Raw genomic sequence first — 288358 nt, forward strand, 5'->3', positions numbered from 1 at the left:
CCTCTAATTGTATTTGTACCACAAGGTGGCACATTAGAAACTAACTAGTGAAGAAAGGCATAAACTTTCATAGGCAACAACCTACTTCATCAGATGCTATCACCTTAGAGACTATCTGGCAAAATAGGTTTCCTATGAAAGTCATGCCTCTCCAAACTAGTTAGTCTCTAAAAGAGCACTTTTACACATGCTTCGAGGATATAGGGGTGGTGCTTTAGTTAGAGCCACTCTAATTAAAGTGCCTCAGCATTTGACGAGCTTTAGTTCAAGCATCCCTGCTGCTATTTTGAAGCATAGGGTTGCTGGTACACAAGACCATACTCAAGCAGACTTGATTGAGTCTGCTCCAATGTGCTGTAATTACAGCACATTGGAGCAGGCTCCATGCTCATGTACAGCCACCCTAAAGTGCTATTCAGCCCTACTTTCTGCATTTATAACCTAGTCTCAAACTATGCTTCTTCTGTTTTGTAACAGGTTCTGATCTAATAAGTAGTGGAAATTAGAAGTAACTTAATTGAAATCGGTGGAGTTACAAGAGATTTAACTAGTATATCTAAGAGGGAAGAACTCTGTATGCTGGATTTTCTAAATATATGGGAGGTGCTGAGTCTGGGCTGTTACATTGGAAGTCATCTGTCATTTCTAACACAAGCATGCTAAAGGGCTGTTTCTTTCTTTCCATTTGATTAACATCATTGGGCCTGGATCCTCCCAGTATTGCAAAGCATCTGTGCAAGAACCTGTGTTGATCCTCCTGCTTTTTCTATCACTATTTCAAATCTAAACTAAAAAAAAAATCCCTTTTTCTGTCATCTTAACGTCTTATTACCGCTGTGAGTTAACTGGTAACCACAAATACTATGTTGTATTTGGGAGACTGTGGAGCCAGGGCCTGTTTTATGCAAGTATATGAGCTGCAGTTTAGCAACCCTTTAATTCCTCACTGAAACTTTATATCACTGGATAGGGAGTTTTAGAGAAGCAGAATGCAATTGCCCATGCTGGAATTTGGGTAGGAGTCTGCAGTAAGCACTCTTGCAAGCTTTCTTTTAATTCTATTTGACTGAGATAAAGAAAAACATAGAACTATTTCAGTTTACTAAAGCCTAATTAATCTTTGTGCTATGGAAATGAAATTAGAGGAGAGACTATATCTAATAATAATAAACCTACATGTCATGCTTTTTCTCAGCGGAGACACAGTTTGCTTATATTTCAGGTCTCACATCTTATCACCCAGCGTCTTGCATGTTGGATGTTACTGTGGAAAACTATTGTTTGATAGGATTTTCATTTCTCCCCTCACAGGGAACAGATGAAAACCCTTTGTACAATTGAAAGGAAGCCAATGAAAGCGTCATATGAGGCTGGCCTGTTTCTTGAACTGCTGAAGGAAAACAAGGCCCTTGCAAAGTGCCCCGGGGATGATATATGGGTTACCAGCAAGGAACTGACAAAAGCACTACAGGACTGCTGCTGAAAAGGAGCTACAGTAGACATGCAGACATGACAGGGAAATAATCAAGGATTTTCTGTTTTGCAAGCCACCTATTTTTCCTGTTTTTAAAGCACATGGCTCAAAGCTTAGACACAGAGTAAAGGATCACAGAGTACTACCACTCTTTATGTTTATCTATCCCCCTGGGCCAAGGGTGTGCCTAGCTGGGGGGCTGGAAATAGAGTGCAAATGGTATTGCAATAAGTTAGCACAGATTTACAAGCACAGCTATTTTTATGGCTTAGAAACTTGAACTGATACTTTAGAGCTGACACCTTCATATATCACCCAAAAACTTTTTTCCAGAATTAGATTTACACCAAGTTTTCATTTCCTTCTCATGCTTGGGCTTTGAAGATAGATGCCAGGCACAAAACAAAAGGAGAAAAGGACAGGAAAAAAAAAAACTTTCAACAAAAGCACCGTAGTTCCTCAAATATAAGTTGATCCTGAATATAAGCTGATTCCCCAAAAATTAAATTCTGCATATGGAAAATTATAATTTTGAAATCATTTTCCAGGTATAGAATCTAAATAATAGAGAGTTGTCTTGAATCCCACCCCCAGCAGGGAAAGCAGTGGTGGGGGAGGCCTTGCCCTCTGCCTCCCCTACTTCTTCCTGCCCCACCATAACCTGCACCCCTTCCCCCACTCCCACCAGTCTCTGCATCTTCCCTCCAAACTCTCCGCAGTATCACCCTCTTCCCCCTGTGCCCCTTACTGTTAGGGGCTGCTGAAGCACAGCACATGGAAGCTCAACCATTTCTTGGCCTTGCAGCAGCGTTGGGACTGTTGATTGGCCAGGCAGATGATATAGCGGTGTCAGCACTAGTGATTGGCCAAGTAGGAGCAGGAGTTTCCATGTGCTTTTTGCCTGGGAGAGACCCCAGCCCCAGCCAAGCTAAGTTGTGCCGGAAAGTAAGAGGAGGGAAGGAGGTGGGTGGGAGTGCAGAAGCTGCAGAGGGGAAGTGGGGCGGGCAGGAAGCTGATGTGGCTCCAACTCTGGCCCTGACCTGGGATTAGGACCAGAGTCAGAGCCGCAGAAGCTCCCTGCTCCCCTCCTCCTCTTCATATGCTAATAAAAGACAAGGTCTTTTGTGGGTTTTTTCTCCCCATGCCAATTGGTGGGAAAAGCCTTGACTTGTATTGGTGTGACTATGATAAATCCAGCACTGACTAGGCAAGCCTGCACCCGCCCTAAACAGAAATGGACCCACAGGGGACGGCTTATTATTTGTCAAATGCCTACAGGGTTACAAAGCAGATGAGCGGGCTGTTGAGGCAAATATGTTTCTGTTAAAGCTCTGGAAAGGTAAGCATGCATATTCTTGGGCCTTTTGTTTCTGTGGTGGTTCATGTTTCCTCACCACTGATACGTTGCTGCAGATTTCAGTGCGTGGTAATGGATGTCAGGGCAAAGTGATCTCTGATATAACTAGTGCTAGATAAGCACTTCCCAATGTCAGCTCCTTCAGCAGCCGCTGGTTTGATAAACTCACACAGAGGGAAATCTGTTGAAACAGGTTGGCAATTGCATATAAAGTAATATGGCTTATGACAGTGTTGAATTTGCCAGTTCCCTAATCTAAACAGGCTTGAATCAGTGAGATATGACTTCCTTTCTTTTGCTGCCATCTCCATGGATCTCACGGGACTACTGTGTAACTGAGGAGAAATTTTGCTAACATTTTTGTTTCATTCTGTGTCAGATGGACATCATGACAACCCTAAATGAGTTCACTTTCTCAATCAACTAAGAATTCAGTCATGCAGCTCCTGCTAAAGAAGCTTGAGTTACTTGTGTAGTGCGCAGGTTTGTTATTACCCTGAAATAGAATAGTTTTCTGATAGCATACTGTTAGGTTTACAATAATTTGGATTATTAAGAAGTATTAGCTTTACAGCTGAATACAAGGCATGACCTGTGGCCTAGCAATGCAGCTGACCACAAGGCAGAATGATAGCTAAGCCTTTGCTTGTGTCATGTAATCATTTTAACTGTATTAAGCATTTTCTGAGTTAAAAAGTGGATCTGTGTCTGTGCTGAAAAATCAGCTATAGCAAGAAGTAAGATAAGACAGGGAAACCATTGTTCTGGGTGCACTGGTTGTGTCCTTGAGAAGTATATACTACTGTGTAAGGTTTTGCTAACATATTATAATGTTACTTAACTTTTAGCTTTTAAAAAAGTGCTAGTTCAGCTTAATAGAAATATGCTGTTACAAAGATTTGTAAAGCACCGCCCAAGTATTGCTTTTTTGTTAACCATGTAGTCTTGCATTGTTGTAATAAGTATAAAAGATCGCCTCACCCTTGGGGGGGGGGGGGCATTTTGCCTTTTGCTGACTTTATGGTCTTTGCTTGAGCAAATAAACAGCTGTCTTTCTTTACCCGCGTTGTCTGTCAATCAAATTACAGCTAGACAATGAACCTTAGGGAGGTTTCTCCCACCACACTTGCATGATGCACTCCATCCGCTTTCACGGCACAATGAACAGCTGTCAGGCCATTTCCAGGTTTGGCAATCTTTAAAAACATAGAGCTGCACTCTGCTTTTATATATGCACATGTAGGGCCTCTATATTTAATGGGAATTAAACATCTGCTCTCTAAGGATAGAACTGGATAGGCACCTGGCTGGGGTCTTCTGACCACAGCACTCTTTCCTGCCCAGGGCAGGGGGTCAGACTTGATGATCTGTTGAGGTCCCTGCCAACCCCAGCATCTATGAATTTGATCTAAAAAGTGGGTTGCTGACTGTTCTGCATCATTTTAATGGAGGAATTTAAATTGTACAAAATAAACTCATATGAAGACCCAAACTTTTCAAAGTGGCCTTCTAAAGTGCCTGAAAAATGTACAAGTGTGCATGTTTGCACCTACAGGATTCACTTTTCAAATGTGCATGAAAAAACTTGGCACATGTAGCTTAGACCTTCCTTAGGCCTCTTCATAGCACTCTCCCATTGACTTCAAAGGAATTTGACCTGGATTTAAAAAATCACAAATATTGGGAATGTTTTAGTCCTAGCTTAACTATTTTTTACTTATCTACTGCTTTGGTTCAGAGATGGAGTTTAAATATGAATCGGTAAGAGGTAAATAGAAAGAGATGCCATTCTTCATTTTTCTTCTATGTTTCCTTTCTACGAACTATGCCAATAATTATACATTTTAATGCCTTGGGGTCCCCCTGCTCAATTCAGCAAAGGATTCCAGGATGCATAGAAGTTCCATTCATTTTATTTAGTCAGTTGTTCTCTAAAAAGAAAGCTTTTCTCTAAGCTATTAGTGAGTACATCATGAACATGGAGAGAAGTAACAGGGTATAAAGCTCCACTTTATTAGGCATGTGCTCTCTGAATCACAGGTAACAATGGAGGCAGGTAATGGGAAGTACTGATGAACCAGTATGTTGGGGGAACTTGTGCCAGAAAAGAGACTTGCGGAACAAGGGGAAGGAAAGGCAAGGACCATGTTGAAACTGAGTCACAATTCCATGCCTGCTGCCACCCTAATTAACTATAAGACATCACAGTGCTGCCACCCTAATTAACTATAAGACGTCAGTTAATAACATTGCTGTTGAAAGGGTATGAAATCAGGATCGTATACATCTTCTTTGGGAAATATAAGAAAATCAAAGTCTGAGTGGGAAACAGTTTCAAATCTGAGTGACTAGAAAGAAGTGATAGTGTGTTTCTACGCATATGGGTGGTGACTCATAGGTCCATGTATGCAGCTGTGTGAATTGTTTCTACCCTTGCCAGAACTCATTGCTTCTGATAGTCCTGTGGCTGGGCTGTCTCTTCTTCTTAGAACACCACTTTCAGTGTTGCATCTGCATGTAACCAAAAAAAATTGACAACTGAGCCTCTCATACATAGCTATTTATTTGACTGCAAATTATTTCTGTTTCCCATACTAGACAGTGGGAATGTGGCTTTTTCCCTTATGTGTTGTACTCTGCCACCTTGTGGTGAACGTGAATATGAGACAACTTAATAAAAATAATCAACTAACAAGCAGAAAGGGACATCTCATATCCTTTACCTGCATGCTTTTAATGAACAGTATTAATAGAAATTCCCCATATGGAAATGAAAGACAACAAGAAGTCCTTCTTCAGGTAGATAGGGGGTAAAAAGAAGGTGCAGGGTAGTATAAGACCCATACAGGACAAACTAGGGCAATTAGTGACACACAAGGGGGACAAGGCTGAGCTCTTCAATGAGTTTTCTCCTCTGTATTCCTGAACATGGATCAGGACAAATCTCCCAACTGGATCATAGACAGGCACAAAAGGGAAATCAGCGCACCAACTGTTAGCACTGACTTAGTGAAGGGACACTTGGAGGGGGTGGATGTGTTTCAGTCAGCAGGCCCGGATGATCTTCATCCAAGGGTACTGAAGGAATTGGCCAGTGTCATAGCAGAGCCACTGGCACGGCTGTTTGAGCAGTCTTGGTGCTCAGGTCAGGTCCCAGAGGACTGGAAAAGGGCCTATGTGGTCCCTATTTTCAAGAAGGGGAGGAAGGAGGATCCAGGTAACCATAGATCGGTTAGTCTCACCTCTATCCTCGAGAAAACCTTTGAAAAAATTATTAAAGATCACATTTGTGGGAGTCCAGCAGGGAAAACAATAGTGAAGGGCAACCAGCATGGATTCATAGCAGGTAGATCCTAGCTGACTAACCTTGTTTCTTTTATGACCAGGTCACAAAATGCTTAGACTCAGGAATCGAGAGATGTCATCTACTTGGATTTTAGGAAGGCCTTCGATACGGTATCTTATTCTATTCTCACAGATAAACTGAGTGGCTGTGATGTAGATGATTACACAGTCAGGTGGGTGGCAAATTGGCTTAGGGGTTGCACACAGAGAGTGGTGGTGGATGGGTCAGTATCGACCTAGAAAGATGCAGGCAGTGGAGTCCCACAAGACTTAAGTCCTTGGACTGGTGCTGCTCAACGTCTTCAACAGTGACTTGGATGAGGTCGTATAAAGCACTCTGTCCTAATTCGCAGATGATTCCAATTTATGGGGTAAAGTTAACACACTAGAGGGTAGGGAATGAATCCAGGCCAATCTGGACAGGTTGGAAAAGTGGGCGGAACAGAATAGGATGCTGTTCAACAAGGAGAAGTACAAAGTGCTGCACCTAGGGAGAAGGAATCACCAACACGCTTACAGGCTGGGGGAGGACCTTCTCAGCAGCACAGCAGCAGAAAGGGATCTTGGAGTCATTGTTGACACCAAGATGACCATGAGTCGTCAATGTGACGAAGCGATCAGTAAAGCTAACCATACTTTATCATGCATTAGCAGGTGCATCACAAACAGGTACAAGGAGATGATACTTCCCCTTTATGTGGCATTGGTCAGTCACATTGGTTGGAGTACTGCATCCAGTTTTGGGCATCGTACTTCAAGAGTGATGTTCAAAGGAGGGCTACTGGTATGGTTAGGGGCCTGCAGACAAAGCCCTACGAGGAAAGATTGAGGGCCCTGGAACTCTTTAGCCTCAGCAAGAGAAGGTTGAGAGGTGACCTTGTGGCTGCCTACAAATTCATCAGGGGGAGGGAGCAGCAAGGAATAGAAGATGCTATGTGTACCAGGGCACCCCTTGGAGTAACTAGGAACAATGGCCACAAACTGACAGATAGCAGATTTTAGTTAGATAGGAAGAACTTCTTTATAAAGAGTTGCTAGAATCTGGAATGGGCTTCCAAAGGAGGTGGTGCTCTCCCCTACCTTGGTGGGTCTTTAAGAGGAGACTAAACATGTACCTGGCTGGGGTTGTCTGACCCCAGCCCTCTTTCCTGCCCAGGGCAGGGGGTCAGATTTGATGATCTGCTAAGGTCCCTTCTGACCCAAATACCTATGAATCTATGAATGTATGAAAGAGAAAAATGTATGACTTTATGGATCTATCATAAAAGCTGTAATAACAGCAGTAAAATCATGACTTAACCAAGACAACATCTTGATGTGCAATTAACCACAATAAACATCTCATTTTATCACCCCAGTGCAACATATTTTCTTTCATTGTAGGTACAGTACATATCTCTGCTTGAATAGATATAGCCCACTTTATTTCTTATAATACAGAAAACCTGGATATAGGGTCCATTATCTCTGGTAAAAAAAACAAGTTAAATCACAGACCGAAATTATTTAGAAATAGAAAACCTGGTCCAAATTATTGAGGGTTCTCTAGAAATGACAGATATTACTACCCAGTACCAATTTCTATAATTTTGGGCCAATATATCATGCCTATACTCTGTGCCTCAGTTTCCCCATCTATAAATTAAAGATACATCCAGCTATATACCTCTTTCAAGATCTGAGGAAAAGTGCTATATAAAATCATATCATTGTTATTATGACTATTACCATTTGAAATAAAATAAAAATTCAACTCATATTTGTTTGTATAATCATATTGCCTAGAAGCCCTATTCATGGACCTGCATCATAAGTTCCTACTCAACACGGTCAGTTATATATACAATGTGGTCCTTTTTCATTAATACCAATATAAAATCTAGACAATAAAAACAGAGATTTACTGTTATTATTTGAATGGACTACACAAAATTAATCTGGAAAAAGTTGTAGTGAGCACTGCAGGTCCAGAACTGGAAATAGTTGAGCTGCAGGAGAAACAGGTTCCACTGTTTCCACTTCTATTGTGACTATTCATTTATAAATAATGCTACCAGTATTTGTGCTACTTTCATAAATAATGCTGCTGTGCATCACTACAGTTGTGTCTTCTCCCAGACTGATCATCACTAGCAACTCACTAGTTATAGGACTCTCTCTCTCAGTTCTTCATTACCATTCATCAGTGCAACAGTCCATTTGGTTGCAGAAGAGGTCAGAAATTCAGCAGAGTTACAGGAGGCTAGAAATAAATGGTGTGTGCTCCAAACCTAGTCATTAAATCTCAGCATAAATCATAACTGACTGCTCTCACATTGTGTACAACTAATGTATTGCAGCTTGCTGTCTTATATGGTATCCATTTCTGAACCACCTGTTTTCTAATGCCACTTAGAATGATCCTGGGTATGACTGTAAGCTACATCCAACTGGAAGGCTTGGTGGCAATGTGATGGGTCTACTTGTGTTGGGATAGCTCCTATAAAATACCATAATGTTATAACCTTGAGAGGAAGGCGAGTATAGCCCAGGTGTACACGGGTTTGTACTTCCCTCTCCAGTTGAGGGAATTATTGGCAGGGCAGTGTGCTGTGGAGGGACACAACAGCCCAGCGGCTGCCTCCGTCCCCTGTAGAGTCAGGTCCAGTCAATCAATTGCTTAACTATATACAGATTTATTATTACAACAAAACCATTAAAGGGTAATGACATAAATTATATGTATATGTACAAATTTGCAAAACAATAAACCCTATTATATATATATAATATATATAATATATATTATATATATATTTATATATATATACACACACACACACACCCAGTTATCATTTAAAATACAGATGAACAATAGAACAAACCAGGCCAAAGGATAATGATTGGGCAACCTTATAACTCTATTCTTATACAGACTATTATTTCAAATTATTCACATAAACTGTAAGGTACAGTCCACAAATATAATCAGCAGTCCTTAGACTACCTGGGTGCCCTCCAGGGCAGGGGCCACACTCCCAAGGTACCACTATAGGAAAGAAGGTGGGAGGAAAGAAAAAGGAGAGGAAGACCCCAAAGACTCCTAAGTTTCCCCGCTATCACCCAGGAGCAGCCAACGTGGTGCCCCTTCACAACCTTCAGGGGTTCCCTACCTTGTGGGGACCCTCTCTCCAGGGTAACATACTACTCCACAGTCCCGGAGGGTTTCCTCTTGTTCTCCAGGTCAAGCTCTGTTCCCTGCTGGGTTTTCCTGATGCCTGACTCTGCTGCTGCTGTTCTGGCTTAGGGCCACATGCACCACTGTGTGTAGTGGGCACTTCACCTTGTGCTAGGGGTTGGAGGCCTGGACAGCCTTGTGCAGCACCAGGGCTCGGTCTGTTCCCAGACCCTCTAGGCAGCATTGTCTGCACTGAGCTGCTGTCCCGTGTCAGCAGCTGTAGACCTGAGCCACCTCAAGTAGCACCCAGGGTCTCTCACCCTCCATGCAGCACCTCCTGCACTGAGTTCCCAGCCTCATTTTGGGGGTTGAGGACTCAGCCGCCCCAGGGGCTCCAAAGATCCTGCTCCGTGCACCGGCCTGTGCACCATATCTCTGGCTGCATGTACCATGTACTGCTTGCTGCACGCTGGCTGGGCTGGAGCAGAGTACATGTGGTATGTGGGTCCAGTGCAGCACCACTGGCTAGATGACAAGCAACTGCAAGCCAGATCCAGCCTACAAATCATATCACCAACACCCTTATGTCAAATAATTCTGAGAACAACTTTGTGGGGGAGAAGGACAAAACAAGTTTCACTCTGTGTGAAGAACTTCCTCAGCTCACCTGCTGAGACCCTGTCCCTGCTTGATCTTTGCAGCACTTTTCCCCGACAGAGCAGGAGATTTGTGAGTGGTCATTTTGTTTGAAACCATGGACTGACATAGCATTTCTTAATGGATGAGAATAATTTGAATAAGCATTTCTGAAAAAGGCAGTGTGGCAGGATCAGCAGAGGTGGCTGATAACCTGAAGAGGTTCTCCAGCTAAGAGATCAGACACATGTCAAAAATTACAGCTGTCTCCACCAGAACTAAATTTAGATTCGACTGCTACAAATTATTGGAGTAACTTCTCCCTCCTATGTGTGTGTGTGTGTGTGTGTGTGTGTGTGTGTGTGTGTGTGTGAACACGCAAGACAACTGTAACAGGTTGTATGAAATGTCTGTGGGGCCATATTGTTGTTTTCCATTGGAAAAGTGATAGACTATGGCCCAGACTGCTAGATAAAATGCTTTACTAATTTAAACTAAATCAGTATAAATCTAATCTTTTAATATGGGTGTAGGATATTTTTTACATTACAATGGCTGTTATTAAAAGATAACATGTTCTGAGACTAGAAAAAGCAAGGAAACAGCTTACAGAGAAGCTTAGGAAATGATTTTCCTGTTTCTTTTAAAGTAGTTTTGGTTAAGATGATAGATTTATTTTTATTGCTGTAAATCAGGATTCATTCCACTGATGTAAAATGAGTTTTGCCCATCTAAAATTCTCTCTTTATCAGATCAGATGTGGGACTTGCAGTTTTAGCAGCAACAAAGCAAGATGTGGCCATTTAGGAACAGCTATGTCAGGGGTAGGCAACGTTTTTTGGCCGGAGTGCCAAAAAACCCACAATGTCTACCTTGGAAGGTGCTGGAGTGCCGATATGCTGGAGCCTGAAGCAGCTGTTTGCAGCCTCCCAGCTGCAGCCGGCCCACAGAGCCCGGTCTGCTTGCAGCAGGGCTTGTAGCCTCCCAGCTGCCTGCTTGGAGCAGCCTGGGCTTCGTGGCTGGCAGCAGCTGCTTAGAGCCTGGGCTGGCGGTGGTGTGCCAAGCAAAATGGCCTTGTGTGCCATGCTCAGCACACGTGCCAGGGGTTGCTGACCCCTCAGCTATGTTATTGTTTTGTATTAAAAATTAGTAGAAGTAGAATAAACTATATTGTCAAAGAGAATGGTTAAATGCCAAAAAGACTACCTACATCTCTTTTTTCTATTATTTGAATGATATGATTACTGATTTTCTCAAATGTGACCTTTTGCGCTGTTAATCCCATTAAAAAACCCCTTGGTTAGCCCTTTCCAAGTTATAATTTAAATTATTATCATAAAACCTTTCTGAATATGAACTATTCTTTTGGGAAAACGAAAGACTGAAAAGGGATGAAAGAATGAATCCTATGCAGCAGTGGCATCTATAAAGATATGTACATTATATTATATATAGATCATAGGATGAAGGGAAAACTGTTTAGCACAAAGCTGCTCAATAGAACAAAGTAATTTAATAATGCTGGAGAGAAGAGATGAAAAGTAGACTTACCTTTTGAAACATTTGATTCTTACTTGAGCCAATACTCTTGTAGAATTAAAAACTTATGTTTAATGTGGCCGCTGTTGACTGAAGCTCCCGTTTTTAAAAAGGGATTAATGGAATATATATACCTTCTAAGGATGGTGCCAGTTGTAAGACCCTGGCACTAGGAAGGCAATGTGCTATTTTCCTGTTGGCTGCTGCACCATTTTAAAGTAGTTCTCTTTTGCAGTCTGTTCAAGAAATTAATTTAGATTAAAATCAGAAGCAGTAAAAGTCCATCACTATTGACTTCCTTTTAAGATGTCAAAATAAAAGTAATATAAATATGCCGAACATTAGAAATTGTGCCCTGATTGAGTACAGATTTTGGATAAACGCACATACAGTAAACAGGACTAAGCATATGTGCATAGTTACTCTTGCATCTTTTCAGAGTCAAAAAATGAAGATGTGGGAAAGCCAAATATTCACACTTGCATAGTGCCATTTTTTTCATCCTGAAGTTCTTCAGTAAAGTGTATGAAATATTTGATTTGAAGCAAATCCTGAAATCAGCTTTGATTCAAGTTTAAACTGCATTTGTAAATCAGCCATATACTATTGTCAACCCTCCTTTTTTCCTCAGTTCAAAAATTTTCTAAAGCTTTGGAGGGCATTCTGCTCCAGCTGAAAGCACCGATGTTTTTGAAGAATGTCTGTTTGTTGAGATAGAACAAATGCCATTTGACATTCAGCATTGGCGTTATGTCTTTAATTGGCTGACACTGTTCTACATAACTAGCAAGGTCAACTAAGCTCAACAGAACCCTGTTGACTTGGTTTCTCAGGACAGAAGCATCTGAAACACACAAACCTGTTGTGAATCAATCTTAAAACAGTTAGTTCAGGTATTTTACCACTCCTGGTATTTTTGGGCACCTAAACACAAGGGCTGTGCAAAGCTTCGGTCGCTGATTCAATTCAGAGGAGATTTGGTCCAATTCAGTGTCTGAATCTCCGAATCCGAATTGAATCAGGAGACCCATTAATCTCTCCGAATCAATTGAAAGCCTCCAAATAGATTCTGAGAGATTTGACGATTTGGCCATAGACACGGATTTATATGTTTTTTCTACGTACCTCGAGGTACCAGGTGTGACTCGTGAATGCTGAGATGGTGGGGTAGATGGAACATCCTACAGGAGCATAGGGAGATCCCCCATGCACTTGGTGGCAGACCCAGAAGTGGACCAGAAGTGCTTCCAGTCCACTTCCAGGTCCACCACGGAGCGCACGGGGGATCCCCCTGGCTCAGTGACTGGTGCCTCCTAGTTCTGGTGGGGGCACCTGGGGTCCCCTCACAACTGGTCACTGAGCCAGGGGGATGCAGAGGAGCCCCCCCCTGCATGCTTGGCAGCAGACCCGGCAGTACTTCCAGTCCAATTCTGGGTCCACCGCTGAGCGCGTGGGGGACCCCCTCCCTGCTCCCGTGGAATGCTCCATCCATCCCACCATCTCAGTGTTCACAAGCCACTCCTGGTACCTCAAGGTATGTAGAAAAAACATATAAAGCTGGTCTATGGCCGAATCACTGATTCTCCAAATCAGAATCGAATCTCCAGACTCAGATTTGGCCGAATCAGGATAGCGATCCAAATCAGCGAATTGAATCACTGTCCACCAAATCAGGCCAAATCCAAATATGAATTGAATACTGCCCACTTCACACACCCCTACTTTATACATGACGGACCTCTGTTCCAATGTGCACTAATTAGCACACATCAGAGCCGACTCAATTGAGTTTGCTGCAAGTCTGCTGGAGCATGCTAACTAGTGTGCTCCATCAGGCTCCGTGTCACATGTATTCCACATCCCCGCATTTCAAAATGCTAAAACTCATTGAATGAGCTGCTCTCATTAAAGCACCCCCACCCTGTTCCACCCCAGAGCATGTGTATAGATGCCCTTTATGGTCCATTTTATTGCCTAAGGGTAACAATGCAGGCCAATCCAATCCCTTGGGAAAGTTCCAGCCTTAAAACTAAACTGTGTCCAGAAATTGTACCAAAATGCTGGAAGTTTTAAGTTGCTAGCTCTGGGAGGTCACTCTAACAGTTTTCATATTCTAAATATAGCGTTGCCAAAAACTATATATTGCATCGACTGGACTATTGAGTCCAAGCACAAGCTTTTACTTTGGGCATAGCCAGTTTCCCTTGCCAGTTCTATGCTATCTGCTCTCCATGTTCTGGCAAGTCTGTCAGAACATGCCTGGTGGAGTTTGTTATTTTTGTTGGAATTAAACTGTAACAAGAGTAACATTGTGGTTGATTTTAAATAAAGAAGACAAACTTACAAGGGAAGGAAGCACCACAAATAAACTGATCTTCTCCCTTTTCCTAGATCTGTCAACAAAACCCATGTGTCTTAGAAAGCATAACAAAACCAAAAGAACTGTCAGGAAGAAAGAATACAGAAAATCTCTTTAGGTGTCTGTGCATGTTCAGCTTCCCTTAGTCTATAAGAGGTTTCTAAGCTTTAGAGCACACCTGTCAGGTGGTTATAACTAATGACCATCCCCACTCCCAATCACAAAACAACCCCAAAAGGCTCAATCATAGGGAAATGTTATAATTTAATGAACATATGTTCATATATGCATACAAAACCTTTTAATCAAAGAGACCCTAAAGGTTTTATTATATATAGAGCACAAGAGAAATGCAGCCAGCTGTCGTTATGAGAATGGCTGCCAATCTGTGGAAGGAGAAGAAATTTTCCTTAAGGTAGGAACAAACTCCTACTCCTATCCGTAGTGATTATTATTTTCTCCTCTCATTATTTATCATACATATGACTAGTTATCTATTCACGGTAGTCTTCATTGCCATCATAGAAAACAGATACAAGGATGAATTCTCATCCCTCTGCAGTCCACAGAAGTTTTACCAATGACATCAACAAAATGGTAATTTCACTTGCTACGGTAAGAACTTACCAGCAAGTTTGCCTGAGGACACTGGACACGAGGAGCTGTAGTTATAATCTTTTTTTGCTGATCAAAAACTGTTCAGATTTTAAAAGTTAGTTTGCTTACTCATTGATTTGCACAGGAGATGGAATATATCTTAACAATACTCCCTTCTTACTAATTAAGGACAAATGGTACAGTACTGGGTTCTGAAGAGAACCCAAGGCAGTATTCAATAGTTTATTTGTCTGGTTCAATGCTGGCCTTTTGTGCTTTGCAAACTGACACCAAGTCCAAGCAAAAGAAATTGAATCTCCAAAAAACCAAGGCAGAGGTCCAAAGGAGGATTCGCGATATGAAGAACATTTGGTGGGAAGACAAGACTAAGGAGATTCAACATCTCACTAACATCCACAACATGCATGGTTTTTTCAGTGCCACCAAAGCCATCTATAATCTGAGCACTCAGGAGCCAACCCCCTTGAGACCTAGGGATGCAGGAGACCTGATCACGGATGGAGGAGCCATCAATGCCCATTGAAAGAAGCATTTTGAAGACCTTCTCAGTCAAGACTCTGCTGTTGATTAGAGTGTTCTCAACTCCATCCCACAACACCCAGTCAGAGATGATCTCAGAATCTCTCCAACCCTTGACAAGGTGAGGAAAGCTATTAAGCAGACGAAGAAGACAAGGCATCTGGAGTGGATAGAATCCCTGTGGAAATCTTCAAGCAGGGGAGAGAGGAGTTCACATCACAGCTTCATGCCCTCATCTTAAGAATCTGGAATGATAAGGAAATCCCAGATGATTTCAGGGATGCCCTGACAATCTTCAAGAAAAGAGGTAAGTCCGACTGTGGAGACTACAGAGGGATCACTTTGCTGTCCACCACAGGAAAGATCATTGAGAGAACCCTCCTAAACTATCTACTTCCACTTGCTGAAGAGCTCCTCCTGGAATCTCAGTGTGGGTTTAGGGTACCAAGAGGCACAACTGACATGATTTTCACAGCTCACCAGCTGCAGGAGAAATGCCAGGAATAGTATAAACTTCTCTACATGGCCTTCTTTGAGCTCATGAAGGCTTTTGACTCTGTCAGCTGAGAAGTGTTGTGGAGGATCCTTCTGAAATATGGATGCCCGTCAAAATTTGTCACCATTCTCTGCCTGCTCTATGATGGTATCTGAGTGGTGTTTCTCAGTAATGGATCTATCATAGATCCCTTTGAGGTTAAAATGGGAGTTAGGCAAAGTTGTGTCATTGCTCCAACACACTTCTCAGTATTCCTTACTACGATGCTACATCTGACCACCAAAAAGCTTCCAGCCGGAGTGGAGCTAAACTATCGAATGGATGGTAAGCTGCTTAACCTCAGCTGATTCTGAGCCAAAACCAAGACTACACTGACCACAATTATTGAGCTCCAGTATCCTGATGATGCTGTACTGTGTGCTCACTTGGAAGCTGACCTTCAGGTAATCATCAATGTCTATACTGAGGTATACAAGAAAATGGGACTGATGCTTAACATTCAGAAGACTGAGGTCCTCCACCAATAAGCTCCTAATGAACAGTCCACAGCTTCAATAATCCAGATCCACAGTGAAACGCTGGAGAACATTGAGTATTTCCCATATTTCAGAAGCCATCTCTCATAGAAGGCTGACATAGAAAAAGAAATCCAACATGGTTTCAAATGTGCAAGTGCAGCCTTTGGACATCTGAAGAAACAGGTGTTCGAAATCCATGACATCAGATCTGAAATCAAGCTTATGGTTTGTCAGTCAGTCATGATCCCCACTTTGCTGTATGGAGGTGAGACATGGACAACATACAGGAGACATCTAAAGTTGTTGGAGAAGTACCACCAATGCTGCATGTGGAAAATCCTCCAAATCCAGTGGAAAGACAGACACATCAATGTTAGCGTCTTCCTGCAAGCAAACACCACGAGTACTGAGTCAACTAGCAAATTGCCCATCATGAATGATGGGATGGGGCAGGCAGGGCTGGAGCACCGCCACCCAGTGCCCCATGCTGCCACCACTTCACCTCCAGCCCCATGTGCCCCCCTACCCCTTGCGTCCCCTCTACCCCCTGCCTCCAGCCCCGTGTGCCCCCCTGCTCCCTGTGTCCTCCCCATCCCCCACCTCTGGCCCTGTGTGCCCCCACCCCCTGCATCTGGCCCTTTGCAACCCCACCCCCTGCCGCTCCATGCCGCACTGCCTCCAGCTCTCAGGAACAGGGTGGGAGAAGAGCTTGCACATGGCAGCAGCCACCGACACCTGACAACAGACAATCCCTACCCCGCCTCCCCTTCCCTTCTCCTTCCCTCCCCACCACCTCCCCATCTCTGCCGGCTGTTCTCAGGGGCAGGCAGTGGCAGTGGCAGTGGCAGTGGCAGTGGCAGCAGCAGGGTGGGGAGTGCAGCAGTGCCTCCAGAAACCCCCCCTTCCTGCTCCCCTTCATCCCTGCCTTCCTCCCCTCTTCCCTGTTACCTCCCCCTCCCTGCCGGCTGTTTTTGGGGAGGGGGGGGGTGGCACGGCAGCTCCCTTGCTCCCTTGCCCCCTTTGTCTGTAATGCTCTGGGCCCTCGCATCCAGTCAGCACATGCCCTCTCAGCAGCACATGCGCAGTTGGCCCAGAACATTACAGACAGACAAACAGACTAACGCTTTTATTATATTAGAATGATCATTCAATATCAACTTCATTGTGCTGGCCATGTCATCCAGAAGGCTTACTCCAGACTCTTGAAGCAAATGGTATTCTCCCAGCTCAGCCAAGTACACTTAAGAGGAGGGCAGAGAAGGCTTCAGGGACATCCTCAAGGCCAACTTTAAAAAATGCAATATCAATGTCAATTTGTGGTAACTTACTGCCCAGGACTACCCCAAATGGAGTAAGAGTCTGCTGACAGGATCTCAGTACCTTGAAACCTCACAACAACAGGAGATGGAAAAGTGGGAGCAGTAGAAACAGTGCGTCATGAACCAAATCAAGAATCCAGTGGCACCCAACCCACATGGAAATGTGTCTGAGCTGCAGTAGAGTCTTGATACCAGATAGGCTTCATCAGCCATCTTCAGACACAATGATAAGATGGTCATGGTAGACAGTCATCCTTGACTGCAAGGGATTGCCAAAGAAGAAAATTAAATTTGGGTATTGTAAATGTGGTATTTGATGTTTACAAATATTTGGGATTTTTTTAATCTAGGTTTAACTGCCACTCAGAATTTCCCCATTCTTTAACTGTTAAAGGATTTTTGTTCATGAAAACAAACAAAATTATATAGCTTCTTGCAGGAATGTTTTACAATTTGTTATGAAGCATATCAGCCCTATCCTCCCGTTTTGGGTCATGATTTTTCTCTTTTATTCTTATTATTTTCAAATGGTTTTAGGATAGCCTAGGACTGAGGAAGAGGCATTTTTTGCCTTAAATCCTGAATGAGAAAAGCATTTACCAGTACGCTCACATTTAAAATTCATGTCTATTGAGGGCAGCATTTAAGTACTTTGATGATGCCTAAGCATATTTAATTTTAGATGTGTGCTTAAGTTCTGTGCTTAACTGAGACTTTCTGAGACTTCAAGAATGGGAACCCCATGCCAATGATTCTTCAGGGCTCTCAGACTTTCCTAGGTCGAACTGTACTTATGTGTACACCTGACAACTCTGACTTCAATGGGAGTTGGATTAGGGGTGGGCAAAATACAGGTCCGAGCCACACTGGCCCATGGCAGGTCCCTTGGTCCCCTGGCCCAGGCATAGTCCAGCCATGGTGCATCCTGCTGCACCCTGGGCATGCAGTGGGGCTGGAGCAGCCCCATAGCTGGACTGCCTTTCTAGGCAATCCAGGTGGCAGGCGGCTTCTGGCTGTCACCGCCACCCCATCCCTACAGTACCTGTGCTACACAGCCTTGACCCTGTGCGCCCAGCGCCTGCTCCAGGCTCACCCACCCAGGCTCAACAGCAGCAGCAGAAGACAAAAGCTGTTGCACAGCATGGGGGGAAAGCAGTCTCTCTCCCTCCCACTGCCAGCAGTTCCCTGCTGCAGATGCCCAGAGCCCATGCTGGGCTGCCCTGCATCTGCTCTGCACTGCCCCTGCTACCCCACAGGGCACCCCAGAGGAGGCAGTGACAGCAGCAGAGACACAGGGCAGCCCCATGTGGACTGCAGGTGGCTGCAGCAGGGAACTGCTGGTAGCGGGAGGGGGAGAAGCCACTTTCCTCCTGCACTGAGCAACAGCTTTTGCCCCGTGATGCCATTGCTGAGCCTGGGTGGGAAAGCATAGAGCAGGGTTGGGGCTGTGCAGCACAGGTCCCTGCTGGTACCACGGGGCTGGGGCCAGTGGCAGCGGCAGTCAGAAGGAGCCATCTGCTACCTGGGCTACCTAGAAAGGGAGTCCAGTTGTGGAGTCACCCCAGCCCCTCTGCATGCCCAGGGAATGGCAAGACACACCACAGGCAGGCAGTGCAGAGCAGGTGCAGGGTAGCAGGGCTGGGTCAGGACTGTACCTGAGTTTTGGCTGATCTGCTATGGCAGGGGTGAGTCTGGAGTGAGCATGGAGCACACTGGGGCTGTGTGCCGCTGGCGATGGCAGGGAGACACCACAGGGCACAAGGGCTCCAGGGTGTTGCGGGGCAGGAGCAGGTGCTGACCAGCTCAGGGAGGCATGAGCAGGGGGTCCCATGCACACCCCACCATACCCACAATCACACCCTCCCTAATACAGTCACAAACCCCATACCCACCACACACACACATCCCCACAAACACTCCCCCTCCACAAATCCCCTATATCTACCCACCCATATTCACACACACCTGCACACCTTCCGCCACACCCCACATACACACATATACACACACACACATAGCTCTCCACAAACCCTATACCCACCCCTCCATATCCCCCACCCCTCCACACTCCCCCAAAATATACAAGAGTAAGACCTCTTTTTGAGCTATTATGCAATCACCTCTATATACACCACACAAATACACACAAATCAGGAGCTACCCTTGCAGCCCTTGACAGCTTGCCAAAACCCATTAAGTGGCCCTCCACCTGAAAGAATTGCCCGCCCCTGGATTAGACAGACCCTTGAGTAGCAGAGAATACCAGCACATCTCAGTAATTCAGATACTAATTACAATAGAGTCTCATTAGAATTGCATTAAATAGAATGATTTTCACAATGATGCTCTCCTTTCCACTGGCTAATCACTAACTACTAATTTACAGATTATATTATGTACATATTAATAACAGAACATGAGAAGTAACACTCTAGGCTCCAATTTATAACAAGAATAATGACTTTTTGGTCATGTATTTCCTGGTTTTTAATTCTTGGATGAATTAAAGGCTTTTAGTTCCTCAACTGTTAACTGACCAAAAATCTTTTTCCCATAAGTCATTATTATTTACATTCTATATAATATACTAACTTACAACTTGAACCCCATGATCATTACTATTTCAGATTTATCCAGCAGAATGAAATGACTGTGTTACAAAGCTTACTAGATATGCTCTAAGGTTTAGAAAACTGGGAAAACAGTGGGAAAAGGGTTAAAAAGTTAGGTATTTCACTAGTATCTTGGAATCAATTGGGAGCAGGGCTTATCTATAGTTTCAAATAAGTTCAAAGACTTTTTATTGACTTAAAGGAGATGGACTACCTGTCAGATTAATGAATGAGTTTTGCTGAACTCCAATGCAATTTATCCTCTCAAAGCTATTTAAGGCCACTTTAAAAGTGCAGATTTTTTCTTTCAAAAGAAATAGTATCCCTAAATCTCCAGTAAGGAAACTATACTTATAAATGTACACAAAATTTACAAGGTTTTTGCAAGGGATTTTTCTGTTCTTATTTGTTTTCGTAACAAATATATGTAACAAGTTAACAAATACAATTTTAAAAAGCTTTTGAGCTTACTTTATATAGATGAGTGTTTTTCTAAATAAACTGTTTTCCTTATTAGGGGTTGTATTTGCAGAGCTGAATAAGCTGTAGGAAACCCCCAGCTGACCTTCAACAAAAATATAATTATATGAAATGTTATATTCCAAATATATGTCTGATGTGACAGTGCAGTTGACACAGACTTCTTAAGTAACTGCTGTGCAGATAGGCCTAACTGGCTATTATTTGGTGGAGAAATATGGAGTGGGGAATAGAAGGAGGATGAAGTGAAGAAATAGTCTTTTTTTAATTCAAAACTTTAGAAAAAATCAAAATTTTAATTATTTTAACCATTTCAACTTTTAGAAAATAAGGATATGAGAAGTGCTGCCTGTAAAAGCTTGCCCAGACCTACACATGAAATTTAAATTGTTAAATTGCTAAAACAATACATTTTGTACAAAAATGCAAGGTTGTGGCTGGGACTATGTGAAAGAAAGCAATCCCAAATTGATCTCATCTCCTGTGTTAATTGTAAATGTACCCAATATTTATTATACTAAATCAGTCTGCATCAGACTGCATCTGACCTACGTACTTCACACCTATTGTCCCCAGTGACCTCTGATCCTCACTGCCTCACATTTGCACTCATTAATTAAGGCATATTTCTCAAAATAGGCAGGCAATCTCTGAATGTTTATTATGCTAAACTAGTGTATTCCCCTTAAACTCATATCTATTGGATCAAATAGCCACTGAATCTTATTATCTCCATTTACATTTAACAGACCTGCTTTGGTCTAATAAAAGGTATCCAAAGAACCTTGTACCATCTTCCCTTAATCAAGGCATATCTCTCAAAACAGGTATTCAATGTCTGTTAAATATCTCCACAAGCCATTTGATCCAGCGATTTATTAGGCTCCATAGTTAAAATAACTACCGAAAAACAGTATTCTGTGATTAACTTCCTAAAGGTACCTCATTCAACCAATACCCATCCCATTTGATCCCAAACTGATGAAAAGTTTGCAAAAGCAAAACAAGCAACAGGATACAACTGTAATATGTTAAATCTGTCCTTGCCTGTTTTGTTCTGACTTTGATTAACCAAATATCAAGAAGGAATGCTTTGAAGATATACAACTGAATAAGTATAAGAACGAAAGAGTTGCCAGAAAAAAAGTGGGCATCTTCTTCAGAGGAAAAAGGGACACTGCAACCTGCCCGCAGCTAGACTAAGGTGAGGGATCCACACTTTGAGAAAGCTGAAAGAGACTGAACCTGCTTCTGGCCTGCACGGGTAAAGAATCTCCTGCAGCTAATCCGACCACTATGTGGTAATATAGCTCATTTATTGAGTATTGAGAAAGAGTCTTTTTCTGTCATTTAGCTTTATAGCTTGTTGGTAGTTATTAAAGGCTTTCTGCTATTAATCAAATTAGTGTTGTGTCATTTCTTAAAGCACTAGGTTTAAAAATTCGGTTTGTAAGTGCAACAAGAAGCTAGATAGTTTTGGATAAGTGAACTTAACTGTCCTCTTGCTTTGCTTTGAATATTTAAGGCAAAATTCTATCAGCCTGTGTGTATTAAAAAACAAAACAAAACATGTTCAGGTTTTTTCCCCCTTAGCATTCAGTTTTAACCTCTGAGAAATAAAACAATGGCTGTTTGACACCGCAAGGTACTATGGCTCTAATTGCTTCTTGTATATTTTCTGTTCTACATAGTAGAACAACTTTAGAACTGTGGTTGCCATACTCAACTGGCCATAAGTTAATGCACAAGGATGTCTGCTTAAATCTATCTAAACTGGCTGCAGAGGTGGTAAATTGGATGTTGTTTCCTTTCCTTATTAAAAATAAAAAAAAGATTAGCTGCTGAAAGCAGAAGTGTTAAAATTGGCTCCTTTCACTTATTAAAAAAGTGCTAATTAAAAAGCTCTATTCTAATCATTGTTTACAAGGATCCCTTTATTGAAGACTCCAGCTTGTTTCACATCTAAGCTAGTCTTCTATAGAAAATAGAGTGGCTGCTCCTGCATTTCCATAGGTTCCTTGACCTTTACTGGCCTAAGGGCCTAATATACACCAAGGTCATTAAGTCATGATTAAAATTTAGGAATTAATGAGTCAGGGCAGTTCTTGGACTGTGGGCAGCTTGTCTGTCAAGTAGTTGCCCAGCTTTCTCAATGCTAATCAACTGTCAAAAAAGTCTGTTGGCTGCCATGTAAATGCTAGGTGCCAGCCTTTGGTCAAGGAGTTCTGCAGAGCAATATATTTGAAAAGTACCACTTATAAGGGAAGCAAGGTGTTTCTGAAATATATTTGTAGGAAGTTAGAAGATATATAAAAACTGAAAAAGAAAGCTATTCTCTCTGCTGCAAAAAAATACACCAATATTATAGAAGAACAGAACATTACATTTTAGAGTCGTTACAATAAGAGCTAGGTAGGAAACTGTTTTCCCAACTGGTAAATATTCTTGCAGCATTTTTTCTACCTTTTCTACAATGGGATCAAATTGAGATATTTTAAGATAGGAGGGGGACGAAACCCACCCATCCCTGAGAATAGTTAGTAGCTTAGTGGTTAGGGCACTAACCCAAAATGGGAGAGCACTGTATTCAAATTCCTGTTATGAACCCAGCTCTTCCAGGTGGGTCTCTCTTCTTGGAGCTGTTTAGCTTTGCCAAAATGATGAAATATCCATTTGGTCAGAAGAGAGCGAGTGAGACCTTGCAGCCACGTGTTTAGGGCCCTCTTCTACAGGCGTATCTACATGAGATGTTTACTGCGGAACTGCCTAATTAGCTCCACAGTAAACATCTCTGAGTCTATATGTGCAGCCTTGTTAGATCTCAAAAAACTAATAAACTCTGCCACAGGTTAGTACTTGTAAATACAGGTACTAGCCTGCAGTGGAGTTTCTTTGTGCAACACAGCACAAATGTAGCTGCAGGCCCAGCTGGCTGCTTGCCAGCTAGTCCCACAGTGAAGCACCCTCATGCCCCAGCCAGGCCCTCCACAGTATATTGAGCTGGGCAGAAACAGCCCCGGGTGTTTCTGTGCAGCTGGGGCTGCTCCGACCTGACTCAATGTGCTGCACTCCTCTATGCATGTGCAGACGCGCACCCGGGAACAAAAAAATTCTGGAGTGATAAGTTCTGTGGCTTTTCTGTGCACATTAACATGCACATGTAGATGTGTCCTGGGATGTGGAAGTCCCAAAGGCATGAAGATGGGTTCCCACATAAGTCATCTAACCCTATGGAGAAGCAGACTTTCTGTCTATGATCAGAAATTCCATCCTGGATCTGAGAAACCTTCCCAAGGGACTTTTTCTTGAACTGACAGGTTCACAAGAAATGCTTTGGTTTTGATAAATTAATGCTGCCTGAAAAACAAAACAAAACAATTCTTGAGTTTCTGTGGAGGCATGATCACAAAAATGTAATTAATGACATTTCATCAGTTACTTCATTAGGGTCCAGATTTTACACCAAATATTCATAGCCATTTACACTATGTTTTTGGAAGGATAAAGAATTCTTTCATTCCCTGGTTGGCGAGGAAAGAAGAAATACCACACACTTTCCAGGACACCCAGATTGAACGAACGGTGCTGCAATTGCAGTTAAGAATAAAATTCTCCTTTGATGTAAAGGGAAGCAATTTAAACTGAGGGTTTTATCACTGATTTCAGTAGAATCAGAATTAGGTCCATGCCAAGTGGTTTTGAAAAGCCTTCTATTCTATCTGCTTATTTCTATGAACTCCTGGCAGCAGCAGCAGCAAGATGGAAGGGTGCCCTGCATCCCTTTCCCAGGGATGCCCCCTGAGAAGTGCATGGTGTTTCTTATCATAGTGCATGGACAGCTTAGTAATGTAGGATGTGAAAGCATAGGATGGCAGAAGGGAGAAGCAGGATAGAAGGATTCCTCGAGGAAGAGAGATAAAAAGTTCAAGAAGAGCAGAAGTCTTGAAATAAAGAAAACATACCTTGTTACTTTTCACCAGTATGACAAAAGAGATCCCAAAGTGGTTCTACTTTTTTTTCCCATTATGATAAAATTCCACCTTCTCTCCATTTCTGTGAGCTATCTCAAAAAAAAGTGTTTTAAGAGAAAATATATTGCAGGTAATAAAAGTAGTTGGTGATACAGTTAAGCCTTACCTTCATTTTATTCCCAAAGCACAGTAGTAAATATCTGGGGTTTCCATAAATCATTAGTCCTCAGACAAGTTGCACCAAGCTAATAAACTGTAATGTGGCTGGTGTATCCCTATGCTTCATCATCTAATAAAATGTTTGAGCTTCATTTAAAAAACTTGAACTCCACAAAGTGCAAGAAGTATCTGGAGCTTACAGAGCTGCCCAGCTGATGGTGGTGTTGAAATGTGCTATTCTTCTGCAAGCCTAGGCCTGTAAAGTTATGTGGCCAGCACACAAAAGGCCCCTGAAAGTCTGGATGTGGAGATAAAGGAACTGATTCTGATCTCACTCGTACATTTGGTGGAAGTCAATAAAAGTATATGTGTTCAAACCTTAGGCGGTACGTAGATATATGTAGGTACATATGTTGGTATAATTGGAAGATCTCTTTCCTAAGTCAGGTAAGGAACATGCCATTCCATTGATTAAGAGACACTTTTTGCATAAAATTTAGTACTATGAATGTAGGAAAACTGACCACAAGTTCTACAGCCAGATGAATTCCTGATTGATACATGCAGAACAGGATAAAAAACAAATTCATGATAGTGCAAGAACATTTTTACTTTTTCAGCTCTGAAATCTCAACAGAGTATTATTTAGTTTTGACAGATAAAATAGAGCAGGAATTTACTTGGGCAAAGAATGTGCAACCTCATATATTTTCCCTAATAGGAGGGACATTGTCTATTTTCACTGCAGATCTGAAACAGGTTTAGGTCAGGTCTGATTATTGGCAATTAAGTTGTGGAGTAGGGCTTTTGATAAATCTTGATTTGAAAAGAATGGGAAACAGTTGTTTGGCAAAGGATTGCGGAAATAGTACATAGTGACTGAAATGGGGAAGAATTTATTTGTACTAGGCAATTAACCCCTTTGCTGAGAAATAGTTATTGGCATGATAGAGGAAACTGGTAATAAGCAACTGAATCGTTGAGTGACTAGTAAGAATGCAAGCCCTTATTCTTTGTTTGTGCCCAAAAGGTTGTAAAGAACAATTTTTCCAAGTATTTGGTTAGTCTAATAAAAGATACCATATTTACTGAAAGAACCTTATCTGCTTATGTCCTTAGACCAACACAGCTATAACCATCACAACCCTTATTCTTAGCCCTTTGTCTTTCCAAGAGGAGAAAAAGAAATGGGGCAGACATCACATTCTGTTATCAAAGCCCAAACTGATTAAAAAATAAAACCATCCATCTTCTGCAGCCTGCATACCTGGTTTGTATCTGTGCACAAGCAGGTGCTGGGCTTAGTTGCTCTCCAATGCACAAAAAATGACACAGGCTTACTGCTGCATAGGATCACAATAAGCCTCTTTCTCCTCTAAGGGTCTGATATGGCACTACTGGAGTCAATGGCAGCTCTCTTAACCTTTTTATAATAACCTCCCAGATGTTTCAGTGTCATAATCTCTTTATCTAGATCTCTGTTCCCTGGTTCTCTTCTGCTTCTTATTAAAGTTATATTAAACTATAAATGGCTGTCTTGTTAAACTCACAAACCTTGACTATTACTGCACTTAGGCGATTCATTACTGAGCATCAGTGGTGATATCTTTTAAGATTTTAGAAACACCAAGATGTTTGTGATGAAAAACATAGACCTCTTCTACTAGCTATTGGCATACTTGTCAATGAAAGTGTTAGACATTCTTCTTAGGGACTTTGATCTGTTTTCATGCTTCTCAGGTCTTTCAGCCATTATAGTTCTATATACTAATGCTTTTTTAAAAGTACAGTCTTATTCAATTTTATTAAAATACAATTACTGAATTATTTTGTATGAAAATTAAACTTTTTAATTTTTCATTATGCTACAGTTTTTCTGATGATATGTCCTAACTGCCTGGAACTAGAAAGAAAATTCCCCCCATGAGCTGTTTATTCTATAATTATTCATTAGGAGAGTTTTATGTATTCCTCTGAAGTGCCTGGCAAGGGTTAACTGTTATTGTGAAACAATGAAATTTAAATTTGAAAAAATTGCAATGCATTTTATAACTGTCAATATTAGGTAAGTGTAAATGTGAATACTATTCAAGAGTGGATAGTTCTTCCTTTTGTTGGCTTTTATCCGGAAATTCTATAGTTAGCCTGAACAATTATAATGTAACAATAACAAAATAAATTAAACAGAAGTAAAGCACACACAGCAACTATAAAATACAAAACTTAGTTTTTAAAATGCATTTATGCTAAGTAGGCAGCAAGCCAACTCTCTAAACATGCTGCTATTTGCTCCATTTGAGCAGTGATTCTCAGTGACAGATCTATCACAGATCCCTTTGAGGTTAAAACAGGAGTTAAGCAAGGCCAAGTCATTGCTCCAACACTCTTCTTGATATTCCTTACTGTGGTGCTACATCTGACCACCAACAAGCTTCCAGTTGGAGCGGAGATAACCTAACGAATGGATGTTAAACTGTTTAATCCTGGCTGACTCCAAGCCAAAACCAAGACCACCCCAACCTCAATCAGCAAGCCCCACTGTGCTGATGATGCTGTAGTCTATGCTCACTCAGAAGCAGACCTCCAGGCAATCGTCAGCATCTTTACCAAGGCATATGAGAAAATGGAACTAATTCTTAACATTCAGAAGGCTAAGGTCCCCCATCAACAAGCTCTTAATGAGCAGTGCCAAGCTCCAGTAATTCAGATTTATGGTGAGAGACTGGTAAGAGACATGGTGAGAGACATGGTGAGAGAAATGAACTCTGAAATCATTTCTCACAGAAGGCTGACATCAATGAAGAAATCCAAAATCACCTCAAATGTGCAAGAGCAGCCTTTGGATGCCTGAGGAAATGGGTGTTCAAGATCACAAAATCAGATCCAAAACCAAGCTCATGGTTTATCAAGCAGTCATGACCTCTACCTTATTGTATGCATCTGAGATATGGACCATGTATAGGAGTCACCTCAAGTCACTGGAGAAACACTATCAATGCCACCTGTGGAAGACCCCTCAAATCCAGTGGGAAGACAGATGCACTAATGTTAGTGTCCTCTTGCAAGCAAACACCATGTGTATCAAGGCAATGATCATCTAACATCAACTTTGCTGGGCCAGACATGTCATTTGGATGTCCAACTCCAGTCTCCCAAAGCAAATTAAGATGTACGCTCAAGAGGAGGGCAGAGAAAACACTTCAAGGACATCCTTAAGACCAACTTTAAAAAATGCAATATATACATCAACTTGTAGGAGAGTATCACTCAGGACCATCCCAAACAGAGGAAGAAACTGCTGCAAAGATCTCAGTACCTTACAATGACAACAGGAGATGGAAAAGTGGGAGCAGCAGAAACAGTGGGTTGCAGACCAAATCAAGAATCTAGAGCCACCCACCCTGCATGGAAACATGTCTAATTTGCAACAGAGTCTGTCAATCCTAGATTGGTCGCATCAGCCATCTTCAGATCCAAAGATAAGACAGTCATGGAAGATAATCATCCTTGACTGCAAGGGATTGCCAAAGAGAGAAAAAATTGTATTTGGAGGTGCCTGCAGTCACAGCAGATGGTCAATAGGAGACTTTTTTATGTTGCTGGTTTTGATCCTTCATCACAGAGCACTTCCTGCAGCTTAAGAAAGGGGAGAGGGGAAGGAAGCTGGAAGAACTTAAAGAAAGGCAAAGCACAAAGGGTGTCTGCTCCTAAATGGTGTGTGTGTGTGTCCTGACTCTTGTAGGACTGAGGGTCAAGACATGCAATCCTTCTGCCCTTCTAACAGATAATATATTATGATGCAAAAAAGGGGTCGTCACCATCGACATAGCGCATTCTTGGTTTCGCAAAATATTTGACAATTTTTTACTGTGGTCAGTAGACCAGTCAGTTGACATTATTTAACCTGTCAACTGACTGGCTTCCCAACCCTAGATCTAAGTCATTATGACCAAGTCCCAGGCTATAGGGTTTCCTGACTGTTACAAAGTGTGTGTTTCATTTTGTTTATTTAATATTTTACTTTTAGGCTATAAAATTACTGATTTAATGAGAATAGATAAGTGTGAATGTTTTCATCCCGTGAATGATTTTCATAAATTATAACTGATATATTTTCACTCTAATAACATAAAGTCTTGCTTGCATTAACACACAATAAAATAATTTTAAAACAGATTTGACATGCTGTAAATTGCATAATCATGTTCACATTAAATTACCAACAGTTTAGATCTATACAACCTCTTCAAGGACCTTGTTATCTAAATGCTACTTACACCAGTTTATACAAAGAAACATAAATGCAGGCTGTATGTGGTCACCTTTTGTTTCTTACAAGTAAAGAACCCTGAAAGGAATTATGTTATCCAAAAAATTAAACAGAGAATTGAAGGAGAAGCAGAAAAATATCACTAATGTTATATTAATAAATGTATGTGCAAACAAATATTAATAATAAAATAATTAAATTGTTAGTCAAAACAAGTCATGAGTAAAATCCTCCAGTTCTCACAATTGCCACACTTCATTAGAAAAGTCCCACTGATATTATTTTATGAGGCTCAGTAAACAGTAACAATTTTGGCAACATCCAATTTTATAATGTGCAAGGACATTCATAGTATTTGGAGAAATGTGGATAAAAATACACCTAGATGTGAATTTCTTAATAGATATTAATACTATGAGTTTATTCTCAGTACACAAAAAATGATCCACCATCTACTGTGTCAAGAACTAAAAATGATTTTACAAAGAACTGATATATATGGTTTTAAATGGTAACATGCTTTGCATGCATGTGCAGACTGGTTAATTCCTGACTGGTGCATGATGCCTTCTTTCAACCAAGGAACTTAATCTACCAAAGCACACTGTAATGTACATACTTCAGTATCTTTAAGATGTGAGGCCAGGGTGCTTTCCAGATTAGTAAATCTGTAGTATATAGATGATACCTTATACGCCTGTTAATCATGATTTGCCAGAGATCGTCTTCTAAAAGCTAGCTAGGTTAAAAAAATGTTGCAGAAGAGAACATTGTTGTGCTCCCTGCAGGTCACCCAAGATGTGGTCTGGTAAGAAGGGGCAATTTTGTCTACTTTTATCTCATTAGTCTGAGATTTTTTTTATCAGAAAATCCCTAATGGAATGTAGCTTCTGTCACCACACTTCCTTTCCCTATCTCTTGATATCACTTTGGCATAAAACTACGTGAAAGTATTTTGACTCTTCTTTTACCTTCCCTAAAATATAACGTGTTACAGGTACTCTTTCTGATCCTGACATTTGAATTCCTTGGGTTGTCTTCTCCTTTTTATGAAATATTTTCCACAGATTGCACTAATAAAATTGGACAGTTTCAAAGATGCCACGTGCTGCCTGGATAAAGTGACTCTACCTGAAGCAGTAACTTGTTAGCACATTCTCTGGACCAATGCAAACTACTGTTTCTCTGCTGAAATTGCTAAGAATAAAGAAGCAATGCCATAGTTGTATAAGGGTGCAAAATGGAGGTAAGGACAGTGGTGAAGGGTGATTTGGGTATGACATGAAAGACCTGCAGGACGGAGAAAGCAAAATTTGTCAAACCTATCTCACAGGAGGAAAAAGTGCTTTAAAATGAAAGACCAGACTTCAACCCCTCAGGCATTTGTTAGGCACTGTGCATTTAAAGAGTAAAGGACTGCCAAGGGATAAAGTTCAGATTCATAACAGCTCTCCTGGGATAGCAGTTCAGGTAAACCTGAATGAGAACCAGATGCCAAGTTAATCCTCCAAGGTATGTGGTCAGCACAGACACTAACAATTAATCATTCACACAAAGCTAGAGAGTTGATGTAGGAAATGTTTATGAAAGGTAATGCACCATGATTCATTCAGCTAAACTCTTGATCCCCAGTTCAAGATTCTTGAAAAGTGAAGGGAAAAAGTAACAGATTCTTAAGTGCAATATTAGTTTTTATTGTCTGCTGACGGGGGCTAAACAACATTTCAGGGGAGTGGGAATCTTCATTTGGCTCTAGGCCATATATTGGATTTGCACGTCTTGTCAGATGTGTTTTATTTTGCACAGCGAAACTCAGAGGTGCTTTAGTTCTATTTGATCAGATCCAGCAAAAGTTCAGGGACAGTTGAGACAAAATATTCTGGTTTAGGCCACTCTCAATGCACTGATTAGATCTCTATATTATTTCACTCTCTTTCTCCGACTTTTCCATTTATTATTTTCACATACACCTGCACCACTTGATATTGCATGGTACTTGGATGAGCAGGGAGGGGAGGGAGATATTATGTTGAAGAGGTATTCCATAGGATGGAAGCAAATATTTAATATGGGGCTAGTAGGGCTACATACCAGCTGAAGATTTGGCTCCATACTTCTATCCTATGAGATAGGTTATATTACTATGTAAGAATTGTAATACTGCCAACAATAAGTCATACATAGGCTTCTAGATAAGATTGTTAGTGTAACCTTTATATTTTCCCCGTCGTTCTATAACAGCTGCCAATTTTTTTCTTCTATATCCACTGTATTTGCATTGTAGCAAAGAATCACTTGATGGGAAAAGGGGTGCAGGGGAGAGACAGAAGGAGGAATTCTATAAAAAGAATTTGCGACTCTCATTCCGAATAAAGTAACTGGGAATTCCAGCGAGCAGTGAAATCACATTTTCAGTAATCAGAATTCTCTTGCAGAATCTGAAGAAAGACAATGCCTATACAACATAGGTGACTAATATTTCATAAAAACACAGTTATACAAATATTTTTAATCAAAAGAGTCAAAATAGCTCGTTCCAAATCAGTGGAATCTGATTTGTTCTGAGGGAGCCAAGGTACCAAAAAGAGGAAATACTGATAATGTTCTGAGCATATGGAAATTACCACTGATGATAGAAATACTAAAATATTTGTAACTGTGCACTATAGCATTGTGCATCAAATATAGTGTCTGCTCTATGAAGATCTCAAAAAGGTTAAAGGCTTGGAGTCACTAAGTGTTAACTTTGGTGATTACAGCCCAAAGCTGAATGAAATACTTCTTTAGACTGATATGCTATTGTAAGGTTTTGCACTTAACTTGTAAAATCACTTGGTGCTGATTTCACACCCAACCTTTGTTCTATGTTGGTAGTCCTGAGTTTCCTTGCACGGTTGTAGTAAAAATGTCATCAAAGGTTCTGATTTAAGTGCTCATAGTTGTCTCCAGTCTCATATTTCATCCTGTAACTTATTCCCAGCACTGCACTTAGCTTGACTGACTCTTTGATTCTTTACCTTTCTCAGAATGGATTATACGATTTTAAAATTGGTTTATGTTCTCTTTTCCTTTTTTTTCCCCTTTCAAATACTAAAAAACAAACTTGGGGCTAAAATAGTTTGTGCTTCTGAGCAGAAATGGCTGCATGTATAGTAAGAACAAGCCCATAGAATGAGTATGCAGTCATCTGGTGTGTTTGGAAGCAATCAATTCTAGCAAAGGTGCTGTTTTGCTGAGAATAAAGGTTAACACTTGTTCAATGTTTCATAAACTCATTCAGAAAACCAAATTATTACAAAACCTTTCCACTCCAAAGAATATCCCTATGTTGTGGCTAAATTATAGCCGGTGAGAGCAAGTGTCAGGAAAGGATTTTGTTTGTTTGTTTGTTTGTTTGCTTGTTTTTTAAAGCATACTTTACCTTTTGTGTTACTTTATGACCCTAAATAAGCTGTGGAAAAGCACACATTTTTAAAAAATATATAAATATAGACCCCTTATTAATATGTACTTTTACTTAGCACCCAACCTATGGTTGCTGTGCAAAAACAAACATGTTTAAAAAATACCTTGATTGAAGGATTTTTCTCTGTTTTCAACTGGCACATTAATTTGTTCATTGCTAAGGATGTATGCCATTTCTTGTTAGTTCAGTCACATTCAGGATTTGTTTTGTTTTGTTTTGTTTTGTTTTCCTTCTGGCTCCTGATACCCACAATTATCACAGTAGCTGGTAATAAGTGTTGGACTTTTGTTAAAAACTGCCCTAACTCCAGCATCATCTTGTTCTTTTTAGCACTGAAGCCTTGTCTAGAATGACAATACTATCCAAGAGAGAAGAGGAGATCAGAGAAGAGGCATTAAAGGGCTTATGTCAGGAAAATATGTAGTACCAATTTATGTGCATAAACATCAGTTGGGAGGAGGATAGCTATTTCCCCCTTATCCAAAGGATTTAAACGTGTCCTTGGTCTTCAACTTCTAATGTTTTATGTTATGTTATTACTTCTGCATGTGTTGTCCTCCCAGTAACTCTCATTCAAAATACATTTCACAGGACTGATCCACTCTACATAAAGGAAATCAAGGCATGTAGTACTTGGTAACCCAAATATAAAGACAAGATTATATAGAATCAATATAAAATATAAATCAATATCATATCAGCCCCCTTGTTTCTTGGCAAGGATGGTGGAGATCCCTGGTAGTTCTTTGTTTTTAACTTATGTAGTGTTTTCCTTTATTTGTCCTTGAGATACTTGTAATGGGGAAGCAGTGGAGAGCAGTCCCAGAGACAGTACTGATATGTGATCTTCCCAGTGGAGACACCTTAGACATGTGAGAAAAACAAATCAAGGTACAAATAATGGGCTTACTTCCTTTTGCAATTTTTATGATAATAAGCAGTTTAAATTGGCAAATACTTTTGCTGACCCTTGGGTCATCAGGTACCCTCTTCTTCTATATGTACTTAAATACTTAAAGGCAGACTGGAACAAAGGCAGGCTTTCCAGTATACCTCTAGAAGGTTATCTTTTTGCAAATCAGTAGAGCTCTAGCAGAATGTTTATACATTAATTTCTCCCTTTTGAATCCTGCTATTAGGGCCATACTCATGTATTATGCTCTGAATTGTTAATAAGGCTTTCTTTCAACAGGCTTTTCATTAAACCACTGTGTGGGGTTATTGATTTTCTGCACCAGCGCTTCCATTTCCTCACCACAAAAATTGGTTTTCTTATCCGTTGGCTACATGAGCCCGAACCGAAACCTTTGAAACTGTTGATGGGCCACAGAGGCAGGAGTGTGATTAAGGGATTGGTTTGCACTCTTCATCTTGGAAGAGGCTTGGATTTTGCTAACTTCTTAGTATGTGCAGTTTACCCTAAATTCTATTAAAAGGAGAGATTTGTTGAACAACAAATATTCATTAAAACAATGATATGGGCAGTCTTCCACAGTAATGCTGATTCTATGTGAGTATAATAGAAACAAGAGAAGAAAAAGGGAAGAAGGGATGAAACTGTAAAGGGTGAAACTGCCTTCACTTTCCTCAACCAATTCCTCCTGAATTACAATCTGGATTTGGTCCCAAACCCTCAAAGCTACTTAAGGCACATAACTCTTTTATAGCCATTTTTTTATTCCTTCCCTCCTCCTGAGTGGAATACAGAGTTTTAACATTGTTTTTTGTTTATTGGTTGTTATTGTTCTCTTTATTTTTTCCCCATTAAAATTATTCAAAAGCAAACATTAATAGATGTCAGGTGCTTAAATACTTTTGAGGTGGCTAGCACAAATTGCAGTTGGCTAGTGTTTTATAGTGCTGTTATACATAAGGGAAAACAGGAGACCTCTGGGAGGAGTGTTTGTTCTACTCCCCCATACCCTGTAGGCACCATCTTATTAAAAGTGTAGCAGGGTTATTACACTCTCTCGGATCATTCTAGGAGACAGTATCTTTCCTTCCATTATCTGTTGGAAGAAGCCTAGGAATGGCAGGCTTGGGGTGGGAAGAGAGGGGGCATCATATAACTGTCTGATAAACTCACTACTACACTGGAAATTGAACATATTAAACAGATCCCATATAACCCCAGAAATACCTGTTTGGCATTGATTGTGGACACCATCGCTGCTATTTCTCTGGACTATAGCACAGTGTACTGGACTTGGTCATGGATCAGGAGCCCATTATACCAGTTGCTACATCAAAAGAGCCTCTTTTCTAAATGAAAATCTTCTGTGAATCCCATTAAGGAATTTGACTTCTGTTTAAATGGATAATCAGTGTCGACTGCATACAATCAGGCCATCTGGTTGTCTAATAAGAGGGCAAGTATTCCTGGGAATCTCATTAACAAGTTAGAATAAGGTCTTTTTTCTATTTCTATAGTGATCTGTTTCTTTCTTCTTCATACCATCTGTCAATTTTATTACTACTGAGGACTATGAGAAAATAAAGTTAAGGGTCTGTCTGAAACATCTTAAGAGCCAGGAAATCAGGATTAAGATGGAAATCCACCTCAATGTGCCCAAGTATTACATTTGAGTGACTTCACCTGCATGTACCAGAATGCCTAGGCACAAACAGAAGGAGAAAACTTTGAGATGGAGTTTCAGCCTTCACTCTGAATTTCCTGACTTTTGTGTGGTTCAAAAACAGGTCTGCAACATTATTTTAAAGATCCACAGATAGCACTGAGAAAAATGCACCAGCTTCTGAGTACCCCAAGGGGGAGGAGAAGGATTGTTCTGCGTATGATGTTTAAGGTGGCCACATAGTGGTCTTTCAGGAGTTTGGACATGGGTTATATTGCCTAACATCCCATTATGAACTATGCTGATGTTGTTACCTCCACTGTGGAAATCTATACTGGAAATAGTATGGAATACAGAGAAGTCCTTGTGTTTTGTTTTAATCTGATTGTGCAGAAGGGGAATGTGTAAATGTTCATGGAGACATTATTTTCAGAGTTTGGGAGGCTTATAGATGAGATGTATTCTCTGTCCCACCACTACTGCATACCCTACTTGGTCCCCTGTGTTGAAAAGATTAAAAAAAAAAACAAAGGGAAGAATCCTCTACCGTCCCAGAGAGAATATCTTCCTTCTCCCACCTAATATCAGCTTCCATGTTGCATTCAACTTTTTAGTAGAGGAAGGTTCATAGATCTCTCTTCTTTCACCTTTTTGTTTTTATTTTTCCATGTCAGGAGCATGAAGCATCTATTTCCTCTTCATATGCCTGCATCCATTCTGGCTATTGTCCATAGGAGCCTAGTTCTGACATGACAGCAGGAGCCAATCAACTCCACAGAAAATACTTTTTAACAATAGTATGTGCCAACAGTGCCCAAATCCCCAAGTTTGGGAGATTGAGAGGATTTTATCCAGATATCAGGCAAGATAAAGAAGATGGTAGTGCAACGTGTTCCATTAACGTTTCATAGATTTCATAGACATTAGGGCTGGAAGGGACCTTGGGAAATCGAGTCCAGGCCCTTGCCCCAAGGGCAGGAATTCAACTAGGGTCCAAGGATCCCAGCAAGATAAGTGTCCAAACACTTCTTAAAGGAGTCCAGAGTAGGTGCTTGCACCACCTCTGGAGGGAGTCTATTCCAGGCCTTGGGGGCTCCGACAGTAAAGAAGTTTTTCCTTACGTCCAGCCTAAAACAGTCTTGGAGAGGTTTGTGACCGTTGGACCTTGTCATCCCTTAGGGTGCTCTGGTGAACAGGCCCTTCCCCAGATCCTGATGCATATCCCTGATGCATTTATAGTCTGCCACCAGGTCACCCCTGAGCCTGCGCTTTTCCGGGCTGAAGAATCCCATGGCTGTCAGCCTTTCTTCATAAGGCCTATTCTCTTGTCCTCTGATCATGCGCATGGCTCTCCTCTGGACTCTTTCAAGCTTCTCTGCATCCTTCTTGAATTGTGGAGCCCAGAATTGGATGCAGTACTCCAGCTGCAGCCTCACCAAGGCTGAGTACAGTGGGAGGATGACATCCTGAGATTTACTTGAGAAGCATCTATGGATGCAAGCCAGAGTCTGGTTTGCTTTACCAGCTGTGACATCACATTGGTGGTTCATGTTCATCTTGTGGTCAGTCATGACCCCCAAGTTTCTTTCAGCCATGGCGCTAGTGAGCATAGCACTGCCGAGCCTATAAGCGTGCTGCAGGGTTTTTTCCCCCCAAGATGGAGTACCTTATATTTGTCAGTATTGAATGTCATCAGGTTTGTATCTGCCCACTTTTGAGCCTATCCAAGTCAGCCTGGATCACCAGCCTATCCTCAGGTGTGGAGGCTCTACCCCAAAGCTTGGTGTCATCAGCAAACTTGGCCAGTCCACGTCTGACACCAGTATCCACATCATTGATAAAGATGTTAAAGAGAGCAGGTCCAAGGATGGAGCCTTGGGGGATACCACTGGTCACGGAGCACCATGATGATTCACTTCCATCAACCACCACTCTCTGAGTATGGCCTCAGAGCCAATTCCCGAGCCATTGGACTGTGATGTAGCCGAGGCCACAGTTGGCCAATTTTTCCAATTTTCCAGTTGGCCAATTTAACAAGTTCAAGAGGCTTGTTATATTATGGTGAATGGATGGACTCTGGATTTATTAATATTTTTCACTGGCTGTAAAAGCTAGTTTTCAAGGTAATCAACTATAATTGAGCTTCATATTCAATTTTCCACTGAATTTCCAAAATGTAAGTATGTGTTGTGTATTTTTCTTGGTGTCCAGACATGAGCATGGAATATTACTTTGTTAATAAAATTCAGGAGGCAGAAGAGTGGCAGAAAAGAGGGAAGAAGAGTTACTTGGGGGCTTTCCCTCATTTTTTACAGAATACTTTTAACTGTTTAATTAGGCAGGTTGGCTGACTGACAAGTAGAGATTAGACACAAGTAGGATTTCCTAAAACCATATGCTTAAGATATGCCAAAGGAAGTCAGACATCCAGGAAGTCTTCTGAAAAACAGAAGATTATGTATTGTTCCCATAAAAAAGGCATGTCAAGGACAACAAGATTAATCAAATGTTTCAAATGTCATTGCCAATTACAGTATTATATTTACTAAGTAATCTTACTTGAATCTGTCTGCTAGTTCTTTCTACATGTTTAAATTACCTTCATCCTTCTGCATCAACTGAAGCAAACTATTATCTTTATGCGTATGTAAGAGATTATAGAGTGGACAGAGGGATCAGTTTACTACATGTAACAGATTGTAACAGGTAATTAGGTGTCTTAAAGTTTTCCTTTTAGTTTGGCCAATCTGCCCATGTTCTTATTTTGGCAACTCATCTGCCCCCCCTTGATGGGAGAATATGTAAATAATTACTCAAAAGAAGATTATGGACCACGCAAACCAAGTTTATATTTATCTTCCCAGTACTTCTTGGGTATACACCTGTTGTGGATACATGCATGGTGTGGCAGTGCACCTTTGGTGCTTGCCACTTTAAGGGCTGGAGCAGGCAGCCGACAGATGCCTGATTAAGGTGCCCATTTTCAAATAAAGGTCAGCCAGGCAGAGACAGCAGTTAGCTGCTTGCAGCCAAGGAAGTGGCACCATCCAGCTCCCTTATGACATGAAACATTCTGGAGGTCTGGAGGTAAGGGCAGGGGCTAGGGAGATGGCTTGGAGGCTCCTGGTCCTGGGCATGACCTAAAACTGCACCCTGCTAAGGAAGGAAGGAAGGAAGGAAGGCCTGGTGGGACTGCCGGTGGCATGGCAGCCCCACTCAAATACCAGGACCGCTCACCTCCCCGGTGAAAGGTGGGTCAGGGTGCCTTAATAACCCCAGCCCCTACAACAAGGTGGGTAGGGGGACCAAGCATGACTATGGCCACCTGAACCTTCAGGGGTGAAAGACCTTGGAGGCCCCAGGGAGGGGATAGTTGTGTAGCCGTAGGGAGGGGATGGTAGTGAAGGCCCTGATAGAGGCTGAGTAGGGCTGAGGGTTAGCCTGAAGGGCAGCTCAAGGGGGTGTGCTGAATAGGGCTGTAAGATGGCCAGAAGGGCAGCACATGGGCCAACCCCCATGAGTTCAAGTTGTTGGGTGTGAGAAGCCCAGTGAGGGGCTAGGGCAGAGTTAGCCCTCCATTTGGTGAATCAGCTGAACACTACCCCAGGGAGGGTCATGGGAGAGGCCCAAAAGACTTCATGTCACCCCCCAAGGCATGACTTGAATAAGTCTGACGGCCTATGGGGTCACTCAAGGGAGCAGGGCAGAGTGAAAGGGGCACAGTATTGTGTGGTGAGCAAGAGACCCTGTGAGAGGGGGTGGAATGCAAGAAGCCCCAGGGAGATAGAAGCGGTATGAGTGTGTGTGTGAATGAGGCCTGACGAAAGACTAAGTTGCCCTGGCTTTAGGCCAGGAGCATAGTGGCATAGTGGATGCCATCTGTGATGCATGGACCATGGCATAGGAGTGGTACGGAGATGTGGATAGCACCCCCTGGCATCGGGGCATGTAATGGGCAGCCTCCCACATTTTTTACCAGTTCATTGTCACAGCAAAGTCATGGCAGGAAAAACTGGGTGGACTGCCCCGTAGACAGGCAGGCAGTCCGACTTGAGTCTTGGCCCCGAGTTTGCCCCCTGTAACCAGACTGGCTGACCTGCTCCACCGGGCTTTAAACTAAGCCCGCTGGGGGACGGGGAGACTACCGCCACTGCTGGCCCGCTGAACAATCCTTGCAAAGCCAGCGGATCACGGCACTCAAGGGAGCCCACCCCTGCCCCAGCCCTGGTAAAATCTGTGGGCAAGGAAGGAGCCCCCCAGGGGGCACTTGCCTGCCTGTACACTAATGCCAGGAGCTTGGGGAATAAGCAGGAGGAGCTCATCCTCCTGCTCAGTGCAAACAATTACGATGTCATAGGGATCACGGAGACCTGGTGGGACTCCACCCATGACTGGACCACAGGGATAGATGGCTATACCCTGTACAGGAGGGATCGTGTAGAGAAAAGGGGCGGGGGTGTAGCTCTCTATGTTAAGGAAAGCTACGCGTCCCTGCAAGCCGATATTGGCGACCAGGGTGGACGGCTGGAGACCCTCTGGGTTAAAATCCGTGGGGAACACGGCACAGGGGACACAATGGTGGGAGTCTATTACAGACCTCCCACCCAAAGTCCTGAGCTAGACCAGGAGTTTGCCCAGGAACTGGCTGAGGCCGCATGCTCCAGGACCATGGTTGTCATGGGTGACTTCAATTACCCAGACATCTCGTGGGAGGATCGCTCAGCAAAATCTGAGCGGTCGCAGAGCTTCCTCTCGTGCGTGGATGACCTCTACCTGACTCAAGAAGTCTATGGGCCAACGAGAGGCAAAGCGCTGCTCGACATGGTGCTGGCTACTGGGGAGGACCTAGTCAGCGACCTAGTGATCGATGGGAAGCTGGGTGACAGCGACCACGAGCTGATCACCTTCACCATCCGCCGAAAAGCTGGCAAGTCAGTCAGCAACATGGAAGTCCTTGACTTCAGGAAAGCCGACTTTGACAAGCTCAGGAGGCTTGTCAGTGAGGCCCTAAGGGACTGTGGCCACAGGGAGAGGGGAGTTCAAGAAGAGTGGTTGCTCCTCAAGGGAGCGATCCTCAATGCACAAACTAAGTCTATTCCATCTCGGAGGAAAGGCATCAAGAGGGCACAGCAGCCCCCCTGGCTCTCCAGGGACCTAGCAGACCTCCTGAGGCTAAAAAGAAAGGCCTACAAAGGATGGAGGATGGGAGTCACCTCCAAGGAGGATTATTCTGCACTGGTCCGGTTCTGTAGGGAGCAGGCCAGGAAAGCCAAGGCTGCAACTGAACTCCAGCTAGCATTGAGCATCAAGGACAATAAAAGTCCTTTTTCAGATATGTGGGGAGCCGGAGGAAAAGCAGGGGCAACGTTGGACCCCTGCTGAACCAGATGGGGCAACTGACAACTGACGCCCAGGAAAAAGCCAACCTATTAAATAGGTACTTTGCGTCAGTCTTTCATCAGCCCCATGGGACGCCTGTGCCTGCTACAGGGCCGGGAAGTCCGGGTGAGGGTGATCCCCTGCCCTCCATTAATGCTGACTTTGTGAAGGAACATCTTGAGAAGCTGGATACCTTCAAGTCAGCTGGCCCTGACAATCTTCACCCCAGGGTACTCAAGGAGCTGGCGAGCATCATAGCCCAGCCTCTAGCACGGATCCTTGAAAACTCTTGGCGCTCTGGTGTAGTGCCCGAAGACTGGAAGAAGCCAACGTGGTGCCTATCTTCAAGAAAGGGAGGAAAGTGGATCCGGCTAACTATAGGCCCATCAGCCTGACTTCTATCCCGGGGAAGATCTTAGAAAAGTTTATTAAGGAGGCCATCCTTAATGGACTGGCCGACGCCAACATCTTAAGGGATAGCCAGCACGGGTTTGTTGCGGGTAGGTCTTGCTTGACCAATCTCATTTCCTTCTACGACCAGGTGACCTATCACCTGGACAAGGGAGATGAGATTGATGTCATATATCTTGACTTCAAAAAAGCCTTCGATCTGGTGTCCCATGATCGTCTCTTGGAGAAACTGGCCAATTGTCGCCTTGGGTCCCCCACGATCCACTGGCTGGAAAATTGGCTCCGGGGTCGGACCCAGAGGGTAGTAATTGATGGAAGTCACTCATCGTGGTGTCCTGTGACCAGTGGGGTCCCCCAGGGCTCTGTCCTTGGACCCATACTGTTCAACATCTTCATTAATGATGTGGACACTGGAGTCAGAAGCGGACTGGCCAAGTTCGCCGATGACACCAAACTTTGGGGCAAAGCATCCACACCAGAAGACAGGCGGATGATCCAGGCTGACCTGGACAGGCTCAGCAAGTGGGCAGATGAGAATCTGATGGTGTTCAACGCCGATAACTGCAAGGTTCTCCACCTTGGGAAAAAAAACCCGCAGCATCCTTATAGGCTCGGCAGTGCTATGTTGGTTAGCACTATGGAAGAAAGAGACTTGGGGGTCATCATTGACCACAAGATGAACATGAGCCTGCAATGCGATGCTGCAGCTAGTAAAGCGACCAAAACGCTGGCTTGCATCCATAGATGCTTCTCAAGCAAATCCCGGGACGTCATTCTCCCCCTGTACCCGGCCTTAGTGAGGCCGCAGCTGGAGTACTGCGTCCAGTTTTGGGCTCCACAATTCAAAAAGGATGTGGAGAAGCTTGAGAGAGTCCAGAGAAGAGCCTCACGCATGATCAGAGGTCAGGGAAGCAGACGCTACGATGACAGGCTGAGAGCCCTGGGGCTCTTTAGCCTGGAAAAGCGCAGGCTCAGGGGTGATCTGATGGCCACCTACAAGTTTATCAGGGGTGACCACCGGTATCTAGGGGAACGTTTGTTCACCAGAGCGCCCCAAGGGATGACGAGGATGAATGGTCACAAACTACTACAAGATCGTTTCAGGCTGGACATAAGGAAGAATTTCTTTACTGTCCGAGCCCCCAAGGTCTGGAACAGCCTGCCACCGGAGGTCGTTCAAGCGCCTTCATTGAACACCTTCAAGATGAAACTGGATGCTTATCTTGCTGGGATCCTATGACCCCAGCCGACGTCCTGCCCTTTGGGCGGGGGGCTGGACTCAATGATCTTCCGAGGTCCCTTCCAGCCCTAATGTCTATGAAATCTATGAAATCTATGAAACACATGGTATAACAAGTTGTACCAGTCACTTAAAGTCTATATACAAGATATCACAGTCCTTGTAACCAGTGAACTGGTATTAGTCTAGTTCCCCTTGTAATAGATTATAACAGTCTATTTTATTTCAGTCTCTCATAGCCTCTGGATCTCAGCTTTCCCAAATCAAAGAAGAGGTCTCACCTTCCTTTCCTGCAAGTAAGTTACCCCTGCTTCTCTGAGCTGTAGCTTTCCCTCTCACCAGCTGCTGTCAGTGAGATACCATGTCTCTACGCAGTTTTCCACAACCTTCCTCGGCTGCTCTCACTCATACTCTGTCCCTTTTCAGGGGTAGAGGCTTACTGACAGCAGTCTTTTGACTGCACCAGGCTCTCTTTCTATTTACAGTCATTAATTACTCTTTCTTTCCAGGTGTGGGGACTCCCGGTGGCGAGACACCTCTTGATGACATCAACTCTCCGGTGCCCCAGACTCCTGGTAAGTATCCACAGAACTTCCACTGTAACAGGTCAAAGCTTGTCTTCCTACTACATATAGAGGGTGTCTACACGACATGCTTAATACACAGAAGACTAATTCTACTACGCATTAGTGCGGTGGGTAAAAACTGTGCTGATGCGCTAATGTGCAGTATATTAGTCTAATGCACATTAATGTCACTTAAAAAGCATTCATCTGTACTAATGCACAGTAGTGCCAATTACAAGGCATTAAATTATTACCTGTTATTACAGGTACTAAATTTAATATGCTGTAATTATGGCACATTAATCAACATGTAGATGTGCCCATTATATATATCTATCATCCTTCTGAATGATGTATATAAAAAAATGGAAAAGGAGAAAGGGGCTTCTATCTAGTTAGGGTGTCTGTGTCTATATTTCCCTCCATTTTTTTCACTCCTGTTTTGGAAGCAAGCTATTAGCAAGTATTGCAGTGACTTATCGCTCATCAACGGTGCAAAGTTGGAAAGATGAATCCATTACACTTCAGAGAGGGGGAATGGCCAAACAGTAGCTGTCAGAATTGAAACAGGCAAACATTTCTCTCATCCCCAGCATATTTAACATTCTGTAAACTAAATTGTACATTTTCACACTTTTATAGCTCTAATAAGTTAAATGGATTTTATACTTCTAGTATCCAGATCAAATTTAAGTGTTGATGATTACATTTGGCTACCTACAGTAAAAAGGACCTTTATTTCCATAAGATTTGCCATTTATAATTTGCTGTTCAAAGCTATGTGGTTGTGTGGTCACTCTGTGTGCTCATATTGTTGACACTGTAGGTTATTAAACAGTGATTATCCAAAAGCAGCTGCACTCAAGATTTGTGTCTAGCAAATAGGGCGGGGAAATAAGCTTTCACAAAATGTGTGTGTGTAGTTTGTTTGTTTGATCCAATGTCTACTTATAGAGAGAGAGTTGCCTGTCTAATGTCTAATTATAGAGAGACAACTACCACAATTATGAAAATCTATTACACTTTTTTGAGTTATGAGTTATGAGTCACTTCCAAATGATTCTGATTTGAAGTATTGGCTTTTATCTTTTAGTTGACAATAAAAGATAAAGCAGCTTATAACTCATGCTTTAGATTTTTCATATAATTACATGTACTCAAAATTGACACACAAGCCCTATTTGAAGGAAATCTAATTCCTGAGCTGTAATTAAGCAAAGCAAATTAATGGTTTTTTAATATGTATCTTTGGAGACCCTTCTTATTCATATTACTTTCAATGGGTGCCTATACATGTGCTCCAACATATTTTAATTAGAATGCATTGAAGCAGGCTCAATTGGTTAATCACTGAGAATCACTGTCTTAAACATTTTGTAGTGTCATGTGGCAAGCTGGCTCTTTAAGACAGTTGTGGCTAAGCTGTAACTCACCTCCCCAGGTAGAGTTAATGTACGGAGTAATATGATTCAGGTGCTTAAGGACTAGCTTGCTGAAAAAATAAGCCAGTGACTTGGTTAAAAAGAGATTCTAGGGCTGAGCTTCCCTGGAAATAATCTCTATATACATGAATGATGCGTGCCCCCAGAGGCTGCGGGGGTGGGGGGCATGGCAACTGGCCACAGACGGTGGTGGCGGTGGCAGTATCGGAGGCGGAGGCATGGCAGCGGCAAGCAGGGAGCTCCTGCAGGCAGCCACAGTGGTGTTGGCAGCGGGGTGGGCTGAACAGGGAGCTCCTGCACGTGGCCGTGGCGGTGTCAGCAAGGAGTCATGGGGGTGGCGAGGGCTGACCGATGGTCAGCGACCACTTGCCGACGCCACCAGCAGTGTTGGTGGTGAAGGGGGTGGGAGGTGGCAAGTGGTGACCTCCTGCAGGTGCTACCAACAGTGTCAGTGGCGCTTCTTTCAGGCAGTGCACCACCAATCTCAGGGGGTGCATGTGCACGCACATGCACCTCCTATGCATTGTCAATGGCTGTATAAACAAGTGGTAAGGTAGGTCGAAAAAGAAGATTGTGGGAAGGGGGGCGGGGTAATTGAGGTTATAAAAGGCAAGAGGTCCTGTTTTTTAGGTTTCCCAAGACTGAGAACCTATAAAAGAAGATAGGCCTATGGAGGAACTTAATGCGATGATACAGTGGCCTCTGAGAACATGGTCACTGGTGAGAGTTCTGAGTACAGGGGAAAGCAAAGAGGTTACAAAAAGAACAGACAGAGTTTTGAGCTGTGCCCAGCTTAAAGCTGGGGTCAATACTATTAGTGCTCTGATACCCTTGAAAAGGTGAATTTTTTGTGACTTGGAGGAAGAGTCAAGTTACTACAGCAAGAGAACTGTACGGAAAGCAAGATCACCATCAGATGCAAAGGGAAATTGGCCTGAAGCCAGACTATCAAGCTTTGCTTTGTTAACTTGTCACCTAAACTGTATTTTGTCAGTACCACTGTGGCCAAGCCTTTGCTGCTGCTGCATGAATAGCTCACCTTTCAGTGATGGCGACTGACTGAAAGTCAATTTAATCCATGCCAGGGGTTTTTTGCTTGATGCAAATCCAAAATGTTGCAATCCAAATAGCACCATTATCTACTGATGGAAGGAGCTATTGTGGAATAAAAACTAGAAACTGCGCTGACAATGTGGGTGTGGGTGTTTTGATCTTGACCAGCAGGTGTGTCTGTGGATGTTCAAAGTTTCATGCAAAGAAACTTGGACAGACCAAAGGATCCAAAGTGGTATGAGAAGAAGTATCCAGTATAATTTTAAACGGATGTTTTTCTTTGTCCCATCTGACTTTTACTTTTGTTTATAACAAGCAAACATACTAGCCACTATACTAGGCCTACTCTCTTTAGATTCTTAAAATAATAGGACTCATGCTGATGACTTAGTTTAGATTTTCAAAATTTTAAAAATGATTTAAAAAATTCATAGAAAAATAATTACTATCCAGGGAATATAAAATAGCCCCAAACAAATGGCCTGCTAGTACAAGTGAGTTGAGCAATGTAACACATTCAAGATGTCCAAAGGTTGTCATGTGAAATTTTGCAAAACATATTATTTGCTTGTCAGGAACTGTTGTTCTAGAAATATTGAAAGGCCTAAATACATCTGAGCTTTTACTAATAAAGATAGATAAAATGGAACCTATCAATCCATCCCTTTGCATTTTAAGTATTGGCACAGAAATAGATGAAATGTGAGAGCCTCGTGTCAGAAAATGGAATTAGATTTCCAAAATTAAATCCTGGACTTGTTCAAGTCCAATGGCCAGGTTTTTACCCTCATTGTCTTCACTAGCTTGTTTGATCAGGGCCTGAGAGTAACTTTGTTCACATCCTTTGAAAACATTATCTATATAGTATGCGTTCAGGGCATATACAGACATTACACTTAGACTGGTCTAAGCAAACATAGATTGATCAAAACCTGTTACTGTACAGTTCTGTAACTGTACAGAAGTTCATTGTACATATACTGGTCTAAAAATGGTGGATGAGATCCAAGATAGACCTGAGGTGAAGACAGAAGAGCCAATTTTCACCCGATCTGACCACAGAAAGCAGTTTATAGTTGTGACCAAACACAAGCGCATGGCTGCAGACAGCTTCAAAAATGGCCAATCAGGTGAAAATCTGACCCCTCATTGCATGAGGTATCAGATAAAGACATTTCAAAATGTAGCATCTTTTGTAATTTGTGTCTGCAGAGCTCCCAGCCTGTCACTGTTTTCAGAATGGGAGGGGGAAAAGGGAGTGGAGGGAGTTCAGTCTGGAGTTTTTCAGTCCCCCTCCCTCTCCAGGAAGACAGGGCTGGTGTATTTGAACCCCCAGGTGGGAGGGGCTCCAATTTACCCACCCTTCAGCACCATCTGGGGAGCCCTAAAAATGAACTCCCTCCACTGCCCTCCCCCCTTCTGAAAACAGTGAGCACTGGCAAAGAGCTGTGGCTGTTGCTGTGGGAACCTGGCTGCAGACTTGCAGCCCGTAGCTTGATTCCCCTCTCCCCTGGAATCAGTAGTGAACATCTGTTTGGTCTGGAGTAACGTAACTCAGAACGCTTTGCAGAAGTGGTTCTGAGTTACAGCTAGGAGCTGCACTTCTGTCTGCACCCTGATGTGAGATACACTCAACTGAGATTGATTTAAGTTAGATTGCTGTCCTCTGGAAATCCCACCTGCTTTGCAGTCCCCCACCCCTCCCTTGCAGGGAGGCATGCTAACACCTGGAGTGTGCTCAACCGCTCCAACCAAGCACCAGCAGGCCCCACCCCTCGGCTCCCTCAGTGACAGGCAAGCACAGCTCCTCTCCCCAGCCCTGGGACTTGGGCACCTGAGCTGCAACACCCTGTTGTGAAGTACCCCACAACAAACCACCCCAACAAAGCGCTCCATGAAGTACACATAAACCACACACTGAGCCCAGGAAGAACTCTTTTGCTCAGGGATAGCCCTTCGGACCCCAACTCTGACACTAGCATACCCAGTCAGGGAACCCTACGAAAAGTATGGCAGTCCTCTTAGGCAGCCAGGGTGTGGGGATCCTCTCTTTGGGTCAGGTCACAGGTTTAGCATCACATCAATAGTTGTAACAATCAAGAACTTGTCTGCAGGTGTTAGCTGATCATAGTGAAATCACAGGTAGTACGAGAGCTGGACTCTCACATTGAAAGGCAACCTGGGTTTCTCCTGCATGCCTTCAAAACAGCCATTCAAGCTGCTTGTACACTACATACAGCTGCTTGTAGCACTACAGTGATAGCAAAAGAGATATGAAATAGTGTACCTTTCAAGGAGGAACTTCTCAGTTTTATAGCACTGTACTATGTATAATGATTGCACTACTGGGGTCTCTAGGACCCCCAGCATCCCTCCATGCCCTGTTCTGCCTCTCCCACCTCCAAGGGGGAAGGAGGGAGAGTGACTGGATCCTGCCACTGCTTCTTCAGCATTCCCAGCTGTTTCTGGGGCTTGTAAAGCGGTGGCAGCAATGTCCATGGGAGCAGCTCTGTCACAGCTGCCATGGCCAGGAACACTGCAACTCTGGCTCTGATGGTTGCACTACTGATTCGTGGGTTAGGGTGAGGGAATTCTTGTTAGTGCTGCAAGAGCTGGGACTCCAGCAATAGCAAAAGTAGCATAACTGGGAGTGGGAGTGGTAGTAGTGGTGAGGAGAACAGTTCTTGTCCCTGTCAGCACTGCAGGCATTGACTTTGACAGCTGCTGCTTTTCAGCAGCTTCTAGCTAATCATTGACAGCTTGCCACCTTCCCAGCAGAGGAGAGGGAGGCTGTCAGTGATTGATTTCCTTAGGGGGAGCAGACACAAGGAGCAACCCCCTGTCAAAACCTAGCTGGAGAGCTTGTGTTTGAGGCGATATTGTAGCTCTTCAGCTAGGGGGGCTGGGATGTCTGTATGCCTGCCATGGCACTATATTTTGGTAATTTTACAAAGTGCTAAGGCAAATCAACACCTGTCCATACCCTCAGAGAAAAACGTAACAAAAGGCAAAGGGCTAAAAGCTACTGATGAGAATATTCAAACTTGAAATAAGTCACAAATCTTAACATGAAGATAATTAACCATTGGACCAAACTGAAAGAGAAGTGGCAGCTTCTCCATCTCAATGCCCTCTGATCCTTTCTGTAACACTTGTTGCAGTCACACACAAGATAGCGTTTTCAGTATAGGAGTAATTTTACCATTTAATGGTTTGCTTTCTACAATAGATCAGATTGGATGACTTAATGGCCCTTGTGGACTTTAAGCCAGGGGTTCCCAAGCTGCGGTATGCATACTCCTGGGGGGTATGCAAGACAGCTCTGGGAGGTACACAGGAAAAATTGGGTAATGGTGGATTTAATGTTCATTATAAAAATAATTGGCATTTAAGCAGTTACATATAAAATGTATGCTGATAGGGGTACACAGGCAGCTGGTAAATCTGGAAAGCGGTACACAATAAGAAAAAGTTTGGGAACCTCTGCTTTAAGCCACATGAATTTATGAAAAACTCCAAAAAGTCTCCTTGCTGTATATTTGGGGTCCAAAAGAAACTAGTCAGTGGCAACCAATGTCCTACTGAAATACTAAAAACAAACACAAATTCTAGTTTTTAAATGTCAGGACTCTTCCTGTTTAGTTTTGCATCTTCAAGCTACCTACATGCATCTTGTTGGGATATTAAGGCTCCCACATTGGGGTCTCAGGTCTCCTAAGACTTACATCCCACATTAAAAAAATCATATACATAGTTGATTCAGTATAATTTCTCACCAACAGCTTTTCAGCTGTGCAATAAAAAACATGACAATTTATGTTTCTATTCTTCAGCAAAAAATCACTTTCCTTCTCTATCATCATCTCCTGTATTTTCTCCCATCACAATTTTCTACACCCCACTACAAAAATCCATTTACCCTCCCATTTTGCTCAGAAAAGCCACTGCTGCCTTCCAACTCTCCCTTCCAGCTCCCTTATTTAACAGTTTGTTTGATCCTCACCCTGTCCCTGTTTTATTTAAGTTTTTATGCTCCCTCCGTGTCTTTAGTTTCTTGTTCAGTTCACATTCCACATGCCTTTTCTACCTCCTATTTTCTGTCTCAGCTCCCTCCACATATTCTGTTCTCTCTTCCAAGGATACCTTTTTCTTTTCCACAATTGGCCTTTGCTGTGGGGGATGGCATATCTCTTAGCTTTTCTCTAGCAGCCCCATCAATCCAGACTGTCTCATGGGATTATCATTCCTTTCTCTGGCTTAAATTCATGCCTTCTCCTCCCTCAATTCTCTGCTCCCAATCCAGCCTTCACAATCAATACTCCCACACAAAGCATATTTGAGATTTAGAATTATGAAACTTGTAAAAAAATGCTAAGTGAAATAGCAGAAGAACTTTCTAGCCCAGGATTGTGAAGCTATGGTATGATTTGCCAAGGAGAATGGTAGAGTGTTTAAACTGAAAAAGCATTGATATCAATGGCAGTTAAGAATGGTACACTGCCTGAAGGTGCAGCCTTAGACTAGGAACCTCTGCCTATGCTAGAATGCCAAGAAGCTAAAGATCATATCCCCACACCTGAACAACACTGGGTTTTTTATTATAAATTTTAATAATTTATCATTATGTTGATTGCATCACAAGATAATCCCTGGTTTCAGTTTGCATGATATTAGCAGTAACCTGCTTCTGACAGTTTGTGGCTGCTACTTCATTTGCCACGTGTCCCTTAACCGATTGTTTAAACAAACGAAAAAATAGCTTGCATGTCTACCAATTTTTGAATGAAAAGATTTCCTTGGCTTATAACATAGTGCCATTTACTGATTTGGTGCTTGTATTGTAGAATTCAGAGACAATTCTCTCTAGACAGAGTGGTGCTTACAACTTGCCAAATGTAAAGATTCTAAGACATGCACCGCTGTCAGAAAAAAATTTATTTTCTCATTATTGTTTTGAGATTTCTATATTTCAAAACGTGTTATGGTGCGGGAGAAAAAGAAACAGCTGCTTTTATAAAACATATCCACAGTTTGTAATAGCGATATGTACAACAGTGAAGAATGTTATCTGACAGTCCTGTGATATAAGCATCCCTCATTTCTGCCTTCCGAGTAGTTACAAATGATAAAGAAGGGCTTTATTGTGAGGAATCTCTTCCTTTAAAAGACACAGGCCTTCTTAAAGAATGGAAGAAATTATAGAATGTACGTGCACAGCTTCATCTTTTTCTCAGTCTGATTTTGCAAACACTCATGCATTTGAGCAACATCATGCATATGATTGACTCTATTGTTCTGTTCATTTGTGTAAAGTGTTTGCATAATCAGGGTCTTACATAGGTGTGAATGATGACTAACTCCATTCAAGTCAGTGCAGTACCACTTGTTTAGAGCAGACGTGAAAGAAGAATTAGTCCCCAAAGTGTTAGCTCCCATATCGTTTGACTTCTGAGCTCTGACCCGAAATCTTTTAATTGCAGACAGGCAATGAAGTACAGGAGTACTATGGCTTAGGACTTCTGTGGAAAAAGCAAGGCAATCAGCATTAGAAGGTAGAATTCCTATAATAGCACTTTAGGTTTTACAGGAATGGATGAACAACACTTGTTCCTGAATATAAAGATGGGCAGCCTTGCTTGCCATAGTTCTGACTGTTTGGTGAGTGTAATTTTCCCATTGCACCCGTAACATTTTCATGATAACCCCATAGATGTATAGTGTTCTGACTTACTGGAAATGACATCCAGTAATTCAGACTTAAAAGTAGGGCTCCAAAATCTATTGCTTTGTTTCTGTATTTACATTTATTAGCACAGTATTTTTTTTTACCTGAATGGTTACAACTCAGGGCTCAGAGGGTTGCTTTTTGTTGGAGGAGAAATTGATAATGGAGGGCTTTTGCAGCCCTCTATTTACAAAGTCCTGTGTTCTCGAACACAGGGGTCAAACAGGAGATAGGTTTTCTAGCAGCTCAAAGTCCTTTTCAATCAGTTCTCAGTCCAAAAGCTCTACATTCTTCAGTGCAACAACATTTGTACTTTCTTGATGCCTCCTGTTTCAGCCCATACAGTCTTTTGGTCTCTTTCACAGATACACAGGCTTCCACAAAAATAATAGCCAGCAAAATCCTTCTATTGTGTGTGCCTTGGTTTTGAGTATTGACTTGTTCTTGTGGAGTAAAGATGATTGTTTTTCAGCTATCCGGTTCCATAAAGGAGCTCTGCTATTTCTTGGAATGGTCCTAGGGTCGTTGTTACACGTAGCTCTAAAGGCCAGGCAAGCTCAGTCCCACTTTGCTGGAAAGGGAGGGGGGGAAGTGTGTGTGAGTGTGGGAGGGAAGACAAATGCAGATGTGTGACATGTGACTTTGTAAAGAACAGTGTGTAATTTGTTCATTTGACTGCACAACAGATGTTACAAATCTCCAACATGCATTTTTAAAATGTAATTAGTTAGTCAATGGCCTTTTGTTTGTTCCAAGTTAGGGATGGTGTAAAGCAGCGTTCCCCAACCCGTGGGTTTTGACCCAGAAGTGGGTTGCAAGACTATATGAAAGGGTCATAAAAAAACTTAAACCTTAAAAATCAACAAACCTTAAAAACAAACCTTAAAAATGGATTATCCTTTGAAGGAGAAAAATGTGGGAAACCGTGGGTTTTCCCTCGCAGGCTGGCAGAGTTCAAGTCTGCAAAGGGCTGGTTGGGGCCCTTCCTATCCCACACCCCCCCCACTCTGCCCCACCTCCCTCCCACCCTACACACTGGGGGCTTGGGGCCTGGAGGCAGGGGGCATCAGGTCAGGAGTGAGGGAGACTGGTAGGGCCAGGGGGCTGTTTTCTACTTAAACTATTTTCTGGGTCAGGACTGGCCATTGATGTTTACAAATGGGTCCTGATACAAAAAAGATTGAGAACCACTGGTGTAAAGGACTTTCCAAAAAACTAGAAAATAAGTGCTGTAAGGTTTGAATCAGGGAAGATTCCCTGAAGAGCTAAGAGGAGCTTTGACTGAAAAAGGACTAACTACTGAAAAAGGACTAATTATAACTCTAAATTTTAAAGTTCTCTCTGGAGGATTCCACTGCTAAATGACAGGGGAGCAAAGGGTTTGGACTTGGGGTTTGTTTGTATGTTTTGAGGGGAGGTGAAGGGGTAGGTTGGGGTTTTTTAGGGTAGTTATACAAGCAGTACATGGCTCCAGCCAGCCAGGCTCCGTTTTTGGACACTACCACCATGTGTGCTGCCCTGCTTTTTTTTGGCATGGGTTTTTTTGACCCCGGGATTTTCTGGGGGGTTTTTTGGACACTCCCATCAAAAAAATCTCCCATGCTGCAAAGCATCAGTGCGGGGAATGCTTGCATGTGCAGTGTGTGGCGCCACAACTGCATGTCTACGCTCATCCGTACATGCCCTTAAATGGTAAATAAAAAGAACGCATACTGTGGGTGCATCTATATGAGACATTTACTGCACAGTTGACTTATTAGCTGTGCAGTAAGTGTTGTGCATCTACACGTGCACCCCTATTAGGCTGGAGTAAGATAATTTACTCTGCAGCAGGATAGTACTGGAAATACAAACGTTAAAAATTCCACGGCAGCGCACATGTACAGGCTGCCCTGGCTGGTTGGGGAGCAAGAGTGCTTCAGTAAGGGGGCTGGCTAGCCCTGCACTGAAGCACCCTCATGGCCCAGCCAGCCCCTCTGCAGCACTTTGAGTCAGGGGCAGCAGCCCTACATTGGCAAGCTGACCACCGGGCCCCCTGCCAGCTGGGGCTGCTCTGCCCTGGCTCAATGTGATGAGATCCTGGGCACACGTGTAAATCCACACCTGGGAGCAATAAACTCTGGTGCAACTAATACCAGAGTTTATTGCAGTGCATTAATATGTATGTGTAGACATGTCCTGTGTGTACTTTTTTTTCTCTTCCCAAATCCCATAACACTTTGAGGAAAAAGAAAAGGGTCTCACTTATGGCTGCTGAATGCCTAGGACTGGCAGTGCTGACTAGGATAACACCAATCAGTTAATCAGGTCACATGACATAGAAATAGAAGCTACGGGGCACATTTGTCATTGCTATAATTGTAAATGCAATCTAAATGAGTTATGTCACTTTATACCAGTAACACCAGGGAACAGATTCTCCAATAATCTATTGTATTATAGCATGTAGGAGTGCTAGTCATAAATCAAGACCCTGTTGAGCTGGGTGTTAGATGGTCCATGCCCCAAACTGGCTATACCTTCATTACCTATAGAAACTCTTACAGTGTACTGCTGAATTTGGAAGTTAGATCCTGACATACATTATGCTTAAGGCATGATTAACTGGTTAATCACATCTTAAGAAATGAATTTATGGCCAGGTCACTAAGTTAATAGTTTAATGAAACTAGGAATAAACTACAAAGTTATTACTCAAAAATATGTGTAATTTTGTGGCTGGTTCCCTATGACACCTTTAAGTGAAAATATGGCCAGTGCTCCCAGCTGGAGGAGCACAATAAGGTACCCCCCATCCCTCTCCTCCCCAGAACAAGGCATCTGGGTCCTAAATCCAGAGCCAACAGAAGTTAGGAAGAACATGATCCTGGGCTCCTCCTGCACAGACAGTTTGGTGTGATGGGATCTGATGCTTGATCCCTCATGCCATGCATGGCAGGAAGCATATATCAGATCCCACTATGCCACCTACTTAACATCTGTCAGTGAGTGGCCTTAGTAGCAGGTAACAAGTAAAAGTCAAAAATAACTATCACAATCTGAAGGAGCAGGGACTTGCAACTATCACTTTAATTTGTTGTTACAATGCGGTGTGTAAAGAATGTCAATAATATGGTCTGGGAGTAATAAACAAAATACATACAGTTGATCTATCTGCAGCAAAGGCAGTAAAACAGTGTGAAATCAAAGACATCCATGATAGAAAAAGCTAAATTGTATGAGGTGATTACCTGATTATGGTATTATTATCATTAATATGCATGTGTAGACATGCCCTGTGTATGCTTTTTTTTCTCTTCCCAAATCCCATAACACTTATAACTGCTGAATGCCTAGGACTGGCAATGCTGACTAGGATAACACCAATCAGTTAATCAGGTCACATGACAGAGAAATAGAAGCTATGCGGCACATTATTATCATTATTATAAAATTATCTTGCACATGTTCATTTTATACCTAAAACTCAATATTCTCTGTGTAGGATAGTATTTGTTAATCATGAAAATCTACCCCAGAATAAAAGTAATGGAGAAGACCACCAGTTTGGGTAACAACAGGCACTCTTTTGTTCTAACTCTAATAAAGTTCGTAATCGCTGCAAGCATATCTACAGCCAGATACTTAGCTGGTTTAAAGTGACATCATGGTGTTATAATGAATCATGCCACTTGAGGTTCTGGTCTTTTCTTAGAGAGTAGTCTAGAGTAGCTGGTAGGGCTCTGAAGTGAAATCCAGTTCTCAGTATGTAAAAACTTCTGTATTTACAACTTTATATTTCGTATGCTTCACTCCTTTAAGGAGACATTTAATAGAATGTGATTCTCTAGTGTTTTTTAATATTGTGCAGATGTTTCTAATACATAGTTTTGGTTGAACAATTAAGCTAGAACTTCAGTCTGGGCCTTTAAAAGAAATGCAAACCCTAGGGACCATCTTTTATGCACCCTTGACAAAAATGTATTTGTACTGGCTTTTGTATTAGAACTATCCAGTTTCCAAATGTTTCAAACTTGGGATTCTCAACAAGCTAAAACTAAAAGGTGATGCTCCAAATGAAATCAGCATGATCTCTGCATTGTAGTATGTGCCTAAGTGGGAATCTTAGTGTATGATTCTGAGACCTGATTTGAAAGAACATGATCGTGTGAACAAGTGCATGGGCATTTATAAAGAATTATAACTAGCCGGCTGCAGAACCCAGCAGTGAGTGGGGAGAAAGAGATTAGCCAAACCTGGCACAGGGAAACAGGAAACAAATATGTTGTGAGTTCAGCAGCAACACTCTGGACACTGCTGTGTTGAACTCAGAGTTATTTATTATTATAACTCTCTAGAATCATATCCCAGGTGGATCTTAACAATTGCATCAGTAGATGTATGCAGATCTTATACCTGCTTTGCCTCTGACTTGACCCAGTCCAGTCCTGTGGAGAGAGAAGAACCAAGAAAGCCCCTTGGGCCTTACAGGGACAATGCAAGGAAAACAAAATAAGACATGACACACCTTTCCCCTAGACAGAATAGTCAGCCAACCATTTGGGAGGACTCCGCTTCTGCTGTTGTCTTCCCATAGAGCCGGACTCAGGCTGACAGTGCCATCATCTGATGAACCCCTCACTATCTGGAGACTCAACAGCGATACTTCCTTCTGACTGTGATGGCAAAGGGTTTGCATTGGTGGAAACAGGTAGGTACTTCCCGAATGAATCCATGTCCGTCGGTGGTGGATTGGTGCTTAGAGATTGCTGGGGTGTGGGATTATCAGTAGGAGAACGCCCACGCAGCTGGTCCACATGACATCTCCAAACTTGTCCGTCGTTGGCCTGGACTGTATATGATACGGGTCCTGTGGCGCTTACAGTTTTAGTTTGAATGCACTGTGGGTCTGTCCCATAGTCCTGAGCAAACACAGTCTCTTGTGGAACAAAAAAATGTAAGGTATCAGATGCCAATGCGGAGTCCAACTCCTTTTCTTTCGTAAACTGCATGTCTCTCACAAGGTGTGGGTTAACACGGTCAAGGCATGTCTTGAAACGACAACCCTATAAGAAGCTCTGATGGGCTGGACCCTCTTGTAGGGCAAGGAATTACATGTTGAGCAAACAGAAATCTGGCCAGTCTGGTAAGCCAGTCTTCTACAACAGTCCTTTTCAGTGCATCTTTTGTAGTCTGCACTATTTGCTCAGCTTGCCCGTTGGCCTGTGGCCTGTGAGGTGCAATGGTAATAGTTCGAATGAGATTGCAACTGGCAAAATCTTGGAACTCTACTGAGGTGAGTCCACTGCCATTATCAGAAATGAGTGTTGGGCATCCCATGGGTTGCAAACAGCTGACAGAGAGCTATTATAGTGGCAGCTTAAAGTAAGAGTTGAGATAGCAATTGCTTCAAGCTATTTTGAGTACGAGTCAACAACAATTAAGAACTTACTTTGAAAAGGACCCACAAAATCAATGTGGATGCGTGACCAGAGTTCCTTTGTCATTTTCCAAGGAAATTCTGGTGCCTTTGGTGGATTATGGCAGGTTGCTTGACAAATACTGCACTCCCTCACAACCCTTTCTATGTCATTGTCCATACCTGGCCACCATACATAACTTCTAGCCAGTGCTGTCATCCTCACAATGCCTGGGTGTGCTGCGTGCAGTGTTGTCAGTATGATTTGGCATCCTGCTTCTGGAATTACGACACAATTGCCACACAGGAGGCAGCCTTGTGGGCAGACAGCTTATGCTGACGTGATGAAAATGGCTTGAATTCCTCAGTCAATTTGTTTTGAGGCCAGCCCCTCCACACTTAGTTGAGGACATGGGTAAGGATAGGGTCTTTTGCAGTCATCCTTGCTAGCTGATTAGCTTGAAGAGGGGCTTCTGGCATGGATTCCAGCCTGAGGACTTCTGCTGGTGGAGGAGTAGCATAATCAGGTATTTGTAGTGGTAGGCGGCTCAATGCATCAGCATTTGCAATCATTTTCCCAGGTTTGTACATGAGTGTATAGTCATATGCGTTTAGCATGATGCTCCAGCATTGCATACGGGAAGACAAAATAGGAGGAGTTGGTTTGTCCATAGTAAAAATTCCAAGAAGGGGTTTGTGGTCCGTTCAGAATTTGAATTTGCGGCCATAAACGTAATTGTGAATTTTTTTAAACTCCTGCAACAATTGCTAATGCTTCTTTATCAATCCGTGTGTAATTCCTCTCTCTTGAAGTCATTGTTCTTGTGTAAAAAGCAATGGGTGTGTCCATGCCATTGGGCAATGTGTCACTGAGGACAGTGCCAACACCAAACGGTGAGGCATCACAAGTAATGGACAGTGACTTCTGCTCATCATAGTGAAGAAGGGCAGGGTCTGATGTCAGCAACTTCTTGATGCCCTGGAAGGCTTCATTGTGCTTCCACTGAGCTCCTTTATCCAATAAGCAATGAAGGGGCTCTGTTATGGTGGCTCTGTCTTTCAAGAAGATGTGATAAAACTTGAGAAGTCCTAAGAATGCTTGAAGATCCTGTCTGCATTTTGATATAGGGGCATCATGTATTGCTTTTACTTTGTCTTCAACTGGGTGAATGCCAGAAGCATCAATTTCATATCCCAGAAAGTTGATACTGGAAACTCCCAGTTGACATTTCTCTCTTTATACTCTGCTTTATCAAATATTTGTAAAACTTCTGAGTCTCTCAGTGAGTTTCTCTCTAGACAGCCCCATGATCAACACATCATCAAAGTATGGAACAAACCCAGGAATTCCTGCTAGCATTTTCTCCATGAACCGCTGGAAAATTCCTGGTGCCACAGAAATCCTGAAGTGGAGGCACTTGACAACGAACCACTGCCCCATGTGTAATTATTGTTTGGGCCTCAGCAGCCTTGTCATCCACTATCAATTGCTGATAGGCTTGAGCAAAGTCGAGTTTGACAAAAACCTTCCCTTCTGCAAGAACAGACAGTAACTGGTTAATGGCAGTCACTGGGTGTGGGTCCTGCTTAAATGCTTTATTAACAGTGCACTTGTAATCCCCACAGATGTGAATACTGCCGTTAGGTTTTAAAACAGGAACAATTGGTGTGGCCCAGCTTGCATGTACGATTGGCTTGAGGACCCCTTGCACAATAAGCCAATCTAATTCTGCATCAATTTTCAGCTGCAGCGTGAAAGGTACATGCTGAGCCTTCATAAAGATAGGGGCTATCGCAGGATCTATTTGAAACATCACAGCTGAACCAGAGTAGGTTCCTAATTCCTTGGAGAATACCTGGGGAAACTCCCTTGCAAGCCTTTCCAGACTTTCTGTGCAGAGACTGTGTATGCTTGAATACTGATTCCCAATGATGAGAACCAATTTCTCCCCAGAAGACTTTTGCGGGAACCCTTAGTGACAATGAGGCATAGATGCTGTCTAACAGGTCCATACTCAACATCTACACGCAGCTACCCAAAGTTTACACAATCTGTCCATTGTAGTCATGCAGGCGACACTCTGGTTTCAATAATTTGGGGAGAAGGTGCTGAAACAACTGGAAGAATGTGTTTTCATTTATAAGGGATACTCCCAAACCTGAGTCCACTTCCATTTTGCACTTCTTTCCATTTATTACTACAGTTGCAATCATCTCAGAACCTTGAGTTTTGACAACACCAACATTTTGAATCAAATATAGTTTTTGTACCTCACGTTCTGGGGAGAACTCTAATCTGTGAGTGGTTTGGGAGTGAATACATTTGCCACAGTCTTTTTGTCTCCCAGAACTGGCCTTCGAATGGCAAACCCTCTCTATGTGGCCCTTCTTCTTGCAGGGATGACACTCCGCATTCCTAAACCTGCACTCCCTTTGTCTATGTTGGCTGCCACAACTCAAACATGTCTGTGGATTAATTGGCTTATGTGGTGCTGTTGGTGAGAGTATAATCCTCTGAATTTGCTGGTGATAATCTGATTCTTGAACTTTTTGGAGTAAGAGAGGAACCAGTAATGCCTCTGGCAGAGAAAATGAAGTCCTGAGTGCTACAAAACTTCCACAAAGCAAACTGAACCCTGCAGTGCTGAACACGAGGGGTTTGGCCTTGAAGGGACAATACAAGGAAAACACAGTAAGACACAACAGAAACCCAACCAGCTGACCAGGCAGGAGTGGTTGACTGGGATATAAACTCGCCTCTGAGGATGGCCCTCACAATGAAGAGAAATGGAGGCCTTCAAGGAAACAAGAGTGAGTACAGGCCTGGCCAGGAGAGCAGCCAGAGAAACCTTTGTTGGCAGAGAATGAGGGAGCAAGTACACCGGAAGTACTAAGGACTGTTTTTCTGATGCCTTGGCACAGCCCTGGGAGGGAGGGTATATGGAGCTGAGGACTGTTCATGTTAATCCCAGAGGAGCCCTAGGGGATTGAGTACACCCAAGAAGACTGAGGACTGTTGGTGTTGGCCCAGGAAGGAGGAGTGGTGTGGGCCCTGGGGAGTGGGTGTACCCCGAAAACCAAGGACTGTTTATGAGAGCCCGATATGAGTCTGCTTTTCACTCCTTTTTCTTTTTTTTTTCTCTCTGCTTACTTTGGTGGTAACACCCAGTGGACTGGAGAAGCTGTGAGGGAAGGCTGCAGAGCAGAGTACCCTGCATCCTGAGATTTTTTTTTCTCTGTAGTTTTTTCTGTTTCCTTTCTTCTATTTCTTTTGTTGGTTATATGCGGGCCGGGTCAGGCCCCGGGCCCTTTTCGTCGCTCCGCACGCGGGCTGTGGCCGGCAGCCCGGGCAGGCCCGGTTGGAGAGGGAGGTCGCCGAGCTAGAATTAGGCACAGACACGTAACGGTTGATTTTAAGATTGTTTACTTACACCGAGATGGTCGCGGTGCAGGCTGAGAACTTGCTTGAGTGCGGTTACAACAGAAAACACGAACACACGTGGAGTTTGCTAGGCTCCACGCAGACAGAACTCCGGATGTCCAGGACAAGCGCGCATAAAACTCATCGATACGTCTTATAGTAGGCTCCGTTCGAAGACGGGAATAGGTGGGGGGTGGATCAGGCCGCCAAACTCCTCTGAGCAACACACAGGGTTTCTATTACCCTGCCACGCACACCCAGAGTCCCCACAAGATGGATGCAGAGTCCTCTTCGGCTTGGGCAGAAACTGCTCAAGCCTCTTATACGGCTAGCAGGCCAATCGCTAACCGCCACGTGTGAATAATTTAGAACTAGCCAATTGCGGGGCACGAATTTGCATACGATGAGCAGGAACTCTTTGCACCGTGCATTTCTGTGTTGCAAAGGGAAATGCACCCTGAAAAGACAGCTGCAAAGTGGTGGGAACACTCCTTTGCACGTGGGTTCTCTGCACAGCAGAACTCCTCCGTGCAATGAAGCTGTATACCCACAGGGATAATTCGAGTGCCAAAGCACACACAAAAAAATCAGACCTTTGGGTCATGACAGGTTACAGAGTAGGAAACTGGCAAAAGCCCCCTCTTTTTTAGGTGGGAGGCCTGGGAGAGGGTCAGGACCCTGATTAAATTAAGGTGGAGAAGGGGTGAGAGAAAGAGAAGGGCAAATTCCAGCATTGCCCAGTCAGACCCAAGTAAGGGCAATTAAGGGGACACAGGATGCCTATGGCCAAGACTTCAGTTACATAGAAGTTCAGGTGACCATATTATTTTTAAGGAAATTCAGGACACTGTTTCCCTCCCTTCCCCCCCCTCTTCCCCCCTCCCCGCCCCGGGTCTCATCCTCTCCCCCAAGTCAATGGCGTTGCTGCAGGCAGAGGAAGGTAGACAGGGGCACAGGGCTCAGTCCAGCATGGAGATGGAGCATCATGGTGCTCCAAGCAGGTGGGCAGGCAGGCACTGCCCACCTACCTGGCACACCATGCCACTCTGCCTCCCTGCCAAAGTGTGCCCCCCATTCCCCTGTGATTTTGGGACTTCAGTTTAGAAGTCCCAAAATTAATTTTCACCAATCAGCCAGGTCTGGCAGGTGAAATCCTGGGCTTTTCCTGGCCGAACCAGGATATATGGTCACCCTACCTAAAGGCAGCCTCCGGAAATAACAGCTCAGTTATAACACCAAGATGTGGCAGGCAAGAGAGGAAGGAGCCAGATTAGGGAGCTGGAGTAGGCAGCCATGTTGAGCCCAGCCACCATCAGGGACCCATATGTCCGTGGAGGGATATCCTATTACAAACATTGTTTGGGAACTTTCCACTAGCAGTAGGTCTGGGAAGGAGGATTCCCAATGACGCAAGGGCTACAATCAATATGGAAGCCACTGAGTACTGCAGCACTTGGCTCAGCAACACAAATAAATGCTGAAATGTCAGAATATGCTGGCCCAGGTAGTCCAAGGGCAGCAAAGATGGAAGAGATGGTCCACCACCATGTCCAGCAGGTGGAAGAGCAAAAGACTATTTTTGCATGGTAAAAAGTTCTGGTTGAGCAGTTGGCATAGGTGGCACAACAGCAACAGAAGGGCAGAGAAACTGCAAGAATTTACCCTGAAGAAGATGACATAGGAGGACAACCCTGAAGATTTTATGGAAATTTTTGAGAGGATGGCACAAGCAGCTGTTTGGAACAGGACCATATGGACTACCTGGCTGGTACTTCTATTGATTAGGGAAGCCCAAGTTGCATTCCAAGCACTCACAAGAGAAGAGGCCTATGACTATAAGATGGTGAAGGAGGCCATTTTAGAATGCCTGGCCATTGCAGAACAGCATGATTGCCAGAGGTTCAGAAGTAAGAAGGCCAAGGATGCCTTAACGCCCAGCAACTGGTGCAGCCTCTCTGAAATGCAGCACACAAGTGGCTGTGCCTGGGGAGGAGAACAAAAGAGGACAAGATAGAACAGGTCATATACAATTCCTATGGGACTTAGAACTGAAAGCCCAGAGCTGCGTACATTAGAATAACCTGGCCACATTATGGCCCTGGCCAAGTTGGCCAAGGCCTTTACCACAGCTGAAAAACTAGCCCAGAGAGGAAAAGGGAATCCAGAGTGAAGGAGGTAGGGAATGCTGGCCTAGGGAACAGGAAAGGGGCCCCAAGTAGAGGATAAGAAGGGAAGAAAAATGTCAGACTAGTGTTACAGGTGTAAAAGGTTGGGGCATTTTGCAAGATTCTGCCCTCAGCTGGGAAGAGACCGGCAACCAGTACAAGAAGATACAAGGCCTAGAGAGCCTGGAGTTGGGGGAGCTCTGGAAGAGGAGCAGATGGACTGTAGCTATGGTGAGAAATAGAAGGGTGGGGGGCAGGGAGTGACCCCAGACACCCCCAACCTGTGATAGAAATTGAAACAGCTGGGCAGAAAACAGCTGCTGTTAAAGACTCAGTCTGTGCCCAAGCCATGGTTAGCAAGGAGTGGATACCCCAGGGTAAGGGAAAAATAATAGAATGATGACCCTTCTTTTGCCTAAACAGTGAGACCTGCTACTACAAGTGAATGTGGGTCATGATGCACATGCTGGGGCAGACCTATGTGATGCCAGCCTGTCTATTGTCAGTGCTGTCATGCCCGGTGCTACTGTGGCATGACTGGTTTTGGTTCTAAGGGGTATTGCAGGCTAGTTGCACGTGGTCCTGAGAAGAATAGATGCAGATGGGACCGGCCAAGGAGTTAGCCAGACACAAGACTGCAGAGTCCCATGCACAAGCCCTGGACAAACTCCTGGACACTGAGGAAATCACTGACTGTAGCTAGTTCAGTGTGGAGTGATTGCAGGAGGAAGGATGAGGAGCTAGTCTGCTGTGATGATGTGGTTCTGTGCCCAGAATTCCTGAACACGATGGTTCACTTCAAAGTTGAGAACAATTTGTTGTATAAAATTGAATGAGGGAAAGTGGATGGGGAAGAGATAGAGCAACTCTTAGTCCCTAAGTTGTACAGAAGGGCCCTATTAAAAGCAGCACATGAACTCCCCATGGCGGGGCACCTGGGGAGGGGCAAGGCAGAAGCTAAGCTGCTAGAAAGGGTCTACTGGCTGGGGATGCACAGGGAAGTAGCAGACTACTGTTCATCATGCACAGCCTGTCTGTTGGTAGACCTGGGAAAGCCAAAGCTCCGGTAGTGCCCCTTTGACTGATTCACAGGCAAAGTGTAAATGCAGACAGTGGGGGTCACAACTCTGCACCAGCACTGCAGTGGGGGTGGAGGCCATTAAAGGTATGTATTTAGAAAGCTGAATATTAGAGTATGGATAAACCCAGCAGATTTTTCTGGAGCAGGAAAGAATTGCAATGATAAGCACTGCTGATCGGGAGCCAACTAAATCCTGTCTATATTTAGTGTACAGTAGCTAGTGTATTACTTATATCCTCTAGTATCTATAACAGAGCAAATGGTGCATACAGTAAGGGTTGCATCTGGTTTCATAGTCCTTACCAAACATATCACTGCAGTAATGTAACACATCACATGCCAAATATCCTTAGTATGCTAGTAAAGAATAACCTGGGTGTAAAGCCCGATGCACTTGTGGCTGACCCCAGCAACTTCTCCATCATGTACAACAAATCAAATGGGTTAAACATGCTTTTAGGTAAATCTGGTAAACTGCTTCCTCGTCCCCAAAGAAAGAAAGATCTCTTGGAAATAGTGGCCATGGGGCTACGTAACCTTTGGAGCACCTCAGTTAGAATTCTAAGGGCAGGAGTTCTGTATTTAACTTGACAAAAGAACATTGATGCTGAAACCAGAACAGTAGTCATGATTTTAGAATCAGAGTTGTAAATATTTTTTGTTTCCCTGCACCTACCACCATTCTGTTTCTGAATAGTAGAATCTTCAATGTCACCATTAAATGGTGTCTTTTTTTTTTACTCATCACTCATTAAAATATTAGCAAAACTATATCTAATTCACTACATTAAATCAGATCATTCCTAATGGTCACTATGGCTAGGAACAGACGTTACACATAAATCAGTTTAAGTGATCAGAAATGGGTTTAAACCTGTAACAGAACAGATGTTCAGTGCACATAAACCGGTTTTAAAATGGCTGAAACCTGTTTGAGATAAACCTGGTTGAATGTAGTATCAGACTTCACTGATTTGGGTCAAACCAGTTTATGCAATGTCTGTCCCAGACCCTTTGCTAGTTTAAGCTAAATCAGACACCCCCAGCATCCCGGCATGCTCTCTGGGTTGGCCAGGGCTCTCTGCTCCACAGCAGGACTGGCCCCTCCCCTCTGCTCCCTGGCTGGAACTCCAGCAGAGACTTGCAGGCACAACAGGATCTGTTCACTTCCCTGTGCTCCCTTCCCCCTCCACTCTACACCACAACTCACTGCTTAAGCAGAGATCCCTTCCCTCCTCTTTCCCACAGCACAGACTATAGCTACCATGTGGTATGCTAGCTAATGCTGTGTAAGGCAGATAGGACAGTGTCCATTTAGGGATTTTTGGGGGTAAACAACAGCTCAGATGGTAATGCCCCTGCATTCCTTCCATTGGAAAAAGCTGTTTAAGAAGAGCTTGTAATGATCAAGGCTTTGTTTTCTGATGCCGTGTTAAATGCTGATAACAGAGCTGATAAATGCTGTGTTATCAAGGGCAGGGGGTGAGACTCCTCCTTATTCACAGTGTCTTGCCGGGGCCTGGCCATGCCCCCCTCAGCTCAGTCCTATGGAAGGGAAGGGAGGGCTACTCTAATGCCTCCCCAGGTTCTAGCTTGAGCCACTGCAGGTATGTGCCTGCATTTCTAGGATGTCTGAGCAGGTACAAAGTGATTTAGCCTAGCCGTGTTAGACTAACCTGCAAAGATTGAATCAATTCAGGCTCAGGCTTTTTGAATGTCTATCCCTAGCCTATATGTAAGGCTCCAGGTTTTCCTAGTAGCAATAGCTTCAATAGAGCTAAGAATAGGGGCCAGATTTCAACCAAGATTTGTCAGGTTTTCTAGTAGTAGGAAATGCAGTGTAGAATGATACTATGGAGAAGTACCACTCTTACTCTAGCAAAGATGTTGAATCTCGGACACAATGGAATACTTCAAATGTTTGGCTTTGAGGTCCATGTGTGCATCAGCCAACTCATATCAGATTAATAACCAGTTAGCAGGAATCAGAGGAAGGAATAAGGGGAAAGCAAGTGCAAATGGAAAATATGCAGCCAACTCATCAACTTCCAAATATGCCATATACTTCCATTCAGTTTCCACCTGGAAGAAAGAACTTACCATAATGAAATTAGTATTTGAATACTTAATTTATTGTGGCTTGTAAGTTAGAAAAACCTGAGATTCTTTTATTGTCATGATTATTTAATGTTATGAATTGCCTTAATGGGCATAATGTATATTCCTGACATTGTTATATTTTTAAATTATGGTAAAAATAGACTGTGTTTACATCCAATATCAGAATTAGTTCAAGTTTAAATTCATTCTTAGAGAATCTCCCTCAGAGTACAAACTTAAGAAATGGAAGGATCTTTAAAAAGAGAAAAGTCATAAAAAGAAAAATCATAAAGACCTGAGGACTAGACCAGAAAGTAAATAAATTAGTAGCCTGGTCTAATCTAGGCATTCAGTAACCTCACTCTTACCCACTGCTTTGTAATATAGAAGTGGAGTGCATTTGTGGAACTTTATTTTAAATAAGGAAATATACTTTACCTTGTAAACCTGGAGTGCAAGGGTGGGGGAAGGGGGAGGGAGTGGAGGAAGCCTTTTCCCATAACATATTAGTACTTGCAAAAATCCCTACATGGCTACTTAGCTAATAAGAGCCTGACACTGATTGCAGCACCAGCTGCAGCAGTGTGATTGGCCTCCACTGTAGCATGGAACTATTTTTGCGCCCCCTGACAAAGACAGAACCAGGGCTGATTGCCCCCATCTTGCTCCCCCTCCCCCTCCCCCTCCCCTCAATTGCACTACTGGAGTAGGCCATTCACACTGAGCAACCCTGAAGGCAAAAATAGTTTTGTGACCCCTCACAGAGGTGCATGAAATAGCTGCTGCTGTGTTCAAGACTTTGAAACAGCACTCTGAATCCAGATGATCTGACTCATAAAAGTATTACTTGCTGCTTTTGGCAGGCCCATTTAGGCAGTGGGGTCCCTTTTGCTAGACACTGTGTACACACACCTGTGTAAGTATAAATAGCATATAAAGATGGTCCCCACTTCAAAAAAATGTCAACCTAAGTATGTCACAGTTACTTGCAAGAAATATTAGTACATGTAATGTGAGGTTTGTTAAAACCTTGGATAAACACAATTATTCTGTCATTACTGAAGATCAGAGATACAACGAGTATCTGACTTGTAAGTTATGGATAAATGTTTTAACCATATATTTCATTATTAATAACTAGTTAAAATTATCAGCTGCTAAAAGTAATGTTCATTACTTTAAAAAACAAGATCATGTAGTATAGGATATATTACTATCCAATGCAGGGTGATGAAGGCAAGCAGCAAGGCAGAGGTCCTCGACTTCAGGAGGGCCAAATTTTGTAAGCTAAGAAGGTTAGTAGAAGAGGCATTGGGGTCTTGGCGCTTCAGTGAGATAGGAATCCAAGATGGGTTGCTGTTCCTCAAGGAAACAATCCTCTGAGCTCTAAGGGAGTCAGTCTCAATGCATACCAAGGGGGCCAGGAGTGCTAAGAAGCCCCCATGGCTCGGGAAGGGCATCCAGGGATTCCTGAGGGCAAAAAAGGAGAGCGTACAAACAGTGGAAGCAAGGGGCTATCACCAAGGAGGATTACATCTCTGTTGCTTGGGACTGCAGGGAGGCTGTTAGGAAGGCAAAGGCAGAGATGGAGCTAGGGCTAGCAACCAGAATTATGGATAATTAAAAGTCCTTTTTCAAATACATAGGAAGTAAGAAGGCGGCACTGGGTAATGTGGGGCCCCTACAGGACAGACTTGGCAACCTGGTGATTGCGGCAAATGAAAAAGCTGTCCACTTTAATGAATTCTTTGCCTCCATATTCCTGAACAGGGACCAGGACATTTCCCCCACTAGAATTACGGACGGACCCAAGGGAGGCACTGCCATGCCTAGGGTCAGGGATGACCTAGTTAGGGAACTTTTGGATGTGTTTAAATCAGTAGGTCCAGATGCTCTTCACTCGAGGGTGCTGAGGGAATTGGCAGGCATCACAGCAGGGCCCCTGGCATGGCTCTATGAGCATTCATGGGGCACTGGCCAGGTACCAGAGGATTGGATAAGGGCCAATGTGGTCCCCATTTACAAGAGGGGGCAAAAGGAGGACCCCGGCATTTATAGGCCTGTCAGTCTTACCTCGGTCCTTGGGAAGACCTTTGATAATCAAGGAGCACATCTGCAAGGGCCCAGCAGGGGAGGTAATGCTCAGGGGCAACCAACATGGGTTCACTGAGGGCAGGTCCTGCCTGACTAACCTGGTTTCTTTTTATGATCAGGTCACAAAGTCCCTGGACAAGGGTGTCGGGGTAGATGGCATCTTCCTGGACTTTAAGAAGGCATTTGACACAGTTTCCCAACACATTTTCTTAAAAAAACTTGGTGACTGTGGCATTGATGCCTACACAATCAGATGGGTGGCAAATTGGCTAGATGGTCACACCCAGAGAGTGGTGGTGGACAGGTCATTTTTGACCTGGAGAGATGTGGGCAGTAGAGTCCCCCAGGGCTCAGCCCTGGGGCCTGTACTGTTCAACATCTTTACCAGCGATCTGGATGTGGGTGTGGAATGCATACTGTCCAAATTTGCTGATGACACCAAGTTGTGGGGTGAGGTGGGCATGCTGGAGGGGAGGGATAGAATCCAGCTAGATCTAGACAAATTGCAGAGGTGGGTGGATGAGAATAGGATGGAATTCAACACAGACAAGTGCAAGGTGCTGCATGTAGGCAGAAGGAACCAGCAACACACTTATAAGCTGGGGAAAAACTCTTCTTGTCAACATGGTGGCAGAAAGAGATCTTGGAGTCATTGTTGACTCCAGAATGAACATGAGGCGCCAATGCGATGAAGCGGTCAGTAAGGCTAAGTGCACCTTCTTGTGCATTTACAGCTGCATCACAAGTAGGTCCAGGGAGGTGATCCTCCCCCTCTATGCGGCATTGGTCAGGCCACAGTTGGAGTACTGCATCCAGTTCTGGGCACCACACTTCAAGAGGGATGTGGCTAGCACTGAGAGGGTCCAGAAAAGGGCCATTGGCATGGTCCAGGGGCAGCAGGGCAGGCCCTAAGAAGAGAGGCTAAAGGGCCTGAACCTATTCAGCCTCCACAAGAGAAGGCTGAGAGGGGATCTGGTTGCCATTTATAAACTTACCGGGGGGACCAGTGAGAATTGGGGGGGGGCTCTGTTCCTCCGGGCACCACCCAAGGTTACTAGGAATAACGGCCACAAATTATTAGAGAGAAGGTTCAGGCTGGACATCAGGAGACATTACTTTACAGTTGGGGCTGCCAGGCTCTGGAATGGGCTTCCAAGGGAGGTGGTGCTCTCTCCTACCTTGGGGGTCTTCAAGAGGAGGCTGGACAGATATTTGGCTGGAGCAATATGACCCCAGCATCCATTCCTGCCTCGGGCAGGGTGTCGAACCTGATGAGTTGTTTAGGTCCCTTCAGACCCTAAGTACTATGATACTATGATAGGATGCGTCTTTCCTAATACCGCTGTATGGTTTTGTCTCTTTTTAAACAAGTTCTAGGACAGTTATTTGAGGGAAATGAATTTGAGACATTAACCCCTCCCCCCAAACTTAAAAACGCTTATGATAACCAGCTGATTTGGGGGTGAGGGGCGTAGATTATGCTGCCCCCTCCATCCTTGCAGGTCCTGTCATATGGGGGAATGAGTGATGCTTAATAGTGCAGGGGTACAGGATATGAGTGCCTGCATGCTTTCATGTCCATCACATGTACTTGTTCCTCCTCTTTCCCATAGAAGGGAGATGTTCTGGATGGAGAGACTACTCTGACCTAATGATATACTTTACCATCTTACTTGAAAAGTCTTAAAATCTTTTATCTGGAACTATTTTTTTCTGTATCCCCTTGAGTGCAACCAAAGGACAGCCTATCCACGTTTAGGAGTCTTGCACTCAGCAAAACTTCCTTGATGTTTTTGTGTCACTGCCCAATTGCCCTGCCTTGTCAATCAAACCTACTAAAGCTAATGGTTTCCTAGCAGGGGACAGGGATGGTATGAAATGCCAAATGGGGCATTCCACAGGGAACTTCTGAACTGCATTTGTCCTCTGCAGATGCAGAGATGAGCGGGCCTAAAGAAGTTGTCTGAGACAGCAGCTGCAGAGGCTATTTTTTTAATGGAATAGTACTTGGCTGTTTTTAGTATCAAGTTTCTAAGCATCTTCCAACTCCAACTGACTAAGTAACCAAACTATTTTTTAAATGACATCTCAGACAGACTAAACAGTATTTATATCTTTAATGTAGGCAAAATATGAGGTGCATATGGCTTACAGTGGTCATACTTCATACTTACATGTTGCTATAGTTGGTTGAGTAGGTGACTGTCACTGTGACAGGCTGCATGGTGAGCCTGACACTTTAAAAGGAGAGGCAGCCTGGAAAGCACCCTGCAGGTGTAGCAGGGAGCTGATTACTGAGTCTCTTCTCCAGGAGGGGGCTGGGCTTAACCAGGAGATAAGCCCAGATCCCAACCTGGTCAGGCAGTCCAACCCTGAGCACCAAGAGGCGAGGAGCTTCTGGCAGCAGGGCTGCATCAGAGCTTTGGAGAACAAAGCAAAAGGGGGTAAGCAGAGAACTCAGGAACAGGGCATGGAGGGACTTGGAAGCGATAGGCCAGGGAGAACTGGGCCTTGGAACAGACAGGCATGGGGAGGCCAGGCCTTGGAAGCAGTAGACCTGGGGATAGGGGCCAGTGGCCTGTAGTCCAGAGATGGGTTGATGGAGTAGAGAGACAGAACAACAAGGAGTGATAACATTTGGGAGGCATGGGACATGGTGTAGGCATGGAATGGGGCCACACAATTAGCCCTTAAGGCAAGTGACCACAAACACCTGGTGATCTTGAGAGAGGGACAGCAGATTGGAAAGTCTTGTGGCAGCCTCCTTTATATAAATAACAAAACATCAAGGCTTGGCAGGAAGGATGAAGGGGCAGCTGCCCAGAGAGAGCAAGGGATGATGGGACTCCAGGGGCTTCACAGCCCCTCCTGGAGTTGGTATCTGTTACAGTCACAGAAACTTAATTTTCTTAAGTTATGTGATTAGTTTCCTAACAATTCCATGGATCTTTATGCTAGAGGAATGTCATTTTATGAAAAGGAGAAGCAGCAAATTTCATGGCGAAAAGTAGGCAGAGTCTAAGGGATGATACAAAAGTAAGTATTGTGGTGTGACAGGACCCCGAGTCAGCCAAGGCAATGAGGGTACAAACTCCCTGGGAGGTGAGATATCCAATTAAAGGACAGCTAAAATTAGACATAACCCTTTCCCCCAGCTTTTAATAATTGGGGAACAGCACTACAACATAACTGGGGAACATAAAAAATAAGGTTTAAACATCCTATCTCCTGACACTTTTTCACTCACATGCTTGGCCAGTGCTCACTTCTTAGTCCCCAGCTGGTTCCAGTTGCAGGCAGGAATCATCACTGCCTCTGTAGTGAACTCCCCCCTCGTTCCCAAAGGTTTCAGCTTCTTTGCTGGTGCTTGATAGGTTGTCTCTGTCCCACTGCTCCAGCCTTTCTAGCTGCAGTCCCCATGTGGCAAACTCCTTCCAACTCCACTCTGGAACTTTACACCAGCAGGTTTCAGTGGACTCCTGCAGTCTACAATTTGGCAGGCACACACATGCATGTGCACTCCCTAATTTTCCTCTTTTATAACTCCTTTCCCAGCTTCTAGAAAGAGCCAAAGTTCTCAGGAAAGAAGCCCTTTCAGCACCAAAAATCACTTTCAACATAAAACATCAAAACATACAGTACAACCACATAATCATCACACATGGGCTTCAATACAGCTAAAATATCTATTTGCATGAGGATTTGTAGATGTCTGTTTGTGTCTATTTGTAAGAGGATTCTAAATCCCAGCTATGGAAATAGATTTATAGACTGTCATTCTTTAGACTTCAGACATGGCACTGTCCAAATAGTCCACCTCTGTACTGTAAAGACAAGGTTTAACCTCTAAAATAACATGTTCTGGAAAACCTTCTCTTTAGTCCAGGGGTTGGAAACATTTTTGAAGTGGAGGGCCACTAGCAATCTGACTGACACCACTAAAGCTGGAACCATAATGACCCCTTCCATTAACAAAAAATTCAAATTTTATCAAGTAGCAACATTAATGATCTTTTGGACTCCAGCCACCCAGAAAAATCCTCCTTGTTAGTGAAGATACCTGGTCTTCTTTTTGTTCAGGTCCCTCACACTTCAGGAAAAGAATGTGGTATTTGACCATATGAATTACACTACTGAACAAGTATAACTTCTGGTTAGTGATAAAGGACTTATCCTGCAAACCCTTGCTTTTGGAAAGAATCCATTTTATGACAAAGTCAAATGAAACTCAGTGTTTAAATAAGGCTCTATTGGGGGGGAGGGGGGTCAAACAAAATGATGTCACCTTAATTGGTCAGATGCACCAATTTTGCTGTTTCAATTCTTAGAACAGTTGAACCCAAAATATCTGTGTCCAGCTGCATTTTATTGCAGCAAGAGTATGTAAGCTGACTGGTGTACTGTAAATTCCACCATTGGATTGAATATCACTTTACTGCTGGAAGCTAGAGCTAGTGCAATTGACAGGTTTGTGTCTCTGTGTCAAGAGAAAAGTGTCAATTGGGTTCTAGAAGCAAATGAGTTAATTAGGACTTAGGTAGGGCTGATCAGGTTCAGAGGCATAACTGGGCAGCTCCATGCCCTGGACAGCTGTTCAATGTCTGGGGTAGCACCAGCTGCTGGGGCACTGATTATAGCAGTATTATCAACTGCCATTGTGGTTACAGCAAATTTTTGCTGCTTCCCCCGCCCCAGCTCCCGGGATTACTGTCCCTCCTCCCTTCCCCCCTCCCCTCCCCCCCGCCCCATTAATTACACTACTGAATAGATCCTTTGCACTCTACGCAATCCTGAAGGCAGACAGCTTTGTGATCAGGGGACCGACCGCATGGGCCAAACCCTAGTCCACATATTAGGTATCAAAAGGCAATCTATTCCACCCTTCTCAGGACCCTGAAAAGCAGTCAGAATGAAGGAAGTGAGCAGCAGTCCTCCTGTTCACTTCTTTTTGTGATTTAGTCTTCAGGCTAAGATGAGGATATATTCCAAAACTACGCACATTTTAATGTGTTGGTTTGGTTTGGGGGTTTTTTTGTTTTTGTTTTTTTGCTCTGTTTGTGTTTGTTGTTTGTTTTCCCAGGGGTTTAAGCAGGATGGAATTGGATTACAGTTAGAAGCCTAATTCCACATGGGTGCCTAATAAATAGAATATGACTTGGCTCTGTGTACGTTCATATCCATTCTGATGCATACACGTACATGCATTGGTCAGCCTCTTAAAAGCATAGCAATACAGCTTTGGGGGTGATGTGAAGTGAGTAGTAAATCAGCACCTACAGTAATGAAGGATACAAATAAAACAATAGGCAAAAAGGATGTATGGCTTGTGTGCATCTACAACAATCAACAGGTGGAATGAAAGAATCTATGTATATACAATTAACAGTTTATCAGTATCAGAATATCAGTACTCCGAGAAATGTATTAATTGTTGCTATTTTGAAAGGAAATTTTAAGCATTTTAAACATTTTTGTTTTGTTTTTTAATAAGTAAACCTGGGTTTTAGCTGGAATGGGAGGGGAACAACAATAGGCATCTGAGACCATGCAATAACTGTACTTGTCACAGATGCTTTATGAGTTTGGGGATGTATATTTTCATATCTGTGAGAAAAGAATCAAGGGAATTCAGAACTTGATAAGATAATAAATGATGTATAAATGCTATTTGTATCTAGTTCCTGGAATGAAACTAAGACTTAGGACTTAACACAAAGGATAAAAACAGATCAGTGCTCTCAATATAGAACATATTAGGCATTATAGAAGCATTCCACTGTGATTGTATCAGAATTTTAAACGTATCTTTGTATACGCTCCTGCAAATCTACTTCAGCTTGCCATAAGATACTGCTTGTAAGCAAGCTACTAGAACCTACTGTATGTAGGTGCCTAACTTGTGACAAACAATTTGTTTTACATGGACTTTCTCATTCGCTCATGTCCAGTTAGATCAAATGACAGGATACAATCTATCCAGACCCAAGCACTACAAGGTAGTGAACTAAAAGGGCTTTTCTTCCTTCTGCTAAAGGAGAGAATGTAGCTCCCACGCTACTTAATTTTCAGACCATACTTTTGGGGCAAATTCAAAGCTAGCATGTGTGTACAGCCCCACTCAACTTAATGCAACTGAGCCTATTCACAGTGACAGTAAACTTAGGATTTTAAGACCCTGAAATATTAGACAAGTGTACTATATACTGGATATAGCACATTAACAGTTTTAAGTATATCGTTTGTCACAAATTAAAGATCAATTATTTTCGCCTAACATTTCTTAAAATGTTATTTAAACTCCTTCATTATCTGCCCTTCTGTAGACAAATGGCTATTTTTGTGATGGAATGATGCTCCGCTGAAAGGCCTGCAGGAGCTTGGCCAAAACATCTATATGTCTGTGCCCAAGGGCCCTGTCAAACATTACACTTAGGTCATGTTAACTGCACTTAAAACCTGAGTGTCTGCTCATTCAAGCAGTAAAACAACTCATCGTGCGAGGTGCACCTTCAGTCTCTTTTACCACATATTCAGCTATCTTGGGGCTGCTCCATAGAAATCATAGGAGCACAGCTCACTGATTGTCATCCCAGCCCCAGCACCACAACAGATAATTGAACCAGCTCTGATACAATGAAGGGGGTAGGACCAACAATCAGCTGACTGTAGTAAATGTTACCATGTGATTTAACATGTACTGTCTCATGCAACAAGGCCCCGAGTTTCTCTGTCTTTAAAATAAAATAATGGTTTTCTCACCTACTTTACCAAGGAGCTGCAAGGCTTTAAACTTGTGAAGTGTTTTTAATTAAAAAAAATACTACTGAGGTGTCAAGCGGGAGAGCTCAAATGTGATGCATATAAGCTGCACAGCATTAGAACTGCTTAATAAACTTTAATCTTGATCTTGCAAAGACTTATGGTCTGTAAATATTCCCAGTGAATTTCATGGAGCTACTTTCATCAAATAAAGCTAGACTTATATATACGTAGAATTGGAGTTGTAGCAGGTTAACTATACTACTGTATCAAAACACTTAAGTGTCTAAACTGGAGAAGTATCCCTAATGGAAGACAAACTTTCATTTGTGTTTTGGACATACAGAAGGGACACCCCTTTGTTTTGTCTAATATGTTTATGCCTCTGCTTTCAATGTAAGAATTAAAATTTTTAAAAACACTCCAAATCTAATGTAGGCCCAGGGTTACTTCTAGAAATGTGTAGGCTCTGTGGGAGCTGCAGTTTGCAAAGATTCTAACAACTATCTGTAACCTGCATAATACACTGGGACATGGGAGTGTTTGACAGTTGAGTGGAAATTGAGACTGTAGAAAGCAGGGTAGTTGGACTTTTCTCAACTAGAATTGTGGAGCAAGGAGAATTTCAGCAACTGGAACTGACAGGTCCCCTTTCAAGGGAATGATGAGTCAAAGTTGCTTCTTTTTTTGTATGGCTGACTTGGAGTAACAATTATAAGTTCAGTTTAAGGTTAGTTAACCAGTCTAATGCTCTTGAGGAAAGAGAATGTACCTTTGAAATGTCACTGTCAGTTTTGTATAGAGGGCAGACTGTTATGTGGTCCATAGTTTGATCAGGATTACCACAGTCAAAGCTACCATCCCCTCACCGGCATTGAAGAGAAGTAGTTCAGGGAGCATGTCAACAAAGTAAGACTAAATACATCTGTATGATTATTTAGGCCAGAGTTTTCTAAGAATTTGAAATCCGATGTGTATGCACAGTGTCACAATCAGGGGAATCAGACTGCTGATTCTGAAGCCAGAGTAAAAGTTTTTTGATTTCACTTTGCCAAGGATATTTAAGCCAAATCCAGACCACCCATCCAAACCATGCATAATAACTCCCATCTTTTGGGAAGAAAGGCAAATTGTCCACAGACTAACTCCTAGAAGGGGTCTGCTTTGTATGGTACAGGGATCCTCGAAAATATCACAGTGCTACACATGAGTTCTAAACAGTGTCACACAGTTCTAAACAACACCATGGCCCCATCCAGACATGCTTGGATGTTTGGTTTCCCAGGGACAACTGGCAGTGGTGCACTTTGCACCGCCACTACTTGTCCCTGAGGAACACCCATGCCACGCATGCTCTGGCGTGCAGCAAGTTACCCCAGAGGCGGTAGGGGAGGCTGGGGCCAGCACTGAGCTGGCCCCAGTATCCTTACCTGGGGTTCTGGGGGCCTTGGGAAGCTGCAATCATGGTGATTCTGCTGCGCGGAGCCTGGCTGGCAACCACAGCATGGCTCTGGGGGGCCCGGCTCCACTTCTGAATGATGGACGCTGTACATGAGTGCTCTGCTTCACTTTTTTTCTCTGCAGTTTTTTTTTTTTTACCTCTGGATATCCAGGGGTCAAAAAACCTTCTGCACTGTTTCTTTGCAGTGTGGAGAACAACTGAATGTGTGGACACAAGTATGTCCATGTGCTATGCTGCAGATGTCTGGATGTGGAGGTTTAGTATGTGTCACAATAATCAGTGTGAATAGGAGAAGGATGGGTTCCATGGCACAAGTGCACAGGACATAGCATGGAATATGCAGGTACCTATCTATTTAGATATTGTCCATGTGTGGTTTCCAAATCAATTTTTGTGAGCCCCACTTGCACATCTTAGGGCAATTCTTGTTCCATCATTCAAAGGAGGAGATTTTATTACTTATTATGAAAGGAATATTAAGTAAAAAAATCTGAGGAGAGTGTTCAGCCCAGTGAAGCAGTGGCTGATTGAGGCTGCTAGCCAAAAACTTAAAGCTATTTTCCTATTTTAGGGTTGTCTAAAGTGACCACCGCTATATGTTATTGCCAGGATTAGCTCGTGCTGCCACTCTAAAGAGAAAATGATTAAATTTGTATTCATACCTGGAACAAAATAGTGCTGAATTTACAAATACATTTAGGAACATGTTTATTAGATTATTTTTCTACACTTTTAGTTTGCAGATAGTGTTTTTCTCCTATTGTGAATACTATGAGGAAAACTTGTCCTTTCCCCAGAAGTACTGTAGCACAACTTTAACCTAATAAAGCTCTTCTTTACATTACAACCTTCATTAAAAGAGAGACGATACGTTGTAGCACACTGGAGTCCAGGGGAGGCAGTGATGCCTCCTGATGGCTCCGCGACTATGTCCCACTCTGCCCCAGGGTGCCTTCTTGGTTTCGCCTTTCATGCCTTGATGGTATTATAATAAGTAGGGAGGCTGCCCAAAGACCTTTGCATGGCCCCAGTCTGACTGAACCCCCTCGTGAGGGTTCCTCGGCACTCTACCAGTCCTCTGTAGTCCTAGGCCCCTTACTAGTCCTTGCTATGCCTGGCAGGGCACCCAGAGCCTTAAGGGCTAATTGTGTGGCTCCAAATCCTCCCCTATACCATGCCCCATGCCACATGGGGTGGTACTGTAATGTTGTTCCCTCTGTTAGGGCTTTGGCCTCTTCAGCCTCTGCCCCTTTAATCTTCCTAGGCCTGCTAGCCTGGGCCCACTCTATTGGGCACTAGCTCTCACTTGTCATTTCCGGTCACTGGGCCCCTGGGCCCTATCTGCCAAGCCCCTGGTCCCTGTATGGCTGTGCTGCTTTCTGATGCCGGGCCCCTAGCCGCTGTCTCTCATTGTGCCCCTCTCAGGCGCCAGGTCCCTGGCTCCTGTGTGGCTGCCACCTTGCACTACGCCCACTCTGGGCTCAAAACTCACTAGAGCCTTGAGCCTGCCCCTGGAAGAGCTCAAGGCTATCAGGTATCCCATGGGCACTAATGGCATCCCCATAACTTTCCTTTACAGTCCCAACCCAAACCACCGGTATAAATAGTAATGTAAACATAAGCCCTCAGGCTATAACATAAATCACAACAGTGCAAGCAGCCCTCTCCCCTTTTAAGAGGGCAAACCTTCCTTTACCCTTGGGTTGGAATGCCTCCCAGCCTGGTTCCTTGTGAGCTCCCTGAGCCTCAGTGTTCCCACAGGCAGCAAAGCAATCAGACCAGTGTCCCTGGGTGCCTCTCCTGGACAGGAACTTCTAACCCTACAGCTAGCGGGGCTAGACTGGCTTGCCAGCCTAAGCCCCAAGCTTATGTACTCCCAGGGCTTCCCCCTTCCAGTCAGGTGACTGCCTGGGCTGGCTGCAGGTGCCCACTAATTGTCTCATTTACTTGTTGCCCCTGTAGCCTGCAGCTGCTGCACCCTGCCTAGCCTGCACAGCTCCCTAGCTAGGCTGTGGCTTCTCTTAAAGGAAGAGAGAGCCATTAGGCTCGCTGTTACATACGTAAAAAGATTTGACTAGGATATGGGGGGTATTCCAGTTCAGATTTCCTCAGCTGACCAGAGAATCACCACTCCAAGGCATTGCCACAAGCCCTGTGGTGAAGAGCTCTGCTGTTCACTTATTTAGCTAGACCTGAGGAAGGGCAATTTATGCCCAAAAGTTTGTTGAACATCTCTTCCAACTATACAGTTATTCCAATAAAAGATATCACCAAAAATCCCTTGTTGTTTGCATATTTCTCCCATCACAGATAAAACAACATTCCAACCATACTCCATGACTTTAGTGGCAGTTTTTGAGAGCACACAACAAATAGTGAGAGATAAAAGAGATTAAACCACCATTTCATGTATGTACATTCCAGTGTTCATCAGTTTGACACCTAAGATTTTGCTGCTATACTGAAATTTTCAGTGCTATAAAAATATATCCATTGAAATATCTTAATTTTTTGGTATGATGAGGGCCAGATACCACTTCATGTACTAAATAACTCAAATATTTGTTTGGAGATCTTCCTGGCTGTCATGTTGATGTGTGTTTCCCAATCTGACTGAGAAAGAATCTCAGTGTGACTAAGTACAATGGTATGGTGCATTACCATGAATCAGGTTTTATGAAAGATCTCTCTGCTCGCTCAGGCTGCAGTTCTATGAATCTATGAATGGTTTATCTATGAATCTATGAATGGTTCATCTATGAATCTATGAATGGTTTTACACTGTGCTGCCTCTATCCCAGAGATCCCCTACTCACGTCCAACACCCTAGTAAGAACTTCTTCACAGTTCGAGTGGCCAAGGTCTGGAACGGGCTCCCAAGGGAGGTGGTGCTCTCCCCTACCCTGGGGGTCTTCAAGAGGAGGTTAGACGAGTATCTAGCTGGGGTCATTTAGACCCAGCACTCTTTCCTGCTTATGCAGGGGGTCGGACTTGATGATCTATTGAGGTCCCTTCCGACCCTAACATCTATGAATCTATAATAATCTGCTCTGAAATATCACCCCTCAAACACATCAAAGGTTTACTGCAGTGGATTGCACTAGCTACCCCCTTCCCAGAGGTTAATTTGTTAAAATGCTTTCATTTTTCATGCTTAGCTGGCAAAGAACTTCTTAGCACCATCCCTGGGTACTTTAACTCTCGACAGGAAGACTCAGAACACTGTCAGTGCTTTATTTTTTTGTATCTGATGGAACAGGTGGTTTTTCATTTACTAAACCATCAATACAGATGTTATTCTTACTTCACACACTTTAGTTGAAGGTAATAGAGCTTCATTGACTTACTCCAGCTATTGATCCAGCTGTGCTGTGCCTTTTTCAAGCTTTTTGTGTTTTACTTTCATCTGAGAAAGTTTAGAAGAAAATGTTCTTGGGCCTGATTCATAACTAGCAGTGCTAAATAGGGGCAAATTGCAGTGATAAATCATGCTCTGAATGCTGTTTCTGGGTTCTGTCATCTGTATTCTACGCAGACCCCAACAATTATTTTCAGGTTGTAAAATTCATTTCAGTGTAATAATCACTGCATTCTAATATTTAGAATACTCATTATAGGAAGAGTATTATGCAATATCAGAGTTCACAGCTTGAGTAGTTACCACTGCCCATGTGGTTAGTTGTTGGGGGTTTTTTCTTGAGTACGGTAATCAGGATTTGATTTCCATTTTTTATAACATTCTTCAAACTGTCCCCACAACCTTGATCCAAAGCCCACTGAAGTCAATGAAAAGACACCTGCTGAATTTGGAGAGCTGTGAATCGGGCCACAAGAACAGGAGAAACTAAGGTCCTGCATTCTTCAAACATGTACGTAGCTTTTAATGTGAGAGAAGTCCACTGACTTCAGCAGGACTACTTATATTCTAATGTTACGAACCTGCATAGGTAACTGCAGGACTGGGGGAAAAAGAACAAAGACAAGGCAAAGAATGTAAAGAACCAGTGAGGTTAGAAAGAAAGGAAAGCTATTATTTAGCTGTGCAATTGCAAGAACAAATATGAGCATGTTAATTAATGTAAATTGGAAGCACTTAGAAATAATTATAGTTTCAGCAATTATGTAATATGGATCCTAATATTTTCTGAATGCATTCAATCTTCATAACTCTCATGAATGGCATATAGTACTACCACAAAACAAATGTAAAAGGGAAAAAAAACCCTTTGACAACTAAAAACATGGTAAATATAATTACCCAGTCAGGAGGAAAACTCTCTACTTCCCCTTCCCCCCCCAAAAAATACATATATGAACCAGATTTCTCCTGGCATTGATGTTAATGGGAAACATTAAGCAATTAAACAAAATTACCCTCTCTTTAGCACTCTAAAATCAAGATATACTAAGAAATCTTGCAGTAACTTTACTAAATAAACTGTGATGGTTCTCAAAACATAAAACTATTTAATTGACAATAAATATTGCACCTTCTCTTTGCTATTTGTTTTCAAGGAATGCTGGCAAAGCAGGCAATGCCTCAGAATTTGCATCTTTGCTTCTGTTTGTAAATCTTGACTTTAGAATTCTCCAAATATTGGTCTTTTGTAAAAATAAAATAAAATAAAATAAAATAAAATACTGACATTGCTCAGAAACTGTGAAGAGTAAGAAACACAAGATGCAATGTTTCATGCAAATAAAAATAATCATGTATACCAGTACTGTTTCCTATTAGCACATATGAGTAGATTGGTTCATGTATGAGAGATCCTTTAGAAGTCTTTTTTTTTAAGGTTGCTGCATTTTTTAAAATAACTATTGACAAATTGAGACTCACCAATATTTGTATAAAACCCTGGGTAAAAATAGCATTTGGTTTAACTGTGCGCCCTCTACTGCTTCTAAAGAAAGAAGCGCAGTACAGTATGTTGAAATTTGTTCTGGTATCAATTTCATGACTGCTCAAACCAAGAATTAAACAAAAAGTTAATTATAACACCAGGTAGGAGAGATCCTGCCTTGCCCTTGTCAGTGGCAAACCACCAAGTGATTTAAATAAAAGCAAAGATCAAGGCAGACAAAGGAAAAAAATATGGCGTTTAAAAATCTGTGACACTTCAATCCAATGGAAACTGTTCATCAAATTAATTAGCGTTAACTAAATAAAAAAACAAATCTCTTCAGCATTTCACATTCAGTGTTTCACCCTGCCACTGGCTTAGTGCATGAGACCTTGGAAGTCCAATTGATCAGAAATGAACAGTAAAGGAATGTAAAAGTGATTGCATTAGTTTCATTGTTCAAGCCGAAAGAAGTGTAAATGGAAACATAGTCTTGGCCCCAATTTAGTACATAGCCAAATCCTTACGTGCTCTTTAAAGTCTCATTTGCTCTTTAATCCCTTGATAGATTTCATAGAAACAGAAGAGCCAGGTTTTTGGGGGTTTTTTATAAACTCCACTTATCGATGCCCCTTTAGTAGGGCTTCTTATTTGAAGCAAGTTGGAAACCTCTTTTGCCTCCTTCCCTGTTTAAAAACATCTTGGCTGTCAAGTTCCACCACAAAAGCAAATAATTCTACCGGCAAAAGCAAACTGCTTTCAAAAGTTTCTGACTCAATAACTGGTACCAAAGCCATGGAAGTGCCAGAAGAGAGGTGACAGGGGAGCAGGAGCCACTTCTCTCCTTTCCCATTGCAATGGCTGATACCAAGAGACAACACATTCTAATGGGTTAAGACCATAAATGATGCTATTCAAGACAGTGTGGGATAAAGGTGGTTAAGCCCCCGCCCAAACCTCTGCAACATGTAATGCTTTTTTAAAAAACGATGACACTTTAATCCAGTGGAAACTTCATTTTATAAATTAGCGTTAACTAAATGAAAGAGCAAATCTCTGAATGTGAAATGCTGAAGCGTTTTGCCCTACCACACTGACCCAGTGTCCTGACCTTTGTTCTGCACCAGAGACAACTGCTCCTTCCTCTCCCCTCTGCCATGCCTGATCGTGCACCAGATGAACTGGAAAAAGGAAAAGTGAGAGAGAAGGTAGATGTGAAAAGTGTCCAAATGTTTAGACTGCTCAGGCTTAACCCCCCTCCACCTCAGACACCATCTCCTGGACATAAAAAATACATTTTCTTCTTGCAAGGGGAACCTAGAGAGACCTTTCCAAGGGGGCATTTGCTTTGGCTTTGCTTGCAAAGCAAGTACCTGTCTTTACGGAGGCAGGGTCCTTTGGGTAGATGTGATATCTTTTATTAGACCAACTGAGTAGTTGGAAAAAAAGTTCTTGGCAAGCTTTTGGGCGCAGCCACCCTTCTTCAGACATAGGGAGTCTCCGCTGATCTGAGACTCCAAGGAATGAGAGAAGCCAGAAGTGTGACAGGATGTCAGTGAGGATGTAAATAGGTAGAAACGAGGCAAACAAAAGGTAAAGCAGGGAAGGAAGGAGGAAAATAGCAAGGGGGGAAAAATGTCAAAGGTGTGTAAGGGAGATCCTACAGAGGTAGTAATTCAAGCAGTGCAGGATCAGGCATGGCAGAGGGCGGAGGAAAGAGCAGTCGTGTCAGGAGCCGAAGACAGGTCGGGACACTATGTCAGCATTTCACATTTAGAGATTTGCTCGTTTATTTGGCTAACGCTCTTTCACACGAGGGAGCGAAATCGCCGTTTACCGATGCAGGGGCTGTGTGCGAAACGTCCCTGTGTGGGCACTACAGCAGCAAGGCGGGTGAGGCGGCGGCGGGCGTCTGAGGGAGCCGCGTTTCTTCCTTCTCAGGCGCCGGTGGGCGAGCGAGCGAGCTCGGCGTCCCTCCTCCGCGGCGGACTCAGGGGCAGGAAAGGGAAAAGCCAAAACGCGGCTCGCGCCCGGGGCGGAAAAGGACTTGTGCGCTGGGCAGGCACGGCGGTGTCAGGCATGCCCCCGCGGCTGGTGTCAACCCCCTTGCCCCGCTCCCAGGCACGCAGGAGCGCCGCCGCCGCCGCCGCCGCCGCCGCAGGTAGGACACACGCCGCTGTGGCGGGGAGGAGGGGACGGCACCCCGCCCGAGGGGCTGGGGCCAGGCTGTGGGCGGCGCTGCCCGCCGGGCCCTTTAGTAGCGGCGGCGGGAGGCAGTGCCGCGCTCCTGGCCGCTGCGCGGGATGGCGGGAGGCAGCGCGGTGCTGCTGCTGGTGCTGGTGTGCAGCGAGGCGGGCGCAGCGGCGCCGCCCGAGCCGGAGCTGGTGGTGGCGAACCGCGGGCTGCGGGTGCCGCTGGGGCGCTTGGCGTGGCTGGACCCAGCGCGGGACCTGGTGGTGCGGGCGCCGCCGGGCGAGCGCTGCGAGCTGAGCCTGCTGCCGGACGGGCTGCAGCCGCCGCCGGGCGCGCTGGCGCCGCCGCGCTTCCCCTGCGCCTTCGGGCCGCGCCAGGTGAGCTACACGCACTACGGCGGGCGCAGCCCCGCGGCCCACCGCCTGCGCCTGCTGCTGCGCGCCGACGGCGCGGGCCGCATGCGGGTCCTGCCGCTGGCGCTGCACGTGGAGGTGCTGTTCCAGCAGCTGCGCCTGCTCGCCCGCAACCTGCCGCTGCCCGTGGCCCAGCTGCGCGGCCTCAGCCCCCCGCTGGACGCCCGCGTGCTGGGCTTCGCCGACGGCTTGCAGGCCTGTCGCCTCACCGCGCTGCCGCTGCCCCTGCCCGGTGCCTCCCTGCCCGCCCACGGCCGCCTGGTGGACGCCGCCGGCCGGCCCCTGCCCCCCGGCTACACCCGGGACTGCGATGCCTTCCTGCAGGAGGGGGTGCGCTACCAGCACACGGCGCCTGCTGGCTCCCCTGACCGCGACTACGTGCCCATGAGGGTGGACGCACTGCCTGCCGGGGCAGCGGGGCCCGGCGAGCGGGAGTATTTCCAGGTGGTGGTGCGGGTCCGCGAGGGCGCCGAGAACAAGCCCCCCCGGCCCAGCTCGGCGGCGCTGCTGGTGATGGAGGTGGACCAGTTTGTGCTCGCCGCCCTCACCCCTGAGGCGCTGGCTGCCGAGGACCTGGAGACCCCTGCGGACCTGCTGCTTTTCAACCTCACCTCAGGGGGTGGTGCCGACCCACACCAGCACGGCTACCTGCTCAGCACCGACGACCCCGGCCGGCCGCTCACCACCTTCACCCAGCGTGAGGTGAGGGAGCTGAAGATCGCCTACCAGCCGCCCACCGTGGACTCGGACCGGGAACGGCTCTTCCAGCTGGAAATGGAGGTGCTGGACCCTGAGGGCGCCTCTTCGGAGCCCTTCGCCTTCGTGGTGGTGGTGAAGCCCATGAACACGCTGGCCCCCTTGGCCACGCTCAACCGAGCCTTGGGCCCCCAGCTGATGCTGTTTGAGGGCCAGTCCAGGCCGCTTGCAGGCAGCCTGGAGATCAGTGATGAGGACAACCTGGATGAAGTGAAGGTCTGGGTGGTGCGGGGCCTACGGCATGGCGAGCTGAAGGTGCTGGGGGCACTGCCTGGCCGCAAGCACTTCACAGCTGCTGAGCTGGAGACCGGGCATGTGGTTTACCAGCATGATGGCAGTGAGCACAGCTACAGCGACAACATTGTCTTCCGGATGGAGGATGGGAAGCACCAGGTGGAGTTTCTTTTCCCCATCACGATTGCCCCGGCTGATGATCAGCCACCCCTGCTCAGTGCCAACACCGGGCTGGTGCTGCGAGAGCACCAGGCAGTCCAGATCTCACCCTTCATCCTCAGTGCCACAGACATCGACTCTGACGATGCCACTATCCGCTTCGTGCTTCAAGAGGAGCCTATAATGTCTTCCCAAGCTTTGCGTCCCCACCGCCGCCTAGGTGAGCTGCTGCTGCGTCAGGCAGAGCCGCCACCATCCTACGAGAAAGGAAAGGATGTAGAGAAGGCTGGTGGTGCCCCTCCTTCCTCTTGGCACTTTGTGGAGAGTGAGGGTATGTATGAGAAGGTGGTGAGTGAGTGGCAGCAGCAGGACATCCTGGATGGAAGGTTGTTCTACAGGCACACAGGACCCCATAGCACCACCTCTGTGACAGATCAGATCTTCTTCCACCTCCAGGATGATAATGATCCCCCTAATGAGTCTGGGGAGCAGGTGCTCACTGTCAAAGTGCAACCAGTTGACAGCTTGCCTCCAGAACTGTACCCAGGCACTAGCCTACAATTGACTGTCCTGGAATACCAGTTGACCCACTTCAAAAAGCACTATCTGCGCTACACCGACCTGGACACTGATGACAGAGAGTTGAAATACACCCTGCTCACACCCCCAATGGATACTGATGAAAACCACTCTGTACTAGCTGGGGAGATTGTGCTGGCTGACAACCCTGAGATGTCCATTACCCAGTTCACCCAAGCCCAGGTGAACCACCACAAGGTGGCTTACCAACCTCCAAACCAAGAGCTGGGGATCACCCCAAGGGTGGTGCAATTTACCTACAGTGTTGAGGACTCAGCAGGCAACTCTATACCAGGTACTTTCACTCTCTTCCTCCAGCCAGTGGACAACCAGCCACCCCAGATCACTAACACAGGCTTTACTGTGCTTGAAGGAAGCAACTGCCTTCTCACGAGTAGTCAATTAGATGCTACTGACCCAGACACAGACACAGACCGCATTATCTTCACTTTAACCCAGGCACCCCAGCACGGCCATTTGTATTATTTGGAGGAGGGTATGATGGTCCAAGGGGAATCTTTCCTGCTCGATGATATTGCCAGTGGGCGCATATCCTATCAGCACAGTGGTGATGAGTTCACCAGTGACTCTTATCAACTAGAAGTGAGTGATGGGGTCCACCATGTGCCAATCACTGTCAGGATCACTGTGCAGCCAGTGGATGATGAAAGCCCTAGCATCACTCTTCCTGGTGGTAATGGGCTTCTGGGAGCCTCAATTGATGTCCTGGAAAATGGTGCCACTGAGATCACTACCTCCCTTATCCAGGGAACAGATGAGGATACTGATGACTTGGCACTGACTTTCATTGTAGAGGATCCCCCTAAACTGGGTGACATTCTGGTGAATGGGATTCACTCAGAGAGATTCACTCAGCAGGATCTCATAAGTGGGGCAGTAGTCTATGCTCATACTGGTGGAGAGATTGGCCTGAAGAAGAGCCATGACTTCTTCAATCTCACCATCTCTGATCTCTCCAGTGAGTGGGTAGTGGGAGGCAGCATGGTACAAGGTGTACGTGTATCTGTGACTGTGTTGCCTGTGGATAGCATTGCACCTGAAGTGACGGTTGGGGCAGAGCGCTTTGTTGTCTCTGAGGGGGGGAAGAATATCTTGACTCTGGAGCAGCTGGATGCAGAGGATCTAGATACTCCTAGGGATGACCTCTTGTGCACCATCACTGTTCAGTCCACTTCTGGATACCTGGAAAACATCTCTCCAGCCCCCGGCTCTGAAAAATCTAGGGCTGGCACTGCCATCAGTGCCTTTTCCATTAAAGATATTCATTTGGGACACATCAACTATGTGCAGAGCATTCACAAAGGGGTTGAGCCTGTAGAGGACAGATTCACTTTCCACTGCTCTGATGGCATCAACTACTCTCCTCACCATTTCTTCCCCATTGTCATTATCCCCACCAATGATGAAAAGCCTGAGCTGTTTATGCGAGAGTTTGTGGTGCTTGAAGGAATGAGCCTAGTGATAGACACACCCATCCTTAATGCAGCTGATGCTGATCTTCCTCCAGATGAGCTTCACTTCTTCATCACTGTTCCTCCCAAGCATGGGCGGATTGTGCAGCAGCTGGCAACCGGTACCATACCTGTTCACAACTTCACATTGGAGGAGATCCAAGAGGCCTCTAGCATTGTGTATGAACATGATGATTCAGAGACTAAAGAAGACAGCTTCAAAATCCGGCTAAGCGATGGCCAGCATATAGTGGAACAGGAAGTGCTGATTATGGTAATCCTGGTGGATGATGAGACCCCGAGGATGGCTATCAATCAGGGGTTAGAAGTGGAGATTGGCGAGACCAAGGTTATCACAAACCGGGACCTTAAAGCCACAGACATAGATTCAGAGGACAGGAGCCTCACCTATATCATCCGTTTGGCACCCGAGCAGGGTCTTCTGCAGCTCCTAAACAAGCAGAGGGAGGTGTTAGGCAACATTACACAAGGTATGAACTTCACCCAGGATGATATAGACCAGGGTCTTATCCATTATGTTCACACTGGCCAACATGGGGTCCGTGACCTGGTTAAGTTTGATGTCACAGATGCCATTAATCCCTTGATAGACAGATACTTTTATATTACCATCAGCAGCGTTGACATGGTCTTCCCTGAGGTGGTCAACAAAGGGGTTACTCTGAAAGAGGGTGGGAAGGTGACACTCACAACTGATTTGCTCAGCACAAGTGATATTAATAGCCCCGATGAAAATCTGCGCTTCGGTATCACCCGGGCACCTAGTCGGGGTCACTTAGAGAACTCAGACAGTCCTGGGGTGCCTGTTACTGCCTTCACTCAGCTCCAACTAGCTGGCAACAAGATTTACTATATCCATACTGCAGAGGATGAGGTGAAGATGGACAGCTTTGAGTTTGAAGTGACAGATGGCCATAATCCAGTCTTCCGCACCTTCAGGGTCTCCATTACTGATGTGGACAATAAAAAGCCAGTTCTAACTATCAATGAGTTGGTGGTTGAGGAAGGCGAGACCAAACTGATCACCCCATTTGAGTTAACTGTGGAAGACAGGGACACCCCTGACAACTTGCTCCATTTCATAGTAATTCAGGTCCCTGTTCACGGCCAGATTTTATACAACAGCACCTACCCTGTGACCAGCTTCACTAAACAAGACTTGAATGATAATCTCATCAGCTATAGACATGATGGTACAGAAACCAGCCGGGACAGCTTCTCCTTCACTGTCACTGATGGAACCCACGCAAACTTTTACATTTTTCCTGACACAATCCTGGAGACTCATCAACCCCAGATGATGAAGATTCACATCAATTCTCTGGACAATGGGATGCCACAATTAGTGGTAAACAAGGGTGCCCCAACCTTGAGAAGCCTTCCAACAGGGCACTTGGGTTTCCTAATCACCAGCAAGTCACTGAAGGCAGAAGACAGAGACAGCCGACACAAACTGCTGAAATACAGAATTACAGATGGGCCAGAGCATGGGTTCATCATTAACATTGGCTTTGGAAATGAGAGCATTAATATTTTTACACAAGGTTAGTGCTAATTTTTTTATTTATTTATAGTCTTTAGATCCTACAAGATGTTAGCTAAGATAACTTACTTGCCTTTGAAGGTATGTTTTTATTTTTGTGTTATTTGAAGAAAGGCACTGTGTGCTCAAAAAACCCCAACAACTCTTCCAACTACGTAGACAGTTAATCAAAGATATCACAGAATAACTTGCCTTGTACATTTCCTGGGCCATCATGGTTTCAACAGTCTATCCCTATTTCCTTTGAATCATGGTTTAAAGTTAAACTTGAATCCCTTTAAAAAAATGACAAAATTCATTTAAAATCTGACACTGTTTATAAAGGTAGTCTTAGTATTACAAAAAATGCCTTTTAAAATAAAACTGGAAAGCTTGATTTACATGCCAAGACCTAATTGAAAAGTTCTTTGGTCACTTAAAAGTCTTGGTGACATTCTTAACATGTGGTCCAGGGGCTAGAACGTGGTACCAACATGTGTAACAGGAGGCCTACTATAAAATTTTCTGAATCGCCCAAGGGTTTTGGGATTCTAGTCTCAATGTCTTTATTTAAGACTCTAGTGCTGATATGTTGAAAGTGGGGAAGTAGCTATCCCTGTTTCTGGAGGAAGAGTGATCTTGATTGGATTATAGATTTGCATGCAAATAGAAGCAGACTAGGCAGAGGGTCAGGAATGGTGCATTTTATATGACTTGCTCCCCAGCTCCGCTATCCCTTGAGGAAACTGTCAGGGAAACTTCTAAATGTAATGCTATAAAATCTAACACAGGCTAAGGCTAAATTAAATTTTTCATGTCACCTTTTTCAGATCAGGAGCTATGTTGGGGTAACTGTCATTATTCTGCTGAGAAGGCATCCTAAGAAAGCTGGGTGGCAGTAGAGAGACTGTAGACTTCTGCTGAGACAGCCACATCCTATAGTAGATCTTTAGACATCTTCAGATTTTTGGGGTGTTTATTCCATAGGGGAGGAAACTCACTCATCTTTGATACACTGGAAACTGATAAGGAGAACCTTGTAGTGTTTCTTTTCATCTGTGCAGTTTGGTTTTTGCATGCAGGAACAATCTATACCTATCTAATGCTGATTAAAACAGCTGAGAGAATGAAGCATTCCATTGGGGTTAGGTGCTTTAAGTAAATAACATTGCTCTTGTTGAAGAAACAAACCTCATAAATTGGGAAGGAGAAAAAACCTTTCAGGTGTAGAGCTAGAAGTAACAATTATATCATTGCTAGAGGATACTGATACAAGCTGGTATCCTGCAGCTGTCACTGCTGCATGATTTTGAAGTGATGTAAGCATGTAGTCAAACTTCACCCCTGCTTCATCCAGGGTCAAAGTTAGGGTAATTTAGCCATCTTGTATTCCTACAGGATCATATTCATGTAACAGCTGCTGCATGCTCCTAAGAAGCAGCTCTCTCTCCCCTTTTAAAGTGGCTAAATTGTACATTTGCCCTCGGTTTGCTTTTATAAATTTGTACATAGCTTTTGGACACTTTTCTGTAACAAATTTCAGATTTTTATTAGAATGTCATTTAAAAAGCTTTTATTCACCTTTCAAGCTCTGATGTAGAAAAAACCACAAACTGATAGATTTATTTTTACTGTTCATTCAAGATGTTTCACCTCTTGAAAGAATAATGATTTCATTCGACTAGAAGTACAAAAATTGCTTGCTTGCAGGTATAACTGGTATCAAACTCTGTAAATGCCACTCTACATGTGCGGGGAAAGGTACAATGGGCATATCCCCATGAGTGGGAATGTGTGGTTTTCAGCACCTCAGAGTCTAGGAGTGGGGGATCACTGGGAGGTATGCTGTAGGGACCCAGCATCTGCAGCTGTGGGACTGTGGGTCCTGGCAGCTGTAGGGTGCTGCTATGACCCAGAGCCTGCAGCTCATGGGGCTTAGAGGCCCCAGAAGCTGTGAGACTCACAGCCCCAGTTGGGTAAAGTGCACCCCTGCAGCTGGGAGCCCACAGTTGATGGAGCTCCCAGCTGCAGGGGACACCCTGCTACACATGTAAATTAGAGCTCAGTAGTGACCAGCTATAAAGGTAGTACACATTTTTGAGGTCTAACTTTATAGCTGGCTGGAGCTTTTTATTGTGTAAAAGCTACTTTGCATGTGTAGCTGGTCTCAAGGTAATTGCAATACCTGTAATATGTATCGGGGGGGCCTAACTGTCACACACTCAGTATTAGATCCAGAATCTTTTGATTGAGTGATGTATGAAGAAATAAATATGTGAAGATCCATGGAAACAATTCAGGGAGTTTTGGATGCAATCACAGATCAATAGAAACAATCCCATTCTATTCTGTGAACATCAGATTAAGTTTTTAATTAGTTCAGATATTAACTTAATTACAACAGTTACCCCGGCATCTTCTGATACAAAATTATTCCAGATAAAAATGTATGTGCATAGTGTAATCCCTCCGCCCTCCCAACCCACCTCAAAAACAAAACAAAACTGTAGAAAAATCTTTACTCCCAACTTAAAATTTAGATATAACAAAATTATTTTTATTATAATGTTGATTAAGAGTTTCTGAAAACCAGAGCTGGAAATGAAATTATTCTTTTAAGCTGCATATTACAGTCCAAACCCACTAAATCCCATTGTGTTTTTCCTTTTTTTTAAGCTTAATAATCTAATAAATTAAAACTGGGACAGCAGTAGAGGGTGAATTCTTGTTTATATAGTTTAAAATTATACGTGTTCTAAGACTGGCTTTTTCTTTGCTTACCTGTGACAAGAAGTAGTTTGTGAGAATGTTATCATATATTACTTTAAAATATTAAAGTTTAAATTGTATTGATAAACCTTGAATTCTACAGTAAAATATTTTGGTAAAAGACTTTTCATGTTTCTTTGTTATCAGCTGATATTGATGAAATGAAGATTAGCTATGTCTTGAAAGAGGGTGACAATGCTACTAGTGACATCTTCTACTTCTCCATTGAAGACAATGGTAAGTTTTGTACTTTTTAAATGCAGTGTATCTTAAAATCAGATTCAGCAACAGAGTGTGATTTACATTTGAATTTATAAAATACTTTTTTGCCCTGGTTATAACATTTTTGTATATAATTTTATAATGAAATAATTACTGATACACTTATTAAATGTATAATGTTATAATTAATGTAAATTTTTATGGCAAGATACATAGTTTATGCAATCCTTGATAGATGTTGAGTCTGTCACCATTACATTGCTAATTCAAGCCTTGGCCCATGTCAATAATTGCTGAAAGCTGTCACCACGTGTGGTCCATATCAAAATTTGCCATTGGTGTTTGTCCAGTTCCTGAAGATCAGCAGTGCATATTGCAAAAACTATAGTCTTTGTAGGTGGGCCTTGTTAACCTTTTTAGCAGAGAGACCAAGAACTGAATCAGCACAGAGACTGAAGACCAAAGTCCATTTACATAATGAGGCAGAGTCTTTAGAATTGGACTGAGGTTTTGGTATACTGATAGGATAGCCTAGATAAGTTAGTACTATTGTTGCCTGTGCCAGGACAGATCTCTTTCTTGAGTAGAGCTATGCCAATCTGCTTGAGTTGAAGATCCATCGCACTTCATCTCTTCTGTAAACTTCGCTTTTTAGTGAGATCAGTTTGATACTGTCCAATGTACAACCACTGTACAGGTACAGATGTTATACTTAATGTGTGTTAAGCATGTAGAAAGCACTTTAAAGCCATGACAGAACAGATGTTTATGGTACTTATGGTTTAAGTGCTGTAAAAATGGTGGATCTCACTCTAAGTTAAAACCCTTGATGAATATGGTATTAAACTAAAGTGCTTTAGGTTAGAGCACTTTTTAGAACAGCTGTACCACATCCATCATGCTTTAGCATAGACTGTATTCTGCTGTCATCCCTGGTGACCTTTGCTGGGTGGTTTGCTAGCCTCAGCCAGTTGTCATCTGCTCCAGGCGACTGGTCCAACCCTACCCCTGGGCTGTTGCAGAGAGGAGACCGAAAAGGCTCTGTCTCCTCCCTGTGCATCCAGGTGGGGAAAATGAAACCTCTCTGCTGTGTGGATCCCTGCCCCTCCCCCAAGCTTGTGGGCTCAGGTCTTAGTGGGGTCCATGTGGCAGAGAGGCTCTATTCCCTGCCCTGCCTGGCCCCAGTTCCCGGCACAGCAAATATCTGGGCTGGGCAGCCCCGTGCTGCAGCTCCTGGATGCCATTGTCAGGAGGCACTGGCAGGGGGAGGTTAGGGGAAGGGAAGGCCCCCACTATGCAAGCTCCCCCCACAGCTTGCTGTCTGGGGTGTTGGGGGCTGGGTCTTTGTGGCTGTTGGAGGCCGGGCTAGGTCTGTGCAGTAGGGAGGTTCCCTTCTCTCTTCCCCTCCCTCTCCCCAACCCAGTTCCTCGCTCAATGAAAAGCTAGGCTGGGTAGCCTCATGCTGCAGCTCCTTGCTGCAGCTGTAAAGATACTGAGGCAGAGAAAAAGGGAGCCCCACTGCTGTATGGACCCAGCCTGCCCCCCCTACCCACAAGACTCAAGCCAGCAAGCTGTGGGGGTCATGGAAGAGTGGATCCATTCCCCTTCCTTCCCCACCTCCAGCCCCTGCTGACAGTTGCCAGCTGGCGGGGGGTAGAGCTGGGGACAGGGGACACTCTGGCAGCCTCCTGGGAGCATTGCAGGAGAACCCCTACCTGTCAGTTTTGGCTAGTGCAGGCAGGCAGTGAGCCCCACTCACTAAATAGCAAATGTCTGTTTGGTTCGTTCCTGCTCTAACTTATAGCACTTTACTTACAGCACTTTAAGTAATGTGTAATAGAGTGCTTCCACCAAGAGCTTTTTGAATGTTTGTACTTAGACTTTGTTTTGTTTTCTTTTCCTTTTTTCATAATAATTTATTTGAATAAAATAATTTTCTTTTGCTTATTTTAACAAGTAGAAGTCAGTGTGGATTTGCTTCTTATAGACTAAAGGAAGTATATATGCATGTGCTTTCAGTCCTGTTAAGTACTCTGCGGAATTCTTACTGATATTAACAGGAATTGTCTGGAACGTCATTAACCGAAGGAAGACAGGATAGTTCATTAAAAAATTTTAACATAGAAGCAGTTATCATCTGATATTTTTTTCACATTAAATCTAAAGTTAAACTTTATATTGCAAGCTGCCTAGCTGATTCAGTGTTGGTGTGCTAACCATAACTCTGTGTGCATGAATGTGCATGCGTGCGCATGCCTGTGTGTGTGTGTGTGAAGGGTATGCTGAATAGTACACTTCCATTAAATTACAAATCCCCCATTTGAAGGTTCACTTAATCCTCAAAAATGTTGGTTGCCATTTTACATAGTAGGGGTATGTCATTTTATTTTGTGCCCAGCATTAGACATAAGGAAAAACTTCTTTACAAGTCGAGTGCTGAGGTTTTGGAACAGGCTCCCCCCAGAGGTGATGGTCATCCACCCTGGCGATCTTCCAAAAGTGTCTTGACGCCCATCTTGCTGGATTCAGCTGATCCCAGCAGTCTTTCCTATGCAAGTGCAGGGGGGCTGGACCCAGTGCTCTGTAAGGTCCCTTCCATCCCCTAACAACTATGAAAATGCTCTCACTCTGAAACTAATTGACTGAATAAAAACAAAACCAAGTTTCTGATAAAATGACTGTGATTGAAAGTGCACCACATTATTTGAGTTCATTGTGACAATTATAGTTATTAGAACCAATGCAAATAGCTCAGCAAATCCTGCTCCCTTGAATGTTTACTTTGTTGTATTGATAATAGGCCTGATTTTGAGACTAAACCATTGAACCTAATGGAGTTGTACCATTTTACATGTGGTGCAAAATTAGATTTGGGTCCAAAAATCACATTTACTCTTAGGCCTCTATTTTCTTCTTCAGAGGTAAAATGGCACAGAAAAAAAGACAGGTTGTCTTTGAGGCTAGGGACAGACATTCAAAAAGCCTGAGCCTGAATCGATTCAATCTTTGCAGGTTAGTCTAATCTGGCTAGGCTAAATCACCTTGTAATTGCGCACACATCCCAGAAATGCAGGCACATGCCTGCAGTGGCTCAGGTTAGAAGCCGGGGGGTGCTAGAGCATCCCTTCCTTCCTTGCACAGTGCTGAGCTGAGGTGGGGTGTGGCTTGGCCCAGTTAGGACTCTGATTAAGCAGGTTTGCCAGCACTATCCCAGGCTTTTCCTTGCTTGCTGCTCAAGGGGCGGGAGTGTTGCCAGACCCCAGCCCCTGGCTAGCACTCTGAGGCAAGGCGGGTGTGTGCAGTGCATGCATCTGTTGATGATAGGGAGCTTTTCAATCTTTCTCCCTGCTTCTTTATACTGTCTGCAGCAAACTGACAGGGGAGCCAGACAGCAAGGGGCTGATAACAGTGTTTATCACCTCATTAGCAAAACAATAGCTTCTCTCCATTACTTCAAACTCTTCTTAAACAGCTTACTGACCTGTTTATTAGCACCAAACAGCCCTAAGCAGCCTCTGTTCTGTCTGCCTGTCTCAGTGAAATTGGAGAGACTCACAGACAGAGGCATCTCTCAGCATAAGCTAGCATACCACATGCCTAGGGTCCCTAAGGCTGGGGTCTCTGCTGTGGGAGATAGAAGGGAGGGAGAGGGGAATCCCTGCTTGTCCAGCAAACAGTGAGGGTGGGGTGGGGATAGGGCAGGGGGAAGCCAGGAAGACCCTGCTGTGCCTGCAAGTTTCTGCTGGAGCTCCAGCCAGGAGGCAGAGGGAAGTGGCCAACCCTGCTGTGGAGTAAAGAGGCCCACCCAGCCCAGAGAGCATGCTGGGATGCTGGCGGTGTCTGGTTTATCTTAAACCAGCAAGGGGTTTGGGACAGACATGGTTTGAGCCAAATCAGTTAAGTCTAATAATCCTGGTTGAATGTAGTATCTCAAACTGGTTTCAGCCATTTTCAGACTGGTTTATGTGCACTTATCATTTGTTCTATTACAGGTTTAAACCAGCTTCTGATCACTTAAACCGGTTTATCTGTACTATCTGTCCCTAGCCTGAGAGACAGGGCCGGGCTGTACTGAATATTTAGAAGCGGGGGTTGCAGTTCCCACGGAGGCACTGCATAGGTAGCAGGGGAGAGGTGTGCTTATGCTAGTGACATGGCTGATGTCTTTTGTCACTGAATTGCTTTAATATCTGCTATTAGTTCCTGGTGTGTCAATGTTGAAAGTGAAGAAGTTGCTTTGCTTAATACAGTGGTAATTTACTGTGCAACAGTGGCATTAAGCGTGTCCCTGAGTAGCCGTTGCATGTTCCAACACTTGATACACAGTAGGGAGATGTTACTGCATTTCACATTTAGCTATGATTTAGGTGTGTGTAAGGTCTCAAGATCAGGACTTTGAGCTTATGATTACGCAAAATAGTGTTAATAGGCAGAATCTAGTTTTACTCCTAAGAGAACTTTTAAGAAATTCATGTTATTAAAAATGAAATATGTTATATCAATATTGCAGATGAAAAATCAAACATTTTTATTCCTCTCTTAGCAACATAGATTGGGCCCTAGGTACAAATTCTTGTATAAATCAGGAGTAAATTTACCCTATCAATAATCGCCTGTTTCTGCTGAAAATCCACTTTTAATATTCTAAGAATCGAAACTGAATCTGTTATTATGCATACTCTTTTTTTGTAAAACTTTGTTTACTTTAAAATTCATTGAGACATGATGTGAACACTAGAGAACAGAAATTTTACATAAACAGCAGCATTCTACTAATGCAAGCTTATTACTGTTGTAAGAGGTAATTTGTTTGGAAAAAGGAAGCTGAATGCAATAAAAATATCTGTTTTGCCAACCAATTTAATCCCACAGACATATGGGCATGCGATCATGTATGTTGGTGGTGTGCCTTTATAGGATTTAGCAGATGGCTGAAGTCTAACAAAGTCCAAGCAGGAATTACAAACTAATGAGGAGGTCTGGCATTTAGAACTTGTAAAAGAGCAGGTTCATAAAGAGTTCTGTAATCACAGTGAAAATGCTGAAGAAGTTTTATTTTAATTACTTTCAGTATTGCTCTCTGTGCAGATTTCAGAATAGGTTTAGCAAACTAGTCGCAAATGGAGAGAGAGAGACGTGAAGGGGAAATGATCTTTAGAATGAAATCAGAGGCTAAAATAAATGCCAGTAATGAAAAGAGTACCTATAAAATGTCAAGCCTGATGTTTTATATTGACAAACTGCTTTCTAGAATAGCAGAGAAATCTCATATGTTTTGGTCGTATGTTTGGAAAAGCTGGGTTACGTTATAATTGCAAAAAATAACTTTTTGTATAAAACTGGGAGTTGCTGCCATACCTTTGCAGCTGCAAACAGCCCACAGGAAGTTAAATTGATGTGCTTACTCAGTGTCAGGAGAGAGAGACAGCATAGTGCAGGGGTGGGCAATTATTTCAGCTGGAGGGCCACTTAACAAGTTTTGGTGAGCTGTTGAAAGCCACATGGGTAGCCCCACCCCTTGGCAGTTGCCCCTCCCCTGGTTGCCATGTTGGGACTGGAATCTAAAGAATCGCCATCAATGAGTGTGGAAGTTCTTTGGGTTTACATGGGTGGACGTGAGAACAGATTGATTTCAGTGAGTGCACAGTTGGACCCTAGGAAATACCATTATGAGATTGACAGCTGTGGGTGATTGGCCTATGGACCCATAATGAGCACGCAGGCTGTGAAGATAACTGAGTGGCTGTTGGTTAAACTAGATGCAGGTGATTATGGGTCATACTGGTGGCTGTCTAGGTTTTTACTGAGATCAGTTGGCACACAAAACAGGAAAGATCATTTCTGGATTTCTTTGGGTTTGAATCTAAATATATTTTTCATTCCATTTTCTTTTGTCACTTCACAGAAGATGCTAGCTTTATTCAGCAAATATGGTGGAAAATATGAGGGTATATGAAGTGGATAGAGCAAGTGCCATAGAAACCCAACTAGGATAGCAAGGCATTGTGACTAATGGGATTTTTCTGGGGAGGAAAAACAGAAGAGTGGTGGAAAATTGTGCTATGATCTCTTGGCGTTATGGAGGATATGTAATCAGAAATCTACTTAAAAATTAGCATATAACTGAGAGATTTCTGGGCCAATCAGAGTAGACCAGTTAGAACTAAGCAAATGCCAGTTACACAACATAAACCTCAGTTACACAAATCCGCACTCTAATAATCTCCCTCAGCCACTCAAGCATAGGAATAAGTGCATATGTGAAAATGAAATGTATACTATTGTGAACCAATATCTGTAAAATGTAGCAGCACCCTAATTAGCGTAGACAATTCCATTCTGTACATTTCATAATAATTATTATTAGGAGCTTTGACACCAATCAAGTACATATTTAATAGTCTCAAAGGGTGCATCCCATACGATTGTGCACACATGGTATGCAGCACCACAGACCTGCCTGTGGCACAGCATGCTGCACTCACCGTACATGTAGGCATTCCCTGTCCTGCTAATTTGCCAGATAGCTGCTGTGAGAGCCCCAGAAAGGCCCCCAGGGCCCCAGGTAAGGCTGCTGGGGCCAGTGCAGGTGCTGGCCCCAGCCTCCCTGGGGCAATGTGCCATGTGCTAGAGCGTGTGTGCACAGGTGTTCGCTTGGGACAAGTAGCAGCAGCACATATTTGTCCCTGGGGAGCCGCACATGCCTGCACATCTGGATCCAGCCAAACAGTGTAGTAAAGAGATCAAACTACAGTTACATTTCAGTTTGTTGTTAATTATCTTCAGTTCTCTAAGAAATGCTTTATTGTTTGTAAAAAAAAAACAAAAAAAATCAAGTCTATTCATAGCTTATATCAGAACTATTTCTTACCTTTATTGTTGTTTCCTAATTTATGAAATATTACATACTTTTAAGGAAATCTGAACAGTTTTAAATATCAGACCAACATCAACTCTGGTATAAGTCTACTGGTTTCACTAGGAGTTCTGTCAGGGATGAATCTTCCTTAGTATGTTTACAAATAATGGTGAAATAGTAGGCAGCTGGAAGTGCACGGCAGTCATAATTGGAGGAAACCATTTCCTTCTTGCCAGCATAGATTGATTGAATAATTTTTTTCATTCAGCTTTAGTTGTATTGAGTTTCAAGGAACTGGAAGACCTCTGTTTCATAATCAAAGAATGCACTAAGCCATACTTCATGGCTGGCACTTTGTATCCTTGGCAACATTACAGCTGGAACTATCTTCCCTTTTAGGAGCCAATAGAGTAATCAGTAGACAAAGCTAAGGCAGACTGCGAATGGCCTTTAGTCTGCACTTCCTATGCTAATGTTGAAAGAAAGAAGTTGTACATAGGCCAGTTGGGAAGAAATTGGCAAAAAAAGGAAGTAGATTGTTTTGAGCTGATATTTTCTAGCCCATCTTGTTATTCCATGTAACTGATGCAGTTAAATATCCAATAGGGCCATTCACTGAAGACAGATTGGAGATACACTTCTTATTTTCTTTTGCTAAAATTTCCCTTGACATTCAAGAGAAGATGCCACAAACTGATACCCACTTTTGTTTCAGGTGGGTTTTTTTGGTTTTTTTTTTAGTTGATGAATATATGAGTCTTTCACAGGCCATGGCATGACTCCCTTGACTAACTGCAAAGTGATTAGAAACTGGGAAAAAAGAAACATACACTTGGACAGATGGTGATTTTCAGTATTTGTAAAACAAGGGGTATAAGGGAACCAGATCATAGACATTTTCATTAGCAGCACTTTTTTTCTAGTCTTTCTGAACAGAACAGTTTCGGCAGATGAATTATAGGCCAGATATCTGCTTGTACAACTCCATTTAGAATCATAAAAATGGAATAAGGTAATCTGGTGCCCAGTTAATTCAGTTATACTCTGGGAGTAGCTTACTCTCTCCATATTGATAAATGAAAGTATTTACTGCCTGGGTCTTTTGTATGCTAACATGACTAGTACAATCTGGAAAAAAATGCATGGCCGTAGTCAATTAAGAGCATCATAAATGAGTAGCAACTGGAAACGCATTAAAAACCCATTCAATACGGAGAAGAAGGTTAAAAAGCTTAAGGTAATCATAGTTGGTATAGCACCAGGAAAAGCTTTTAAAAGAAATTCTGTTGGCTTTAGGCTGTTAAATGTTTTAATTGTTTTGATGTATTTTAACTGTGTTCATATGGTAGTATATGCCTTTTACAGGCTGTCCAGCTTCCAAGCAGTCTGGGGCCACATGCCTTGCAGGCTGCACCAGGATGAGCCATGAGCCCCTGGACCACCCCTCCCTTCCACCCCACTGCTACACTGGGCACATCCATGGAAACCCCACCCAATCCTCTGCACTGTGCCGCCTGTGCAAGCAGCACCCCCCGTTGTTGCACCACACACCCATGTGACACTGGACTCACCCTCATTTCCCCATGCTGCCATCTAACTATCTTGTCCCAAGGAGTGGGGGCAGGAAACAGCAGGCGCAGGAGGGAGGGGAAACCTGGAGTTCCTGACTGTGGTTGCAACCAGAGTGACAGTCAAGCAGGAGCCTGGGAGCTGCAACTTAACTCATAGGACACCCGTTGGACTGCCGTGTTATAAGGAAAACATGTCTGTAAGACAGACCCTGGAATAGTAGGGAAAGTCTTTTTCTCTGGTAAATTATATGTTAATTCTATACAATGAGATATTTCTCTGGTAAATTATAATAGCTTCAGCCACACCTGAGAAAGTAACCTTCAGAGTATTTCCTAATTTTGCAAGGAGTGTTTGAATCATTTATTAATACTTGGGAGTTTGATCATGCAGTTGCTTCACAGGCAAATACTTTTGGACAGAAGCAGATCTTTATCTGATGTATTTAGACTTGTAATGATAACTGCATAGTTATCCACATTAATAAAAAGTAATGCTAACTGTTGATTTAGATGTGTATGTGTTTGATACAGCGTTAATTTCTAAGTTGGGATCAAATTGTAGCCTGTACATAGAAGCACCTGTGGAATTTAAGCATGATAAACACTTGAATCTTGTCCCTGTACATTCTGAAATATCCAAATTTTGCTGTTCTTCCATTTAGGCAAGATAGGAAGCCAAGATGACTAATGTGTTATTGGTGCCTTCAGGCTTTATTGTCATCCTTCTCCAGTTTAGTTTCCAATTTGCCAATGTATAGCACTCCCCCTAGTAGATTTACTGCTAGAAGAGATGTTAAAGTGTTGTAGGGGCCTGAAGAAGTCTGTAATTTGCATGTGTTTAATGCTGTATCAGTTCCTAGTCACTAGGGATCTGGGTTTTCTGTTTGCCACAGAAAAACACAGAAAAATGCAGACGTTCTCCTTTAAAGGAGAAAAAAGCAGGAAACAGTGGGTTTCTCCTTGCAGGCTGGCAGAGTTCCAGCTTGCAAGTGGCTGCTTGGGGCTAGGGGGAGTGGGAGGAGGGTGATCACAGGGGATGCCACATGTGTGCACGCACATGCATGTGGCAGCCAGGCAACATGGTGAAGAGCAGCTCTTGCAGCTCCCTGCAGGTAAGTCTATGGGTGTAGGCATAGGCAATGCATAAGGGGGCAAGGGGGGAGTATGTGCCTCCCCCCCCCCCGATTTGTGCGCTCACAGCAGGGCACGGGGTTGCAGCCTGGCTTGACTGGCATGCCCAGGAACCACCTCCTCTGCCCAGTGGGAGGAACCAGATGAGAGAGGGTGAGGTGGGGTGGCAAGATTCATTGCTGCCACTGCCAGGAGCCCCACCTCAGCTGCCCACCAGGGGGGCTGCACTGCCCTCGCCTCCTCTTGCCAACAGCCACTCATACTCAGTCGTGGCGCTGCCCCACTGCTACAGCCTAGCCACCAACGTTCCTCAGGCTGCAGCTTTACATTGAGGGCAATGCAGGTGGCCTGATGGGAATGGTGGTAGTGGCGGTGGCTGGGTGATGGTCGTGGGATAGAGCCGCAGTCCAGTGTGGCTCGCAGCAGAAGGAGGTGAGGGCAGCATGCTTCCAAGGTCTATTAATCTTTCTGCTGCTGGTGGTGTAGCTGGCACAGGAGTCCTGACAGTGGTGGCAGTGGCAACAAGCCCCACCACCCTGCTCTGCCCTCCTGTGCCGGGTCCTGCCCACCGGGCTGTAGAAGCAACTCCTGCCTGTGCTGGTCTGGCCAGGCCGCAGCCCTCAAGCCATTGTGGGCACACAAATCTTGGGGAGCATGTGCCCCACCATGCCCACTGATGTGTTGTCTATGGCATTACCTGGTGACTTTAATTTGCAGCATTTTTTTCCAAGGAAGGTCTTAAATAAGTGTTTACCCTATTGAACACTCTTTGTAATTGTGCATTGTTAAAGTCAACTCTGTAAACTGTCCATTTTGCAAAACTATGCAATTAAAATAATTATATGTATTGAACACTTTACCTAGTACCAAATGCAGTAAGTTTATGACAGGAAGTAAAAGTTTTAATTAACCAAATTCAGTTTGGGTGGGTCACCAAAACTAACACCTAATTTGCAAGCTATGCCCTCAGATTTATAATGAACACACCTGGCCCAGATTTAATTTTTTCATTTTCTCATGAAATACTGCCTCCTATTGTAGTGCTAAGGTACTGGTTCAGTTCTTACTTAGGGAGGAAGAATGTCACATACCAAAGCACAAACCTCTGCTATCTGTGGCATTTGAATTCAGTCTTGGTATTGGCCATGTCTGGTCTTGTTAAATCTGATACGGTCATAGCCCGAGGTGGTAAATTTGCAGTTCTAAAAGGATGGAAGTTATTGCCATTGTAGATTTTGTTTCGGTGTTTGTTTTGAACACCAACTTGGAAATCTAGTCAATTAAAAATACGTCTCGATGGGAATCTTCCAAAAAGCTCTTTAATTGGAAAATATTCATTTGGCAAAAAGGAAACATCACTGGAATATTTACCAGTTTCAAATGGAAAAGTTTCTTGGGTCCAGTATGGAATTTATGGTAAAACCAAGAAGCAAGGAGACAGAGCCTCCCTTATCCCATAGTAAACAATAGCTTAATGGTTATGGCACTCACCTGTGCTCTAATAAATAACAAGGCGTGTGTCACTGATCTTTTACAGAAATCACCATGTAAAAGGTCTCAAAGGTGACAGAACAGGAAAATACTTTAAATCAGAAAAGTTTCTTGAGGATGGAGAAACCAGTTTCAACCCAGCTATAGTTAGAAATAATTGAAAGTCTTGTGCCCTCATCTGAATGCCTTTGCCAGTTTAAGTTGTTATCTCATTTTTTTTCTCTCCCTACCCCATTGTTATGCAAAAGACTAGCAAAGACAACAAGGAAATGGACAGTAGTGAAACAAAAAAACCCTTTTTTGTGTATAACTACCATCAAGTGCAGAAAAATAAACTGAACATAGAGCAGAGCATATTTTTCCCCTTCATCTATTTCATATTAGGCATTTCTTATGCAAATAAAATAATAAAAGACTGAGGTGTTATCTTTTAAGTTCATGGTGCTCATTTTTAATTAGACTATTTGCTTTAATTCAAGAAGGAATTTTCTTTTTAAAACTTAATTTTAAATTTTGTGTCTATTTTTTTTAAATCTATAACATAAGTAAGGTATATCATTAAGGTGAACTATTAGTTTGGCTTTTATAGGTGGCCTGTGTGCATGAGAGGTAGTAACTGCCTCAAGTTTTAAATTTTCAGAAGTTTGGATCTCCCTTTTACTTGAGTAAAGTGTGACAGCTATTACATTGTAGATGCAGATGCAAAAGATAACACCTTTAATTAGCTACTTTCAGTGCAAATCAGTGAGAAGTGTAATTACACTACTGTCCAGTTGTTCTTAATATTCACTCATAAATCTGGGCATTGCAATGGCATAATATCATGAACCTTAAATGAAATGAGATTAATGATTTGAATACAACTGAGAACCTGTTATTGTCACTTTACATTATGCTGATATTTAGATACCAAAGACATTTTTTCGTGGAAACAGCAACAGACCTGGTAGTGGGCACTGAACAACATGTCTCCACATTCTTTATGTTCAGTGATGTTCTGTACAAATAATTCATTGCCACCTGGAGACTTAACCTTTTTCTTTTGTAGTTTTTAGTACCCTTAACCTTTTGACCTGTGCTGTCGCTCCTTCGCAGGAGACCTCTTTTCAATTACTGTAGCTAAAAGAGTAATGAGCAAACTGACATTTGAAGGCTGTAGAGTTTTGCTTATAATCCCTTTGGAGAAGGCATTTTACTGTGGTACTTTAAAGATTATTTTCAGGCCATAAGAAAAATCAAGTAAGCTTGCATATTATATGCTCAGTGCCCAAAATAAAGGTACAGGATACTGACATATAGGCTAAGTATAGACAGTCAAAAAGCCCAAGGCTGAATTGATTCAGTCTTTGCAGGTTAGTCTAAGATGCAGAGATTAAACTAAGAAACAACTGGACAGACATTCACTTTTGATTCAGGAAATGTAGCCACATCTCTGTAGTGGCTCAGGCCAGAAGCTGGGGGGAGCTAGAGCACAGCTCTCTAGCACATTGCCAGCATGGGCTATGTGTTTGCTTCCTCTTCCTGCTGCTCCAGAGGTCTGTGGGATTTGCAGTCCAGAATCACACCAGCAGGACTCTACAGAGTTACTCATCACTTCTTCTTCCTGCTTCCAGGTGCCTCTGGGATTTGTAATCCGCAGTCACAGCCAGCAGTAAGTTTTTAGCAGGGCAGGGCAGCTCTGTACTCGCGCGGTGGGGGCGGGGGGGGATTAACCCCTATCCCTGGCCCCAGACCATAGCCGGGGTTTGCCTTGGGGAAGGGGCGGGGAGCGGTCCCTGCCTCCTGCCCCAACCTTTCCAGAGCAGACAGCCTAGCCCAGCCCAGGGCTGGAAAGCATGCTGGAATGCTGGGGGACTGTGATTTAACTTGAACCAGGAAGGGGTCTGGGACAGAAGTTTCATAAACTGGTTTGACCCAAATCAGGTAAGTCTGATACTACGTTCAGCTAGGTTTCATAGATTCATAGATGTTTGGATTGGAAGGGACCTCAGTAGATCATCGAGTCTGACCCCCTGCGAGGGGCAGGAAAGAGTGCTGGGGTCAGACGACCCCAGCCAGGTGCATGTCTAGCCTCCTCTTAAGGACCCCCAAGGTAGGGGAGAGCACTACCTCCCTTGGAAGCCCATTCCAGATTCTGGCAACCCTTACTGTAAAGAAGTTCTTCCTGCTGTTTAACCTAAATCTACTTTGTCAGTTTGTGGCCATTGTTCCTAGTTACTTGAAGGGGTGCCCTGGTAAGCAGAGCATCTCATTCCTTGCTGCCCGCCCCCCCCCCCCCCCAATGAATTTGTAGGCAGCCACAAGATCACCTCTCAGCCTTCTCGTGCAGAGGATGAAGAGATCCAGGGCCCTCAATCTCTCCTTGTAGAGCTTTGTTTGCAGGCCCCTAACCATACAGGTGGCCCTCCTTTGAATCCTCTCTAGGTTGTCCACATCCCTCTTGAAGTGTGGTGCCCAAAGCTGGATGCAGTACTCCAACTGTGGCCTGAACAATACCGCATAGAGAAGTATCACCTCTCTGGATCTGTTTTTCATGCACCTGCTAATGTGTGATAAAATGCAGTTAGCTTTACTGATTGCTTCGTCACATTGACGACTCATGTTTACCTTGGTGTCAACACTGACTCCAAGGTCCCTTTCCACTGCTTTGCTGCTGAGAAGGTGCTCCCCCAGCCTCTAAGTGTGCTAGTGATTCCTTCTCCCTAGGTGCAGCACTTTGCACTTGTCCTTGTTGAACTGCATCCTATTCTGTTCCGCCTACTTTTCCAACCTGTCCAGATTAGCCTGGATTCATTCCCTACCCTCTAGTGTGTTAACTTTAGCCCATAATTGGTATCGTCTGCGAATTTGGACAGAGTGCTTTCCATGCCCTCATCCAAGTCACTGATGAAGACACTGAACTACACAGGTCCAAGGACTAAGCCTTGTGGGAATCCACTGCCCACATTCTTCCAGGTTGATACCTATCCATCCACCACCACTCTCTGGGTGTGACCCCTAAGCCAATTTGCCACCCACCTGACTGTGTAATCATCAGGTTTATCTTAAACCAGTTTCAGCCATTTTGAAACTGGTTTATGTGCACTGAGTTATGTGCACTGAATTGTTCTATTACAGGTTTAAACCAGTTTCTGATCACTTAAACTGGTTTATGTGTAACTTCTGTCCCTAGCCCTAGAATGTGAATGAGTTGAAGTATTGTTCTACATTGTAAAGAATTGTCTGTGATAGAGGTGAAGAAGGCAAAAGCTCAATTAGATTTTCATTCAGTTGTCTGAACATCTCTGGAATATTTGAAAGGCTTGGTGCATCTCCTTCAAGTTTCTTGATAGCCACTGAAACCGGCAGTTGCAAACTGAATGCTCCTTGAACTCAAACCCAGAACACATCATTGTCGAGAATCTGCTTCTGAATGTTCACAGGAATAATCTGGGATACTGTGTCTTCTATTGAAGCACACTACAAACAGTTCTTTGTGTGCAGCAAACCTTGTAAACACTTTGTAGCTGAGCCCCATCTAGTTTCTCCTGACAATAAAAGTGCACTTTCCTCCTTCTGCTTCTCTTTCTGTAATTTCTTCAAAGTCTGATTAGCAACATGATGACTGTGAGTACCTTCGCAATCACTTTGCAGTTTGCCAATATTGTCTTCATTGTATTCACATTTACTATGTCCTTTGCCAGAAGATTCAACCCATGAGCAAGACAGCCAAATACTATTAGATGAGGATACTTTGCCTTTAATATTTGCCATGCAGCTTTCATGTTACTCGCATTATCAGTTACAAGGGCTTCTACCCTGGAGGGACCTGCTCTTTCAATCTTTTCACTCAGTAGTTTGGATATGTATTCACCTGTATGACAAGAAGATTTGGTAGCAGTTGCATTCAGGAATATTGGTTTAGGTGTTGCTAACATAATGTTCAATAAAGGATTTCCTTGTATATCAGTCCATCCATCTGACATCAGTGTCAGTGATTCTGCTTGACCAATCCTTTGAATAACCATTTGCTGAACTCTGTCATACTCTCTGTCTAAGAGAGAATGTGATAAGCGATAATGTGACAGTAACTTATATGATGGGCAAATTAGTTTGTAATGTTCCTTCCAGTATTGATTTTCAGTTATGGAAGAAGGTCCACCACTTGCAAATATAGCTCGAGCTAATGTCTTTTCTGCTTTTTCTTGATCTTCCTTCGACATTTTGTCTACAAAGCTTGACAGAAAGCTTGACTGTTTTGAACAGCTACTCATGGTGGATCACATATCTGGTGACAATGATCTTGAAAGCAAGGATCCTGCTTCTTCCCCCAGACCTGGCAGCTCAGCATGTTCATTTTCCATTTTTCGCAAATCTGTTGTTTCACTTGAGCTACCAAGTTCCTGCAACAAAAGTGGGGAAATATTTTTATTTTAGCCTATCCTAATCTGGCCTCATTCATGAGGAGGAGGAGACACAGCAAGCAGCTTGCTTCCCCTCTCCCTGGCAGAAAGAACACTCTGCTGCTCAACTTGCTGCTCAGTTGTCCTGGGACTGCAAAGCCAAAGAGAAGTATAGTCTGGCTTCTGCCATTGGCCAGAGGACTACACTTACTCTGCTGGGTTGAAATAGTTAACTATTTATCTATTATGTAATTAAAAAAAAATTATTGTTAAGCCTAAACCACTTTGGGTGCTTAGTGCAAGCAGAAAAGCAGGATACAAATATTTAAATAAATAAATAATAGTCCAGAGTTGCATTAACAACTTTTAAAATTATAATGTTTTAAAGCAATATAGATGCTATTCTATACTGTGTATTGTTTAACATATTAATTTGTTTACTTAGGCTTCCTGAAGTAGACTTTTCTTAGATTATGTTATTCTAACACTTGGTTGTATTAGCTTTCTGTATATGTCTTGTACTCTATCAGGAATGTTTCTACCTGTTATTAAATGTTTCTTCATTCTTGTTGCATTGCATGCAATATTAACATCTGCCAACTTTCTTCCCTCCTTCAGTGGCTTGAACGTCACTCTAATGATGCCACACGCTATTTTTTTTCTGATTAGGCATTATTATGAATACTTCAAACCAAAAGCACTAAAAAACTAACAGATCTTATGCAAACACTTCCAATTTCATGAACTCAAGAAGAGAAATGAGACACTGCTCTGTGTGTTTGCTGACCTGAAAGTGAAACAAAAATTAATCACAGTTTGTTTTGTTTTTGCTTTCACTTGTAGTCTGAGATGAAATAAGGATTTTAGCTTTGGTTTTGATTTGACCTGCATAGCCAATTAGGTGAATTCATAACTTGATTTTTGGTTTGGATTATTATCTGAGTGTATTTACCCTCCTCTTTACAAATCAATAAAACATATATGTACTCTCACATACTTCCTAGGGATAATCACCTGAAAAACATTAATTACAACTTTAAAACTTCCAAGCTTGCCTAATAGTGTATTGGCACCCATTCATTGTTACTAATGAATTTTATGAAACAATGTATTTTTCGAAATGGAAAATTTCCCATGGAAAAATAAAGCCCTGGAAATTTTTCCGGAAAATTTGACACCCCCCATCTCTGACCTGAAAGAAAAGTTTTTTGGCACAGTTAGAACTTTTCAGAAAAGGTAACTTTTGTATAGAAAATGCTTTTCAGACTTGGAAGCATTGATTGATTGATTGATTTTTTTTTTTAAAGATATAAAATATCATGATTCTTCTGTCTGTCCTCTCCCAGAATTTTCATTTACTGTAGCTGGATATATGCACACTTGACCCATTTGCTTTTAAGTTTGAATTTATTTGGTGTATATAGTCCATTAAGTATGTTAAAATCCTTAAGGAAGTAAAACACAATAGAATACTAGTATTGTTACTGATTCACCAAGTAAGCTGAAAACTACAGCTGAAAACTACTAGTCATTAAAAATGCTTTTTGGAAGGATTTGGTGTAATTTAGGTACAGACTTGTACAAAAAATGTTCTTGTCAGGGCAGCAATTATTGCAGAGCCACTTATGTACTGGGATTCAAAACAAAACAAAAATACCCCTTACAGTGTTTGCATTGAACATAGTGAATGGTGTTAAACCTTTGATTTATTAACTAGCTGGGATCTGCCACACAGCTTCTTTCTCATAGGGCCTGAAATAATCATTGGGGCAAGCAGGGCAAGCATGCTTTTTGCCTTACTAGGTCTTCAGCAGAGTCTATTGTCCATGTTCAAAGACAAGTACTGAGAACTGCTTCTCAGTGCTGCTGCATTTGTCAAACTCATTTTTATGCTTGTTTAAAGTTAAATGAGCATCATATTTAGAAGTTTTTTTGGTGGAGTTATGCAATTATAAAGAGATGCCATTATGAAAGAAAACCTCAATCATATTTAAAGTAGGCCTTAAGAGTACGTTATGACACCATGGAAACTGAACAACAAACAGACAGGAAATTGGCAAGGCTGAATGTAAGCCCTACAGTGGATGGTCTTGCTACATGGCTGGGTACTTGGTAATAATATATACAAACTATAGAACTACTCCTATCCATTTTAGCTTTTGAGAATTATGTATGTCAAAAAGTTCCTTGACAGCAACTGATGTAATTGAACTAAGCAGGAAAGAAAGCACGTATTCTTCACATAGTCTCTCTCTTAGTTAATTAGTCCCATCCCTGCAGGAAATCAATATTCATCATCCCACCTCTCCATCTTAGCCTTCTCCACAAAATGGTTTTAATATTCATGACAATTCACCATTTTTCCAATCATGTATGTTATTTTACTAAAATTTCCCTCCTTCCATTTGTCTCTTCATCCCCAAAACATTTTTAAATGCACTTTCTTTTGTATCACCCATACCAAATCTCCAGTTCATAGAACTGTTAGAGCTTATTCACTTTTTCTTGATCTATCCCGTATCCCTCCTTCCTTGTCCCTTTCCATTACCTGTCATCTTCATGTTTGTTTACTTTATGTCTGTGATCAAAAGATCACTGGGCAGATTTTTCCAAAAATTTCAGTGGGCTTTGATCAGGTGTCAGAGATTTGGTCCTACCCTAGAAAAGGTTACAACAGTACAGTTTCACAGCCCCGCACCTCCATATATGTCCTATACTGCTCAGCACAAAGCAGCTAGAAGGCTACCTATGTGATAGAGCAGAAAGCAGCTCTTGGGTTAATACAACATTGCATGCATTAGCACTGTGAATAATTTGCAAGCTTCAAAAGTTTTTAGTGTTGTGTTATGGTTTACTCTGTTTTTAATAGATGAATGAGAGATTTTAATCTGTTCAGTCATTTTCCTAGTCATTCTTATTACCTTGGGCAGTGCGTAGACGAAACAAGGGGCGTGTGTGCATGGCACTTTAAAACGCTCTTGCACCGCTTTAATGGTGTCGGTGTTTGCACGCCTCAGCGGCATACTGTGCATTAATTCCAGCTGCTGTAGGAAATTTGGCAGTGTGGTGAGCCTTAAATGACTTGGGGCGCAGCAAACTAAAACTCCAAGGAGAAGCTTTAGTTTGCTGCCCCTACAGCTGCAGAGTGAAGCATGGGGCTCCGTGCAGCTCTGGGGCTCTGCAGGAAGCCCTGTAGGTAGCTTGGCAGCAGCCTGGGAAAGCAGGCTCTGCCCAAGAAAAGCAGCAAGCCTGATTTTCCCCCACCCCCTGGAGCCTGCCTGCCTGCCTGAGTTGTGTGGGTCTTGGTGCTTCCCTTTGCGAATGCAGTACCCCCTGGGACCGTCCAAGCTGGGTGCCTGTGGGCGGGTGCCACCTGGGAAGGGGAAGCACCAGCCGCACCCCACAGCCCAGGGACCGCTCCACCTGCCAGCAGCTTGCCCTCCCCTCCCTGTTGGAGAGGCGAGGTAAATCAGCAGGTTGTGTGCACAACACAGGGGTTTAGTTGGCCCTAAATTGAAGCAGTGTTTTTTTAAAACCCACCACTTCAATTTAGGCCTCTGGTTTGTCTACACACACCCTTGGGCACCTGTACAAGACCATGGAGACTGCTCCAACATGCTGTAATTACAGCAAGTCTGCTGGAAAGTGGTAAGTACCATACTCAAGCAGTCTCCTGTGTCTCATGTATCAGCATCCGCACAAGCTTTAGTTCAAGTACCCCCACCCACCATCTTAAGTGCAAGGATGCTGATACACGAGACGCTGTGGCCAGGGTTTGAATTACAGGGGAGCTCAGCTCAAACAAACAAAAATATCCAACACTCACCAGCTGCAGCAGCAGCCTTCGGGGCTTCTGGGGCCTCATGGTAGGGCCCCCCACGCAGTGCAGGGCAGTGGGGCAGCAGGGATTGCCCCCCTTCCTGGCAGGTGCCAGTGAGTTCGTGGCTTTTTTTTTTCTTTTTTTCTTTCTTTTTTTTTTTTTAAAAGAAATGGGAGCTGGGGCCAGGCACGGCAGCCATGGGTGGAGCTGGGAGAGCAGGTGGGGGTCAGAGGGCTCATGGCAGAGCCCCCCACGCAGCACAGGTCACTGGGGGAACAGCAGGGATCGCCCACCCCACCTGGCAGGAGCCGGTGAGAGTGGGGCATGTTTTTTGTTTGTTTGTTTTTTAAGATCCAGGACACTGGGGCCAGGTGGGGCAGCCATTGACGGAGCTGGGAGAGCAGATGAGGGATCGGGCTTGTCCAATTTGGAGAGTCGGCCAATTCAGCAGCAGCTGAATCTCCGAATCAGATTCAGCCAAATCAATTCGGGACAGTGATTCGAATCACTGAATCGAATCACTGTCTCCTGAGTCAGCCAAATCTGAATCCAAAGTGAATCCTAGCTGCTTTGCACAGGCCTGTTGCTATTATCTGATTTTCCAGGGAACAAACCCAATATTGTCATTTGTACATCTTGTAAGAATACCAGCATGAAGAGTTTAAAATGGCTTCGCTCTTTACTTTTCCTTTTGATGAATATAAAGTTAAGTGATAAGTTATAGGTGTACGGACAGATGTTTCTCTTCATCTTAAAACTTTTTAGAATGATGAGCAAATAGGAAATATCGGCAAAACAACCTAGAAATTAACTTTTATTCATAGCATTTATTGATACATGGCAATTATCAAGTTAAGTTCCCATTAGTACGTGCAGTGATCTTCCCATATTGCAGTTTTGTTAAATTCTAACTGTAAACTGGCTTCTTATAGCTCGTGCTTGAATTTATGCAGAAATACAGACATACATGCACTTCTTGTAGAGGAAGTTGGCAGATATGGAATTCATGGTTCTGTGTCTACTAAATAATGACGTGTTGATAGCTAGGAGCCTGTAATCTTTGTCACAGTGGTTAGAAACTGTAGATAGAGATCCTGAATACAGAACAAAGGAAAGGAAAGCTAGTCATTTCATGTGGTTTTGGATTACAAAGTTCTGGATTGCAAAAGTGGGTTCTGAGGGGTCAGTGGGGGTGGGCTTGGACCCTGCTCTGGCCTGTTGCTGTGTTGGCCTTAAGCCAGGGACGGAGGTGTCCCTTTGGTTATTGCCTGTACCCTGAGCTTGATCACTTTAGACATGTCATAGGTGATCTCTGGCCCTTCTTCAAGGGGAATGGATGTCTCAGAGGGCACTGACAGAAGTGATAGTTTGTCACACGTCTGGGCCCCTGAAGCACTGCACTGCTGTGCCCTGACAAAAGCACAAGTGACGAGCACTTCAGAAGTGCCCAGTCATGTGACAATCTGAACCTTCATTACATGTTACCTACCTATGTTATATTCATAGGATTATAGGAAAGTAGAGTTAGAAAGGGGGACCTCATGAGGTCATCCAGTCCCAGTCACCTGCTCAAGGCAAAATCATCCCTGACACCAGTCAAGTAAGTGTCTTTCTAACCCACTCTTGAAAATTTCCAGGGATGGAGATTCCACAACTTCTCTAGGTAGACTTTTCCAATGCTTAACCATTCTTCTGTTCAGAAAGTTCTTTCTAATCTCCAACCTAACTTCATATTAGCAAGAAGCAAGTTGTCCAGAATCTTCCAAGTGCCATAGAGTTGAGCATGCTTTGGCAGACAGATTAGAGGGATAGCTATATGTAAAATGAGGTGGGTAGAGATGTGCCTGCTGTTTGTTCTTGGGGCTTATAGACTGCTTCTGACTTCAACCTGGAAAGAATGGATAAATCATGTTTGAAAGGTTGATTTGATATGGAAAGAAGTTCACTTTTTGAAGTGCCCATAGAATTAAATATTTTTGTCCTTTAACATTAACATTTATAGTACCGAGTACTAGTACCTCCTAAATGCTGTGGTTTAAGTATAAAAACAAATTATTCTGGAGTCTAAGGAATTACACTGGGATTTATGCCAGCACTTCTAATCTCACTAATGCATCCTGCTGACAGTCATTACTTCCACGGGTGTTAAGTGTGTTTCTGCCAGTGGTTTTGTTTCTTTAACTTCTTTGATGATCATAAGCAATTAATTTTCTTAAATATAGTCAAAAGGAAAAATATTGGTAAATAGTTTCAATAAGTGAAGGAAGCTCTAAGTGTGAGGATTAAATTCACATTCAGAAAGGTTTAACTAAAAGTGATTTCATACCTTAGAATGTAATTAGAAAGAGAAAGAATAAATAGTTTTCATTGACAAGTGGAACATTATCATAAGAGGCCAAGGAGAAGCTGGGGATGAAAATAAGTGCAAAGTATATAGTTTGAGTGCATTTACAGATCCAAACTTCTCAAAGCTCAGGGATTTGGATCCAGGTTTTGGGTTATGGAAATATGGATCAGAGGAAACTTTTAATCTATTTTCAGATCCAGCAGTGGGCCTGCGCTGCAAAGTTAAGAACTGAGTCTGAACTTCTTCACTGTCCTGGTCTGATCTGGTTTGGGTTCTCATCAGGCTAATTAAGACACCCTGAGTCAGGTTGATGGCAATTATGTTGATGTCTGTGAAACAAATAAGTTTGCAGTTACTCAACTGCTTTTACTGATGATGTGGGGATTTATCAGATTTCTCCGAAAAGACAGTTCTTCTTATCATTCCCAGATGGCAGAGTTCTTCTTCTCTTCTCAGAGGTGCTATGAGTCTGAATGTTCCCTATGCCACTAAGAGGAGAATTCTCTAATGATTTCTGTATGTGCTGCTAAATTTTGACATATTGATGTAATTCTGGGAATTATTAATGCAATAAATTTGCCAAGACACCAACCATGCCTGCAGAGGCCAACAGCTTCCAACCATGAATCAGTCAGTTCTGTCCTGGCTACAACGCTTTAAAGGTCAAATTAAACACTTAATCTCCAACACCGATAGTTGATTTATAGCACCTTCAAGGTCTCCATAAAGATTCAACTCCTTCAGGGATCTGAAATGCCAAACATATTGACATATATTGCAAAAGAGCATTGATTTATGGGAGAAATGTAATTTATGACTAGTTCACAGTACAAGTAGTCAGCTTTATCTCACGCTACCATAAACACAGTGTCAACCTTGGACAACATGGAGAGGAGGGTGCCTTTAAACACTAGGTATTTCTGAGTTATGGTTGCCATAAGAATTGCTTTGGACACTAGTGGAGTCAGCCATGAGGCGTCATGATTACAAAGGGAAATGATCAGGATAACCAGACAATATATTTTGCATTAATGCTTAATGAATACTATGGAATTTGATGTTTTGGCAGTGTAGTAGATAGGCCTTAAACCAAATAACTAATGCTGTGTATTGCATGGGATGGAGGCTGCAGTTATGTAGAACAGTTATGAATGTCCCTCTTTCTCCCTTCTTTTCTAATGGGTGATGGAGGCAGGAATATTTGGTTATGCAAGGAAGGGTGGCTCTTTTCGAAAGCAGGACTCAATTTTGTAACTAGGCTTTCTAGTCAAGAACATGTTTTAAATAGGTTAGGCCTACACTTTTCATTTTTAGTGTAATATGTTCTCTGTCTTTATCATTCCCAGTTATGTCTGAAGCAAAGTTAAACTACATAGTCTGAGACTGTACAGAATTTTGATATAAAGGTACAGCAGATTTCATCCCTTTAAATTAGCATTACACACTGCCAGATATTTTCTTAGTAGTGATGTTCACATTACATATCTCCAACTGTAGCTGTCATCTTCTAGAGCCTGTATCTTCTAGAGATGTACATCATGAGCAGGGATCCTGGTTTTCTCTGTTTAAAAATTGCAAATTCTCCAATTAAAATTTGTTATTTGTTTTTGCAAATTCTCTGATTAAAAAATCCAAAATCCACGTTTTTCCATGGTTAAAGTAAAATGCCAATTTTATATATATAATATAGGTGTGTGGCAGTAGGGCTCCCCCCGCTGAACCCTGATACGAACCTGAAGCCTCTAAAGACATCCCCACCCCTCCTGGAGCATGGGGAGGGAAAGAATGAGTCTTCCACCAGCTGGAGAGCTGCTGGCATTGTCGTCTGGGGCATCCCCAACACTGCGGCCTCTGCTCTTTATCAGCTCGTGTCAGCTCCAGCTTGGCTGGCGTGCAACTGAGCATGTCATAAAGATGTGCCTCATCCCAGCAGGGAAACGGGAATCCCAGAGAAGGGAGCACAGCTGCCAAGAGGCTGGCTCCCATTCAAGCTTGCACCGGAAGGGGTGAGCAGAGGAAAGCGGTGGCTGTTCCTGCGCATCAAGACTCAGAGGAGTCTTTTTACCTACTGGAGTCTGGCAAACAGGAGACAAGGCTTCGTCAGCCAGCAGGCAGTGTCAGGAGGTCCTCCCCACCCTGCTAAAAAGAAGACAACAAATTGTGAGTCGGTCGCAATGGGAGGGGAACATTCCCTGGGAACCCTTGGATAAGGGTTTCCCTTTGGACTTTCTTGTTTCTTTTTTGCTAAAGTAAAGTTGCAATAGAAGTGACTAAGGCTCTGGGTGTAACTTTACACATTTTAAAAAAGTCCCAAATTTTCTAATTTAAGAAAGTAACCCAAAATCCACATTTTTCTGTGATTAAAATGTAATGCCACTCTGTATCAAGTGTTTCATTTTAAGCACAGAAAAATGTGGATTTTGGGTTAGTAGTGGGGCTTGTTAGGGTAGACAGTTACGAACAGCAACACCAGTGGACTGAGCCTGGTACTGATAACTTGTCAGTACCAGGTTTGGTCTACCTGCATTACTATTCATAACTGCATACCCTATCAAGCCCCACTAATAACAAAGGCAGGGGTTCCCTGTTACACTGAGCACATAGATGTTTCTCTGTGTTACATTAGTGCTAAAAAAATTCAATAGAAATAAATACAAGAGCCGCTAGTGTGGCATGACAAATGGTATTAATAAATTCTGCTGTTCTATTGAGGCCAATGTCTATTTGTTCCGTGGTGGGAGAGGATTACCACCCCTGTGCTGGGATTCATGCTGACCCATGCTTCATCTGGAGGCAAGACCCAACACGGGGCAGCAAGGGACCCAGGGAATCCCTGGGAAAGGGGAACACATCACACCTTGCCCTGCATCAGGGGCAGGGGACCCAATGCGGGACAAAGGATGATGTGACATTTGTTTCTGCCCACAGAGATTGTTCTGTGGCTGTTAATTGTCCCTTATTGAACAGAGAGACTGCCAGATGTGATTTTAATAGATCCCCAAGGCCATTTTTGAGCAGCTGTAAAGTAGCCTTAAGGAAAATGAGCAACAAGCTATGTAATTGGTTAATTGGCTGACTTTTAAAAGGATATCCTCCAAGGAAAAGGGCAATCAACTCCTTTTAATTTTGTTAATATACTAATTATTTTGTTAATATACTGAAATTATATTAAACCGAGGACTTTCACAGGAGTGGTATTGTGTAGGCCCTAAAGACTGACTTCATACACAATGTTTAGGAAAGAATTGGAGCAAATGAGGGAATAATCATGGTGCTATCAGGTATCTATACAGAAGATATTTCTGATTAGTGCAGGAAGTTTCTTTTTAATGCCTTCTTGGATGGTAACAGTTGGAGAACTTAGTGCCGCAGTGATCTCTAACCCATGGTTCATGGGCCATTTCTTGCTTGAAAGACCCTCCATTGTTTGCTTATGGGAATTAACAAGTTCAATTTATTTAAAATTTAATTTGTTAATTAAATGTGTTGCTGGAAGAGCTAGTCATAACGATGTAAACAACCTGTTACTTTCTCAGATTTGTTGCCCATTGGCCATTAAAGCTTGAGGACCACTGCTATAAGACAAAAAAAAAGCCCTAGATGAATACTTTGTCCTTGTACTTGGGCATGATAGCCTTTTCATCTATCCACATAGTAAAACATGTGGGGTCTTGTTGATGCTCTATGACAAGGTGAAATGGCCAGTGTAGTTGGGTGCTGTTCTGATGCAGATTTTGTTTTGTTTTTTTGTAAAGAATGTGCAACGCTTTGTTCCTCTGAATACAGTGGATGTCAAACAAAGCAGTGTCTTAGCATGTAGCCTCTTCTGCCATCTCTGTGCTACCTCTTCATTGCTAAATCATATTCCTTGCCAGTAAAGGAAATGTTTGTAGGTAAGGAAAGTCATGGTTGGGCCATGGTGATCTCTGGCTGAATCTGTTGCTAATACTGGATTTCAAAAAGCAAACTTTAATAAACTAAGAGACCTAGTGGACAGGATCCCTTAGAAAGCACGTCTGAAGGGGACAGGAGTCCAAGAGAACTAGCAGTACTTTAAGAGGGCCCTTTTAGGGGCACAAGAGCAAGCTAGCCTGATGAGGTAGAAGAATGGGAAGTGCAATAAGAGACCAGCCTAGCTAGAGAGCAGTTTCTTCAAGAAGGAGAAGAAGGTGATTAGGAACAGTCAGCTTGGATTCATCAAGGGTAAGTCATGCCTGACCAACCTGCTTGCCTTCTGTGATGAGATAACTGGCTCTGTGGATGCAGGTAAAGCAGTGGACATGATATACCTTCACTTTAGCAAGGCTTTTGTTATCGTCTTCCACAGCATTCTTGCAAGCAAGCTGAGGAAGTATGGGTTAGATGAATGGACTGTAAGGTAGAAAGAAAGGTGGCTGGATTGTTGGGCTCAATGGGTATTAATCAATGGCTCAATGTCTAGCTGGCAGCCAGTATCAAGTGGAGTGCCCCAGGGGTTGGTCCTGGGACCATTTTTGTTCAGTATCTTTATTAACAGTTTGGAAGATGGGATGACTTGCAGCCTCAGCAAGTTTTCAGATGACACCAAGCTGGGGGATGTAGTAGATACACCGCAGAGTAGGGCTAGGATTCAGGGTGACCTAGACAAATTGAAGGTTTAAGCCAAAAGAAATCTCATGAGGTTCAGCAAGGACAAGTGTGAAGTCCTGCATGTAGGATGGAAGAATTCCATGTACTGCTACAGGTTGGGGACCAACTGGCTAAGCAGCAACTCTGTAGAAAAGGACCTGAGGGTTACAGTGGACAATAAGATGGACATGAGCAGCATTCCTTATAAGCTGTGTGGCATGCGCAGCCATGCAGGTGTGCTCATGCCGTGCTGCCAGGAGCACCTGTGCGGTCGCGCATGCCGCACAGCTTAAAGGGAACACTGGACATGAGTCAGAAATGTGCCCTTGTTGCCAGGAAGGCTAGGGCTGCATTAATATGAGTGTTGCCAGCAAATCAAGGGAAGTAATTATTCTGCATTGGTGAAGCCACATCTGGAGTACTGTGTCCAGTTTTGGGCCCCCCACTATAGAAAAGATGTGGCAAGTGGAGAGAATCTAGTGGAGGCAAATGGAAATGGTTCAGGGACTGGGGGACATTACTTATGAGGAGAGGCTGAACTGGGTTTATTTAGTCTGCAGAGAAAGTGGAGGGAGGATTTGATAGCAACCCGTAACTACCTGAAGGGTAGTTACAAAGAGGATGGAGACTATTCTCAGTGATGATCAGACAATAGAACAAGGAACAATCAATGGTCTCAATTTGAAGCAAGGGAGGTTTAATTTTGATATTAGGAAAACCTTTCTCACTGTGAGGGTGGTGAAGCACTGGAACAGGTTACCAAGAGAGGTGGTGAAATCTCCATCCTTGGACATTTTTAAGGCCCGGCTTGACAAGCCCTGGCTGGAATGATCTAGTTAGAGATGGGCCTGCTTTGAGCAGGGGATTGGACTAGATGACCTCCAGAGGTCCCTTCCAATCCTAATTTTCTATTATATGAAACTCAAAAAGGAATCCTACAAAAAGTGGAAACTTGGTCATAGTCTTAGGGAAAAGTGTAAGTATTGCACAGGCATGCAGGGAGAAAATTAGGAAGGCCAAGGCACAATTTGAGATCCAGTTGTCAAGAGATGTAAAAGTCAGTAAAAAGGGGTTCTGTAGGTATGTCAAAAGTAAGAGGAAAGTCAGAGATTCCATAGGTCCCTTGCGGAAGGTAGTTGGATGATTCAGGGGAGGCTGAATTATTAAATGCCATTTTACTTTGGTTTTCACAAATAGAGGCAGCTACCAGCAGTTGGCAGCAGAGCTAGGGAAGGAGGTAGACAGCTTAGAATAATGGCAGACCAGGTTGGGGATTACTTAGGGAAGCTAGTAGGTTGCTTTCAGGTTGGCAGGGATGAATGGAATGCATCTAAAGGTACTGAAGAAATTGGCTGAAGTAATTTTGGAGCCACTAGCTATCCTTTTGGGAATGCCTGGAGATCAGGTGAGGTCCTGGATGTATGGCAAAGGGCAGATATATATAGTGCTCATCTTCAAGAAGTGGAAGAAGGAGGATCTAGGAAACTATAGACCAGTCAGCCTGACCTCTATACCTGGAAAGATCATGGAGCATGTCCTCAAGGAATCTATTGTGAAGCATGTAGAGGAGAACAAGATGATCAGGAACAGCTAGCATGGATTCACCAACAGCAAGTCATGTCTGACCAATCTGATTTCCTTCTGTGATTAAGTAACAGGCTCTGTGAATGAAGAGAGAGCATCAGACATGGTGTACTTTGACTTTAGCAAGACTTTTTATACCATCTCTTATGACATCCTCAGTAATAAGCTAAGAAAATACAGACTAGATGAAAGAACTATAAGGAGGATATGTAGCTGGTTGGGTCACCATACTTGGCACATAATCCTCAATGGTTCAATATCTAGTTGGGAGGAGGCATCAAATGCGGTCCCCTAGGCACTTGTTCTGGCTCTGGTATTGTTCAGTCTTTGCTAGTGATTTGGATGATGGGATCAACTACATTCTTATCAAATTTGTGAATGACACCAAGTTGGGTGGAATTGAGGACACACTGAAGAGTAGGGCAAGGATCCAGAATGACCTAAATGGATTAGAAAAAACTGTCTGCACAATAAACCAGATGAGATTCAACAAGGACAAGTGCAAAGTCCTGCACATAGGATGGAATAACTGCATGTACAAATGTGGATTGGGGAAAGACTAGCTTGGTTGCAGTACTTCAGAGAAGAACCTGCGGGTTATGGTGGACCATAAGCTGAATATGAGCCCACAGTGTGCTCTCATTGCAAAAAAAGGCTGATGCTGTCCTGGGTTGTATAATTCATAGATTCATAGATTGTAGAGTCGGAAGGGACCACAATGGATCATCGTGTTCGACCCCCTGCCCCTGGCAGGAAAGAGGACCGAGGTCAGATGACCCCAGCCAGGTAATTATCTAGCCTCCTCTCGAAGACCCCCAAACCAGGCGATAGCACCACCTCTCCTAGAAGCCCATTCCAGATCCTGGCCACCCTTACTGTGAAAAATTTCTTCCTAATATCTAACCTAAATCCACTCTCAACTACTTTACACCCATTATTCCTAGTCACTCCCTGGGGCACCTTAGTAAACAGCGCTTCCCCTATTCCCTGTTGACCTCCCCTAATAAATTTATAGGTGGCCACAGGATCTCCCCTCAGCCGTCTCTTGTGAAGGCTGAAGAGATTCAGCTCTCTCAACCTCCTGCTGGAGTATCACTTGAAAATCAATGGAAGTGATTCCTCATCTCAGTTCAGCACTGGTGAGGCCTCATGTGGAGTACTGTGTCCAGTTTTGGGCTCCACATTTCAGGAAGGATGTAGGCAGTTTGGAAAGTGTCCAGTGCAGGGCAACAAAAATGATCAGTAGCCTTGGAGGCAAGACTTATGAGGAAAGGCTGAAAGAACTAATATTATTTATCTTGAAGAAGACTGAAGGGAAATTTGGTAACAGTCTTTAAGTATCTGAAGGGTGATTATAGAAGGATACAGATGACCTTTTCTCTGTTACTGTAGGGGACAGGACTAGAAGCAACAGCCTCAAGATGCACCAGTGGAAATTTAGATTGGAGATTAGGAAGAATTTTCTGACTATGAGAGTAGTCAGGCATTGCAACAGGCTACCTAGAGAAGTTGTGGAATCTCCATGCTTGCAAACTTTCAAAAGCAGCTCAGACAGATGCTTGGCTGGTATGATTAAAACACTAAATTTGTTTTATTTTTAAGTGCATTTGGACTTGTTGCATAGCAACAAGCAGACTGTCAATGACAGTCTATATTATTAAGTTGGTTTATGTGGGTCCATGTTATGGGCTTCCCTGCCATGCCAATTGAATAACAAACTTGGAAAGAATTAGCAATGTTCACTAAATAGGTTTATTTCAGGAAAGCTCTGATATTTAACAGGAATGTGAATGCTATCATTAATAAGTTATTTACAACAGGTTAATTGTTGTTCGTCCTTTGCAGGTGAAGACAACCTCATCCAGCTGGGTGGGGGGAGAAGAGAGAAAAAGAGTTGAAAAGAAACAGGGAGGGAAAAAATCGAAAAAGAGAAAAAAGAGAGTGGGGTGGAGAATAGGTCACATGGGTAACTAGGTGATTTATAAGCCCAATTTTTGTCTTGAACAATCTGCTGCAGCAGAGGCAGGAAAGTGATGAGAATTGAGTACAAGAGGTTTTTGTTTTCCTGGCCTTGCAGTTCTTCATTGCTTCTGCTGTGTGTTGCTGTTCGAAGGCCAGTGCTCCGTTCTGGATTGATGACCTCCAGGATAGACGATTGTGAGCGATTTGCTCCCACAACTCCAGGAATAGGTTAATTATTTTTATATCAAACAGGGACTAAAAGAACCAAAGGGAATTCTCTGATGCATTTCTACTCTATGCTCCCACACTGAAGACCTAGCCAATCATATACTTCAGGTCTGGGGAAAATGCGGCCTGGGGGCTGGATGCAGACCGCCTGGCCATTCTATCTGGCCTGCGAGGCCCCTAAAAAATTTAAAAAATTAATATTTATCTGCCCTGGGCTGCCTGTCATGTGGCCCTTGATGGCTTGCCAAAACTCAGTAAGTGGCCCTCTGCCCAAAATAATTGCCTGCCCCTGATATACTTGGTTCCTTTCCTCTGTTTGAGGATCTGAACCTATTCATTTCATTATGTAACTTCTACAACACTTCCCATCCTCGCTAGCTCAGGGAATGGGAATTCCTGAATCCCTTTTTCCAAAATGGTTTTTTACTCTCTTCTCAATTGTACAGATAGAGTACATTTGCCAAGAATGAATCCAAAGCATGAATAGCCTTTCAGTGACCCATTAGGAATCTTTGCTATCCTGAGAATGAGCGATGGTTTTATAAAAACTAAATTTCTCACAGCAAGCATGTAGTTAGTAGTCCCTTCAGACAAGGACATCTGATCTTCCTATGCTCTGTTACTAGAATAGTGACAAAGGAGATTTTTTTTATAGATAAAATGAGATTTCAGGACAGATTACAAAATTCCTGCTGATAAGTTTCTGATATCAGTCTTAATATTTGCAGTGACAAGGCACCATGCAATTCATAGATTCATAGATTCATAGATGTTAGGGTTGGAAGGGACCTCAATAGATCATCGAGTCCGACCCCCTGCATAAGCAGGAAAGAGTGCTGGGTCTAGATGACCCCAGCTGGATACTCATCTAACCTCCTCTTGAAGACCCCCAGGGTAGGGGAGAGCACCACCTCCCTTGGGAGCCCGTTCCAGACCTTGGCCACTCGAACTGTGAAGAAGTTCTTCCTAATGTCCAATCTAAATCTGCTCTCTGCTAGCTTGTGGCCATTGTTTCTTGTAACCCCCGGGGGCACCTTGGTGAATAAATACTCACCAATTCCCTTCTGTGCCCCCATGATGAACTTATAGGCAGCCACAAGGTCGCCTCTCAACCTTCTCTTGTGGAGGCTGAAAAGATCCAGTTTCTCTAGTCTCTCCTCGTAGGGCTTGGTCTGCAGGCCCTTGACCATACGAGTTGCCCTTCTCTGGACCCTTTCCAGGTTATCCGCATCTTTCTTGAAGTGTGGCGCCCAGAATTGCACGCAGTACTCCAACTGCGGTCTGACCAGTGCCCGATAGAGGGGAAGTATCACCTCCTTGGACCTATTCGTCATGCATCTGCTGATGCACGATAAAGTGCCATTGGCTTTTTTGATGGCTTCGTCACACTGCCGGCCCATGTTCATCTTGGAGTCCACTAGGACTCCAAGATCCCTTTCCACCTCTGTGCCACCCAGCAGGTCATTCCCTAGGCTGTAGGGGTGCTGGAAATTTTTCCTCCCTAGGTGCAGCACTTTGCATTTCTCCTTGTTGAACTACATCCTGTTGTTTTCTGCCCACTTGTCCAACCTATCCAGGTCTGCCTGCAGCTGTTCCCTGCCCTCTGGTGTGTCCACTTCTCCCCATAGCTTTGTGTCATCTGCAAACTTGGACAGAGTACATTTGACTCCCTCGTCCAAGTCACTGATGAAGACATTAAAGAGTATCGGTCCAAGGACCGAGCCCTGCGGGACCCCACTGCCCACACCCTTCCAGGTCGAGACCGACCCATCCACCGTGACTCTCTGGGTGCGGCCCTCTAGCCAGTTCGCCACCCACCGGACTGTGTAGTCATCCACGTCACAGCCTCTTAACTTGTTCACCAGTATGGGGTGGCATACCGTATCGAAGGCCTTCCTGAAGTCTAAGTATACGACATCCACCCCTCCTCCTGTGTCCAGGCATTTCGTAACCTGGTCATAGAAAGAGACTAGATTGGTCTCTTTTGATTTAACAATGTCCTTGTTAAAGCTTGGTATGTGCTCTAAGAAAAGATTTGCTATCTTTATATTGCATTGAACATACTACTGTGCTTAGTAATAATGAATTCAAGACCCACAGTCAAATTTTGCTCTTAGTGTCTGTCACTGGCTTCAGTGGAATTACTGGGGCTTTTGGGAAGGCATTAGGGAGGTATTTTGGTGTTAGGTGTTTTGAAGGTTTTCTTCAGCAGTGTAACTGAGACCAAATATCACCTCTAAGCTATAATTTTTTAAGGAGTTTGTACTGGTAATAAACAAATGTGGAACACCATATTAAATTTATCGAGTTACTCCCCAACCCTTTTTAAAGGCAAATTGTAGCATTGACAAATAAGGAGAGAACTCAGGACTAAATGTTCAAAAGTGAGCAACCAACCAGCTTACCCAGACAATACATACAAACCCATTATGTGTACAAGATATGTATGTGTACAATAATAACAGCTGATGTAATCTGTTTTGCAAAAGAAAAATACCTTTTTATCTGTGCAAATAGGAGTTTAATGTGTACATGACTCTCTCTTGCAGGGTTATTCTAGGCATTTGAAAATGTTGCATCTAGCCTGAGGAACATCAGGTAGTATGTTTTAGGGGAGGTATCTTTATTGTATTAGTATGCCAAACTAAAAGAGTAAAGATCAGAAACTTGGATATGTGAGGAAAGTAGCTTCCAGTCATGTAAGTTATCTATATATCTCCATGTTAGTGTAGTGTAATAGGTGTATATGTCATGTTTCAATGAGTTAAATAGTTTACAAGAACAGTTATGGTGACCTTTGTAGGGTAGCTGACCTTGCTATAGAAGGATGAACTAACCTGCCGTGTAGCAGTACAAGATTTTAAGGAGAACTACTCAGTTCCAGAAGGTGTAGGAGTGTGCATTGGCTTTTAAGAAATTGAATTCTTTAATAAAGAAAAAGTTGAAAGGACAACACTCATTTTTTGTGGGAGGGATGTAATCCTTAATTAGGTGAAGGATGATGGAGGAACTGAATCCTAAAATCAAATCTGAATAAGGATTAATTTGGTTTTTTTGCAAGTGGAACAGAGTGAAGCAAAGTGAATCAATAGGCCTGACTATTGGACTTGAAGCCATAAATGAAATATCCTTGGTCAATCAGGAGCATTGGTGTATTTCCTTCCAGCCCTAATGTCTATGAAATCTATGAAAATTTCTTGAACCGGCTCAAGTAATAAACTGCTTAGCTTTTGTTGCAATGACAGTGCATATAATCCTAGTCTTGCCAAGCTCTGGAGGGGAATAGGGATTGGCTGGATGAAGACCAAAAGGGAGGTATGCTTCACAGCCTCTTACGATTGTGCACACAGGAAAATGCAAAGTTTCAGTCTCATCCGTCTCAAATTACACATTTTTTTGTGAATTTTTAGGCCTCTTGGCAGGGAGAACTACCTCACTGGGTTAAATTAAGAACTGGAAGCTAAGTACCCTAAACTGTGCGTTTTAACCCCTGGAGTACAACGACCTCTAATAATGCCCTCCTTTCTTTGGTTAATATAGTTGGTCAGATGTTTACACAGTAACATTGTTCTACAAATTAAAACAAAGTTCTTAAGATATTAACATTTCCCAATGATGATGAACATCAGATGTAACATTTAAATGATTTATTCATGAAAAGCATTTATTATGTATACAACTATATGTGGCAGTACAGCTGTCAGACTTAGTTACATAGAGGTATCAGGTCTCTGAAATGGATAAGGTACAGTTTTTCATCAGCTGACTAATTTTTATTCATTTGAAATCCAATGCTGTTTTGTAACTCTCTTTTAAAGCTGTTTCCTTTTTTTGCCCTGCAAATATTTACTATTAAAAAGTGCACAACACTATTCAATAGTTAGCTGTTATTCATTCAACATGCTGCATTTAGTTTATCCCAGAAAAGTAGCTAAAAGTGAATGCTATTTTATAATTCCCTACATCTTTTTCTTTTATTCGTTTGCTCTGTGAAGCCAAGTATTTTGTATCTTTCTATATACTGGTGTGTCAGTAAATTTGAATTTATAGTATAATCAAATTCCATGTAGCTGGGAAGGCAGGTGGAGCTGTTACACATCAGAAAGCCATCCTTGCAATATCCTGATGTCTCTAAATATTTGCATCTTGCATGGATAAAGAAAACTGTACAAGTATAAAATGTTAGGTCTTAATGTATGTTTGAAAAAGAAAATGCTTTTCTGAATAGCATGATTTATTATGCTGATAATGGCTAAGGGGAAAATGAGAGAAATAGAACAGCTGGAGAGGAAAAAAAATCTACCTAATTTGTCCAGACTGGAGACAGATACATATTTAAAACTGTTCTTATCTTTCTGAGATTTGTAGTATATATTCTGGTTGGACAAATAACAATAAAATAAAAAGTTTCCCAGGTCTTAGGCTAGCACATTGACTAGCTTCATGGTTCCTGCCTTTCTTTCCATGCTAAAGTTGTTGGGGAAAAAGTACTGCTCACTTTGACATGCAAAGTTAGCAATATCTGTAATTTCTGGGAGGCATGCTTTAGGCAGACAGGGACCTAAAGTAGGCTCCACAATGAGTGTCACAAGCTTTATTAAATATAATAGCTTGATGGACTACCTCAGTTAATCAGAATTCTACAACTGTCATTCATGTTATTTTTGAGTGCTTTTATACTGGAAAATAAACAAGAAAATGATTGGTGGTGCACAAAATACACTGTGTTTTTTGTCTTATATGAAAACTTCATTTTTCAATGCATCTTTTAAGCTTGCATACTTTTTTCCTGCATAAATATTTGCAGTAGACCACAGGTATGTAAAACTTTCTGTTTCCATTAGCAAGTTAAGTTGTTTGCATTTTGTTGGAAAAGTATATGTACTTGTTGATATGTATATATTTGGAGAACTTCTTACAAAATTTAAAAACTTTTGGGTGTCTTTACACATGCTCCTGGTTGGGGGAGAGGGCACTTTAATTAGAGTGGCTCTCGGAGCTGCTCTAATTAAAGCACCCTCAGTGTCTTGTGTATTCAGCATCTCACACTTCAAAATGGTGGCAGGGAAACTTTAACTAAAACTCATTCAATGAGCTTTAGTTAAAGTTACCTTATTACCATTTTGAAGTGCAGGAATACTGAATAGACATGACGCATAGGCTGCTGGAGTGTGCTAATTTAATTGAGTCTGCTCCGTGTGCTAATTAATTAATTAGCACACAGAGCAGATGTCTGGCATATGTATAAGTGCCCTCTGATTTTTATCAGAAAACTGAGTCTTACTAAATTCTTATCATCAAGAGCTCTCTGATACAGAAACAGACTCTTCAGACTTTCCTTTGTTTCCAGATGACAAAAAAAGAAACCAGTGACCTTCATTGAACACAGTATAAAGTTAAGTCCTCTTTCTGGGTAAAATTCTTAATTTGCTAGGTAGTAAAAATTAGCTAGGTCATTTACGCATGTGTGTATAACTATTAAATATGTGGTAAGCATATTCATATGATAAGCTAGATAACTATTTTTTTATGAAAGATCATGTAGGTGAGGTCCTGCTGTTATGTCAGTAACAGATTCCTGATTGTACTGGATTGGAATGGAGCTACCTGGAGATTTGTTCAGCTATATGTTTTCATGTTTAATTTTGCCTAACTTACATTGGAGAGTTCAAAAATAGCTAATTATCTCAGCTAGCAGAACTACATAGCATGTGGTGCTCTTAAGATGAAATTCCACTTTTCATTGTAATTTTCTCCGGGGCTTTGTCAGAGGTCCGTAAAATTGGACCAAGAGTGAACTTAGCAGCAGGTTTATTTCTACATTGTGTCAGTAGATTTTTTAGCAAGATATACAAGTGTGAAAATATTACTTTTACAGATCAACTTATGTCATTATAGCTACTTGGGATTCTAGTTTATCTCCCACATACCACTGCATACATGAGAGATGTGTTTTGACTCCAGAAGTCTGTAGGTTCATCTGCCTTGCTGTGCAAGTTCAAAGTTTTCAGGAATTGAACTTGTAAAGAAGGCAAAAAAGATAAGCCTATGTCTTGATCAGTTGAAACTCTGTGCTTTTAGAAAAGCATCTTCATGCAAATTCCAGCATCTGATTGCCTTTCTAAAAACTTACCATTAGCAGGGGGAAAGTATCCCATCCCTTCATGGATATACTAGAACACTGTTCATTCTCAAACTCATTCTTTGTGGTATAAGACACTTTTAATTTGGAACCCTGCTGGTATTCCTATGATGTCATGTTATGAGTAATAAAAAGTAACAATTTTTTATGCTGTCACAGCAACACTTTTACATCTTGGATAGCCAAAGAGGCATTGTAGAATTATTCTTACTTTTTTTTCTTTTTCTTCCTTTTTCTCTTGTTATATTTCATGTTTCTTTTGCAATCATTCCTCATATTCACCTTCTAAAAGCTCACTGTGTACCCCAGTTTAAGAAACACTGGAGTGGAATAAATATTAAGAAATTAATCTTCAATGAATCCACATTATTGGGAGAGTCTACACATGCCCCAATGGCGCGGTTGTTACTGCGCTGTCATTCAGTACTTCCTTTTGGATATGCCATACTGACGGAGCATGTTGCATAGCTGCAGCGTCACGGCCTTTGCTGGTGGATGCTACGTTGCTATAGCATCATATGTAAATGTGCCTACTTTTTCCTAAAAACACTATGATGATGAAATGCTGAGCTAAGTTTCTGGTTTAACTTCACTATCTGCCTTTACACCAGAGGTGAATTGGGCATGTTATATTTTGGAAGTTCTGTAGTTAAGATTATATTGAGATTTATACCAAATCTTTTTCTCATGTTTTACTTACTGCCTTTAAGGTCATATTCTAAGAATCTGTGTGTATACCACCATAGTTTCAATTATGCAGTGAAGCTACGCCAGCTTACACTGCTGAAAATCTGATGTCTGGAAAGTTTAGAAGGAGAACTCTTCACAGGGCAACTCAACTTTTTAGCGTGTTTTTTTTCATAAAAACATGCACCAACCTTTGCAGAGAACCTTAAAAATACCCCAAAACAACTCCTGTATTTAATACAGGCCTGATGGTTATGTTTCTCTTTGGTTTCTCTAGCTAAACAATTATAGATTGCCAGGAACTCCAAACTTCATGCATGTGTATAGATTTATAGATGTTAGGGGCTGGAAGGGACCTCATGAGATCATCAGGTCCAGCCCCTCTGCACTTGGGCAGGAAAGAAAAGTAGAAAAGTATGGATATATATAACATCTCTTACATATAACAAACTCTAGAAATGTTACAATTGAACATGTGAAGTGCTGTTATTCTAATTCATGATAACCTAATTGGCCTCTTCAGGGTAATAAATATAACTATAAAGTCTGTTACCACCTTCTGCCAGCTGGCTCCAGGTGTTCTATGTGCACCTGCTTCCTTCCCTAGGTGTGAGGAATCAGGAAGACAAGCTTCCCAGAACGAGGGCTTTGTCCTCAGCCCATATGCTTCTTTGCTTTCTAACCTTAGTCTCTATACTCCCTCAGCTGTACTGTTAACCAGGGTTGGCATACATTTGTGTGTCTGCTTTTGAAAAATATAGGCTGATTAGAGACAGCCAGCTGGTCCTTTCAGAAGCCAACTATTCATTTTGCTTCTGCAGGACCCTGTGCTCATCTAGTCACTGATAAATTCCTCTTATATGAGGAATTATCAGAGCAGCTTTTCTCCCTGCTGGAGCTTAGGTAGTTTGGCAGACCCAGATGGTTTCTGATAGTCTCTTTCTCAGTTGCAAGCTGGGTTTGTCAATGCAAGTTGGTTGATACCATCCCTTCTGACTCTTGTTACAATGATATCACTGCCTGTCATACTGGCAATAGATTCATTGCTTTCTTGTACTTCCCTGTCAGTCTGCCTTTGTCTTGCACTTAAATTTAGATTGTAGGCTTTTTGGTTAGGGACAGAAGTTAAACTGGACATAAACTGGTTTAAGTTATCAGAAACTGGTTTAAACCTGTAACAAAACAGAAGTTCAGTGCATATAAACCAGTTTCAAAATGGCTGAAACTGGTTTAAGATAAACCTGGTTGAATGTAGTATCAGATTTAACTGATTTGGCTCCAACTGGTTTATGGATCTTCTATCCCAGACCCCTTCCTTGTTCAAGTAAAATTTCAGTCCCCCAGCTTTTCCCCCAAGATGCTTATCAGCCCTAGGCTGAGCTGTGCTGTCTGCTTGAGCAGAGCAGGGTTGGTTCCACCCCTCTGCTCTGTAGCCAGAACAGTGAGGGCTGTCTGTCAAGGGGGTGGGGTTGGGAAACCCAACTGGAGATGCAGCCCAGTTTGCGTGGTGGGGCAGAGCAACCCCTGCCAGACTTCCCCCCCACTGGAGTGGAGGGGGTGGGGGCATAGGCCACCAGGCTCAGGTCGGGGAGGTTTAAACTCCCTCCATGGCCCACAAGACCCCAGCCCAGAGCTGCATGAGGGGGAGGCAGCCACACTTCTTCCCCATTCCCTGCTCAAGGAGGGGAGAAGGCTGCCCCTGCCAGGGTTTCCTCCCTCTCTCTCTGCTCAAGCAGAAAGCAGGGAGCATGGCCACACCCTGGCCATGGCTGGCAGGGTGAGGCTGGGAAGTGGGGTTTAATCCCCCCCTCCCCTCTCCCGCCATCATGGGACCCCAGCCAGGGTCTGCCTGACATGGGTGCAGCAGCCCATATCAGGTTCTTCTCCCCGTTCACTGCTCAAGCAGTGGGGGCAGGGGTGTGGCCAGATGCCAGGCCCCTGAGGCAAAGCAGGGGAGGGAGGGGGCTTTAATCCTCCCCTCCTCCCACTGGCATGGGACCTGATGGCCATGGGAGAGGAGAGGGAGGGGCAATTAAACCCCTCTCTCTCTTCCCCCCACTTCTCAGCATGCCAGCTGGGGGCCAGGGTGTGGCCACGACCCCTCCACTCTATCCCCAGTTTAAATAATGAGCAGGGGAAAATCCTGGCAGGGGTTGCTTCTCACTTCCCCCTCCAGGCACACCCTAGCTGGGGACCATGCAGGCCAGGGTGGTGGTTTAAACCCCACTACAGTCATAGCGGGCCTGCTGGAGCCTGGCCATGCCCTACCCTTGTCTCAGCTTCCCTCCAGCCTTCTGGCCACTGCTGAAGGGAAGGGAGGGCTTGCTTTAGTGTCACTTGGCTTCTAGCCTGAGTCACTGCAGGCATGTGGCTGCATTTCCAGAATCAAAATGAATGTCTATTCACTTATTTCTCAGTTCAATCTATGCAGGTTAGACTAACCTGCAAAAATTGAATCAATACAGGCCTGGGCTTTTTGAATGTCTGTACTTAGCCTTTGGGACAGGAAGCACCTTTTTGTTCTGTACAAGTATCATACCCAGCCCAATGAGGTCCTGATCTGCCACTAGGGCTCTAAGGCTTAGTACAAACAGGTAAAAGGCCTGGAATGGAATCAATCCAGTCTTCTCCGATTTCTCTAAATTGCATAGATTGGACCGATTAATGAACCTAATTGACATTCAGACTTCAGTTGGCTAAGGCAGGCAGAAGGAAGCCTGCACTGGCCCAAGCCAGAAGGTGAGAGGTGCTTAAGCATGCCTAGTCCAGCTGAAAGGGGGCATCTGTCACTGGCTGTCCTGCGCACCCCCAGCTCGCTGCTGTCCCCCCAGAGGGGTAGAGGAAGGATCCCCTGTCCCAGTGCCAAGCTGGGGTCTGCCTGCATGGGGGGAGCCCCACAGCTCAGGCAGGTTTCTCTGGCCCTAGCCCAGGCTCCACCCCACCACCAAACCCAGGGTCTGGTCAGCTGCAGGAGCCCTGTGCCAAGGCTGATTCCATCCCACTGCAGCTGGGTTGGCTGGTCAGCCCTGCCCTATTTCATTCTGACCACAGGGGGAAGAAGAAGGGAGCCCCCATCCTGGTGCCAAGATGGGGTCTGCTCCCCTCCCCTGCTGGCCCAGATTAGGACTACTGCCCCCCCACCCCCTCACAGTGCCACACACACTTCCTCCCATGCCCTGATTATTTAGGGCTGCCAGTGCTGTCTGTCCCAGGGAGCAGGCAGGGAAAGGTTAAACTGCCAGACTTTGCTCTTCTGGCCCAGAGAGCAGCAACTCCAACAACAGCAGTGGCTGGGAGCAGTGGTCCCAATCCAGGCCAGCAGGGAAGGGGGGCAGACCCTGGCTCAGCACCAGGACAGGGGGCTCCTTTCCCTTCCGCCTACTGGTTAGAGGCAGTGAATGGAGGGGGTGGGGCTGTGCAGCCAAGCTGGGGTAGGGGAAACCCAGCTGGGCAGACCCCAGCTTGGGGAGACCCCAGGGCAGGGTAAGTGAAACCCCCTGAGGTGCACCAGCTCAGAGCTGGGGCCAGAGCTCGGGCTGGGGCAGGGGGAAGCACAGTTCTTCCACCTCTCCCCCTCCCCTTCTGCTGCTCTCCAGGGCTGACAGGTGCAGTCAGGATGCAGGCTGGGGAGCAGAGGCTTTGCTGCCTCAGCTCTATGGCAGCTTGGGGACAGGGCTGGCCCAGCTCAGCCAGAGCAGACAAGAGGGGCAGAGACTAGCCTGTCACCTTGGGATGGGAGGTTAGCAAGGAGCTGCAGGCATTCTGGGATGCCAAAGGACAGGGAACTAAGGTGATTTTCTATGGGATCTGGGACAGAAGTTTGATAGAACGGGCTAACCTAAACTGATTAAATCTGATGCTACATCCATCCAGATCTAACTTAAACTGGGTTTGGCCATTTTGAAACAAGTCTATGTGTACTGAACTTCTGTTATCTTCCAGGTTTAGACTGGTTTCCAATCAGTTATACCAGTTTATGTGTAGTTTCTGTCCCTTGCCTAAAGTGCTACAGCAATATAAACACCAGTAATATAGTTGTAAGGGCCAGGCAGTAGGGCTGTGTGAAGCTTCGGTCTCTGATTCGATTCAGTGGAGATTCGGCCCATTTCGGTGGCCGAATCTCTGAATCTGACTCAAATCAGAGGACCCTTTAATCTCTTGGAATTGAATTGGAACTCTCTGAATCGATTTGGTGATTGGGGGATAGACACAGCTTTAAATGTTTTTTCTAAATACCTCTAGGTAACAGGCGGCTCATGAATGCTGCGATCCTGGGGCTCATGGAGTGTCCCACAGAAGCACAGGGGGCTGTCCAGTGTGCTTGGCAGTGGACCTGGAAGTGGACTAGAAGCACTTCCGGTCCACTTCTAGGTCCACCGGGGAGCGCGCCGGAGGTCCCCCCCCCCCCCCCCCACTGCCCCGGCTCAGCAAGTGGTGCCTCCTGGGTCTGGGAGGCACCCAGAGTCCACCTCCCCCAGCCAATCGCTGAGCTGGGGAGGCATGGAAGGGGGGCCCAGCATGCTCCCCACATGCCCCGGAAGTGGACTGGAAGTACTTCCAGTCCACTTCCAGGTTCGCTGCCAAGCACGCGGGGGGGCCCCCATGCTCCTGTGGGTTGCTCCATCTGCCCCAGCATTGCAGCGTTCATAAGTCGCACCTGGTACCTCTAGGTATGTAGAAAAAACATTTAAAGCTGTGTCTATGGCCAAATCGCTGATTCTCTAAATCAGCATAGAATCTTCAGATTCAGATTCGGCTGGATCGAACCATGGACAGTGATCCCCGAATCAATGAATTGAATCACTGTCCCCGATTCCGGCTGAATCTCAATTGAATAGACTCATTTCGCACACCCCTACCAGGCAGGTAAGGTTTTTTTCTTGTTTTTTTTAATGTAGTCATAACTTATTATGGTCAGTTTTTTTCCCCCCATCTGATTTATCCATTTTATTTTGCTGCATAAACCTAAAATATTCTGTCCAGTAGTGACTAGTGGAATTTTCCTCCTGCACAAAGGTTCTGGAGTAAAGCTAGTGGGGATAGCTTCACTGCTTTCTCATTCTAGCTGCCTTTTTACCTCTGGTAGAGGAAGGTGAGGCAGTGTCAAACCCTAAATCTGTGGCATAGGTAATAGGAACTGTTGGCTGCTTTATTTTACCCTTTTTTAATCAGGTATGACAAATGCAGTTTTTAAAGCCCTGTCACCATATAAACGAGACTTGTATTATATCTACATGTGTATATTTGTTCGCATATGCACATATACACAGACCTGTGATAAACAAATGAGCTTTGTGATGAAATGTATTTATCACAACTGTTACTAATACATCTGGTTTGCATGGAATGTGGCCAATGAAGAAATTCCACGAGGCATCTCAAGCCACCCGAACACAGTGGAATCAAGCTTCAAGACACAAAGGGGCCATGACTAGCAATTTAATTGCCCTTTCCTTCTTCTCTATTTACAATGATCAAATTGCAAAGGCCTGAGAAGGTTGATACAAAGCTCCCTTGTTATCCATTTTTGTTTTCTGCAGCTACCCATAGAAGTGTGGAGCAAAATCTCTATTGCTCTCCTTTGTTGTTTGAAGGAGGAAATCTTTTACAAAGCAAATGTTGACATTGAATATGGCAGTATTCATGATTAGAAACAGGTGTTTCCAGATGTTGTAATTACACCATTTCTATAATACCAATCTCTGCAGTGTCTTAACTTGCAACTTGTACATTTTTTTTTACTGTGAATGCTCAGTAATTTGAATTATGCCAGTTTATTTTGCACTGGATTAAGCACCTGACAAATTACATCTATTCATGCACCTGCAATGTTTATTCACCTTAGTAGCCAAAAGTTTTTTTTCTTAAGTAGTTTCTCTTTGTATTAAAAAAATTATCCTAAATCATGCTGTCTCTATTCTTTTTGCTTTATTCTTTTACTTGCAAGCTAATTAGGCTTTAGTTCAGGGTAGCCAGTGTTTAAAAAAGAGAAAGTTGTCACTTGATTAGATAAGGATACAGAAAGGGGAGCGGGGGAGGATCTGTCAAATAGTAACCAAGAACAACTTCTGGAGTGACCATTAATCACATTGAAAAGCATTTTGTGGCAGAAACAATAATGTGATTTATTGAGATGTTTCTGAGTATAGACAAAGCCACCAAGAAGCACATGTGGATTATGTTTTCAAGGTAATTTTTCAGACCAGACATTATGATGCTGTGTCAGCCAGAGCAGTAACTAAACAGCTATTCAAAAAGACTCCAGTTCGTTAATACCATTAGACTGCAGATAATAATAAAGGTTATCTGCAAAAATTCTTCATTGATGAATGTTGTTTCTAAGGTGCCATAAAAATGTTGGTCAGACATTTTTGCTTAAAGGTGTAATTGATTACAAGGTGGAAATGTCAAACAAAGTCAGACGAGGAAATAATTTTTTCTATATAAAACATGCTTGCTTCGGTTTTAAACTGCTACAGAATCTTTACTTTTAAAATTAGAGTTGCTCCTGATTTACAGCCCAGTCTAATTCACACTGTGGTCAGCAGGAGTCCTTCACTTGATTTTTGTCAGGCACTCCTTATGTGTGTCATGGAGTTTGAATTGATCCTTTGGTGTTGGTGTAAGGACTTGATCTTGCATCACTGAAGTCAGTGGGGGTAATTTTATTTCATTGCAATAGTTTGGCCATTAAATGAAATCAGAATCAGGGCTTTTAATTTTAATGCAAAAATTCCTGTATTCATTCTAGCCCCAACTTGGATGAGTTTAATTTATTCATCAATTACAGCAAAAAAAACCTCCTGAATTTTAATGAGAAAAGTATGGATATTTTGCAATATCAGTTTGCGTCATTTTTAAAATGACGAAGATATTGAACATTTAATTGTATACGTAGTGCTGATACAAGTAGAGAATGTTCATATGTTCCTAGCATATGAGTTTGTATTTTGACTTGTGTAGCAGATGCACTGTACAAGCAAATCACAAATTGCTATTGATTCTTGACAGTATAATTGTTCTTGGCCTCTCAGTGGTTATCATACTGTCCACGTTCTGTCCTGTCAGCATAATCCTTTGTTTCACAAACCCTGTTTGTTTCACAAACCCTTTGTTTCATACAAACATCCTAATTTGGTCTGTTACCCCAAAACCAGAAAGCCCAAGGGCCCTGCAGTTGGGCACTGTGACCTGGTGCCACCTCATCTTATGTTATGGAACCATGTAGTACATGGCTTCAGTTCCCAGCCTGTGCATCTGCTTGCCTGTATCAGATGCAGCAGACCTTGAAGAAACTTTTGTCACAGACAGGCATTTAGAAATCAATTAACTCTTGATGTTGCTGTTGAACCATTATTCTAATGCATATTACCTTTACCTGTAAGCCAGTTGCCAAAAGCAAACCTCTAAATACCATTTCCCAGCCATCATCAGACTGGTCCCTTCTCATCTGATCCACAGGGCAAAAAGGTTGAGCACCACTAATACAGATAATTGCTGAAACTGATCTTTTTTAACAAGGATGTTAGAAAATTGGAGCGAGCAAAGAAATTAGTCACAAAAATGGTTTAAGGGCTTGAGAATGTATAATAATGCTAGTTGTTGGCAGTTTTAACTGCTCAGCTAAAAAAAATGAAGCTGATGCTTTGGGGGTGATTTATTTAACTTTTTCTTCTCACCCCCCCCCCCCCCCCCGATTTTTTTCTTTTATCTGGGCAGGACTATCTGACATGTTAACTAATATATATTTTCCTAGTAGTAGAAAGGGACACTTAAGCACAACTTCAGTGCATTTTGCACATCTAGATTATTAAACAGATAATTCTGTATGTGATAACTTTACCATGCAATACTAAGAATACTGCAAACATTTTTAAAAGAGCAGGTTAAATTCCAATCATGTCTAGTTTTTTGGTGCTGTTAGAACAGCAAAAACACCTATGAAGATTGAACTTGGCACCTTTGAGGAAAGCTTACAATGGAGCATTCATTATTTCACATTTGGGCACCTCTTTTCCCAGGTGTACATAGATTGGGGGGGGGGGGGGGGAGGAGGGGGGAAGTCTGGATGTCATTGGAAATGCATGTAAAAGACACTCAGAGAGAATTGTAGCCTTCATTTGACATTCAAGTACTTTATCCTGACATTTCTGTTATTCCCATGAATTACAGCAGGGAACAAGCTAAAGAGCCAACCCTTTCGTCTAAACTGGGCTTGGATTTCACTAGAGAAAGACTACTATGTTGTAGATGAGGACTCCAAGTTCCTGGAGGTGACTCTGAAGCGCAGAGGATACCTGGGAGAGACATCTTTCATTGGTGAGTTTGGTTTTGTTTTTTTCAGTTGTCCTCTCCTTCAATAAGGAGAGGCTGAGTTTTTTAAGGAGGATCAGTAACTATATCATAGCTGCTCTTCTTTACCTATATAACACCAATGAAGTGCAATGGTAGTACTATAGTCATTTATTCCTTAAATGTAGCTCTGTTGTAGACTGGTAAGTCAGTGCTCCACCTCTGAGACACCTAAGTGAACACATGATATGACAACAAATGGTAACAAACATTATAGGGTTTAGGTCAGGTTACAGTGAAAAGATCACCCTTCCTCATTTGGATGTTCAATATGAGCTTCCAGTTGCAATGAACAGCCTTATTCACAGGCCATCAGGGCAGCCATCCTCCTGTTCTCTGCTGTATATATTACTCTTCACAACTGTTCCACAGACACTACCATTCTCCTTTGGCAGTGAGACCCACAATGCATCTCATATATTGTGGTAGGCTCCCCAATCCTCAAGCTACATGCAGCTGGTGCTTTCTGCCTGTCTTCCCATTGCCTCCTTCTCAGGTTAGTCACTTAAGGCAGAATGTCACCTAGTTCATAACCAAAGTAGGAATTATTCTGTTACCTCCTCTGGGTGTATAAGTGTCCCCCAGCATAAGACTAAGATCACCCTCCAGGGTTATGCAAACATCTCCCTTTTCCTATAATTGGGGTACTTACTTTCCAAAATAGTATAATAGGATTGGTCCTACACACTGCTTGGGTAACTCAAAGGTGGGATCAAACTGCACTTTGGTTATGCACTAGGGTGCATAAGGGTTGAAAAGGAACAGGATTGAAATGATGTAAGTGTATCTCCTATTTCTGTACCCAGTCCTGGCCAAGCAAATCATCCAAATGACCTAGCATTCTGGAATACTAAGGGGGCTGGAACTGTACCAGCAGCAGGCAGCTGTTTGTTATGAGCAGCCACCTGAACACTGCTTCCATCTAAATACGCTGGGTCCCTTTTCCAACTCTTTCTAAATCTCAGGGATGTTAGGGCATCCTACTGCACTCCTAAGACATCTCCAGTCTGTGGATGGAGGATGAGTAGAATTATGGGAGCAGGACTGACTGACTGTATAAAAAAATAAATAATGCTGCAGACAGGGATCTATAACCTTTAGATACTACATAAAATCTTACCTTTTTTTCTTCTCTGTCTTCTCTTATTTGCCTCAACCACCAACCTCAAAACTCCAATCTAATGTAGACTTGAGTTATTTCAACTAATGAACCATATATGTGTATATGAACTTAACATCTGACTCACATGGTCTGATCCTGTGAGTCAGACCCTATGACTCACCTATAGACGTCATAATATTTGGATGGCAATTGTGTGTCATATCATGCATACATTGTATAAACTCCACCATGTGGGAACACATTCCAAATCCACACAAAGCTTGTTTCATTGTGCGTGTGTGTGTTTTTAACCCAGTCCTTTTATTAGCCTGCAGACACGATAAGATGATTAATTGAGAGTAAAGTAGTTGACTTAATATTGCACTTATAACATCAATGAAATTTTTGGCATGCTCTGATGCTAACCCTCTTTTTTTTTTTACAAAAGAGGGTAAGCAATAAGTTCATAGAAACAATCTGGTAATATAAGAAAAATATCTATATGTTGTATAGTAACCTCTCACTGATGATGACTTATCAGGACAGCCACAGGGCTTGAATCCAGAAGCTGTCCCAATCAGCTAGTTGTCAGCTGGCAGGGACCACCTGGCACGCAAGCCCCTGGGTAGTCCCTGCCAGCTAATGAGGACTGGTCTCTGGGCCATTCAATCAGCTGTCAGGGACTACCTTGGAAATCTAGTCCCAGGGCAGTCCCTGCCAGCTGACAGGAGATTGGGAAGGCCTCAGGTTTCTTGCCCTGGGACTGTCCCAGTCTCTTGTCAGCTGACAGGGACTGGCAGATCAGGTTCAAACTGCGGGGCTATCCTGTTCAGCTGATTATCAGTCAGCTAATTCCAGTCCTAGGGCAGTCCCTGCCAACTGATGGGAGATTTGGAACAGCCCTGGGGATCAGCTAATGGGACCATTATCTGCTAGGGGTTTTCAATCTTGTTTTAACAAGTGTACCCCTTTTGTCTCAAATTTTCAGCTCATGTACCCCTTTATGTTTATTGAGGCCCCTGCGGTGAGGGAGGGGCTGGGGCTGAGGCTGGGGCTGGGGCAGGCACTGCAAAGCCCAGGCAGAGCACGGGAAGGAGCCATGAGCAGCTTGTCCAGGAGGTGCAGCTTCTGCCACTGCATGCACCTGGGGAGGGCATGGGGGCGTGTACCTCTGGATCTGCACATGGGGTGAGGTAGGATGCCATTGTGGGCTGGGGCTGGGGCTGTGCTTGGCTCTTCCCAGCTGGGGCTGGGTCAGGTTGCACTCAAGATGGGTGGTGGCAGTGCTGGGAGAGGAGGTATGGGAGGGCCTACAGCAACTCCAGAATTTGCCATAGGCCCCCCCAATCCTCCCTCTAAGTGCCGCCACCCATCCTGAGCACAGCCTGGCCCAGCCCCCCACTGGGAAGAGCTCAACACTGCCCTGGCCCCAGCCCGCAGTGGCAGCCCTCCTTCGCCCTGCACGCATATCTGGGGGCACATGCCCTCCATGCCCTTCCAGGGGTGCATGTAGCGGTGGGAGCTGCCTCGCCTCTGCCCCTGCACTCCCTGGATGAGCCACTTACTGCTCCGTCCCGCATTCCATCCTGGCTGGGCAGCCCCTGCTGCTGCCTCAGCCCCAGCCCCACTCCCTCCCTCCCCCACTGCTGGGGCCTCACTCTGCCCCCCACTCCCCTTCCCTCACAAGAGACTTGCCAGCCAGACCCAGCTACTCTCCATGCTGCTGGGCTGCACTCCTGGCTGCCTGCAGGCTGCGCCGCAGCTGCACACACACATGTAGCACTTATTGGCCACATTATCTGACACTTCAGTTCTGCATACCTGCTATGACCTTTAAGTACCCCTAGGGTTATACATACCCCTGGTTGACAACCACTGAGCTAATCCATTGGCTAGCATGGTCCATTCCAGGGCTGGAATCTTGCGGTAATCTCTGCCAGCCAACTGCAGATTGGGACTGTGCAAGGACTCAAGCACTGGGGCAGTCCTAATCTGCCGATAATCAGCTAATTGTTGTTTAGCTCCAGGGATCACAGGGAGGTTTAAATGGCCCCATTTTTCCCCAGAGCTAGTCAATGATCAGCTGATTGTCATGCATCAAACTTGGTGGTACAGAGGGAACCCAGGATTATGATCCCGGGTTCCCCTGGCCCCAGCAATATGTCATTGGGATCTGATGCTGGATCTGACAATCATGCCTCCATGTGTGGCATGGCAAAAAGCGTGGTTGTTCATCAGATCCCATTAAAGCTTTAATTGTATATCTGCCAGGGGTGAAAGAAATTAAAAAAAAATAGGATACAAATACACTGTGCAAAATGTATTAGTTTTTCTATTAAGACTGCCTTCAATAAGCTGTTTAAATGGATGGAATAAACCATTAAGAAATATCGAAGTGTCTTTCTTATGTGTCCCAAAAATATTTAGATAATGCAAAGTAAAAAAATCCATTGAAATCTCTGGATACACCTAACGCAGAAATGTGAAGCTATTTTAGGAATATGACTTGTCTCACTTAGACCCAAACTTCACATTCACAAGGCTTTAGTAACAGGCTTTAAGTCATTGCTGTCTTCCTGGCTGTTCTGGCATCCCCCATGGTTGATGTCCAGGTTTCTGTGGTGACTTCTTGAGCACCTGTGCCAGGGGCAGATTAACACAGGGCCCAAGTCTAGGGGCCCCTGCCAATCAGGGCCCCCCCTGGGGTGCCAGAGGCAGTGGGCATCCAGGGCAAGCAGCACATGCCTTCTCCCCTCCTGTCAGGCTAGAGCCAGAGGCTAGGGGGCAGGCACAGGGCTCTGGGCAGGTGTTGGTGGCTTCCCAGGGCTGTCTATTGCCAGGAGACCCCATGGGTGGCCCCACTCCCACTCTCCACCATCTGCAGGCAGCCGCCAGGCCCAGTGCCACTGGGACAAGATGGAACAGGCATCCCTACTCTGCCGAGGCCAGCAGAGGGGCAGGTGGGCAGCCAGGGGTGGTGTGGAACCCATTTTCCTCCCACCCCTTCCCCAGGCTGTCTCCGGCCCTGGCCTGTCCCACAGGTTGGTTCCAACACCAATCTCTGCTCTGGGATCCTGCACACTGACTCCCTCCTACTATTCACTTTATCCTGGACGGATAAGAGGTGCAAAAGTTGTTTTTTTTTCATTAATAGAGGGACAACAGACATGCTTGTTTAATGAAATAAGAGCTTTATCCAGTTTATATCTGACATTCATTTTGAAAAGTTGACTTTTTTTGCAGGCTACTTGCTGTGTCCAGTCTCTGCTGGCAGAGCATAGTAGAGAAGTTGTTAGGAAGCCAGTGACATTCCTCTGATTTCTTAGGACAGCTTTAAGTTGGCTGGAGGCAATTTCAAACTCTGCTATTTAGTAGCAGCTCTCAAGGGGCCATCTACTAGCAAAGGAAAGCAAGAGCACAGCCTGGTGAAGTCATGACCTTGGTATCGTAGACTGGCAGAAGAGGGTTCTATGACTATGGTAGACTCACTCTCTCTCAGCAGAAGAAAGACATCCAGTCTCTCCTCTCTGTGCACCACTGGAGTGGCACCACTGGACAAGAGTATCCCAGAAAATTTAGCTTATCATTTTCAGTAACATTTTTCACTTTAAAAAGTTTTAATTGCTTTATTTAATCCACACGACTTGTATCCTATAGCACAGACCCACCGTATCAGGTTGTTGTCTGAAAATTCAATTAGGAACTCCTAAATAGTTCTGAAGTGTAAGAACTACAGCTCCTAATTTAGGAATGATTTCATACTTCACAGCTTTCAGACACTTTTGCAAGATATCAGATTCTCTTTGAACCAGGTAGGGTATTCATCATGACAAACATTAATTATTCTCAGACAAAGGAGGGTAGTGATTTATAATTGCTGTTGTCAAACGGAAAATAAAAAGAATTTAAATGTTTGCACTGCTTCTGGTTAAAAACCTAAGATAGTACTGAACTCCCAAACCTCACAATGTAATATAGATTCTTGCTTCATTAAATGCATAGCTGGAGTCTACTAGTGTGCGCTTATTGTTTCTATTGGTTTTTTCTTTTTGAAAAAACTGAAAAAAGTAAAGTAGAAACCCTTTACATGTTAAATGAAATAACTTCCTCTTATTTTGCATTACACATCCTGGTGGTTGTTCTCTCTTTCTCTCATTCATATATGTGTATGTATATATTAGACTGTATAATGTATGGTACTTTCTCACTTTGTTAAAATATAGTTTTTTATGTAAATAATGTGAATTTCTGTATCATCACTGCTATGGTCTAAAAGTACTTTATGGAGATTAATGAATTAAGCCTTACAATCCTTCCCCAGTTATTTAGTCAAGTACTATTAGGACCATTTTACAAATGGGTGAATCAAGAAAGAGAGTAAGCTTTCAATAATTTGAATAAAATCAGTTAATAGAAAGTTAATAGTAAACTGGGACAGAAAATCCATGGTACTTTATTTTTTGACTAAGTGATGCTACCTCAGATGTATAAGAACAATTATGTTAAGCTAAGGTAGATAGATAGGTGTCAGAAAAATCTGGTTATTTCCTTTCTTGAGACAGAGTATGTTGACACAAATGCACAATGCACTCCATGCACATATTTGCTTTCCCTATTTAGTTATTTTATTTAAAATGCATCTCATAACAGTGTTATGGCATATCTGTTTCCATTTAAATGGCACAACGTTCAAATTTTGGATCTCTGTCTTTCTCTGGTGGTTACCTAGGTACTTTAACAATTGCTCTGTTGTTCTCATTGGGGTAATTTCTTTCTTATCACGTAGATTTTTCATGGCCATGGGCTAGGGCTGTCAATCTAGGTGACAATTCAAAACCATTGAATCAAATCCTCAGTCAATACAAATCTGGCTTGAATAAAATGGATCCACATGCAACTCCAAAGGAAAACCTTGTTAGCTGGCAGGATATCATCCCAATGGAAGTGGTAAATCGGGAATACTAAGCAAAGGTTAAAACTATCCTGGTAAAAAAGCTGGTAGGGAAATAAATTTGCATTGACAAGGAGCTAGACTAAATGACTTAACAGAGCCTATTTATTTATTAGGAGCTTCCATATAAACGAAGCATCAAGAGTCATGACAATTTATAACAGTTAACATGTAGTGACAAATTTGCACTGGCATGGACAAACTTTTAATATGGCTACCTTAAATGAAGACATGCCTTGCCCCATCCCCAAAAAGCAGGCAAGAGCTAGGGTAGTATCTACAGGTTATCACATAAGTATGCAACTGTTTGTCAGTATAGGCTGGCATGGGTATATATGCATTTTATACAGGTAACTTGAGAGCCCAATCCTGAAAATGCTTGTGCATAATTTTACCCACGTTAATAGAGCTTTTCAATTTCTGGATTTGCAAAGCAACTATGTGCATACTAATACAGAACTAGGTGCCCATTGGTTTAAGTTAGTGGAACTGTTAACACAAATGAAGTTATTTTTGTGCATAGATATTTGCAAGGATAGATTCTCCTATCTACATTTTAAAATGGGCCCCATGCTGTATTGGCAGAGAATGTTTAGTATATACACAGTATAAATACTTGTGTGTAAGATGTCTTATAATTATAATCTATTAGCAGCCACTTTTAAAAAAAAATCTAACTTGTCACTTGGTTTTGCTGATATTCTCTTTTTTTTGTGGAGAATAATTCTTCTAAACTTATTTGTACAGGTATTGGAACTAAAGATGGAACAGCAGAAAAGGATAAAGATTTCAAAGGAAAACCTCAGAAACAGGTCCAGTTCAATCCAGGACAGACCACAGCTACCTGGAGAGTGAGGATAGTCATAGATAATGAATATGAAGCATCTGAAACTTTCCAGATTGTCTTGTCTGATCCTGTTATGGCTGCCCTGGAATTTCCAGAAATGGCAACTATTGAAATTGTGGATCCTGGTGATGGTATGCGGCATTTACCAGCGGTGTAACTACTAGAGTTGGCACCTGAGATAAATTTCATGGGAGGGAGGAGTGGGCACATAATTCCAAGAGTGGGATGAGGGGTAGGCACATGGTTCTAAACAAAATAACAAGTGAGGAGGGCAGAGGCTGAAGGGGGCATGGGTTCTGAGAGCAGCAGAGGAGGAAGGAGGGGGAAGTCAAAGGGGTGGGGAATCTAAGAGCCTAGGTTCTGAAAGAGAGAGCAGGTTGGGGAACAGCACTCTTACTCATGCAGAGACTCCTTCACAATCCCAGACACGTGCTCTACCTGCCCCAGCTGTTCATCTTAAATCTGCAGCAGTCAGGGACTGTTTCAAAGTTTTTGGCATGGGAAGGCTTCTGGGGCACAGACTTCATGGGGATGGGGGTGGGGACCTAACTTGGTTCCTGGAGTGAATGCTGTCACCCCACCCCTAGTTATATTACTGGCACTTACAGCTCCTCTTCTTTCAATTCCTAACAGAAAATTCATGCTTCCAAGAAGTAGTGCTCACCCACAGCTTACAAGTTCAGGAGCCAAGTGCTGGGCTCTTCACTCCCTTTTATGCTTATTCAGGCAACATTTCTGTTGCAGCTGTGAATCACTATCCAAGTACTTAGCAAAACATGGTCAACCCCTTTGTTGTCCAGATTTATACTCCCTGGGCATGTCTACACATTCCTCTTTTAAGTGGGCTTAGCCTAAAATCGCCATTTTAAGGCACCTTAAGAGTGCATGTCTACATGTGTGCAACCTTAATGCACCCTGAAAATGGTGATTTAAGGCTATGTGAGCCTAAATTTGATACCTGCATAAAGCAGATATCAAATTTAGGCATGAATAGCTAAGTCACATTAGCGCACATGTAGACATGCTAATGCGCATTAACGCTGTGCTTGTCAATAGATACACAATGAATTAATGTGCATTAGTGTGTTTGCACATGCGCTAATGTGACTCGGCTATTTGCACCTAAATGTTATGCACCTTAATGTGCATTAGCATGTCCACATGTAGACACGCACCTGAATCACCTTAATGCACCTTAAGCAAAGGCGCATTAGGTTTAGGCATGTGTAAATACATGCGTAGACACACCCCATGTGATTTAACTAACATCAGCACTGAATGTGTCTCTCTTTTTCTCTTTTTAGAATCAACAGTGCATATTCCTCAGCTAGAGTATAAAGTAGAAGAAGATATTGGTGAGCTGTTCATTCCTATTAGGAGATTGGGAGACATCAGTCAAGAACTAATGGTCATTTGTTCCACACATCAAGGTTTGTTAGTTACTCAAGTAACAAAGATAGGGTGCTTGTACACGTGACAAAAATTGGCCATTTTAGCAGTTTTATTGTGTCACACGTGCGGGGGGGTTTTATGGTTTAAACAAGTTTGCTAGGTTGCAAACTAAACCACATCCACATGTAGTTTAGTTTGCAACATAGCTATTTGTAACATCGCAGCCTTTGGCAGCTCACCCCTCCTGCTGAGGCAGAGGCGGGTTGAAGGCAGAAGCAGTGAGGGTCCCGATACTTTTTTTTTTTTTTTGTGGAGCCTGCCCATGTCTCCCATGGCCAGAGAGCAAGCTTCCAGTGGGTAGAGTGGCCCCTGCGCCTCAGAGGGCCCTGGTCTTTCCCTCTGCATCAGTGGCACCCCCTAGGGCCACCCAGGAGGGCTGCTAGCGGGCAGGTGCTGCCCCAGCTCAGGCTCGGGGAACAGTTGAAGCTAAGGCAGCACCCGCCTGCTAGCCACCTGCCCAGATGGCCCCAGGGGGCGCTGTCACCATGGAGGGAAGGTCCAGGGTCCCCCACAGCTCAGGGCCCACTGGCAGCTTGTCCCCCCTCCCACCACCACCACAGGAGAGGCAGACAGGCACCAGGGGGCAGAGGGAAGGAAGGATCAGGCCCTCTTGCCATTTTTTTTTTTTTCCTCAGTGGAGCCCGCCCACAAAAGCCGCTCCTGCACTGTGCTGCCTCTGAGCTTCAGGGGGGTTTGGTCCTTCCTTCTGCAGCAGCAGTGCTATCTGGGCAGAATACTAGCTGCATGGGTGCTGCCCCAGTTCACGGGCAGCACCTGCCGGATCCAACTCTTCTCTAAGCCTGTGCACCGGAAGCCCATTGGGTGCTGCTCCCTGCACGGGCTTGGGGAGGAGTTGGATCCAGTGGGTGCTGCCTGCAAGCTGTGGCAACATCCGTGCAGCTAGCACTCCACTGGGGTGGCCCCAGGGGCAGTGCTGCTGCAGAGGGAAGGACCAGGTCCTTCTGCAGCTCAGGGGCTGCACGATCTGGTGGCAGCTTGTGTGAACAGGCTTCGCTGAGGGGAAAAAAAGCAGCAAGGCCTGATATTTGTTTTTTTAAATTTTTTCATGGAGTCTGCCCACCTCTCCCGCAGCCAGGGGGCAAACTGCTGGTGGGCCCTGAGCTATGGGGAGCCCCAGACCTTCCCTCCAAGGCGGCAGCACTCCCAGGGTGGCACCTTCTCACTAGCAGCCCATCCAGGTGGCCCTGGGGGGCACTGCCACCATGGAGGGAAGAGCCAGGGCCTCCCCGCAGTTCAGGAGCTGCTCATTCCACCTACAGATTGCCCCCAGCCACAGGAGACCCTGGCAGGCTCAGTGGGGGGAAAACAGGATCGGGCCCCTTACCATATGTGGCAGGGTGCTATTGGTGCCTGCCACTTTAAGGGCTGGAGCAGGTAGCAGCCAGGTGCTTGACTACGGTGGCCATTTTGAGACCCAGCATATATATAGGGTGAAGCTGCAGTTAGCTGCTGGCAGCTGTGAGAGAGCCGGTGGAGTTGAGGCTTAGGAATAGCTTGGAGGTTTATGGGCTGGGACTGTGGGGATGGAGAAGGCTCCTGGTCCTGGGCATGACCTAAAACTGCATCCTGCTGGAGATGGGTGGGCTGGTGGGGCTCCTGGTGGCATGGGAGCCTCCAGGAAATGCCAAGCCAATTACCACCCCAGTGAAAAGCGGGTCAGAATACCTTAATAATCTCAGCTCCCACAGCTGAGTGAGTAACCCCATAGTATGGCCCGAGAAGGTGGACCCATGTAAGAGAGTGTAGGCTAGGTGCTCAGAAGCCTGACTTGAGGCACCCTCAACTGGTGAATGCTGGGGCCAGGACCAGAAGGGCCAAAAGGGCCATGGGCCCACCACAAGGGATGGGCAGAGCCAAGAGCCTGGGGTTCCAACTGGCCTTGGAGATGAGGCCAGGGCCTGTGTGGCCAAAAGTCCTGGGAGGGCCACACCCGAGAGGGGGAAGAGTGCAGGGAGCTAGGCAACCCAGAATGAGGGCAGGGTAGGCCGCCTGATTAGGAGGGATCTAGTTGGAGTCCAAACTGGAGGAATATGGGGCCCAGTGTGGGGCTGGAGACATTAAAAACGTAGATGCCATCTGCAAGGCATGGGTTGTGATGTAGGGAAGGTTTCAGAGTTGCAGATAATGCCCCCTGGCATCAGGGCAGGAAGTGGGCAGCCTCCTGCCTAATTCACACCATCATTACGTATCATCAAGGCATAGCAGGGGAGAAAGGTGGGCAGTTGGCCTAGAAGCACGTGGATGGGCCTAATCCAACTGGCCCTGGGAAAGCCCCCTGTTACACCGTAACAGTGATGGAAGCCCCTAAATTGAAACAGTGGATTTTTAAGAATCACAGTTAAAAACCCACCATTTCAATTTAGGAGACTAAACCCACCCCCCGACCCCTGTCATGCGTACAAGTGGCCATACTCAGCAGGTATTAGGGGGGTCACAGGAGCACTGCACTTATATGAACAATTCTGGGCGCCACACTTCAAGAGGGATGCGGATAACCTGGAGAGGGTCCAGAGAAGGGCCACTCGTATGGTTAAGGGCCTGCAGACCAAGCCCTACGAGGAGAGACTAGAGAAACTGGACCTTTTCAGCCTCCACAAGAGAAGGTTGAGAGGCAACTTTGTGGCTGCCTATAAGTTCATCACGGGGGCACAGAAGGGAATTGGTGAGTTTTTATTCACCAAGGCGCCCCGGGGGGTTACAAGAAATAATGGCCACAAGCTAGCAGAGAGCAGATTTAGATTGGACATTAGGAAGAACTTCTTCACAGTTCGAGTGGCCAAGGTCTGGAACGGGCTCCCAAGGGAGGTGGTGCTCTCCCCTACCCCGGGGGTCTTCAAGAGGAGGTTAGATAAGCATCTAGCTGGGGTCATCTAGACCCAGCACTCTTTCCTGCCTATACAGGGGGTTGGACTCGATGATCTATTGAGGTCCCTTCCGACCCTAACATCTATGAATCTATGAACAGTATGTAGTTTGACAGACGTTGGATTGTCCTCAGAGTTAGTATGAGTTTTTCCATTGGTTTTGCCAACCTTTGGATAGTTCACCAAATATTATTTTTGCTCACAACTTATTTTTCATTTATTTGGTTTGCATGTGAGGGAGAGTTTTCATCGCATCTGAGGTGCATTTTTTGATCGAGGTACAGTTATCTTTACGTGTTGAATGCCTGATATATGCTAAATTTTAAAAAGTGTATGTTAATCAGTTGGATAACATTTCAGTGCTAAAGGATAGAAATAAATAGGAACTTATTGTACAACTAATACTTTAAGTTTTTCCTGATGTTCTCATTGTTCCTAGACCCACACTAAGTACTATTTCTATCTTAATATTAGATTTAAAGGCCAGTCTTCAAGGTGACAATTATACTTTCTGTTGTCTCAACACCATTAATTGTTTTATACCTGTCTAATATTATGCACATGGAATAAATCATTTATTGTTCACTGACCAAATGTTATAAAATGGAGAAACATTTATTACTGCTTGGAAAAAAATGTTTAGTTTGTTCTGAGACAAAACTGCATTTTGTTTAAAAAGAGTAAGTATATATTGATATTTTTTAAACAAATGTTTCAATTTCTGTAACTTTTTTTTCCTGTACATGACCAGAACAGTTAGATGCATCAATGAATTGTTTGTTGGTAGGAATAGGCATTTTTCATCTCGAGTTTCTTCTGAAAAATGTCTCCCAGGTCTGATAAGGGTTCCATGGATTTCAGTCTACAAAGTTAAGCAATTGCAGAATTAGTGGCCATATGCCCTAATGCACAGCAGTAGATACTGAAATCATCATAAAGCACCTTAATGTTGTCTTAGCTACTGAAAATAGATTTTTGCAGTTTGTGACCATATTCAGATCATAAAGTTATGCATTCAGTGTAATTATAAATTAACATTATTCTGATATTATAAAAGCCTTAGTCTGTCTGTCCATAATGCTTTATTCGCACTCTGATTGGCTGTCTCGGCAGCCAATCAGAGTGCTCTACACAGACAGCGACAGACAGTGGAGTGGCCCCATGACAGTGGGGACTGAGGAGCCGGAGGGGAGGGGGACGAGGCCAGCAGAGCTCCTTGTCCCCTTCCCCTGCTTCTTAGAGGTGGGGTCCAGAGCACTGCCATAACAGAGGATGGAGCAGGGAGGTGAGGCTAGTGGTGCTGGTCTTGCCCCCCCAGTTGTGCTTCTTGGAGGCAGCAGGGGAACAGGGGAGGGAGGGGAGCAGGAAGGGAAAGGGGGTTACCAGTGGCTGCACCTCACTGCAGCCATGACCGCTACAGTGGTCGCAGGCCCCGGCCCTGGCCCAAAGAGGTGGGGGGGAGTGGGGAAATGGCCCAGGCCCCAGTCTAAAGCGGTGGGAGGAGGTGGGGAATGGCCCCAGCCCTGGCCTCTTCCCTGGCCCCAGCCTGAAGAGGTAGGGAACAGCCCCAGCCCTGGCCTCAGCCCAAAGTGATGGGGGGGAGGTGGGGACCAGCCCAGACCCTGGCCTGAAGGGGAGGTAAGAAATGACACAGGCCCCAGCCCTGGCCTGAAGTGGTGGGGGGAGGTGGGGAGTGAGTGGCCCTGTCCCAAATGGGAGTGGGGAAACGGCTCTGGCCTGAAGTGGTGGGAGAAGGTGGAGAGCAGCCCCGGCCAAGGGGGTGGGGGGCGGACTGAGGCCTCTCTCCCTGCCCGCCCTCCTATCATTCTTGACGGCCAGTTTGCTAGTATAATATAATGCTTTTGAAGATGAATTGTCAAGTGAAGATGAAGAGGAAACAGAAAAACTCAAAACTGTGTACAAATTCCTCACTGACTGTGTCACTGAACATAGCAATACAAAATACATTGTAGTGTGCATTTTTAAAATATTCTTTTCTGTGACTGGAAAATCCTTTGGCACCTTTTGCTTAACAAAAAGCATCTTAGTGATAAATAATTTGGCATTGTTGTTGGCACTGGTAATCCCATTGATTTTTGTGGGACTCTCAGTGCAGTTTTCCACATATATCCATTGAGGGCTCTAGTTCTACTATTCAAAATTAGTTCTGCTGCAAGTAGGACTAACTCAACCTTCATACCTGAAGCACTGTTACAGAAATAGTGTTTCATCATTGTGGAGTTTTCCCAGCAGTAAGTCTTTTTGTGAGACTTGCTACCTTTGGAAAAGGGTTCCAGAATTCCTGTTATGATGATATATATAAGAACACTTCCAACTTTAAACATGGAAACTGCCTTGACCTCAATATCCTTTCTGAATGAGTGCCATACAGTATGGAAATGCACAAATTCTTAACCTTTCTACTGAAATAGTAGTTAAATTTATATTGTAATAGGAACTGGTATATCAAAATTAACAGGTCTGGGTTATGGTTTCCACTAGAAGTAACTGAAATAAAGTATTAAACATATTGTGCTTTCTCAGTGCCTTAAAAACTTAGTGTTTTTCAACAGTTGCTAGATTTCTTCATTAGAGGGGATGTTTTATAGAGTTGGTTATAAACTACAAAGATCAGATACAGTTTTAGACCTTAATCATCTCTAAATTCAGATCAGTTTTTTGGGTGGCTCGTAATATAGCTAGGTGCCAGATACAATGTCAATGTTCAGGCCCAAATCCCAGCTTCAGCAAAAGTTCAGGGGTGTACAAACCCAACTTTGTGAAACTACTCATTTCCAATCTGACAGTATAAGGGATTACTTTAGTGAATACTGATAGTGTACTAGGGGTCTTGGTTCATACCACAAGAACATTCTGTGAGGGGGTTTCTTTAAACAAATCTTAATTTTCCTGAGATACACAGCAAAGTCAAGATTATTCTGTAATCATCAGTCTGCCCACCAGAGTTGATTATTATAGAGTCTACTATAAATTGAAAAAGGAAGATGACAGAGGAGGGAAAAATGCTAGCTATTATAAAATATACCAGAGAACTGTTTGATGATCAAAAATGAAATGCACTAGGGGGAATAGATTTAATAAAGATAAGGTAGTGGACATTTATAAATGAAACTAAGCTTCTGATAGACTAGAATTTAGCCTGAGCAGTAAGATGTGAAGGTCTTCATGAGATTCTTTTTTTTTTTTTTCATATCAAAATCCTCTATCAGCTAATCACAGCCTATGATATCAACATTCTGCATGCTTCATGAACAGGGAAAATGGAAGCTCATTCTCAGTGTTGTAGCTTGTTTTAAAATAATTATTTCTAATAGAAGTTTCTATTTCACCTCTTACCTTAGCAGTCGGTCAGAAAGCTTCAGTTCCTAGCAGGAATCTTTAGAAAGTGAAGGATTCAAAGGTCATTTGTTCCTTTATCAAAGACTTGCAGGGGGTGAATAACTTCCCCCGTCCCCCCACACACTCTTTTGTTGTTTACTGGGGCACAGAAAATCCAACTTGGGGCTTTGCATCCCTGTAGGTTGTCCCTAAAGGAACGCTGTGTGCTTACCCAAATACATAGTTACCTTAATTGTCACATTGTTTGGGGGGGCAGATTGAATCCATAGAGGGAGTTGCTGGGGACCAGGAGAGTTTGGCAGGATCAGGGTGGCTCATGGGGTCTATGGGGAGTGGTGGGGGAGTTGGGTGTTCTCTCCCCTACCCCTGGGTGAAGGGGCTTTTTAACCCCCCAGCCCTCCCCCAGATAAACAACACCCCCATCCCACCCACCACTCCCCCAACCATGACTTAACTTCCTCAGCTCCTGGCATTGCTGAATGCTGGTAAAACTGGCATGAGGAGCGGTTTGTGAGATGTTGCGTTAGCAGACCTTGGGCGGGGGGTGGGGTTGGCTGATTGTTCATCTGGGGGGGAGGAGAGAAGCCAGGGGACTAAAACTAGCCCAGAGCCAGAAAGGGGATAGGAAAAGCACAGCCCTAGAGTTAGGGCCATTTGCTAGGCTTTCCCAGACCTGGGCGCTGAGAACTGTACAGAAGGTCAGGACATTTAGATCAGTCTAAGTTAGACTGCCTCAGAGGTAGGGTTAGCTTAGATTGGCTTAGCCACTTTTAGAGTGATCTGATTTCCCTGAACTTCTGTACGGTTCACACTTGGATCAACCTAACTGAAAATCTAAGTGTAAGGTCCGCATCTGGGCAAACTAGATAGATAGGGTGGCCATTTTTAATTTGATCTAAACTCCCTATAACCTCCCCAAATGTATGTACGTACCCTCAGAGTTCAGAGTAGTACTTGTTGGGTGCATCTACATATGTGCTTTAATGTGCAGTGGCCTATTTTACTGTGTATTAGAGCGTCGTTTCAAAACCCCTTCTAATATGCTATTGCACAGTAAAATTAGTCTACTGCATATTTAACATCACTAAAAAAGTATGTGTTTTAGCTACTGCACCGTAGGGCAGCCTAATGCACATTGATTAAGTACCTCACCTTAGAGGTACTATATTTATTGTGCAGTAGCAAAAGCACATTAATGAATGTGTAGGTGTACCTGTTGAATAATAATTGAGACTGTTCAGAGTGATAATGAAGCAGTTTTAATGAGGAAATAGGATTATGTACATTTATGCCAAAATAAATATTACCTATTGACATCCTGGCCTTTTAGCAAAGGTGAAACCAAGCATAAGTGGATTTTTTTTTAACCAGAGGATAAAATGAGATTAGTTTTGTCTTTTTATACTATATAAGAAGGAAAGAGTTTTTGTTTTATGTCATCAAAATAAATTATTTTTTATACATACTCTGTTGGTATTTCAGTATTTGAGTGTCCTGTAAACAAAGGTTGGAATTAATTCTTTGCTTTCTCACTAACAACCCATACAGCCTCATTGATTTGTGCTTGATTAAGCATTATAGGAGCTGGCCCATAAAGATTAGTTCAAGAAAGTATGCCTCAAACAAAAAATGTTTTTGAATAAGACTGTCTTTTTTCATTGTGTTTAAATAAATTGTAACAGTCTAAAAGTTGAAAACAAATGTCATGATTTTTTTTCACTTTTCACAAAACATTATGGGAGTAAAAAGTAAGCATTTAATTGTTGTTTCACAGAGATTATTCCAAATATAAAATACATTAGCACTTTTTATTCAGTTGCTTGTGAATATTCATCAAAGGTCCCTGTATTTAATTTGTTACTAATAATTACCGTTGTTTATTTCTCTCTCCTTGTAGGTTCTGCCACAGGCACCGTTCCGTCTTCTGTCTTGTCCTACTCTGACTACATCTCCCGTCCCGAAGATCACACCAGCATCATTCGCTTTGATAAGGATGAGACAGAGAAAACTTGTCGCGTAATCATTATTGATGATTCCCTCTATGAGGAAGATGAGACCTTCAATGTTACGCTAAGCATGCCAATGGGTGGACAGATTGGTCCCGAATTTCCTAGCACCAAAGTAATCATCCTGGCTGATGCAGATGATGGTGAGTGGGAACAAATATGTGTGGCCTTTAGAGATTTTCCTTTGTAGACTACAGCACTAAGGGATCTTTTTGCCATATTTATTTCTACTGAACAATGCCTATGGTTAAGCTGGCTTATGTAACTTAAAGCATAGATCTGCCATTCAGCTGTTTGTGACGTTTGAAGAATAGAGTTAAGATCAACAGGCTTTGTGAGTCTTGGCCCTAGGCATATATTACTTGGAGTAATGCTGCTGGGACAGGGGGACATTGTCCCTGCCCCAGCAGAAGGCAACCTCCCAGGGCTGTCTACTGGCCCAGTGCTCCTTGCGAGTATCTGGGCTAGCATCCAGGGGGAGCCTGGAGCTCCCCCCAGTAGCCACAGGGGTGCATTGCAGGGCTTCAGGGAACTGGCAGCAAATCTTCTCCCTAATCCTTGTATGTGTAGACACCTACCCAAAAACCCTTACTGTGCAGTAGCTTACTGCACAATAAATCTAGGCTGGAGTAAATGAATGTGTAGCTGTGCCCACTATTGCCTTATTTTGTGGGACCAAAATAGCGACCAGACAGCTTAATATATAAGTTCCCACATTGTCTTTTTACAGTTAGTTGGTTAACACCGGGTATTGCTATCATTATTGCTGCAAATATTGGGGTTTTTTACATTCATTTAGGTTTTTGTTTGTTTGCAATGAGAAGCTACTTTATTTTCTTTTTGTTGTTTAATACCATTTCTCTAATAACCATTCATCCCAAATTTAATATTATAAGCATGATAGTTTTAAAGACACAATCTGGATCCAGCAAGGCAAAACTCCCATCTGTTTCAAAGATGCCAGCATTTCACTTGATGTTTTCTCTTACAGAATATAATCCTTATTTAGCAGATGGGTGTAATACTTTATTTCATGAACAGATAAGTTAAAAGTTTTTAAAAGAACGTCTCATAGGCATGAGCACTGGGCCTGGTAATGTGTGTAGTTTTCTCCCCTCATTTCATGGGCATGACTTTGTAAAACAGAATATTTAAAGAGGTAAGACATGCATGTTGATTAAACTCAGGCAGGACTTTTTAGATGCTTCAAGTCAGTGGCCATGTTTATATAAGATATTGACTGCCCAGTTGTTACTACACAGTCATTTAATACTTGCATATCCAAGTCCTAAATGACTGACTGCAGTAACCGGCATTACTGCACAGTAGCATTCCCGCACAGCTTCCTGGTGACACTGACTGCGCAGTAGCTTGTAACTACTACATAGTAGCATTGCATCATGGTTCATGCCATGTGACCCTCTGGAATAATGGGTGAATGAATTGAGTCTGCTCCAACATGCTGTAATTTCAGCACATTGGAGTAGTGTCCCTGCATGTGTACAGGCACCCAGAATGTGAGCCTTCAGTAGGATCTTAGAGGGAAAGGCCTACTTCATGGTAAACCATCTTTTTAGTAGGATTTCCATATGCTCAGTTCTAAGAAGAAAAGCCTATAGTTAGTTCACAGTAGGCATCTCTGTGTAAGAGATTTAGATTTAACAATAAAATATCCTGCAAAACCTTGCATGATGCACAAGGTTGTTGCATTCAGATGCTCACATGTGAGTAGAGGCTGTGCTTGGGTGCAGGTAAGTTTTTGGTGGTCTGTTAGCTATAGTACTCCACACTGAATGGTACAGACTCAGCTCCCAACAACCTTACTTGCAGATCCACAAGGCAACAGTGGGATGAGGTATGAGTATAGAATAGGTATGTTTGATGAGCAGTAGTTTAACTTTTGAGGCTAGGGACAGACATTCAAAAAGCCTGAATTGATTCAATCTTTGTAGGTTAATCTAACCTGCATAGATTGCACTGATTTGCAAGTGAATAGACATTCACTTTTGATTCAGGAAATGCAGGCACATGCCCACAGTGGCTCAGGCCAGAAGCTGGGGGGTGCTAGAGTGAGCCCTCCCTTCTATTACACAGTACTGAGCTGGGGAGGGTGATGGCCAGGCCCTGGAAAGACATCATGGTTAGGGAGGGGTTTAAACCCCAACCCTGACCTGCACAGTCCCCAGCCAGAGTGTGGGGGGAAGTAGCCGTTGCCAGGCTTTTCCCTCGCTCGCAGCTCAAGGGGCAGGGGGTGTTGCCAGACCCCGGCCCCAGCTAGCACTCTGAGGCAAAGGGGGCGGGGGGAAAGCTGCTTGTGTGGACTTCGTGCATCTATATTATCCTGCTAGCTAGTGCTTTGTATTTGCTTAAACTGACAGCACTGATAGGTCCCATTCATTGCAGACCAAGTCATTTCTCACACCTCTCTCTGTCCCCTGTTGAACATTGACACATTGTGGGATGGGGAGCTGCACTTTAACCAGGCTCAGTAAGTGATGTGTGTAAGCAATCACCAGCACTAGTCACTGTACAAGGAAGCTTCATTTGATATAAGGGTTTCAGGGCTGTGGCTTTGAAGCAAGCCAGCAGCCATCAGGGAGCTTATCAGAACACAAAGCTTATTACCCCATCAAGAAAACAAAAGCTTCCCTCTCATTAGTTCAAGCTCTTCTTAGTGCAGGGTACAGGCATTTTGCAAGGCATTTGCAAGCCACTGGCTACTTCCTCAGGAAAAAAAAGTGGACACTTCTGTCTGCCTTTGTTCCAGTGAAATTGGAGACACACACACATAAACACCTCTCAGCATTAGCTAGCATGGTAGTGACTGTACCGCTGTGGTCCCTACCATGTGAGGGGAAGTGGGGGTGAGGGGAATCCGTGGTTGAACAGCAAGTGGTAAGAGAGGGTGGGAGCACAGGGAAGCCTGGCAGATGCTGCTTTGTCCCTGTCAAGCAGACCCCAGCCATAGTCCACCACCCCCTTCTCAGCCAGCTGGAGCTTTGGCTAGGGAGGAGAGAGGCGGGGTCAGCCCTGTTCTCTGGAGCAGACAGCCCAGCCCAGAGCTGAAAAGCATGCTGGGATGCTAGGGGACTCTGATTTAACTTAAATCAGGAAGGGGTCTGGGACAGAAGTTCCATAAACCAGTTTGACCCAAATCAGTTAAGTCTGATACTATGTTCAACCAGGTTTAACTTAAACCAACTTCGGACATTTTGCAGCTGGCTTATATGCTTTAGTAGCAGCACCTGGGGAAGGAAGAGCATGCTGTGGCAGCAGCAGTCAGGGATGTTTGTTTTTTTTAAGTAAGGTCCCTTCTAGCCCCTAACAACTATAGATTCATAGATATTTGGGTCAGAAGGGACCTCTGTAGATCATCGAGTCTGACCCCCTGCCCTGGGCGGGAAAGAGAGCTGGGGTTAGATGACCCCAGCCAGGTGTATGTCTAGCCTCCTCTTAAAGACGCCCAAGGTAAAGGAGAGCATCATCTCTCTCAGAAGCCCATTCCAGATTCTGGCAACCCTTACCATAAAGAAGTTCTTCCTGATGTCTAAACTAAATCTGCTATGAAACTGTGAAGTCCAGGAGCAGTTTAAGACTCCTTCTCCCTTCCTCCTCCCCCTGCTCTCCCCTGCATACCTCCTCTCCTCCAGTAGTCAGTAGCATTTCCCCCATCTCCCACATGAACAGGGTGCAAACCCTGCTCATTATCCCTCTGCTGATGAGATAGGCTTGAGTGTTCAGCTCAGGAGTGCACAATTAATATCCTCATAGACATGATCCTGTGCCAATGAAGCCAATGGAAGTTTTGCAGTTGGCTTCAATAAAAATAGGCTCAAGTCCTCAGATAAGATAGGTAACTTGGTAGGCACATAATGAGGAACAAAACAAGGAGGCATTATCTTATATATTGCTAGTTAGGAGTAATTTGGCAGCCACACTACAGTGGTCTTATTAATGAAGGATCAAATTTGACATGTGCTCCCTTTCCTAATGATTGTTGTTAGTTCTACTCATGTATGCAACAGTGCACATACCTGTGTGTGATCAAACACAAAGAAGGCTTATATTTTAGAGCATTGATTTAAATTATACTTCTTTCTTTCCAAAGGATGCCTAAAATTAAAGAGATGTATTCTCCCTCCTCCCCCCACAGTGCCTGATGGTTCATTGCTCAAAGTGAACAGAGTTTGAACTACAAGACAATGTTATTTGATAGTTCATTATCACAGGTATCAAAATTAAAAGGTATATTTTAAAACTGAGGCTTTTATAGTGCCAACTGCTGTGGTATTAAAAATGCATACATCATATCAGTGAATGTTACAGAACCTGACACCTAAACTTTTTCCTGCTTATGCTAAACCTAGAACAGAAAAAAAATTCAAATATCATCAACATAACTGAATAAGTCAATAAAACTTTGCCACATTCTGTTGCAGCATCAGAGCAGTATGCTGATCTGCAGTCATATCAAACTGCACATGTACTAAATACACAGTGACAAGCCACTATTGAATCTCAGTACTCATATGAAGTCTTCTTTGGCACTAGCTGGGTTTAACTCAATATATGAAAAGGCTTAAAACCTAAACATTTCTAAAGCTAATTATTATTCCCCATCCTAGAACATCCTAGGTAGCATTTAAGTCAAAGGAAACGCCTGGGCTTTTTGCCTCAGCGCATGTGCTCACACATGCACTTTGTTGTGAAGCAAATTGTGCCACTTGGGGCAAAATAACCCTGCCTGGCTCCTCCCAAATCTGCAGCCAGGGGGAACTAGAGACTGGGGCCAGCACCTGTGCTGTCCCCAGCAGTATAAAAAGCTTCCCTGTCCTGGTCGCATCAGTACAAAAAGCTGCTCTGGCAAGTAGCTTCAGGGCTTCTCACTCTCAGGAACTTCTGGGGCCCAGCCAATTGGTACCTGGGGACATTACCCCTTGTGCCAGCTGGACTGTTGAAGCAGCCCTAAGAATTCCCTGTACCCTTTACTCACTGTAGCAGTCTGGCAGTGGGGGCTGCTGCCTGGCTGCGACCTGCTGCTCACCTGCCAGACCTGGATGAGGCATCTGCCCCTCTGGGCCAGCAGTCAGTGGGCTATGGCTGCAGAGTTGGCCTTTGTGTGGCACTACTGCCATGTGTACCCCCTGCCTGGCCATCTAGGCAGCTATCACCTGGAAGATGTTCTGGGTGTGATGGCCTGCTTTGAACTGTCAAAACATGGTCTCCTGGCTCCAGTTGGCCAGGAGGTCAGCCACAGCCAGCTGGGTCCAAGGTGCCAGCTCTGAGTAGGCAGGGTCCTGATACTGACTTCCCTAGCAGGAATTCTGGTGTTCCATATTTGAAAACTGAAAAATCCCTCATAAAAAAAATCCCAAAGTCACTCTGTAAAATACCCACAAATCCATGTACTTCCATAGTTAAAACAGAAGACCACTATAAAGAGACAGAGAGAGAGAGTGAGAGACAGAGACAGCAATCAGGGGTTACCCCCCCCCCAGGGGCTATGACCCACCCCTGACAGGGACTATGCCTCCTGCAGGGCTCACATGCCCCACCCCACCCCCGCTTGCTCCCTCAGCCCCCTGGATTGCTGCCCCGCCTGCCTCCCTCCACTCCCCCAGACCTCCCAATGGCTGCCCACCCAGCCCAATCCCCCACTTGCACCCCCAGCTCCCCATGGCTGTCCCTGCAGCCTCTTCTTACTGAGCAGCGGCTTGGGGTGTTCAAGGGCCTTCTGGCAGAGCCCCCGGGGCAGCAGGGCCCAGGCTGAGCCCACTGGGGCTGTCACCCCGCCCTGCACTGTGCGGGCAGGGCCCCAGTGACCTCAATGGCAGCTCGAGCTGCCGGTAAGTGCTGGAGCTGGGGGGTTTTTGGCTTCCCCCCCCCGCAATACTGGGCAGGGGCAGGGATTGGGAGGCTGGGGGGAGCTGGGGCCAGGCATGGAAGGGATTGGGGGGTATGGGGTCAGGTGGGGAAGGGATTGGGGGGGCTGGGGTCAGGCAGGGAATGGATTGGGGAGGCTGGGGAGATGGCATCAGGTGGGGAAGTGATTGGGGGATGGGGTTGGGTGGGGAAGGGATCAGGGGTGCTGGGGGGGGCTGGTTGGGGAAAGGATCAGGGGACTGGGGGAGTGGGCAGGGCCAACGGGGTCCCCCCCACAGTCCCCTCCCCCCTCCTCCAGCCCCCTGACCCTTTACGTACCAGCAGTGGAGCCTGGGTGCAGCTCCCTGCTGCTTCAGCACCAGGGTAAGGGCTAACCATAGAGACGTTCTGGCAGCCAGAATGTCTCTATGGAGGACCCAGCCTCCAGTTGCCCCACTTGCCTGCTCCAGTTTTTTTCTGTGCGGGTTTTTTTGACCCCTGGATATCCAGGGGTCTGATTTTCCCCTTGTACTGCAAACTTGCAGTGCGGAGAATATTTTCTCATTCCTGCACATGCCTCTTGCAGCATCTCAAAGGGGTTTGAGATGCTGCAAAAAGCACGTGTGGGCTTATCTGGACACGCCCTATGAGTTTTGTAACAGGCCCTTAATCACATCCTAGTAAACTCCAGGTTCTGTATCCTTTTCCTATTATGTGGTAGTATGCTGTCTGGTTGTGTTTAACTGAATAAAAGAAATGGTTGTTCAGTAACTATCTCTGCAGAAAGAGGTGCAAACAACTTGTGATTTTTATAAGCAAGTGGAAAGCCACAGCAGCTGTTTGCTGGTATGTCTAAGTGGCATCATAAGTAGAACAAGTTTCAGGACCAGACATTTATTATTTTTTTTAACAGTTAAACGAATGGTAGGTTACCCAGCCTGAGCAAACATTTTAAAGCCTTTGAAACCTGGAAATGGATTTTAAATGAATAGATGGTTTATTGCATTTGATGGCCATCAGTAAGGATTATCAGTTAGCCAAGAAGCCATACTGCTTTATGTAGTTAAGCGGGTGGTAATTAAACTGATAGTTTCTTTACTGGCAGTCCACGAAAGGGAAAAGAAAGAAGAGGATTAAAAAAAAAAAAGCATGAATGACCTCCTTTGTTAGAGTTGCTTTCTTTATTAATTTGGTGCCCTGCAAGATAAACCCCTTTGGCTGTGTTCCCCTTCCCGCCCCTCTCCTCCCACTGTGTTGAGTCAAAAATATACCAGTTATTAAAATTCAAAGTAATGTGTAAATGATATTGCCTTGAAAGATGTTTTAATGGAGATATTTTTCTGCAACAGTAATACATCTTCTGAATGTAGAGAATATTTATTTGAAAACTCATGGTCATTAAAAATAAGTGAATCTCCTTGATCTGGTCATTAGGGATGAACATGAACAGTAGATTTTCAATTTAGGCTTCCACAAGGATTAATGGACCCAACTCTCGAAAATGGGGATACCAGCTAAAATGAGAGTGGCTCCATAAAAGATAGTTGACAAGACTGCACAAACTAAAGCTGGGCTTAGAGAAAAAATGAGGGGTTGACATACCCTCCACTTCTTGAGAAATGTTTAGGTTCAAGTCCAGTGGTCATGTGATTCTTTGAAGACCATTGTTTTAAGATTCATCCATTTAATTTTACTTGACAAACCATGCCAACTTACTCAATGCCACAGTTGTCAGCAAAAATTGATGAAGCAAATCATGGGCTCTTTCTAACTATAGCAAAGAGATACTGTTGCTTTGCTGGGCCAGCTATCACACGTACTAAACTAGTCCAGAGTTATTTTACATGGCCCTGTCTTGTAAAGGCCTTTGCATATCTTCCTGTGTCAAAGGCTAGGGACAGAAGTTACACATAAATCAGTTTAAGTTGTTTAAACCTGTAACAGAACATACATTTAGTACACATAAACCAGTTTCAAAATTGCTGAAACTGGTTTAAGATAAACCTGATTAAATGTAGTATCAGATTTAACTGATTTAGGTCAAACCAGTTTATGAAAATTCTGTTCTAGACCCCTTCCTGGTTCAGAGTACCCCAGCATCCCAGCATGCTTTTCAGCCCTGGGCTGGGCTGTCTGCTCCAGAGAGCAGGGTTGGCCCTGCCCTTCTGCTCCCTAACTATAGCAGTGAGGGCTGGCTTACTGCCCCCCTTCCCTGCCCCCTTTCCCCAGCCAGGCAAACTCCAACTGGGGTCTGGGGCCAGGGAGGGAGAGTTAAATTTACCTTCCCCTGAGTAGGGAGCTGCCCTGCCCTGCCCTGCCCTGCTAAACTTAGTGCTGGCTGCGACTGTGGACTACAAATCCCAGAGGCACCTGGAAGCAGGAAGAGGAAGCGATGAGCAACCCTGTGGAGTCCTGCTGCTCTGATGCTGGACTGCAAATCTCAGAGACCTTCTCAGCAGCAGGAAGAGTAAATAAACACACCTCCCAGGCTGTGTTTATAATTTTCAGTTAATAGTGTTCAGAGAGAGAACTATTTTTGTTCAAGCTTTTATGAATTCAATTCTACTACCTTCCCACCCACCCCCTCCCGGCCCCACCCAGGCAGAACATGGGCTGGGGCCTGGCCACGCCCCCTCCACTCCAGCAGCGACGGCGGGGAAAAGCCTTGGAGTGCCTGGCAAACATGCTCTAGTACCCCCCAGCTTTTGACTTGAGCCACTGCAGGCATGCCTGCATTTCCTGTATCAGAAGTGAATGTGTGTTCATTTGCTTATTGATTCAAACTCTTCAGCTTAGACTAACTTGCAAAGACTGAATCAATTCAGCCTCAGGCTTTTTTGACTCTCTGTACTTAGCCAAAGAGGCTCTCCAGCTGTCTGTTTAGGAGACTGCCCTTTTGTGCTGCTGGAGGAGCAGTACAAAAATGCCAGAATCTGGCCCTCTTGCTCTTGGGTAGAATTACAATATGCTTTCTATTAGCAAACATGACATATAACCCAGTGAGGCCAAGTGCTGTGGGGAGGAGGGTGCTGCATGCCTTCCTGAGCTGAATGGGGAGTTGGCAGTTTCAACACAGCAGCAAACAATGAAGTGACTAAAGTGGCAGAACAGCCTATGCCATGTGCTAATCATCATCTCCAGCTTTGTAAAAAGTGTCACTGAAAGCACTGGCTCAGTGGCGATTTCCTTGTCCCAGGGTAACTGGCATGTTATACTGATTTAACTAAATTGTTTTTGCAAGATATACTATGCCTGATTGTAACCCAATTTTTATTTGCAATGACTTTCTCATGAAACATTGCTTTAGAGACATTAGGGAATTGTGAGGTCTCTGAAACCATTCTCTTTCTTAGGGCTGCTCTGTACTATGCCAGGGTCACCAAGATCATAATCTAAGTTTATTGACTCTGATTCTTTACTGTTTTGTTTTTTCTTCACAGGAACTTTATGAAAAGCATTTTACTTTACCTGGGAATGTAGCTTTCAGTGTATTGGTTACCCGTTGTCAAGACAGATGAAAGAATATTTTAGATAGGCTTCTGTTTCTCTCCAATTATTTGTGTGCTCAACTTTTTAGAGTATATTGGCAATATATTTAGACTCACATAGCAAGAGTGAATTATGTTTCAGAGACAAATGATTAGATTCCTATAATTATTGAGGCATGACAAGTGTCATGTTCCTTAAGGCATCTGGACTTGTCTATTTTATAGGCCAGTAACTGTCTGATGCTTTTGGGAGAATGTGTATATCCTTTTTATGACATTCAGAAATTGGATAAAATACTAAAAATACTCTAAATTCCTTGTCTTTTCTGAGGACATATGATATATAAGTAAGGGAATTATTCTTCTGGGATATACTGTTTGCAGGAAAATGAAATGCATTTGAATTTTAAGATGATAGTGGCATAGTCACTTGTCCTTTTTTAAAACTATAGCCACACATATTAGACATGAGAAGTGTGTTAATTCATATTTGGTGTTTTAGTGGGGGTTTTTTCCTTTTCATTATTATTCCATTGTGATCCAGAAGTCCTGATTTTAGATCACTTCATCATTTTATATGCACACAAGCTCATACAAAGCTCCCAGGGCAATTGACAATGCAATCCTGCAACACATGTAACAGAAAAAATGCAGGAGAGAGGATGATATATTAAACTGGTCATCATTTTTTCAGTAAACCCCACTTCTAAATTTATAAGCTCATTTTCAATAGAAGCTCCATTGACCTCTCAAGATGTTGCACTGTGTGTTTGTAGAAGCAACATATACATTAAAGAAATAAAATGTTGCTCTCCCATCAATTAAGGACAAAAACATAAAGGTTTAGCTCAGGGTAGTTATCTTGGACTGCTATAAAGTTAAATGGCCTGATTTCTTAAAACATTGAAGAAATTTACAATTCATACTTTGCAAACCATTAGCCTCTCGTGAGAAATTGTATGGACATACAGTATTTAAAAGCCATTTTTATGTAAATGAAGTAAATTAACTAGACTAATTTCAAACAAATATGTTGGACAATTCTGCTTGTGTGGAGTGGGAGAGAAGGGAATACAATTGTAGATCATATTGGCTACTTTTCTGGTTAATAAATATATTACCCAGTGACAAATTTGCTTTGTGAACAAGAACAATCAAATCACAAATTCTGTTAATTTTTACTCTTTGAATGAATAAAATGATTGTAATGGAAACTACTTATGTTGTATTTTGCTGAGAAAAGTATTTTTTGTCCCGTCAGAATTAGTGAATTACATTCTGATCCCAGTGATGGGCAGAAAACTTGAGATGCTCCGTTGACCTAAGTACAAATATTCTTTTTATATTTTGCACAGTTGAATAATACTTCACTGCATGTAATCACTAAACAGGAAAGAGAATTTAAACATCTAGATTGATAGAGTTCTTTTTTTGTTAATTTGTTTAAAATTTTAGTGGATGTAATTAACATCCTATGGGAAGAGAATAGGGACCTTTAAAATTGATTTACTTTATCTTCCGTCTCTTCTCTACTTTTTGAGGGATTGGGGAAGACTCCAGAGACCTTTTCTTTAATTTGAATGTGGTCTAGCAAATATTTGATTACTTTGAATATTAAGAAAGTCTGCAGATCTCTGAAGAAAAAGAAAAGAAATCATTATTTATATTACTTTATTTCATTATTTATAAAAAGTGCCTTGTAGTCCTAGGAGATTGATTGATTTTATTTCAGGTCAGCTGCTTAATTAGAAGAAGAAAAATTCAGTGTGGATCAAACAAAAATGGAAAACTTGAGAGAGCTTTATGGTGAAACAAAAAAAAATCATTTTGACCCTAAGGCTACAGACAGACATTATACATAAACTGATTAAAGTGATCAGAAACTGGTTTAAACCTATCACAGAACATCACCACACATAAACCAGTTTCAAAATGGCTAAAGCTGGTTTGAGATAAACCTGGTCATGGGCAACTGGTGCTGCATTAGTCGGGGAGGCATGTGCCCCTCCCCAGTGACCAGTCAGCAACCGGGGGAGGGTTCCCTTGTGGCCAATCATGATGACCAGGGGGGTCCTCCTGTGGCCAATTGCACTAACTGGGGGTGGGGCCCCCCGCGGCCAATCTCACCAGCTGGGGGGCGTCTGTTCCCCTCCCCCCCCCACAACAAAACTTACCAACTAGTGAGTGGCTGCACTGCTCCCGGAAGTGGCTGCAGGGCTTCCGGAAGTGGCCGTGGCCTACAGCCAGAGCTTGCACTCCCCAGCCTGCACTCACAGGGGGGGCATCAGCGCTCCTGCCTCCCCCCCGCCCTGTTGCCTGAGCAGGGAGCACGGCCTGACCAGGGTGCACTGGTGCGCTCTCAGGGGCTGCATCCACGCCCCCTAAGCGTTGCCACTGAACCTGGTGGAATGTAGTATCAGACTTAACTGATTTGGGTCAAACCAGTTTATGCAATGTCTGTCCCAGACCCGCTCCTGGTTGAAGTTAAATCTGAGTCCCCCAGCATCCCGGCATGCTCTCTGTACTGGGCGGGGCTCCCTGCTCCACAGAGCTGGGCTAGCCCCTCCCCTCTACTCCCTCACTGGATCTCCAGCAGAGACTGCATGTATGGGGTGTCTGCCTGGCTTTCTTCTGCTCCCTCTCTCTGCCTTACCACTGCCTGCTGAAGCAGGGATTACCCCCTCCCCTCTGCCTTACACAGACACCTCTCAGCATTCACTAGCATACCACATGCTGGCTACAGTCAGCGCTGTGGGAGATGAGACAAGGTCAGACAAGACAGTGTTGGATTAGGGCTTTTTGGAGCTAATCAACAGGTAGCTGGCAATGTCCCTCCATTGCTTTCCTGGAAAAGCTGTTTAAGAAGAGCTAGAATGAGAGAGTCTGTTGTTGTCTTAATGGGCTGATGAACACTGAGTTAGGGGTGATAAACACTGTGCTAGCAACTCCCTGCTGGGCTGCTCAGGAGGGTGGGGGGAACCCCTCCCTAATCAAAGCATCCTGCTGGTGCCTGGCCCCACACCCCTCAGCTCAGCACTGTAGACGGGAAGGAAGGGCTGCTCTCATGCCCCCCAGCTTCTAGCCTGAGCCACTGCAGGCATGTGCCAGTATTTCTTCAGTCCAGAGGGGATGTCTGTACAATTACAAACCAGTTTAGCCTAGCCAGGTTAGACCAACCTGCAAACATTGAATCAATTCAGGCTCAGGCGTTTTAAATGTCTGTCCCAAGCCTAAGTGTGTTGTTTGGCCTGAAATGAAATATTTTTTTAAAATGTGTAAATGAATGTTTTAGAAAAAAAAAAATTCATCCAGCTCAAACTCTAGTCTAGTCCATAGCTTCATACCAAGATCTCTCTTATGATTTTTCTGTCTGAAAAATGTTCATGATTTGTCAGCCTTTCTGTTAGATAAACTGTTAATGAACAGCTTATTTTGTTTGTTTAAGTGTAATCTATCAAAAGGCTGGAAATGAATATTAATAAAACACCCTTAGAACATGTGTGCCTTCCCTGATAATATCTGCCATGGTGCTTGATCTTTTCCATAGCAGCAGTGTCTCTTGTGATTATTAGGATTTACTCTGATGGTAAAGTAATACAAAAATTCACAGCTTGCTGATTTGATACAGTTACAAGTACATAAAGATGTCTGACAGCTTGGGTGACAAATGTTTGGATGTAGACCAGGCATGTGTGTGCATGTGTGCAAAGGCCCAACTCCAATTTCAGATGCTTAACTTGGCTGCATGAATGGTGTTTTTGGCCACTTAGGCAAATTTTTAGATCCTGTTCCCCTTGGGAAGGTGAGTGGTTGTGTGTAAGTCACAAAATAAAAACATGGAGAAGGAGCCCTTCCAGTTTCTAGTCTAGCACCCTGGTGGTTAGGGAACTTGCCTGGGGATTGGAAAACTGTGGTTCTGAACCCGCTTTACCTGGTAGGTTTCGAATATAGGCTTGGAAGCCCGCTGCGCCCCTGCTCCCCTGAAGCCCCCCAGAAATCCTCCAGCAGCCGCGGAGCCCCCCGCCGACCCCCAGCACAGCCGGAGGTAAGCGGGGCCTGTGGAGAGAGGGGGCTAACCCCTTAGTGAGTGGGAGAAGGCGGCTGAGTGGAGCCGGGCCAGGTCAAGCCCTGCCCAGGCCCCTACTTGGCCCAGCCCCCCAGGGAGAGAGAGAGGTGGGGGGGTACTCACCTGTCCCCCTCCAGTAGGGCAGGGTCCCCCAAATCCTGGGCAGAGCCCCCTTTTGCCCAAAGAGCAGCTTCCTCGACGGCGGGCCCACTGCGCATGCGCGCAGTTTAAAAGGGCCCGCCGACAGGGAAAAAGCCCCAGTTAGGCTCGGAAGCGGTGAGAGACGCGCGGGTGAAAGCCCGCTGCGCCCCCGCTCCCCCGAAGCCCCCCAGAAACCCTCCAGCAGCCGCGGAGCCCCCTGCCAATTCCCAGCACAGCCGGAGGTAAGCGGGGCCCGTGGAGAGAGGGGGCTAACCCCTTAGTGAGTGGGAGGAGGCAGCTGAGTGGAGCCAGGCCCCGCCCGGGCCCCTACTTCGCCCAGCCACGCGAACAGGCTGCGCAAACAGGTGTGCTTCTCTGCCGGCGCATGAGTTAGCGCGGAGTTCGCACAGGAGGACGTACAGGAGGGCCCAAGACCCTGCCTGTGCACCCCCCAGAGTAGACAGTCCCAGCCGTAGCCAGCCTACCAGAGGCATGACACGGATGGGCACGCACCACACTCGAGGGTCCCCTCGGGTTCCGCAGCCCTGCCCTCTGGCACCTCAGAGACTGCCACCCAGACAGAGCCCCTAGTTCCGGGCTCCACACAGACAGAGCCCCTGGCTCTCGGCTGTGGGGGCTGCCTGTCCCTTTTTCAGGCTCTGGGGCCTGGGAGCATGGTTACCTCCCCTTGTGGGGTCTGCTCCCTTTTGGGGTCTCTGGCCTCGCCAGCTGGAGGAGCTCCAGGCCACAGTCCAGAGACTGCGTGCCATCAGGGACTGCGAGCAGGAGATAGACTCCTACTGCCAGGCCTTTCTCCCCCAGGAGGCAGAGGGTAGACCACAGTCTCCCTCCAGGCCAAAGAAGGACTCCGGGACCTCCCGCTCTGTCCAGCCAGGGGTATGGACCAAGGTGGTCAAGGGCCCTAAGGCCCGCTGCACCAAGGCCCCTGCCCCGCCAGAGCTGAGCAACAGGTACGCACCTCTTGCTGCTCCAGCAGAGCCTGCTCAGTTGCCGGCTCCCACAGGCAACATGGGCTCAACTGCAGCTACCGCCCCTGCTCTCCCCAAGACAAAACGTAAGGTGTTTGTTGTAGGAGACTCCCTCCTGAGAGGGACTGAGGGGGCAATCTGCCACCCTGACCCCTTAGCCCGGGAAGTCTGCTGCTTCCCCGGGGGCCCGCATCCGGGACATTGCGGAGAGGATCCCAAAGCTCCTCCAACCCACAGACCACTATCCCATGCTCCTTATTCATGTGGGCACCAATGACATGACTCGGAGTGCTCCCAGCCAGGTCATGAGGTGCTACAGGGATTTGGGAGCGGGGCTAAAGGGTCTGGGGGCACAGATGGTGTTCTTGTCAATCCTCCCAGTCTCAGGCTATGGGCTGAGGAGGGAGAGGAGGATCCACATGGTCAACCAAAGACTATGGCGCTGGTGTCATCAGGAAAGCTTTGGCTTCCATGACCACAGCCCGGTCTTTGGTGAGAGAGGCAGCGAGCTGCTGGGAAGAGATGGCCTCCACCTCTCTCCCCTAGGGAGGAGGCTCTTCTCAGCCAGACTGGCTGACCTGCTCCACCGGGCTTTAAACTAAGCCCGCTGGGGGAACGGGGGGACTACCGCCACTGCTGGCCTGCTGAGCAATACTTGCAAAGCCAGCGGGTCAAGGCACTTAAGGGAGCCCACCCCTGCCCCAACTCTGGTAAAATCTGTGGGCAAGGAAGGAGCCCCCCAGGGGACACTTGCCTGCCTGTACACAAATGCTATGGGGCTTGGGGAATAAGCAGGAGGAGCTCATCCTCCTGCTCAGTGCAAATAATTATGATGTCATAGGGATAACGGAGACCTGGTGGGACTCCACCCATGACTGGACCACGGGTATAGATGGCTATACCCTGTACAGAAGGGATCGTGTAGATAAAAGGGGCGGGGGTGTAGCTCTCTATGTTAAGGAAAGCTACACGTCCCTGCAAGCCGATATTGGCGACCAGGGTGGATGACTGGAGACCCTCTGGGTTAAAATCCGTGGGGAACACAGCACAGGGGACACAATGGTGGAAGTTTACTACAGACCTCCCACCCAAAGTCAAGAGCTTGACCAGGAGTTTGCCCGGGAACTGGCTGAGGCAGCATGCTCCAGTACCATGGTTGTCATGGGTGACTTCAATTACCCGGACATCTCGTGGAAGGATCGCTCAGCAAAATCTGAGCGGTCGCAAAGCTTCCTCTCGTGCGTGGATGACCTCTACCTGACTCAAGAAGTCTATGGGCCAACGAGAGGCAAAGCGCTGCTCGACCTGGTACTGGCTACTGGGGATGATCTAGTCAGCGACCTAGTGATCGATGGGAAGCTGGGTGACAGCGACCACGAGCTGATCACCTTCACCATCCGCCGAAAAGCTGGCAAGTCAGTCAGCAACACGGAAGTCCTTGACTTCAGGAAAGCCGACTTTGACCAGCTCAGGAGGCTTGTCAGTGAGGCGCTAAGGGACCATGACCACAGGGAGAGGGGAGTTCAAGAAGAGTGGTTGCTCCTCAAGGGAGCGATCCTCAATGCACAAACTAAGTCTATTCCATCTCGGAGGAAAGGCAGCAAGAGGGCACAGCAGCCCCCCTGGCTCTCCAGGGATCTAGCAGACCTCCTGAGGCTAAAAAGAAAGGCCTACAAAGGATGAAGGATGTGAGTCGCCTCCAAGGAGGATTATTCTGCACTGGTCTGGTCCTGCAGGAGCAAACCAGGAAAGCCAAGGCTGCAACTGAACTCCAACTAGCTTCGAGCATCAAGGACAATAAAAAGTCCTTTTTCAGCTATATGGGGAGCCGGAGGAAAAGCAGGGGCAACATTGGACCCCTGCTGAACCAGATGGGGCAACTGACGCCCAGGAAAAAGCCAACCTATTAAATAGGTACTTTGCGTCGGTCTTTCATCAGTCCCATGGGATGTCCATGCCTGCTACGGGACAGGGAAGTCCGGGTGAGGGTGATCCCCTGCCCTCCATTAATGCTGACTTCGTGAAGGAACATCTTGAGAAGCTGGATACCTTCAAGTCAGCCAGCCCTGACAATCTTCACCCCAGGGTACTCAAGGAGCTGGCGAGCATCATAGCACAGCCTCTAGCACGGATCTTTGAAAACAATGGCGCTCTGGTGTAGTGCCCGAAGACTGGAAGAAGGCCAATGTGGTGCCTATCTTCAAGAAAGGGAGGAAAGTGGATCCGGCTAACTATAGGCCCATTAGCCTGACTTCTATCCCGGGGAAGATCTTAGAAAAGTTTATTAAAGAGGCCATCCTTAATGGACTGGCCGACGCCAACATCTTAAGGGCTAGCCATCACGGGTTTGTTGTGGGTAGGTCTTGCTTGACCAAACTCATTTCCTTTTACAACCAGGTGACCTATCACCTGGACAAGGGAGAAGAGATTGATGTCATATATCTTGACTTCAAAAAAGCCTTCCATCTGGTATCCCATGATCACCTCTTGGGGAAACTGGCCAATTGTTGCCTTGGATCCACCACGATCCACTGCCTGGAAAATTGGCTCTGTGGTCAGACCCAGAGGGTGGTAATTGATGCAAGTCACTCATTGTGGTGTCCTGTGACCAGTGGGGTCCCCCAAGGCTCTGTCCTTGGACCCATATTGTTCAACATCTTCATTAATGATGTGGACACTGGAGTCAGAAGCGGACTGGCCAAGTTCGCCGATGACACCAAACTTTGGGGCAAAGCATCCACACCTGAAGACAGGCGGGTGATCCAGGCTGACCTGGACAGGCTCAGTAAGTGGGCGGACAAGAATCTGATGGTGTTCAACGCCGATAAATGCAAGGTTCTCCACCTTGGGAAGAAAAATCCGCAGCATCCTTATAGGCTCGGCAGTGCTATTCTGGCTAGCACTATGGAAGAAAGAGACTTGGGGGTCATCATTGACCACAAGATGAACATGAGCCATCAATGTGATGCTGCGGTTAGTAAAGTGACCAAAACGCTGGCTTGCATCCATAGATGCTTCTCAAGCAAATCCCGGGACGTCATTCTTCCCTTGTACTCGGCCTTGGTGAGGCCGCAGCTGGAGTACTGCGTCCAGTTTTGGGCTCCAGAATTCAAAAAGGATGTGGAGAAGCTTGAGAGAGTCCAGAGAAGAGCCACGCGCATGATCAGAGATCAGGGAAGCAGACCCTATGATGACAGGCTGAGAGCCCTGGGGCTCTTGAGCCTGGAAAAGCGCAGGCTCAGGGGTGATCTGATGGCCACGTATAAGTTTATCAGGGGTGACCACCAGTATCTGGGGGAACGTTTGTTCACCAGAGCGCCCCAAGGGATGATGACTAGGTCGAATGGTCATAAACTACTACAAGACCATTTCAGGCTGGACATAAGGAAGAATTTCTTTACTGTCTGAGCCCCCAAGGTCTGGAACAGCCTGCCACTGGAGGTGGTTCAAGTGCCTATATTGAACACCTTCAAGAGCAAACTGTATGTTTATCTTGCTGGGATCCTATGACCCCAGCTGACTTCCTGCCCTTTGGGCAGGGGGCTGGACTCGATGATCTTCTGAGGTCCCTTCCAGCCCTAATGTCTATGAAATCTATGAAAACCACCTTTGCTTCCCAGTAAAATGACCTAACTGCTAGGCATTTAAGCTAGGCATTGCCAGGAGCCCCCATCTTCTCCTGCTGAAGTTGACACACTGGGCCACGAAGGAGAACAAGTCAGAAATGTGGCTCAGGGAGCTAGGTACTCTCCTAGAAAGAAGGCGGCTGTAGTTTTTAGGCTTATCCCTGTTCCTACCCCGTAACGGGGCAGAGGTTCTCCCACTGCCATCAATCTGTTTTATTCAATGACTATTAAATGCAAAATACCATTGAGGAACCTAAGTTTCTGCATAGCTAAAGTGGTTGTGATAAATAAGATACTGTGCTAAAATAATGTTACTGTGATACAACGTGCATCCCTACATCAAGCATAACTATGATAGCATAGGAAAAAAGTATCTCACTGATTTACAACAAAAGCACTTATCCTTTAGAAGTAGGTGACATTTTGTATTGCTCCTGCCTGTAGTACATAGTATCCCTACTGTACATCCCCACTTAATGCTTTTTGGTTGGTAATAAGAAGACATCTGCCTCCTCCACCAAGATAATTTGCTAAGAGCTCCTAAATTAGCGTTACTTTGAGAGAGTCTTGTGATGTTTCATCTCTTATGCTAAACAACAAGAATGACTGAGCCTGTTACAATGTTGACCTTTTCCCTGACCTGTATTGTAAGCCTTTTTTTTTTAATTCCCTATTAACTTAAGGTCAGTTTGTCACAATGGAGAAAGACAGAGGGAAGAAAGATTAAACCTTTCAACTGTCATTTCCATGTCATGGTTTTGCTTTGCCAAAATTGGAAAAACAAACAAACAAAAAAAACCCCTCTTAAATCTTAAAGCCACATGTGCTACTATTTTTCACTTGATTTGGATGTGTGTGCGTGCATGCATGCACTCATGCACTTTATGGTGAATTTAAATACGTTTCTACCATATTTTAGTGAAATGGAATATCTTTGCAGGATTAGTCCAGCAATTCATGCCTATTGTGTATTCATTCAGCGCAGTTTTGCAGTGGTCCATATGGATTGGCGTTAAGTTGAAAAACTAGACTGAAGAGTAAGAATATTTTAATTGAATTACCTCAATTCAATTAATTGAAACCTGAAAACATTACAGGCATGTGAAGCTGTCACACTTAAGGGCACAGCACAGTCTACCTCCTTTTCTTGTGAGGACAAACCACATTACCACATTTTCTAACACCCACGTGTTCAATTCTTTAGTATCTGTGTACAACCAAGTATTAGGATTTAGAATGCAAACAGTTATGTTGTCAGTGTCCTTCACAAGGATGGCTTCTGATGCCTGCCTTCCATACAGCTAAGAGCCCTGATGGCGAGGCCAGGAAAACAGTCTATACCTATCACAGAAGTTCAGCACACAAAACTGGTCTATACCCATAATGGAACAGAAGTCCAGCACACATAAGATGGCTAAAAATGGCAGAACCCAGTCTAAGATTTGGACTACCCCGCCACCACCAAAAGGCGAATGTGTGTTCTGTTTGCTACCAACCTAAACTGCGCTGCTTACAGAAAACTGTGCAACTTAGATTGATTCTGCCTCAGGCTTCTTGAATGTCTGTACCTAGCCTGTGTGTACAGGTAAACTGTTCTTGCTGCCTGCAGAGTGCAAGCATTAGGTACATCTGTCCACATTTTACTATGTGCACAAGTGGAGCTAGTAGAAATTCTTTTTCAAAAGTATCCTTTTTTCTTTCCTCTGCCCTCTTTCTCTGTGTATTTAGAGCCAGCTTTATACTTTGGTGACACTGAATACCAGGTAGACGAAAGTGCTGGCTATGTGGAGGTTCGTGTCTGGAGAACTGGAACTGATCTATCCCAAACTGCCTCTGTCACTGTGCGTTCTAGGAAAACTGAGCCAGCATCAGCAGAAGGTAAGTTACTTCTAAATAAAAAATATTGTTTGGATTACTTTCTGGTGTGGCAGCACAGCAGCAAGGCTAGGCTCCAGACCCTTGCAAAGGCAGTAGTAAGACTGTTACCTCTGTACTATATGTAAGTTCCTGTACATAATAATGTACTGTTGCACATCCCAAGACTCATCAAGTTACTACAAAATCTATGCTTTTAAGAATAATGTCTGTGAGGATTTATTCTTGTCACTCCTCTTATTCAATGAGCATTTTGGGCTCTCATCAGGGTTAATGAGGAGATACAAAATATTGCATCTTCAGTAGATAGATAATACTAAATATTATTTCCATACCATCTAACTCAGAGGTTGTACTTGAGTCTGTTCACTGACATTTTGTGTATGACATTAAGGATGTTAGCAAACTGGTTGAAATTCAGTCTACAAAGGCCTGAAGTGATGGTAAATATCTTGAGGGAGACAAGAGGAAAGAGCACAGCCGACTATCTTCTTTGAGTACATTCCTTTGTATTTTATTTGAGTTTACAACTTAGGTCCCAGACCTCTTTGGAATCCGCCTACCTGAAAGAAAAACACATTTTCCTGCTGTCACAAACTCTGAGAGCCAGAACTGCTGGACTCTTTCCTGTTTCTCATCTAGATATTATGGTCACAACACAAAAAATTACTTTGCAGAAATGGTCAAGGGATGAACCATTTTAGAAATATTTGGGTAATCTAGGGTTTTATAGGGGTGTCAGTTAAATTTGCTGGTAAATTACCAGTTGTCATATTAAATTCAAGGAGCAGGTGTAGCAACTACTTTGTATAAGGGAAACAAAATTAATTAAATATTGTCTACTCCTGCATATATAAGTTAATAATATGCAGGCAAAGAACAAATAACGTTTCAGTGAAATTCAGATTAATTAAACTGAAAACAATCTTTTCTTTTTTTAGCAAATATGTAATAACGCTGTTGGCAAAATAGAAAAAGGTAGTAAATATAAATGTAACTTAATATTGAAAGGCATATAATTAAGTCATGTAAAATATTTATATAAGAGAAAAAGGGAAAATAGTATTTGGATATTAGAAATTGACTAGAAAACCAAACAAGACAGGTATTATAAATGTTAAGCTGGGAACAAATGAAAACCTTCATTGCTGTCGCATTCTTGTAGGCATCTGGGCTGGTAGAAAATAATTAAATAATGTTACACTCATGTTTATGGATTAAGAGGTAGTTCTATTCCAAACCCATATTTTGAGGCATTTACTGTTTCATGGCAGGGGGGTTGGGAGAGGGAAAACGGACTTAAATTTGTCTTATTTTTTAATTATTTGTAAAGTTTGATAGAATTTTTTTGGATATATGAGATGCCCAGGCATTACAGGTTTGATATGGAAATGTTTACATTCATTTTTGTGCTGTCATAATTTTAAAAATGAAAACAACATTTTACAAAGCCAAGGACTGGTACCTACAATAGATTTGAAAAACAGAGTCGCAATAATATGTAATTTTCTGTGATTGTGATACATCAGGGTGTGAGGCTCCAAATACACATGTGAATGCAAGTAAAAAATTGACAGAAAAAGACAGGTTAGATTCTGCCCAAACTTGGAGCCTAACAACTGCCCAAACCGTGTCCCCTAACAACAGTGTAGAAAAAAGCTGAAGCAAGAGATTTTTTTTGGCAAATACATGATGTTCTGTTGTGGAGGAGAAGGAAAATAATTACTATCATTACTCAAAGGTGATAAATAGCACATTTAGATGCAGTGTGGGAAGAACATTTTAATTAAGTAGCAAAAAGCTACAGACCTATAATAAGGATCAATTAAGCAATGGGAGATGCTTAGAAAGGTAACTGTAAATACCATCAGGGGAATGTGTACAAAAAAAAAAAAAAAAAAGCAAGTGTCTGTCCCCACAGTTTATCAATCCAGTGCTTGAACCAACACTGAAGTCACTTTAATGCTGACTTGCTGTGTTGACTGCATGATGAGGTGGGGGGTATGCTCCTGCCATTGTGAAACAGAAGGACTTTCACAGGTCTGTTTCAGGTCATTTGTAGATACTTGCAGTCTGTTACTTTCTTTTTGTAACTACATTGTAAAGTTATATGTAAACTGCCTGTGATCAGTAAATACCATATTTTCTTGCATACAGTATGAACGCCATCCCCCCCCCCCCCCCCAAATTGAGGCACATGTGTTAAGTGGGAAGTTGTTTTGTTTGCTGGAAAAGAAGCACACCTAGAGAAATTGTAGACACATCTACACAAGACATTTGCTATGGAGTTGCCTAATTAGCTCCTCAGTAAATTCTTAGCATCTATACATGCAACCCTATTAAGCTACAGTAAATTAACTCCTCCATAGGATAGAACTTGTAAACATAAGTACTATCCTATGGTGGTGTTAGTTAGTGTACAGAAACACATGTGTCGACGCTGACAGGGATGGCTGGGGAATAAGGGTGCTTCAGTACAGGGGCTGGCTGCAGGCTAGCTCCACACTAGCTAGCCCCTCCACAGCATATTGAGCCGGGTCAGAGCAGCTTCAAGCTGGCAGCCTGGCCCCTGGGGTCCCTCACCAACCGGGGCTGCTACTACCCAGCTCAACATGCTGTGGTCCCCGATGCACATGTAAACGTGGCGCCTGGTAGCAGTAAACTCTGGCACAAACTGTTCTGCAGTTTATTATGTCGCATTAAGTTCATGTGTGGGTGCACCCTGTGTGTGCCATATTGCTGCCAAGAAAGCTGCTGCTTGTGTCTAGCTCAGCAAGCAGAAAGAGCCAAGTCCTTGTTAACCCTCTCATAGCCATAGGTGTTGGCTGAGCACTGTAGCCTATGCCTGAAGCGGCAAGTGAGCTACTGGTGGAATCTTGATGAGGCTTGTGATATGGAAACAACACTTTATTTTATAGGAATGTATATAAAGAACTGTATAAAGAACCTTTGTTACTGCCCTTGCATAGGTCTGGGGCTTAACCTAGTGACTTCCTGGGACCACAGAGTGTCCAGGAAGTGTGTCATCCCAGGAGACAGTTTAGTTTTCAGACTACTCTTGAATCCAGGAAGACTTACTCTATGCCATAAAGTCAGCCATGGCTCTGGAGAAATCTTTTTTCTACATTATACATCCCAAAAATAAGGCACATGTTTTATTTGGGAGTGTGTTGTATGTGAGAAAATACAGAGCTAAAATAGTGCATGATGCTCAGTGTATTTGCCAAATTCTTAGGGCGCCTTTACATGTGCATCGAGACTCCTCCAGCCCACTGTAATTACAGTGCATCAGAGCAGGCTCAATTAATCGAGTCTGTTGGAGAGTAGCTTTTTATGGTCTTTTTCCTAATTTTGTGTTTCAAGTGGCAAAAAAGAAGCTTTCTAAAGTAATAGGCGGTTTTTCTTGATTTTTTTTTAAACATTCCAGAAATACCCCAAAAAATCTTAATACATGAGAATGAGCAGCTATATTATTTTTGCTTCCCAAACAGCTGGAGTTGATTATGTGGGTATCAGCCGTAACCTGGATTTTGCTCCTGGAGTCAACATGCAGACTCTCCGAGTGACCATCCTGGATGATCTGGGACAACCAATGCTGGAAGGTCCAGAGAAGTTTGAACTAGTTCTCCGTCTGCCTGTGAATGCAGCGCTTGGGGAGCCTAGCAAGACTACCATCTTTATCAATGACACTGTTACTGACTGTAAGTGTAACACAGAAATCTTTTCTGGTATTAGTACATAATGTGCACACACAAGATACAGGAACTCTTCTGATAACAGTGTGAGCTATTTGACATATAATTATGTATTGCAGGTAATTTTTATAATTAAATTTTGGGGGTTTTGACCTAGTAAAAGAAAATGATGTACAAAGTTGGAACAGGTAGGTTATTGCTTTCACCGGTTCATTTGCTGCCTCACTCCATACCTGTAAGTGGTTGGCTCTGGATAAGTAGATTCATCATGAGCTGTAATTGTGTTAGCTAAGGCCTGAGGCACATGAGTGAATCTGTCTATTTATATGAATATTCACATCAGTGGTATGGAGGCTGTTAGTACAAACAGATTGAAAGTTTCCTTAGATTGAAAGTTCTTCATGTACCATGCATAACTTCGAGCTACCAAATCCAAGGAAGTTTAAGTTTCTCGTGGTTGTTCAAATCTTAATATGTATCTTATATGTATCACAAGTGGCTTTTATTATTATATTTTCTGCTAAAGGAATAAGAACAGTGTACATTGTCTGACTTGCTTTGTTCATAATCAAGTAATAAATGGAAAATTCATAAAATATTTAACAACCAGCACAAAGCCTTGCAGAATCTCTTAGTTATTCGATAAATAGACAGATTTAATCTTTACCGGTCTCAAGTTTCTGCAAATGAATTCCATTATACTGAATTGCTCTCTAACTGTACAATTCAGAATTTTGTTGAAGTTTCACTTACTGAAGTTAACACCAGTTTCTAGTGGAATATTTACTTTGCCCTAATAAGAATTACACACACAAATTTTCTATGCATCGAGCCTAGAAAAGACCCCTTAGTACCCAGGCAGAAAAAAAAATACCCACAGAAAGAAACCGTATACCATTTAATCAAAACTCACCAAATCCTCAGTTGCTGTGATCAATATAGCAGTCGATTGCATAGGATTGTAAAAATATTTTAACATCTATATTGTTTAAAAAGTATAGGTTGATTTGAACCCTCTTTGGTTTCTGTAAAAGGTCAGCAGAGGAAGTGGATTCATGCCTTATGCTTCTGTTCCTGAATTTAATTAACACCCTTTCTCCATATACCATGGGCATTTTCATCATATAGACTCTATGGTATAATGTATAAAACCCTTCTATTTGCAGTGCCCAAAGTCCAGTTCAAGGAACCAATGTACACAGTAAATGAAAAAGACGGACAATTGATGGTGCCCATTTATCGGAGTGGTGATATTAATCATAAATCTACAGTCCGTTGTTACACTCGCCAGGGTTCTGCCCAAGTGATGATGGATTATGAGGAGAGGCCAAACACTGATGACTCTGTAATCACATTTCTTCCAGGTAAGAGCTTTTCAGTGAGAATTGGAATTACTTCAAAGAAAATACTACCTTCAGCGCTTTTGAGCAAAATATAGTGCTGCTGAGTATCAAAAGCCAAACTCCTAGGACATCTTGGGTAGAACTACAATATACCAAGTATTTTTTTAAATGAGGAAACAGCAATGTGGGCTTTCAGCAAGTGGTAGTGCTCTGTGACTAACACTTTTAAATGTTATAGCTAAAAATGAAGAACGAGGGGAAAATCAGACTATATCTATGAATTACTTGCTGTGCTTCTGATGCACTCTGCATGTATATTTATATATGTGTGTGTCTATGTATGCACATATGTGTTTGTATATATGTATGTTTTATGTATAAACATAAAGATGTATATGCACATATACATACATAAACGTGTGTGTGTATTTAATGTATGTAAAGAAAAGTAACAGAGATTTGATCCTCCTAACAGGTGCACATCAGTGATTATTTGACAAAGTGTAAACAAATACTTAGATACCTGAAACTAAATCCCATTTTGCTTTATGCGCTTAAGGTACAGACAGAAGTGACAATTTTTCCCTGATCTGGCCCCAGAAAGTGGTCTACAGCTATGACTAAACAGAAGTGCATGACTGTAGTCCTCTTTTAAAAGGGCCTGATCCCATGAAAATCTGAACCTTCATTGAATTCAGATGAGCACCCTCCAAAATGTAGCATGTCCTGTAATTTGTGTCTGTGGGCAGTGGCGATGTGTAGGGGGTGCACATGCACCCCCTGAGAGCGCTGGTGCACCCCCTGACAGCCAGCATTCCCTGCTTAGGCAATGGGCAGCGGGGGCAGGCAAGAGCACTGGTGCCTCCCCGAGAGCGCTGGCCATGGAGTGGGGGTGCCAGGAGAAGCAATCCCCACAGTCTCCCTGCGCCTAATCGTGCTGACTGGGCGATGGGGGGGGTCCCCCTCAGTCAATCATGCTGACCCAGAAGTGCCACATAATTGCCGTGTCCCCCACTCCCTACCTCCCCCGGTCAGCACAATCAGTTGTGGGGACCCTCCCCCCGGTCACTGACTCAGGAGGTACCAGTTGCCCATGTCCATGGGGGAGTGGTGTTATTACAGAGGCCGGGCTGTAGGCTCGCAGCAAGCAGCTGGAAACCCCAGCTCCCAGACTGAAAAGTGAACTTTGGTTTGATCCAAGGGATCATTGCAACTTACAGTGTTTCCTACAAAGCTACACTGAGTTGTAATGGGGAGCTGCTGTTCTGTCTGTAATCTCAAATGGCACTTGTGAGTGCAGTTTTTGGCACTTAGTATAGTGTGGGCTTCTATTTTGCCCTGTGTTGAAATAGAATCGCCCTGCAAACATGCCTACAAGAAGTAAAAGAGGAGGGCACTTTCATTTATTAGTGCAGTTAGTACAATTCTGTAGTGCCTAGGCAACCATGTAGGGCTCAGGAGCCTAGCATTTCTAGGTTCTAGGCTCCCCCTGCCTAAGAGGAGTTTGAACTTGTCTCCAGCTTTTTAGCAAATTTCCCAGGCCCTTCATCACCCCTCTTGAAGCTGGCCCAAGAGGAAGCCAGGAGAGGGGAATTATGTGGAGAAACGAGGATTAACTTGTGGGTGTATGGCTCAGTGAGGTGGATGCTACATTGGAAGGGAGGGGCCCCTTGGTTGTAGCCTGTATCTCTTCTCCCAATGGTTCAGAAATTTTCCCAGTTGTGTTTATCCAATTATTATGAATATTAACACTTAACTGTGCTGTATGAGATTTGAATAAAATACAAGAGAAAAGTATTACTAAATTCTTTGTTTCCACTCCCCTGAGATTATATTTAAATATATATATATATATATATATTTAGAGTACTTTAGAGAGTGTGTTTGACTTTTATCCTATCTTCTGTGGTACCATTACATTATCCAATACGTACATGTCTCCTGTCTACAGGAGAGATTGAGAAGCTCTGTGTGGTAATACTGGAAGATGATGCCATTTATGAAGAAGAGGAGGAATTCAGATTAGTGCTTGGAACACCGAAAAGCAACTCCATATTTGGTGCCTCTATTGGAGAGCAGAAAGAGACCTTGGTCAGGATAAAGGATGAAGAAGACAGTGAGTTTTTAAGTGTCTTTGTGTTCAAATACAGACATTTGAACAAGTGTTGCAACATTATCAGTGGCCAGTACCAAAGGTTCAAGGGTTGTGCAAAGGTTCAAAGGAAAGTGCAAAAGGGCCAGCCTGTAATATATAGTATTCCTATTTTAATTGCAAAAAAACCTGCAATGAACAATCATTACATGACCTATCCACAGGGGAAGTTTCCTCTGATCCTAGTAGTTGGACAATGGTTTATGCTTTGAAGTAAAATATTTAGAACCTCTTGTTTGCTTGTTTTTAATACTTGCTGTTGCAACTCTGAATTCTATAGCAATCCTTATAAGTATGTAATCCCTTTATTGAATTCCGTTTGTCATGTGACATTTTGAAGCAATGAATTCCACACACACAAATATTGCATTTTATGAAGTATCTACTTCTGTTAGTTTTGAATTTATCACCTCTCATTTCACTGAATGTCTCTGTTATCATATACTGAGACAGGGTGAATAATCCTCACTTGACCTTCTCCAGTAGTATTCCAAAACTACTTGTTGTTTTGCATAATGGGATGTTGTACTAATAAGAGAGCTCCAAACAGGATCACGTTGAAAGAACTGTAGATTTGTTGAGCTAGACTTTCAAAGCAAATTCCTAAACTTGCAGGGATAAGGAGAGACTTCTGTGGGATGGGTAGAATCCTATTCCACTTTATGCACCCAAATACCAGTTTTTCAGCTATGTAAGTAGCATTTTTGACACACACAAACCATTTTCAGTTCTACTCCCTGCACAGATAATTCCTAAACTTTGGCCTTTTGGTTAGAGCACAGGGGGTGTGTCTACACAAGATGTTATACTGCACATTAGACTAATCAAATGTGCAGTAAAGCAACACCATCTACATGTGCACAGTAGCTACTCTGCAGGAGATTCATCTAATGTGCCTTTTTCTAGGATCTGTAGATACAGGTACTAGAACTTTAATACACTGAAGCACATACGTAGATGCTGACCAGGAACAAATTGCTCCTAGTCAACCTAGGCAGCAGAGGGCCACAGGGAGAGCTGTCCCAATTCAGCAGGATGCTGCCTTCCAGCCATGTGGAGATTTGGATGCATTTCATAGATTCATAGGTTGTTAGGGGCTGGAAGGGACCTTGCAGATCATCAGGTCCAGCTCCCCTGCTCTAGGCAGGAAGACAACTGGGGTGACCCCAGCGAGGTGACTGTCCAGTATCCTCTTGAAAACCTCCAGGGTAGGTGACTGCACCACCTCTGGAGGGAGTTTATTCCACAGTCTGATCACCCTGACTGTGAAGGAGTTTTTCCTGGTATTAAGCCTGAAGCAACCTTCCAGGAGTTTGTATCCATTGGTCCTGGTCTTCCCCAGGGGTACTCTAGTGAACAGTTGTTCACCGAGCTCCTGATGCACTCCTCTGAGATAGCAGTAAGCCACTATCAAGTCCCCTCTCAACCTTCTCTTCTTTAGGCTAAACAGGCCCAGGTCCCTCAGCCTCTCCTCGTATGGCTTGCCTTGCAAGTCCCTGATCATACATGTGGCTCTTTTCTGGACCTTCTCAAGTCTTTCTACGTCCTTATTGAAGTGTGGCACCCAGAACTGGACACAGTACTCCAACTGCAGTCTCACCAGTGCTAAGTACAGCAGGAGTATCACTTCCTTAGATTTACATGAGATGCATCGGTTGATGCATGCCAACGTGTTGTTTGTCCTGCTGACCACCTCATCGCACTGACAGCTTATGGTCATGTGGTGGTCAATCATTACCCCTAGGTCCCTTTCAGCCATGGTGCAGGTCAAGCTGTCATCTCCGAGCCTGTATGTATGTTGAGGATTATTTGCCCCTAGATGGAGCATCGTATATTTGGAAGTGTTAAGCTTCATCTGGTTCTGGTCTGCTCAACTCTTGAGCCTGTCTAGGTCTGCCTGTGTCAGCAACCTATCTTCTGGCATGGCCACACTGCCCCATAACTTGGTGTCATCCACGAACTTGGCCAGTGAGCTTTTCACTCCCCCATCCAAATCTTTGATAAAGGTGTTGAAAAGCACTGGTCCAAGCATGGACCCCTGAGGGATGCCACTAGCCACTTCACTCCAAGACAACACAGATCTGTTCATGAGAACTCTCTGGGTCCTACCCTGTAGCCAGTTTCCCACCCACTGAACTGTCAAGCAGCTGAGCCCACAATCTTCCAGTTTTCCCACAAGGATATCATGGGATACTAGATCAAAAGCCTTTTGGAAGTCTAGGTATATAATGTCTACCTCGTCTCCCATGTCCAGGTGGTGACAGACCTGGTCAGAGAAGGAGATGAGATTGGTAAGACAAGACCTACCCATGACAAAGCCATGCTGGCTGTCATTCAGAATCCTACCTTCCACAAGCGTATTTTACATAGATACTTTAATGAGCTTTTCCAGGATTTTCCCTGGGATAGAGGTTAGGCTGATTGGTCTGTAGTTGCCCAGATACTCTCTCTTCCCCTTCTTAAAGATGGGCATAATGTTGGCCATCTTCCAATCCTCAGGGATTTCCCCTGTGCACCACAAATTCTGAAAGAGCTTTGCCAGGGGTTCCATGATGACCTCAGCCAACTCCTTCAGCACTCTCAGATGGAGTCCATCCGGTCCTGCTGACTTATAAATGTCTAGCTTTTCTAGTTGGTATTGCCTCCGCTCAGCAACCACAGTGGAGAGGCTGACAGTCCCGGCATGCCCCCTATGAGCTTCATCTCGCTTGACTTTCTCCATGGTCCAGTGAAATACCGAAGCAAAGTGGGCATTCAGGAGTTCGTTTTTTTCCTGAATGTCAGTTACCAGCTGTCCTGAGGTGTTAAGCAAGGGTCCCACGCCTCCATTTGTTTTCCTTCTATTGCCTATATACCTAAAGAAGGACTTCTTATTGTCCTTGACTCCTGTGGCTAACCTAAACTCCGTCGCTGCCTTGGCTTTCCTAATCATTTCCCTACAAGTGCTGGCCACTAAAGTATAGTCCTCCTTGAGGATCATCATTAGCTTCCACTGTGCGTGTACCTCTTTTTTCATTTTTAAGAAGACCCCAGTGTCCCTTTGCAGGAATGGTGACTACTGCCACTGCTGGCCCGCTGAGCAACCCTTGCAAAGCCAGCAGACCAAGGCACTTAAGGGATTCTGCCCCTGCCCCAGCCCTGGTACAATCTGTAGGCAAGGCAAGCGCCCCCAAGGGGACACTGTACACAAATGCCAGGAGCTTGGGGAATAAGCAGGAGGAACTCGTCCTCCTGCTTAACACAAACAATTATGACATCATAGGGATAACGGAGATCTGGTGGGACTCCACCCATGACTGGACCACGGGTATAGATGGCTATACCTTGTACTGGAGAGATCGAATAGATAAGAGGGGCGGGGTTGTAGCTGTCTATGTTAAGGAAAGCTACGCGTCCCTAGAAGCTGATGTTGGCGACCAGGGTGGACGACTGGAGACCCTCTGGGTTAAAATCCGTGGGGAACATGGCACAGGGGACACAACAGTGGGAGTCTACTACAGACCTCCCACCCAAGTCAAGAACTTGACCAGTTCACCTGGGAACTGGCTGAGGCCACATGCTCCAGGGCCATGGTTGTCATGGGTGACTTCAACTACCCAGACATCTTGTGGGAGGATCACTCAGGAAAATCCGAGCGGTCGCAAAGCTTCCTCTCGTGCGTGAATGACCTCTACCTGACTCAAAAAGTTTATGGGCCAATGAGAGGTAAAGCGCTGCTCGACCTGGTACTGGTTACTGGGGATGACCTATTCGGCGACCTAGTGATTGGTGGGAAGCTGGGTGACAGTGACCATGAACTGATCACCTTCACCATCCGCTGTAAAGCTGGCAAGTCAGCAACACAGAAGTCCTTGACTTCAGGAAAGCCGACTTTGACAAGCTCAGGAGGCTTGTCTGTGAGGCCCTAAGGGACCACGACCCCTCGGGGAGGGGAGTTCAGGAAGAGTGGTTGCTCCTCAAGGGAGTGATCCTCAATGCACAAGCTAATTCTATTCCATCTTGGAGGAAAGGCAGCAAGAGGGCACAGCAGCCCCTCTGGCTCTCCAGGGATCTAGCAGACCTCCTGAGGCTAAAAAGAAAGGCCTACAAAGGATGGAGGATGGGATTTACCTCCAAGGAGGAACATTCTGCACTGGTCCAGTCCTGCAGGGAGCAAACCAGGAAAGCCAAGGCTGCAACTGAACTCCAACTAGCTTTGAGCATCAAGGACAATAAAAAGTCCTTTTTCAGATATATGGGGAGCCGGAGGAAAAGCAAGGACAACATTGGACCCTGCTAAACCAGATGGGACAACTGACAATTGATGCCCAGGAAAAAGCCAACCTATTAAATGGGTACTTTGCGTCGGTCTTTCATCAGTCCCATGGGACGCCCATGCCCACTACGGGACAGGGAGGTCTGGGTGACGGAGATCCCCTGCCCTCCATCAATGCTGACCTCGTGAAGGAACATCTTGAGAGGCTGGATACCTTCAAGTCAGCTAGCCCTGACAATCTACACCCCAGGGTACTTAAGGAGCTGGCGAGCATCATAGCCCAGCCTCTAGCACAGATCTTTGAGAACTCCTGGCGCTCTGGTGTAGTTCCCGAAGACTGGAAGAAGGTCAATGTGGTGCCTGTCTTCAAGAAAGGGAGGAAAGTGGACCCAGCAACAATAGGCCCATCAGCCTGGCCTCTATCCCAGGGAAGATCTTAGAAAAGTTTATTAAAGAGGCCATCCTTAATGGACTGGCCGAAGCCAACATCCTGAGGGATAGCCAGCACAGGTTTGTTGTGGGTAGGTCTTGCTTGACCAATCTCATTTCCTTTTACAACCAGGTGACCTATCACCTGGACAAGGGAGAAGAGATTGATGTCATATATCTTGACTTAAAAAAAAGCCTTCCATCGGATATGCCATGATCACCTCTTGATGAAACTGGCCAGTTGTGGCCTTGAGTCCACCATGATCCTCTGGCTGGGAAATTGACTCTATGGTCAGACTCAGAGGGTGGTAATTGATGGAAGTCAATCATCATGGCGCCCTGTGACCAGTGGGGTCCCCCAAGGCTCTGTCCTTGGACCCATATTGTTCAACATCTTCATTAATGATGTGGACACTGGAGTCAGAAGCGGACTGGCCAAGTTCGCCGATGACACCAAACTTTGGGGCAAAGCATCCACACCTGAAGACAGGAAGGCGATCCAGGCTGACCTTAACAGGCTCAGCAAATGGGCGGATGAGAACCTGATGGTGTTTAACACTGAAAAATAAAAGGTTCTTCACCTTGGGAGGAAAAACCTGCAGCATCCTTATAGACTTGGCAGTGTTACACTGGTTAGCCCTACAGATGAAAAGGGCTTGGGGGTCATGACTGACCACAAGATGAACGTGAGCTTTCAATGTGATGCTGTGGCTAGTAAAGCAACCAAAACACTGGCTTGCATCCATAGATGCTTCTCAAGCAAATCCCAGGACGTCATTCTCCCCTTGTATTTGGCCTTGGTGAGGCCGCAGCTGGAGTACTGTGTCCAGTTTTGGGCACCACAATTCAAAAAGGATGTGGAGAAGCTTGAGAGAGTCCAGAGAAGAACCATGCGTGTGATCAGAGGTCAGGAAAACAGAGCTTATGACAACAGGTTGAGAGCTATGGGTCTCTTTAGCCTGGAAAAGCGCAGGCTCAGGGGTGATCTGATGGCCACCTATAAATTTATCAGGGGTGTTCACCAGGATCTGGGGGAACGATTGTACACCAGAGCGCCCCAAGGGATGACAAGGTCTAACAGTTATAAAGTACTGTAAGACCATTTCAGGCTGGAGATAAGGAAGAATTTCTTTACTGTTCGAGCCCCTAAGGTCTGGAATAGCCTGCCTTCAGAGGTGGTTCAAGCGCCTACGTTGAACACCTTCAAGAGTAAATTGGATGATTATCTTGCTGGGATCCTATGACCCCAGCTGACTTCCTGCCCTTTGGGCGGGCAGCTGGACTCAATGATCCTCCAAGGTCCCTTCCAGCCCTAATGTCTATGAAATCTATGAAATTTTGTGCTTCGAGGATCGTGTGCTTGAGCAATGACCACTCTTCGTGCACCCCTTTGACTTCCCTTCCTTGTTTCTCCATCACCTTCCCTACTAATGCTCTGAGCCTGTCAGAGTCAGCATTCTTGAAGTCCAGGACTTCAATCCTGCTGGTTGAGTTGTTGACCTTGCGGCGGACAGTGACCCTGATAATTTCAGGGTCATTGTCACCCAGGTTACCCTCAATGTTCAAGCCACACACCAGATCATCTCCCTTGGTTCAGACCAGGTCCAGGAGAGTGTTGCAGGGTGTAGCCCTCTATGGCTACACTCCAGTCATGCAAGGAGTCGCACCAGGTCTCCACGATCCCTACCAGGTCATATTGCCCACTAGAGGGCTAGCTCCTCCTGCTTATTTCCCATGCTCCTCGCATTGGTGTACAGGCAGCTGAGGCCCTCAATTGACACCCTTGTTTTCCTGACAGACTGTGGGAGAATGGTTTGGTTAGCATTTTCAGAAACAAGTTGTGCTAGTGTCCTCCACAAGGGAGCTATCCTGTGTGCCAGTCCCTGGGCATGCTTCACTTGGAGTTTCCCCGTTCCCCAGCAAAGTCAGTTTAAAGCCCTATCTAGTAGATCAGCCATCCTGGCTGAGAACAGGGCCTTACTTCTCTGTGTGAGGTGAATGCCATCTCGTCCTAGAAGTCCTCTCTTTCTCTGAAGTGTGTGCTGTGGTTGAGGTAACTGAACCCCTTTCAATAGCTCCATTGTCTGAGGCATCTGTTGACCTCTTCCATGCAGCCTTCCCTCCTGGGTCTGTGGCTTGCAACAGGGAGCAAAGAGAAAAGTAAGTATTCCCACCCCGGCGTCTCCTCCTAGGGGTGGGATACTTACCTCCTGAATAGTTACCTCCTCCTCCTATGTCTCTGTTGGAGACTCCTCCTGTGTAGTGAGGGGAGTGTACCTGTTGTGCAGTGCCAGGGGAGAAGTGGCCCTAGCTGTGCGTGCTCTGGATCTGGAGACAACTGTTTTCCAGGTAGCTCCAGGGGGGTCTTTGTGGCCAGTCTTCTTCGTGGCCTTGATCTCCAGATGGCTGGGGGAGCTGTCCCAGTTGCCCGCCAGCTTCCTTTCCAGCCACGTGGAGATCAGGACCCATCCCAATCCTCATGTGTCTGGGAGGCAGATGTTGGAATAGCTCTCCCCTGCCCTGTGGAACAGCCCCCAAATCCCCTGCCAGCCCAGGGCTGGCACCTGGAGGAGCCTGGAGCTCCCTTTGGCTACTACGGGGGGGGCAGAGCAGGGCAGGAGCAGCCCTGGGCTGAACTGCTCCCATTGACCACACAAGCAGGGACATGTATTTGCAGCAGTGCAAATAGTAGCAGCACAAATCTGTACCGCTGCTTTTTGCCACAGTGTACGTACACACACACACACACACACTGTCCTGCCGCAGTGGGGGCTGGCTGGGACACAGGGTGCCTCAGCGCAGGGCTAGCCAGGAGGCAGCCCCCATACTGAGGCACCCTGGGCTCCAGCCAGCCAGGGAGCAGCACACAGAGACAGGGGTCAGGCAGTCCCCCTGCCTGCCCCTCTGCTTCCTCATGCTGTACAGCCCCCGTGCAGAGGCACCGTGCACTCAGCCAGCTGCTCCCTGGCTGTCTAGGGTGCAGTATGCCTCAGCACAGGGGCTGCACATGCCTTAGTACAGGGGCTCCACAGCACAGCTTCCACACTGAGGCACACAGTGATAGGGGAGCTACCAGCCCAGGGCTGCCTGATTCCCCATCTTGAGACGCCCTGTGCCCCAGCCAGCCGGGGAATGGCTGGCGGGGTGCAGGGTGCCTCAGCACAGGGGCTCCACAGTATTCAGACGTGGAGGAGCTGCCTGCTCCCCTGTCTCCACATGCTGCTCCCTGGCTAGCTGGGGCATAGGGTACCTCAGCATGGGAGCTCCCCATTTAGCATACTTTGGTCCACTTTTTTCTCTGGGGGTGTTTTTTGCTACTAGAAAATCTTGATATCAAATTTTGTTCCAGCACTTCAAAGTAGCAACTCCGCACACAGTTTAACATTCAATGGGTGCAGTGTGTAGTGCCACAAACCGCACATGCCAGTATGTCTGCCTGCACATCTGGTTCCAGCTGTTGGGAGCAAATTTGCACCTGGTAGGTGCACATTCAGGTGTGTGTGGGGCCACAGTTTAATGTGCCTGAATTTTTTGCATGTAATATTCAGGTGCATTAATTGCACGTGTAGACATGCTCTGTGTCTCCTAAAGTTGGAGAAATGCAAGTTCCAACCCCCGCTGGGTTAGCAGTGCCTAAAACCCTGATCTTTTGTTTTCTGGGTGAGTACCTACCCACTCAGCTATTTATGATAAAACAGGGGCAGGCCCTGTTGGTGCTGTCACTTCCTCCTTCTTTCACCATGGGTTTTTGCTGGACTTGATTCTGTGATTTACACTCACACAGTGTACACATGGGTGGAACCCCATACTTGCCGAGCTAGCACATATCTAACTGAACCTGCATAGTAGCTATGTAGACACTTACCTGTCTATTCTGCAAGGGCAAAAGAATTGCAGATTCCACTAAAGTGTGAAAAATGCCACTTACACAGGCCATTGGGACACACAAAATGAAATAGGATTCTGCCTTGCTTTCCATCAAAGTAAGACACCTGTTTAGGTTTACCACCTCCTTTCATAACTGAGGAGCAGAATAAATAGCTTTTGCAAATAACCACCTGCCTAACAACATCTCCTCTTAAAAATCTATCTTGAACTAAAACCACAGTAAGTTATTCTCTTTCTCTTTTTTTGAGAAGGATACAAAAAGACTTTTCAGAATAATTCCATTAGAATTTATTTTGGCTTAGTAAACCTACCAGCAAATAAATCCTGGGAAATGTCCAGCTATTTCTTTTGTTAGATTTTTTAGCTTTGTTTTGGCCCACTTACCTCCATTGGAATGTCTTTTGAAAGTCCATGTATTATATTTTACCGGATCCAGTGAGAGAGATTTTTCTCCCCACCCCCAATTTCTTTGCAGAACCAGTGATTAAGTTTTCTGAAATTAAATACAGCATTCAAGAGCCTCAGGAGCCTGGAGAGATTGCGGTTGTAAAGATCCCTGTTTTACGTCTGGGAGACGGCTCCAAAATATCAGTTGTAAGAATACACACTAAGGATGGGTCAGCCACTTCTGGAGAAGACTATAATCCAATGTCAGAAGGTAAGCATTTTCACTGAATGGTGGACTTTAGAAACATCAGCCCAGCCAGTGCTGTTGTGCATATGAATGAAGGATATGAATAACAGGATGTTGTTACAATAGAAAAATAGTGAGTGCTGTATTTTAAGAGTCTCAATCACTGTTGCTACCATGCTTGAAGATCTTTGGCTCAGAATTTATGAAAGAGAGGAATAGTTTTCGGTGCCTGAATCCTATTGAAATTCAGTTGAAAATGGGCACCTAACTATAGCTACTTAAATCCCTAAGACAGGAGCTTCTTGATAAGCAGAAGACCGGAGCTTCTTCAGGACTTCTTCATAAGAATTCACATACAGTTTGGTCCAGCCATTGAATGGCGAGGTGGGGAAGGAGCTCCCCCCACACCATCATTCCCAATTCTGGCAGCAGAGTTTTGGTTTTGAGCTCAGGCAGAAGCCCTTTTGGTTGGCAGAGGAGTGCTGGTGTGATAAAACATTTAACCCTAATAGGGAAAAAGGGAGAAGATAGAGAAATTGTGTTCAGAGGCACTAGTCTGCTGTCTCAGCAGCATTGAGATGATGTTGTCCTGTTTTTACTTATCTGGAGCTTTATCTCAGTATGGAACCTTTGGGATGAAAAGGAAAGCAAGGAGTGAGTGTCTATGGGGTGGGGGGAGCTCCTCCCCCACCTTGCCAATGCCCCCATAGACTTACCTGCGGGGAGGTAACAATTAGTGACATTTGGGCATGAGTCAGTTGTTACATGTGTTCACACATTAGTAGGTGCACATGCCTAGCATATGGAGCTGATCTCAGTTTGGTCCTGTAGATAATACTATAATATAAATAACAAATAACAATATTCTTAAACAGTATCAAATACTAAAGTTGTCTGTAAAATACCTTCTTTCTCTTGAGTGTGTGTCTAACTGTATAATTATCAATTTAATACAGCTTTTAATCTACTGGGTATGCAGAAAAACAGTTATTGGGGCCATGCAAGTGGGCCATGGTGTTTTTATAGCATGCCAGGTTGGGCCTCAGGAAGAAAAAGTTTGAGAACCCCTCTCCTAGAGAGCTTCCCTCTGTGTAAGCATTTCCTATTAGCTTTAGGCAGGTCCACGCAGATCTCATTGATATCAGACAGCTCCCTGCTTTGCATGCAGGTTTTTAGATCCTGTTCTGAGACCTGCATACAGGTTTTAGACCCTGTTAGATGCTTTAACTCTCCTCTTGCATTGTACAGGGAGCCTAGACAGGTGGGGTTCTGCATTCCACTTCAGGGGCATGTACCCTAGAAGTGTTGGACCCCTACCCTCTGGTTTTTAGGCATCATTTTTTGGATCTCCATTCAAAATGCGTATATGCAAGGGGGCATCTACTCAAGGTCCCCCTACAAAAATGTGGTTAAAATGTCGTTCTCAAATACCTATAAAAATTTACTCCGGCAATTCATGTGTCCTTTGTCAGATAAAAATTAATAAGTTTATACTTAGGCTTAGTTATTTAGTTTGCCCATTTCAATACTGCAGTCATCCTAAGCTGATTCGGGAAGAGCCAAACTGTTTTGTTTGAACAAGGTATGTTACTTGAGTAGACTGGTTTTAGAAAAGAGGTTAACTTGTTTGTCTCTAAAACAGACATTGAATTCAAAGAAGGAGAAACTGAACATTTTGTTGAAGCTGAGGTCCTATATGATGGAGTGAGAGAAATGAGAGAAGCATTTACAGTCCACTTGAAACCTGATGAAAATATGATAGCTGAGATTCAGGTAAAGGTTGTGTTTACATTTGTTGTTGTTATGTAGGTGGTTATGTACTGATGTTATAATAAACTGATAGAGAATGTTAAGGGAGCTTGCACAGGTAAGAAGGGAAGGAGATTTGGTTACAGGGTGGAGGGAGGCTTGGGGCAGTGATGTAGGTTTCTTGATCCATAACTCAGGGACCCCATCTTCTAGTACCCATCCCCTGAGCCACATTGTCCAAGGTTTACTTGTTGTGGCATGTTATATCTTTCCCACTTGGCTGGACAATATACAGGGCACCCAACTTTAGAGAAGTGTTGGGAGTACTCCTGTGAAGAAGGACCTCTGTAGCCCAGGGCCTCATGATCAGGGCACATCTCCAAGAAGTGGGAGATGTTCAAACCCCTTCTAGGTGAGGGGACCAAGATCTGGGTTTTCCAGGCCCCAAGCAGTTGTTGAGCTGAAATGAAGGAAGTCTTCTCCCCTCTGTTTTGTGATGTACATGGCTTTATGTGACATCCAGGGGAAGTATAATCTAAAACATGTGTAACTGGCTCAAAATGCCACTTGCATAACTAATTTAGCTGCATAACTGCTATCTACTAGTCTAAAGGTATGGTTGGATTTGGTCCCTAATGTGGATTTAGATGGGTAAACTAGCCACCTGCTTTTACCGTCAATGAACAAGTAAGGCATTGCTTTCTCTTAACATTTGGTATCTGAATTATCTTTCCCTATCTGAGTGTCCTGAGAGCTGATGTCACCCTGGGTATTCATTTTACCCTTCCCCACAGTTAATCAGTGAATAGGCTTAATCAGAGAGGCTGAAAACTTGGGGAGCAAAGGGGTTAATATCAGAAGATACACCTTTAAGCAAGTCATTGGAACAGTGAGGGGAAACTAGAGAAAATTATATTTCATGAGTAAAACCAAAATAAATTTTAGCAATAGAAATTACAGCTGCAAATACTCTTCTTTTAAAAATATTTTCAGCTGTAGATGTAACCTTTTAACTCTCACAATTCAGGTGAACAAAGCCATTGTGTACATTGAAGAAATGGACAGCGTTGCAGATGTGACTTTTCCAGCTGTGCCCCAGCTTGTGTCGCTCCTGATATATGATGACACATCTAAAAGCAAAGAGAACCCACAGCCTCCAACAGGCTACCCTGTTGTGTGTGTGACGGTATGGTCTCTTCCAAGCAATATCATTGCTAATCCAGTGCTTTTGAGCCTCTCAGTATAACTGATTTGATTTGTATGTATTGATATGTATTGAATACTCCTCCTTGGCCCGTGAGTGTAGGAGGGCTATTAAGAAGGCCAAGGCAGGGGTGGAGCTCAGGCTAGCGACCAGGATTAAGGACAACAAAAAGTCCTTCTTCAAATACATTGGGAGTGGGCACCGGGTAATGTAGGACCCCTGCTAGACTCAAATGGTAATCTTGTGGCTACGCCAGATGAGAAAACTTGTTAAAAATGTTGGCTCTTTGCCACCGTCTTCTTGGACAGGGACCAGGACAGCTCTCCTACCACAGGTAGGGGCAATCTTGGGGATAGCACTGCCAGGCCTCGGGTCTGTGCAGATGTGGTTAGGGATCTTCTGGAAGGGCTGGATGTTTTTAAATCTGTGGACCCTGGTGCCCTCCACCCACGGGTGTTGAGAGAGCTGGCGGGGGTCATTGCTGTGCCCTTGCCCCGGCTGTACGAGCGATCATGGTCCACAGACCAGGTGCCCGGAGATTGGAAACTAGCTAATGCGGTCCCCATTTATAAGAAAGGGAGATAGGAGGACCCAGAAAACTATAGGCCCATAAGCCTCACATCAGTCTTTGGGAAAATCCTTGAAATAATTATCAAGGATCATATCTGTGAGGGGCCGGCAGGAGAGATCATGCCCAGGGGAAATCAACATGGGTTCATCAAAGGCAGGTCCTGCCAGACCACCCTGATGGCCTTTTATGACCAGGTAACTAAATCCCTGGATGATGGTGTTGCCATGGACATAGTTTTTCTGGACTTTAAGAAGGCCTTTGACAATGTCTCTCACCCCATTCTCATTAATAAATTGAGCGACTGTGACATTGATGCCTACACAGTTGGATGGGTCAAAAATTAACTGATGGGGCACACCCAGAGAGTGGTGGTGGACGGGTCGTACTCAACCTGGCGGGATGTGAATAATGGGGTCCCCCAGGGCTCGGTCCTCGGGCCTACACTGTCCAACATCTTCATCAGCAACTTGGATGAGGGGGTGGAAAACACGTTCAAGTTTGCCAATGACTCCAAGGTGTGGGGAGAGGTAGGCACTCCCGAAGGGAGAGAGAGGCTGCAATTAGATTTAGATAGACTACAGAAGTGGGCGGATGGTAATGGGATGGGGTTTAATATAGACAAATGCAGGGTGCTGCACCTTGGGAGAAGGAATCCACAGCATACATACAGGCTGGGGAGCTCCCCCCTTGTGAGCAAAGAGGAGGAAAGGGATCTTGGAGTCATTATGGACTCCGAGATGAACATGAGCCGCCAATGCCAGACCACAGCCAGCAAAGCCAGCTGCACCTTGTCGTGCATCCAAAGATGCATCTCAAGCCGGTCCAGAGAGGTGATACTACACCTCTACACGACACTGGTCAGGCCACAATTGGAGTACTGCATCCAGTTCTGGGCACCGCACTTTAAGAAGGATGTGGCCTGCCTTGAGTGGGTTCAGAGGAGGGCCACCCGTTTGGTTGCAGGGCAACAGGGCAGGCCCTATGAAGAGAGGCTGAGGGACCTGAACCTGTTCAGCCTCAGCAAGCAGAGGCTGAGGAGGGATTTGGTGGCTGCCTACAAACTTGTTAGGGGAGCTCAGCAGCAAGTAGGAAGGGCCCTATTCCCCCCAGCAACACCTGGGTTGACGAGAAACAATGGCCAGAAGCTGCTGGAGAATAGGTTCACATTAGAGATTAGGAGGCACTATTTCACTGTTAGGGTGGCTAGGATCTGGAACCAACTTCCTAGGGAAGTGGTCCTCCTCCTACCTTTGGTAAATTCAAAAAGAAGTTGGACAAATACCTGTCTGGGGTTGTGTGATCCCTACGTGTGCTCCTGCCAGAGGCGGGGGGTCAGACTAGATGAACTGTTCAGGTCCCTTCTGACCCCAAAATACTATGAAACTGTGACAACTGTCTCTAGTGGGTTATGGAATAGAGAAAATCCCACACAATTTACTGATTCATTTTGATGCACTGGCTGGGGGAGTAGTTAGCTGATTGCACGATTTCACAATGATTACACACTTAATTTATACAACACAATTTTATTTTAAAATTCTTTGCTACGTATATAACACTGCTTAGCTTTAAGAAACACCACAAACATTAAAAACACAATAATTACATATATCAGAAACAATGCTCCGAATGCACTTCCTTCCCAAACAATGCTATAAGAATGTGTTACAAAAACAACAATTACAACTAAAAGTTAAATTTGAATCAATACTATTATTTTTCATAATATACTTACAATCCTAGAATTCCGAGAAGCCAAATACCAAAATATGGTTTCATTCCTCAGTAGTACGATTTAATGGGTTGGCCTCAGTAGTACGGTTCAATGGGCTCACCTCAGCAATACGATTCAATAGGCTGGCCTCAGCAGTGGAAGGACTAAGTCCCCTTCCTTCAGTCCCTTTCAGGTGCTCTGCGGCTTCAGCGTGAACTAAGAGATTCGTGTTCACGGAGAGGGTGGTTCAGGTGATCAGTCTGATCCGGCCTACACTTGCGATTCTTCCTTCGTTGTTCTACAAGTATAGTCACCTCCAAATTGGGACAGTAAGTTACAGTTTTTATTGAGTGAGCTGCCGTCAGTGGGCTCCTCCTACTCAGCCTGTCATTACCCCCAAATCTGGGCTCGGATCTTACTCAACAGATTCTTTTGTTAATCATTTTAAATTACCTTTGGGAAACTTCCATATCACTGCAAATGCCCTTTTCTTACCAATCTGGTCAAAAGGCCTTAGGGTTTGATCTCTCGGAACTCAGGATATTTGCTCTCTTTGTAAAAGACTTCTAAAGATAAAATTCAAATTAAGATTTTAAACAAAGTCAGGACCTTTTGCACGTAGTCCCAAAACAATGACTTAGATAAGGAGATAAATCTTATCTTCTTCCTGAAACTGGCTAATGGGCAACCTTTACAAACATTCAAACTATTTCATTCAATATGACAACAACAGAGGGCACCCAATTTCTGTGTATAATAGACTTGAGTGAGCTAGGGTTCCTTACCCTGATCCATCTTCCTTTCTTTCTTTTTTTAAATAAAAGATTAGTGTGTGTCCAGAGCACATGCTTGTCTGGAATATTTTACAGCAATAGCTCCAAGATTGTAGCAAGGCTCTTTTACATGGTAGTGTTTTGAAGGAGTGCTAGAGAATGCCACAATGTTCTTTTTTTAAAAGGGCAACTCTAGGGGCAGAAAATTGAAATTAAAGTACCCTAACCATGTTCATATAGAATCAGACTTAGAATCCCAAACCGAAGGACTGTAAGATTGTTATCTAAATATTAGTATCCTTGTTTTAGGAACAGATCTACAGAAAGGCTAAGATATGAGTTTTCAAATGTGTGCGCCCACGGTTAGGCATGTAAGACACTTAACTGTGTATCTGTTGAATTGGCATCTACATGTAAGCAAAAATTATAACCATAAAGAAGTGAAACTATACTGATAATGTTTTAATTACCATTAAAATTATATTTAATTGTTAGCATTCCTGGAGCAGACATGGGAAGCAGAGCATCTTGTTTATTTTGCATATCTGCCAATTTACAGGCATGTAATCCCAAGTATTCAGACTATGACAAGACTGGCTCTATCTGTGCTGCTGAAAACATCAATGACACCCTGACCCAGTACCGCTGGCTTGTCAGTGCTCCAAGTGGCAGCGACGGTGTCACCAGCCCCATGCGGGAAGTGGATTCCAACACGTTCTTTACCAGCACCAAATCCATCTCCCTGGACTCCATTTACTTCCAAGCGGGATCAAGGGTGCAGTGTGCAGCACGTGCTGTGAATGCCAATGGTGATGTTGGTTTAGAATTGCTCAGTCCAATTTACACAGTGAACAGAGAAGATGGTAAGTGGTAACATGCTGATTGTGACACCTTGGAGTAGGGGAAGACAATGAAAGCTGCACTGCTTGCTGCTGATATAGGCCAGGTCTAAGCAAGCTTCAGTGTTGTATATAGTTTAAATTTATTTTGTGTAGAGAAAAAGCTTGTTTCTGAAATAAAGCTGCATAAATTGCTACATTGACTTTGTAATTTTAAGAGTTTATACCCATGACTCAGCTGCCATTGGCATAAGAAAGAGGTGGAGATGGCAATTATTTATTTGGCATCTTGTTCTAGTGAAGTAGCCAGTGGGTTCACTCCTAAACATGTGTCCTCTGCTTTTCACATTATAAACATGTGCCACAGAGATATATATTTCTGTTTTATATAATTCGAGACAAAACAGCTACTATGTATAAATGGAGAGGAGCAATACCAACGTACCTTTGAGCATGAAACCATTCAGAAACCTGCAGAACAGGCCAGAATTAAAGCATTGGCATAGTCTAGTAGACTAAAAGAGAAACCCACTGCAGAGTTTAAGCCCTGGCTTCACTGGTGCATGAAATTTCTAGCCTCATGGCAGGTTTTTCAATACAGTACAGGGGTTAGCAGAGATTTGCAGAAGTCAGCAAGGTAAACAGGGGGCTGTTCAAGCTAGACAGTAGACAATACTGTGGGTTTAGGCCCCATCCAGCTTTCCCTCTAAGCTGCACTAAAGCGCAGGCATGCCTGGCCATGCAGCATGAGCACACCTGTGTGGCCACCCACACTGCACAGCTTAGAGGGAACGCTGGCCCCACCTCAGAGATAACGAACCACCTCACTCTGGGCCAGAAAGAAGTGGCACCTACTTCCTCTCTGTTTCCTTGGTTGCGATTTCTCTCCTGGAATTATGTGTTTAAACCAAGTGAACTCTTTCTCACAGTAAACCAGATTGAAACCCTCCATGATACTAGTGATTAGAGAGGAGAGAGACCTGTTTTATAATTTGGAGAAAAAGCTAAAAAATGGATCTCCCACATCCTGAGAAGGTGCCAAAACCCCCAGGCTGTTAGGAGTTCTCAGGCTCTAAGTCTCTCCTGGTTAATTTTTTCCACTTAGCAAAAATAACCAAATATTCAGTGAGTGTGGGATGCCAGGGGAGTACTGGGCATATGAGAGAGAAAGGTTCAAGTCCCTGCTTTGTACACAAGGCCTCAGAAAAGTCTCATCCCACAGTTAGGGATAAATGTACTCTCTGAGAACCTAGCAGATAAGGCCCTGCAGGCCAAGAGGCATTTTGAGAATTCCCCTGGGGTTTCTGAATGGGCAGCAGTTCCAAGTCACTTAACAATGTTGAGACTTAGGTGGTTCTGCACCTGCCCAGTGACAGGGGCTTTATTCATAGACAAGGTTAAGCAGCAGCTGAGTGAAGGTTTTGTGGATCTCAGGGGTGCCTGTATATATTTTATTTAGGCTCCTAGAATTGCTGTTAAGCACCTAAGTCCCTTTGTAAAGTTAGCCCTCCAGATCTATACCTGAGACCCCAGCTTCTAAAGGACTATATGCTTTGGACCTCAGCCTGCTATAACCTAGTCTGGCTACAGACACGTCAGAATTGCCTTTAACTTATGTGACACAGTTTAACAGAGTCCTCAGGATTACTCCTTCTTCCCTCTCAGGTCAATGTCAGCCTCGCATCCCAGGATCTGTTGGAGCAGAACCTTTCTCAGCCAAAATTCACTACACGGGTCCAGAAGATCCTGATTACCCCAGTCTGATTAGATTAACAGTTACGATGCCGCATATGGATGGTAAGCATCATGAGGTCACACAAGCCTTTGAATGTTTCATCTCCGGTAGTCACAGATACTTGGCAGTTGTGAAGTGTGTTCCCACCTTAAGAGAGTTTCTGGCAGAGGACTTTTTTTTTTTGGAAGAGACAATGCTGTATGCTTGTGGCCAGAGCAGCATTCATCCTTGTCCACAGCTAAAGGTTGTTGAGGGTTTGCCAAACACTGTTACATCCACGTATGTTTTAATGTGGTTTGCATCTGAAATGGAAACCAGTATAAAATTCCTGTCACCAATATCCTGGTTCTTCTCCTTTACAGTGGTAATTCCAGGGATCCCAGTAGAGTTACCCCTGTTTTTTTTGCCAGGGTGACTGGGAAGCCTAGTGCTATACACTTGACTTTAGAAAGAGCCATTTCAGAGCATGGATAGACGAGCAATGAAAGTGCTTTAAAATTCTTGTACTTTACAGCCAGTCTGCTGTAACTGTGTCATCTGCCTGGTTTATTCTTCTCCAAGTAGAAGCTAAGCCACTGTAACTTTACTCCTGATTCTTTCAGGTTTAAAATTATACACCAGTTACAGTGAATCAGCTAATGCACACTTCTAAAAACACCCCTTCACACTGCTGCCCCTGCCTCTTTAAAACAGTCTATTGTTCTATCTATCCATGGCTGTGCTTTGCGCTAATGCGGTTCTGGAGGTGAAAGTGTCATATTACTGTTAGTAAAAACCATGATTGGAAGACACCAGCTTCCAACAGGGTAGTTATAATGTTTCTAATAGAACCAAGTGTGATAAATGTTTGAAAAACCTAGGGAATGGTTAGATGTAAAAATTGCGTAGCTATGAAAGAATACTGGGATGAGCCGTTACACTGCAACTATTATACCAGTGTGATTCTGTAGTGATACGAGTATAACAAAACCATCCCATCTGTGCTGCTTCATCCAGAACCAAAGTAACCACAGTTTAGATCACTTATATTGCTATAGGGTCATGCAGACGTGAAAAACATGAAAGTTACAGCATGCTCATGCATGTTTCCCTTGTCTTTTGATCTTGCTGCAAATGTACTTTTTTCCATGCCCTCAGTTGCTTTATCCAAAGCAAGGGGAAAATCTTGGACTACTTTACTTCTTATTTTTACAGAAGAGACGCATACACAAACACACCCATGGAAATCATTCTGTTTATTCATGTGGCAACTTCTCCTGGGCCATCTACATTAGGAAGATGGGTGTTCAGCAATAATGTAGACATAGTACAGATGGGATGGAGAATTGTTTAATACTGTTTTAGAAAGCATGTTTGAGCTATACCATTGCCTTCTGCAGCTATTGGAAATAGCTTTGCCTGATATATGTTCATGTGGAAGACTTCCCTAGCAGCATAGGAATAAGACATTTACTGAAAATTTTTTTTGGCAGTAGCTTACTTCGCTAATACACACTAACCTAGAAGAGGGCACCATGGCATCATCTAGCTCTAACTCTACTCTGCCCAACTATATTTAGCAGTTTTTCACTTTCTTAGTGAAGTCAAGGTTTCCATGTCGTCCTTTGTAACACTGCTACACTGATGGTGACATGAATAGGTATCTAGACAATTGCTTTTAAAAATTGTATTTAACACTTTAATGCACTATATCTTTTAACTCTATCAAACTAATGTTTTTCTCAAGCATAACATTTGCTCTCAGCAATGGGGTTTTTACTGTGTGGGAGGGTATTGATGTAAGGGAAATAATGATTTATCAAAAAACATCCCTTAGGTGTAGTTTAATAGAAGGTGCAGCTAGTGAAATAGGTGCAGCTAGTGAAATAAGTGCAGTTAATAAACAGAGCATACTTCACATACACCTACTGCCCCATGAAAAGACATCTGAAACCAAGTAGTAAATCCTTTACGCACACACTGTCTCTCCATACTCAGATATATCAAGTTCATGTATGACTTAGCTTCAGAATTTCTCTCTACAGTGGAAAGATGATTATCATCCTACCAAGTTAATAGCATCCACAAAGAAAGTAGGTTTACTATGTGCTTAGAACAATTGAGCAGTCAGTCTTCTCAGTTCACAATAGTAAATGGATGGGGTGCCTTATGTTTCAGGAATGCTGCCTGTTATTTCAACTCGTCCATTATCCAATTTCGAGCTGACTCTCAGCCCTGATGGCACTCGAGTAGGCAACCATAAGTGTTCCAACCTGCTGGACTATAATGAGATCCCAACCAAACATGGCTTCCTGACAGAGAGCACCAAGAACCCTGAAGTGATTGGGGAAACTTCACCCTATCAGTATAGCAACCTCCTGCGATCTGCCAAGACCTTGCGTTTCTACCGCAACCTCAACTTGGAAGCTTGTCTCTGGGAGTTTAACAGTTACTATGACATGTCAGAGCTGATGGCTGACTGTGGTGGCTCCATTGGCACAGATGGCCAGGTATGTATCAAAGCAGCAGCACTCACTTCTGGGCCTTAAGTTTTGAAAAACAAAAGACTAAATCCCATTTTATTTTACATGCTTGAGTGGTGCATGCACAGTCACAGTTTTCCCACTGAGCAGGCTCACTAGGATTGTGCTGTGGACAGGCAGGTACACAGGGAAATAGAAATCCCTGAGTAGACCTGTAAGGCTGGGTAAGCCCCAAAATTTTAGTCACTGTGAAACCATGACTAGCAGGGAAACAAGGAAGACCCTCCCAATTTTTGCCTAGTAGTCTGGTGGTTAGGACAGTTGCCCAACGGACAGAAGATCCAATATAGTGAAATAGGATGTAGTCCTATGCCTTAACCAAACCCTTCCTAATAAAATCCTTAAAGGTATTTTGTGCTGTCATATTGATCATTTGCATTGGTTGTCTGGAGCACAAATCTTCTAGCATCTTTCGGAAGAGTTCAGAAACCCTAGAGCTTCTTCATATTGCAGCAGTTCCTATATTATTTGACCAACCAAAAGCAATTTAAAAGCAATTTGGAAAATTGCCCAGTCAGTGCCCAGTCACTGTCAGTTCTCAACATTTCTCATAAGTCAGCATGCACCTTGCATTGCTGACCCCACTTCAGCATGTCTGCTGTAATTATTTGCCTCACCACAAATCCCCTTTCTGTATTTCCTCTGAATTAATTTAAGAGTGAAAAAAGAGCAAAAAAGGTTGCTCGCCAATTGTGAGTTCCACAGGAGCACTACTTGTTACTGAGAGAAGGTCTCTGGCACACTCTTAAGGCCTAATCCCCTTTTAAGTAGTAACCAGGACATACATTCATTCAATTAATGGTAGCATAAAACGGGGAATAAGTCACGAAGTTATTACACAAAAAATGTCCCAGTCACCTGACCAAGTCTTCCAGCTGTGGGGACACCATGCACCCAGCTTGCCATGATCCCAAGGCATTCCCTGCCCTGGCAATATGGCACTGTTGGGATGTGTAGTTGTACGTGTAGCATGGCAGAGGCATGATTGTTGGATCATGGTTCAGATCCCATTGTACCTTTAGCTGAACATTTGCCTGGGGCCTTAACAGCAGTACTCCTTTAACTAGGAAGCCTGACAAATGCCCTAACAGGGAAGTGAATTGGTATTAATGTATAATATAAGTGCTGCTTTAAAACTTCAGGGGAAAATAGATGGCATAGAAACTATTTGGTGGAACCTGCCATTCATGAACTTGTGGTGACATTCGATTGCCATTTGGTAATCGCTGACAAATGTGCATTCTAGCAATAATTATAATAATGCATTTTAGCATTATTTAGTAATAATGGACTCTAAGATGCTGCTGTAGATTCATGGATTGTGAGGCTGGAAGGGACCTTGGGGGATCATCAGGTCCAGCCCCCCTGCACCAGGCAGGAAAGACAACTGGGAGTCAGGTGACCCCAACAAGGTGACCACCCAGTCTTCTCTTGGGGGAGGGTCTGTAGGGTAAGTGACAGCCATCAAGAAGACTGCATGCTGGGGAAATAAAAAATTTTTAAAAACCCCATTCAAAATATGGGGAACCATCTTCCTGAGATTATCAGACCACAATCCCAGATGCTATGTGTGAATTGTTAGACTGTCCAACCTAGGCGCACAGAGTTTGTGATGAAGTTCTGTGACTGGACAGGAAGGAACCTGATGCATGGAAATGTTCGAACTGTAAATAAAAAATTCAAAGGGACCAGGCCTTGGAGGGGGGGGGGCCTCAAACTGCAAAGTCCTTTGGGTGAATATTTAGCACACAGCTATGAGCTTCTAAAAGTCTGTGTGGCCCTGCATGTCTGGGATTGACCACTTGGTTGATTTTTCTTTACGTATGGAGTCCTCAAATGTCAGGTACTTTGTTGAGATCAGAATAGTGGAAAGTAGCAAGTATATTATCTGTTCTGTCATACCCACTTCAGCCTCTGTATGGACCCATGAAAGAGAGAGAGAGAGAAACTCAAACTATAAAATTCGGACAATATTTTCAAACAGCAGAGTTTAAAGGTGCTAAAATGTGAAGTTTTGGTTCAATCTATTGTACAGACAGGTGCCATTGGAAAACCTGGTTCTGGATCCAGGTGCAGTTTTTGACCACCCCCAAAGTACATGGCTATCCAGATCTGACCTTTAGATTAATCCAGCTCTAATTGTCACACATCTTGCAATTAATTATGAAAGGAATGAAAGCAAAAGAACCAAAACTGTAATTGGTGCTAATTCTGAGAGAGCACTGACTTTGTAGGTTTGAAAAAGGTCTCCAGGGAATATGAGATTGGTAATCTCAATTCAACACTGTAATGGATATTTCTCTAGACCCCTTTATTTCTTTACAGTGTGGAACAACTCTCAGGGCAATGTTGGCTTGCCTTGCGGTTTGCCAGAAATGACACGAGTGCCTGTCTGACTTTAGTCAATGCCAGAACTCCAGTTCTTTTCATATGCCTCAGAACATATCCAAAATGAAGAACAGATGAGTAAGCCTGTCTAGTGAGGAGTGTGAAAGAAAGTAAAAGAAAGACCTTCTGTAAATTTGACTGACTGAAGATAGAGAATGAGGCTCTTTGTTACTGTTAGAAAAGCCCATAGGCTCACTGCCATGTTTTTCTTCTACCTTCTCAGGGTTAGACATGAAAGCAGTAACCTTCTGCCCTGGTGTTTTTCAGGTGTTAAATCTGGTGCAGTCTTATGTCACACTGCGCGTCCCCCTCTATGTCTCCTACGTCTTTCACTCTCCTGTAGCGGTTGGTGGCTGGCAGCACTTTGACTTGCAGTCTGAACTACGACTCACCTTTGTGTATGATACTGCCATCCTGTGGAAAGACGGCATAGGCAGCCCCCCAGAATTGGAGCTCCAGGGTGAGGAATAAGAGCTTTCCTTATGATTAAACATTATTTCGCCAGGATCCCTAGTCTTCAGTGCAGGAATCCTGGAGTAGGTAGTGTGAATAACTTGGGCTGCTTCCTGGCCTTAAAAATCACAGAGGAAGTACCAGCAAGGCTGATTCCTACTATTAAAATGCCCAATGTTTTCTTTTTTAATTATATGTGGCATTGACACTATTGTATAAAATCTTTCCCCCAAAGTATACACCTTTTAAGTCTACCAAACACTGAAGAAGAAAAAAACAAAGAAGATATACGCTTTGGATAATAGACGATTTGCTCCCACAGACCACCTCTGGGGGGCAAAGTATCTGATGGATTCACTTTTGCAAAGCAGTAAATCCAGTGTGGATGCCTCTGTTAATGAGCACCCGCTAAAGAGTAATCTCACAGCACATGGGGCCAGAAGTTCTTGTGTTACAGTGTAAATCATTGTATATCTGTTGAAATCTAGTAGTCTGGGGATCTGAGTGTAATGGGGGTGGAGGAGAGGGAATAGGTCACCCAGTGAGTGATGCAACTGTGCAGCATACTTCATGTTTCTAAACGCTTAAACTAGCCAAAGGACCTTTCTGTTGGAAGGCCAGTGAAAGAACAGTCCTTGATAGACATGACAGATTTTCTTCTTTTTAGGATCTCTCTACCCAACCAGCATGAGAATCAATGATGAAGGGCGACTGGTTGTGAACTTCAGGACAGAAATTCGTTTCCAAGGACAGCTGGTAATGTCTCACCCAGGTAAGAGCCTCGTTCATCCTCCTGGGCTGACATCTCTAGAATCGTCAGTAGTGCTGCTTTTTCATGAGCGCCAGTATAACAAGCTTGTTTCAACAGAGTAAATGAAATGAACATCACTCTCTTCACGAGTGCTGGGTAATTCCTGGGTTTGCGTATTTCCTCAGTTGCTGTATGCTGACTGAGTCTGAGCCCTCTTGTATAAGGAGCTCGTAAACTTGCCATTTGCTTTTACAGGAACTTCATTATCCTCAATGGTGATGTCTGCTGATCACCCTGGTCTCACGTTTACACTGAGTCTCTTGCGAAGTGAGCCAACTTTCCACCAGCCTGTTCAGCAGTGGACCTTTAGCTCAGACTTTGCTGTGAGTGTATATGGGGAGCTGGATATGGGAGACAGAGGGCTTTCTGAGTGCAGGTCAACATTCACTCATATTCAGGTGAAAGCTGTCTGTGCAGCAGTTTGCATTGGAAGACCAGTCAGAATCCATCCAGTTAGACTGACTCTAGTATATAACAACGACAGGGGTAATTTAGTTCTTTCCTTCTCAAAGCTGTTCAGACTGTTGATGTTCACTTCATACTTTCTTTTTACATAATGAATAATCATAACCCCTTCTGGGGTCCCTAGCTTGCATTACCTCCCATATACATTTGGTGGAAAAGGAGCCCAGAAAGGGCAAGTGATTTGCCCAGATTAGAGCCTTGTTTAAGATGAGAGTTAATTGGTCCCGTCTCCTTCTGAGCAGACCAGAGAATGCTGCTTGGACAGGTGTGAGGGTCACAGAAGCAAATATGTAAAGCAGTGACTCTGACTCTACAGTGCAGTGTGTGTGGGCAGATGCTGAGCCTACCTGGATTCCAGTGCAGGGCTGGAGCTCAGCGTTGGATTAAATAAAGGAGGAACACTATGGAAAGAGGAGAATTATGCTTTTGGTTATTTTCAGGCTGTTTGATATAGATAAGAAAATTAAATGGCTTTGAGGGAAAATAGCACTTGAAAGATAACTGCAGCATTACATTTGAATTCTGCCGTGTAAAATATTCTGACTACCCTTGGCTCGCAGGACTGTAGATTTGAAATAACCCAAAATAATGCATGTTTGCCCAGAATAAACCTCCAAGTTTATAGAAGCAGAGTTAAGGGGAATTTCACTGTCTGGGTGGGAGGGTCATGCAACAGGCCAGCTATAGAGCTTGGAATAAGACCAGGTCCTCTTCCCTGTTCTGACCCTATCCAATAGCCCATTACTGCATCCGAGAAAATAGTTTATATCTGAAATGCCCCAGTATAGTCTGGATTCTACTAGCCTGTGAAGCAGGAAGGTAGCAAGGGGCACAGCTACATGAGATGTTTACTGCAGAGCTGCCTAATTAGCTCCACAGTAAAGTTTCCGTGCCTATATGTGCAGCCCTAGTAGGCCACAGTAAACTCTGTCATAGGATAGTACTTGTACTCGCATTGCAAGTACTATTCTACTACAGAGTTGTTTACTGTGCAGCATTGTACATGTAGATGCTGATAGGGCTGGCTGGGGCCTGAGGGTGCTTCAGGGAGGGGCTGCCTGCCAGCTAGCCCCACACTGTGGCACCCTCATGGCTCAGTGTGGCACACTGTGGCACCCTCGGGGCTGTGTGCTGCTGTTCCAGGCACACATTCAAATGCGGTGCCCAGGAGCAATAAACTCTGACACGATATGTGTCAGAGTTTATTGCTTCACATTAATTGCACATGTAGACATCCAGGGGGACGACCCTTGTATTTTGAATCTATATCCTACCTAGAGTGAAACATCTCTATTATAGACTTTCATGCCCATACCCTCCAAAAGAATGTAGGCACCCAAATTTCATTGCTGGCATTTGATCATCTAAACCTCTGGCCTTGGAAATGATGGTATATTTGTTGAACTGCAGTGTTAGTTGTTCAGAGCCTGTAGAAATGTGCACTTTCTAACAGTGTGTTTCTTTTGCCAGGTACGAGATTACTCTGGTACTTATACTGTGAAATTTCTCCCTTGTACTGCTGCACCCAACCAGGAATATACCCTTCCCATCATCTGTAACCCTCAGGAACCAATCACCTTCGAGCTAGATATTCGGTTCCAACAGGTATGGTATTGTGTTTTGTTCAGAGATGAATATTCTTGGCACACAAGCAAGTGGGCATAAACTGACTAAAAATCAATTCATGCAGGAAATTAGAAGGAGACTCACTTGGAGGACTGAGGTTCTGGAGGAGCTTTCTTATCAAAGAAGTAGAGGCAAAAGGTAAAAAACTAGCCAGTTATGAGATGGAGCTTAATTAGCTGATGAGGGAGGTGGCCTAGACATAGTTGCCTGCAGTAGCAGGTGACTAAAGAGAATCTCCCAGGTCATTAGGTCATCTTGTCCTTAATATTGAACTCCTAGTGGTCAGATAGCTGTAGAGCAGTGCTTATAGCTTGTGGTACACTGAGATCCAATGTAATTGAGAGCTCTTTTCAGTTGTTTATTTCATGGTTTGTCATAGCCCAACCCCTTCAGTGATATTTTGCACTAAGCAGCCTCCGAGAGCTGTTCAGGGAGACTAAAAAGCGCATGAATTGAAAATCAGATGCTGTTTTTCATAACGTCCTGCTTGCCTATGTAAGCAGGACTCTTGTTAGTTCAATACAGATTAATTAAATGAACAATTTCCATTTATGACTATAAGGCTCCAAGATAAATTTTCTTCAGTTTCCTCTATCATATCAGCAGCACAACCATATTGTGCACAAAGGAAGTTAAGCATCCATTGCAAGGAACAAGGTTCATCAAGTAGAGGAGCTAAAATTGCTATGGGAGACAAAGCTTTGAATAGTTACCAGAAAAAAAACAAATCCCTAAGCCTGTATCACTAGGATTTGGGGGGTTTCCTTCAATTTTTATTAATACATGGAGGAAGGAAACTGAATGACACAGAGACTGAGGAATGGTAGATGGAGCTTCTTGCCCTCAGAGCATGAGCTTGAATCTGAACAAAAACCATTTCTGACTGCAGACTGTTGTTTGGAGATGGGAAAATGAGTTAATGCCCTCAGCTAAGTTTCACTATGCACGTTCACTCATACAAAGGATTCTTCCAGTCGATTTTGCAGGTAGCACAGAGAAACTGGTCATGTGCTCGTACCTGGGGAAACAGAAAATGTTAGTATCCCAGGCCACGTCCCATTTCACACAACATTTTACAAACTCTGAACATTGGTTGAAAGAAGGCCAATACACTGGTTTGCCTCTTTAATGGAGTGAGGAAAGTTGGAGATGCATTCCGTTCCTTTTAGCGCTATGATCTCATGCATAAGATTGGTGTCAGAACTCATCCAGCTAGTGGTTTTATCTCCTATATAATAGGTCTGATATTGCACTGCCTGTATTCATTATATGTTAAGATTTGAGAAGTGCAGTGAGTTACCCAATTAGCAAAATATCACTAAATCAGTGATGTTTGTAAAGCTGTAGCTAGATATCAAAGCAGCTTTGTGATGATTATTTTTAATTATTTCTGTCACAGGTGAGTGACCCAGTAGCTGCTGAGTTCAGTCTCAATACTCATATGTTCTTGCTCTCCAAGAAGGACCTCTGGATATCTGATGGTTCCATGGGATTTGGAGAAGGAACTGATGTGGCTTTTTCTGAAGGTAAAAATAGCCTATACTCCATTGCTGTCTACATAATACCCTGATGATGAATGCTTATGTGAGTTCCAGAGAGTGGCTGCATTTGATGTACTGTTTCCTCACATTTTCCTCAGTGTTTCCTATTGGCTAACTTGTAGAGATCCCTGCTTAGCATGAATCCTATTAATCCTATTCTTAGGAGCCTATTTACTTTGCCATAGCATAGTTACCCAGAAGTCAGGCACTGCAGTGCTCACTGATGTAACTCTAGGATTTCAACCCAATGATAGCCATCATCACCTTGATTTGCACCCAGTGTTACACAACACATTTGGCACTGTAGGGGAATTCAGATAAGCCAATGCTGAACCAAAAATCATTTTGTTCAGACTTTTTCTTACTCGTGTCCTTAGTTTGAAACCAAACCACTCTGGTGGATCAGTTTTTCATATTACTTGACTATAACAGCTATCAATACACCCCAATAAGAAAGGGAAAAAGGATATTGTTAATGAAGAACTGCATAGTAAAAACCACAAGATCAAACTAAGAACCAAAGCCAGTAATAAAGACATTATGTTCTACTAATGCATGTTAGCAGATGCTATTTCCATTGTTATTCTCTGAGCTGAGTGCTTAACTACAAAGCTGTAATAATCATATGGCATTTTTATTGTTTAAATAAACTATTTATTGTTCGTCCAATTGAAAACAAATTATTTCCTATGGTGGTCACATGGGTTGTATTTCCTTTATTAGGGTCTGAAATCTATGGCCGAGTGATGGTGGATCCTGTTCAGAATCTAGGAAACTCTTTCATCTGTAATATTGAAAAGGTGTTTCTGTGCACTGGGGCTGACGGGTACGTGCCCAAGTACAGTCCAGATAATAAAGAATACGGATGCCTGGCTGACTCACCTTCTCTCCTGTACAGATTCAAGATCCTGGTATGTAAATTGTTTTTGTTCTTTTTTTATTTCCTCTAGCAAGTTTTTAACATCTAAATTACTGTAATCTGGGAACAGCACATTTACTTTTCCTAGGATAAGGCTCAGCCTGAGACCCAGACGAAAGCCTTTGGAAGCATGAAGTTTCAAGCTAAATTGGCAATTGACCACACAGATGCTCTTCCTTTAGTAAAGCAGCCTGGTTCTGATGGTTTCAGTCTCTCATCTGCTCCTCTTTTCCAGGTACATTCTCCAGTAATTATATTGCAGCCTCACTTTTCTTGTAGTTGGGGAACAACATTACCGTATCACATCTCAGATGGAAACAGCTAAGTAACTAGAGGAGGGGTGGGTAAGATGCAGCCCCCACCAGGCCATTCTGTCCAGCCCGTGGGGCCCCTAAAAAATTTAGAAAATTAATATTCATCTGCCCCTGGCTGCTTGTCATGCAGCCCTGGATAGCTTGCCAAAACTCAGTAAGCGGCCCTTCGATTAAAATAATTGCCTGCCCCTGAACTATTGTCATCAGGAGCCCTGCTTTAGTTTCTTGTTACCATAGGAATTATTTACTTTATGCTTCTGGAATTTGTTCAGTGTCCTTGCGCTTTCAATTTCTAATCGAAGGATTTTTTTTATTTTTTTTTTTAAGGTGGCAGCAGGCCGAGAATGGTACATTCATACTATTTACGTGGTTCTGTCAAAAGCGAGCGCAAACAGAGCAATTGGCAAGAGAAGCCTAGAATACCATCATGTGTTGTCCCCTGGTAGCAGAGAAACCAGCCTCGTGACCTCGAAGCGTAATCGAAGAGCTAACCCAATTGCCCCTGGCCTGTCCCAAGACATTGGAGCAGATAAAAACAGGGGCACAAATATTCAGCATATAGCACTTGACCGTTCCAACAAAATCATCATTAACCAGAAAGATCTGTTCCCAACAGGTAGGCATTATCAGAGGCCAGTGCTGGAAATCGCCAGTGAAGACTCTGAAAACAATATTGTGCCTGTTGCCGGAGGAGCAGCTGGGTTGCTGCTTCTGATCTCCACCACTATCTTTATAGTGTTTTTTTTAAAGCGAGAGAGACAGCCCTCTGCTGGGAAAAGAAAGTCATCCATTACCTACTCCAGCAGCAATGAAACTGTGACCACAGGACACAGCAGCAGTGACAGCTCGGAAGTCTAGGGGCTCTCAGAGCGTATTATACGATTTCATCACAAAAACAGACACTTAACCCTGGCTAAGTCCTTTGCACAGACACAGAACTGGCTGCTTTGATTTTGCTGTTAGTCTTGTTACTTGCTTCTGAACATAGGCAAGAAGGTGTGTGTGTGTTAGGTTCAAGTGTGAGTGACTTGCTTATAGAGGTCAAAACTATTTTCCAGAATGAGCTGACACTTGTTTAAACTGCCATTTTTTTTCAAAACAAAAAAGAAAAGAAAAAAAGAAAAAGCTTTTCAAAACCAGATTGCGCAGCTATAAATGTGCCTTATATCCACAACAGAAGCTCGGTGCTCTTCAAAGGGCTGTTGGTTTTAGTTACTTGTACAGTATGTAGGTGTCATAGTTTTTGTAAGATAGGAACTAAGAAATGGTGGATTTTCACTCCTTTGGAATGAAACAGGTTTGTGTCAGTTTCTAATAGGAGACATTGGTGCCCAACAAGCACAGATCTTCCCCTTTAACAGCCGCAAGACTCAAATCAGATCAGAATGACTAGGTTCTGATATGCTACAATTAACTATAATAATTTTGTTCTGCATATACATAATGAATAGACCGTAGTTTCCAATCTGGTACGAGTACCACCAGTGGCATGCAGACAGCCTGTCAGTGGTACACATTAACAAACTTATTATAATTATTTTATACAACAAAAATTTGCTGGTGGTACTTAACGTATTGTTTTAAATGGGTGGTGCGCAATCTGTCAGAGTTTGGGAACTGCTGGAATAGGGATTAGAAGCCTACACTGACTCCATTGAAAAACAGTGACTGAGGGCATGCTGACACAGATTAGGGTGGCTCTTGAGATAGTTCTTACTTGGACTCAGCTACCCTATCAGAGCTATCCCCCAGTTGTGCCATGCTCAACAATCAAGCAGTGATGCATCCTCAAGATTCCTTTGGCAAAGCCCATCTAAGAACTGCAGAAAATCCGAAGACAGGAACAGGGAGTTGTAGGACCGCTGCTGGCTGAGAGCATGGCATTCACCATGCAGGTAAGCTCCAAACACATTGGGGAAAGGAGAGCACAAGATACAACTGGGAGTGGGGTTTATACTCAAGATAGCAGTGTGTATAGGCTTGAAGTAGATATTTTGGGAACCCTCCCCAGTGTAGGCAAGCCCATACAACAGTGAAATCCCACATGCCAGTGACAACTGATAAAAGGTGGGTACTCACGACACACAAATTGCTTCATTCTCTTTCTATTTCAAGACATCCTTTCTTTGTTGTAGTTAATTGGTCGTGGATCACTTGTTTCTTCAAATAGCTCCCTGGTGAGGGTCCTGGGGTTGTGTGTCACTATAGATGGTGTTCACTTTCTGCAAACAAACTTTACTCAACAACAATAAAGATTTTAAACCCCTGGGTGCATACACAGGTCACTCATCTTATCAAAATATGTTGCTTGTGGAAACTACATGGGAGGCAGTGACAGGGAAGGCCAGAACCCCACCATTCTGCCTTGACAGAGGCAGTTAAATAAGCCAGAAAGGCCACAACCTAAACTGCACTATGGCAATAGAAAATACTTGTGTGCTCCAGAAAGCAGAAAAGTTCTTTAATCTGTTTCCCTTGGAGATCTCCATTATAAGCTTGTATTCTAATGGTAAAAACAAGAGGCAGCAACCTGTTTCTAGTCACTGCTCAACTATTCTATGAAACACACACAATCTTTTTTGCAGTATGCTAATGGACTGTTCAGAAAAGTGTCAAATAAATTATTCACTCAATTCTTTTGCTAAATGCAAGCCTGTATTAATCTTGTGTGAATTCTATTTCCAGCAGTTTTCATTGCAGGCGAATCAATTTTAGGGCTTGGGGAAAATAATTGGCTTTAAAAATCAGTAAGATTAGTAACTGCTGTAGTACCTGGCTCAGGAGACCGTTTAAACCATCATTGTACTTAACAAGATATATTTGAAAGCCATTTTTCTTATATGGCTAACAAGGTGCTACAGCATTCAAAGAGAGCTATTTAGACTTCTGTTACAGATTTGACACTAGTCTTGCATCAACTTTCTAAAAACAGGCAAAAAGATGTGTGTTATGTGAACAATGAGTATTAGAACGTATGCTCCCGTTAAAGCATGGTTAACCCATTGATAGTCATCTGGAGGCAAGTTGTATACAAAGGGCATAGAACATGCTTGTATGAATTCAGTAAGTGTTGTCTTACTGTACAATTCCTGGGATATAGTGTAATAACTGTTTTTGTAGAGACCTTATACAACGCTCTGTTTTATTTGTTCGCATCTTAGGCCACACTCAGTTGCCTTTATAGAGCACTAAGGAGGAGATTTAAAAAGGTGAATTTAATGCATGATGAAAGACCAGTGTATAGTACAATGATGCTTCATTCAAACTGAGATGTTCTGGTTTGTGTTGTTAATTTGCAGCTCCTTCAGGAAACACGCTGAATCTCTCTTTGGGAAATGCCTGTGATGGTTTATCCATACCAGTTAGTGCATGTAACAGGGACTGAGTGAGCTTGCAGTGGGGCAGCTCTGTTCCATCGCAATTCCCATGCTTAGGGCTTACCCTACAGTTGAGCAGAGGGGCTTACCCCCAAATACTTGAACTTAGTTTTGATTGCCCTGTGACTTGTGTTAGTCTAATTTAAAAATGCAAGTACATTGTTAAAATGTCAGAGACTGCAGGATAGGTCTTAGCACATCCTAACAGGTGCTAATAAAATTTACAATACTCCCACTGTGTGACTGACAGCATTTATTTCAGTGACAAACAGAACACACAGAAATGTTCCCATATTTTCTTGCATATCACATGCACCTGGATTTTGAAGGGGAGCCTGAAGAAAAAACCCCAAAATGATCTTTGTTTAAAGTAAGCGGTAGCAGCGAGGGAGCCAAGCTTGCTGCCAGCACCACATGCTGGAGGGGGCCCATGGGCTAATCCAGTGCACCAGGTCCTGGGCAGTGCACCAAGCCTGGGACTGCACCCTGGCTCTGGAGCCAGAGACCATGGCTGTGTTGGTCTGATCCAATGCACAGCTGGGGAGGGGAACCCCATGGGACAGAAAATCTGGTGGTGGGGCAGGAGAGGGGAGGGAGCAACAGTAGCAGCTCCTAGAGCCACAGCAGTTGGCTTCTACCTCTTCTTCCCCCCCCCCCCGCCCCCCTCCCTCCCCACCAAAATTTCTAGACCTGTAGGGATCCCTTTTCCCTGCACATAATTCACACTTCAGGTTTTCCCCAGCTGATGGGGGAGCAGGGGAGGTGCAGGTTATGAGCAATTAACCTTAAGTTCTTTTTCTATAGGATGAGACCTATAAGCTAAAGAAATTTGTTTTGTTCAACTGCTGACACTTGAATCAAGCACTAAGTACAGTTACATGTTATCAATTCACTCAAAAGTCCTCTGGCTTACTGGAATCACTCATACTCTGATCCATGAAATAGTAGCAGTTAAATGATGGCCTGTAGGTAGGAAGAAGGTCAAGGAGCCTATGAACAAGGAAAAAACAATCCAGTCTAAAAAGGACACCACAGAGAATATACCCAAAATACACCCTAATATTCTCCAAGCAGTCCCGACTGCAAAATATGCTTTTAGGAACCAGAACAAGTCGGGGAGAAAGGTGGCCTGGAAGCCCTCTTATTACAATGTAAACAGCATGTGCATTACAGGATTCTCAAGCATTTAAACACACTCCAGTGGACCTATTAAAAAAAAAAGTCTAAGCCTTGTATTAATAAATGAAGCCTATTTTATTACTTCAAGTGTTAATGGTAAAAAAAATTCAGCACAGCTGTTGCATTTAAAAAAGTGAAACTACAATAAGTACTATGTTTCTAGTTCAGTAAACAGATGAACCCGATGTCCTTTAATGACATAATAGTTGAGCATTGTACAGTACATCTTATGAAGACCCGTAAATTAAAGAACTACTTTTTAAATTTAGTGATTATAAAAATTCAGCATTCACAGCTTTAGCTTCTTTTTCCTTCCGCGACCATCAGGAGTACCATCCATTTTACGCTTCTGTGCCTGAAAGACAATTTTTATATAAAAATTAGTAATTTTTTTTGTAAAGAATTAATAATATTCTCTTAGCATGGGATATTAAAACAGATTATAAGAACCCAATATTTAAACAATATTTTTAAATGGGTTCAGATTAACTGGCTAGAACAGTTCAAAACTAATAATAATCAACCCTTGTCTTTCAAAACATGCCTCTGTGCCAGCCTAAATTGTAGATCACATTTAAAATAATCCTGTTCAAACACTCTGCTCAAATTATAAAATACCCAAATGTTTCTTATGAAGAAGTGTGTAAACGTTCTCTCAATTACTTGCAACAAACAACCACCATTTCTGGATTTTAGGAAATCGATGTAAAAAGTTTCCTGGGATTTAGATTATCTAAAGGCACACAAAATTGATAGTCATTTTACATCAGCTATTCATCTGTTAAATCCTTCCTGTATTCTGTCACTTCCTTCTAGGAGATGCAGGAAGTGAAATACAGCAGGCACTGTGCCTATCCTACCCATAACTGCCAGTGATTTAGGTTTGACACGTTGATACTGTTTTCACTGGAGGAAGAAAGTGTGAAGGGGAAATAGAAGATACGAAGAGAAACAAATCTGAGTTCTGTAAAGCCACTTGCCTTTACATCTAAATCTAGATAAATACATATGCACATATACAACACACACACATTTTATGGGTTGGAACTTCGAAACCAGTGTTGGATGTTCTAATAGGTTATAAGAGAGAAAAAAAATCCCATTACATAAGTGGTTTCCCTTTGACCACGTACAATATTATGTTATACCATCATTAAACTGCCAGGTGGAGAAGGCAGCTCATAGTTGGGGTGCATCAATGCAACTACCTTAATGCAACCAGGGCATAGAAAGCATTCAGTACAGCACAATCTCTTTATGTTTTTACTTACATATCACATCTTGGATATTAGTTAAGCTACTCTAAAAACAGGAAGTGTTCTGAAACCTAGCTAAAAATAGATACCATTTACTTATTTTACTAACCACAATTTTAATCCCCAAAAGACCCCTGAACCTCTAGTGGCAGGATAAAGCTTAAAAAAAAAAAAATCTACTCTGCGAAAACACTGCTGATAGCTCACACACTTCACATACTTGTTTTTAAGATGCACCAAACCCTGCTTGAGTCCCTAACACTTTCACTTGTATACTGTGCCTTCATGTTAGCCTTAAGACTCAGGCACAAGAATGGCAACCTTTTAGAGGGACTTAAGCAGGATGGAACGGATTTGGACCAGGAGTTTATTGGAGCCTAAGGCCAAAAAAAAATTCCATATTCAAGCTCCTACTTAATCAGTTACTGGCCTTTAATAAAGTATCCCTGAAAGCACTTATTTTAAATACAGTAAATGTGTTATTAGGGCCTCCTGCCCTCCAATAATAATAATAATAATAAAACAGATCAGCAAAAATGTCATGGTTCTGTCACAGAACAGAAAGTCAACACTGAGGTCAGCTGTTCTGTTAAACGGCACCCTGAATTTACCAATAACTTTAATGTGTTTAAGCAAATTTAGTTAAACCATAGGGTTGTCCCATTATGCTAGGTATCTGCTGATAAGAGCTTTAGCAGTTTTTTTTCATAAGAACACATCTGCATCCTAAATGTATACAGATGGCTTACTAAATTAAATTTGGTAACAACGCAAACATGATTAACACGCAAAGAACACTGATATAATATTTGTATTTATGAATAAATATACCCACAGGAATGGGGGCTCAGTCGGTTCACCAGATAGCTGTATTGATTCATGAGGCAAAGTCCAGAGTGGAATCTTTGCTATTCATGATGCTTTAAGCTAAAAGTCTAAAAATTTTGGGCTCAAGTGCCTAAAATTACGCTTCCAAAAGCTAAACAACTCTGATTTACTTTCCTAGAAGATAGGCTCCGAAAGCTGCAGTTAAGCACTTGAGTTTGAAAACTACAATTAAACTAGAAAATTAATAAGTGAGACACAGAAGCACATGGGACACAGAATGATGTCTTAGGTAGCATTTCTGAGACGGCCAATACCGCACCCACTAACATATTAGAACAACAGAGATGTAGCCTGTGTAGGTTATCAAACCAGCTGAAGAGACATTTAGGATGCCAACGTTTGGAAAAAACCTCACCGAAGAAGGTTTTGGTCCGCGTTTCTTCTTCTCTGCCTTCTCCTTTTCTTCCAGTTCCATGTTTTCTCTTTCAATCAAAGTGATTAAAGTATTGCATCGCCTTTGCAGCTCCTGATTATACACAACACATTAACTTGATTATTCAAAATCGACAGCATACCCATCTCCAAACAAGACTTTACATTAAATGGAGCCTGTGGGGTTTCTTAAAGATTTATTTTTAAAAGTTCATAAACTTAGGGCTGCTATAATTACTGCTTATGACAAATTATTACATTTTAGAATGATTAAATAGAGAAGTTTAGAAATTAATATTAAATCTCACCTCATTAAGACAAAAAGTAATAAGTTTTGAGTAAAACCCACAAAATAAGGTTTCACCATGGTCTAAAAAGCTTAATTAATTCCTAAATTATCCCTATTAGCTGGTTTAAAAATTAAACCCTAATGCCAGTTTTCAATTTTGGGCTATAAAAAGCAAATTCCTATGATGCAAACTACATCTATAATTAATCAGCCCTATATGAACTGCTGTAATTTTAGATATAGATATATTATATGAATGGTCACAATTGTGCAGTAACTATTTTCTGAGCTCTGAATTCCAAATTGTCTTATGTTTAGTAAGATTTTTGCAAGAGTTCCATATAGTAGACAAAAGCATAAAAATTACATCAAACACACACAGTGTTAAATGTTGAAACTGCATGAAAATACACACACACACACCAATATGTACTGTATGCACACATGCACCTTGCACATCTGCATATTGATGAGCAATGCAGCCATGGGACAAATGAATTTATCATACCCCTTCAGCTGCCTACATGCCTTACATTCCCATCAGAACTTAAAACATTAAAAAAAAAACATTTAAATGTCAACCTGCTAAGAAAAATGTCTTGCACTTGAACTTCATCCCAACCATACAGTTGGTTTAATAAAAGGTATCACCCACAAAAATCCTTGCCTCACAACCTGCTATGAAACCACTTCATCCTCGGTAGCATTTGTACAGATAGTTCTTAAAAATATTCAGGAACAAAACAGTATTCAGATGAGAATTTCTAATTTATCCAGGAGTTAAATAGATCCAAATCAGCTCATACCATTGCAGTTCTGGACTTGAGGAACCAGTCAAATCTGAACTGGGGAGAGTTCCGAATACATTGTCTCAATTCATCATAAACATTTTCTTTGTCAAATCCTAACTTGTGAAGCATACAGATCAAGAAGCGATCTTCTTCTTCTGTGTAATTCTTCCCTTTATTAGTCCCGTATGATATCCTTAGCTGGTGGAAAGGCGCCTTGTATCTGCCAATCTAAAAGGAAGAAAAATATTTGAGCAAAGGTATGAAATAATTAGATACGCAATTTTTTTATATCAAGTTATATAGTTCATGTGCACCAGCCATGGAGACAATTTAAAAATATTTTGGAAGTAAGTTCCTCCTGTTCTTTTCCTCTGCCAAGCTGTAGTTTGTGCTTGTGTACCTTAGCTATTAGATTGTTATAAAGGAGCTACGGAGTCATTTGTGGTTTGCATTTGGTAGGATGTTCCCATGGACACTTTCCATCTTACCATTTATTACCTGGACACCTGTGTTAGCAGGCAATGTGCTTTACTTTCAGCCTAGGTTTCTTAAATAAATATGAGCCAGTGGTGAGAAACAATAAAAATATATATACATGCAAATCACTCTTCCCCAAGGGACACAATCTCGTGCTGAAATTATTCGTTTCAATATCTGAACAGGGACACGCACAGCTGATTCAGACATGTTTGTTAAGACGATCAGTGATCCAGCTACAGATTTTTGCACCCTAACAGCAGTATCATACCCACAAAACTGTCACTCAAATCCCACTGGTAGCTTAGCAGTAGAGCTCTATAGAAAGACAAGGTGTGGAAGGTAAGTATTTCTTATTGTTAGAACACTGTCACAATTCCAGTGCAGTATACTGTCAAATTCATGAAGTCTTTGGTAATTCCTGTGCACTAAAGGAATTGGAGGCTTGTATATTCTTATGCCAATGAACTTTTATCCCATGCTGTACCCAATAGGTGACAGTACTGTAACTTAATAATACTGTGACACCACACTCTGGATAGTATAATTTTGGCCCAATACCTGGAAGAATGACACCATTTCATTTCTGACTGTCCCAGCTCCAAAGAGCATAGTAGGCTGTTAAGAATTTCACATGCTGAATAATTCATGTTGCCAAACTACAAGAGAGGTGTCAACTAGCAGTTGATTAAGTCATTTATAAACAGATTGGCAGAATGTGGGTATCATCCACAACAGGAAGAAATTAGCAAATCAGTGGAGCAGTTATCAAGCTTCCAAATACATTTCCACAGTATGGAGAGAAATGATGACCCTTTATGAACAATGACTGAGAAAAAGGAACTCCACCCTTTTCCCTGGGCCCCAAAAGAGTGATTTAAGCCTGGCAGAGATCACATCCCTACAAAGGCAGGTAAGCTAGGTCCATTTAGCCTTAAAGAAGAGACTGAAAGGAGAAAAAAAACCCTGAAAAAGGACAAATACCTTTGTGTCAAGTGCCTTCTTTATACTAATCCGCCTCTGAATTCTGGCTTCACCCCTTTCAATCTGAGCCATGATCTTTTCTATGTCCTGGAGTTCATTGCATCTTTCCCAGAACACAGCTAAAAACCAGAAGTCACTTGTTAGCCTCTTCTCATACACTTGACAAATTGGAACAAGTTGAGTTAAAGTAAGGTTTTCATTGTAAATTGTTAAAATATTGCTCACTTCCTTTTCCTTTACTTAATACGTAAATCCCAAACGTATAATAGCAAATCACCATGGCACTAGTACTAAGAACTACATTACCAAATCAACCTGGTGATTCTTCGTTGAAACAGTATTGCTATGTTAGTATCTTCCATTTTTTCTGCAACCAAACTCCCCAGTCTTTCCCCCATCCCTCCATCCGTGGAGCAGGATAGAGGAAGAACAGAAGTTTAAGCAGTCAGGCTAGTTGCATTTGTCCCTGGATACTGCCTATTTGCCCCAGGACTGATGTGTATACATATCACCCCTCTAATCAGAGTTTAAAGTGAGCAGCTTAATTCACTGCTGCTTTTGCCACTGATTCCACAAAATAAACCTGGGACAACCATTCAGATACTTTGTCATATCCCAGTATAAACTGTCAGTACTTCTTATGGCATTAACCTTTTTTAGGATTTATCCCCCAGACAATAGAAATGGACATCTGATGGACTGCACTTTGTCCTGGGATAAAGTGGTTTATCCCAAAACAAATGCAATGTCTGCTTGTAGGCAAAGAGACCAGGGCCAGTTTTTCAAAAGGTACCAAGCTACCTAATATGCAGACAGGCAGCTAGTAGGATTTTCACGAGTGCCTAGTGTTTATCTGTAAACAACTCTTAAACTTTGACTGCAGAAGCCTGCAGATATTACAGTGGGAAATGCCACTTAAAGTCTCAGAAGGAGGCAGTAGCTGATTTGACTTTAGCAGTGCTATTTGCCTTCTTTAAATGTTAAGTTAAAGAATAAAGTAGAACTACGTTATCATCAATTGCAACATATACAAAAAGCCCCTCTCCCAGTGATGTTCTAAAAGTGTAGCGTGTAAAGATGTTGGGAGGCCTGTTTACTTAGAAGGAAGGAAAAAATCATAACTAAATTTCAAATGGCATACTTACCTTTTCCTTCTGCAAAAGAAAGGGCTTTTTTGTTTTTTAAATAGAAAAAAAAAAGTGTCTTATGAAAAGTTAAACAGTTGAATCTGAAAACTCAGTTGACTGTAAAAGAAAATAGACTGGAATAGCTACGTTGATGGACATCTTACTGCACCTATAACTATAGAGGATCTATTTGTATCTAAATACATGTTCTATTCCCAAGTCAGATATATGCTCCCAGCCTGAATTTTTCAAAAAGTTATATGTGAACTTCTCAAAAAATAAAGACACATTCCCGGTATAAACATGAAAAATGTCTACACTTTCAAACTGGGAAAATAAATACACCAGGAACAATCTACTACCAATTAGTTATACATTCATACAATAAAACTCATTTAAAAATAGAAAAATATTACCTGAATACTCAATTACTTCTTCTGGTGTTTTCCCTTCTACTTCCCGAGCTATATTTTCAATATCATCACGGCCCCATTTTTCATTTGCTTTGATGAACTGGTTAAAATCTCTTTTATTCCAGTTGGTAAATCCCTTTAAAGCAATTAGAAGTAGACAATGCACAAGTCTTTCAGTTGACTGTTTTAGATTTTGCTCATTAAAAAAAAACAAACAAAAAAACACCAAAACATTAATTTTAATTATTAAAACAACACCCTGAAAAGCCCTGATGTCATAAACCATAACCACAACAACAAAATCCTAGCCACTACATTTTGCCATTAAATGGGTTTATGCTAAAAGTGTAGTCCTCATCCAATTTCGCTTATGCCCTCTTCCCCAGTTTCACATCCCACCCCTTCCTCCTTTTAGTTTGAAGGCCTTAATTAAATCACAAATGCCCACTCTTCCCTAATCTTCCACTATTTCTTCTTATAAAGGCCACTCCTAGAGGAGAATCAACTCCCTCTTCAGAAGCTGACATTCTACTGCCTTTACATGTTCATCAAGAGAAAGAACATCAGAAACCCATTAAAAATCATTCAATGGGAATACTTGCTTTTCTCCAGGAGCATCCTTGTTGCATCTTTCCTGCAGTTCATACTTTAAACTGCTGCTAGATAACATCCACAGGAATGACACTTGATGTGGACACATGTGAACCAGGAACTAAACTAGAAACATCTAGATATTTAATAATATCCTAGTCCCCCTAAGATGGATCCATCTCACTTGGGTAAAGATATTATTAAAAAAGATGAGTAATTAAAAAATCTTTTTTTGTCATTTGGCTCTTGTTTTTACTATAAAAATATTCAGTCAGCCACATCATTTCACAGCTTACCTGATTAAACAGATGGGGGAAACTATGAACATTTATACACATACATTTGCTTGGCTCTCTAGCACGTTGGAGCAGACTTGATTAATTGAGTCTGCTCTGCACATGAGCTGACGCGCTGGGCGCTGGATTGCATACATTTGTATAAATGGTGAAATGTGCCCCAGCACTGAGAAAGTGGCAGCGGTGCGCTTCTGAATTAACATACCTTCGATGTGTTTTAGTTCAAAAGCGCACCATCACCATTTTCTCAGCGCTGATGCACATTTCGTTGTTTATATAAACGTACATGATGCAGCGCCAGGTGCTTTTTAAAGCACCCAGCATTGGGGCGTAAGCATGTGTACAAATGTCCTATATATTTACACCAGTACAAGCAAGATGCTCTCCTAGAGTAACTTACTAGAATCCAGTGCAATTAACTCAAGAAAATGCAGGCAGAATTACATTGCTGCATCATGCATCGCTTTCTATTGTGGGACACCTATTTGCTCAAAGGAATCGGACTATTCCTAGTCCGAGAAACTGCATATTAAATTAACAGGGACACATGGATCCAGCTCTGGTCTCAGGCCCTAGAGCACTTGGAATGTGAGACCCCAAATTCTAGAGTGCTACAGAGGGAATCTGCACCCTAATATTGAACATCAGAGTGAAACAGTGGCTAGATGCTGTTCAGACTCAGTTGACTGAGAATTATGTAATGGTGGATGGACAGATGGATCCAGGAAGAGCAGACACCAACTGCAGATATTTCTCAGCCTGACAAAGGGTATTTATACCCAAAAGCTTGCTGAGAAGAATTTTTCCAACTATCTGAGTTGGTCTAATAAAAGATACCAGATTTACCCAAAAAACCTTGCCTGCCTATGCTCATATTCAACCACAGCAGTCTTGTAAGTCATCTATGAGAGGGGAGATGGACACTGTAATTTATTCTCCAAATCAGCCTGAATCAGTCTGATTCAAACAAGTCTCACTTAAGACATAACCTGACCCACATCCACACCCACCAGTGGCCTAATTTCACAATGTCAGAATGCTTTTCCTGCATCATTATACCAGACTAGAAAAAGAAGCGAGGTTAAGTGGAGATCCTCTTGAGGGAGTGACCATACCTGGGTTAGTAATTTCTCTTTTTCTTCTAATTCTTCATCATTAAGAGGTTCAGCTTCATCGATTTTAAGCTGTTCTTCCTTTTGTGCTTGGGCTGCATTTGGCAGGTCAGGATTACGAGGTACCTGAAAAGTTTTAGATTATGTAAAGTCTGATAAAATTCCATTTCAGGTTCACATAAGTTAACCCAAAATTCCTCAGATAATGATTTTAATTTACTTTCCAACAAAGTAATTTTACACCACTTGAATTAACTGAACAACGCAGTAGCATACACTGTCACCCCCTTTAACTGCAATTGTCAATGTTATGTTAATATAGTCCGGAGACAGAAAAGAACTAAGTTAGTTATTGTGCAAATATATTACCTTGTACCCAATTGTTTTTCTGTAATACAGAATCTCTTTTTCCAGTAGTTCAAACAAACGTGGTGGAAAGAACTGGAAGTCCTGAACATTAGGCTGTTTTGGAGGTCGTGGAGCCTAAGAGAGACCGACAGACTTTATTTTTGACACAGTATGTTACCTCTTACCTTTAATTGCATTTATTTCAGAAAGCATCTTACATCTAAAACAATGCTCATTTTCAGAGCTTCCCAGAAACTAGAGGTTTGGTTACAGGAGAGCATGGTAACAGCCTTACCAAGAAGTCTACAGTGGGTATATACCAGCATACACCACTTGAAAACAGTGCATGATGAAAACTACAGTACAATAATGATAGAAGCACTCTGTTTTACTGCTTTCATTTCTAGTAAGTTATTTAATTACTGAATTTGTAGGATTTATATAACAAGATTACTGGAAGGCTGAAGAATTGACCAAAAAGCTTGCAAAAATCTCAGGTCACTTAAAATGCAATGGTCATGTATTTAGAATGTCTTATTTTATTTAAAATTCTTTTATCTTGTTTAGTGCTTTCAAAATTAAAAAGCCTCATTTCTCTTCTCTCTCCAATTTCTATGCTGAGCAGGCCATCCCACAGTTTGTATCTTTAATGTTCCCCTAATTCATAATATTCATTTTCATAAGTGGAAATGTTTATGAAGTTAAATTTTGTTTCTCTGGACTTCCATCTGTTACCCATATATTAATTATTTGCCAACTCACCTTTGGCGCCTTTGGCTCACTGACACGAAGAGCTTCTCTGAAGTAAGCATCAACAGCATAGTTGGCTTTTCTTTCTCGTTTGGGTGGCTCAATCCACTCTGTGAATGCCATCTATAACGAAATAAATGAGACCTACAATTCTGCAGCATTTTACACAATGTCACAGTACCTTTAATAATTACTCTTTATACATTTAACTTTTAAGCTCATCTTGATAATATGCATCATGTTCAAGCCAACAGCAAGCAGCAAACGAGTTATGGTTCAACTACCAAAAAGCAGGAATTTGTCCAAGGAAGATACAGATATTACCTTTTGCTTCTCTCTGTAATCTTCTCCTTCAAAATTGTATACACTGGACTCTGTATCCATAGTAAAATTTCTCAGTGAACTTTCACCCATATTTGAAAGTTTTTCATTCATTTCTGCAGTCTGAAAAAGCAATCAGATGGGTTTTTTTTTAAATCAGTTTATAGTTATGTACTAAGAATTCAGGATGAGAGTCTTTGGGTTTTTACTAGTAGAAATCTTCTATTATAAGCTACTTCTGATGTAATATTTAAGTTTGAGCCTGAGACAGTTTTGATTATATTTGTAACCCTAATCTACGAGGATAATTTGAACATCGCCAGTTTCTTTAAACTACACCTCACCTTCTTTGCACCTCTTTCCAGAATATGATCAATATCTTCATCGGTAATCTCACTCTCCTTTGAGGCAAACACATGTGTGGCTCCATGTCTAATCATTTGCAACATTTCATCTTTCCCTAGTTTATTCAGGTTCTGATCCACCAGTCTCCCTGAAAATAAGGAGAGAGAAAAAAAAAGCAAGAGACACAATAATTTACCGAAGAGTTTACATTAGTTTGAGACAAAGTATGACTTTACACCAATGATTTGGAAATATCAAAAATGAAAAGACTACTTGCTAACCCCTCCATGCTTCCATGCTTAATAATTTCTGTATACCCAGAATTCAGTCATACGAACAATTTCCATTGTTTTTATATAAATATTTCCTTCCCTCATAATAATAAACAAAAAGCCTATATGGTGCCACCAGTGGACATGACATTTCATCTAGCGTTTAGTTCCTGGGCTCTATTTTCAAGTGAAAATCATCATGTTAATGTGACAAAAGTATTTTTTTCAAGTTAGCAAGTAGTCAATTTCAGGTTAAACCAAAGCAATTATGTTATCACCATTTTTCCTTGCTCAGTCATCTGTACTTCACTACTCTAAAACTACTCATAGAGAGTGCATCTGCACATGCATTTAAGCACGACTAAATTTAATGCGCGTTAAGTGATTTTTGGCAGATGCCTACAGGTGCAGGGCTTGGCGCTAAAGTTAGTAGTGCCAAGTACCTGTAGCCCTGCCATGTACCCCTAGTGGCTGGGCAGACCCAGCACTAAAGTTAGTGCCAGGTTGTGTCTATACATGCGTTAATATGCTCTAACTAATCGCGCCTAAATTTGATACCTGCAAATGCAACTACCAAATTTAGGCCTGATTAGCCTAAATTCGCCATTTTTAACGTGTATTAAGGGGTTGCACATACAGACACATGCCCTTAATGACCATTAAATTAGGCTAATGTGTATTAATGCATCTCATGTAGACATGCCCATAAAGAAACAGAAGGCTTAAAACTGCCCTTGCCAACCAATCTTCTTCTGTTTATTGTAATTACACCCATTTCTAGGGAGTTGAGGGCCGGCCCTCCACAGTGATGCAATGAGAAATTCAATCATATCAAAAAACCACTTCATTTCAGAAAATGAAAAAACACCATCCACTCCATTATCTGAAGAGAGAGGGTATAAATTATTGGCACCGCTGAAGTCAAAAGGAAATAAATAAATAAATAAAACATCCAACCATCAACTAATTGTAATTTTGATTACAAATTAATGAAAAGAGGGAGGCAAAGAAGAAAAACAATGAAGTGCATGAGAAGAAAAGCTGATTCAATATACTTACCCTGTTGAATGACAATAGAATCCAACCGGAGCTTCATTTCTGCTCGTTCAACGATTCTCTCCTCCACTGTATTGTCCGTTATAAACCTGAACACTCTAACAGTCTTTGTCTGGCCAATTCTATGTGCACGATCCTAGGAAAAGAATCAAGTAAAAGCCTCACACCATTTACTTTAACACAGTAAATCTGATGCTTGCATTCAAGCACGGCTATATAAAATTAGTGCTCAAATTTAAGTGAATTTTAAGAGGGTTTCCATATTCATTTGTTAACTTAAATATTATGCTTTTCAGGTCAAAGCCCTTGCAGAAACCCTGTTAACATGACCACTCAAAACAGTGCATTTATTTGTATAAAGGTCAAAGCTTGTATGCAAAGTAGCTTAAAATTCATACCAAAAATTAAGGTACAATTTTTTAAATCTCAGATTTTACATGTAATAGAAGTCAGAAGTGTACTATTAGAAGCATCAGATTGAGCTCCTGTATGACACAGGTTAGAAAAATTAGCCAGGTATCCCTGAATTAAACCCAACTACTTGTGTTGGATTAAAGCATCTTCCAGAGTCATAGCAACACTGAGAAATGGAGAATCCAGCACTTTTTTCAATTGCTCGTTCCAATCACGTCTATACAATGTGTGTACCTTTATTTTTAATGGGAATTTGTCTGACTAACTTGCATGAACTGGTCCAAACTAAAGATTTGCCATGCCACTCTTCTAAAAACACTGCAACAAGCCTATCTGAAAGTATCTGCAACCCAGCTGGAACACTCAAAATTTAATGTGTGCCAATCTACATTCAGAGCTCTAGTTTCCATGTATGTATATTGTTATACAGACCTTTAACACAAGAGGTTTCTAAAAAGCATTATTGTTTTATACAAGTCAATATGCTGCTCTCTACATGTAACAAAATCAAAGACTAAGTGGATTTAAAAAAAAAAAATGTTTAGGATTAGGTGCACCTTTACACTCAAACTTAGAAAAAAGAAAACTGACTCAAGCAATAACTCTGAAATGATATATCCTAACCCATGTCTTTTTACACAGATTTAAGACGTACCTATTTGTTAACAGTTAATTGCATTATAATGCTGCCATCTTATTAACTAAAAAAAAGTTTTAACATTTAATTGCCTTTCATTATTAATTCATTTCCTTTTTGGATTTCCTCGGCTGGAATAGTGTTCTGCTTAGGAGCAAGCATCATGTTCAGCACGTTCAGGGTTGCAAACTCACCAAGTGCATATTTATTTAAAAAATGGCTGTTTCAAAACTTAGCTGCTATTACAAATATAATATATACCATAACTTTAAAAACAAAACAAAACAAAAGCTTCAAGTTTTAGGCCAAGTTCGCTCCTACTGTCTCTTTAAACATGAACTACCATATTTACTTACATATAAGATGACCCTGAATATATAACGAGCCTCTAATAATTAGATTCTATATATGGGAAATTTATAAATTTCTTATAGTTTTCCAGATATAGAATCTAATTATTGGAGATTTGCCTTGAATTTGACTCCCTCCTGCTGCTACAGCAGCAGTCGTCTTCCCCCTGCAGCTCCTTCTGCCTCTCTCCCTTACTTTAAAGAACCTGCTCTCCCTGCACAAGGAAGTGAAGGGCAAATTTGAGAACACTGATTCTGAAATAAACATATAGGCAAATTAGTATGGATACCCACAGATTTAGTTCAGCCAGAATTGATGCAGTTTACCATTTTTAAAGTTCTGACAAGTTTTAGCACAGGTACTCTATAAAACACTTTTAAAGCAGCACTTTTATACCTACTTACACATAGTACAAACCATGCATGATTAGTCCAAAGCCAAAAGACTAATGATTTACTATAAAGTTCACTGGGCTAGGCCCCACAAGAGAATCAACAGCATTTCACACCATGATGACCGCATAGGTCAGCACTGCTCAGTATGTGTGTGTGTTCCACGTGCTAATTAGCCCCCACTCATTACTGGAACCAGGTGTTCTTGTCACAAGTCCTGGGATCCTCTAAAAGTTTATATGCAGATGAGGCATAGGGCAATCTCGTCCAGCTTCACCTCGTAGGAGCAGGGCCACACTAATCATATGCAATAGGCTAAGAGAGGGGCAACAGAAAGATTCTAGGTGAACTGTTTAGGGCTCTATTTGCCAGACATAAGGCTACTGATCAAACAGGAATAAGGCTACTGATCAAGCCTTCAGTCAGCGCAGATGTAGTTAGGGATCTTCTGGAAGGGCTAGACATTTTTAAATCTGCAGGTCCAGATGTCCTCCACTCAAGGGTGTTGAGGGAGCTGGCAGGGGTCATCGTGGAGCCCTTGGCCCGACTCTATGAACATTTGTGGTCATCTGGCCAGGTGCCGGGGGATTGGAAACTGTGGTCCCAATTTTCAAGAAGGGGAGGAAGGAGGACCCAAGTAACTATAGGCCTGTAAGCCTCACCTCAGTGCTCGGGAAGATCTTGCTGCAGGCACCTGCTCAGATTTGGCAGCACAGGGAAGTGGTCCTCTCCCCTACCTTGGGCAAATTCAAGAGGAGGTTGGATGATCACCTGTCTGGGGTATTGTGAACCCAGCATTCGTTCCTGCCTGTGGCAGGGGGTCAGGCTAGATGATCTGTTCAGGTCCCTCCTGACCCTAGCTGCTATGAAACTATAAGGAATCATTAGATAGAAAAGAAAGGCACAGCTCAGCTGAGGGAGTGAAGAGGAAGTTGAAATGTATTCAAGTGTAGTGACTTACCATAACTTGAACGAGTCAGAACTGAAGGGGGCTGAAAGCAATGGTCTCCATTATACATTTTATTCAGGTGGGCTGCACTAAGCTATCCTGGCAGTGGGTTCCCATCAGGATGTTTACCCAGTATGGGCCATGTGTTTTATAATCATGCTTAGTGTTGGCTACGTTTAATCAACTTTGTAGCTGGTTTCCATTAGTGATCATACGCTGCTTTTGGCAGCAGCTTAATGACAGACAATGCATTTAATGAGGTTTTGTTGTATGTGAATGCAAGACAGAGCTTTTTCCCTGCCATGCTGATTGGGGACAAACCTCATCTTATTTTTGAGTAAATATGGTACTTCAGGAACACATTAGGCAATCTTAATCTTAAAGGCATTTAAATAGATATAGAATCAAATATGAAATACAATAAAACAAATTAGTACAGCAGTTCTGTAAGAAAAGTTAGTTTGCATGGAGTATGTATCTGTCTATGAAGTCTTACCATAGCTTGAAGATCTACTTGTGGATTCCAGTCTGAATCATAAAGAATTACAACATCAGCAGTTGCCAAATTTATTCCAAGACCACCAGCACGTGTACTCAACATGAACACAAACTTTGAGCTACCAGGCTCATTATATGCATTTATGGAAGCCTACAAAAACAACAAACAAATCAATGCATGTGTCTGTATTTTAAGACTATACAAACATATCCTAAGTTTTAAAGTGCTCACTTGTCTCTCATCATGAGGCGTCTGTCCATCCAATCTACAATATTCATAATTTCTCCACATGCAGTAATCTTCCAGTATGTCTAGTACTCTAGTCATCTGACTGAAGATTAAGACTCGTGAACCTGTTGGTGGAAAAATGCAAGATTTAAACAAATGAATGGAAAAGAATTGTACAAAATGAACAGTTTACTTTAACTATAAAACTTTACAGATTAAAATAAACTGATTTACCATAAAACTTGAAAGAGTAGAGTAGAGTAGAACTGAAGGGGGCTGAAAGCAATGTCTCTATTATCTCTTTCAAAATGTCTCTCTTTTGAAATATAAGTATAAGGAAAACAATATATTTTCAGTTCAATTTTAATTATTACCCTCTGTTCCAACCTCCCTAATCTAGACTAGGAACATAAGAATTAGAAATGTAAACAATATAAACTATTCAAACTCTCTTTTAAACATGAAACTTCGGTGAATTATAGAAATATGCTCCTATATATGCCAGATTTTAAATTGGTTACATTCACCACTGGCAATTTTTTCTCTCTCCAACTTTTCATTAAAATGTCACTTAAAATCACGGTTCTACAGTCTTTTTCAAACATTAAAAGCTAATGTATTATTTTAAAAATAAAGTTTGTCGAAAGCATTTTACAAGACTGCTGAGTTTAATATAGTTTTTAAGAACCATGGTTTTTTAAATGTCCACTAAACCCAGTAATCAAATACGTTCTGCTACAATGCAATCACAAACAGAAGTACGCATACCTGACTTGCTTCAAGCGTCTAATGCTAGCAAACTTAGTCCCAATGGATTTTTCTATTTGCAACTCATCATGATACTTTCCAGTGCAGAAGGCAAGGACATAATATTATATATATTTTTTAGTTTAATACACATCAATTTTACCTAGTACTGAAAGACAAGTGCCACATGAAACACCTACAACAGATGCAGTGCATGCAGCTATGTCTCAAGCAAAACAACTCTTAACATTTCATAACTTTGATTTATATAGGATCTCATGGCAAAACCCTTGTTTTCAGTTTCTTGGAAGACACCAGGATACTAATTCTAAGTTACACGTCTATGGTCAACAGCTGCTTTTTTCTTTATGGCAGTCTCCCCTCCTGATTTTTACTCCTTCTCTTTTATGTTAAGTTATGCTTGAAAATATACTGTTGAAGAAGTGAATTTCAAATTTATTTTGAGTACAGTTTGTGGTAAATCCAATTTCTTGTAGTAGTGCATTCCAAGACTTTGGTCCTTATTGCCAAAAAGCAGTTTCTCCACTTCCATGAGCTTCCGCTTCAAAATTACATTTTTATGAATCTCCAGGAATACAGCCACTGAATGAGCAGTGTTCTCCAAGATATTTTGCAAATTTCCATGGAGAAGTTTGATGGTTATAACCAAGGCTTTGACTATAACTTGGTATTTTATGGGAAGCCAGTGCAGTAAGCAGAACATCGCAGCCATATACTTTTGGCAGAAACTTTAACCCGCATTTTTCTCAGCTGATATTGCTGAGAAAACAAGCTACTGAATTCAAAATTGACTGATGTGTTAGTGAGCCTCATTTAAGTGAAAGACGGGATTACTTACAAGGCCACCCTGTAGCCTCCATGAGTTCTCTTTAACATCAATAAACTACAAAAAAAAAAGTTAGAATTATCCAGGTTTGACTAGTAGGTGTTATACTGAAAGCCAGCAATAATACTACAACATTCTCCTGTGCGCCCTCAGAAGAGATTAAAATAAAAAGCAGCTCCTGAAAATTTAAATTCCATCAACTGAGTCCAATCAGGCAGCCCTCAAATCAAAGAAAGGAAAGAAACTAATCTAAACTTTGACAAATCAAAGAATAGTCAAGAAAATAAAAAGAAGATACATACCTTGCTCTTTCAATTTCGGTAACAACTTGTCTAAAACTACCATTTTGCCACTGTTGGTAACCAAATGCATATCTGTTGTGTAAGGTGGACCAGGTTCTGCTCCATCAAAAAGGTAAGGATGATTGCAACATTTTCGCAATTGCATCAAGATGTTCAATAATCTCATTTTGTCCAGTTTCCCAGCAGAATTCAATATATCTATATCCTTCATTAGGATTCGCGTATACCTGTATCAAAAGTGATAATGAAATTATGGGAAGGCCTAGTGCTGCTGTACACAGAACTAAGACACCAACTTTTTTCTGCTTCATGGGAAAAGCTTGCTAATAAGTATAAACTCCAATTCGATCTCTATATAAAAAACCCACGAGGAAATACATGGCTAGCTGGGAATAATGAAATGTATCAGAAAATTATAACAAGATCTACAAAAAATTGCAGCTTTTTTCTATAGAAGTAGATTTCCAAATTTTAACAGTAATACAAGTAAGTGTCTAGATTACCATTCCCGTTGCATCTTGCTGAGACCAACATAAATCTTAACTTCCTTCTTGGGAGGCAAACTCTTTTCCACATCAGCCTTTATACGACGTAAAAGGAAAGGCCGCAGCACCTGGGAAAGATTGAATTTTGAGGCTGAGTTTCAATTAAGGAAAGAAATGCAACTTTCACTCTTAGTTTCATAGAGATCCCAACCTAGTAGTTGACTCTCAGAATATATTTATGGAAGCTAATCCATTCACACTCCTGGTATTTTTTTCCCCCCTCATGACAATCTGAAACATGGCACCAGGTCCTCTGAAAAAAAACAAAACTGATAAATATAGACCACTCATTTTCCAAGAGAACGTACTTGAATTTTCTCTAAGGGCTCAAAGATTCATCCCAACTATCTCAAAGCTATGTGCCACTTTTAAAAGGGAGAAAATATCATCGTGCCTTTCTTGACACACAGCAGGAAACTAGAGATGGCCATGCTGCATGAAAATGTTTCAAAGAGTAAAATGCCAATGTAGATGTGAAAAGTTTTTAGATGGGGAAAATGATCAGTGTCAAGCACCAGCCACGATGTGATAAACATAGCATCCCAAAAGTACCGCTCCACCTTTCTTCCCACCAGTATACTGGCAAGAGTTCTCTGCCAATCCAGATGGCTGTGCCAGCCCTCCTCAAACTTCTACTTTCATTTCAAGCTCCCTTCTTAAAGATACAATTTGTAGTACTTTCAGTGTATTTGATTCAACTTGAACAAAAATTTAGATTAACCTGTTTCATTTTGCTAACAATAAGTTTCATTTTCCAGTGTCTGATAAACTTGCATGACTAGTGCTGACTGAATATTCCTATTGAAGCTATTGATAGAAAATTGTATTTTCTACTAACATTTTTCATTACAGAACATTGATTGTACATTAAAAAAAAAAATCACAAAATATTTCAAGTTAGACATTAATCTAGACTACCTTAGTTATATGGATATGCCACTTATACTAAAATAGAATAGGCTTACCATATGGAGACGCTCTACTAGTTTTTGATCTCCAAGACAGTTGTTTGTATCAAACCATGAATCAAAGTCCTATATGGGAAAAAAAAAATTTGATATATATAAGAATTGCTTCATTGTACCTAGAAAACAAAGTTAATTTATGGCAACAAACAAAATATCTCACCATTAAAAAAGTGCTTATACCAACCCAAGTAACAACTTATCTTCCAGTATTACAATACTACAGTATTATTACAGTATTACAACTTACCTTCCAGCTTTACCTACAACAGTGGTCCTTAACCTTGTTAGATTCAAGAGCAACATCCACACAAGCATGGACATTTGATTCCCTGGGAACAACAAGGAGCAGCTTGTGCTGCTGCTAGTTGGCCCTGGGGAATACCTGTGCTATGCACCCTCTGGCATGTGGTAGCTTATGCCAGGTGGGGTAGGAGAAGCTGGGGCCAGCACTGGACTGGCCCCAGCAGCCTTACCTGGGGCCCAAAGGGCTTCCTGGGCCTGCAGCATTGGAGATCCTCCCACTTGGAGCCTGGCTGGCAGCTGGAACATGGCTCAGCCACCCAGACTGTGGTTTTGAGGAGTGCGCACTGCCCCCATGTGCGCCGCTCCACTTTTTTTTTTTTTGCACAGGTTTTTTTGACCCCTCAACATCCAGGAGTTTAAAAAAAAACAACCCCCAAAATAAAAAACCGTACTGCTCCCTTGCAGCATGGAGAACAGCTGAATGTGCATACCACACAGCCACGCTCATCTGGACGCAGCCAAGGTTTCTTTCAGAAAATACCAGCTCTTAATTTTCATTTGTTTTTTTGACTAAAGAAAAAATAAGAGCAAGTCTTCTGTTGCAAAGAACTGAGAAAGACCACAGCAGGTCAAAATGTTTTCAACAGTATGGATTTCTATTTGAAATTTCTAGGTTTGGCTATGCAAATGTTTTTCACAAAATAAAGGTGCCATCATCGCATGGGACCCTGCAGCACCCTTGAAAGCATTTCAAGGCACTACAAGGTGCCATGGCACCTGGTTAAAAGTCACCAGTCAACATATAACATGCCACTGAATGATGTTTCTATCCAGAAGTATCAGTTTAGCAGAAGCTTTAAAAGAGACAAGTCTGCAGGAAAGATCTCTCTCAAATTAAGCTTAAAACATGACAGGTTAATTCAAACATGCCTTCTGGAATGAACATTTTACAGCTGAACTAGCAGTTCAACATGTTATTTAGTCTTTCGGAGTTTCACCAAGTTGCTAACCTGCATTATGTCCATTACATGCACAGCGCACTTTAAAACAGCCTGCTCAGGGGACATTATACAGGACAATTTGCTCCACCTATTATAGCTTTCAAAAAAAGGACAGTTGCACTTCCTTAGTTCAACTTTGTTAAAGGAAGGACGAAAAAAATAAGACTTACTTCAGATGAGTTAAAAACATCTGGCAAAAGGAAGTTTAGAAGTGCCCAGAGTTCATGTAAGTTGTTCTGAAGTGGAGTTCCAGTTAATAGCAGTCGATTTGTAGTCTTAAATTCTCTCACAATTTCTGACAACTGAAATAACAGGACAGTTATTAACAGAATACATTATAAAAGTGCTGATGAAATCCATTCACATCTGCTTTAACTTAAGTCTAAATTACCTTTGACTTTTCATTTTTGATCCTGTGGGCTTCATCTATAACCAAGTATCTCCAGTTAAATTTTTTGAAGACAGATTTCTCTTTAATAAGCATTTCATAAGATGTAACACAGACATCCCATTCTCCTGGTAACAATACATCACGGACAAAGGCAGCCTGGATAGAAAAGAAAATAATGGAAGTTAATTCCTGATAATTATCATTTTTATAATAAAAAAGTCCCAAACAAGAAACAAAACCTCACGCTAATAGATACAAACAAAAATGTATGCCTAATGTTTAGAACAAAGTTGTTGTTGAATTAGCAGCTAAAAATAATATCATTACAGCCTCAATATAATGGACATCCACTCTAGTCTTTGGAATCAACTGAACCACACTCTCTCTCTCTCTTTTTTTAAAGTAAGGATGACAAAAGGCTTGGGGAAAATAGAAAAAAAATCCCTTACTGTAAAAACTGAGGTAAGCTAAGTACATTTAGTTTCTGAATGGTTAAACTATAAAATTAAAAAACACAAGTATTTGAACTGCTCTTGGAGCACATTGGGATTATTTGATTTTAAATAGTTAAACCCCAGGTGTGACTTATGCCAATTAACAGAAACTGAGGTACAGAGTGCTCTCATCTTGGGAATGCAATGGAAGAATTCATATTAAAAAAAAAAAAAAAAATGTGTAGGTATCAAGACTTTGACTCAACTGAACAAGGAGAGAGAAAAGAGAAAAAGAATTACATATGTAAAGGAATCTGCAGACACTAAGGAACAAGTCTGAAACTACTATTTTGGACTATCATGGCTGTGATTCAACCATTTCCAGACTGAATTTATTACTTGTATGATTCTGTTAAACTAGTAGCCCTGATAATTCTGCAAATCAATCTGCGTGTTTTCTCCACACACCCATCCCATGTACTAAAAATGCTGCAGGGCAAACTAATACTCCAGTTACACGCATTATATTCTATTTTCTCTAATGGGATTGCACAACTATAATTGACTGGATATTAGTAAATAATTTAATAGATGCACCTTTATATTTAATCTTTGCACTTTCTAATACACCCGTTTTTTTCTGCAGTATTAATAAAAATATTGAACAAACCCAGGTTTTGTTGTTTTCTAAGAGAACAACCTGAACAAAATGTTTGTCCACATTAAGGTGGACAACACTGCATTTTGCTTAGACAAGGACAAGAAAAGGGAACAGACTTCTTAAACAAAGAGAGGGGCACCATTTTAGTCACCTTTAGATTAAGACCACACTTTGAACCAACAGAATTAGTGTCAGAGCAGTGAAAAATTTGCGTGAAGGAAGATTCCACACTTGTAAAAAGCTACAACCCAATTTTATAAGCAATGCCAAAGATCAGTAAAAAAAAACAAAACCCAAAAACCAGAGCTTGTGTTGCTTTCCAAACTACTGCTTTACACATTCAACGTAAGTTTGACCCAAAGAATTTCACTCTCTTTAAAAATACTATCAGTTTCTGAAGGCTTGTGGCAGATCCCCTCAACACAATCAGAGCGCCAACATTTAAACAGGAATTTGAGACAGCAAAATGACAAATCAGCAGATGGACCTCAAGTCCAGGAAGTGTTGAAGTGAAAGAAATCAAAGCCATTCTTATACCACTATCCAAAAGTTCATGACATATAAATGGTATTGCTGTAAGACCAATTTCTGGAACCATATAGCTGCTTACTCTATAGAAAGCATGAAGGATGGAAAAACTGTTAGTCTGAGTCCACCATGAATGACAATACCAACAAGAAAATAAAAATAAGAAGCAGAACATGCAAACTTACTCTTTGGTCTTTGTCGCCTATCAAACATACTGCTCGAAGTGTTGGAACCCATCTTTTGAACTCACTCATCCAGTTGTGTAAAGTGGATTTAGGAACTAATACCATGTGAGGACCTGGAATATTTCTGTAGTGTTTCATATACCCAAGAAGAGAAATTGTTTGCAGCGTCTTCCCAAGACCCTGTTAAGGGAGGTTAAAATTTGTTAATTTTGAATGGTCTTTAAGAAGTACCCTAAGCAAACTCAAACGGTAAATTCAAAGAAAAAGGGTTTTGAAATTTTTTTTTTTCCCACATCTCCCAATGAGAATTTTCCAAGATACACCACACCAGGGCTGTTCAACTGGTGGCCAGGAAGGGGCTCCCACCTGATCACCACCCCCACTCATTGCTTGATCCTACTATCCTAAGCTGAAGGATCCTGTTCTACACGTGCTATAAACTGTTAAATTCTGAATGTCTAATTTAAAATCAATTGCAAAGAAATGCCCATAAACCACATAAGAACACAAAGAACTGCAATGAGAATTTTGTTATTCTGGTTTAATTTCCTTTAAAACAGCTAAAGGCAACCACTGAGTGGACAGAAGTCTCATAAATCTCCAGGCTATCAGTTTCACTTGGCATGGGAGAGATTTATCCAAATCTGTTCTCTTTTTCCTCCACTCTCCATCTTTGGGGATAGGAACATTTTAAAAAAAGGAAGCAAAGAGGGTCCTGTGGTAATGATTCACTTCCAGTTCCCTGACGTGGCAATGGTGAGTGAATGAGGCTTTTAGCAGTACTTTCTGACTATGTAAATACTGACATTTTTTTCGCAGGAAATTTCTTAGTTCTGCAAAGCTCTTTGCCATAGCTGCTTTATTATTAACATTGTCCCAACTAAAATAGTTGCAGCTTTAAAAAAAAGTGCACTGTTGTGACAAACTTTTTTTTAGCCTGGATTTCCTTCAGTCAGGTAAGCACATCAGAGCAATTCAATTCCATAAAGGCTTGCTAGCATAGTTCATTTGGACTGACAGCTTTTAGAGTAATGTTACCCATGTAGCTTTAACAAAGATGTGTTATGATTTTGCCTTAACTACAATCTTAAAAAAAAATAATAATAATAATAATTCAAACGCAGTAAATCACACTGGCACTTAGTATTTTGAAAAAGTCTGAAGCGGTGGTTGAAATAAGCCAAAAATTACATAATGTCTCTTGCTTTCATGTTCCCTCGTCATAAAGACCTACGTACCATTTCATCTGCTAGAATACCATTGATGCCATTCTCATACAACGAGATGAGCCAGTTCAGTCCTCGGACCTGATAATCACGAAGCTTGCCCCATTTTACATCTGAAAAAGTGTACAAAAGCTGATTAAAAAGATCTGTTAAAACGTATCTGAAGCCTTTGCAGCACCCCTTATTGCTAACTGACACTGTGATCATCTAACGGTAGGAGGACACTAAAGCAGTATCTTTCAATAGGTAATCCAAGCATGGCCCCATCACAGGTTGCATCATTTATCACACTTGGCTTCCTTGATTATATTTACACTGCTAGTTAGGGTTGACCTTTTAACTACCCAAGCCGTTTAACCCATCAACTGACTACACTGAAAATCCTTAAGTTTCCTGCACATCCTGGCAGTCCAGCCTGATCCTGGAAACTGTCCAACTTCAGGGGCAAACCAGGTGGCAGATCCTATCTGCAGCATGTTAAGAGCTCACCCAGGCACTGCAGGCCACAAGCATAGAAAGTATTCCAGCAAGAAACCATGAATTCCTGCTCCCAACATCACCCTTTCTGCACCACATTGCCAATAAATACAGAGTCTCAAGCACAGAAGGAACAGCTAGCCCTTTACTGACCAATTCCTAGAAGGGCTTTGTCACCAGAACAAGAAACTACATGAATTTTGTGGTAGGAGGATATGGGCAGGGAAGGGAGGGGGAGGGACTCGCATGAGCTCAGACTAGTGGAGAATGACTCGTGATCAACCTCAAATAGCAGGGCAGGCATACAGTATGAGCTTAGAGTGAAAAACCAGGTTGCTCCTAAAGCAGTATCGTTTCCATCAGCATCATGAAATGTATCCAAATTCTAATCTAACTAATCACAATTCAAGACTCAAAACTAAGATAAAACACTAAGCAGTATCAGGCTAAAGTATAGTACAATGTCTTCTTACAATTTATGAGTAGACAGAGATTAAATCTACAGCAAGTCAAATTACACTGATACCTCATATAAGCATAACTTGAAAGACAAAGCTTCACCACTAAAAACTATTTTGCAACATAAAATCTACAGATACCTAATCAACCAATTTCATCCCAACTGTTGTCTGAAGCCATCCGAACAGAAAAAACTAGTGCCTGAAGATTGGAAGAAGGCCACTGTGGTGCCTATCTTCAAGAAAGGGAGGAAAGTAGACCTGGCAAAATCTAGGCCCATCAGCCTGACCTCTATCCCGGGGAAGGTCTTAGAAAAGATTATTAAAGAGGCCATTCTTAATGGACTGGCAAACGCCAACATCCTGAGGGATAGATAGCCAGCATGGGTTTGCTGCGGGTAGGTCTTGCTTGACCAATCTTATTTCCTTTTACGACCAGGTGACCTATCACCTAGACAAGGGAGAGAAGATTGACGTCATATATCTTGACTTCAAAAAAGCCTTTGATCTGGTATCCCATGATCACCTCTTGGCAAACCTGGCCAACTGAGGCCTCAGGTCCACCACGATCTGCTGGCTGGGGAATTGGCTCCGTGGTCAGACCCAGAGGGTTGTGGTTGACGGAAGTCAACTGTCATGGTGCCCTGTGACCGGTGGGGTCCCCCAAGGGTCTGTACTTGGACCCATATTGTTCAACATCTTCATTAATGATGTGGACACTGGAGTCAGAAGCAGACTGGCCAAGTTCACCAATGACACCAAACTCTGGGGTAAAGCATCCATGCCTGAGGACAGGAGGGTGATCCAGGCTGACCTTAACAGGCTCAGGAAATGGGCGGATGAGAACCTGATGGTGTTTAACACCGAAAAATGCAAGGTTCTCCACCTTGGGAGGAAAAACCTGCGGCATCCTTATAGGCTTGGAAGTGCTACACTGGTTAGCACTACAGATGAAAGGGGCTTGGGGGTCATGACTGACCACAAGATGAACATGAGCCTTCAATGTGATGCTGCGGCTAGTAAAGCGAGCAAAATGCTGGCTTGCATCCATAGATGCTTCTCAAGCAAATCCCAGGACAACATTCTCCCCTTGTACTCGGCCTTGGTGAGGCTGCAGCTGGAGTACTGCGTCCAGTTTTGGGCTCCACAATTCAAAAAGGATGTGGAGAAGCTTGAGAGAGTCCAGAGAAGAGCCACGCGCATGATCAGAGGTCAGGAAAACAGACCTTACAACAACAGGCTGAGAGCTATGGGACTCTTTAGCCTGGAAAAGTGCAGGCTCATGGGCGATCTGATGGCCACCTATAAGTTTATCAGGGGTGACCACCAGGATCTGGGGGAACGATTGTACACCAGAGCGCCCCAAGGGATAACAAGGTCTAGCAGTTATAAACTCCTACAAGACCGTTTCAGGCTGGACATAAGGAAGAACTTCACTGTCCGAGCTCCCAAGTTCTGGAATAGCCTGCCTCTGGAGGTGGCTCAAGCATCTACATTGAACGCCTTCAAGAGAAATATGGATGCTTATATCTTGCTGGGATCCTATGACCCCAGCTGACTTCCTGCCCCTGAGGCAAGGGGCTGGACTCGATGATCTTCCAAGGTCCCTTCCAGCCCTAACGTCTATGAAATCTATGAACTAAGGCCTGTTCTACACGTTCAAGTAAAGGTGCAATTGAATCTAATGCATGATCCACACGTGCATGGCAGGAGTTGCGATTTGGGGATTGCACATTAGATCAATTGCTTATTGCCCACGCAGCTACTGCCCAATCTTGGGCTACTCCCTGCACTGGCAAGCAGGCTCCCGCATTAAGGAGCTCCCTTTGCTGAGGAGGCTCCCAGCCCTGCAACCGTGGGGCTCTTGGCCCCATCTGTGCTTTACGCAACCATGACCGAGGCCCCACAACTGACAGGACTCCCGGTCCTGTCTGCACCTCATCAGTTGCAGGGGCTCTTGATCTGTTCCAAGCATGAGGGGCAGCTGAGGCCAAGAGTCCCATCAGTTGTGGGGTCTCTGGGTCCTGCCTGCACGAGATGCAGCTGGGACCAGGAGCCCAGTCAGTTGTGGGGCTCTTGGCCCCATCTGTGAGTGAGGCACAGTGGGGACTGGGAGCCCTGTGTGGGTGTGCATACACCCCCGAGTCTTCGAGATGATGGCAGCTGAAATCCCCAAGGCTCCGGTGTTTCACACTGGGCATGGTGCATCCCTGCAGCTGGGAGCCCAGTCAGCTGACAATGCCCCCAGCAGCAGGCAAGACCCTGCTACACGTGCAAATTAAAGGTCAATAGCAACAAACTTGTAAAGTTAATATGCATTTTGATGTCTAACTATATAGCTGGTTGGAGCTTTTTATTTTGTGATAGCTACTTTACACATGTAGCTGGTCTGAAGGTAACTGAGGAATGAACCAGTTAGCTGCACAGTACCTGTAACACCTAGATGGGGCCTAAATTACAGTTAAGTTTCACTGTGCTACCACCAGCAAAGCTACTGGTAGGTCTTATCAAATACTCAAAATACTCTGGAGGAATTATGAAGAAGACAGAAGAGTCCCATTTCTCTTCACCAAACAGAAAAAACAAGTTCTGCGTCTACTGTTCATAACAAGAGTTCCTAGTATTAAAATAAAGCAGAAATCCTACACTGTAGTGCAGAAACTGATTGTTCTCCATGATGAAACTAAATTCTCAATTTAAACAGAGGTATTTCCATCCAACTGCAAAGGTAAGATACTACACACATGATGCAGTGATTCTGAGTCTGTCAGACTAAAACAACAGCATCAACTGGAAAGCCCCATTCCTCCTTATGGATGCAAAACACAAACTAAAGAAAGGCAGTAAAACTACAAAGGCAGTGCAGACAGCCCCTACATAACTGCCTATGGAACAGTTGAGCCCAGGGTGGATCAGAAGTATGGAGAGAGGATTAACAAACTCCCAAAGAAGCACAGCTATAGCATTTGTAGCCATTACAGTAAGCTCAGAGTAGATGCCAGCATACAGCCACTCAGATGTCCTGTGCCTTGACTGTCTTCAAGGAAAATTCCTGCTCTCTCTAGAGCAACCGTGCAAAACATGTTTTTTACCTGAGCCTTTTTACCCCTACCTAAAAAACTCTGAAATTTAACAACAATATTAATGTTCATATTAATTATTTCATTGCTGAACATACTAGAAACAACCATAATTCTTAAACAGGTTTTAATTTCCATTTGTTGGACATGGCATTCCACAGAACTAGGGCTGCAAACAAAATTGCTACAGGGAATTTTTTCTGAGGGGTGGGGAAGAGCGTGCAGAATTGCAGCTTAATAATGACTTTCAGAAAGGAGTGGGAAGCTAAGGATGTTTCATTTTTAGGGGAAAGAGGACTATTTTTACTCTACTTTTCTTTAGAAATGTTCAATGAGAATGCAAGCAGGAAACTTCCATGCATCATTTTAGAAGTTTCCTTTAAAAAAAAAAGTCAAGGATTTTTGCAACTTTCTTACAAAAACACTGGAGAAATATTTGAGGTGGAATACTACCTGCCTTTGCAGCCTTCTGGTAATATTCATAGCTCTCCAGCAAACAGCACTGCAAAAGTACTGCTTAAAAATCATAAATTAAAAACCAAAGGGAAAAAAATTGGCTAGATTTTTGTGAAGCTTGCTTGACTACAAAAGCAAGGAGTAAAAGTAGAGCAGTTAACAAGGACCAGCTAGATGGTTTCAAGTTGGCAGAGTCAAATGGGATGCACACCCAGGGGTTCTGAAAAAATTGGCTGAAGTAATTTCAGAGCCATTGGCTATCCTCTTCAAGAGCTCACGGAGGTCAGGTAAGGTCCCAGATGACTGGAAAAGGGCAAATATAGGGTGCTGATAGACTTAGAAGAAAACAAAAACGGTGCTTTACAAGAAAAGGAATCACGTCAGTTTGACCCAGCTCACCCAGCATCTGTGTAGCTCAGGTGCTTCAGCAGGGCTTTTGCGTGCTTTTATATAATAGCTGATTTAATCAGGTGATCAGGAACAAACAGCACGGATTCACCAAGAGCAAGTCAGATCTGACAAACATGATTTCCTTCTATAATAAGATGACAGGTTTGGAAGATGTGGGAAGAGCAGTGGAGGCTTCTGACACCACATCCTACAATATTTTCATTTAAAATTTAAGGAAACACAGACTAGACAAAAGAATTGTATGATGGATATGAAACTGCTTGGAACAGTGTGCTCAAAAACTAGTCCTCAATGGCTTAATGTCTATTTGGGATGAGGTATAAAGTGGGGTCCTCCAAGGATATGTCCTAGGTCCAGTATTCATGTCTTCATCAACGATTTGGACAATGGAATAGAGTGCACACTTAGCAAATCTGTGAACAGCACTGAGTTAGTGGAGTTGCAGATAGTGTGGAGGGCAAGGCTAGAATCCAGAATGACCAGGATAGACTGGAAAAAGTCTGCAATAAGCCAGATGAAATTCAGTAAGAACAAGTGCAAAGTCCTGAGCTTGGGAGAGAATAATTGCATAGATAAATATAGACTGGGGAATGACTGTCTAGGCTGCAGTACTGCAGTGAAGGACCTGGGACATACAGTAGAGAATAACATGAATATGAGCCAACAACGTGCTCCAGTTGCAAAAAAGGCCAAAACCATTCTGGACTGTATCAACAGGAATGTCACTTGCAAATCAATCCTCTCTATTCAGCACTGGTGAAGCCTCACCTTGGAGTACTGCGTATCCATCCAAGAAGGGTGTGGACAGAACGGAAAAAGTCCAACATAGAGCAGAGATTACAAGCCTGGGAAGCAAGACTTATGAAGAAAGGCTGAAAGAACTAAGTCATTTATTACTTTAGAGAAAAGACTGAAGGCATGCAATAACAGTCTTTAAATACCCGAAGGGCAATAACAGAGGACAAAGATAGGCTTTCCCTGTGGCTATAAGGGACACGATTAGAAGCAATGGCCTCAAACTGCAGCAGAGGAAATTTAGGTTGAAGGAAGGTCAGAAGGAACTTTCTGACTATGGGCATTGTCAAGCCTTGGAACAGGCTACCTAGTGAAGTTACGCAATCTCCATCCTTGGAAATTTTTATAAGCAGGTTAGATGCACTTGGCTGGGATGATTTAGTCAGGGATGATTCTGCCTTGAGCAAGGGGCTGGACTAGTTGACCTTGCAAGGTCCCTTCCAGCTCCACTTCCCTATGTTTCTATAAGTACAGAAACATAAGAATAGTATTCTTCTCCCAAGGGCAGGAGGTAAAGGACCAAAATTATGAAGCAAGGCCTTCATGAAATGAGTCCAGGGACAATTTTTTTCCCAGCATCCAAGAAAGGAAAAATGCAACTGGATCTCTAAAAAGTCTTGGAACCTGCTGACAATTGCCCTCCCTCTTGCTAGTCATTTTAATCCTTTGGTAAGATAAGTATGATGACTTCTTGGAAGCATCTTGAAAAAAATTATTTTCCATAGGGAGGCTGAGATTAAGCTTCAGTTTATCTAGAATTTTGGGGCATATTAAACTATCAGGTAAAAAAAAAAAAGTGAGACTGAAACACAAACATACATGATGGAGATTCTTCAAATCGAGTGCATACATTAGTTGCCTTGGAACTTTCTGTCAATAGCTCCTCATCTTCTTCCTGCTCTGTTCTACGATGGCGATAACTGAAAGATAAAAAGTACAATATTAGAAATGGATTCAGAAGTCACTAGATTTCCAAAATAAAATCTAGATATAATTTCAGTATGAATGACAAACATTTACAAGAAACCCACAGACCAACATACATATCTGCACAGAACCAGCAATCACCCTAAACACACCAAAAAAGCTTGTGATATACAGCCAAGCCCTCAGATACCACCGCATTTGTACTGAAGAGAACACCCGGGATTGCCACCTCACCAATCTTAAAAAGGTTTTCACCCAACAAGGACACTCACCAAGAGAGGTAGATCACATGTTTGAAAGAGCCACCCAGATACCACGTGAAGAACTGCTACAGTACAGAAGAACACCCCCCCCCTAGGTCGGGGCACATTTCTCACAGGAGGGCCACTCTCTCCAATCTCTCAATCCTGATCCTCAAGGGAAACTTACACAACACTTCCCAGAGACAAGCCTATGAGCTCCATTTCATCAACCTCCTGGATACTAGAGATCATGGACTAAACATAGACACTGGATTTTTGATACATTATAATCTGTCTGGCAACTGACTCCCCAGCTTCTTTACTTTTCATTCCATCCAGAAAGAGCACACACCAATTGCTGAAACTTCCTTAGCCTGATGAAGGGTTTTTGAACCCGAAAGCTTGCTTAATAACTATTCTCCAACTATTTGGGTTGGTCTAACAAAAGATATCAAATTCACCCAAGGAACCTTGTCTGCCTATGTCCTTAGACCAACACGGCTACAACCTAAACCCCTGAAACATTTATAAGTAACTGTCCTGGATAAACTTGTAGACTTGTGTCCTGGATAAAACTGTCCTGGGTAAACTGTTATGCTGAACACAGCCACACTTCCTATTTCAAGCACATCTACTATTCAGTGTCCACATTTGTTGCTTTATAGCCTTTTAAATATTTTAACAATAAGCTGACAACTAAACTTTAAGTTGAATTTACCAGCTCAAGGCAAGCCTTCTCTTTCCTGTTACTCCCACAGATCCACTACGAGGTTAGGAAATGTTTGGAAAAACGCCATATATGAAGTCTACAAGTGGTAAGGATACCCATACAAACCTTCAAAAGAGTGGGAGATTCTATTTTGAAAAGTTAATTCATGCCTAGTAACACTTCAGCATTTCCACCAGGTTCTTTTAAGATCAACAAAAACATCCAACTTTATAGATCATCACTTCCAAAGGCAAAATTAAATCCGTTCATTTTGTGGTTCACCTACAAAAACTCAGCACACCTAATTCCCATAAACCAGGGGTTGACAACTTACAGTCAGCAGGCCAGATCTGACCCACGGAAACTTTGGATCCAGCCCATGGATACAGGGCTTTGGCAGCATTCAAAGAAAGGGGGTGCCATTCACAGGTGCTCTCCCCATGCCACCACAGAGACAAGCAACACTGGCTGGGTCCAGTGCCTGCCCATCTCCGAGGTAAGGTACCTGCCCATCCTGCAGCCAGAAAAAGTTGCCTACTTCTGCTGTAAATTATTTCACACCACTAGCCATTATTTTATTTCCCCCGCACACATGCCAATTCTTGCTTCATTCTCTAATTTTATGTCATAACAGTATTTTGGAATTACTCAGTTCATAGGACTACGAATAAACTTTAATTTATAAACAATGTATAATAAAAAATACACACTCCATTTTAAAGTCATAAGCACACACAAAACAGGGCTAGCTTCCAGAAAACAAAGAAAGTATTGATCTTCATCATTTAGCTTTTAAGGGAAGTTCCCAAACTTCAACAGAATACATAATCACATTGCAAATAAAACGAGTGCGAAAGCTATTACTCACTCGCCAACTGACAGTAGATTCTGTTTCTCATCCTTCTTTATTCGTGGACGGCCTGGTTTCATTTTCAAAGGTGAAGTTGGAGTTTTTTGAGCAGCAGGCTGAATGAAATGAGCAAATAACTCAGTCTGCTTCAGAAGATACTCAAATCTGTTTGCTCTGTCTGTTTGCTGTTGATGATAAGGAAAAAATAAGTCACTTGAGGAACAAGTGCACAATATTACAATATATTTATGTTTTTAAAAACTGCAACCTATAGTACAGATAGCTTAAAACAGGGGGTACTTAAACAGGTGCCAAGGGGTACATGCAGGCGGGTGGGGACAAAGCATTGCCACCCACCACTCCCCAGGAGCAGGGCCGAGGGGTCGGGGCTGCAAAGGCATCGACTCCCCTCTGTGGGCCACATGGGCACCGGCCAGAGGGCCACGGGGGACAAAGCTTGTGACAGCTATGGGAACCAACCACCACCCCGTGCCGCTGCCATGCATCGCTTTCCCGCGGCCAGTCACACATGCGGCTCCGCAGACTGCCAACAGGTGGCGTGATTGGCCAGGTGTGAGGCCTGTTGTCAGCAGCCCACAGAGCAGCATGTGTGACCGCCACCCACCGCCCCCACCCATTCCCAGCCGCCGCCACGCCCCCTATTTTGCATCCAGCTGCTACCACCAAGAGTACACTCCTTAAAGGGTTGAAAACCCCTAAACAATCCAGATTCAAATCCATATTCTTTCAAGCACATGAAAATATCAAGCATGTAGTCACATGACTGGCTGAATGTATTAAATATCACTGGACACGTCTACACATGCATTTGCTGCAGCACCACTTTACTCACAAGTAAATAACTTGTGAGTAAATGGTACCAGGCAGGCATCTACACATGCAGGGAAGTGGGCGCAGATTTGCTGCTAATCTCCTCCTGCTTCCCAGGGCCCTACAATGGCCCCTGCCACCACTGGGAAGAGCTCCAGGCTCTGGCTGCAGCTGCCAGCAGCCCTCTTGAAAAGGCAGCCCTGAAAGCTGCTCTCTGGCCAGCCACTTCACTGGCCAGGAGCAGCATGCGCAGCACAGGGACAGCATGAGGCAGCGTTCTAACCCTCACTGCCTCCATCTTCCCGCACCATGGCTGCTCCTGCCCCTGCCAGCGACAACCAGCAAACTGGCCTCCTGCTGGCTGCCGCACTGGTCCTGCAGACCCACTGCGCTGACATGGCTGTCTCACCCCTCTCAGCTCCCTGCAATGCAGCGACCACCTGCCAGGCCACTGCATGTTGTCCCAGGGCCGCTGCCATGCATGTGCTGCCTCGCACGACTGGCTCTGCAGTCTGCTAACAGGCCTTGCACTCAGGGGCAACGGTGGCCAGTGCTCCACCAGCGCAGGTGGCTCCCCCTATGGCAGGCAGTATCCAAGGCCAGCAGGGCCAGCGAGTGGTCTTGACCCTGCTGCAGGTAGCTCTGGCTCAGCGCCCAGGCAGGGGTCTGCTGCTGGATGGGGGGTGGCTGACAGGTCGGGGGGGCCAGGCATCAGGCAGCAAGAAGGCAACTGCCAGTGCCAGAACAGTGTCCAGCACCCTACGGTCGTCATCTGTGGCCTGCACTGCTTAGGCCAGGATGGCATTCTGTTCCTGCAGGGCCTCCACCCACTTGTGCTCCAGGGCCAGGAGCTGCGGCCAGAACTCGCTGTCTGCCCAGTCCCACGCCGCCTCACACCAGTCTAGCGCCTCCTTGCAGAACATCCTCCGCCCACCAGGCCCAAGGGTCTGCCAGCTGGTCCTCCAATGCAGTGACCAGGAGGTCCAGGAAAAGGGTCCTGTGCAGGGTCCTCCTCTGGCAGAGCCGGCGCATCTGCAGGGCCTTGACTGTGGCTATCCTAAGGCTGCATTCCAGCTGCCAGGTGCAGCCTCCCCTGCATGCAGCTGCAAGCCTGGTAAAGCCATGAAAAATAAGCTGTTTGTGTGAGTTTACAACTGTTCAGAGATAAGATGCTCTGTACCAGAGGCCCTGCACTGCCCAGGTGCCCAGGGACCATATTAAGTTGGGCAGGCAGGTCCAGGCCCACGTGGTCGCCGGTCAAGCCACCCATCCCCACTCACTCCCCTAGGGCTGGTGGGCCACTGGATGCTGGCTGCAGACAGCCTGCCTTCCCAGCCTCCTTCCCAGGGTAGGACAGGCCAAGCTGCTGGCAGCACCTGATGCCACATCTCCAGACCCCACCGCCCCATCCCATCTCCTCCTGCACGCCAACCACTCTGTTGTGCTGCCGCCTAACCCACAGCACCCAAGCTCGAGGGGGCACAGGGCTCCTGAATGACTGGGACAAGGAGCTGCCTGTGCCCCAGCCTTCCCTGCAGGGGTCTTCTCCAGATGTCCCAGGGCCAGCACCCCCACCCAAGAGTGCCCCAGCTGCACAACCCGAGTGGCATGCAAGGAGCTGTCTGCGCAGACCAAAGGGTGCTAGACTCACTACACCTTCCTGATGCTGATGGCCATGGTGCCCTGGCCGCATTGGGCACAGGGTCCTGAGCTACGACGGCACAGGAGGGCAAATCTGGGCTGCCCTGCAACCTCTGTGGCTGCCTGTATCTGTGCTACATGTCACTGCCCCTGAACTGCCGAGGAGGATATCACCGCTGGCATCAATGCAATCCTGGGCGTGCAAGGCCCACGCCCACATACTTGCAGGGACATTGGCTGCTCAATAAAGTCTTGCAGTCTCCCACTTCCCTGCATGCTGTGGGGAGAAACCCAGGGCTAGGGGAGTGCAGGAAGGCCAGGAGCCGGGGAGTACCCTCCCCACAATGTGGGCCTTACCACATGGCCAGGGCTGGCATGAATGGTGACTCTGCATGGTCCTGGCTGTCAGCAACGGCGTGCGACTCCGGGCAGTGTCCTCAGATGGCAAGGCATGGCACGACAGGTGGGTGCCCAGGTGGGGCCTCCTCCCCCGGGGGGAGAAGCTGACACTGCTGGCAACTGGTAGCTGGCCGCACCTCATGGCAGGGGCTGCAGATCTGGCGCAGCTGGCACTGGCCTGCGCTCCCCAAGCTGCTGGTAGAGCATGCATTTGGGGAACTTGGCAGGACGGACTGCTGGATGCTCAAGGGGCCTTCTCCTGGTGATGTATCACCATGGTGCCAGCCTGGGGAGGGGACTCAGGCAGGCTGCCCATGCTGCTGTAGGCAACACAAATGCAGCCCAGGTCCCAGAGCACAAGAATGTCCATCAGTTGTCATACAAACAACATGGACTTACAGGCACTCCCCAACTGACACTTGCAGTCAGTGATGGCCACCCACCGTGCCTGCAAGGCCTTCACCTTTATTCAACACTGTCATACCAACTGGTTGTGTCCACACTCCCGAATCCAGGCTGACAGCCCCTCATAGACATGGGCATTGGAGTGCCTGCCCCACTGGAAATGGCAATACACCTCTGCCTCACCCCACAGTACCACAAGGCCACCAGTCTCCTTCTGCAACCAGCTGGGGCCCCAGGTAGCTGGCACAGGTGTGGACATGGACCTCAGAAAGCACATGATCATTATGGATCCCACAACAGCTCTCTGAGCCGCTGCACAGCTGTCCCTGTGCTGCCAAACCTGAGCAGGTACCTGCAGCACCCAGCACAGAGGCCTGGCATGGGACTAGCAGCTGCACAGCAGAGGCAATGCCCCACAGCACCTGCAAGCTCAGAGCCAGCTGCTTGGAGTGGGCTGCAGGCAGGTGGATCGTGCCCCAGAAGCTGCCTGTAGCTGGGCCTGGGGGTTGGCAGGCCTGGCTGGAACTTGCAGCAGCCTGCAGACTTGTTAGCAACGCAGCACTACAGTGCCAGGCAGAGATGCCAGGGTGCAGGCAGGCTGGGACACCTGGCCTGCCGCCGGCCCAGTAGGACGCAGGGGCCTAGAGTGGCCTCAGGCTCCTTGCTGGTATGCCCCATAGCTCAAAATGCCTGCATGCTTTTAAAGGCCTGAGACAGAGGCTGCTATAGAGGCAAACCAGCCTTGGGGCAGGAGATGCTCCCAGCCCAGAGCCCTGGGGCTAGCCTGAGGCCAGCCTCCTAGTGACAGGGCTGACCTAGGAGCAAATTTGCTCCCAGGTTGCATCTACATGTGCATTACTGCTCATTAACTAATCATGTGTAAATTTCATATCTGCATTTGCAGGTATCAAATTTACTTGTGATTAGGGGTTTTTACTACACAGTAAACTACGCTATTGTGCAGTTAAGCATCTCATGCAGACATGCCCACTGTGTCCCAACAAGGCTAACTTATGTAAGTTTAGACCACAGCCAGTCACCCATCTAACCGAAACCTAACTTTGAGTCAGGGATCCTTAGATAAGTAGTTGTGTCTACTATACAGAGTGTATGGGAGGAAATATTACAGACTGTTGCACCCAATGTGTCTAAAGGTTTGTATTTCCTTTAAAACAGTCTACATGTGGAGCCGCACGTCTGTCTTCCAAAATCTGAACAAAGTGAGGACTAAGTCTGCAGGGCCGACAGGTTAAAAGCAATGCTACCTTTTCTTTAAGTAACAACTACAATAATAAGGCATCTGACATCTTAGTAGCTGCCACATCACAGCAGTTAGCAATTTATATAACAACAGGAAATCAGCTCACTTACTAAAAAGGAACGAAGTCCAGCCTATTAAAATAGCCACATTATCTCAATATGGCTCAAACTGCTCCAGAGAACCAGTTCTATCATATTATATATTAAGAGGGGGTCAGTATGGAGAGGTGCTTTATGCATGCAAAATGGACAAATAGTTAATCCTATACACACTGCTGCCTGAAACATTCTAGCTACACTGTTCACAAGAGTCAAATTTAATTGTGCCCCAACTGACTGACAACAGATGTGCTACAAACCCTAGAATAAATCTTCCTGCCTAGATAACATGGGCATTTTTTTAAAGTTATTTAGAAGGGCAACCATGATAACCGAAAGTCACAGATTATGCCTTTCCAAAGCTGACAGTACAGTTGCTGAAGAATAGTTTGGGACCTTAATCTATTCAGCTATTCAAATAAGAATACCTACCTCTTTGGCTTTAACTGATTGTTTAACTAGTTGAATGAAAACTCAAAGACACGAGAGAACCAGCTGCATTGCATTAATTCTGCGATTATAAAATTTTAAAGTTAATTAGAATTTTTTGTGACTTTGAATGCTGAAAGCATAAATTATAGTCAACATTTTCTGTGCACGACAAAAATATTAACTGCCTAACTATTCCTCAGATTAGCAAGTATCACCTCTTTATATAGATGGGGACAAGGACTAGTTATATATAAATATAACTCACTGCTTGAACATCGTCAACAAACCTAAGCCTCTTGTGTAGGTAACTAATCAGAATGGTGTTTGTTTCAGACTTGTGAAGACAACTAGAGTACCACTGAAGCCCATTGCTTTACCAGGAAGCAGCAGAACATAAAGACCAGTTAATTTTTAAGGCTGGTGATTCAAATTCATAGACATCAGTGAACTGACAAGATTCACATCAGGTTCACTCTTCCCCAAATGTAAAGCTAGCATATAGTCACTTTCAAAATTAGTAGGAACAATAAATAGGAAAGAAAACACGGTGGGTAGAAAGGAGGACCCCATCCCTTATCCACAATACCCAGTAGAAGATAAGTTGCTTTTCCTGTCCAGCCACTAGGACCAGTGTTTCTCAACCCAGGAGTTGCAAAAGTATATGAAAGGGTCATGAACAAATTTTAAAAAATGGATCAACAAATCATAAAAATGGATTCTCCTTTAAAGGAAAAAAATGTGGCAAATCATGAAGGGGCTACTTGCGGCTGGGAGGAGCAAGAGGACAGTGATCAGCAGGGATCACACTTGCAAGCACAAACACTGTCATCCACCCCAGCAGGTAAGCGGGGGGGGGAGGGGGACACGGGGCGCACGGCAGCAGATCAAGAACAGGGGAAGGGTGGGGGGAGCGTGCCCCTGTGCCCGCTCCCAGGAGCAGGGCCAGGAGCTGAGGGCAGGGGTGTCCCTCTGCAGGTTGCACACACAGCAGCCAGCCTGATGGGGGAGTTTGCACACAGTGGCCACCACCACAACTCTGCCACTGTGCCTTGCACTGCCTTCCCGTGGCTGGCTATATGGCTTTGTGGGCGAAGCAATGTGGCCACGGAGGCAGCCACCACGTGCAAGCTGCACATGTGCTGCCTGGCCAGCAGGGGAGGGAGCAGGAGGCTCAAGTGCACTGTCACTTGTGCCCCGTAACCAGCTGAATGGCTCCATGGGCACAGCTCCATGGCAGTGCAGGGTGGTGGCTGTGGCAGCTGCATGCCAGCTGGGGCATGGGAGCAGGGGGAGCTCACATATGGCGGTCACCATCATGGCTGCTTGCCTGTGGAGCCGTGCCCACAGAGCTGTGCGGCCGGCCGTGGGACAAGAGTGGCAGTGTAGTGGCAGCCATGGCTGCTACACGCCAGCCCCCCTATCCATGGGCACGGCTCCTTAGACGAGCGGTAGCAGCAGCATGGGATGGTGGTGGTGGCGGCTGCATACTGCCTAACTGGTCGACAGGGGCAGGGAGGTTTCACATACAGTAGCCACCACCACGTCGCACCACCACTGCCGCTTGTCTTCAGAGCTATGCCCATGGACGGTGGGGCTCACACACAGCAGCTGCCACCACACCACTGCTTGTGCCCCACGGCCAGCTGCACAGTTCCACAGGCAAATAACAGCAGTGGCAACTATGGTGTATGAGCCCTCCCCCACCCAGCACATAGCCACTGCAGCCATCATCTCACACCGCCGCAGAGCCATGCCCACGGAGCTGTGCGGATGGCTGTGGCGCACAAATGGCGGTGCAGTGGCAGCCACCACTGGTGAGCCTCCCCGCCAACCACGCAGTACACGTGTGGCCCATATGCGGCAGCTGCCACCACACCCCGCTTACCCGCAAAGCCGTGCGGCCAGCCGCAGGAAGGCACTGTTGGGTACAGTGGAGGCTGCCATGCGCAAACCCCCAGGTAGGCCTGCACGTGTGCGGTCCACAGAGGGGCACCCCTGCTCTCACACCCTGGCCCTGCTTCTGGGAGCATGCTGAGGTGAGGGGCACCCCAGCCACCCCGCCCTATAACCCCCAAGCTCCACAGGCTAAAGGGGAGCCTGAGTCTGAGCCCAGCCTTGCATGACTCAAAGGCTGAGGCCCCGCCTGCAAGAGCTCTTTGCAAAAGTGGAGAATCCATGGATTTCTCTGCTAAAAAGGGAAATCTGTGTTTTCTCCAATAAAGCAGGGAATCTGTGGTTTTCTGTTTTTCTGTGGGAAACGGAAAACCCAGATCACTGGTGACTGGGGGGGGGGGCGGCCATGTGCACGGTGCATGCACATGGCAACTGGGCAGCATGGAGAGTAGCTCCCACAGCTAAGTCTAGGAGAAGCATAGAAGAAATGTCAGGGAGGTGGGGGAGAGGGGCACAGGCAACACTTTCTGCCACCCTACCTCCTCTCTGGGAAAGAGCCGTGGCCTGAGGGGAACAGTGGGAACAACTGGGTCATGGTGGCAGGGTAGAACCACAGCCTGGAGCATGAGCAGCTAGCAGCAAGAGAAAGTGAGGGCAGCGCAGGCCCCACCCCTGTCCGTTACTTCACATGCTAATGGCAACATAACTGGTGTGGGGATTCTGGTGGCAGTGGCAGCAACAAGTCTCACCACCCTGTTCTGCCTTCCCATGCCCAGTCCCGCCTGCTGGGCCACAGGAGGTGGCTCCTGCCTGTGCCAGTCCAGCCAGGCTGCAGCCATGTGTCTGCTGTGGGTCCACACACTACAGGCTGGAAGTGAGGGGCACCAGCAGGGCCAGGGAGCTGTTTTCTACTTAAACTATTTACTGGCAATCCCATCTAGGTCAGGACTGGCTATCAATGTTTACAAATGGGTCCTGGTACAAAAAGACTGAGAACCACTGCATTAGACCACCTTAAAATTGCTGATACCAGGTTATGACCAGGTTACAAAACACCTGGACATAGGAGTAGGGGTTGACATCATTTACTTAGACTTCAGGAAGGCCTTCTATACAGTATCCCACACCATACTGGTGAACAAGTTAAGAGGCTGTGACTTGGATGACTACACGGTCCGGTGGGTGGCGAATTGGCTAGAGGGTCGTACCCAGAGAGTCATAGCGGATGGGTCGGTATCGACCTGGAAGGGTGTGGGCAGTGGGGTCCCGCAGGGCTCGGTCCTTGGACCGATACTCTTCAATGTCTTCATCAGCAACTTGGACGAGGGAGTGAAGTGTACTCTGTCCAAGTTTGCAGATGATACAAAACTGTGGGGAGAAGTGGACACACCAGAGGGCAGGGAACAACTACAGGCAGACCTGGGCAGGTTGGACAAATGGGCAGAAAACAACAGAATGCGATTTAACAAGGAGAAATGCAAAGTGCTGCACCTAGGGAGGAAAAATGTCCAGCATACCTACTGCCTAGGAAATGACCTGCTTGGTGGCACGGAAGCGGAAAGGGGTCTTGGAGTCCTAGTGGACTCCAAGATGAACATGAGTCGGCAGTGTGACGAAGCCATCAGAAAAGCTAATGGCACTTTATCGTGCATCAGCAGATGCATGACAAACAGAACCAAGGAGGTGATAATTCCCCTCTATCAGGTGCTGGTCAGACCACAGTTGGAATACTACATGCAATTTTGGGCGCTGCACTTCAAGAGGGATGTGGATAACCTGGAGAGGGTCCAGAGAAGGGCCACTCGTATGGTTAAGGGCTTGCAGGCCAAGCCCTATGAGGAAAGACTAGGGCACCTGGACCTCTTCAGCTTCCGCAAGAGAAGGTTGAGAGGTAACCTTGTAGCTGCCTATAAGTTCATCACAGGAGCACAGAAGGGAATTGGTGAGGCTTTACTCACCAAGGCGCCCCTGGGGGTTACAAGAAATAATGGCCACAAGCTAACAGAGAGCAGATTTAGACTAGACATTAGGAAGAACTTCTTCCCAGTTCGAGTGGCCAAAGTCTGGAATGGGCTCCCAAGGGAGGTGGTGCTCTCCCCTACCCTGGGGATCTTCAAGAGGAGGTTAGATAGGCATCTAGCTGGGGTCATCTAAACCCAGCACTCTTTCCTGCCTATGCAGGGGGTGGACTCAATGATCTATTGAGGTCCCTTCCAACCCTAACATCTATGAATCTAGGATACCTCATAGCCAGAGCATGACTAAACGTTATTCACTAAACTAATAACAATCCTTCTACAGCTTATGCAGACAAGAAAGAAGAACAAGGCTTCCCATTTGAGTTGCTGCTAGAACTCGCATCAATTCTATTACCTTTTGGTGTCTGGTACATTTTGCAAGCCCTGGGGTTAAATTGCTAGCCCATCACAACTTGGGAATCAGTGACAGCAATGATTATAAACTCACTTTCCTGCCTCCTGGTTTTGTATTTAGTCCTCTGAAATCATGCCACTTCAGGAGAACAAGGCAAATACAAAGGACTTTAACCACCTACATAGGTAGAGCCTTTATCAAACAGCTTCTCCCCATCTTTCCTCCCAATAGAAGTAATCTGCATTTAACATGTAAAATGACTGCTTTGGTACTTCAAATACAGGACAAGCAAACTTTTCTTCACTCAGAAAAATGAAGGATGTGGTTATCCGACTTCAATTTATCCCACATACCAAAAAGATCCCATTAATTTTATGGGCTTTTAATTTAAGATACTATACTAATAAACTCTACATTAAGTCAGTTGGAACTTTCTAATTTAGAGGATGTGTATCTATTTTCTTACTCTCAGGGGTCTCTAATCCCCTAGAAACCTTTTCCCTGGAGACCTTGGCACAGTTTCTGAATCAGGTAGAAGGTAACATATTAAATACCTCCTCCTAGCTAGAGTTGGATTTTTCACTACTACTGCACTTTCAACATTAGAACAAATGCTGTGCGCTCAGAACTTGACTCTTCCCATATACATGAAATCCCAGAAATCCTAAAACTACTTTTCACTTTACTAAATATTGTAGAAGCTTCTAGGATTTCTACCCACATATGACACTGCCAAGAAAAAGAACTGGCAAACGATGAAGTACAAAATGTGACAGGGAAAGAACCTGGTAATCTCATTTTCTCCCAGAAATACCTGGTCAAAGTGCCAGGAATCAAGTGAAAGGGCCTCAAAGTGCAGATCAGTAACATTTTTTTTTTCATTTTAAGTAACTGCATCACTACTGGCCACCAGTAACATACTGTATACATATCCAAAGTTACATACCATTTTCTCTTCATATGTGGGATCCAATTCTTGAATTTCTTTCTGTTTTCCTGGCGATGCATCATCAAAAGTTTCCTAAAAGGGGGAAGAGGCAAATTAAAGTTGTAACTTTGTGAAAAAAATGACTCAGCCTTATTCAGAAATTATTTTCTGCACACATTTTCTACCCGTAGTGGATGACTTCTCTCTTTCAAATCTTGACACATTAAAAGATTTACTTACCCAGGTTGTAGATTTTTAATATTCAGTTTACTCCTAAGGGCAGGGTGACAGGTTTGAAAAACATAGCTGTTTGGTTTTTTGTACCAAACCAATTTTGGTAGAGATGATGACTAGATTGTTTTTCTACTGACAAATTCTATCTATATATTAATTTGCTTTCTACTCCCCTTTATCCTTTAGAAGGATCCTTTTCTTTGATTACCCAGTCAAACTGGGATTTATTTGGTCCTTACTCCGCATCAGTAACCACCTTTCAACTCTACTATCAATATCACATTTTTACTTCTTTACCAAGCATTTATAAACTTCACTCTGCTTTGGATCCTCACACCAGAAACAATATGTGCTGTAACATTACAGGCAAAGTCCTGCTCTAGACTATTTGTGCTGAAGCTGCATCTTACTCTTTTTTTCAGGGTAGTCTGTAAAGAGAGTAAATAGAAACTCTCCAGGTGTCTCATCACCCATCTGTTTAGGTGACCCACATGAAAAGTTAGCTGAATTAATTCCCTGACAGCAGCTGGGAGCAGAAAAGATATGCTAAAACAAAGGAGAACACATGCAAAAACAATTAACAAGGAAAAAAACCCCGAATAGAATAGACAAAAAAAACCAGAGAGAGAGCGAGAAAGCATGGTCACTGTGTGAAAGGACAAAGCACAAGAGCATACCCAAATATGAAAGGTGCAGTTCCAGTTTAGAAATCAGTGCATTAACACAGTGGTCCTCAGTCCCTTTAGCCCTGCTAGAGCATCCTGCCTATCCAGACTGGACTGATCTGATACGCGACAACCTTGCTTAACAGTGAGAAGGACTGCAGGGCTGTGGCCCTTGTTTACGAGTTCAACTTACCATGAAATATCTTTCACAAAAAAATGCTTATTAAAAGAATAACACCACTTGTTAAAGGGCCAGCAGAGCCTGTAAAGTCCCTGGCAATAAGATTTGGAAAACAGAAGAGCATGGTAATTATCCGAGCACTTTTTTACCAAGATTACAATTTAAATCATTCTTGAATCTCCTTGCAAATAAGTCAAGTGGACTCTTCTTTAGGAATGTAGATTTCTTTCCATTAATATTTGGCAGAACTCTCTCTTGAATACAAAGGACAGATAATGATTGTCAAATGCATATTGCTCCATTTCAGTGCATAATGGCATGTTTCTCAATCCCCTACCTAATTATGGCATATTTCTCAATCTCCTAAAAGTACTGCTACTGGAGGGAGATTTCATCACTGTGTCTCTCTGTGTCCTACATGCACATCAACAGTTTAGTGTTCACAAGCGGTCTGTGCACTGCTACCATCACAGGAGTTACACTGGCAACGATGGCGTATGAGTGATGCAATAGCTGTGATAGTCCACAAAGCGTGTCCTACACTCAAGAGCTTGTCTACCTTGATCCCAGCTATGTAGTTGGTCCAATTAAGGCCACCATCCTCAGAAATCCTACCACCAACAAGGAAGGAAGATCAGAAGTGTCAGCACAAACAAAGCCCCAGCTGCTCTCATCTCTCTTGCATTTCCTGCCACTTTCATTAACTAGCTCAAAAGGCTACCTCTGGGTGACAGCATGCAAGCAAAGAGGCTAACGCTTCAGAAAGAACGCCTTTTTAGTTGAGGCGACAGTCAACGGTCCAGCTAGAGAAAGAGAGCAGCACATTTACAGCTACGATCAGCACACTGGGTGGGGAACAAAAGGAGGCAACAAAAATCGGTACTGAGGCCAACGCAGCACACTGCTTCCACTGGAAGACAGGACCCTAAGTCTTCAAAGGACTCCAAAGCACCACCCATCACACACAAGAAGACATGGACCTCTTCTCCGGTGGCCCTTTGCCTCCCCCCCCCAGCTTTCACTCCTCTAAAGAAGCTTTAAAGATAAACAAATAAAGCTGTCCAAGCCAGTCCTCTGAAGCCGGCTGGGCAGACTCAGGCGTTAGAAGCAGGATGGACTCATTTCCCCAAATCGCGAGCCACAACCCCGGCTGAGCCAGGCTGACGCTCCCGGCGAAGAGCTCGGGGACGCGGGTCCCGGGCGGCTGCCCCCGCTGTGGGGGGGGGGGCTCCCAGGGCGGCAGGACACAGCTGCAAGGGAGCAAAGCTCCAGCCCCGCCGCTTCCACGTGCTCGCCGCCTGCCAGTCCGCCGGGGCTGCCCTGCCCCCGGCCAGCCCCCCGCGCCCACCCCCGGCTCCGCTCGCACACGCGGCCGCGGCCCAGGCGCCTCCTCCCGCTCTATTGTCTGCGCCCCACGCGGCGTCGGGCCGGGCCGGGGGTGCCCTCCCTCACCTCCATGTCGGCGACGCCAACGGCCGCCCCCGCGCTGAGGGGAGCGGCCCCCACCACCACTGCCTCGCCGCTGGCCGGAGCCGGAGCTGGAGCCGCGGCAGGAGGCAGGCTCTCGTCCTTGGGCGGCGGCGGCTCGTGCTGCCCGGCGGACATGATGCCGACGCGGGGGAGGGCGCTTCCCGGCCGGCCGCGTGGGGTGAGGGAGGGAGGGAAGGGGAACAGTGTCCGCCGCCGCTCAGACCCCGCGCGCTGCCCCCGTCCCGGCTCGCTCCGGACCCGCGCCCACCAACCAGCACCCGAGCCGGCTCCCAGCTCTCGCGAGAACTGGCGCGGGGGCAGGGAAAAGAAGCTCCCACAGCTCTTCCCGGAGGGCCGGGGCAGAAGCCGAGTGCGCCTGCGCGCTGAGCGCTTCCCGGTTGGCTATGGGCTGGGAAGACGCGTGAGCTGGCAGGGCCAGGCGCGAGGAAAGGGGCGGGGCGAGCTGGAACGTTAAACTGCCGCGTCACTCTGGCTCCGCCCCGCCTCGCCTGGGAAAGCACGTTTATCACGCGTGGGGCAACCGGGAACTGAAGTGTTCGAACCGGCTTGACGTCACCGGTGGTGGCAAGGCTCGAACTCTTGGTCCCGGGAGCTCAGCTGGTCTGGAGCGCGCTGCTTCAGGTACCGAGGATCGCCGCGGCGGGAGCAGCACGAGCTACCCAACAGCTGCAGCTGCTGCTACTGGCAGACGCACACTGTGCTGTTAAACTCCAGTTGCTGCCCCGCCCCTCCATCCCATCCCCTGGTAGAATTAGCAAAGGGGGGGCGGGGGTAAAAAAAAAAAAGGAATTAGCAAATGAGCAATTAGCAAACTGGAAAGGCTTGGGACCTGAGGAGGAGGAATCGCCGCGGTCAACTCAGGACCCCCTCCCCCTCAACAAGTAAAACAACACATTGCCTTAATAGATTAAAAAGAACAACACAAAAGAATAACACAGCCCACCCATAATGACAAGATTGTAACAAAACAATAACAATTATAATATTTTGAGATTATAACGTATTAAATATTAAATACTGCTTTAATATTAAAAATATATTTAAATAAATATATAATACCTCATATAGGTGCACTGTGATTCTATAATATATAATATGATATTAAAGTATATATAATATTTTCATATAATATTTGGTGAGTCGTGTTGTTTGATTGTCAAATCAAGAGGACTAGAAATGGAAAACAGATGAGGTTAAGAGTCTCTGATATGAAGAGGCTTCAAGAGCCAGGGCTTAGAGAAAAATACGGAAAGCTGTGATTGTCAGGAGCCAGGCTTAAAAGAGATTAACACAGCCAAGAAGATCCAGAAAGGCACTGAAGTGCCAGAATCCTCTTTGAGCAACATTGACTTCCCAGTGAAGTCAACAGGCACCTAAATACTTTTTTTTTGATCTAGCTTCTCAGGCACATCCAGATGAGCGCACACCCATCTCCAGCACCACACACTGTGTGCACTGCACATGCAGGCATTCCCCACACAGCCAATTTGCGGCATAGGAGGGCTTTTTGACACTTGGAGATCCTTGTGTCAAAAAAACTTTGTGGGACCCAGCCTAAAAAAAGTAGGGTGGCATATGTGGTGGCAACATGGGGTGCCCAAAACCAGAGCCTGGCCAGCCAGAGCCACACTCCGGCTGCCAGCCAGGCTCCGTGCTGCTGGATTGCTGTGGCTGCAGCCCCCGGAGGCCTCCCAAGACCCCAGGTACAGCTGCTGGGGCCAGCTCAGATGCTGGCCCCCGTTGCGCTCACAAACCAGATTTCGAGCCTAGTGCTTTAAGAACTGACACAACACTTGGTTGATTAATAGCAGAAAGGCTTGCTTGAATAACTACAAACAAGCTATAAAACTGAATGACAGAAAAAGACTCTTTCTTAATATTCAGTACATGAACTATTACAGTCCTTGTACTATTTTAGCTGCAAGAGACTTTTACCCAAGCAGGCAGGAAGCGGTTCTTATCCTTACAGTTTTCACAGAGCTTGGGTCCTTCATTTGTGGACTGGGTGCAGGATGGCTTCTTATAGATTTCATAGACATTAGGGCTGGAAGGGACCTCGGAAGATCATCGAGTCCAGCCTCCTGCCCCAGGGACAGGAAGTCAGCTGGGGTCATAGGATCTCAGCAAGATAAACATCCACATTTCTCTTGAAGGCATTCAGAGTAGGTGCTTGAACCACCTCCGATGGCAGGCTGTTCCAGACCTTGGGGGCTCAAACAGTAAAAAAAATTCTTCCTTATGTCCAGCCTGAAACAGTCCTGCAGGAGTTTATAACCGTTAGACCTTGTCATCCCTTGGGGTGCTCTGGTGAACAAACCTTCCCCCAGATCCTGGTGGACACTCCTTATAAACTTATAGGTGACCATCAGATCGCCCCTGAGCCTGCACTTTTCCAGGCTGAAGAGTCCCATAGCTCTCAGCCTGTCATTGTAAGGTCTGTTTTCCTGACCTTTGATCATGTGCGTGGCCCTCCTCCAGACTCTCTCAAGCTTCTCCACATCCTTTTTGAATTGTGGAGCCCAAAACTGAACGCAGTATTCTAGCTGCGGCCTCATTCTTGATCTTCCCTGGACTGCACACCTTGCTGGCAGTTCTGTCTTTCTTTTTATACTGTTTTAATTGTATAGCTTCTAAGCATTTTTCTTTGATGGTTGGTCAATTAAAGACCAAACAAAACGGGGAGGAAAAGGGGGAACAATCACATTACAATTATTAAATTGCCTGGCTCCTGTTTTTGGATTTGTCCAGGTGTGAAGACTTGTGTTTCTTGCAGCTACTGACTAGCTCATCAGTTAAATGTGATGGGTCCTGAATAGCTAAACAGGATACCTAGAGGCATTGCTTACCGGATCTGTCTTTGGGTATTTGTTTAACAATGGGACAAATTTGCAATAGCTTGTACTGGTGGTTATGGTCTATTTACAAAACTCCAGACAGACATTGAACAATTGAGACTTTTGTAACACCTTAGATATTGAATGCATGTTTTGAGAAATATGAGCATGTGTTTATGCATTTTTTTTTGTCACATACAGGACACCTTTCCTGTATTCAGTGCACCTTTTACAGGTTTTGCTTGAAATGTATATTTAATCTTCTTTAGTTGCTAGTTCAATTGAAATGTATATGTAGTTTCCTTGCCTTCTCTAGCTCAGCCTCTCTCTCATAGCTTGGATATATACATGTGATGAGTGTGTCAGGTCTCTGCCAAAAATTTTCCTTTTAGAGGAACCATCACGCTTATTTATAGGCTCGGTTGTGGTAGAAGGTTGAGGACTATTAGCATGACTGCGATCATCTTATGGCATGGGTCTAGTATTGGGTACCGCAAGCTCCACTTTCTTTATGCCTAATGCGTTGCAGCCATTAGCGGAGTTTGATTTTCGTTGTGGCAGACTTGTTACTACAACCCAGTCTTGCCTCAGCCACTGTCTTGCATTTTTAAATTTCACAGCCATCAGCCCCAGCCTCCCCTACCCCACCTGGGGCAGCATGCTGCGTGCCAGAGTGCATATGCATGGGTGTTCCCTGGGGACAAGCAGCAGCAGCACATATTGTCCAACTAACCCAGGATTCTGTCTCCAACAACACCATGCTTTAAGACAGTGGTGCTCAATCTTTTTCGCTGGTGAGCCGGATGGGCAGTAACCAGTCTGTCTGCAGCCCAGACCCAGCAGGTTGTCCTGATCCAGCATCGAGAGAAAAAGCAGCAGGAGCCTGGGCCTGATCCAGCCATTAGAGGGTAAGGTAGAGTGGCCTGACCCTGATCCAGCCATACATGTGTGATAGGATCTGTTGTGCCATCCACATAATCACACCTCCTGCCATGCCACACATGCAAGGCAGCAGGCATGATTGTGGGACCCAGCATCAGATCCAATTACGCCTTACGTCAGTTCAGTGGGAGCCCCATGAGCTGCTGCAGCTGGGAGTCCCACAACTGATGGAGCCCACAGCTAAGGAAGTAATTGTGAGATCCAGCAGCAGGACTCGTAGGGTGCTCCCCCCAGCTATGACCAGTGCCAGGCCCCAGATTCTGGCCCGTGTTTCAATTGGAGCCCTGGCAGTCTCTCTGAAGATGGGCGAGTTGGTCTGACCAAATGTGTTGGGTTTTTTTTAAATTTTGGGGCAGCTGAGACCATTCAGGCCCTAGCAAAAAAAAAAAAAGCCAGCAGCCCGCAGAGCCAACCTGAGCAGGGTGCGGGGACCAGGGCAAATCAGCCCATGTGGGGCCCTGCCCCTGCTCTGATCCCACGTGCTTCGGACCCAAAGAAGCTGTCGCCACCATCAACAGCAGCGTCATCAGCAGCGGGGGGTAGTGAGCAGCTGGAAGTGAAGCCAGCAGTGGCAGCAGTGTGGAGTCACCACCGCCACTCTGCCCAGCTCCACGGGGCCCAGGGTGGTCATCCTGATTCCCCCCTCCCCCCCGCGTAGGGATGGCCCTTGCAGCCCGGCAGGTTTGTATAGCATCTCTGAGGCTGAACATGAGTCTGGCAGGTAAAAGTGGGGCCATTTTTGGCTGCTTGTGGCCCCTTTTTTGTTGGATACAGGGCCCTCTCACCAGTTCTGAATTTTTATTTTTTTTTGTGGGTTTTGTGTATAGGTTGGCATGGGGCTATTTTGCCCTTCAGGCTGGAGGCAGGAAGTGTTGCAGGCCTGTCCCATGGCTCAGGGCAATGGGTTCTGAACTGTCATGCAAAAAGTTGCATCGGTGGGGGCCCTTCCTTGGTGTCTGGCACAATTGCAGGGGAATGGGGCCAGGCCTTGGGCACTGCTCTATGCCCCAGGCACAGTTTGCAAAGACGCATCCTCACTGACATTCACAATGCTCAGAATCAAGCATGAGCAGGAATGCAGGACTCAGCATGCCCAGCCCTTTAACTTTTCATCCTGGAGCCCTACCTTGGGTCTGATGGGCTCAGGAACTATGCTATGGACTGGAAGAAGAGCTTCCACTCAGAACCTCCATTAAAGTTAATTTAATCATGGTAATAAGCATTTATAACACGTTACTTATACATTTACAATTTCTGGCCTGGGCACCCACAACATGGCCATCTGTGTCCTGTGACTGCACCCCAAAGCCTGACCACTGGTGGGCTCAAGATCCAGTCTGAGTTATGCTTACATTGGGGCAGGTGGGGAAAAAAGCCTTGACCCCATGAGAAGGCGCACCTCTGCCCAGCCAGAACTGGCCATGAGCAGCCCTGTACTCACAGCCTTTCCCCTCCCAAGTAGAATATTCATCCCTGCACACATGGAGCAGCTTGGCAGGGCAGGCTTCTGTTCCTGTCTCTATGTGGGTTGGATGTTGGGCATCTCAGCCCCTCCCCTTCTCCACAGGAAAAGAGAACAGACAAACTTCTTCAAAGGCCAACAAATCAAGACAGGTTTTGAACTCAGGCTGACAAGGGCAGCACATTAACCAATAAGATACAGGAGGAAGCTTTGCTAGCTACTTCATACTCCTCTCCTCAGTGGCTGGCAGCCTTGCCAGGGAATGGGGCTCTGCTCTGTGTCTCAGCCACAGCGTGTTTTGTGCTGAGAACATAATTCATGACCTAATATACCTGGCCCCTCAACTTTCCAACCTGAAGCCCTGCCACCTTCTGTTAAGGTTAAGTCAACCATGGTAATAAGCCTAAATAACACCTTAATTACATATTTCCTGTTTGAGGCCTGAGCATCCATGACATAGCCAGCCAACCCCTGCAACTTTGCACCTTAGAGCCTTGCCACTGGTCCAGTAGGCTCAGGAGCCCACCCGAGCTACGTTTGCATAGGGGTGGACTGATGGGTGGGGGAAAGAAGCTTTGGCCCTTTGAGAATGGGTGCTTCTGCCCAGCCAGAACAGGCTGTGGGTAGCCCTGCACTCAGGGCCTTTCCCCTCATGAGTACAAAACGCATCCCAACACACATGGAGCAGCTTGGCTGGGCAGCCTTCTGCCTCAGCCTCCTTTCGTGGTATGGACAGAATGGGTCTTGACCACTCCCCACTGATGTTCCCAATGCTCATAATGAAGCATGAGCCAGAATGCATGACCTGGCATGCAAAGCCCTTCTACCTTCATCCCTAAAGCCTTGCCATGGGTCAGATGGACTCAGAACCTATGCTACAAAATGTGGAAATTTGGTCATATTCTAGGGAGGAGTACAGGCAACCCCCGCTTAACGCGGTTTCGCTTACCGCGGTTTCGTTATAGCACTCATTTAAAATATGTACCTGGTTTCACTTAGCACACAGAGCATATCATTATAATGCTCAGCACGGGGCTGGGGAGAAGCAGCAACAGCAGTGGTGGTGAGCGACAGCCAGCAGGGGCCCAGGGTGGGGCAGCAGGAGAGCGGGGTTTGCTCCTGTACATAGTGCTGGAATTGGCGGGGAGGAGTGGGGGTGGTGAGAAGGGGGACACATGACCGTGGAGCCTGGGCTGGTGCCCAGGACTAAGGCAGCAGGCAGACAGGTGGGGAAGAGTGGTGGTGGCAGCAAGAATGGGCAGGGAACATGAGTGTGGGGTCCGGGCTGGCAGGGTGGCAGGAGCGCAGGGCCCGGGGTGGCAGGACACGTGCACGTTGTCCCCCGCCCCAGGTCGCAGCGGAGCCGAGCCTGCGGAGCTCCCCCAGCCCCCGGGCTGCAGTCCCCCTGCCCCCAGGCTGCAGCCCCCCTGCCCCCAGGCTGCAGCCCGTGTCCTGTTCCAGTCATGCACTCACCTGCGGGGCATAGACACCGTCCTGAGCCTGCAGCAATCCAGCGGTGGCGGTGGGGCCCAGGGCAGGGCAGGGCAGCAGGAGCATGGGGTCTGGGCCAGCAGGATGTGTGGAATCAATTATATTTATTTACATTAAATCCTATGGAGAAATGGGTTTCACTTAATGCTGTTTCGCTTAGTGCTCCATTTTTCTGGAACCAATTAAGAGCGCTAAGTGGGGGTTGCCTGTAAAGGGTGTTGCATGGGTGTGCAGGCAGGGGAAAAAAAAAAAAAAAATCGGGAAAGCCAAGGGATGATGAGAGATGTAACTGGCAAGAGTTCTAAAAGGCACTAATAAAAGTGATTCTACAAGCATGTTAGAAGTGTAGGTCCCATACTATATGCAGAAGGCAATCAAGTCACAGATGATGCATAAAGGCTGTAATATTTAATACCTTTTTGCTTCAGCCTTCATGAATCAAGTCATGCTAATTGCAGTTGGCATCACCTCATTGCCCCTCCTTCCACCCCACACAACAACTCACTAAAGCTCCATATGTCGGATGGGGCTGCAGGCAGGCAGGGAGAAGTGTTTGAGAGCAGGACAGGAAGGCGAGGCCCAGATCACAGGGCCAGGTTATGGGGCAGTGACAGCGTGTGGCTAGGGCCCAGGGCCAAGCAGCAATCCACTCCCTGCATGCCCCTGGCCTGTGGAGGCAGTTTGTGGGGAGGGGGTGGTAGGGGCGCTTCCTGGGCACCAGTGGCAATGTGTAAGGGGGGCATGTGCTCCCCCTGAAAGCGCTGGTGCACCCCCCATCAGGCCATGCTCCCTGTTTAGCCAACAGGCAGGGGGGCAGGCAGGAGTGCCAGTGCCCCCACTGAGTGCCGGCTGGGGAGAGGGGCCGCCAGCAAAAGTGAGTGAGATCGGCTGCGGGGGGATGCCCCCCCGGTCAGTGAGATCAGCTGCCGGGGGCCACCCCCCTCCTCTGGTCAGTGCATTCAGCCATCAAGGACCCCCCCCCCCCCGACCTCCGGTTGCTGACTGGTGTCCGGGAGGCACATCCCCCCCTCCCTCCAACTCAAGGCAGCAGTCACCCATGCTGGGCACTAGGTCCTGGGAGCTGACTAAGGGGCCAGAGGGAGGGTGGGGCAGGGGGCACGTGCAGTAGAGGTCGCCCAGGTGGTACGGTCCGTTACTGCCCCCATGGTGCTTCGCATGGGGCCAAGCCCCATCCAGGGCAGCCTGCACCACACTTCTGACTGCCCACACCTACCAGCCTGGCCTAGGATGACCACCCATCCCTAATTGGGCAGGAATGGGAACTTCAAGTCTCAGTCCTGGGCTGTACGACTCCAGAACAGCATTTGTCCCAGATTCACAGTGTCATGCAAGGATCCAAGTTTGGAAAGCAGTGGGTTCCCCATTGCAGGCTGCTTGGGGCTGCTGGGAGCAGGATGCGGGGGGCACCATATGCATGTGTGCACTTGCATACATACACATGGCTGAGAACACAGCTAGGCAACGTGGAGAGCAGCCCCCTGCAGGAAAGTCTATAGAGAGGAGGGTGTTGACTTGGCCTGTGACAGCTCATCAAAACTCCTTATGTTGCCTCGGGTCCAAATAATTGCCCACCCCTGGAGTAGGAAGTGCTTCTCTTGAGTGTGCTCCAATAAAGGAGACATCACATTTGCAGGAGCCCATTTTGGGCTGGGAGGTAGTCTGGCTTTAGCCACTTCCCATACACATCTCTGGTAATGGTGTCAGAGCAGGAAGGGTGGACTGGAAACAGAAAGAAGCATAGCCAGAGCAACTGGATGGATTTTTGGAGGAATAAATTTACTGCAATTTATTCTGAGCACCTCTAACCCATTTGCCTGCCTTCAAATTAAATTGTCTTTTGTATAGCAAGCTTGGCCAGAATGCCAAAATCAGGGTCTGGCTATTTGCTTTTGTTCTTAGGTTCTGACAAAACATTGTGGACTGTGTTTGTCAGCAGGGTCAAGTATGCAAATTATTAATATATGGCAGTGCTGTTTAAGGTAAGAGATGCTGCTGCTAAGGCCCCGAGTAGAAGTGTTGGAAGCTAAAACAGTAAGGAAACATCACACAATTTGTTATCTCAGGTTTTATCAGTCTTCTATGTCCATCTGAGTCATATATTCTGGATAAAATCATATTAAGTCAGAAATAAAATGACAAATAGTATATATTAGAAGTTATATATTATGCACATACTGTATATAGACACATTTTACTACTTTTTGTTATTGTTAAAAATAAGATTTACCACACACACATCTATCTAGATATATATATCTAGATAGATCTCTAGCTCTAGATTTATATATATCTAGATCTTGATCTCGATATCTAGATGTAGAGATTCATATCTAAATATATATATTACCTAGTCCAATTAAAGATATTTACACCAATGGGCTTATGGGATTTAAAGGAATTTGTGACACTTGAAGTATTATTACTGCTCTAAGGAATTCTGGTTTCACAGTAAAGATTCTACCAATATGAATGAGCACATTTTTATATATAACACCCTGCTGCAGGGTGTTAACCACTGCCAGTGGCAATTTGTGGACCCCTGGGGCACCAGATAGACCCGTCCTTTTGGTTCCTTTGGGCTAACCTCAGGATCCCGGTACAGAGATACCTCCTGTAACAATACTCTGACAAAATAGGTAACTATTTACAATATTTATTGTATATATATATATATATATATATATATATATACATTGCTATCTGTTCTAAGTTTTAATTCATAACTCAAGTAACTTATGGAATAATACTTATGAACTCAATGCTTATAGCTATAGCTTGGTAACAGCATATGTACACACATAGGTAAGTGATCTCACCCCTGGTGAAGAGGCAGTACGTCTACTCCCCATACAGTAAGGCAACCTTATGTGCATCCGAAACCAGAAAGAAACTCCCGCTAAGTCTGATATAGACACCCATAAGAACACTCTTTCGGTTGACTACTGTTGTCTTGACATTACCGTAATTCAGGCAAGCATAATCAGTCAGGTGTGGGTGTGATGGGAGCTCCCTCGATGGCACTGGGGATCTGCTCCTGCTAAAGGTTGGTGCCCGTGCTCCGCTTCCTGTAATACATAAACAACCTCCTCCCCACGACACCCCTTCCTGCCCCTCAGACAGGGCTGGTGGGTCTATTTCCCTGGTTGTTCACTCCCTCTGGGCCCTCACATGAGGGACACCCCCTCCAGGTAAGTATCCCTTCTGTTACAGCCTGTTACATATACAGGCAACCCCTGCTTAATACTGTTTCACTTGGCGCTATTTCAGTATAATGTTCATTTGAAATTGATACTTGATTTCACTTAGAGCTCGGCGAGTTTCATTATAACGCTCAGGATCGCCATCTTGGGTCGTCATATACTTTCAGTTTCACTTAACGCTCAATTTTTCAGGAATCAATTAAAAGCACTACGTGGGGGTTGCCTGTACAAGCGGTATTCCTGAACTAGTTAGATGTCTGAAGCTGAAAGAACCATTTAATACACAAAAAAAAAACAAATAAAGAAACAAACCCACTATCAGAAAGATCTTCAGTGATAATTAAAAGAAAAGAAAATATTTGCTCAAAAGTGCCATCTTGTGGCACTACCAAGTTATTTATTTGATCACACACTGGAAACATAACACGTTGAGAAACTGAAGGAAATGTTAATACTCGATTCTTGGTATGCAAATTGGTGAAGGAGGTCCAAATAGGGGCAGATTGGAGCAGGCTCATATTCTGTGGAAAATTAGGTTTCTCTGCTTTACATACGTTGAAGCTAAAACAGATCTTTCTGCAGAAAGTAATCAAACTATTCTGCTCATGTATTAGGAAAAGAGTGGGTTTTGAATAGTAATAAAAAATATGCATGGAAGTTTTAAGGGAGGTTAGTATCGTCTCATAGTCTATTTCAAATCACCAAGCTATGTATGGAAACAGGTCAATGATGCCATCTTGTTCTTATCCTCCCTTTTTTACTATTATTTGTTACACAATATTTTCTCCTTACTGTGAGAGGGAACCCTTGCCCTGTTACTGGAAAAAGTGCAGAGTAAACAAAACCGGCAGGTTTTTGTGGCCTGAAAGAATAAGAGCTCAGGAAATGAAATGCCAGCTCAGAGGACAGACAAAACTGCCACTAGGGAGAAGCCTGATGTGGCGGGCAGCAAAGGGAAGAGACGGGGTACCTGCAGCTGCCAGCGGTCCCACCACAGGTAAGTTGGAACTAAGCAGAGACTGCAGCAAAAGAGAAGCAGCTGGCAGGACTGAAAGGGCTGCTAATGAGAAACCCCTCCGTCATGTATACAAGCGCCCTCTGTGTTTAGGCGGAGCGAAGGGCCAGACAAGAAGGGATTTACTATCATAAAAGGTTTGCCCTCAGGCCAGAAGAGTTCAATCTATCTGGGAAAAGATGAAGTGCTCCCATGGATGTTAGAGTCGCAAGAAGGGGAGCCAGTGTGGACAAGGGTAAAGAACCCCTCTTTTCTGAGGGGTACGTTGGCCCAGAGGGGTGAAGATTTGAGTTCATATGGAAGGGGGGGAGTTGTGTGTGTACCTGGAAGGGCTGTTTTGTTGCAATTAGGACAGTAATGACCAGAGGACCAGGAGTGGCCTTAAAGCACCCTACAAGTTTAAACACTAAGGCCAGAGAACCAGAAAGGAAGAGAATGAATACTGCAAAGGCCAAGAGGGCCCAGAGAGGGAGACCTAACCCAGCAAGGGCCAAGGAGTCTCTGTCTCTCACCTGGGCCCCCTAGTCCTGCTTGGGCTCCAGTGCCTCCCAAGAGTTCACCTGCTTTGCTCTCACTTGGCCCACTGGCTTTAGCCCCTCTCCCCAGGCTTTATCCCCTCACAGCCAACTAGGTCACTCTTTTAACACTGAATGCCTCTGAGGCACCCCACCTGTGGCCTCCTTCTCTCCTTTAACTCATCCCAAACCTCTTGGAAAAAACAACCCCCGCCCCCCAAAACAGAAACAAACATCTCTTACTGTATACCACTCCCTGCAGAGCTTCTCCACTCAAGGGGATCTGGGTTAGACTGCCCTCCTAGCTTATCGCCGAATGCTGCTCATTTATTCCACAGGAAAAAGGGTGATATTATCACTATTGCTAATACATAAAGATAAATCAAACATTTTGCATAAAGTAAGAATCCTCTTTTTTTGGCAGAAAGATACATCCATGCTATCCACATAATAACAACCGGTGTTTATTATTAACCTAGCTGGCCTCTTCTTCCATATCTTTGTGGTCACATATTTTCATCCCCACCACTGCCCTGACCAGAAAGTCAACAGGTTCTTTACTTAAGGATAATATACCTTCTACAGCTGCTGCCAAGTCATGGGCCCTCTCACTTGGCCTGTAAACTTTATTTTTTAATTTTTTAAAAATTCTTTTAATGATGATGTTGTTATGAAGGGTGTCTGTGCCTGTTTTTGGGTGGTGGTAGTTTGAGTCCTCAGTCTACAGGGAGGCAAATGTACAAGCTTGTTGTGTGGCCCAGGGGCCAAGGTGCTGATCTCAGACCTGAAAGGGTGTGAGTTTTAGTTCTGGGTGCAAGTACCTGATCTTTGGTCTTCAAGAGCGCCCCTTACAGGCTTGAGAACTTATGACACATGCCAAGTTGAGATGGGCCTCAGAGCCCACCTGACTGTTGCTAGGGCTCTGGCTTGCAAAAATGAAGGCTTTGGCATGGGATGCTGAAACCCCTTCTGGTTTTGGCATGCCACACCAAGCCCCAGATTCTAGCTGCGTGTTTTAGTGGGAGCCTGGGGAATGCCTTTGAAGATGGGAAAGTTGATGCAGCCACTAACAGTTTTTTTTCTTTTTCAGTTTTAGGGCAGCCAAGACTATTCAGACTCTAGCAGAAAAGAAGCCAACCACCCCACAGCCTTGCGTGGCATCTCTGAGGCTGAGCACCAGGCTGGTAGGTAAAGGGGGGGGGGGGGGTTTAGCTACTTATGGCCCCTTTTTGGCTGGACATGGGGCCCTGTCACAGGTTCTAATTTTGTGTGTGTGTGCGCGTGTGCGTGTAAGTATGCATGTGTGTGTGTTTATCTTGGTATGGGGGTATTTAGCCCCTCAGATGTGAGGCAGGCAAGCAGGCTTACAAGCCTGTCCTGTGGCTCAAGGTGCTGGGCTTTCAAGTGTTGCACAAAAAGTTATGAGTTCTTAACTGGGTGGGGGCTTTTCAAGTTCAGTCTGAAAAAATAATGCTTGAGGACTCTTGACTTTTCCCTGCTCCCCAACACATGCAGGGGTGGGATTGCCCCAGAATTTGCCATGCCAAGCCTCAGATTGTAGTCTATGCTTTGATTAGAGCCCTGGCAGTGTCTCTGAGGATCTGCAAGCTGTCCTGGCTGAAATTCTTCTTTTTTTCCCCCCTTTTTTTAAATTTTGGGGCAGCTGAGACCATTCAGGCCCTAGCAAAAAAGAAGCCAGTAGGCTTGCATAGCATTTCTGAGGCTGAGCATCGCAGTGGCAGGTAAAAGTGGGGCCTTTTTTGGCTGCTTGTGGCTCCTTTTTTTTCCTGGACACTCAGGTGCTCTCTTAGGTTTGCTTCATGGCATGTGCTCAAGGCTGCACTGCAGGAGTTCTACATGAGCAGGGATGTGCGTTTGCAGCAGCACAAATAGTAGCGGCACAATTTGTATCACTACTTTGTGCCATAGTGCACGCCCCTACCCATACACTTTACAGTGGGGAACATTGCCCCACTGTTGCTTGTGCTGCGGGGTGGGGTGGGGTTGACTCAGGCTAGCTGGCAGGCAGCCCCCATACTGAGGCATCTGGTGCCCTGGCCAGCTGGGGAGCAGCACTTGAGGACAAGGGAGCAGGCAGCCCTGGGCTAGCTGCTCCTGTCTTGGCGTGCCGCAGCGTGGGGACTCACAGTGTGGGGGGCCCCTCAGTGGACAGGTGGAGCCCCCATGCTAAGGCACTGCCTGCCACAGACCTGTGGTGCCACAAACCATCCATGTCTGCACATGTGGATTCAGTCCAAGAGTTATTGGGCACTGAGCAGGAAAAAGTAGGTGTGACACTTCTCTGCCGCAGCTCCAAGCTCAGCACATCACAGCATAGACACTGCTTAGAGATAGCGTGCCTGGTCTAGCTGCTGAACTCATCAGAATATATTGGCATAGTAGGCGACCTTGCATGTGCCCATGGCAGTACCATTTCTTTGTAGGGTTAGGGAGTTTCCTAATCTGAAATAGTTGTGTGCGAGGAGAAAGCAGGAGATCATGATGGCAATAGAAGCAGTGTTACTGTCAGAGATAATGTATTTTAGGGCTTGTGATCCATTATCCTGCATGCAAAATTGAGGAACTAGAAATCATCCCCAGACTGAAGTCTCCACAGAGATTCTGGATTCTTATCCTGTTACCTGTACTAGCTTTTATAACCCGTATATCCTTATAAACCCTCACTGAGTTAACTGCTTTGTTTATCCCTTTTGATCTCTTCAACTCACCTCCCCACTTTCAGCGGTACCCCCACCTTTCCTTCCTCTTTTCCTATTTTTTATATTTAAGTGACTTTATTCCTTTCTAATTAGTGACCCTGCTCTCTGAAATTCCATAGCATCCAACAGAAGTAGTTTACAAAAGTTCATGCTTCTCTAAATGAGTTAATCCATAGTGCCACCCTGCCACACTTTCTGTCTAACTTCAGACTAACACAGCTAACTACTCATGGAAATTGCATGCAGATAAATATGCTCGTCTAGCTATGTGATGAATTTAAGAAGTGCTTAGGACAATGTGGTTTATTCAGACAAGATTTTTCAAGTGTGTGCAAAGGAACTAAGATTTCTGCACTGATTTGTCACATCTGCCCTCTAGCTGAAAGGTCAATGATGTCAAATGCAGCAGGAGCGACAGTTCATGTACTTTATGTATAGTATAAGCTTTTGTAAGCAGAGGGCTTACTTCATCAGAGGCTATGAAGGGACTTCAGGAAACAGTTTCTAAATAAAAAGCAGTGATTGGAATACAAAGGGTAGGGATTGGGAAAAAGAGGGGCACTGCTGATAGGCAAGGAGGGTAGGAGGAGGAAAAAGCATTTTCCCATTGAGGTACTTAGGGGTTATAAAAGCTAATCCAGGTCCTGCAGTCCCTTCACAGCATTTGATGAAATAAGCCTCTGCTTATGAAAGCTGATGTTATACATTGCTAATTTAGTTAGTCTACAAGGTGCAAATCTACCCTGGCTTCTGTCTAATTTCAAACTAAGATGGCTAACTACTTCTCACTGGATTCATACAGCAATACTAGAGTAAGTTACATATCTCTGTTGCACTTTTTCCAGGCCATTGGCACATTACTGCATTTTTCCATATGAACCCAGCCATTGTTGTGCCAGATGCATTTGACATTGTTAACTTTTCAAACATGGGTTAGCCAACCCTGCACATTTAGTCTCATCCAGATTAGCAATGCTAATCTGGACAAGACCAGAGAGGCTTTTGCTAGTTGTGAAATTTACTGAGGCAAAATCCAAATACGTTTTTTTGCTGGCTGGCTATCTCTGTAGTTTATAAATTGAGACATGCAGGTTACTTCCAAGATGCACTCCACCAGTTGAGGTCCAAAGCTAAGAAGAGATTAGATCCCATTTTTTCAGCCCTAAAAGGGGTGGTCAAAAGGGTAAGTTTAGCCAAGTCAACCAGCAGTGCTGGTTAGGAGGCCCAACTTGGGTTTTCCGGTGTGTTGGATGAAATAATAATGAGATTTAAAGAGGTTAATTAAAAAAATTATTAATAATAAAGAAATTAAAGAATTAAAAGAAAGAATTATTAAAGAAAGAATTGGAAAAAGTAATAACAGTGAGTTTTAACACAGTTTCAGATGAACAAGGACAATATATTCAATGTATTACCAGGCAATGAATATGCATTACCAGGCACCAATATGCTTCCACACCACAGCTTTATACTAGATCAGACTCCTTTAATCTAGTGCAGCAGCTGTGTCTCAGTTCACACACTCAAGCAAGCACAGACACACAAGAATCATTCACTCACCCACACAATGGAGCACTCAACAGGTCTGGCAGCTTTGAACGGGACAAAGAAGACAGGAGCTCTTCTCCTCACCGTCTTAGGACCTTTAAAGGCAAAAGATGAAGCCACAAGAACCAGGAACCAAAGAAAGGCAGGAATGAATGAGCTGATGAACCAAACCAAACAAAGAAATCCTGAAAGCAACCCCCGCCCCACCCCCGACACAACCACAACAGCTGTCTTGTCTATCTTCTGCATCTCTCATCACACCACCTTTGCCTAGCCAATCATCCTGGGTCACTGCCTGTTCATCCTATACATCACCAATCACTTTCATTCTTACCTTGATACATTCCTGTCATTCAAAACGGTCTCTTGCATTTACCTTACTCCTCTTTATGCCTTCCTGTCAATTTCACAAACACACCTGCACATGCTTCTCACTCCTAAGTAGGTTAACAATCCATAAATTCAATCCTTCTAGGAGTTTCTTAGGTTGGCCATAACCACACACACACATAACTTTACCAGTACATCAATATTAACAATAACAATATTGAAACAGAGAGTTAGGTCTACACACTAGCTGGAAAAAGCATAATAGCAGCCCATAGGTGGTCATAAGTGGCCATACTACCCTATGAAGAAATTGTAGCCACTGGATCTACACCGTGTATGAATCCAATGATATAACCTAAGCACTATACAATAATAAAAGTGCAAAGAATGGAGGTTGGCTGCTGGGCACTTCCATATCATTCCATTCCCTGTTTCTCCATTGCATAAAAGCATTGTGGGACTCGCTCTATGTAGGTTACAAAAGGACAAAAAAGCTAGCTTATGCTATTAGGGAAAGTTCTAAAGGAGAATTGAAAAGTTTCTAGAAAATATTAAGATTCTGTGAAATTATGTGTGTACACAAAATGATACCCAAATATTGGGCTTTTGATTTTGTTCCTGTTATTAAAATGCCAGACATGACAAACTGCACTGCTAGTGCTGCTTGGTTCTTTAAGGCCATTCCATTACATTCCTCGTGAAGTGATAGTGTTTAAGCCTAGATGAAAATGCAGTGAAATCACTGAATACCAGCAGTAAAGCAGTTGAAAAGATCTAGCCTCATTAAACATATGTGTGTTGAATGCCCAGAATAACTAGGCGTGTAATTACAAGATCAAAAGCCAAACGTTAGTAATTTAATCTTTTACTCACCCTTTAAATAAAAAAGTAACAAACATTGGAAATGACATCTTTCCACTGCTTGCTTTTCCTCTTTCAAAAATGGGATCATTTGAAAATCCTTGCTTTTTCTGATTTCTGTCTTTCACCTGTAGCAGGGTGTGAATGCACACTAAAGGCATAGACAGAAGTGACAATTTTCGCCTGATTTGGCCCCTGAAAGTGCTCTACAGCTGTAACCAAACACAAGCGAACAGCTGCAGAACACTTTAAAAGGGCATGATCTTGCACAAATCTGAACCCTCATTACATGAGGGTTCAGATGAAAGCATACATCTGATGACACCCCCAACCCCTGCCCACTCTCTCAGCCCCCGTCCCCATGGCTGCTGTGCCTGGCCCAGCTCCCAGCTCTTTAAAAAGCAGTGTGTGTGGGGGCTTTTTTTTTAAAGAGTCAGGAACTGGGGCCGGGCACAGCAGCCATGGGAGGGGTGGGGGGGGCTGGGGGTGCTCGGGGGGGCTGGGGGAGCAAGCAGGGGATGGGGCCTGGTGGGGGTCCCCACATGGTCCCTTCCTCTCTCCTCCAGCCCCCCCCTCCCCACCCCCTACTTACCAGCATGGAGTCCAGGTCCAGCCCCCTGCGGCAGCGAGTGGGCACTGCCCAAATCTCTGAAGCTCTCCGACTCATTTCAGAATCAATTTGGAGAGCTTCAAATGGATTTGGACCTTTTCATTGGTCTCTTGATTGATTTGGATTCGGAGTTTCAGCCGCTGAATCAGGCCTAATCTTCTCCGAATAGAATCAGCACCCGAAGCTTTGCACAGTCCTACAGAATTGTGTTTCCGCCATCATGGCAGCAGTTAGTGAAAATGCAAAGGGAAATATGTGTGTTCTTTTGGAAAGCGAAAAGAGAAAGGCTAGCCCGAACAGAACTGTATAAAACAAGAGAGATGGGGGTGATGGGGGATGCTGCACATAGGTTTGTTCTATGTAGGTGCAATGTGTAAAGCAGCAACAGAGGGGGAAAGGAAAGCAGCATGCTTTAGCTGATTTTTGGCAGGTATGATCTTGAGAAGAAGGAGAACGTTTGGGAGTTCTTGGAAGAAGCCATAGGCATGGCAACCTCCCATTCATTACATAAGAATGGAATATTTTATAAGGATGTAAAAAAGAGGAGAGGTGGGAGGTGGGGCAGGTCCTGAAAGATCACAAGCAATTGACAAAAACTGTGAAAGAGAAAGAGAGAGAGAGCGAGAGAGAGGATGACAACAATAGGGGACCTTACAGAAGGATTAGTGAAAAAAGTGTGGATGGAGGTGGCTGACGAATGACAGAAAGGGGAGCATGCTGATCTAGCATGACTGATCATACAAAATATCTTGCCAGTGAGGGCAGGGCTGGATTAACGCTTTAGTGGGCCCTAGGCAAACAAACTTGTGGGCCTCGGGCTGGTCAAGACCTTCCTTCCCACCCCAGTGTTGATGTCCACTGGGAGCGGAGCTCGGAGCCGCTGCTAGGAAGCTGCTGCTGCAGCAGTGAGGCTAGCAGAGGGGAGGGCAAGGGAAGGGAAGGGAGGCAGATGGGGCCATTTGCACTGCCACCACAGAGGGAAGGACTGGGGCCCCCCTGCAACTCAGGGCCCTAGGCAGGTGTCTAGTTTGCCTATGCATTCATTTGGGCCTGGGTGAGGGAGGTATAACATAGATGGAGCTTGGCGAGAACAGCAAAGTGTCCAAAGGAGAGTTGTGTGGATGAAGAAATGGTGGGACACGTTTTGGGAGAGTATGTATCCAAAGGTTGTGTGGGAAGGTACGTTGTTTTTTGAGTGTTATAAAAAGAAGCCAGTCCTTAACACAAGAGTTGGTATTGTATAGGTTCATACCAAAGGGGTCAGAGGAAACAATATTAAGGGCACTGTTAGCAAGTGTTAAAACCAGTAAATGGAAAGTAAGAAACCTCTGGGTTTTTTAAGTGGGCTGCATGAACTGAAATACTGCATCAATCAGGACAAGGAAGAGATCAGACAAGAGGAGAGGTTAATTAGAGGAAGGTTAATTGATATTCATGAGGTTCTGTATGAAGAACCAGAGTTCTGTAAGGCTTTTTTTGGTGGGAAATTATGTAGTTGTATATTTATAAGTAGTTATTTTGTAATATGAAATCTTGGTAATATAAGGATGCTCAATATGTGAAGCTTTGTAAGTCTAAAGTGATAAGTGTGTTTTTAATAACATTTGTAATAAAATGAAAAGGTTCCCATTCAGTATGTCTGCCCAATATGGGCCATGGATTTTATAGTCATGTTTAATGTTGGCTGCATTTAATCAGCTTCATAGCTGATTTCCATTACTGAGCACATGCTGCTTTTGGCAGCAATTTAATGATAGACAGTGTATTTAATGAGGGTTCTTTGTAAGCAAATATAAGATGGCGGGCTTTTCCCTCCACGTTGATTGGAGAAAAAAACCCTGCTTTGTGTTCAAGTAAATATGGTATTAAAAGTGTAGGAGTTGCTTCCTATAGTATGTAGTTCAGAAATGGAACCACAGGAAAACTGGGGAAGGGGAGCAAGGAGGGAGCATGTCATTCATAATAAGCAGCAGTATAGCCAAGAAAGTCTAGACCTAAGTAAACCTGTTCTTTATCCCAAATGTCTTTCCATCCCATTTACAAAGAATGAACACAATATTTTTTGCTTCCATGCCTCCTTTTAAATAAACCCTCTTTAAAATTTACTTTGCGAAGGTGGACATAGGTTTTCAGGGGTCCTCAGTGCTTCTTTCAGCACTGGCCACAAATTTTCTTTCAAGTCAGTTTTCTTTGCCTGATGGCTTGTGTAAACTGCCTCCAGCCAGCTTGTGACGGCCTCAACGGGTCAAAACCTAGCCATGGTTACTGGCACTTCTGAGAGTGGATGCACTTCACATGCACAAGGGGGAGCTCACCACCCAGCCACAGGCAGGAGGCTGCATCTTAGTCTTGTGCTGCTTTGTGATCATCTTTACAGTGACAAGTTCTATCATGACTCTCCAGACTTGGAGCCAAAGGAGGGATGCCCGTAGACTGCACTTCTTGCAAAGCGGCCTTAATGGAGCTCAAGGCTAATTTCTCTTTAAACCCAACATCTGTGTAACAGAAAAGGAAAAAAAACAGTAAAAACTGGGAGGCTTTTGGAATTCAGGCCAAATGTTTTAAACCTAGATACCTATAATTGGGTACTTAAATGTCAGATTAGTAGGAGCTCAAGCAGAATTGGCCTGATTTTTTAAAAGGTGCTTTACATCTGTAGTTCCCATTTACTTCAATAGGAGCAAGAGGTACTCCACATCTGTATATCGAGGGTAGGATTTTAAAGCAGCATCTAGGTGATATAAGATGCTGATTTAAGATGCTTTTGAAAATCCCACCACAGGCCAAAATTTAACAGATTTAAGAACCAAACACAAAGCACCTACCGTTTAAAAATTTGGCTTCAATCAATTTTTGATAACTAATTTAAAAAATATGACCCAGTATTTATCATAGATGTGTAAGTCTGTATTATGTAATCATTTACATTTTTATAAGCTGGCTATTATTACCATAATAGTTAACCTTGCTGGCAGCCTTCTGCAAGAAAAGAAATGAATAACCATCTTAACACAGAGCATTTATACACGTGCTCCAGGAGGTAGTGGGAGGGAGGTGCTTTAATTAGTGCAGCTCCAAGAGCTGTGCTAATTAAAAATGCCCAGAGCATCACATGCAGCAGCATCACCACACTGAGAAATGGCTCATTGAATGAGCTCATTGAATGAGTTTTAGTTTAAAGCACCACCATTTTTCAGTGCAGGGACGCTGATACACATGATGCTGTAGTTTGCTGGAGTACAATAATTACCACACTTCAGCAGACTCGATTAATTGAATCTACTCTGATGTGTTGGAATGACAGCGCTTTGGAGCAGCCACCCTACATGTGTATAAGAGCCCTTAGATGCATTTGTTCCACATCAAGGTTGTGGCACTTTAGCAGGGCAGTGTGGAAAAGCTTGTATTTACCCTAGGCAGACAAGGTTCCTTGGGTGAATTTGATATCTTTTATTAGACCAACCCAAATGGTTGGAGAATAGTTATTAAGCAAGCTTTTGGGTTCAAAAACCCTTCATCAGGCTAAGGAAGCTGCAGCAGTTGGTGTATTTACCCTATGCATATTGTAGTGTTGTAATAGAAGATTTTCATCCTCAGGAGTGTCAGGCTAGCATTTCACTAGAATAAGGTGGAAAGGAAGGGCTCTGAGGGTATGTACAGACACTCCAGGAGGTTAGAGGGAGGTTAGATCAAGTTAAAAATGGCCACCTGACCTAAGGTAAGTTGGGTTTGGGGGGGGAGGGGTTAAGGAGGGAAGATCAGGGAACAAGTGGTGTCTGAATAAGGCTGCTTATTGGGGAAGTCCCAAGGAAGAACTTTGCCCTTCCCCTCTGAAAAGGGGTAGAGTGAGCCTTTCTTCCTTTTCTGTGACAGCTGGGACTTAGAAATGACTGGCATAAGAGACACAAGGGGAACTTGGAGATACTCCAAGGACCAAGAAAGTTTGGGGAGGAGGATCCTCCAAAGAACAGGCTGAAGTAGCAGTCCTTCAGCTGGCTCCACATATGAGCATCGAGATCTGGCTGTGCAACACAAAGGCAATGTGTTTGCTTACAGACAGCTCCTACCAGCTGCATTACCGGATTCATTACCAGGATGCTGTTGCTCTTTTTCTTTTAATGCACCATTAGTAAATACCAGACATTCAGCAGTCTTGCTGCTGGATGCATGCCATAAACAGTACGTTCGAAAACCAGGAAGTATTTGAGACTCTTGTTGTTTCTTTACAGCAGTGTGGCTGCATGACACTTGCTTGTGATCTTAACAGTTTACAAAGCATCAAAGAGCAAGTACAGGAATCTGAGGCTGTGTTGGCAGGGCGCCTGTCTGTGAACACATGCCCAGGGAAGGTGGCTCGCTTAAGAGAAATTAAATGTCTCATTCAACTCAGGATAGATGTAGTGCCGATCCTTCCAATGGCCTTAAATGTCACCAGAAGTGTGCATCTTAGGGCGGCTTGGTTGCAGTGGTGCTGTAGTTGTGAGGGTCCAGGTGATGTACAAAAGGTGAGGGATTTTTGTGATATATTTTACTGGACCCACTGTTTAATCAGGAGAGGTTAGACAAGCTTTTGGGCATATTTTGGGCACAAATTGGTCCAGTAAAAGATATCAGGAAAAAACAAAACCCCGGTGTCTTGTGACAAGCATGTGGTGGGACCCAATGATGCATCTGAAATCACAGCCTCACTAACTTTGGTTGAGTCTGGAGGTGGCTGAGAAGAGAGCTTAACTACGAAGCACTGTGCCAACAGGATGTAGTGTCCTGCCTGCCTGCTCCCACCTCACACACCCCAGCCCAGAAGTAAGGTGGTGACAGCCCTCTGATTAGGGTGGCCATCACAGAGGATATTCCGTTTTTCTGCTACTCTGTTCTCTGTCCTCTATTGATAGGAAACCCGACACCTTTATGTCCACTATTTTTCTCTCCAAGGGGAAAATAGAGGACATAAAGGCTTCCAGTTTTGTATCAATACAGGACAGAGGACAACCAGACTGTCCTCTATGTTGACCACTCTACCTCTGATGCAGTTCCACCCTGAGGCTCCACTTTGAGGCACTGCTCTCAACTGGGCTGGAGACAGGTCTTCAGAGCCATGGCAAACCATGTCCTCCAAGTGGCTTTGCAGCCTTGTCTCCAAGCTTGTGTATGAAGGAGCAAACAGGTGGGACATACTGAATGGCAGCATTCCCAGGACAGCTGCAGAAGCCAAGTGGACATCTCCATGAGGAGCTTGATGGTCCTGTACAATATATTACCTGTTTTTTATGTCTGTTTTGAATTTTTTTTTTTGCTATTTTAAGCCTTTAAGGAAGAAACTTCACCCAAGGGCAAATTAATTTCTGAACTGAATTTCTGCTGCTAACAGGAGTACGTGCCTGAGGGAGAGGGATGTCTGGGGTTGTACAGACACAAGAGGAAAAATGTCAGTTACTGGGAAGAAATCACAGCATAACCCTACAGGAAAAGCTATGTTCATTTACCAAGGGAGTGTTGCTTTTCTGCTTTGATTCCTGTGTCATGGCTCTGTTTCATGCTTGGTGTCAGTGCCATTTCCCTACTGGTTTCTGTGTTACACAAAAACCAAGACAATCAAGTTTGGGAGGAAATGATAGGAAGAAATAAGAGGCCAAGCCTGAGACATTTCAGTGTCATTTGTTTTGTTCACTAGGGAAGCAGTGATGTCCAAGAGAATTTAAGGGAAGAACAAAGTGATCTAAAGCCAAAGCACTTGAGAGCTCAACAGCTGAGAACTGAAAAACAGTGCTGTTTCTGTTCAGGGCTCAGGTGACAGGCATCCCAAGTGGGACTCTAGGCAATGGGGCAGTGAAAGCTGCCGCCTCTGCCAGATCTTGAGGTGACTTCCAAGTTTTCAAAAGTGGCTTTGAATGTTGGTGCCTTGTGTCCTAGCCGCCAGCGGAGGGTTTTGGATTGATTGAGAGTGTGGTTGGGGGGTAGAAAGGTAAGAAAGGTTTATTGACTTAACAAAAACACGACTACGCGTAGTATACTAAGACAGATAATGACAGACAATAATAATTTGTGTCGGCAACTTATTGGCTGTTCCCTCCGATGCCTGATGTACGACAAGTTTTTCTTTCTACAAAGCTCAGTGAAGTCAAGCATCCCCGATCAGTGCTGTCTGAGAGGTACCGGGAAGGACCCTGGTATTCAGTCTTTGGGCTCCTTGAGATCCACAGGCCCACTGATCCATAGATTCATAGATTCATAGGTGTTAGGGTCGGAAGGGACCTCAACAGATCATCGAGTCCGACCCCCTGCATAAGCAGGAAAGAGTGCTGGGTCTAGATGACCCCAGCTAGATACTCATCTAACCTCCTTTTCAAGACCCCCAGGGTAGGGAGAGCACCACCTCCCTTGGGAGCCCGTTCCAGACCTTGGCCACTCGAACTGTGAAGAAGTTCTTCCTAATGTCCAATCTAAATCTGCTCTCTGCTAGCTTGTGGCCATTGTTTCTTGTAACCCCCCGGGGCGCCTTGGTGAATAAATACTCACCAATTCCCTTCTGTGCCCCCGTGATGAACTTATAGGCAGCCACAAGGTCGCCTCTCAACCTTCTCTTGCGGAGGCTGAAAAGGTCCAGTTTCTCTAGTCTCTCCTCGTAGGGCTTGGTCTGCAGGCCCTTAACCATACAAGTGGCCCTTCTCTGGACCCTCTCCAGGTTATCCGCATCCTTCTTGACGTGTGGCACCCAGAATTGCACGCAGTACTCCAACTGCGGTCTGACCAGTGCCCGATAGAGGGGAAGTATCACCTCCTTGGACCTATTCGTCATGCATCTGCTGATGCACGATAAAGTGCCATTGGCTTTTTTGATGGCTTTGTCACACTGCTGACTCATGTTCATCTTGGAGTCCACTAGGACTCCAAGATTCCTTTCCACCTCTGTGCCACCCAGCAGGTCATTTCCTAGGCTGTAGGTGTGCTAGACATTTTTCCTCTCTAGGTGCAGCACTTTGCATTTCTCCTTGTTGAACTGCATTCTGTTGTTTTCTGCCCACTTGTCCAACCTGTCCAGGTCTGCCTGCAGCTGTTCCCTGCCCTCCAGCGTGTCCACATCTCCCCATATCTTTGTGTCATCTGCAAACTTGGACAGAGTACATTTGACTCCCTCGTCCAAGTCACTGATGAAGACATTAAAGAGTATCGGTCCAAGGACCGAGCCCTGCGGGACCCCACTGCCCACACCCTTCCAGGTCGAAACCGACCCATCTACCACGACTCTCTGGGTGCGACCCTCCAGCCAATTCACCACCCACTGGACTGTGCAGTCATCCAAGTCACAGCCTCTTAACTTGTTCACCAGTATGGGGTGGGATACCGTATCGAAGGCCTTCCTGAAGTCTAAGTATACGACATCCACCCCTCCTCCTGTGTCCAGGCGTTTTGTAACCTGGTCATAAAAAGAGACTAGATTGGTCAGGCACGATCTGCCTGCCACGAACCCGTGCTGGTTCCCCCTCAGCGTAATTTGTCCTGCTGGGCTCTCACAAGTGTGAGCCTTGATAATTTTTTCAAAGACTTTGCCAAGGATGGAGGTGAGACTGACTGGCCTATAGTTGCCCGGGTCCTCCTTCCTCCCCTTTTTGAAAATGGGGACCACGTTGGCCCTTTTCCAGTCCTCCGGGACTTGGCCCGTGCTCCACGAGCGTTCGAATATTCCCGTCAGTGGCTCTGCAATGATGTCAGCCAGTGCCTTCAGCACCCTCGGATGGAGCTCATCCGGGCCTGCCGACTTAAAGGCATCCAGTTCTTCCAAGTGCCTCTGCACCATCTCAGGGTGTGCGCATGGAAGTCTGGCGCCTTGCTGCTGCCTCTCTACAACCCCAGTGAGAGACTTGTCGTGTCCCTCGTTTAGGAACACTGAGGCAAAGAAATCGTTGAGGAGTTCAGCCTTGTCCCCCCTGTCCGTCACCAATTGTTTCTGCCCATTTAGCAGGGGTCCTATTCCTCCCTGGGTCTTCCTTTTACTCCCTATATATCTAAAAAACAATTTCTTGTTGTCTTTTACTTGGGTTGCCATCCTCAGCTCCATGGTAGCTTTGACCCGTCTAACTGCCTCCCTACAAACACGAGCAGAGGAGGTATATTCATCTTTGGTGATCTCTCCCTGTTTCCACTTTTTATGTGCTCCCCTTTTGGCCCTTAGGCTGCCCTGGATTTCTGTGGTCATCCAGGGAAGCCTCCTGGCCCCTTTCCCTCTTTTGCCTCGCTCGGGGATCGTCTTGCTTTGTGCCCGAAGGATTGTTTCCTTAAGGCACAGCCACCCTTCTTGGGCTCCCATCCCTTCAAAACTCCTACTCTGCAGTGCGTCCTTGACTAATCGCCCGAGTTCATTGAGATCAGCTTTCCTAAAGTCTAGCACTTTCACCCTACTAGTTACCTTACCCACTCGACGTCTTATGGTGAATTCTATTATTAGGTGATCACTGTCCCCCAAATGGCTACCGATCTGGAGGTCCCCTACCATGTCATCCCCCGTTGCCAATACCAGATCCAGTATGGCATTCCCCCTAGTGGGACCGTGTACCTCCTGTGTCAGGTGGAGGTCCTGTACACAGGTTAGAAACCTGCGTGAGCAGTGGGACTTTGCTGTCTGTGACTCCCAGCAGATGTCCGGGTAGTTTAGGTCCCCCATGACTACCGCCTCTTTAGCTTTTATGGTCTCCGAGAGTTGCCTCAGGAGCCCCGAATCTCTTTCTTCCCCTTGATGTGGGGGTCTGTAGCAGACCCCTACCACCAAATCCCTTTCTCCTTGTCCCCCATGTAGCCTAACCCACAATCCTTCTACTTCCTCATCCTTGGATTCTGTCTTGATGGGGGTTGATGTATATTGCTCACTGACATAGAGCGCAACCCCTCCCCCTTTCTTCCCCACCCTGTCCTTTCTGTACAATCTATAGCCCTCAATATGTACTGCCCAGTCGTGGGATGAATCCCACCAGGTTTCAGTTAGCCCCACTAAGTCATAGGTGTTTAGTGCAAGCAGGAGCACTAGTTCATCCTGCTTGTTTCCCATGCTCTTAGCATTAGTATATAGGCACTTGAGCCCTGCGACTGATCCAGGTCAACAGCTAATTAGTAGTTCCTTTTACAGAGCTGTATCTTCCTTTTAAATGATTGCCGGATATGCCAGTCAATTTATAACTTCTGAGCTATGCTGATAACTTACAGCCATTTAGATTCTTTTTACTTTAACTGTCCTTAGACTGACCAATAGCAGTACAAGACTTGCATTCTTTTGATAAGGTTAATTTTAACTACGCCACAGGGCCTACCATCACTTCTATAAGACTTTGCTAAATTTACTAGGCCTTATACTATATACAAGGCCTCACTACGTCTTAGACTTGAATTAGGCTCTTAACAACAACATATAGCTTAATATCTGAACAAATGACAGAAAAACACTTGGTCTAATCTTCATAGAGCCTTCAGCAAGCATTTTTATCACACATAATTTTCAACTGTCACACCTTATTGTTTGGGTGCTGAACCCAAGATGCCCTGGGGCTTATCATCAGAGGTGCTGGCCACCCAGCAACTCCTCATTGCTTTTGGTAGGAGCTATGGGGCCATGGCACCTAAACATGGAGGCACCAGAGTTAGTGGACAGGTCTGAGTGTTTGTCTTCGCTGTGTCCATTTCCCCTTTTCAGAACAGAGATGATCATATTTGCTGTCTCCTGGGGTAAGAGAGGTGAAAATGGATTCATACCCATTGTGCAAGTGCGTGGAAGTCACTGAGATGGAAGGGTCGAGAGCAGTTCCCAGCACTCCCTGTTGTTCAATGCTGCAGGTGTTCTGCTGTTAGGATGAGGCTTGCTGCTTTGTGGATACCAGTCTCTTTGGCTACATCGATGCTATATGGCTAGTGTGTCCTGGCAGGGACAGTCCTGAGCACGTACCCTGCACCTTAGCATGTGTCAAACCCAGAAATGTGGCAGTCAGTTTGCTCCAGGGATTCTCTTCTTCCCCACAGTCTCTGGTGCTGTGGAGAGCAGCTGCTGGGACAGGCTTGGAGAAGCTTCCTGGCTGCACTGCTAGGTTTGGCATGGTAGCGGGAGCAAGGTTAGGGCATGATAAGAGCAGGAAGGGGTCCTTGCCAGGGTGCAATGTGGACATTTCCTTTGTACCTTGGCATGCCTTGAAATGCAAAATGCAAAGTGCTGCACCTAGGGAGGAAGAATGTCCAGCACACCTACAGCCTAGGAAATGACCTGCTGGGTGGCATGGAAGTGGAAAGGGATCTTGGAGTCCTAAGGGATCTTGGAGTCCTAGTGGACTCCAAGATGAACATGAGACGGCAGTGTGACGAAGCCAGAAGGGAATTGGTGAGTATTTATTCACCAAGGCGCCCCCAGGGGTTACAAGAAATAATGGCCACAAGCTAGCAGAGAGCAGATTTAGATTGGACATTAGGAAGAACTTCTTCACAGTTCAAGTGGCCAAGGTCTGGAACGGGCTCCCAAGGGAGGTGGTGCTTTCCCCTACCCTGGGGGTCTTCAAGAGGAGGTTAGATGAGTATCTAGCTGGGGTCATCTAGACCCAGCACTCTTTCCTGCCTATGCAGGGGGTCGGACTCGATTATCTATTGAGGTCCCTTCCGGCCCTAACATCTATGAATCTATGCCCTGAGGATGGCACCTGAGCAGCTTTTGTACAGAGGTATTTGCCTTTGAGCCCCATTGTGCTGAGTTGTCTTTCTTTGCCATTTGTCCACTTCGCCCAAGAGACACAGGACAGAGGAAGCTACAACCCTCCTTTAGTGGCTCTTAAAATAACATTACAAATGATACAAAAATAGAATTGTTCTTAAAACTTACCTGCTAGATTACACCCTAAATATGTGCCTCTGCTGGGGAAAGATGCCTTTGGGAAATGCTTAGAATCACAAGATGCCTATACACATGCTCGGGGTGCTGGGGGGGAGGGGTTATTATTGCCTTTCCCAGGGGCTTATACACATGATGCTGCACCAATGTTAAAATGTTCTAATTAGAATGGGATCAGAGTCAATTAATTGATGTGATTGAATCAGAATGCATCAGAGCACATATATGGATGCCCATAGAGTCAACTCTAGAGAAAAATGCTATCCAGGGAAATGTTGGTGGGAATGCTCTTTTAGCCAGAACGCCTACTAGCTCATTTCTCTCTGACCCTACGAGGAAGGCTGCTGGCTTTTTCCAGTGCACAGGTGCTGAGATGAGTTGTCCCTCAGAGAATATGGAGTGTTTTTTCTCTTTCTTTTTTGCCCACTTTTCAGTGCAGGCCAGAGGCACAGTTGCCCCATGTAAGCACTCTTGTTATAGTCATACTTCTTCCAGCCAAAGTCTCACTAGCTCATTGAATCGTGGTGGTCCAGCCATCTCTTTCTTTTGAAGGGGCAGTCCTCCTACAGAAGTTCCTCTTTGTTCTGGCTGGTCAGGCACCTGAATCATTGCCTCAGGAAGCATGGGCCATGGGGCACAGACAGGTTCTAGCAGCTTTGGGTTACTTGCTGTTTGGAGACAGAAGCGGTACTTTGGACAGAGGGTTCAAGGTTGCTTAACATAGCTCTGAGCGCTCAAAGGAAGAAGTCATAGACCGTAATTGTGCACCAATATTATAGATTCACGTCTTGATTTACTACTATATTTATATTAATAATGTTTTTATGTTAATGGGCTCTATTTTTAGTGTGGTATTTGTGGTTCGGTTGTTGGCTACAAATGTCCAGCTCGGGATCCTTAAAATTCTGGTTTATTAGACAGATTGAAACACTGTAATGAAGTCAAATCTTAAACCTTGGGGCTGGTCCCCCCCCCCCCCACACACACATGCAGTAGCGAGCTACAAGAGTTAGATATACCTATCCCACAGGCGCTGGAGTCTGCCGTCGATGGCCAGTCGAGGCTTCTTTCAGCGTGGTGTTATCCTCCAGAAGGGGGTCACCGGCTGGTTCTTCTGGCTGGACAGGTCGGGTGCTGGTCAAGTTGGAGATCAAGAGGGTGCCGCTGAGGGTCACTTTTCACTGCTTTTTATCTGTCCTTGGCAGACTTTGGTGACTCCCCAGTTTTCAGGTTTGCCCAATCCAGGGGTCGTTGACCCTCGTGGGACTTCCCCCTCAGTGGCTACTGGATGGCATCTGTCAGCCCCAGGGGTTGTCCGCACGTACGTGCAGGTTTGGGATTCCATTGATGAATTTTGAATAGGGCTCTGGGAGCAGTTGATCTGGAGATATTCAGCCCAAAAGTTGGTCCCCGGCATTGATTAACTCAGACCAGGACTTCTAGCCCTTGAACAGTGAAGTTGAGAGAATTCCCAGTTGCTACATTGTCTCCTATTGATTTCTTCAGTTGGTTGATCTGCGGTTTCCCTAGGTGTTAATCGCCGCCTGCTACTGTGTTACGCATTCAATCACTGATGCACTCGGCTCGTTCAGGGGCCCGCCTGATACAAGGAAGCGGCAGTTTGATTCCTGCCCTTGTTAACATTGTTACAATGTATAACTTACTTCTGAAACTAAACACATTTAGTTAAAAGGTGAGGAGTATAAAATATAAGCTACAAGAGTAATGCCATGGCACACAAATAGATAAAAATACCAAAATACAAGGGGAGATACAAAATGCACACATACAAACTTTAAAACACAATTCCTTATCTTAAAGCGAACGAAAGAGGAAGGAAGAGGAGGTAGAAGAGGAAAAACATTTCCAAGGAAGGGAGAGCAACTGCAGGCAGGAGGAAAAGGGGGCTTTCTGCTACACGGTTACTTTGTTCAAACTTGTTTGTACTGTGGTTTCATGTGTGTTGTGTCATCTTCGGAAGCATGGCATTTGGCTGGAATCCATAACAATAACAATTATAATAATACTTGCATGCACCCATACATATTTGCATGGTTCTTAGCCTCACATACCACTGAGCGAGGTGGAAAGATCTTCATTCACGCAGCTGGTGTCCATGTGGCAGACGGTGAACCCCAGAAAGAATGACAAAGATTAGCCTCCCTTTGCTGTTCAACACTTCTGCTCCAGTGCTGGAGCGTCACTACACTGCAGAGCTTTCACACCAGCCTTCAAGTCATCAAGTTGCCCCACAAGCTGCTATATATGCTGTTGCACCATCTGCAGGCCAAGAAAGAGGTGTTGGATGCTTTTAAATTAAAAAAATGTTAAGTAATTCAGTCATGTGGTCACAGGAAGAAAAACAAAATGTGCTTAATAAATAATTGACTGTAACTTAGTAACAGAATTCTAATATTGTTATTATCCATAGATTCATAGATGTTAGGGTTGGAAGGGACCTCAATAGATCATCGAGTCCGACCCCCTGCATAAGCAGGAAAGAGTGCTGGGTCTAGATGACCCCAGCTAGATACTCATCTAACCTCCTCTTCAAGACCCCCAGGGTAGGGGAGAGCACCACCTCCCTTGGGAGCCCGTTCCAGACCTTGGCCACTCGAACTGTGAAGAAGTTCTTCCTAATGTCCAATCTAAATCTGCTCTCTGCTAGCTTGTGGCCATTATTTCTTGTAACCCCCGGGGGCGCCTTGGTGAATAAATACTCACCAATTCCCTTCTGTGC

At 44.1% G+C, this 288358-nt stretch overlaps 2 protein-coding genes and 1 pseudogene across 4 annotated transcripts; 1 reads left to right on the forward strand and 2 right to left on the reverse strand.

The window, feature by feature from the left end:
* Positions 1 to 55130: 55130 nt before the first annotated feature.
* On the reverse strand, positions 55131 to 58299 carry LOC106739607 (uncharacterized protein K02A2.6-like; annotated as a pseudogene).
* Positions 58300 to 82266: 23967 nt separating this feature from the next.
* On the forward strand, positions 82267 to 211797 carry FREM3 (FRAS1 related extracellular matrix 3). Of its 3 annotated transcripts, XM_006275641.4 has the most exons (24): positions 82272 to 87382; positions 90277 to 90366; positions 135336 to 135482; positions 142316 to 142546; positions 143720 to 143845; positions 152010 to 152261; positions 172019 to 172168; positions 175657 to 175866; positions 177027 to 177224; positions 179155 to 179319; positions 188403 to 188585; positions 190204 to 190334; positions 191338 to 191496; positions 195132 to 195435; positions 197077 to 197208; positions 199304 to 199635; positions 202324 to 202516; positions 203177 to 203281; positions 203516 to 203643; positions 205256 to 205390; positions 206811 to 206937; positions 207676 to 207863; positions 207960 to 208106; positions 208513 to 211797. In XM_006275641.4, exons 1-24 carry the CDS (start codon positions 82315 to 82317, stop codon positions 209041 to 209043), a joined length of 9432 nt encoding a protein of 3143 aa, XP_006275703.3. In that variant the 5' UTR covers positions 82272 to 82314; the 3' UTR covers positions 209044 to 211797. The 3 variants fall into 3 exon arrangements, with proteins under 3 accessions (XP_059578010.1, XP_059578009.1, XP_006275703.3); XM_059722026.1 differs by lacking the exon at positions 208513 to 211797 and having other exon boundaries at positions 82269 to 87382; positions 207942 to 208031; XM_059722027.1 differs by lacking the exons at positions 206811 to 206937; positions 207676 to 207863; positions 207960 to 208106; positions 208513 to 211797 and adding an exon at positions 205476 to 206729 and having other exon boundaries at positions 82267 to 87382.
* Positions 211798 to 212792: 995 nt separating this feature from the next.
* SMARCA5 (SWI/SNF related, matrix associated, actin dependent regulator of chromatin, subfamily a, member 5) lies at positions 212793 to 257531 on the reverse strand. The gene is made up of 24 exons (XM_006275639.4): positions 257176 to 257531; positions 254662 to 254736; positions 244401 to 244567; positions 242474 to 242574; positions 235990 to 236090; positions 234752 to 234931; positions 232944 to 233099; positions 232723 to 232854; positions 231306 to 231374; positions 230299 to 230408; positions 229796 to 230022; positions 227903 to 228024; positions 227669 to 227821; positions 224433 to 224565; positions 223101 to 223249; positions 222760 to 222879; positions 222448 to 222558; positions 221707 to 221820; positions 221341 to 221463; positions 219342 to 219474; positions 217799 to 217917; positions 216353 to 216565; positions 215241 to 215351; positions 212793 to 213096 (listed from the first exon to the last, which is right to left on the reverse strand). Exons 1-24 carry the CDS (start codon positions 257326 to 257328, stop codon positions 213031 to 213033), a joined length of 3138 nt encoding a protein of 1045 aa, XP_006275701.2. The 5' UTR covers positions 257329 to 257531; the 3' UTR covers positions 212793 to 213030.
* Between the last annotated feature and the right edge of the window lie 30827 nt (positions 257532 to 288358).

Source organism: Alligator mississippiensis, chromosome 2 (assembly GCF_030867095.1).
Source record: "Alligator mississippiensis isolate rAllMis1 chromosome 2, rAllMis1, whole genome shotgun sequence".
Taxonomy (NCBI): Eukaryota; Metazoa; Chordata; order Crocodylia; family Alligatoridae; genus Alligator; species Alligator mississippiensis.

What these genes read in the sequence shown, in the direction of transcription:
- FREM3 (XM_006275641.4), top strand. Translation starts at nt 82,315, where the DNA reads ATGGCGGGAGGCAGCGCGGTGCTGCTGCTGGTGCTGGTGTGCAGCGAG. An exon ending in CATTAATATTTTTACACAAG is followed by an intron (nt 87,383 to 90,276) that starts GTTAGTGCTAAT and finishes CTTTGTTATCAG; the next exon opens with CTGATATTGATGAAATGAAG. An exon ending in CTATAATCCAATGTCAGAAG is followed by an intron (nt 188,586 to 190,203) that starts GTAAGCATTTTC and finishes TCTCTAAAACAG; the next exon opens with ACATTGAATTCAAAGAAGGA.
- SMARCA5 (XM_006275639.4), bottom strand. Translation starts at nt 257,328, where the DNA reads ATGTCCGCCGGGCAGCACGAGCCGCCGCCGCCCAAGGACGAGAGCCTG. An exon ending in AAGAGAAATTACTAACCCAG is followed by an intron (nt 219,475 to 221,340) that starts GTATGGTCACTC and finishes ATTGCTTTAAAG; the next exon opens with GGATTTACCAACTGGAATAA. An exon ending in AGAAGTAATTGAGTATTCAG is followed by an intron (nt 217,918 to 219,341) that starts GTAATATTTTTC and finishes TCTGGTTTTTAG; the next exon opens with CTGTGTTCTGGGAAAGATGC.